Raw genomic sequence first — 288,358 nt, forward strand, 5'->3', positions numbered from 1 at the left:
CCCCAGCTCTGGCTGCCTGCTTTTTCTTCTGCAAAAAACCACATTCTTTAATCAACTAGTAGGTTGAGGAAGATCCCCTTTCCCACCACAGCTTGCCTCATTTTAAAGGCAGGTTTGGAAGTGACATTCACATTTCAGGCTTCAGATGACAATTAAAAACACACTTTTTTCATAGCCAGAAAATACAATATGTATGGGTCAACCCAGCACCTGTGCTATTAAACAAAAATCCAGTACCAGATATGAGATAGTAAGATATTAGTTTGTGGCTAGGGAGGCCCCAGAAGCACCCTCAAAGAGTATAGTTTCTTTCTGTTACTCTTGGTTTCCAATTTGAGCGGTGTGATAAGACCCTCAATAGGTTTTCTCCACTGAAGAAATGAGGCAATTCAAGTCAGATTAAAGCGTAAAGGCAGGACTATTAGATGCAGCTGTTGGACAGGTTCACCGGTCCCAAGGAACAAGGACAGAGAAGTCAACATCGGGAGGGAGACAGTGAAGAAGAAGAAAAGGAGAGAAAATGCAGAGAGAGAGGGGACCAAAATGTCTGGATTATGTAGAAAAGCTCTGCCCCTGGGCTGGAAAGTTCAGGGTAGGGGGCAGGGTATGCCAACCATTCCTGGTAACAGATAGGGACTAAGGGATGGTGGGAGAACCTGGAGGCCAGATCTACTTTGGTATGTTAGCTATGCACCTCAGTTGCTTGCCCTGGGTCTGAAACCCAACAGAAGACACCACAGGAGCTAGAGAGAAATAAGCTGGGTCTGAGCTGGCAGCTTCAGTGTCTAGCTGGCTTTCCTGGTGCTTTCCTGAAGGTGCTATTCAGGGTCCTAGAGGGGGAAAAAAAGCATCAATGATGTTATCCAGAGGTGAATTGTATGAACTTAGAGCAACCTACTAGTGGAGACAGTTTGCCTGTGCAATAGTGGCAAGACTTTTTTGAGAGTAACAAAGCTCTCTCTTATTGGATTTGAGGCCCGTTCTGCAGGAGAGAATCCGTGCCTGGTATCGTAAATCTGCTCCTTATAATATGGCCACAACAGTCATGGGCTGTGGGGCATACTTAGTACTGTTTAGTCAGACCCATATTGCATCCAATTGCCTTCTAAATCTCTGTGTTCACACACACAGACAAAGGGTTTCTCTCAGTCTTAATCAGAGGAGCTTCGTTTTGTAGGGAATGGCAGGAAGAACGAGATTCATCATGGTGATGAGAATGAGTAATGGCTGAGGGCTCACCCCTAAGAAAGACCTTCTTGCTGCTCCAGCTAAAGGAATATTCCGAGAAAGGGGACAGAAGCAATGTAAGAACCAGAATATGCGCAGAGGGATGTCACCTCCAGGGATGACACAGTCATTGTAATCATGAAGTCACAGCAGCTGCAGTTGCATGCAGTAGGCTTGCATAAGAACGGACGTGCCAACAGTCAGGCATCGATGTGGGAGGGCCTCTTAAGGGGGACATGCCCCTCCCTGCTGACCTATTGGAAACAGATAGATGTGGTGGAAGGTTTTATTGATTTATTTATTTTTAACGTGTCTATTGTTTCGGTCCCAAATGTGGGCGAGGTTTTAAACAGCCTGTGTTGACTCTGAGAAGGGATAGATAGAGGCCTACAGACAGGGTGATATTGCTTCACTACTCTTCATTTTTCTACAACTCACTTCTTGGCCCTCCGGTTGAGTCTTGCAGCTTTCCTTGACTCTTTTCAGTTCGGTGGAGTCTTTCTGTTTCTGCTGAACCATGCTGCTGCTGCTGATTGTGTTGATTACTGTTTGGTGTTGGCTATTTGGCTGGTGTGCTAATATCCGGACAACAGAGAGTAGACTCGCCCCAAGGAACTACATCTAAAAATGTCCACAACCCCTTTTTCCTAATAACCTTTTTTCTTCCCTACCTCTGGTCAGTGGGTTGGAAGAAAGGTGGAAGTTTAAGAACCCTAAATAAAGTGGGTTTTTGAAAAATCTCAGCCTACAGACAGATGCCAGGGAAGGGGAAGTCATTAGCTTCAATTGTGGACTTTCTGGCTTACCAGAGGGATGGAAGGAGGAAAGAAGAGAGGCCTGGTGTTACTTGAGGGAACATGCTTATCCACAGCAAGGGGGTATAGCAGGAAACTATCATTCTAAACCCTGAAGGAATACAGAAACACAGGGCAGGGAAGGGACAGTTGCTGTTTGCTAAGTAGGGTCTTTGTTGGAGCCGGCAGATATGGGTTCATTGAAGAGGGAGTCCTCTGGTCATGTAGAGAGTCTTAATCCGCTGGAAGTTGTATATGGATCTTGTGACTGCAGTCCTGCATTCCTGAAGAGGTCTGTAAGCAGGTGATTTGGTTACAGAATAAAACCGAGAGATTTTCCTGGAAGTTTGAGGGATAAGGAGGAACAAGGGTGGGAGAAATGGAATGGGTGGGTGAGAGGAAGTGGGTGTAGAGTTAATTCCTGGTGACAGTGACTAGTCCCGTTGTTATGACTGCTGCATCAAAACGAGCTAGCAGACAGAGCAGGGAGCTACACAGCTTCAGAGGAAGGAGACAGGAAAAATTAGAGGACTGACGTTAAGAACTCTATCTGACCTGGGGAGAAAGGGATGAACTAATGTTTTAACTAGAGTTTCTTCACAGAGTCTAAAAGGACTTTTTGCAGAGTAAACAGGAGCAAAGGGAGATGTGGTGGGGTGTCAGCTACTGGGAGAGTGTATGTGCAACAATTTGTTTGGGTTTAGGGTAAAATCTCTTAAGTAAAGCATTTAAAAGACAGGGGTAAAGCATGGGTAAGAGGATAATAGGGAGGAAAGAACTGACCCAGGAGAGGAGCTAAAGCGGGGGGGAATCAGATGCCCATACATAGGAGACATATGGTTGGACTCTTTCTGGTCCTGAGTTTAGGGACTGGGGGATTGCTTTTGTGGGCTTGGGGGTCGATCTCTTGTTAACTGCTTCAAGGCTGTTACAGGGTGAGGAGAGGGGCAGCATTTACAGTTCCTCAGAGGAGGACTCATCCAAGCGGTCACAATAAAACTTAGCAGTCGTCAAAGATCCAGAACACAAGTCAGGAGGTGATAACAGTGCAGCTTTGTGGGGGAACTTTAAGAGACAAGGCGACATGTGGAAAACTTTTACATCAAGATTACCATGAATCAATCTAAGGTTAAGTGTAAAGTTAACATAAGGTTACATATTTATACACTTGTACAACTGGCTGAACCATGTGCCAGAGTTCTGTGCAATGAGCTGTTCGTTTACATCAGACTCCAAGATTACACAGTAAGCAGAATTTATATTGTCAGGCTATGTAAAGAGTCAATTAAATTCTAAGTTGTATTCCCCAAAAAGAAATGATTTCCAATTTTCAGTTAAAAAAAGTATATTCCCAGAGATGGTGGCTGCCTTGTCAAGAATAAATGATTCATTTTACAAAGTTTTTCCCCCCAAAGTAACCCTATTAACAGAACGTTTAAAAAACTTTACATTTTCATTCTATATATTGAACCAACAGATGAAAGATGAAAACCACCAGTCATGTCAAATCTGTAACAAATAATTTACAGGTAACAAAGGTGGAATTAACAAAGGCTAAAACCAACTGTTTAGTCCATTTGTCAATGGACAAATCTCCAGGTCACCACATGCTGACAGCTGTAAGTAAGCATGTTTCATCTATTTAAAAATAAATTAAAAAAAATTAATTGGTTGTTTAGAGGCATAATTTGTAAAGCAAGATAAAGAAAATTCAATGAGCTTTAGCACATACTGGCTTTTGGAATTTCTCAGGAAACCTTCACAAGGGTGGCTCAGCCCTTGAAGGACGGTGGCGCCTCTTTTTCACTTGGGCACGTCTCTGCAGAAGCGCTTACACCTCTTGTGTGCTTCAGTGCTGCAGGCCCTGGCCCTGGGTAGAGCCTGGACTGTGCTCTCAAAGCACCACCGGCGATCCCAGGCTGGAGAGAGAATCTCCTTCATCTAAGTCATATCCTGAGGACTTGAGATATTACTTAATAGAATCATCTGCTGACTCTACAGATACAAAACAAACTCTCACAAATACTGCTCGGATATTCTGAATAGCGTTCCAAATGCATGAGTTAGATGACAGAAATCTGACGTCCTCCTTTAACAAGGGAATATGCGTGGCTAGGGTTTGGGCCCTGGAATTAGCTTTGGCTAAGAAGAGAATTGAAAGTCTAGCTTTAGTAGTGCAGGAAAGAGCAAATGCAGATAATTCCATCAAAAGAAAAGACAAACTCAGGACTGGCCATATTTCCCTAGTATCAGTCATCACTTTTTCCACCAGCTCATTTTAGGGCACAATGTCCTGCCTTTTATTTTAGGGAAGAAGGGGTCAGAATATTTGCAATAGGCTTTGGTAAAGTCTACCTTACTTGTTGAACTCTGTCCAGTGTAATTTTTACTTTGAGGTCAATTTGATGTGAAGTGGCTGGCCTCCTCAACCACAACAGCAGGCCAACTCTTAGCAGGTCTGCAGTGGAAGTAACTACAGTATGAGTGACAGGTAGTCCATGCAATTGAACCCATCCCCGTGTCAATGCACAAATGCAGCCATCTAATTTTTATCTTTGTAATTTAAAAATAAGTTCTTTGAGTCTCAGCAGCTTCAACACCCTGCTGGGTAGAGTCTTTCAGAGGCTGTCTGTGGTAGGCTCCTGTCCTGTTTCCTGTTTTCCCCTTCTTCCGATGTCTATCCCGTTTGCTGTTCTGAATGAGGACTGAGCATCTTACCCAGGGTTCTCCTAAGTAGGCTTCTGTAGTTGTACAGATTTTAGTAGGTTTATCCTACCTATATTATATGTCTATATAAGTGAGTATATACTGCGTGTGTCTTTTTGCTCCTGGGATACCTCACTCAGGATGATCTTTTCCAGTTCCCACCATTTGCCTGAAAATTTCATGATTTCCTTGTTTTTAATTGCTGAGTAGTATTCCATTGTGTAAGTGTACCACAATTTCTGTATCCATTCCTCCATTGAGGGACATCCGGCTTATTTCCAGGTTGTGGCTATTATGAATAAAGCTGCTACAAACACGGTTGAGCAAATGTCCTTGTGTTCTTGAGTATATTTTGGGTATATGCCTAGGAGTGGTACAGCTGTATCTTGAGTAAGTGCGATTCCTAATTGTCTAAGAAAAGTGCCAGATTGATTTCCAAAGTGGTTGTACAAGTTTGCACTCCCACCAGCAATGGAGGAGGGTCCCCCTTTCTCCACAACCTCTCCAGTATGTGTTGTCACTTGAGTTTTTTATCTTAGCCATTCTGATGGTTGTAAGGTAAAATCTCAGGGTCATTTTAATTTGCATTTCCCTGATACTAAGGATGTTGAACATTCCCTTAACTGTTTTTCTGCCATTTGGTATTCCTCAATTGAGAATTCTGTTTAGCTCTGTACCCCATTTTGAAATTGGATTACTTGGTTTGTTGCTTTTTAACTTCTTTAGTTCTTTATATATTCTTTATATATTGGATATTAGCCCTCTGTCAGACATAGGGTTGGTGAAGATCCTTTCCCAATCTGTAGGCTGTTGTTTTGTTTTGATGACAATGTCCTTTTCTTTACAGAAACTTTTCAGTTTCATGAGGTCCCATTTATTGACGGTTGCTCTTAGAGCCTGTGCTGTTGGTGTTCTGTACAGGAAGTTGTCTTTTGTGCCAATGAGTTCAAGGCTCTTCCCCACTTTTTCTACTAACACATTCAGTGTGTCTGATTTTATGTTAAGGTCTTTGATACACTTGGACTTTAGTTTTCGGCAAGGTGATAAGTATGGATCTATTTGCATTTTTCTCTATGTTTACATCCAGTTAGACCAGCACCATTTGTTGAAGATGTTATCTTTTTACCATTGTATGGTTCTGACATCTTTGTGAAAAATCAGGTGTCCATAGATGTGTGGGTTTATTTCTGGGTCTTCTATTTGTATTCCATTGATCCACCATTCTGTTTCTATGCCAGTACCATGCAGTTATTATTACTGTTGCTCTATAGTACAGCTTGAGATCAGGGATGGAGATACTTCCAGAAGATCTTGGGCAGATTTCAGGGAATCTTATGAAAGAAGGGAGAGATAGAAAGGCCTGGAGGGGACAGGAACTCCTTAAGGAGACCAACAGAACCAAAGAATCTGGGCACAGGGGTCTTTTCTGAGAATAATACTTCAACCAATGACCATGCATGGAGATAACCTAGAACCCCTGCTCAGATGTAGCTCATGGCAGTTCAGTATCCAAGTGGGTTCCCTAGTAAGGGGAACAGGCACTGTCTTTGACATGAACTCTGTGGCTGGCTCTTTGATCACCTCCCCTTGAGGGGGCGGGGAAGCCTTACCAGGCCACAGAGGAAGACGATGCAGCCAGTTTGGATGAGACCTGATAGGCTAGGGCTTGATGAAAAGGGAGGAGAACCTCTCCTATCAGTGGACTGGAGGAGGGGCATAGGAGGATAAAAAGGAGGCCAGGCAGGATTGGGAGTGTATGAGAGAGGGAGATACAGCTGGGATACAAAGTGAATAAATTGTAATAAATAATAATAATAAAAACAAATTCTAGAATATTCTGCCCCTTTCTGCAGAATATTTAAGTTTCACTCCTTGAGAACAATATTCTCTTCCATAACCAAATTGTAGCACTCATCTTAAATGAATTTAACAATGGTAATTTTTTGCTAATTCACTGAAATATTCTAGTTTCATTGACTGACCCATCGCTTCCATCTGTGCACCTTTACTCTCAAAGCTTAGACACATCAGGTGTTAAGTCAGTTGTCATGGCTGTTTGATTTTTTTTTAAAGGAATATTTCTCAGGTTTGATTGTTCAAAAACATAAGATTCTTGCAGAATGTGATTTTTCTCCACCACCTCTCACATTTTAAAATTGAACCTTTCCCAATTTGGGTTTCATGAATGCTCCCTGATAAACAGAGCCAGGTGATGTGCTCCCGGTAAAGAAGTCACAAGGCTGTGTTTGTGTCAATCTGGGGCAGGTGCATCCTGAGGCACACTGGCTTGTGTGTTCCTGACTTCCGATGCTCACTCTGCTCGCACGGGCCCGCACTTCTCAACTGTGCATTTTTTTTCTTTTGTAGTAATAAATAACCTGTGGGAAAATGGTACCAAACCTACCCACTCTCTTCCCTGCCCTCCCCAGAAAACTTCCTGTTCTCTGTTGTGGTGCTTGAGTCCATTTTCTCTGTGGTTATTCTACTCATTAGAAATACACTAGTATTTATTTGCTTATTTTAGTTTTACATTCTTTGTTTTTTGTTGTAGTTCCCTCCCCATTTCTTATCCTTGATATTTTTCATCCTTATTAATTTTAATTTACTTAATATGTAGAGGATTGGCATTTTTCTAAAAGTAACAATTGTATTCAACAGTATTTATAAAGATTGTCACTTCAGTCATACCTGCTACATAACCTTTTCCCATCCACCATTTGCAGGTAATAATGTAGTTTTTTTTTTTTTTTCTACAATGAAGGCACATGTTCATGTATTTTTATTTCTTTTTTAAAAATAATTTATTTATTTTTATCTTATGTACATTGGAGTTTTGCCTGTATGCATGTCTGTATGAGTGTGTCAGATCCCTGGAAATGGAGTTACAGACACTTGTGTGCTACCATGTGGCTGCTGGGAATTGAACCAGGTCCTCTGGAAGAGCAGCCAGTGGTCTTACTCGCTGAGCCATCTCTCCAGCCCCCTTCTCTTCTCTATTCTTAAGCAAAAGTAAAGATAAGCTGTGTTGTGCCTGGTTTGGTTGACTCAATTGCTTTGGAACACATTCCACATAATGTGATATTTTATATTAGTGTGTTCAGTGGAATTAAATTGACAAACAATTAAAAATAACCCGATTGTTAAACAAAAGGGGCTATCTGAATTCCAGTTAGTAAAGAGCCTTTTCTAATCCACATGTTGAATTAAGAATATTTTGAGAGGCCTGTGAGCTGGCATGAACTCCATGCTCTGGTCATGCTTTTCCTTTGGCCCCTCTCTATCAGAAGTTTAAGACACTAGAAAAAATGAGGATGCAGTCAGTCCAGGTGCTTATCAAAATAAGCTGTCAATTACATAAGTTAACTCTAAAATTTTATCACCTCAGCATAAAAATATTTAAAAATTCTCATGAAAATTATAGAATGTATGGTTTCCAGGTTCATCTTTATTTTTCACTTAAACACATTGAATTTCTTTCTATTTTGGTATTTCAAATAATTTGAGTGTAGGTCTGCGGGTCGTTGCAGAGTCATTTTGCCTGTGAAAGCTAAGTATAATGTTTTGTTCCCATAAAAGATAGAGATCACAGTTTTCAAGCTTCTTTTAATTAGAGACGGGTGAAAAACACATCCTTATGAACAACACATCTCACTTATTTTATCCGGATTCAGTGCAGTTGAATTTACTAGGACATAATCCCTAAGGTATTGAAACAAGGTGTATACCCACCCAAGTTGTTCTATTTCTTTAGGTCAGAGGATATGGGGCTGCTGTGGGTTAGTAGGAATACCATGAGTAAAAAATCAGTGAGAATTAATATAAAACAAAGATGGGTCCAAAATTATCTCTCTCACTGTGAGTACTGGCATTGCTTGTTTTCCTAATATTTCCTAGTTATAGGCAATGAACTTCAGCTTCCTTGGTTTCTTCTAGCATGTAGAGAATGCCAGAAAGATAAGAGATCAAAAGTCAATATCAGAGCTCCGAAGGAACTGACCAAATGACCTCCTTGGAAAACGTTCTTGTCACGGAGGACAGTGAGGCTCTCGGGGTAGCATGTGAAACAAATGAGTTGGCAGAGAGGAAGGCCAGAAACCTTCCCGACGAAGGCCAACAAGTAACAGAACAACTGCGGAGCAATCACTGCTTGTAAATGTGTGAGAAAGTGGGTGCGTGCTAAGGACCAGTAAGGGACGAGGACCTCAGTGGCAGCATAGGACTGTTGGGCTTTTCCATCTCTGGCCTTATATGCTTTGGAAATGCATGCTATTTGTATGGAGTGTTTGTCTCTGTCCGTGTGTTTTGTTCTAGGACACGAGAAACTGGAAATGCTAGTGGTTACCTCCAGACTCTAGTGCCCAAAGGATAACTCCATGAACATCTTGTCCAGTTCTCTGATTTATGGACTTCCCTGAAAAAAATAGTATAAAAAGTGAATAATGAGGTGAGATAAGAAATTATTAATTGACCAAGAAAGATATTAAAATCTTATTAGTGACTATCGCCAATGTTCCATAAAAGAAAGAACACTTTAATACAAACAATTATGGGTTCTCAATAAATATATAGAAAAAAATGAATAAATGCACTTTAGGTTGAACAAATAAAAACAGAAGCCTCTAGTGAATACATTGGGAGAAATGTCTTTCTGCTTTATTTCTGCTTTCTTTACCCTCCATTTCATACTGACAGAATTTTTAAAAAGACAGGTAATTCAAAGTAATATGTTGAATCACTGTGTGATGCAATCAATATTGGCAAGAGGAAGATTTATTTTGTCATGTGGATTTCTCAACCTGAAGACCTTGACACGGCTTAATTATTTTAAACATTTTCTTCCTAGTTAAAAGTTCACTAGCCTTTGCAATCCGGCATTACAGAAGTATTTTTAGTTCGCTGACAAGTTAGGTTTACATCCTTCCATATGCATTTTCTCCTCTGCTTCAGTTGCTTTTTCTGTTTTTCCCATTCAGACCAATGAGAATATTTTACTTTTAATTACCTTCTGATGTGTCTGTGGGTGGGCTTGTGCATTTGCTCCCAGGTGCCCGTGGGGCCCAGGAGAGGGAGTTGGAGTCCTACAGGGTTGTGTTCCTGATGTGGGTTCTGAGAACTGAACAAGAACACTCCACAAGAACACCTGGGGCATTATCGTCTCTCCAAACTCATGATGTTCATTAATTTTTTAAAGATTCATCCCAATTCTAACTCCTCCAAACAGTCTTAATTTTCTTATAAAATTTCATGCCATTCCTCTGTGCTGTCATGATATTCTTGTTATTTACCTTATAATCCTGAATCACACTTACTTTGTTTCGATTATTTGTCTTCAACCCACGTTACTGACATCTTAGCTGTGTCTGAGCTCCCCTCCTTCTGACTTTCTTATTGTTGAACAATGAAATGCTACTTCTCATTCATGAGCTTTCATGCCTGCAGTTCCATCTCATTCTAATTGTTTTCTTCTCATCATCTCATTATTATTTTCATTATTATTCTTTGTATTAGTAGCTGCACAAAGTCTTTCTTGACCTCTTCTCCCACTGCAGCAAATGAAATAATTTAGTCAACCAATTTAATTTTTTACCTGGAGCTAATAGATAGTTTTTGAAAGAATAAAATTAGGTTTTTCATACAAATATTAAAAATACACATGAAATATTTTATTTTTATCCTTCAATTAACAAGCAAACTAGGAACATTCTGCAACTACTCCAGATGAGAATTCGACTTACAGATCTGCAAATTTATTGGCATTAACATAATAGGAATCACTGTGGCAGGAGTATTTCTGCACTGCTGTTCTGTAGACTAACTCCTTTCTCTACTGAACTTGAATATTTTAGTAAAGATAATAATGCATAGTTGCTGCAGTTATTTCCTTACTTAAAAAGGCAACTTAACGAAGAAAGCACTCATTTTGGCTCACAGTTGAAGTTACAGCCCACCAGGGCAGAGAAGATATGGTTACAGGAGGGAGAGGCAGCTGGTCACATCTGGTCTGCAGCGAGGAAGCAGAAAATGATGAAAGCTTGCGCTCAGCTGGCTTTGTCTTCTTCACTCAGTCTCGTGCACAGCTCTCCCACTCAGTAACAAGTAACAATATACCTAATCTAGATAATCCCTCACAGACACACCTACAGATTCCCTTTCATGACAGTTAGGATGGTTGGCGTTAATTATCAACTCCACGGATCCAGGGTCAGGGGGAAGAGCTTTTAGGCGTGTCTGTATGGGATTGTCTTGATTACATTGACTGAGGTGGGAAATACCCACCCTCTGTTGTTGGCAACGTTCCCAGGACTGGTGCTCTGAATTGCAGGAAATGGGGAAATTAGACTGCTACATTAGCACCCAGGCCTTTGCTTGCTGTCTTTTCCAACTGTAAACTTAATGTGAGCTCCTCTTGCTGTGCCTTCCCCACTATGACAGACTCTGTTGAACTGTGAGCTGAAGTAGACTCATGCTTTTGTCTAGATGTTTCCTCACAGCAATAGAAAGAGAAAAGAAGACAGACATTATCCTACTAAGTTGACAGTCAAGATTATCATCACAATAACCATCCTCACTCTACTAGGGAGATGCCTGCGATCTTCTTGGCCATGTGAAAGCTACTGACATTTTCCCCACCTTTAATGTGATCATTATTGAATTTACCCTTTAATAATTATTTTCAGGTCTTTTGGCTTGGGGGAGACTAATGGGCAGCTTTGGTCATCCAAAATCCAGGTTTATCTGATACCATTCACCTCCACCATACCACCCATGCTTGGCCTCATGAGGTCAGAGCCATGTACTTGAGGTACAGTGGAGGTGATATTGGGGCCAAATCTACCTCTGTCACCAAGATTCATCTCCTGGACCTTTCTCTAAAAGGTGACGGTTATGACATTACAAAGGCAACACATGACGGGAGGTTCTGAGGATGACAGTGAGACTGACTTTCAGAACAGACAGATTCAGGCTGAGTTTGCAATTTCTGCCTCTGTCATGATCACGTAAACCCTGAAGGAGCCAGCAAGAGTCAGGGAGCAGCAGAAGAACAGTAAACTCAGAGGGCATACCACTTGGATGAGATTGTAAACACTGCTTGGCAGGTGTGGCACTGGTCTTTAGCCAGAGACCACTCGGGAACCATTAAGGAGATTCTGGGTACTACATAGCTGGCAGGCTGCAGTGTGTATGGCTCTGTATGACATGTATTTATTAGAATGAAAGGGTCTTCAAGGAAATTTGACCATGAAAGAATTGAAGTGTAGTTAGCTGGTAATTTTGAGCACAATAATTTTTTTTTTTTGTGTGTGTGTGTGTTGCAAAATACTTTAGTGATTTTTTTTTTCAATGCAGCTTATTCAGGAACCTTGAACAATCATCTGACCCTGGGGAAAGCCAGCCCACAGCTTAAATAGCCTCTGGGTAGCCAACCCCTTGCCATCCTCATGACATCCTAGGTGACACCAACAGCAGCGCAGTGGAACGCTCAGCCAGTTAGAAAAGAACAAGGAAGAATACTTCAAGAAATGTTCATCTGACAAAAAAAATTATTTTCATATTCCTCCCCTCCTTATCACACCCTTTAACTTCAGAGTGAACGAACTTCACTCTAACCTCCTTTCTATTTTAGTAGAGAATTTCTTATTTTCACCTTTAGTTTGAAGCTGGCCCCAACAAGGAAAAGTAGTAAGTATGCTTTCAAACAGTGAGTGAGTGCAGTTTACAAAAACTACTATGCATTTTATGAATCTGGAATACAGGTACATAGGGCTCCAAACAAGAATGTAAGGACTGGATTTGATTACTGAACACTGCATGCATATGTTGAGACAGCACGTTACATCCTAATTAATGTGTTATAATAAAAACTGTGAGCAACTTTTAGGCTCAAGTATAAGAAAGCCTTGGAAAAATGTGTTAGACAGATTATTTGGTAATTATTTCACTTTGTTTTTCTAGTGGTCCTGTTTAACTCCCAAGTATAGATAGCTTAAACATGTATTTATTAGAATGAAAGGGTCTTCAAGGAAATTTGACCATGAAAGAATTGAAGTGTAGTTAGCTGGTAATTTTGAGCACAATAATTTTTTTTTTGTGTGTGTTGCAAAATACTTTAGTGATTTTTTTTTTTCAATGCAGTTTATTCAGGAACCTTGAACAATCATCTGACCCTGGGGAAAGCCAGCCCACAGCTTAAATAGCCTCTGGGTAGCCAACCCCAGCGTGCCACGTGGGCAATGCAGATAGGTCCACATACATGGAAGCAAGCCAGATCCTCAGCCTTAGCCAAATGTGGAGTTGTTTGTGACAGAGAGCACTCACCATCGAGAAGGTGGAAGGTGGAAACCAGCTCCATCTTTCAGGCGCGGCATTCCGCAGCTCTCTACAGTTCCCCCTTTTTGTTTTAGATGCATCAGGCAAGAGTAGAGGTCTGATCTCTGATATTAGAAATAAATTGGGACTTTGTACTGATGTTCATTTAGGTGTCATCCACCCAAAGAGCATCAGACCCGTCCGATACCTTTTTCTCAGAGGCGGGACCTGGGGCATCAACCCGCATGCAATCAGACTTGCTCTTCTCTGGGTCGAAAGCGGCTGACCCTGAGGAGCACAATAATTTTTAGAGACCAGACTACAAGCTAAGATCTTCTCAATGGAGTTTTGCTTTACTCAAGTTTGAGAATGAGTCGTTATCATCAGTATCCTACAAAAGCAAGGATGAATACCATAAAAGATTATAAAGCCTTAAGTTATACACTATGGTGTAAGTCCAGTACAATTGGATTCTGAGGTAGGTTGCTTATGCATTACCTACCATCTATCTATCTATCTATCTATCTATCTATCTATCTATCTATCTATCTATCTATCTTCTATCTATCATCTACCTATTGATCTATCTATATTTTTATCTCTTGAAGCTCAGGCTAGCCTCAGATTAGCTAGAGAGGTGAGGCTGGTCTTGAACTCCTCACCCACATACCCCCACTTTTCAGTTATGAATATAAACATAAACTAAACCATACCGGGCTCTTGATATTTGAACAAGTTTTCACTCTGTTTGAGAGTGGCCTGAGCACAGGAAGATTGCCGGGAGGAAAGATTGTCAGATTTTGTCTGTTGGGCAGTCGTTACTGGGAACTTGTAGTCTACACATAATGGTGCAATATTATGTGTAGACATGTGTAGACAGATAAGGAAAGGTATGCAAGCCACCCCTCAGACACATCGGAGAGCTGTTGAGTTGTTACTGTTTGTACCAATAACTGAGAGTTAGATAATGTAAACAACTTGTTTGTTTTTAAATATACTGTCAAAGTTAGTACATTACAAACTACAGTCTTACCATGTTAGGTTACTGTTTTGTTTTAATGGTAGAAAGGACAGTTGATTAAGAAAGAGAATATGTTTTCAAAGAAGGACATGAGTTAGATTTATGACAAATGCATAGACATGACAGAAACTCAGTGGCAACAGAAGAATAAAGGATTGAGACCTCTGGGTCACTCACAAAGCATAGATTTTCCGTGCTTATGCTTTGTTTGTGCTACCCTGGGTAGAGATCAGTTTCCAGTCTTTCTCACTTTTCAGTGATGGTTTATAATATTTACATGGTTCTAGATGCTTGTCTCTTATTATCTCACCTAAACCTCCAAACAATATCAAAAGAACAATGCAGTGTAATGTGTGTGTTTTGGTGAATTGAGTATCGAAACTGGGATTTGAACACATGGAGTCCGGGATTTGAGCACATGCTTGTCTTTGCATAACTGCCTTGTAGCCAGACCGTGCTGAGTCCTGCACTGGATGAGAATATCCTCTTTTGTTTCCACAATGAAATTATACTTGCATTTTACAAGTTACACTTTGCTCTTTTTTGCTCCTTCTTTGGACAGGCAGAGGGTTCTTTCACAAAGTGAGTTAGTGTTGAGTTATCAAGAAAATGGGAGAGAAAAGGAGCTGTTAACAGTAAGACCAAAATAGCCCCTTTAACAAGCGCCAATGGGATGGAGTGGAAGCAAGTCTAAAGGAAAGCATAGCTAATAAGATAGTTTAACTGTTGGATGTGGTTAATCTCAAAAACCAGCTATGAACCACAAATAATAAACAAATAATAAAGGGCAACATTTAGGATCTTTATAAAGTTCAGTGCAAAATCATCATATCTGAGCTCTTACTCCTTAAAAGTAGGTATTGACATTTTTATTTATTCTCTCTCTCTCTGTCTCTCTCTCTGTCTCTGTCTCTGTCTCTCTCTCTCTCTCTGTGTGTGTGTGTGTGTGTGTGTAGGCTGGAAAGCAGCATTGAATCACCTGGAACCAGAGCTATAGGCAGCTGTGAGCCATCTGACATCTGACATGGGTGTTAGGAACTATACACGAGTCCCCTAGGAGAGCAGCGAGAGCTCTTGACTGTTGCAGCATCTCTCCAGTAGGATCCATTGCTCTTGTTAGCAGGGTGAGCTTCATCAGTTTCCTCACCTGTATGACAGAGATACCAAGTTCCTACCCTGTAGGGAAAAGAAAAGCACGGGGGTGTTTACGTGTTTAGTATAGGTCTGACATGTAACTGCTTCCTAGCTATTAGCTATTCCATCCTAGCTATTAGCCTGTCTGAAGTGTTCTTCTTCAGGCTCTTAGTTCCTTTTCCTGCTGCTGTCACAAAAGCAAGTTAAGGGAGAAAGGTTCCACGGTAATGAAAAAAGACTTGGCAGTGGGAGCTTAAGTCTTTTGGTGATGTTACATTTGCTGACAAGAAGCAGAGTGATGTGCTCAGCAAGATTTCTTGTTCTTATGCAGTTCAAGATCCCAACTTGGGATGGTGTCACCCACTCTGGGGTCTTCCCACTTCAATTAACTTCAGATAATGCATCATGGGTTTATGTAGAAGCCTATTTCGCTGGTGATTGTAGAATTTCTTTCTTTCTTTCTTTCTTTCTTTCTTTCTTTCCTTCTTTTTTTTTTTGATGATGATTTTGCAGTGAGAGTTTTTATCTCATGGTCATGTTGGAACCCAAGTTAAAACAATTATGGAAATAACATCAAATGTAACTGCAGGATAAAAACAAAACAATTCAAAAGCACCAGAATGGGCTGAGATCCAGGTAAGTATAGGATGGAGAAGTCTGCTGTTAGTCACATGACAGGACATTACAGGTCACATGACAGAGTAGCATGGGTCCTTGTACAGATTACATGACAGGATAACATAACACCTGGGATGAGCCATGATTTATTCTTAGAATTTCCCTCCCATCTCAACAACTTCCCCTCAATAAGTGAAATGGGAATTAATAAATAAAATCAAGTCAGTACTTCCCTTTAAAGGGAACTCAACTTATATCAAATGATCCAAGAAGGCACCCATAATGATCTTACAATCGTATTATATTGGCCATTAAAACACTGAAGTGAGTTATCTAACTGTGATGAGAGCTTTGGTCAGTTTTCAGCTCTATAGCAATTCACTAGTTTGGGTTAAAGAATCCACTATGTATCCTGTTTGATCCAAAACCTGAATTTTAGCCATTCAGCTGAATGGCTAACATGGAAAATAATTGTAAGTACAGAATAAATGAGCTAATTTATTTAGTAATTTAGAGATTTGTCTGAATCAAATACAGATTTTCAGGGTCCAGTTTCAAGATTCTCTACTATTTGCTGTTTGTAGAGTAAGCTCCATCTTATTATTTATTTATTTATTTGTTCATTTGTTATTATTTATTTGTGTGCACATGTGTAAGCTCTGGCACACATGGGGTTATTGGTTGGAGGACAGCTTTAGTGGGTTAGTTCTATTTTCCCACTGGGTAGGCACCGGTGAGCAAATTCAGCCTGGCCCACCAGCCCTGGGTTTAGTTTTTTCCAGTGACATAATTATGTTTTCATTTCAGTTCATTTGTGGAATTGTAAAAAGGCAAGCAATTGTATCCAGAAAGGACCGTCTTAAATTAAAATAACTTATTCCTCACTTAATTGCTCTTTGGATATTAGAGGATCCTGGGAAATTGCAGGTTCAGTTTTGGGGCCCTCACTAGTTTTTCATTTCATGTTAAAATGAACAAGCAAAAAAAAAAAAAAAAAAGCTTCAGAAAAAGTGTTGTCCTGCAGCTTTATCCTGCTGTAGGTTTACACTGTATTTACACTATTTCAAATCAAAAAATTAAAATTTCTTTTATGAAATGATCTTAAAAGAAAAACATGATTCAAGGAAGAAAAGTTTTATAACTGTAGAACAATAACCAAAATTTCAAAAATATAGCCCCTATTAAAGAAAGAACATTCTGTCATGTTGAGTGAAAAGTGATTACAGCCACTTGGAGAAAAGTAAATTCAAAGTTTTTAGCTTCCTAGGAGTAAATGAGAAAAATTCGGCTCATTGATAGTAAATAGCTATGAAAAACTGATGCAGCCAGTTAAGGAACAAGATGTAATGAGATGAGGAATTAAAGAGACTAAATATAATGTTATATAAAATTAATTACTTAAGAAATTGTTTTATTAAAATGTCAGTAAAAAAGCCCAGTGACTCTGCTATGAAAACAAATGGTTCTTAGAAGGAAGAGAGTTACTATAGCATGTACTGCAAATTATCTGTGGCCTTAGACACCTTCCTTGTTTCTCAATTAATTTTACTGCTCATGAATTGAGTGTTGGTGCAGTCGTGTCTTACTCCTCCAGTCAAACCACATGTCCTTTAAATAAGTTACCGCACACACTAAATACTGTTTCTTAGCTGATATTGAATTGGTGGACTAATAAAAGAGTTCACACACAAACATCCTCCCACACACCCCACCCCCACACAAATATATAAATGTGCTTTGAGACAGTGCTATTTATCACGTAGTCTCCATTGACCTGGAGCTCACTGTATAGATCAAGGTGGCTCTCTGCTCACAGAGATCTACCTGCCTCTGCCTCCCAGGTGCCAAGATCAAAGGCATGTAACACCATGCGTGGCTTGATATGTTCTACAATAGAAGACCATGAAATATGTAGCTTATTTACAGCAAAATACATACTGGATTTATAAGACTTTATATTGGCAAGTATTCTTGAAGTTTGTCAAAACAGTTGTATGTGACGACAGAAAGAATACGTGAAATAGGATTTGATAAATAAAACCAAGTAAGTGCTGTCCTCTAAAGATGATTTAACTTATATCAAATTATCCAAGAAAACACCCATGTTCACTTCCATCAGCAGCGAATGGACATTCACCTTTTACTTCAGCCTCAACCACATTTGTTGTTTTCTCTTTTCTTGATGATGGCGTCCTGGCTGGGATGAAATAGAACCTCAGAGCAGTTTTAATTTGCATTTTCTTGATAATTGAGGGTGTTAAACACTCTTATAAAGACTATTGACAATTTGTATTCCTTCTTTTGAGAACTGTTTAATTAGCTCATTTGTCGAGAGGTAGTTTCGTTTGTTTGTTATGCATTTTTAAAAAAATTCTTTTTCTGTTGTTGTTTGAGCCTCGCTGTTAATGGCTGAGCTCTCTCTCCAGGTCTGCAATTCTTTATGCATTCTAGATGCTAAACTTCTGATTAAAGTATAGCTTACAAAGCTCTTCTTCCACTCTGCATTCTTTCAGTTTGTTCTGCTGATAGCTAGTCTTGCTTTGCAGAAACATTTTCATTCCCCATAGTCCCATTTGTTAATTCCTGGGGCTTTTTTTGAGTATTATTAAAGTCCCATTCAGAAAGTTCTTGCCTATATTTATATCTTGAAGTGTATTTCCTTTAGCAGTTTCAGTGTTTTAAAGTCAGGTCTTTTAATTCATTCTGAATTGATTTTTTTTTTTTTTTGGTGCAGGCTGAGTGATACAGATCTAATTTTATTCTTCTATAGGTATGTATTCAATTTTGTCATCACCATTTATTGAACAGACTGACTTCCCCAAAATAAACTCTGCTCCAGTTTATTTTTTGACACCTTCGTAGAAAATTAGTGTGGCATAATATCATAAAGAAAAAAAAATCTGTCTAAAAACACTATGAAAAAAAAGTCAGTGTTCAAATACAGCCTTGGCCACATAAGCATTTGGTCAGGCTAGCCTAGGATACATGGGATTCTGTTTCAACAAAACACGTCCAAACAACCACAAAATATGGACAATGGAAATTTCCTTTTCTCTATCAATTCAGCATGTCAGAACACGTAAACCAAAAGGGAAAGGAACACCAATTAAATGGTAGGCAACACAATCCCAGTCAAATGAATGATATGAGTGACACAGGATGTATTTTTCATTATCCAGTGTAACGTTTCAGCCTTCTACAAATGCAGCAATTTCTGATGTGGCTTGGAGAGGCGGATAATTTGGCATACCACTGTTAATCTGCAAAGGGAATACAAATAGCAGCCACTATTATTTTCACTGCAGCTCCTCCTACCCTCCCCCTCTGTGAACCTATTTCCCGTGATCAAGCAAGAACACTGTGCTCCCATACCCATTTACACTCCGGTTGAATATCTCTTCTTGCTTCTCCTCTTTTAGCAGCAGTGATACAATGGCTTTGTGTAGCCCTTGGCTGCTGTGTATCCCTAGTTCTTGGTGGATGTAGCATCTGCTTGAGATACAACTACAGTGAGAACTTCACAACCAAAGCCTCTGAGTCTTTGGAACTCACACAACAGCTGAGGCTCAGATTGTTACCTATCATGGAAAGAACAATTCATTTGACTGGGACTACGTTGCCTACCATTTAATTGGTATTCTTTTCCCTGTTGGCTTACATATTCTGACATGGCTGAATTGATAGAGAAAAGGACATTTTCATTGTCTTTATTTTGTGATCGTTTTGACCTGTTTTGTTGAGAGAGAATCTCATGGATCCCACACTGTCCTCCTCAAACTCTTCTGTTGACAATATTTATCAGGGCAAGTAGGTGAGGCAGCAGAAATGAGTTTGGGGGTTCAGCAGTTTTTTATGTCACTGGAGAGAAATACTTTTTGAAACAGCATGAGTAGGATATGAACATTGGTTCCAGAGTTTTCTAACTTAAGCGAACCTTTAGAGAAGGTGTTCAGCAGTTACACTCAGGATGTGCTGAAAGCTCCCAAACTGATGGGTCCCTCTAAGGAGCTGACCTTTGTGCTCACTAAAAACTCATGCCATGCTGCTACCAAAATTTTCTTTTGTTCATAAATGTGCACACATGGGTGTTCTTCATATGTTTATGCTATGCAGTATAAATGCGGTAGCAATTTTGTCTATGTTTCCCCCTCTGGAAATGAATGGTACTTTATATTATATTAGTGCTGCATTAATGGATTTTATAGGAATTTATTTGAGTAAACTATTTGCATTTCCCCAAAGAGATCAGAAACATTACAGTTTTATTGTTACTTTGGGGAAGTATAAATAATAAGTTCGGTCATAAAATTTTAGCTGTTTGAAGTGTTTGATTTTAATTTTTGCTGCCTTGAGCATCTGTTTCTTGTAATGAATTAAATTATATTGCCTGTGTTTAACCAGACTATCACTTGCTTATGAATGAGAAGTTAAGTCCTTACAGGAATGTTTGAGAAACACCTAACTAGGTTAGATCCAGGTAGCCTCCTTGTGGAATATTTTAGAACATTAGGAACAGTACTCAGGGTTTTATGATTTAATCTAGAAAACTGGCTTTTCATTTCACTAACTGCATTCTGATTCAAATATGTATGTTTAGCTGAGTGTAGCTTTAAGATATTAAGACATCCAATTGACGACTAGAAGATGATTTTTTTAATTAAATTTATTTATTTATTCACGTTACATCCTGAACACAGCCTCCTCCCTCCTCTCCACCCAGTTCCACCCCGCGTCCCTCTTCCCCCTCTCCACCCTTTCCTACTCCTCAAAAAAGGGGATCCATCCCCAACCCATCTTAGGACATCAAATCATATCAGGACTGAGCATGTCCTCTTCCATGGTGGCCTGCAAAGGCAGCTCTGCCAGGGGGAAGTGATCAAACGGAGGCAACTGAGTTCATATCAAAGTCAGCCCCGGCTCCCCTTACGAGGAAAACCACGTGAAGACCAAGTTGCCCATCTGGTACATATGTATAAGGAGCCTAGAACCAGTCCATGCATGGTCCTTGGTTGGTACAGTCTCCCCAAGCTCCCCTGGGCCCTTGTTAGTTGGTTCTGTTGGTATTTCTGTGGAGCTACTGTCCCCTCCAGGAACTTCTATCCTTATCCCTACTCTTCCATAAGGCTCCCTATGCTCCTCTCAATGTTTGGCTGTGAGTCTCAGTCATCCAGTTGGACCTGCGGCATTTGGTGATGACATTAATTATCTGTTTCCCAGTATGTATTTATGGCTTTTTTAAAGTCAAAATTCAGCTTCCATAGGTGTGTAGATACATTCTTTGTTTGAATCAAATATTCATTGTTTGATTCTATTAATCAATTTGTTTTTGTGATAATCCATACTGTTTTTATTACTACAGTTATGTAGTACAATTTGAGGGCAGGGATAGTGATTCTTCTAGCAGTTCTTTTATTACTTAGGAATCTTTGGTTATCCTGGTTTTTATGTGTTTGCATTTGAAGCAGAAGAATTTGTTGGGATTTTGATGGGTATCACATTGAATCTATAGATTGCTTTTGGCAGGATGCCTCTTCATTACATTAATTCCACTAATTCATCAGCATGGGCAATCTTCCCATCTTCTGGTATCTTCTTTTCCAATGTCTTAAATGTTTTTAAAATTAATTAATTACTTATTATTTATTACAGTTTATTCATTTTGTATCCAAGCTGTCTCCTCCCAATCCCACCCATTGTCCTTCTCCCCCTATGCCCTTTCTGTAGTCATTCTGATAGCAGAGGACCTCTTCATCTTTTATCTGACCCTAGCCTATCAGGTCTCATCAAGACTGGCTGCATCATCTTCCTCTGTGGCTTGGCAAGACTGCACTCCTCTAGGGAGAGGTGCTCAAAGAGCCGGACACTGAGTTCATGTAGGAGACAGCCCCTGTTTCCCTTACTAGGGAACCCACTTGGAGACTGAGGAGCCTATGGACTTCATCTTAGCAGGGGGTCTAGGTCTTCTCCATGCATGGTCCGTAGTTGGAGTATCAGTTTCTGCAGGTCCCCCTGGGACCAGTTTTATTTTTTCTCCCCTCTTCCCCCCCCCCCCTTTGGCTCTGTTGGTCTCTTTGTGGAGCTCCTGTCCCCTCCAGGTCTTTCTAATGAGATGACCATGTGGTTCATGTCTTTCATTTTGTTTATATGGTTGATCACATTTATTGATTTATTTATGTTGATCCATCCCTGGATCTTTGGCATGAAGCCTACTTGATCATCATGGGCAATCTTTTTGATGTTATTGGATTTGTTTTGCATGCATTTTATTGAGAACTTTTGCACTGTTCATAAAGAAAATTAGTCTGTAATTCTCTTTCTTTGGGTTTTTGTGTGGTTTAGGTGTCAGGTTAACTGTAGCCTTATAAAACGAATTATACAATGTTCCTTCTGGTTTCTATTTTATGGAATAATTTGGTAAGTGTTGGCATTAACTTTTCTTTGAAAGACTGGGAGAATTCTGTCTGGCCCTGGGGGTTTTTTGGGTGGTAGACTTTTAAGTACTGCTTCTATTTAACTAGGGGTTATAGGTCTGTTTAAATAGTTTATTTAGCTAGTTAAATTTAAAGTTAATTTAATTTTGGTAAGTGATGTCTATTGAGAACACCAGCCATTTCTGTTAAAATTTTCTAGTTTGGTGTACTATAGGTTTTTAAAGTATGTCCTTATGACCTCTGGTCTTGGTCTTTGTTGTTATGTCTCCCCTTTCGTCTCTAATTTTGTTAATGTGGATCATCTTTCTCTGAATGTGAGTACAATTGTTTTTTAAAGTGTATTCGTATAATTCTGAAATTCCTTTGTCTTTGTTGTTAAGACCCCCTCCTTTCATTATTTTCATCTCTGAATTCGTTTATTTGGATCTCCTGTCTGCATTTTAGTATATTCGGCTAAGGATTTGCATATTTGTTAGTAGTGATTTTTCTCAAAGAACCAACTCTTTGTTTCACTGATTATTTTTCTAGTTATGTTTGTTTGTTTATCTGTTTCAATTTTATTGATTTCAGATCTGAGTTTGATTATTTCTTCAAGTGTTATTTCTTCTTTTGTTCTAGAGCTTTCAGGCATGCTATTAAGTCACTATATGTGATTCATTGTTTCATATAGGCATTTGGTGCTATGGACTTGCCTCTTAAAAGCATCTTCATTGTGCAACTTGGTTTGTGTATGTTGTTTTCTGTATGTTGTTTTCATTGTTATTCAATTCTAGAAAGGTTTTACTTTCTTTCCTAATTTCTGCCTTGACTCATTTTTTTTTCATTCAGTAGTGTTTTCATGAGTTTTAAAGTTTTGTGTTATTTCTGTTGCTGATATTCAACTTTAACCCGTAATGGTCAGATAGGATGTATGGAATTATTTTAATTTTCTTTGATTTGTTGAGTCTTTATAGGTATCAGAGTATGTGATCAGATTTGAAAGGAGTTCCATGAAGCTCTGAGAAGGCGTATTCTTTTGTGATTTGGTGAACTTTCCTACAAGGATTTGTTAGTTCCTTTTGGTTTATAATGCGAGGTCGTGTAAATGCTGTTTTTTTATTTCCTCAGATCAGATCTGAGATGAGAGTCCTAGCCAAGCTTTACAGATACATGGCTTGGGCTGAGCCCAGAGATTTTCTGTTTAACCATCCCCAGGCCTGGATGCTTCTAGCTCCCATGCTATCTAGTATTCTGCAAACCCGGACCTTGAAGGCTTTGGCTTCTGGCCTCTGTCTGCTAACCTAGAATATTTTCAGCCTCTAACACTTACTGCTGAATTCTGGCTGGCTGGTTCAACTCAGCTCTTCTGGCTCAAAAGGACTCTCCAAGCTGACTGATTGAAACTGGCTTCTGTAGGCTTAGAGTTTTTTCACCAAAACTATTTTATTTAGGGTTTTTAAACATTTTTGCCTCTCTTCCAATCTCCTGATTATGAGCAGTGCCTGGAGTGTCCTGTTACATGCTGATTGGGCAGGACTATCTGGGTGGGGGACTGCTGGCTCTCTGGTCTGGTTGCTAAGCAATAGTATCTCTCAAGTGCAAGCCTGGTTACTTTTCTACAGCAGGGTTGGTCTGTCTCAGCTTGCCCACTTCTTTTTCTAAACTTGTACCCAGGACCACAGTCATGTTGCACCAAGAATTACATTTCAAATTTTGGACCTCTCATTCCCCCCTTTTTAAGAGGATAATGGCTCAAGTCTTCCAGTCATGTTCAAATTATTTAACCTTACATTGAGGGGCACTATTTTTTTTCAATGCAGTTTATTCAGGAACCTTAAACAATCATCTGACCCTGGGTAAAGCCAGCCCACTTTAAAAGCCTCTGGGTAGCCAACCTCAGCATGCCACGTGGGCAATGCAGATAGGTCCACATACATGGAAGCAAGCCAGATCCTCAGCCTTAGCCAAATGTGGAGTTGTTTGTGACAGAGAGCACTCACCATCGAGAAGGTGGAAGGTGGAAACCAGCTCCATCTTTCAGGCGTGGCATTCCGCAGCTCTCTACAGTTCCCCCTTTTTGTTTTAGACGCATCAGGCAAGAGTAGAGGTCTGATCTCTGATATTAGAAATAAATTGGGACTTTGTACTGATGTTCATTTAGGTGTCATCCACCCAAAGAGCATCAGACCCGTCTGATACCTTTTTCTCAGAGGCGGGACCTGGGGCATCAACCCGCATGCAATCAGACATGCTCTTCTCTGAGTCCAAAGTGGCTGACCCTGAGTGCAGTGCTTAGCCTCGCATCCTGAGCATAACATTTTGGCTTTTTATGGTAGCCAACCATGCTTGGGTAGACTGTCCTGCTTCAATGGCTGAAAAGGCCTGAATGGTCATGGCTGCATTGCGCTGTTGTGAGAAGAGGGGCACTATTAATATATCATTTTAGCTTATTAAGTGTTATTAAGGGCTGAAGGCCTCTTTTTCTGAAATTACTTCAGTGCTACAACAGGACTCGGCATCAGGGACTAGGAAGGCTGAAATGCCAGCCAAAGGCTGGGTAATGGCTCAGTCCTCAGAAGTGTTTGGTTTGTTTATCCATCTGAAGAGGCAGGGAGCAATCATGTCAGCTTCCAGCAAGACCAGATTTCAGCTTGCAGTCCATAGCTGATCCCCAAATAATCTGTCAGCCAGATGAAAATCTGCTGAGAAAAATTCAGACTAGAGACAGAAGTTAAAATTTGTCTAGTAATTAGGGAAAGTGAGAAACCCCAAGACCAAGGGAAAACCTCATCTGGGGTCCATTTGAGCTATGGCAGATCCAGGTCTACTGACTTTTTGATTTCCTGAAACTCATATGAATTTTAGTTTACAAAAGGAAGTATATTAATATCACCATCATATTGAGATCCATACTTTAGAAAAAGCAGTTAATAGGTGTCTACAATACAGCAGAAGTAGACTTATGCCTACCTAAGACCTAGTAAAAGAGCTAGGTCTTTTTGGGTCAGATATACACATGAGACAAATGTTTTTAGCATGATGGGAAGCACCTTTAAGTCTGTCTCCAGAAGACAACCAAAAGGAAATTAAAACCTCAAGCTTGTGACTAATTAATAAGCAGTTGGTGCTCCATCAGCTTATCAGAACTCTATTGATCAGTGTCATAATTCTGAACTTCGAAATCTTATAACAAAATAAACACAACAATAGCAGGGGGAGAAATCTGAAATATCTCCCATTTTTAACATGCCTTAAATTATTTTCTTATATTATTACAATTTATATTCATATAACTTAAAACATCTATCTAGACCCTCCAATCTTTTACCAACTTTGAAACATTTTCCTAGACTTATAAACAATACTTTTTAGATTCTTATAATTTAAACTTTCATATCCTCAGACCTTACATTTTTCAGTTATTGAACATAAGACACAGGAAATTAACATGAAGCCTGTGAGCAAGGCAAACCTCTTTGCCTTTCTAAATAAGAGATCTAGTCCCTAGTAGTTCTGAATAGCTAATGAATTGAGCAATGGGCTGACAGTGGATCTAACTGTCTGCTCTTTAGCTGCAAAGCTACCCTTAGATTAGCTTAGCCGTCAATGTGATCAGAGACCTGAGAAGGATAAATATAAGCCAAATAAATGTACCAATCAAAATGACTAGTGACGACTACTCAGTCTACTACCTGGCAGTTGTCCCTGGTTCCTGTGGTCTCATGGCATCATGAGCAGAGGCAGCCTGGCTATCAGGCTCAGAAGATGAGAGACTATTTTTGTGGAAAAAAGAATATGAGAGATTGACCCCACCTTGTCTTCAGCAATGTGAAACAATGACTCTTCAGGTGTCCATAGCTTTGTCCACAGTTTAGGCTGGGCCTATCAGTGGGCCAGTTGGGGCAGTCTTGCCCACTGTTTTGCATACCACAATCCAGAGTCACGTTGTGCCCAAATCTCGGAGACTTTGGGGAGCTACTGCCAGGATTTTGGGACTCTCTGTCATAATAAACTTACACATGTTAAAATGCCTTATTCCACAGATCTCTGATAAGCTTGAGGGTCAGCATCTGAGTTACTCTTTGCCTATCCTTTGTTATTGGCCCTAAACTGCAGCCTGTAAAACAGAATGCTACAATCTCTAATTCTGATGTATTGCCAAGAATAGTGTTTTAGAACCATATCTATTTCAAGTAGATCTTACATAGGCAAACTTTGTAGTTACCCATCCTAGACTTAACCTTGAAAACATAAACAAGAGACTAAGTAAAGCTCAATCTTGTAACCAACTGCAGTCTTCAGTGTTGTGGGTTATTAATATTTACTTAAGGGACAAAAGTTTTACTTAGCACTAAACAGATGCCTAAACACAGCTGGCAGCCCTCAGCAAAGATGGACTATTCTGGCCAAATCTACAGGCAAGAAAGAAATAGCATTAAATCACTTATTAAGGGACTGGCGGCCAAGCATATATTTCATATAATGGTGAACAATGACTTGAAAACAACCCTGTATAACCCTCTGCTAACATGGAGCTGCAGTCCTCATTAAAGAGCATAAACAAACATTTTGCATTGAAGAATCACCAGCCTTTTAAATGAAGAACAGCGTATTTTACAGTTCTTTCTCAAATCATATTTGCAGGTATGAGAAACCAAAGCAAATACAGTTCATAAACCCTCTGGCTTTCCATACACACTCTGACCTTCCATAGCATTCTATATACTTTCAGGTAAGGCTTTTCCTAGCTCTGTTCTTCTGGTTTAGCCAAACATTTTTTCCCTTGGTTTTCAGACAACATAAAAACTTCCATCAAAATCCTTCTCATTATTTCTTTACTGAGTCATTCCGTGGGTTTTTACTATCCTGACATGCTACATTGCCAAAAACTGCAGTTTTCTTAACTGGCTCAAACATTATGCCTTAGTTTCATTTGGTAAAATTAATAAAACAAATACCAAGGTGTTTTGTCCTCTCCCTGAAGGGTTGAGACACTGTTCCAAGTTCTTTGTTAGACTGCCCAAGGTCATTATTTAAAATACCTGATAAACTTTAAAATGTTTCATAGCCTTAAACATTTGAACATTTTCCAAAACCTGTTTTTGCAATATCAAAATAAAGTACCCTTTTTAGGAGTGAAGTCACAAAGCATAACCATAATTTTAAAAGTCAAAACCAAATTTTATCAGTTCAAAGAATTCAGTGCCTCTAAAATCAATACCAAGTGTATTATTTTGATGTTATAAATGTTGGCTGCCAGCAAGAAAAACTCTTGCATGCCAACACATGGAGGTGCCGCTTTAATATCTAATATAAACAGAGTTTCAAACCTTATTTTTTATAAGCCTGGTTTTTGAGATAGGACAAAAATTATGTAAACTCTTAACATACCTAGTAACCAACAATCAGTAACCAAGATATACGAAACATAGTAAACTTATATATTCAAAACAGACAGACAAAATTACAAAACTTATTTTTACTTCTTTTAGCTGTAATTTAAAAGGAGAAACATCTTGCTGCCTGTTGAATCCAATTCTTATGACCATAGAGGCTTGCAGCTTTCTTACCTGAGAAGCTGCTGTTGCCCCCTTAAGAGCTGCCTGCTTGAACAGAAGCATCTCCGTGGGTGGGCTGCATTCCAAGCAACCTGACTCCCTTCACCACAGAGACTGGAGCTGTGGCAGAGACCAAAGCATTGGCAGACCAGGGCTCTCCAGAAATGGGCAAGAGTTAAGTCTAGGGAGTTAGAAGCAGTCTGTCCCATAGTGTCCATCACAGTCCCACAGTCACAAACAAAGACACACAAACGCAAGGAACAAAATAGAAAGGCAGACTCGAACAAAGTAGCTGCTCCGTGTCTGTAAACAGAAATAAATTCAAAAGCTTGGACTCTCAGATACCTGCCACTGAAAGCAACCCAGAGAGGAGAGTAACGGTGAGATTCCTCTTCCACCAAAAATCTCTCCAACTGACAGGGATTCCACATCCACCAAAACTGAGGTGTGTGATTCGTCATCCACTCCAGGGCCAGCGAAATCTCCCTTGACCCCCACGGCTGTGACTCTGAAGTGTGTCCGCTCCTAGCTATGTCTTGCTGCTTGTACAGACACCTCGAGGCTTTTCAGAACTGAGAGTAAACACAAACATAGACACTGCACAGAGACACAAGGGACAAGGCACAAGGGACCTGGAGGGCTGGGGAAATCCCAGACGAGCCCCCAAATGTTATGCCTAGGTCACGAGACCCCCAAGAGACCAGGAACACGAGTCCAATGGAAAACACACAAGGGTCTTTATTCAAGCTTGAGCTTGGGTTGTAATTCCACCTGACATAGCAGGTTGGGAGAGCAACAGCCAGCTCCAGGGGAACAGGGTTTTTAAAGGGATAAACCTCAAGCAGGGACCTCCAAGCCTTAGCATTACATGATTAGACAAAAGGTAGATGAATGAAGTGAACTTTGGCCTAGTTGGTTAACAGCACCTGGCTAAATCACAGAGAGGAACAGCTTGCCAAGAACCCTGTGACCCTGGGAACAACTTATGTTTTTTTAACCGATCCCATCTTTATTGTCTTCTGCCCAGTTCACGAACCCCAAAAGAACAGGAATAAACAGACTCCACTGTAAATACATGAGGTTCTTTTTATTATAAATTACAAGCTGCAGCTTGGGCCCACACCCCCTACCGCCAAAGCGATGGGAGCAGAGCACCCTGTGCCCAGGTTAGTTGGGTGATTTAACGATTCTGGTCCATCCCAGCATGCCCAAGGCAGGGGTGATTCCTGGCAAGCATCTATTGGTCAAAATGCTACATTTTGAATTGATTGGCTATAAGAAAGTCCCCTGACCATAATTACCTGGTGTCCTTCCTTAGGGGGATGGGCCAGTTTCCTAGCAACTGTTATCTCTAGTGGGTGGGAAAGAATGCAGTAAGGCGGTCCTTCCCCTCAGGGCATTACTAGACTTCTCCACCCATCTAGTTCAGGCCTTAATTAATAATAGCTGCTAATTTTTAATCTTTTGGTCTCTCAATTGGTCTGCCTCAGTTGCTGTGTCTAGTTGCAAGTGCTGAGAACATTCTGTGATTTTTTTCCTCAGAACTTTAAGGGTGGAAACCAAGGTACTCCAGGAACAAGCTGACCTTAGATGGAGTCTAAGAAACAACATAGAATTAGTTCTGCTAATTTAATCCTTTCACACTGAACTGTACTGTGTTCCTGAACTCTATTGTACTGTCTCCAGGAACTCCCTTGCTCTCTCTGTCTCTGTCTCTTTCTCTCTCTGAACTGCTCTTAAGTAGCTTTTCTTTCCTCTCTGTTCTCATGAGAGTTGGGGACATCCTATTTCTGACTCATTCTGTCAAATATTTCCCTGATTTGTCATTTTTTTCCCCTTAACTAGACATCATTGTTTGCAATTAAAGGTGCCTCTGTGTTTGGTGCATAAATATTAAGAATTATAGTGTCCTCTTAGTGGATTTCTTTTTTCTCTGATAAGTATGTAGCACTTGTTCCTCTCTCTTCTGATTAGGATTGGTTCCAAGTCTATTTTGTTCAATGTTAAAATGGCCATACCATCTTGTTTCTTAGGTCAATTTACTTGAAATATCTTTTTCCATTCTTTTAACTTGAGGTGATGTCTATTCTTGATGTTGAGATATGAGTTTCAGATGCAGCAGAAGGATAAATCTTGTTTTTTGCACCCATTCTGTTAGTCTGTGTCTTGTTAGAGAATTGAGACCACTGAACAGTGTTTGCTGATTTCTGTTACTTTGTTGTTGTAGGTGAGCCTCTGGGTGCCTCTCTTTCTATGCTTTGTACAGTTAGTGTTTTTATTATTATGTGTCAGTGGGATTTTTTTTTTCGCCCAGTCTATTTGGTGTTCTGTATGCTTCTTGTATGTTTATAGGCATATCCTTCCTTAGGTTAGAAAAATTTTCTTCTATGATTTTTGTTGCTATTTTGTGCCTGGATTTTTATAGATTTAACATTTTCTTTGATTGAGGTATCCATTTCTTCTATTGTGTTTTCAATGGTGAAGAGTCTCTCTTCCATATATCTATTCTGTTTATGAGGCTTCCCCTGAGGTTCCTGTTCAAGTTCCTAAGTTTTTGGTTTCCAGATTTTGCTCACATTGGATTTTCTTTATTGATTAGATCTTACTTTCAGGTCTTGGACTATTTTATTTATTTCCTTTCAGCCTTTGTTCGTATTTTCACATTTTATTTATTCATTTCCTAATTAAAGATATCTATCATATTCCAAGATGTGTTAATGTCCTGGTCACATGCTTCAACTATGTGGCCTTCCTCAGTGTGACTGTATTAGGGTTGCTGGGCTGTGGTGGAGACATACTGGCCTGCCTGTTACTGATTGCATTTTTATGCTGATGTCAAGGCATCCCGGTTTGGGATGACTGTAATTCTAGGTGCTGATATCTAGTCTTGTCTTTGCTGGCTAGAGTTTTTTCCTTGGTTTCTGTGGCCCTTTCAGGTTCTTTTTTTAATTTTTTTTTAATTTTTTGATTCTTTATTAACTATACATTATTCACTTTGTATCCCCCTGTGGTTCCCTCCCTCCTCCTGTCCCAATCCTTTCCTTCCTCCCCCCCCCTGCATGCATGCCCCACCCTAAGTCCACTGATAGTCTTATTTTAATCATATTCTTTCCCTCCCCCAAGTCCTTTCAGATCCTGAGAATAAAGCATGTTTTGAAGTAGTGGAGGCAGCTCAGGCATAATTGCGAGTATTTCCTTCAGAGAGCAGTGTAGAGGAGAACAGAGAAATCAAACCTATTGGCTCAGAAGGGAGTAGTGAGTACACAGTGGGAAGTTCTTCTGCTTGTTTATAGTTTGAGATATAATGAAGCTGAGAATGGGTAGATGAAGTTTTTGTTACCTATAGAGAGGGAAAAGGGTAGAAATGTGATGAGCAAAAAGCTTCTTCCTTAGTTCTTGCCTGTTTTTTTTTAAATCAATGACTCTAATTGTAAACCAAGGATGTTTGCATATTCAAATTGTAAGTTAATTATCCATAGCCATCCAACCATCCATGTAGTTCATTGTCGAGTGTAATTTAACACTAGTCATTTACTTTTATTATCCCACCGATTCCACATGCCAAAGCTGAATCAAAACCAGGTAAATCAATTAAATAGTCTTATATCCCCTAAGGAAATAGAAGCTGTCATCAAAAGTCTACCTTACAAAAAAAGCCCAGGGCCAGATGGTTTCAGCACAGAATTCTACCAGACCTTCAAAGAAGAGCCAACACCAATACTCTTCAAACTCTTCCACAAAATAGAAACAGAAGGAACACTACCAAACTCATTCTATGAAGCCACAGTCACCTTGGTACCTAAACCTCAGAAAGACTCAACAAAGAAAGAGAATTTCAAGCCAATCTCTGTTTCAGGTTCTTAGGAGAGTGTGGTGACTGTGTGTGGCCTGGTAGGGAATTTTTCTGTGACCCTCTTAGGAGTGACCACTAAGGAGTTCCAGGTAAAATGTGTTTCTTGGTATTGAGAGCTGACACTTTAGAAATGGAGATAGGCTAAGAGGGAGACCACAATAGTCAGAAACGTAGAGCGTTTCACTAGGATCTGTTTTTGAGTGAGGAGAGGCCACAGCAGGATTTCTGATACAGAGCTGGGAATGAGACTGGAAGACTAGATTTGGAGGAGACAAGAGAGGAGAAGATCTGCAGCTAGCCCACCTGCTTCTCTGACTGGAGTGTTCGTGTGTTTCTGTGAAGTAGGTGAAAGACATGCTTAGCTATTAAAAAAACAGAATGCAACAGCCTTCTATCTCCTGGAAGTGTTTTATTTTTCTATCCTTCATTAAAACTTTAAATATTTCTACTGTTCTTCCAAATGCTTTTGTAAATCTATGACACTCAAAGGTTAGCATTATATAAGGCAGCCATTTTTTTTTAACAGATGGTGGGCAATCTGAGAAGGATCCCCACACATATTTGTTCCAAACAGGTGTCAAGTGGATTTTGAGTTCAACACTAAATGGACTACTTGAAAAAGTGTTTTTTTTTTTTTTTTGTTTTGTTTTGTCGTTGTTTTTTTGTTTGTTCGTTTTTTTTTTTTTTTTTTTTTTTGGTTTTTTTTTTTTTTTTGAGACATAATTTTTCTGTGTAGTCCTGGAACTTGTAGACCAGACCTGGAACTCTGAGATTTACATGCCTCTGCCTTCTGGGTGCTGGGATTAAAGGCAAGCACCATCACACCCGATCTTAAAATTTGTGATGCAAACTGTAAGGATACCATTCCTTCTATCTGTCAAAAGACAAACGGGCATTGACAGAAAAGGTACTACCTGTTCTAGTTGTCTATAATCCTCATTCTCCACAAACCATCTGACCTTATATACTAGGGTGCCTTTGTGGGGTCAGTACGCATCTCCCTTCCTCTTTGGGACTTAGGCTGTTTTTGCCATTCTGCCTGCCCGCCCTCAGAGCAATATGAAGGCTATACTCTCACCAGCAGCACTACTGCTCGAGCTAATACTTCCTGTGTCTACTAGGCTTCTGGACTGGTGCCACAACTGCTGTTTCCACATTGATCACACCTGGCTGCTGGAAAGGCATCGGGTTGATCAGATATTCTGTAGCTGTTCAATATACTTTCCCAAGAGGGTGAAATGTATGCAGTGTAGCCTGAGGGCCCTTGGGAAACTGCCACTATGACAACCTTCTGCTCTATCACTCACTGATTATTTCATTCCTCTGGTACACTGTGGCTCAGGCTTTGATGCTTCCAGAGACTCACAAGCAAAGACAACATTTGTCTTTACCATAAGAACTCTAGCTTGACATGTCTTGCCGCGTTTGCTTTCAGAAGGCATCGATGGGTCCCACCATTTGCTTCCTCTGACTTTCATCCACTCTTATGTACCTTATGGACTCAACTGCACATCAGTGAAGCTCATTGAGATCCAGCAGAGCCTTTCCTACCTTGTAAAGTTCATGACAGTACTGAGGATTCTGATGAGTCAACTTATTCATTGGCTCTTCTGTGAACACAGTCAAAGCTGGTCTGATAAACTGGGCACCAAACACCATCTCTCTTATGATAAATTCTTCAATTCTTCAATTTCTTTTTTCTACTCTTCTTTTGTTGTCTTCCAGGGCTTGATATTCATGGGACCTCAGTCATCTATAGCCAAGTGTCTGTAAGGGACCACTGAGGTACTCCATTAGAAACTGATTTCCTTTGTGTCATCTCAGATAACACAGCTTGGTCTCAAGGTGAATGTGTAATTAGATCACTCAGTTCTTCCAGAGCATGAATTGATTTTATCTACTTGGTTATCACACAGCCTCATAGGAAAGTCTGTGAGAGGCTTTTCAGTTTTCATTTAAGTTTCTTCTAATTCAAGGTATTCTAATGCAGAATATTCCATGATATTATAGTTTCTTCTCCAGATCATTACAGGGCCCTCAAATTCATGGATTTACCTGCCTCTTTAGTAAAGATTATACTTGAGGCTATCTTCTGTCACATCTCCCTTCTTCTTTCTCTTCTTATTGTCTGTTGCTTCTAATCTGTTCTACGTTTGAGTCCTAAAAAGGATACTTAGATTTTACTTTTTTTTTCTCATTTGTCCTGTTACTTGTGAGAAATGACAAGCTGTTTTTGAATCTTTTCCTGAAAAATCAGAGAACAGAATCTATAAGTCTCTTTCCTTTTGTAATTCCTCCCTTAAATGACAGAGTTATTTGGAGGGTGGGGTGGGAGTTCAGTCTTAGTTGTGGTCTTCTTGTTCACACTAGAAGCCCTATACCTGTAACAGCCTGCTTACAGCCATGTCCCACTGTGCTATGTCCAGAGGCTGCATTCTACCATAGATACCAGTATATGCTGTAGTCTAGTGACCATATTAAGGATTATCTATGTATGTATGGGGGTGCACTCATCAAGAGGGTAAATAATTCATACCACATAGGAGAAGAGAGGCACCCTGAAAATTGCCCCAAAGATGTTTCACTGTCTTATCTCCCCAAGTAGGGGAAACACACCTGCCATCACAAAGAGGCATACCATCCCATAGAGCATGAGTGGTATAGCCAAACTGGTATTGCTCCTGCCAATGTTTTACCCTCAAACAGGTCATTCTCAGTTTCACATGTTATCAGCCACAGAAGGGGCTTGGCAACCAGTCCTTCAGATCTCATTTTAGGTTCTGTAGAGTTCTTCTCTGATTGCCAATTGGTTTCAAATAGAAAAATGTCTATTTGCCCCAGATATGACACTGACAACAGAGTAAAGAGATGATTCTACCAACGTCCAGCCTGGAGAGCTAATGAGTTTATTGAGCTTACTTACAGAAGCATTGTTAACTCCCAAACAAATGTATCACTGAGAAGTCCCACGCGACCTTGAGTGATGACTCATAAAAGCCATGGAACTAAAATTCTCTGCACACTTTCAGGGAGCTCCAGTAAGGAGCCTGCCTCCCCTTAGGAATTGTTTAGTGCTTATATAACCACAGGGATGGAGTTCTGATTCTTATCACTTTCTTGTGAGTTTCCCGAGGGAATGTTTAATCCTCAGAAAATAGCCCCACAAATTCTAGTGTGTCCTGTAGCTGCTAGGACATAGACAAACTTCTTGAAAACTATAATAACGCTCTTTATACCATATAAGAATTTTGAAGATATTGATCATTTTCTCTAAGTTATCTAAGCGGTCAAAGCCTTTTCCTTGAATTGACTTCAGATTCCGGTAAGTGATTGCTGGGCTATGTAAGCAGCTGTTTGGGAATGTTTCTGTAATTTAATAAACGGCGGTTACAGAAAGAATAAGAATATCGCCTCTGCCGAGAACGCCATATACAAATGAGTTTTCCTCTGCTTCCTACCATGTCTTATTTGCATATCTGTTAGTTTCTAAAATAAAATTTGACTTTCATCTTTAAAGAAGTAATACTTCTTTAACAAATATATTTTAATCATTAGTTTAATATCTTCCAAGTGTTCACGGCTCAAGATGCCTTGTGGGTAAGAAACGATGGGAATCTCAGTCAAGGCGAAGCTCACTATTCTCTAGGGAGCTGCAGAGGTTTCTTGTCTTTGACACCAGATGTCTCTTTTTCCTTAAGATGCATTTGATGTGGGGCATCAATAAGGCTCAAGGGCTTTACAGCAGAGCACTTGATCCCTTCAGCTCAGCAACACTTACTAACAGTTCTTAACCCAAAGGCAATTGTTGCTCACTTTTCCTTTCTTTTTTTTTCTCCTTATGCATAATTCATGCAGAAATATTTGTCTGTTTTATTATACCATTCTATGATGCACTAAACATTACAAGCAACGACTTAACAGCCACAGATCCAGGGGGTATTTTTGCTTTAAATACAATCTCATTTGTTTCCTTTAGAAAGTCTCAAAATTTTGAGGGGCTACAATAGCCTCGTTAAGAAACATGGCACAGTCATAGCATGAGAATGGAATATAAATGTGTAGCCTCTAAAGTAAAGGACAACTGATAGAGGTTTTTGTTTGTTTTTTTGTTTCCTATACCAGTTAGACATTCAGAATAATGAAAACGAACAGCTCCTGAGACAGTACAGGTGACTTGCAGCAAATGGTGATGACAAAGGCTCTTTAAGTTAGTTACGCAGAGAAACGCTGATGGGTTGGTTTCAAGATTTGAAGTCAGGTCATTGGCTGACAGGATTCCTCTTCTGTTCCCAAAATGCAGGTCTCACCATCATCACTGGTGTTTCTGTAGAGCGAAGGAAAGGAAAGAAGGAGAAGAAAAATGCCATTTTCTTACAGGTGAATGCCGGTGGAATTGCTCGCTCCCTTTCCTTTCACAGGTCATTGATAGGAACTTGGACACATAGGTGGCCATGACACAAGTGGTCACGAAGGCTGCAACGGTAGCTTATTCTGAGTGACTATGTTTCTAAATGAAATGTTACAGTGAAAGAAGGAACAGAACAATTTTTTAAAGGCAACATGTTTTCATATGATCCTTAAATAATTTACAACTTCAAAATTTAGTTGACTAGCGCAGGCAAATTCTAGACAGATCAAAGCAATCATGAATAACTAAAATAGCTACAACACAAGTTAACATACATTTTAGCTGTGAGCATTTATACATAGTGAGACTTGAGTGTTCAGTATTTGAAACGTAAATGTCAGTAGTCAGTAGTTAATCAACGTTACTTACAGAAGTATAAGATGAGCCACATTACTTCTCAAAACAAGATTTTCACAGGGGCAATCATCGTCTGTTTTTATACTAGGAAGTTATTGGTGCCTTCTGAGTGAATTTTTGTGCTGTCATCTGAGAATCTCAGGATAAATGTTATCATTTCATGGATAACACTGTTTACATTCTTGGACTGAGATCTATTACAGACTTCCGAAGCTTTCATACAAACATATCAGCTGTTTTTCACATGAACAGTGTCGGGAAGTATGGCGGTTCGGTAACTACCATCTTCCTGTCTCTGCCTGCAGCTTCAGAAGAGACAGGTGGTGCTGAGCCATTGACGAGCGAGGTAGGGTGTGTCCATCCCAGAGCTGGGCAGCACCTTCCCATAGTGCAGACTTAGTCTTTTCTTCCAACGGGATCTGTCATTCACTGTGTTAAATCAGAGGGTTTGGATAATGGTTGGAACCCTATTTCCAAGGACAGATACGGACCAAGTAGCCAGACTTACCAATTTGCATAGCCTCTATAATTTAGAAAGTTCGGTATCATTAAGAGTGTTTAATTAAGCTGTTAGTTTCTTTTAAATTTATGTGGGGAAATGGGTTATTTTTCAGTCTTTGTGGTAGATTCTATATCTATTTGTTTTATAATTCTATGATTTTAAGAAAAGAATAGAATTGTAAATATCTCATAAACTTGTTTTTAGACAAATATATTTAATGAGGTTATGTCTGCCATTACTGCTAAGAACATAAGTACATTTAGAAAAAAACTTATTTGACTTATGTTGCAAAATACTTTTGATTAAAATTCTTTTGATGTTTTTTGCATTCTATTGCCATCTATATGCTAATATTTCCAACAAATTATCAAATGCTATTTCTACATAACCTTTTTCTCAACAAATGACCTGTCATGTTCATAATGGCCTCAATTTTCACTGGCAGTTTTAATTTTATCTAGCAAAAAATTGAAGACTCATAAAGAAACTAATTACATAGTTTCACAGTTAATAATATGGTTTCTAGTTTTAAGTCTTGTAATGTGCAAATTTATCTGGTTAAATTATCTAAGATCCAAGACTTCTGCTTTTTCATAAAAAATGTGTCTCAACACAGTATAGAAGCACTATGGGCATTTTCATGCTATAGACTTAGAAATAATGGATATTAATTTTGTATTAATTCTTTTTGGCCTAAAATTCACCTGGATTATATTTCTGTTACATAACCTTTGTTCTACTAAGGTTCCTTGTGAGAATAAAGAACTCAGCTCTTGAGAATAAAATCATAGATAGCAGAAAATTCATTTGGACATTTATTAATCATGCCAATGGTACCAACCTGGCATTTAAAGCAATATGATTCCTAACATATATTGTTTTTAGGTCACTCTACATTCTCAGGAAGGAGTGAAAAGAAAGCCATGATGTTGAGAATGGTTTCATCTGTGTCTGTGTTAAGTTGGCAATAACCTAATTAAAACAAATTTATTGACTAGTGTTACAAAGTCAGCATCACTTGAATTAATTCTCCCCACCCCCCAAATAGGTCTAGCACTAAAACGTAGAAAGACTTTTACACGTCTTGATACAATTGGAAAAGGATTGAACATAGATAACCGAAGAAGGGAGTTATTTGAGAGCCAGATGCTCAGAGACTAAAAAGTGTTGCTCCACGAGGAAGCTGAAGACACACTCTTTTAGGGGTAAACGTACCGAGGAAAAAGCAGAAGACCAAGGTGAGGTGTGGGTTGCCAACCTCATTAGATTTCTCCTGCTCCTAAGCTCCGAGCATGCAGGCCATCAGGTCTGCGGCTTCTCTCTGCTCCGCCATCAAGACCACTGAGATATAGAAGGAGCTCCGCACTGTACCAGGGAGGCTTCGAGCACAGCTTGTCAGCTCTCTGGGCTGCATTTTCAAACCTATCCCGAGAAGTCCTCTCCTCCATTCCATCTCCTTAGTCACTTTCTTTCTTAATTGATTTGGCGTGCGAGTGACTTGGGTTTATTCATTGTGTAATGACATTTACACTCTTTTACACAATGTATATGATTATCCACTACATTATTAAATTATTTTTCTCTTTTTATTTTATAAGGTTTTGGGGCCACATCTTATGAAATACACATTCAACAAAGCTCATGTGTATTGTTCTTTAATGGCAAAGTCGTGTGTCTATTATGCTTAATGATTCTTCAGGGAAATTGACTTTTGAATATACGAGACTATCTCATTGTATTGATTAAAATAGTTTTAATTTGCACACATTGTCTCTGCTGTGCACCAAGTGCTTGCATGACTGGGTTTAGCTACCACACACTCTCAGTTGGACTGTCACTGAGCAAATTATGTGCTTTCTCATCCGCTCTCACTGCTGCTAGTTGACTTTCAAATTTCAGACTTCAACAAGGACAGCATTCCTTAATGACTTGTATATTGACTTAGAAATCAACTTTTCAGGCTTTGGATATTTCAGAAGTATGCTGCAGTCATTTTAGTAAAGGGAGTTTAAAATGCATATGGATGACTCATGTGGCTAGAACTGTCATGGTATTGTAAACGTACACAACCAGTCACTTGATGCTACTAAATTAAACATTCACAGCCACCATGAAAGCAATCAAAATAAGTAGTGGATTGTGCTCCAAATATAGAAGATACTTTCTTTCATGTATATAGGGTTGACATTTTAGGAGAAGGAACAGAATGAAGAGGAGGAGGAGGAAGAGGAACAGCTGAAGGAACAACAGAGGAAAAGTAGCTTGTAAACCCAGCTCAGAAGAGAAGTTTTTACAAGAATATTTCTTTCCTTCATAAAAACCTATATTGTCATATAAATGACTCTCTCATGCCCAGCTCAGAGTTGGTCCAAGTGTTCATTTCTGTTCCTTTTTAAGACTTCTTGAAGATGGTCATGAAATAATAGACAACAGAAAAATCAACATTTTAAATTATTGTTGCAACTTCAAAGGATTTTTGCTGAATCCCAAATCATTGCTTACAGGAAAAATCATTGCTTGTGTTCTACCAGAGCAGAGATGAACTGAAAGACTTAATAGATTAAGCAGTGGGGCAGAAGATGTACATGCCATGAGAAGCTAGAGTGGGTAAAGGAGGAGGGACCAGGAGTTAATGCCCATCGCTATGCTGATAGATGAGAGACACTGAAGGCCAGACAGGGAGTGCTGGCATCAGAAAGAGGACAGTGCTGGGCAAGGGGTCTTCCAATGACAAGGTCCTGAGGCAGAAAGATGTGTGTGTGCAAGGTACATGTCGGTGTAGCTTGAGGGACAGAGGAGGAGGTTAGGGTGGTAACAGAGACTTTGAATTTTTGTCTCTGGAGGAGTGTGACTCTTATTTGTAAGAAATCACCACGGGTGCCAACTTGACAACAGAGTGAAATAGAAGTGTAGAGAAAGAAAAAAAGAAGGAAGGAAGGAAGGAAGGAAGGAAGGAAGAAAAAGATTACACTGTGAGAGCTATCGTAATAATCCAGGTGAGAAGTGGATGGAGTCGGGATGAATTTTGAAGGAGTTAGAAATCTGAATACTTTGAAACTACAGCCATTTCATCCTGATAGATGAAATGAGTCACGTGACAAGGAGCCAGCCAGATTGGTTCCATAGTTATTGGGAGGGGTGGCCTGCAGAACAATGGTGCCTTCACTGAGATGGGGAGACTGGGCAAGACTCAGAAATATGGAAAAGATGAAAAGCTCAGTTTTGAATCCATTATTATTAAAGACTTTGCTACCAATCAAGCTAATTTGAGACGTTGAGGAGGAAACTGAATGAGGCTGAGGACCAGAGGAAAAGTTTATTCTTTGGACGTAAGTAGGAGGTCATATTTGTTTGAGTTAATAAATGAGAGTTCTAAGAGAGCGAGTGTAAACAGAGGAAACTGGGTCAAAGGGTTAAGCTCTTGGACACAACAGTCCTTAAACTATGGGACTCCAAGGAAAAGTGGCGATGGATGAGCAGAGTCTAGGAGGCTAAAGTTCATAAAGAGAGGGCTTGAGAAGGGGCTGCCACTGGACTTAGTAAGGCTCCGGATTCACACACCAAATGATCAAATCAGCAGGTGAGGGGAGCCCAGCTCTGCTTTTTGATACTGAGGGTTAGATGTTTGAGCCTCTGGTTCCAATGAGTTAATGCTGGTAAGGTGTTCAAAAGCAGGGCCTGGAACGTCATGCTTACACCTGTGTGAAATAGACATGTGTATTGTGTCTTTCAGTTTCTTCCTAATACTAAAATCGGCCTAGTGTCATTGCTTTACTTTCAAGTTAAAGTGTCAAAGAATTCATATATACACAAAAATGTTTGAAGTTTTTCCAGCGTATATAGGCATATATACTGAAGTAGGTGTTATTATGTATGCTTGATAATACATACTTATTTGCTAAATAAGTATATGTGGTGTGTAATGTACAGTATATGTTGTGGTAAATTTAAAAGGTATGGCCCAGTAAATGTTTATTATTAGGCTATAATTATTACGGTGGTGTTATGTAACCCACTGTCAATCAAGTAGAGACACATACACCTGTTGTATTTTATAAAATAGCTTTTACCCAGGACATTGCAGAGACTAACCTTGCAAACTTACTTTACCTTCCAGACCCAATCTCGAGCTACCTCCCATCCATAGTCCCAAAATATTTATTAATGTTCTCCACCTCCTCCATCCATGCTGATCCAGCCATGTGCTCCTTTCCCATGCCAACCCATGATGCCATTCTGTTTCCTTCTCCTCCTCTTTCTCCCTTCTTCCTCATGCTTCACCTTCAGGGGGAGGTAATTAAAGAGCAGGCCAATCAGTTCATGTCAGAGACAGTCCCTGTTTCTATTACAATGGAACCCACTTGGATACTGAACTGCCATGAGCTACATCTGTGCAGGGGTCTTAAGTTATCTCCATGAATAGTCCTTGATTGGAGTGTCAGTCTCAGGAAAGACCCCTGTGCTCAGATTTTTTGGTTCTGTTGCTCTCCTTATGGAGTTCTTGTCCTCTCCAGATCTTACCGTTTCCCACTTCTTTCCCAAGATTACCTGCACTCTGCCCAAAGGTTGCCCATAAGTCTCAGCATCTGCATTGATAGTCTGCAGGGCAGAGCCTTTCAGAGGCCCTCTGTGTCAGGCTCCTGACTTGTTCCCTCTTTTCTCCTTTTTCTGATGTCCATCCTCTTTGCCTTTCTGGATAGGAATTGAGCATTTTATCAAGAGTCTTCCCTCTTGATTAGTTTCTCTAGGTGTACAGATTTTAGTAGGTTCATCCTATATTATATGTCTATATGAGTGAGTATATACCGTGTGCATCTTTCTGCTTCTGCTTTTTTTTTTTTTAAATTAACCAATCAACTTTCAATTAGGTAGAACAAGGTTTACACAGCAAGGACAGGTGAATGAGAGAATGTGCCCATCTGAGCAGGGACAAGATCTTGGGAGCCTTTAGTTAACATTAAAATACATAGCACCAGGCCAAACCTAACAAATATATTAATAAATACTTATTAATAAATACTTATTAATAAATATATTAATATATGGCAGCAAATGAATGGAATGCATGTTACACATCAGCATTTTTCCTTTGTTACAGATTTTGTAGCTGTGAGAGTTTTAAAGCAAATACTCTGGTAAACACCTTTTTGAAGGGAACAAAGCATGACAAGGCCTGGATGAAGAACAGATGACCTCCTTGCTGTTCAAGGCCCTAAGAACAGATGAACCTCCTTGCTATTTAAAGGCCCTAATAACTCTTTGTGGACTGGGGTAAGCAAGTTAAAGAAGCACTGAAACTTCAACACAAAGCAGGCATTTCTTGGAAGAAAAAAAGAAGAAATTAAATAGCAAGGCTGGAAGAAGAATTTTAAATGGGAAGACTGAAAAGTAGAAAAAGGTTAATGAATTTTTTTTCTGTCTTGTGTAAATATGCGACAAGAACAGTTTCTCCTAACCCTCTTATCGCAAAGTCAATAAACTACTATTTTCAAACGTCTTCCTGATCAAATATTTCAGTGAACGTGGCCTCTCTTTCAACAGACTCAGGGAAATGTTGGAGCTACAGGATGTGGGGCTTGCTACTCTGTTAGGCCTTAGGTGGCTCCCTGTCTCTAAATCCTCGTATCTTTTGATAATTTTATTAGCGCTGGAAAATGTTAATTGTTGTGATTTAAAAAGATCTGACTTTTCTCTAAGAATTCTCAAGGTTTTCTACTACATCATTTCTGAATGTCAGTCTTGAAGCGAGGGAATCCAGAGTCCCCCAAGAACTATCTCAGCTTCATTTTGTGGCACACTTTGGAAGAAGCCTTTCTTGTGTTGGCTTTCAAAACATAAAATACATGAAACATCTTATGTCAAGAATTTACTTGTGTCCCTGAGTGTTGTTATACTCAACAGTCAGGAAGCATATTGCAAAGATTGATGCGATGAACCCATTTGATAACCTAGAGTCTATAAAATAAACCTTGAGTTCTGAGTTGAGCGTGCTCCCGTGGCAGAGAGGAGTTGTATTTGGCGCCATCTGGTGGCAGTTATCTTAAAAGATTTTTTTTTAGGTTTCTTTTTTTAATTTTATTATTATCATTTTTTTTATCAGTTACATTTTATTAACTCTGTATCCCAGCCGTGTCCCGATCCCTCATTCCCTCCCAGTCCCTCCCTCCCTCCCTCATCTCCACCGTGCCCCTTTCCAAGTCCACTGATAGGGGGGACCTCCTCCCCATTCATCTGATCCTGTTTTATCAGGTATCTTCAGGACTGGCTGCAAAGCCCTCCTCTGTGGCCTAACAGGACTGCTCCTCCCTTCGGGGGTGGGGAGACCAAAGAGCCAGTCATTGAGTTCCTGTTAGAAATAGTCCTTGTTCCCCTCACTTTGGGAAACCAATTGGTTACTGAGCTACCACAGGCTACATCTGAGTGGAGGTTCTAGGTTATATCCATACATGGTCCTTGGTTGAATGTCAGTCTCAGAAAAGACCCTGTGCCCAGATATATTTGGTCCTTGTGGAGCTCCTATCCTTTCCCCATCAGACTAACTCCCCTTCTTTCTTATGATTCCCTGTACTCTGCCAAAGGTTTGGTCATGAGTCTTTGCTTTGAAAACACTGCTAGTTAGTAAAATAAGATAATAAAACTGTCACATTGAAGTTGTACAAGACAAACCAACGGACAGAAGAGCCCCAGAGAAGGCACAAAAAAAAAAAATCATAGACCTACTTGTTCACACATTCAGGAATTCCATAAGAATACTAAACCAAAAGCTATGACATCTACACAGAGACCCATGCTTGCTGCTTCAGCCTCTGTGAGTTTATTTGAGCATTGCTTAGTTGATTAAAAGGGCCTTGCTCTCCTGGTGCTCAACCTTCTCCACATTCTTTCTGCCTCCTCTTCTGTGGGGTTCCCTCAGCTCGGGGTGGAAGGATTGGATGGCAACATCTCACTTAGAGCTGTGTTCCATGATCTACCTTACCATATCTCTCTCTCTTACTCTCTCTTTCTGTCTCTCTCTCTCTTTCTGTAATGCCTGGCTGTGGGACTCTTTATTTGTTTCTATCTACTTCAGAAGGAAGCCTCTCTGATTAAAGCTGAATAAGGCACCAATCCATGAGTCAAACAGAATATTATTAGGAGTCATTTTATTGTTACATTTTTTAGACCAGTAGTATTTGGATTTGCCCTAGGTCTCTGGTTCCGCATCACCTGAGCAGTGTTGGTATTAATTCCATTTTGTGGAGTGAGCCTTAAGTTAAATCTACTACACAAGCTTTGTGTCACCATTGCTGTAGCATATTTTACAGGCAGGACAGACTGTAGATCAAAGATTTTGTGGCTGAGTTTTGATTTTCATAGCAAGGAGAGTACCTTCCTGTACCAAAGATACTGGAACATGGAGGTGGAGGTTTTCTGTGGGTGCCAGCTTGACTTCTCTGTATTCAATGAGTTGTGTGTTCTCTCCATCAATGGGGTCCTGCTGTCACTTTGTGAAGGGCAACCTATGGTCTTGGCAATGCTTGGGTGGTTTGGGGATTTCAATGTGACCCCTTTGGCTAATATAAACCAGTCCCGGTAATAGAAGCTTTGTTTGGTGACAAGAAATGGCCAGTTGGGAACCTGTCCTCCCTCATACTTCAGAGACTTTATTAGGGTTGACTTCATACATTTTAGGAAGTTTCCACTGCACTTCCACGTCACTGATAGCATACCAAACCACCTCTCTAAAGCCTCTAATTTTAGTTATCTTTGCTTGCATTCCTTCCCTCCACTAAATCTCCCATCTCCAGCAGGCTCCTCCCCCAGTCCACATATGTAATTTACTGTACTTCCCCCTCCAAGGGAATTCCACATGTCCCCCATGGTCCCTTCCTCTATACCTAACCTCTCTGGGTCTGTGGATTTGGTCTCGGTTATTGTTTATTTAAGGCTAATATCTACATATAAGTGAAGACATACCATATTTATATTTCTGTATCTGACTTATCCATGATGTCATTGTTATAAAGCTGAATAGCATTCCGTTGTGTAAATGTACAACATTTTCTTTATCCATTCTTTTGTTGAAGGACATCTATGTGGTTTCCAATTTTTCCTTTGGCTATTATCAATAAGGCAGCAATGAACTTGGTTGAGTAAGTGTCTTTGTGGTAAGATAAAATGTCCTTTGTGTATATACTCAAGGATGGTATAGCTGGATCCTGAGGTAGATCAATTTCCAACTTTCTGAGGAACTGTCATATATTGATTTTCATAATGGCTGTACAAGTTTGCACTCCCACCAGCAATGAAAGAGTGTTCCCTTTGCTCAACATCATTGGTCAGCATGAGCTTTCCTTTTGCTATTGAGCTTAGCCATTCTGACAGGTATAAGATTGAATTTCATAGTAGTTTTGATTTGCATTTCCCTGATGGCTAAGGATGTTGAACATTTCCTTAAGTCATTTGAGTTTTCTCTTTTGAGAATTCTCTGTTTATATCTGTTCACCATTTTAAAATTGGGTTATTTGGTTCTTTGATATCAAGTTTGAGCTCTGTATATATTTTGGATATTAGTCCTCTATAAGATATAGAGTTGGTAAAAATCTTTTCACATTCTGTAGGCTGCCACCTTGTCTGAAGGATGGTATCCTTTGCCATACAGAAGCTTTTCAGCTTCATGAGGTCCCATTTTATTAATTATTAATCTTAGAGCCTGAGCTGTTGGCATTCTGTTCAGGAAGCTCTCTCCTGTGTCAATGCTCTAGCTTATTACCACTTTCTCTTTTGTCAGGTCTACTATTATCTGGTCTTTTGTTGAGATCTTTGATCCATTTGGAATTGATCTTTGTGCAGGTTAAGAAGTACGAATCTATTTACATTTATCTACACGCAAGCATTCAAGTTGACCGGCACCATTTGTTGAAGATGCTGGTGTTTTTGTTTGTTTGTTTTTTGTTTTTTCCCCCAGTGTGTGTTTCTGGCTTCTTCATCAAAAATCCGTAGATGTGCAAATTTATGTCTGGGTCTTCAGTTCTATTTCACTGATAAACATGTCTATTTCTATGTCAATACCATGTTATTTTATTACTATAGCTTTGTAGTATAGCTTGAAATTAGGAACCGTGAGACTTTCAGCAGCTTTTATTGCTCAGGACTGTTTTAGCTAACCTGTGTTGTTGTTGTGTTGTGTGTGTTTCCATATGAAGCAGAGGACTGTCGTTTCAAGAACTTTGCAGAATTGTGTTATAATTTTGATGGGGATTGCATTAAATCTGTAGGTTGCTTTTGGCAGGATGGCCATTTTTACTGTGTTAATCCTACTGATCCATGAGCATGGATGATCTTTCCATCTTCTGACATCTTCAGTTTCTTTCTTCAACGACTGAAGTTCTTAATCATACAATCTTGGTTAGAGTTACCTCAAAATATTTTACATTTTTTGAGGCTTTTGTGAAAGGTTACTTCTCCTGATTTATTTCTTAATCCATTTTGTATCTAGGAAGGCTACTGATATTTGTGAGTTAGTTTTGTATCTAAGTACTCTGCTGATAGTGTTTATTGGCTGTAGTTCCCAGGTCGAATTTTTAGTGTCACTTTGTGTTTACTATCGTATCGTTCGTGACAGGTATCTTATTCACATATGTATCAGTGGGAATGATTCTAGTTGATTTACTGTCTGGATCTGAAGACCCAGGTCTACATGCCCAGCTCTTATGCTGAGCTATGTCACATCTCTAGCCTTTCGTGTTTCCCACATGCCAGAGTCTGCCCTCATATGAGAATGATTTTTAAGGAAGAATAGGGGGCCTGCCACAGTTAAAATTTCTTTGTGTGTAATCATGGTGCTTTGCTATATTTACCCTTCGATTGTCTTATAATTCAGAAAATTCACTATATTTTATTTACTCATCAAAAAGTGATTATTTAGGTAGTGAAGTAGAATAAATATAACTTGGTTTCTATCTCCAAGGGTAGAGGACGGTAAATGCCTAATTTTAATACAGCTGGAAAAAAAGATACATTATTTTTGTGAATACTCAGGTCTGACTGCAGAATATATGGGACACAATAAAAAATGAAAATGCACAATTGTTTGTAAGAATAAAAAATGAATGGCAAGAATCACCAAATCAAGAGCAGGATTTGCCTAGCACATTGGTCTGCATGACATGAGTAATAACTTGGGCATTCTTCTCTTCGTTTTCCTCCTCCTTCTCTTCCTCCTCCTTTGTGTTTTGAGGCAGAGTTTCTGTACATAGTTATGGCTTTGGAACTTTCTATGTAGACCAAACTGGCCTTGAACCTGTTTTTGTCTCCTAAGTGCTGGAATTAAAGGCATAGTATGTGTCTTTATTTTTTTTTTCCACTGAGTTATTTCTCCAGCTTCATGAAGTGATGTTAATTATAAAATTTTGGAGTGATCAATAACACTTTACCCTAGGGAAGATGCTTAATTCTCATTCAGAAGGGCAAACAGGATAGACACTGGAAGTGGTAAAAGAGAGGGAACAGGATGAGAGCTTACAACAGATGACCTCTGAAAGGCTCCAACCAGCAGAGGCAGAGACTCACAGCCAAACTTTGGGCAGAGTAAAGGGGAGTTTTACGGAAGAAGAGGGATATAGAAAGACCCAGAGGAGAAAGGAGCTCCACAAGGAGACCAACAAAGCCTAAAAATCTGGATCCTAGTAACAGGAGAAGGAGCAGTCTCTGACAGGAACTGGGTTGCCTGGTCTTTGGTCACTTCCCTCTCACGGAGGAATCTAGTCAGCCTTCAGAGGAAGAGGATCTAGGCAGTTATGATGAGAACTGATAGGCTAGGATCAGATAGTAGGGGAGAAGGACCTCCCTTATCAGTGGACTATGGGGGACAGATGTGGGGGAGAGAGGCAGGGATGATGGGATTGGGAGGAGTTGAGAGAAGGGGTTATAACTGTGATACAAAATTGAATAAATCGTAAATAATTATAATCATGATAATAATAATAATATTAATAATAATAAATGAGACAAAACAGCAACAAGAGACTCTTCACAACAATAGAAACCCTGAGTCAGAGGCTAACCAGGAAAACAACAGTGAGACTATTTTTTTAAGGTATATATAGTTTAAAGTCTGTTTTTCTTTGAGACGGCATATTTACCACACATTCAATTAAATTTGTCTCATCAGACTTTCAGTTATTGATTTTATGAGGCTGTTTCATTCAGATAGAAAAACAAAATGGAAATGGAAATTTGAATTTGAAACTTGAAACATGTTTTATTTTTAAAATGTTATGTAAATACTAAAAAATGTCAGCATTTCTCAGAGGTTTCAATTTTTCCTTAATATCTTATAGAAAAGGCTTGTATGAGTACAATTTTGATGATAAAGCAAATGAGTAAAAGTCTTTGAAAATTTGTGCCTGCTCTTAAGTAGTCTCTGAAGAAGTGTTTATATTTATTATGGTATTGAAAACTGAAAAAAAAAATCCACATGTGCTAAGGTAATTGAGTTCTTAAAATATTTGTCAAAATACGAGATTTAGTTGGATAAAGTACAATGTTTGCCGCTATAGAGAATTAATATGGTGGTGATCTGTAAAAATATAAAAGCAAAAAAAATCACTCTTATAGTACATAGAAAGTGTTTTTTTCAGATAGATAACAATTTTTCTTTTCTTTTTTTTTTGAAAAATACAATTCTATTAAAAAAAAGAAAAAGAAGCATTGTCTTTCTTTCCCCTTCCCTTTCTTCTTCCCTCCCTCCCTTCCTTCCTCCCTCTCTCTTTTTCTGGTGTACGTGTGTGGTTTGGCGTGTGTACGTGTGTGTGGTGTGTGCTTGCGGGTGTGTCAGAGTAGAGCTTCCAGTGACTTCTGCATCACTCCTTTCTCCCATGAAGCTTGATAGTTTGTCCTGGCTGGCGACTGAATTTTGGCATGTCTGTCTCTGCTCCTGCGCTTTCTATAAACTATCCAACAGTAACTGGAGGCCTCTTCAGTGTTAGCATCTCTGCAGCGAACTTGCAGGGCTGAAGTGAAAGTTCCATGTGATATTTGGTTGAAGCCCATGGTCTATGCATGGGACTGGAGGTGGTTAGCACGTAAGGAATTCCCTTGGTGAGTTTTTGGCGTAACGAAAACTTCCTTTCTAACAAATGACAAAATGCTATGGCCAAAATGCTAAACCAGACATGCAATTAAAATGCAGCAAACATAATTAAGTCTAAATTATTAGCCCCATAGTAACTACTTAAGAAAGTAAATTATAGTTTATTTTAAACTCATAGACGTTAATTTCACATAACTTGGGAAACTGTCCTTTGTAGAAACTTAACTATTCATGAATATTTTATGTTCTTAAGCAAAACACCTTAATGTGGTATTACAGTTCTCTGAGCAAAATAATAAGAAATGGCATTGATTTAGGCAGATGCTGTACTTTGTATTTCAGTGTCTCCCAAAGGCTCATGGGTAAAGGCTTAGCTTCCCTCCTTGGTAGTGTGATAGGGAGGTGAGGGGGCCTTGCAATAGACCCCAGTGCAAGGGACTTAGGGCATAGGCACTGTGCCCTAAAGAAAGTATGGAGAAGTGGCCTTTGCTTCCTTTTTCCTTTCCGTTCATCCATCGTGAATAGGCCTCATCTGTGACAGGTTTCTGCTATGATGCACTGGGCTACCGCAGACTTAGAGCAACAGGGACAAGCAACTCTGACTGGAAACTGTGGAATCACTAGTTAGGATGAACCCTTTCTCTTTCAAGTTGATTCAGCTTGTGTGTTTATTACAGCACTAGAAATTTGACTAACACAGAATTTCTTTTCAATTGGAAGTTCATTCCATTTAAGACTTTGGATAGAATTGGGAAATGTTTATTTTGGTATGTGTAGCTTATATTATTCAGGGTTGTCTAGGGGAACAGAAATAATACATAAAAGGATATATATATATATATATACATACATATACTGAATTAATAAATATATGAAAGGCTGAGAACACCTGAAAGGCTGAGAACCCAGGAGTTGGTTGGTTCTTCAGGCTGGGTATCTCATCTGCTGGAATATTCCCACAGCGCCTACCTCTCACTGTAGGGACTGACAACTCAGTCATTTCTCAGTCCACAAGGCTGGGTGTCTTAGCGGTCTCCGTTTGGCACTGATAACCTGAAACGTTCTGGGGAAGCTGCTGTTCCTTAGTCCAAAATGGAAGGGAGACGTTGGTTCTAATATCAGCGAAGGAATAAGCAATAGGAACAGCAACAGGGTAAATCAAATCTAGGGAAGAGGGGAAGCCTAGCAAGGAAAAGTGAGCAATTTTCTTTCCTCTGCAAGAACCTTTTAAATGGACTACACCTTTTAAAGGTGACAGCCACATTGCTCTGAGTCTCCTCACATCAATCAAGTCAGTTCTTCAGTTGAAGCCCCCTACTCTAGTGGTAAGTTGACATTACACTCAACCATAATATAGCCAGATGTTTTTCAAACCTCCCTAAACCCTGGGAATTTAATGAAAATGATGACAATGAATGACAATATTCCACAGAATTTTTTTTTTCTTTCAGATTTTTCTGGGGGTTATCTCAGGAAGGCGAGAAAGCAGACAATGGGATTTTAAGCAACTAAATGTTAGAAAAGTCACATTTTCTCTAAAATTCATGAAACTTATTCATGAGAGCGCCAGCCAAGGCATTAAGCTTTCACCATTCTCAGCATGATTCTGATTTTATACGATGTCGTGCATCACCTTTCATAGATTTCTATTCCTTATGGTCCTTTGTTTTTAGGTACTAAAACTTAATGCATAACATCTAATTAGCTGAAAACAATGATAGGACATAGGTACCAACATCATTTAGTATGATTCTTATATTTCATGGAATCACAGTCCAAAAATAATATTTGACAATATTTCTTGGTTTTTGAAAATTTGAACTGAATTTTTTGAGAAATGGTGTTCTTCTTTCGACATCTTTAATCTGACACTAAACTTTATTAAGTGAAGATAACTATACTCACCAACTCTGTCATTTTCTTTTCTCCCTGGATTTGTGCTACTAATCATTCCTCACGTAAAATTATATTAAATGCTTATGAGGGTGGATATATGGCTCAGTGGTTTAGAGTGCTTGCTCTTCTTCCAGAAGTCACGGGTTTGACTCCCAGCACTGCTAACAAGAGAACCAGCACCTGTAACTCTAGCTCAAAGAGATATGATGACTTTTCTGTACTCCTGGGATGCTATGCTCACCTGACACACATACATGTGCACACATGCTTCACACACACACATAATTTTGTAACGAAAACTGATAATCTGGGGTGCTTGAAATTCCTATTTTTAGGTCATCTTATTGACATTTTCTTCAACAATAATGCTGAGATTATAATTTTTTCCCATACCTTTGAGCATAATCATAGCTCTAAGTATTAAATATTTTCCTTCTGATTATTTTATATTTATTAATCTAAAGTTGATCAAAAACAATCTGAAGATGTTCACAATTTGTTAAGTAAATATTTTCTCATAGCAACCTTTAGAATTTAAAGACAATTTTTTGCATAACTATTATTACTTTTTGTTACACAGTTTGCTAAGCATCACTTCTTTTCCTGTTTTTAGTCATGATAGATTAAATACCTCATGAACTTGCAGAAAAAGATGTGAATGATAGTTACCATGAATACATGCAAACTATCATATTTGTTGGAAAGATTCATTAAACATCCATTAGCAGAGAGATACTGTGCGGTCACCTCAACTTGGCTGCATGAATGAGCTGTGACCCCAAAAACAGATTTGTTATTCAGATTTGAGAGATCAATTATCCAGTGTTTAGACTCTTTCCATTTTATTCATATTGTGAAGATTTTAGCATCTCCACTCCTACCATTCAGTGTGCTCTGATCAGATGGGGTCACGGAGAACAAATGAGATAGACACTTTGTATGAGAAAGTGCAGCTATGTTGGGACTGAGCTACAACTCTGTACAACACTGAGCTACAACATTTTTCTCAGGAAGGTATCCATCTAATAGAGTACACTTGGAACTATCCCCACATATTTAGATTTCTCAAACCTTTGTGAATCCGACAAGTTGTTTTTCTCACCACTGCAAACTCATGATTCAGTTAGAGTTCTGTAAGTTTGAACAAGGTCAAAGAGCTAAAAACCTAGGACACAGCAGAATTGGTATCGGATCCATAAATGATTGAGCATAGACTGACGTATGGCCGATGTTCCCAAACTTTTTTTGTTTGTGACGATAATAATGGTGGGATAGTCACTGCTTGCCATATAGAATAAATTAGTTTGACAAGGTCATCATGCTTAATGCCACAGTGTAAGAAACGAAGCCATTCTTTTTCTTCAGTCAGTAAAGTCTATCAAGATAGACGCGGACACTTCATTTGCCTCATGTGATTCATTTTAAGTCACTCCATTGTGCTCACTTCTGCCTTTGTCTTCACTAGTCACTTTCTCTGCAGCTATTATACCTTTTGTCAAGCACAAATATACACAGATATTTTAGTTTTTACCATTTAGCCTCAGGGGAAAAGGAAGAGCTCAGTACTGACGTGATTTGATGAACTGGGGTGGGTGGGTAAGTGGGTATTCCCCTTTTCTGAGGATTAGGGCAGGAGGGGTGAGGGTCACACCTGGAGGAAAGAAGGGAGGGGGCGAAGATTTGGATGTAAAGTGAATAAATAAATAAATTAACTAAAAATTTCCTTTAGTGTTTTTATTATAGAAATTGTTTTTCTCCTTAAATTATTATAGGAAATAGTTTTTCTGGGAAAAGAGTCTGGGTTGACCATTGTTGTCTTTTTAATTTGAACTACATCTTTCCAGGTGTTTCTGGTTTTAAAAAATTCTATCAGAGAATCAATTCTTATCTTGATGGTCTTGATTATACATGTGATGTAGACCTTTTCTTTTTTAATATCCTTTTTAATATCCTTTCATTAGTCTCTGATTTCAGTGTTTCACCTATAATATGTTGGCAGTTTAGTTTTTTTTTTTCCTGGTCATTTCTATTTGATGTTCACTGGACTCTTGCATGTAGATGGGAATATTTTTCTACTTATTTGGGAAATTTTCTTGTTTGATTTTACTGAAAATATTTCTTTGTGTTTGATATAATTTTTTTTCTTTGTAAAATTATTTATTATTTTTAATACAATCAGTTCTACAATTTACATCAGATATTTCTAACTTGGGAATAAGACTTTTTGTTTCTTAGATTCAAAAGATTGTGCCTCCCCAAATTGGGGTAAGATTAAAAAAAATAAACATGATTTCTGTACATTAAAAATGGTCTCGTAACTTTTTCAACCCTTAGCTGGATTGTGTCTCTTTGAATTTAAATGATGATGTTTTATCATTTTCCAGTGTTGTTCTCTAACTGTGAAAACATCTTCAGAGATTAGTAATCACAGGAATATTTCAGAGATAGTGTATGTTGTTATAGCTTCCACATAGCCACGTAATTTTTTCTCCATTTCTCATTTTCTTAAGTAGTTTTTTTAGTTTTGGTCTAATATTGTTTGAACTGAGATTTTAATCAGAATTTCTCCAACATTTCCAAGACCTATTTCTACATTAATAATGATTTTATTATTATCTCACTTTCCAAAATATGTCTTCTATCATATCAGCTCCTATGTGTAGTTATTATTCTCTATGCTAATATAAATTAAGGGATCATACCACAGTCCTGCTGTAGTTCTTTGTCTCTGAACACAACAGATGATAAATGACTTTCCAAAAAATAGAAAAAAGTTTCTATTATATTTATTGAAGGATGTGACGTATCTCTAGAAAAATAATCTTACTGTAAGAAATTAGGTTTCTAAAATCTGTCTGCTCATGATGTAGATACTGTTAAAGATGAAAGATCGATATGAGATACAACTTGTGAAACAACCATAAATAATCTATATTATTCATTAATTTTAATTTCTTATGTAGTTTTGACTAGTTCACTTGTTTCTAAGATCATTTAAGTATTTAAATGTATACTTTTTAAAGGAATATTTATTCTTTTTTTTTTTTTTTCAATGCAGTTTATTCAGGAACCTTGAACAATCCTCGGACCCTGGGGGAAGCCAGCCCACAGCTTAAATAGCCTCTGGGTAGCCAACCCAGGCGTGCCACGTGGGCAATGCAGATAGGTCCACATACATGGAAGCAAGCCAGATCCTCAGCCTTAGCCAAATGTGGAATTGTTCGTGACAGAGAGCACTCACCATCGGGAAGGTGGAAGGCGGAAACCAGCTCCATCTTTAAGGCATAGCATTCCGCAGCTCTCTACAGTTCCCCCTTTTTGTTTTAGACGCATCAGGCAAGAGTAGAGGTCTGATCTCTGATATTAGAAATAAATTGGGACTTTGTACCGATGTTCATTTGGGTGTCATCCACCCAAAGAGCATCAGACCCGCCTGATACCCTTTTCTCAGAGGTGGGACCTGGGGCATCAACCCGCATGCAATCAGACTTGCTCTTCTCTGGGTCGAAAGTGGCTGACCCTGAGTGCAGTGCTTAGCCTCGCATCCTGAGTAATGTGAAGAGGGACTGCCTCTGACATAATCTGATTGGCCTGCTCTTTGATCACCTCCCTCTGGGGGGGAGCAGCCTTCCCAGGCCATAGTAGAGGACAATACAGCCACTTTTGATGTGAACTGACAGACTAAGATCAGAAAGGAGAGGAGAACCTCCCCTATTAGTGGACTTGGGGAGTGGCATGCAAGCAGAGGGAGGAGGGAGGAGGGAGGGTGGGATTGGGAGGGGAGGAGGGAGGGACTTATGGGGGGATGCAGAATGAATAAAGTGTAATTGATGAAAAATTTAAAAAAGAAGGGAAAAAATAATTTAAGAACCTTAAATGACTTTCAAAAGTGGAGGAAAACATGGAGTTAGTCAATTGGCATGGAGCACGTCTCGTCCCTGGGGGCAATGGTCTCCTGAACCTACTCAGACCTCGGACACCACCACTGCTAGTTCTAGAACTGATGCAGGATGTTCCAACGAGGGGTTAAGGCTTCTCATAATATTTCCTATAAGCCCACACCTGTTTGTCTATATCCCCCATTTTTATTTATTATTAGCCAGATAGAGCCAAGTAATTGTGGTAATGATACTTGCTTTTTTGCCCAATGCTGGAATGCTAGTAAATTTAGGTATGCCCTGGTTACTCGCATGCCTCACTGGGTGCCTGTGCCCATTGATGCCCCTCATGCTATGACTCTCTTCAGACAGAAAAGGAATCTTGGAACTACAGCCACCATTGTTACTACCATCTCATTGGCGGCTGTTGGAGCTACCACCAGGGCATTAGCCATGAGTCATACTGGGCAGACTGCTCAGACCCTGAATAATCATTTAGCCAATGTAGCTCATGCCTTAGTTGTACATAAAGGAATTAATGCTCAACTAAAAGGAAGCTTGATGGTGTTCAATCAGAGGATTGACCTCTTGCAGGAGCAAATTGATACTCTATGGCAAATCGCTCAACCTGGCTGTCAATGAAAGTATGCTGGACTTTGTGTCACTAGCATACAACATGAGAATTTTTCCTGTGCTGCAAATCTGTCTAAACAATTGTCGAGCTATATTTTAGGTAATTGGACTGGAGAATTCGATACTATGATGGAGCAGTTGAGAGTGGCCATTGTCACAGTAAATTCTACCAGAGTGGACGCAGGACTAGCCACAGGATTATCAACATGGATTGCTGCAGCCATGAATCATCTGAAGGAATGGGCGGGCATGGGAGCGTTAGCAGGCCTTCTGGTGTTGGTCTCCTTGGTTTGCCTGTGGTATATATGCAAGATTAGAGTCTCACAACAGTGTGATGCAGCCATGATCATTCAGGCCTTTACAGCCATTGAAGCAGGACATTCTCCCCAAGCATGGTTGGATACCATAAAAAGCTAAAATGATACGCTCAGGATGCGAGGCTAAGCACTGCACTCAGGGTCAGCCGCTTTGGACCCAGAGAAGAGCATGTCTGATTGCATGCGGGTTGATGGCCCAGGTCCTGCCCTTGATATAATTTTTATATGCCCATAAGTTATGGATTTTGTCTTTTTATGATTTACTAAGCTCTCCCATGTCCTGTTCATGTTATTTTTAATTCTTTTTCCACTGACTTTTACTGAGTGATTCAATTGTTATACCTTGTCTTCCAACCCTGATACTCTGTTTTCCACATGCTTCATTGTATGGCAGATGCTTTGCACTGAGCCTTTTATTTGGCTTGTTGAGGTGTTTTTGTTTGTTTGTTTGTTTGTTTTTGTTTTTTTTTCACAGCATTATTGTGCTTTGTCTTCTCTTTAGCAATTATATATCTTTACCGATATGTGCTTTTATATCTCAAATTAACTTTTGTATTTTATTCAATTCTTTGAGTACTCTCATATTTTCTTTGAGTTCTTTGAACACGTTTTCAATTATTCTTTTGAATTCTTTTTCTGGAAGTCCTCCTAAGTCACACTTACAGGGGCAGCCATTACTCTAGAATGGGTAATTTTCAGAGATGACATATTTTAGATAAGTATTTCACTAAGTAGCCTAAGATAGCCTCAAACTCACAATCCTAACTCCCTTCACTTATCAAGTACTTGGTATGCATCCAGATGTATGCTATTGTGCGTATCTCAAAAAGAAAAAAAATTATTATTATTATTATTATTATTATTATTATTTTTTTTTTCCTCAATGCAGTTTATTCAGGAAACTTGAACAATCTTCTGACCCTGGGGAAAGCCAGCCCACAGCTTAAATAGCCTCTGGGTAGCCAACCCCAGTGTGCCATGTGGGCAATGCAGATAGGTCCACATACATGGAAGCAAGCCAGATCCTCAGCCTTAGCCAAATATGGGGTTGTTTGTGACAGAGAGCACTCATCATCCGGAAGGTGGAAGGCAGAAACCAGCTCCATCTTTAAGGCGCGGCATTACGCAGCTCTCTACAGTTCCCCCTTTTTGTTTTAGACGCATCAGGCAAGAGTAGAGGTCTGATCTCTGATATTAGAAAGAAATTGGGACTTTGTACCGATGTTCATTTAGGTGTCATCCACCCAAAGAGCATCAGACCCGTCCGATACCTTTTTCTCAGAGGCGGGACCTGGGGCATCAACCCGCATGCAATCAGACATGCTCTTCTCAATTATTTTAAACATATTTAAACACATTTGTAATTGACAAATTCGTTTCTAACAAATATGAGGTTATTTACTATTCTGCCATTTGAAGTTTGCACAGCAGTCTCATGTGCTTTTTCTACTTAACATATGTAGGTATAGGGGTATGAGTTCTTAGTCTTAGGGAGAGCTGTGAGGATCGCAGATCTTCCCCTTCATCTCTTTCTATATTTTCTCTCACCTAGAACATGTAAGGGCTTCATTCTTCTAATGGAGAGGTAGTCACCTGCCTCAGAAACTTCACAGATGTGAGCGTTTTCATTTTCTTGGTGACCTTAATTTCCAAGACAAACTAGAGTCTGAAGCTTTATTTCATCTACTAAGAGTTGTTAAAAATATCTTAACCCAAAGACTAGAATCCTCAAGGAAAAAAAAAAAAACTTCAAAGTATTCATTGCCATCTGCTGGGTATATGATCACAGGAAGAACATTGTTTTTAGGTTTTCGGGCAACTCTTAAAAGGCATGTGTCTCCAGAGTGTAAAATTAGAATTCAACAAGTGTGAAATGCCTGAGTTCCTTTACTTCTCATCATTTTATTTAAATGGTGTTTTAGTTGTAATTTTATGTGGAGAGTTTAAAATCATTTTAGGATTTACTTAGATGAAAGAATAAGCAAGTGATTGAATTTTCACAGGTAATCTTTTAATTAAAATAAAAGAATATATGAAAAAAAAAAAAAGAAAATGAAGGCAGGTTTGCTTCAGCTTGGAAAATGAAGTCTTAATTCTCCTGCTCATGAGAAGACTGTTAAAAATGGGTCTTATTTCTCCTAACACTCTCTGTGACTTGTTTGGGTCATTTTCTTTCCATGCCTTGTATAAGGCAGCAGCCATGGCTGAGCTCTGCCCTAGGAGTTTAGGTGTCTGTGTCCTTACCACTGGTAGAATTCTCTTAGAAGTGGACCCCTATCTTACCTGGCTCTGTCTCACTGTCAGGAAATGAGAAAAAGTCTTATCATTTTCTACATTCCAAAAGCAAAACATTATATAATAAAATTGAAAGCCGGTGGCCTTGTTCCCCGACAAAAAAAAAGAATATATGAAATGGTTGAATACTAATAATTCAGTTAATCGAACAGGAGGTAGGAAAATAATCAATTAATTAAACATAAAACTACATATTTCATGTCAGGAGGTGATAGGAATCAGTGCCCGGCAGCGAAGTCATACTTGTGACAGCATGAGGCCAAATGTAACATCTTTGTCTCAGCGATAAATCAAAAAAAATTGAAGTTGATGTTTCTACTGTTGGTAGATAATGTTGATAGTTAATTTTAATGCCCAAGGGGAGGAGGACCTCCTCTATCAGTGGACTAGGGGAGGGGCATAAGATGAGAAGAGGGAAGGAAGGTGGAACTGGGGGAGATGAGGGAGAGCAACAGCCAGTAAATAAAGTGAATAAATTGTAATAAATAATAAATAAATAAAAATTAAAAAAATATTTGTGTGTGTGAGCACGTATGCATGTGTGCATTTTTACGAGGGTATATTTCAGTTAGTAGATAGGGAAGTCATTTGCTCTTCCCAGAGAGAGTAGTCCTCATCTAGTCTGCCAAAAGTCTCTGAAGACAAAGAAAGAACTTTCTCCTCAGGCATGACCATCTTTAGTCTGTGACACTGGCCTTTCTGTCATGGACTGAAATTTACAGTATGGATTTTCATATATATATATGTTATATATATTGTTTTAACTTTTAGACTCAGACTAGACTTCTTTTTATCTTCCCAGGCACTGGGCTTTTCCATGGATAAAATCCTTATAATCTATTTCTAATGTTGTTATCTATCAAACCTATATACAGCCAGTTAGTTCGATTTATCTCTGGACTCCTGAATAAAACAAACTTTGAAAGCAAGAGGTGGGGTACTTTAGTGACAAATACCTGAAAATGTGGAAGTCGTTTTGGCGAAAAGAAATTTCATGTGAATTCCAGCAAAAGCCACGATCACCACAAAGGGACCATGATGGGTCTTGCAGACTGTACAGAAAGAGGCCTTCTTCTGTTAGAGAACATAGAACTAAACATGAGTTGGTTGTTGACAGCATTATGGAAGCAGAGAACATTCTCATGATGACTCAGAGCTGAGCAGACTATTAGACAATGGAAACCAGGCAATCCTTGTTAAAGTACCATGGGTTTTTCTATCATTTTTGGGGACTGTGAGGAGCACAGATGGATTTTTAGCTGAAGGAACTTCTTTAAAATGTCCCTGAAAGAGCAGCTTGTTTTCTTCGGAATGCAAATGAGAAGAGAATAGAATCAAAGAAGGAACTGGTAAGTAAATACCAGTTTTCTGGTATTTACCAAATAAAACAAACAAAAACAAAACAATGAAACCTCAATACTTAAATCTTGGATAGGCCTTTTGTATCCCTATCACAAAATCAAATGCCTGTTCTGATGACAAGAGCCTGGGTGTTGGTAAGCAACCACTAAACCTGAGTTTAGTTGAATGGTACTTCAATGAAGCGGCCACCCTAAGCAGAAACATTGCCAGGCTGAACAGAATGGATCACACGGAATGAAAAGGAGGAAGGATACCAGGTATTTTACGCCCTATAAGACCAGATCATAGAGATATCTGGGTACAAACATGCACAATTTATCAAGACAGAGAATGTCCCTGAATGGCATTCTAAGATCCTGAGGGCTGTTCCTGGATGGTGGACCTTGCCTGGATTTTAACAGCTGGGTGGCAGCTGTTCATAGCCTGTGGTGTGTTATCCCCACCATCAGGCACAGAGGTTTGACAGAGGCTGGAGATACACCTTGAAGGTGGGCTTTCATCCTAGTAGATGGAAGAGAATCAAACTGAAAAGAATTATTCTTGAATAATTAAATATTAAATCAAATGCTATTCCGCTTGCTAGGTTTTGGACTTGCCGAGTACCTGTTTGTCCCTTTCTTCCTTGTGACCTCTTCTTTTTAGGAAGGGATTGTGCATTCTAAGCCCCGCCCATCACTGTGTTTAAGAAGTATAATTTGACCGGCTCACAGCTACAGAGCAGATTCACCTCCTGATGAATCTTACCTCAGATCTTATGCAGATTTGATTTGGATTACATTACACAAGCTCCTTGAGCTTTACTTTTTTTTTTTTTTAATCCTAGGATGTTTATTACAAAGTTAACCCTGACTCTTGAGATGGGCTTATCCGTAGGATTTCCCGTAACGAGCACGGGCACCAGGACCCCCAAACTTTTTGGACTCACAGAGACGGGGATCAGCTACAAGCAGGGTCCGATCATACTGGATGAGGATGTCTTTGATCTCCTTCTTAGAGGCTTCATCACATACTTTTGGTAATAAGCCACCAGGGCTTTGGAGATAGACTGTCGGGATAGCATAAATTCGGGCCTCATGGCCACCACCCTTCCCACCGACCCGGATGTCCACACCAGCAAATCGCTCCTTGCTCAGAAGCAGAACAGGCTCCAGACACTTGTACTGTCTCCAGCGGATGTCCGTTCGCCTTGATGAGCCCGTTTCCCCGCTTGCAGGGCGCCACGCAGTCTTCTTATGTCCGAAGACCTGCACGGACTGCAAGGGACCTTTGGACCGCATGGCTGCGAGTATGAACACCAGCTCCTCACCGCACGGCGCCGCCACCGGAAACGGGAGCTTTAATTTTGAGGTTGATGCTGGAGTTGAAATTCCAGGTTAGTTTGGGATGAAATGTAGCGTCTTGCACAGACAAAAGAATATAAATATTGAGGGCTCAGGGTAAAGCTATTGCCTCCAGGTCCTAGGTTTAGGCCCTAGCCCTTAATGTGATGCTTTCTGAAATGGGGACTGGAGGTTAGGCTGCGGTGAACCGCATCACGAGGACAGTACTCCTGGGATGGTTAGTTATGTGGTTAACCTGACAGAAGCTAGACTCCCCTGGGAGCCGGAGTCTCAGTGAGCGAAGGTCTAGACAGAGCAACCTGTGGAGATGTGTGTGTGGGATCATCTTGATTGCCCCAGGTGAGGGAGGGAAAGTGGGTGGCACCATCCCCTAGTCTGGGGCCCTATAATATGTAAGAGGAGGAGAAGCTACTCGAGCAACAGGCACACAAGCATTTATTAGTTTTCTCTGCCTTTGACTGTGGATGTGATGTAAATGGTTGCTTCAAATTCTCTCCTTGGCTTCTCCAAAATGACGGACTACGACCTGGAATTTTGAGCTAAAATAAATGCTTTTCCCGAGTTTTTTGTTTGTTTGTTTGTTTTTTTCTTTTCTTGTCAGCTATATTTCACAGCAATGAGAATAAACCCAGAGAAAGCCTACACATAGATTATTGCCTTCACAAGAAGAGGAAGAGACAACAGACTTTGCTCTTTCTTGTATTTGAGGACACAGTGCTAAGATGACTTGGTAATCTAAATAAGGCCCTAAATAGGATATGAATTGCCTACACTCTGACATTAGGGTTACTGTCCTCCCACCGGCCTGAACCAAATAATATTTGTGGGGATTTTTTTTGTGTTTTGTTTTTGTTTTTTTTTTTTTGGTAATAACAGTTCTAGTATATTGTAAGGGTCTGAGAGCCACTGAAGAAAGATCCCAGGCTCGAGGAATAGCAAAAGCTAGGATTTATTCTACAGAAATTCCAGCACGCAGGGATTGCCACCTCTTTCAAAACGGCGATGTTTGTAAAGTGAGCCTGCAGGCTCTATTTAAAGTCAAACAGGTAGACTTCTGGAGCGGGTGAGCTAACTTTTAATTTGATGGGTTGGTAGTCACTCAGGAGTTATGGTGGGGAGTAGGGTGGGGAGGACTCAGGATTGGGCAAATACTTAGGAAATTTCTAGAGTGGCTAAGTGCTTCTGCTGAATCATTGTGTGTGGTTCAAGCTCATGTGTTGATCTTTAAGCTGATTGGCTGCCTGCAAACTGCATTTTTTCCCCCCCAGGAATTGTTTTTCTATATTCTGAGAAACAGAAACTCAGGCCCCCTACGCACGCAAAGTTGAAAATGAAGCCTGTCATAGAGTCAGGTTAGCAAAAAAGATTGGGGCCATGGGCGGGGGGGGGGGGGAGCTTAGGAGCTTTTGGGATAATTAGACCTCTCAATATTAAGACAGATAATGACAAGGGAGATACAGAGATTTTCTGAAGTTTTAAAAGAACTTAGGGTAGAGATATCCCTTTTTCATCAGAGGACTTGACGCAAGATAAAGAAGAGAAGAAGAAAAGGAAAGGTGAGGTGGCAGAGCCAACACTTATCCCTCTAGCACGTGTTGCAATGGGGGTGAGTATCTTGGTGGAGATGTTTGTCACATGCTTAGCTCCATGAATTTTGACATCTCTCTGTAATAGACACGGTCATTTCAGGAGTTTAACTCACAATGAAAAAAATATCATAACTGTGTTACAGAAATAATGTGAGAGAACCAGCTTTTAAAATGGAAAAAAAACCCATAATTTTTAACATTCAATAGGTTTAAAGTATTTTTTCAGGTTTATCTTGGAAACAGGGGGGCTAAAGGAAACCATTGTAGGGTATCTAGCCCATCATCATTGTGACCCCTGGGAACAAGGCTCATTCAAGGCAGATGGAACTTCCTGGTTGCTTATGACACACTGAAGAGACACTGGGGGAACAGACAGCGAGAATGAGTTTAATGATTCCCCACACTTTCCCTCTATCCAAATATGAGCTGCTTTAGAACTCCCAGAGGGAACAATCCTTAAAATGCAATGTTTTCAGGAAGAGTATTTTCAGTATTCATCTTCTTATCTCAGTAATCAGCAAAAATTCCTATACAGGCAAAATATGCTGCCTAGAAAATTTAGATTTTTCTCATGCTTAACTTCAGCATATCATGTCATTGTGCTGTTTATAGCCCTCGAAAGAAATTCTCTTAGGTGATGTCAGTGGGAATACCGTACAGTGGGTGACAAAAATTTCCTTAAGTGTTTACTAATTAGTTATAAGTCCTATTGTTATGGTCTGTGAACAAGGAGTCATTAAATAATCTTAAAGGACGAACATAATCACTTTAACAGTCCAGTTTGGATTAGCTGAGGTTATTCTGATGGTCTCATTAGGCATTCTTTGCTTAGTAAAGAGACTGTAATTACATTTTGGTTTCAGGGATGAAGAAGTTGGTAGACTGTAGTCTCCTGTCCTTGTAGAGGAGGAACTTGGGACCAAATGTGTGGTGGAAACCTCAAAAGCTACTTGCGATATTTGCAGGCCACTACCCTGCCATCTCAACATTTTCTTTATTAAAATAGATTTCAGCTATGGAATATTGTGTTTTTGCAACAAATAACCAAACATCCTTCAGAAGTATGAACATTAAACTTATCCTTAAATCAATACAATTCTTTCAGAATCAGTCTCCCTGGGAAGCAGAAGGCCCTGGCAATACACATGTATCTGCATGCGTTTTCCTAAAAGCAAAATCTAAGACTAGGGCCTAGCTACAAGTGGATGGTAGAAGAGAACTTTAGGGAGGCAGCAGAAGAGGTTTTCGGAATTGAGATGGAAAATAGAAAAGCCAAACTTATGACTCAGTTTCAAGACTGCTGTGCTGACGGTCAATAGCTCCCATCCGATAGCTGTCTCGAGAAACACACAGGGCACTTAGCAGAATTAGCCGTTCAGGTGAGCAGGAGACATTGTTCTTTGTCACAGTGGCCGTTCTGTAAAGGTGCTACTGTGGCTGCATCCATTCAGTGTTTCTCGAGTGAACACTGGCAGATTAATGATAAAACTTAACAGATAGGACTTCAAATCCTGTCTTCTTTTCCTACTGGTTGTGTTTAATCTTTATTACATACATTTTTAGAGACACATACTTATTTTCCCTATTTCACTGTTGTCGTCTTCTTGGAGCATAATAAGAGTCCTGCTATAATGTGGTTGTTGTGTGTCTTATTTATGTATTTTTTAGTAGACTTCAGCAAAAGAGAAATTTATTTTGGACATTTTTTTTTCAAACAGTTAAAAATTCAAAGGCAAATACAACAGGTCTTGTTCCATTTAGATTGCTGTAACAAAGCGGTATAGACTTCGTGACTTACAAAGAGCAGAATTTATTTCTCACAGTCCAGAGGCTGAGAAGTCCAAGGTTATGCTACCTGCAGATTTAAGATCTCTTTCAAAAGGGCACTAATTCTAGTCATGAAAGCTCTGCCTTTATGAGTTAATCGCATTCCAAAATCACACCTTCTAAGCCAACCATGCTAGGGTTTAGACTGTCAATACAAACTTCAGGGGAGGAAACAAATATTTAATCCATTTCGGAGTGTAACCTTGTTCCTGCCATGCAGGAGCCCAAGAATATGTCCTAATGAGATTCTAAACACGTCAAGAAAAATGCCTGAGTAGCAATGACACTATTTTTCAGAATTTGGCACATGCATAAGTAGGCTAAGAAAATTGGGAAAGAACCCAGTTTTATCAGACTGACATGTGGCTTATGTTTCATGAATATTAAGATTTACAGGATAGACACGATGGGAAGTTGAGAGGCCCCACAATTACCATGAGACAAGATCGCTGCTTTTGAAATTTATCTTCATTGTGTGAGTGCTAGTATCTTGATAAAAATCACATATTTCCATTTTCTTCCTGAAGATTCCTTGCTCATGTTTGAACAAGCTGTTCATAAGGGAGTAGGCCCACGTGTGATGCCTTCAATAACTGAAAGAGTGGTGGAAGTGTGTGTTTGTTTTTATGAGGAAACTGTTGAGAAAAGGTGCCCCCTAGGTGGAGCTTTTTGTTAAACCGTTCTGAATTGCTTAATGCCGTTAATAGCAAGATTCATCTATTAAAATATATCACTGAATGTTCTGTTTTATGTGGGAATACTCTCCAAGCTGGAAGCTTAGATTTGAAATGTTGGGACTACCACGTTTTCTGGCAGAAGAGCATGCCTGCCTAAGCTTGCAGTTCTCTGTGGTTAACAGGCATGCAGTGATATTTTCTTCAAGATGGAGAACACCTGCCAGGCTCATAGCGCACACTAAGGAAGACAGCAAGTTTGTGGGGTTATGATTTTTTTTCTCTCACTCACATTCAATTGGACATCACACATGCTTTGCGGAATAAATTCAACCCTTAGTTGGGAGCGGTATGATATAGAGCACATTTTTGAACATAAGGGTGGAAAAGAAAGAGAACGCAACCGTAACTGAGATGTTTCCATCAAATCACTCCTTTCAGAGCTCAGGGAACCCTGTGGAAGAGAAAGTAGAAGGAGTGTTGGAGCCTTAGGGGATGGAGGACACCAAGAAAACAAGTTCCTTTAAATCAACACGACTCTGGTGGTTTGGATAGGAAAAGTCCCCATAGACTCTTGTGTTTGAATGCTTGGCTCACTAGTGTCAGGTGTGGCCTTGTTGGAGAAGGCATGTCACTGGGGGCAGGCTTTGAGCTCTCCAATGCTAATGTCACAACTCCCACCTGTGGATGCAGTTGTAAAATTCTCAGCTGCCTCTCCAGGACCACGTCTGTCTGCGAGCCACCATGCTTCCTGCCATGACAATAATGGACTAAACCTCTGAACTGTGGGTAAGGCAGCCCCTATGGAATGTTTTCCTTTATAAGAGTTGCTGTGGTCATGATGTCACTTCATAGCTATAAAGCTCTAAGACAATGATCAAACTTCATATGAACTCACAGAGACTGAAGCTTCATGGAAAGCCTGCCGGGGTCTCTCCCAGGTCCTTTGTGCATATACTATGGTTTAGTGTTTATGGGATTTAGTGTTTAATGTTTGTATGGGATTCCTGAGTTTGGGTATGAGTGGTTCTCTCTTTTTTTTTTTTTTCATGCATTCCTCTTTAGTTTAAGCTTTCCCTGGCCTCTCATTTCCCTCTCCCTAGAGCAATGTGTACTCCATGTTAAATACAGACAAGATTTGAAGCCAGGATTCTTTTAGAGGAAGGAACATATGATGTTTGTCTTTTCGAGCCTGGGTGATTGTACTCAGTATAATTTTTTTCCACTTCCATCCATCTACCTGCAAATTTCATGATTTCATTTCCTTTATAGCTGAATGATTTTCCATTGTGCATATTTACCTCAGTTTCACTATCCATTCATCAGATGATTCCACACATTCCACACGTGGTAGAATATTGATATAATGTCCTTGTGGAATGTATGCAATTAACGCTTGATCATTCAAATCCTGATTTCTTTACCTCGCTATCTGTTTTCAATCTGGACACTGTATTGTGATGTTTATTCTAAGCATTACTTGTGTCAAGTTTGTGTAAACATGCCATTTGTTCTCTGTATTTTCTTTTATTATTATTATTATTAATTACACTTTATTCATTTTGTATCCCCCCATAAGCCCCTCCCTTCTCCCCCTCCCGCTCCCACCCTACCTCCTCTTTCTGCATGCATGCTCCTCCCCACGTCCACTGATAGGGGAGGTCCTCCTCTCCTTCCTTCTGATCTTAGTCTATCAGATCACATCAGGAATGGCTGCATTGTCTTCTTCTGTGCAGGGGTTCTAGGTTATCTCCATGAATAGTCCTTGGTTGGAGTATGAGTCTCTGGGAAGTTCCCTGTGTTCAAATTTTCTTGTTCGGTTGCTCTCCTTGTGGAGTTCCTGTCCTCTCCAGCTCTTGCTATTTCCCACTTCTCACATAAAATTCCATTCACTCTGCCCGACAGTTGCCCATCAGGCTCAGCATCTGCTTTGATAGTCTGCAGGGCAGAGGCTTTCAGAGGCCCTCTGTGGCAGGTTCCTAGATTGTTTCCTGTTTTCTTCTTCTTCTGATGTCCATCCTCTTTGCCTTTCAGGATGGGGATTGAGTGTTTTAGTTAGGGTCCTCTCTTTTGCTTACTTTGTTTAGATGTACCGATTTTAGTGGGTTTATCCTATGTTGTATGTTTATGTGAGTGAGTATATACCGTGTGTGTCTTTTTGCTTCTGGGACAACGGTTCTCTCTTTCTTGTGCCTTCCCATGAGCTCATTTCCTTCTGTTTGTTTTGTTCAATCTTAATGTGTTAGTTTTTAATTATGTGTGTGTGTGTGTGTGTGTGTGTGTGTGTGTGTGTAATATTCCCTTAGAAACTTGTTTGATTCCTGATGAGAGACAGAGGAGAGTGAATCCAAATGGGAGGGGAGTTGAGAAAGAACTGGGAGGAATAAAGGAAGGGGAAACCATAAGCAGTATATAATATGTGAGAAAAAAACTTTTTTCAATAAAATTAAATTAAAATTAAAGATAAAAGAAAAGAAAACAAAGTCTAGAGACATGTAATTCCTGTGCTTAGGTTTTACCAGTTATTATCCACAAAACATGGTAAGACTTTCTATATTCAAATTTGGATCCCATGAATTTTTCACCTTTCTGAATACAAAAGAGACTGTAGATATTCTCTCTCTTGCTTTTATTGGCTAGTTAGCCTCACTTGCCAGAGTTATTACTGCCTTAATGCTCTTGTGGCCTCAACTGTCTGTATGTACTGTGAAGGCAGTTGACAGCTGCCCCTGCCTATACGGGACCTCAGAGTCATTGTTCTGTACACAGCGTCTGACTGCCCTCAAATTTCCAGCCTTGGAATTTCCATTTCATTCTCATTAAAGGCTTAGACAGTGCTTCCCAGCCTTTGTAAAGCTGTAATCCTTAATACAGTCCCTCATGTTGTGGTGACCCCCAAATGTAGAATAATTTTTATTGCTTCTTTGTTGTTGATAATTTAAAAATATGGTCTAATAATGTTTATTATTAGACATCTAATTATTAAAGCAGACTAGATAATAACATTATTATTATCTAACCTGCTGTCACAACCAGTAAAAGACACAGAGAGCAGATAGATTTCAGAATGGCCTTGCTTTACCTGGGGCAAGGTGGATATTATCTCCTAAGCTACCCTTACCTCCTGAGCCCCCATCCCATGCCATCTGCTCTAATAGTTTCTACCTGGGCTACTTCCCATCCATAATCTCAAAATATTTGCTAATGTTCTTCATCTGGGCTGTTTTCCTCCATCCACGCTGGCCATGTGCTCCTCTCCTTGCTAACCTATATCAGCTCCCTGCTTCCTCCCTCTCTCCTTCTTCCCAAGATCCTTCTCTCTTCCAAGTGTGGGAACGGTGGCCACGCCTCCTTAAAGTCTGCCTTGCTCAGGGGTGTAGGCATTTTTTTTTTAAATTAACCAATCTACTTTAAATTGGGTGGAGCAAGGTTTACACAACAAGGACAGGTGTATGTGAGAATATGCTCCTAAGAGACAGCAAGCAGACTTGGGGCAACAGATTAATGAACAATCAAATACAAGGCACCAGACCAAGCTGTTAGACTACTTTATAACTGTAATTTTGCTACTGTTATGAATCATAATGTAAATAATTTTTCAGATAGAGGATTGTCATGACCCATAGGTTGAGAACTGCTGGATTAGGCCAAACAGCTCTTCTCTGTATATATGCCATATTCTTTCCTTATTCTTAAAGCCTTGTCTGTGACAACAGCCTCACCAGCTGCACCTGATGGCTGACGTGTAGGCTTCCTGTTCCCTGTCATCTAACCACCTAACCACCCAACCATGCACCACAAAAGACCAGGCTCTGTAAATTCCCTTGTCTCCTTATCAATTTCTTCCACTTCAAAAACACCGTAGAGTCAAAAACATGAGGAAAGGGGTGAGGTCTATTTCTCCTAATATTTGTGCCCTATCTAAAACAGTAAAATGTGCTTTATCACCTCCCCATTCATGTGTTTTATTTTGTTGTTTTGTGGCAAAGTGTCATGCAGCCCAGACTGGTCTTGAACTCTCTAGTTTGAAGCTGTTCTTGAGTTTCTATTCTCCTGCCTCTACTTCTCAAGTGCTGGGGTTGCAGATATGTGCTACCACACTAGCCCGTTTTCAACCAGCAGAGAATAAAAGCACATATTTCATTTTGTTGCTAAGAAAGCAGCCTGTATGTATATTTTAAATTTATTTATTTATTCATGTTACATCCTGATTGCATATTCCCTTTCTCCCAATCCTCCCCTCACACTCCTCCCCCATCACTTTCTTTTTTTCTTCTCAGAAAATGGGAGGACCATGAGTACCAACCCACCTGGCATATTAGGTCACTTCAGGACCAGGGGCATCCTCTCTCATTGAGGCCAGACAAAGCAGCCCAGTTTGGGGGACAAGATCCATAGGGAGGCATCAGGGTCGGAGAGGGTACCCTTTCCAGTTGTTGGGAAATCTGCTTTAAGATCAAGCTGCACTTGAGCTACATATGTTCAGGGACTTAAGACCAGTCCATGCATGCTATTTGGTTGGTGGTTGAATTTCTGTGAGCCCCATGTGGGCTCAGGCTCTATCGGTTTTCTTATGGAAACCTTAACTCCTCTGGCTCCCTCAATCCTTCCCCCAGCTCTTCCATTGAACTCCCTGAACTCTGTTTAATGGGTCTCTATATTTGGCTATGGGTCTCTATATTTGTTTCCATCAGATGCTGGTGAAACCACTCAGAGGAGTTATGCTCAGATATGCTATGTCTACAAGCATAGCAGAGAAACATTAATATTGTCAGGGATTGGTTCTTTCCCCTGAGATGGAGCTCAAGTAGGCCAGTCTTTGGTTGGCCATTCCCTCAGTCTTGGCTCCATCTTTGTCCCTGCATATCTTACATGCAGGACAAATTTTGGTTCAAAGATTTTGTCTGTGGGTTTGTGACATTACCCCTCTACTGGAAGTCCTGCCTAGTTTTAGGAGGTGGAATAGCCTTGAAATCATTGGGAGAAGAGATAACTTCTTGAACAGAACACCAACAGCTCAGGCACTAAGATCAGCAATTCATAAATTGGACCTCATGAAAAACTTTGGTAAGGCAAAGGGCACTGTCAATGGAACAAAACGATAGCCTATAGACTGGGAAAAAGATCTTCACTAACCCTACCTCCAACAAAGTGCTAATATTCAAAATATATAGAACTCAACAAACTAGACATGTACAAACCAAATAACCCAAATTTAAAAAAATGGAGTACAGAGCTAAAAAGAGAATTCTCAACAGAGGAATCTTAAATGGCTGAGAAACACTTAAATGCTCATCATACTTAGTCACTAGGGAAATGCAAATAAAACAACTGAGATTCCCACTTAGACCTGTCAGGATGGCTAAGATCAAGAATTTAAGGGACAGCACATGCTGGCGAGGATGTGGAGAAAGGGGAACACTGCTCTATTGCTAGTGAAAATTTATACAATCACTTTGGAAATCAATCTAACTGTTTCTCAGAAAATTGGTGATAGTTCTATATCCAGCTATACCACTCCTGGACATATACCCAAAAGATGCCCCACCATACCACAAGGACACTTGGTCAACTTTGTTCATAGAAGCTTTATTCTTAATAACCAGAAACTGGACACAACTTAGATGTCCCTCAACTGAAGAATGGATAAGGAAAATATGCTGTTTTACACGATTATTAAAAAGGGCATGTTGGAATTTGCAGAAAAATGGATGGAACTAGAAAATATCATCCTGAGTATGGTAACCCAAACCGCAAAAGACATTCATGGTATGTACTCAGTTTTAAGTGGATATTTACCATAAAATAAGGGATAACCATGCTACAATCCATAGACCCAAAGAAGCTAAGTTACAAGGAAGGCCCAAGAGAGGATGCTTGAATTTCACTCAGAAGGGGACATAAAATAGGCATTGGAGGTGGATGGATGGAGGGAACTGGGAGAGAGCATTGGTAGGTGTGCAGGGGTAGAGAGGACTATGTGAGAGAATAGAAATTCGAGGTAGGGGGTGTCTCGGGACTTGCCAGAAACCTGGGATAAGGGAGGCTCCAGGAAGTCTATTGGTTTCACCTTAGCTGAAACTCCTAGCAGCGGGGGCTATTAAGTGTGAACCAGCCTATATTTTAGTACAACTGAAGTTACACAATTAAACCAGAACTAAAATCCAAGTAAGTCTGTGTGAGACCATAAGAACCACTCCAACACTCCAACATTCAGGTATATAACTGAGTCTTAACTCTGGGGTGATATGAAACTTACTACTTTTTCTTATCATTATGCCATTATGGCATGCAAATGAAAGAATAAAGGCAATAAACATAGAATTAGAAAATAAAAAGATATTTTAGAGTGACAATCTAATTCCATCAGTCATCTCTCAAAACACTGTCACACAATACTATATGCACATATATGTACATGAAAACATATATGTGTATGTATATTATCATGTCTATCTATCTATCTATCTATCTATATCATATAGGTATCTTTTTATCTCTCTCTGTTTATCTTTCTAACTACCTATACCTCTCTGTGTCTTGACAGGGACACAGAGAGGAATACATGGAGAGAGAAAGAGGAGAGAAATACAGTTATCAATGATCTGTTTTCTTGAAGATATATTTCTTTTAGTCTCTCTATATGACTATTTGTCTGAATGAATACGTGTGTGCCATCTGCATACCTGGTGGCCTCAGAGGGCAAATCAGGTTCTTGCAATTAGAATTACAGATAGCTGTATGCATCCATGTGGGTGCTGGGAACTAAATCTAGGTCCTCTGCAAAGGCAGCAATTGCACCTACTCTGAGCTGTCTCTTCAGCCCCTATTTAACTATTTGTAAGGAAAAGACTACAGTTTAGCCACAGTTGATACATATGGCTATTTTAATATATACATTTTACCTTATGTCAGCATTGGCCTTGGTTTTCAGTAATTTATATACTCCTTATTAATTCTGTTTTTCAATTGAGGACCTTTCAAGATAATGAAAATTAGGATTGAAGACTACAGAATTAATAATGAATGATAAATGTTTAATGCAGAAATCTGAAAATTGCTTTGTAAAATGATGTGACAACCATATTATGAAGCACAGTGTTGATTTAATAGAGATATTAGGCAGAACATAGACGAAGCCCTCTTTTCATTATTTTTTGTTGTTGTTGAGAATTTTGAAAGTAGATTTATCATCTAGAAGCATGAGACATAAGAACATAGCATCTTGAGTTTGTTTTGTGAACTAACTGTATTAGTTACTGTGATTGGGGGATGCTTGTTTGCAAGGCATCAGAGTTAAAAATCAATGTTTCTGTTTCTTATTTTCTGAAAGCAATGCATCCAGTTGAGACTACTGACATGTATTCAGAATTCGTGTTATGGATGAGCTCAATCCTGGCACGAGAGCTTGCAAAGGCCAGAGTTATCCATTTTGGTCATAAGTTAACAAGACTATTTTCAGAAACATTAAATTCCTTCATTAACTGGCAGGAAAAGGAAAAAAAAAAGAGATTTACTCCTTGTGGCCAAACTGGGAAGAAGGCTTCACTGTAAAAAGTATTGAGGAGAATTAATTTGATGTCCAGTGAGAAAAAAGTGAAAATAGGTAGAGATGTAGACCCCCCATGGTGCTGGATGCCTTGCAAAACATTATATGTTTTGTCTAATGGACACGTGCAAGAAAAAATTAGGTATAAAATCAGTTCTACAAACAACGTCAAAATTTTCCAGTTTGAACTGTTTCTGATGAGTTAATTTATGATATTTTTAGAAGCTGGATTTAAAGTAAAAACATAAACTCAACTATGCACTCTAAAAAAAAGAAAGCAATCCCGTCTAACTCAATGGATAAGAGTGGTGATCTTAAAAGCAGGCAGGCTTTCTCCTTCTGGGATACCTCACTCAGGATGATCTTTTCTAGATCTCACCATTTGCCTGAAAATTTCATGATTTCCTTGTTTTTAACTGCTGGGTAGTATTTCATTGTGTAAATGCACCGCAATTTCTGTATCCATTCCTCCATTGAGGGGCATCTGGGTTGTTTCCAGCTTCTGGCTATTACAAATAAAGCTAAAGCTGCTACAAACATGGTTGAGCAAATGTCCTTGTTGTGTACTTGTGCATATTTTGGATATATGTCTAGGAGTGGTATAGCTGGATCTTGGGAAAGCACTATTCCTAGTTGTCAGAGAAAGGGCCAGATTGATTTCCCAGAAGCAGAAAGACACACATGATATATACCACTTATAAGTTGGTATTAGACATATAATATAGGATAAACATACTAAAATCTGTACACCTAAAGAAGCAAAGCAAGAAGGATGACCCTGGTAAGATGATCAGTCCTCATTCAGAAAGGCAAACAGGATGGACATTGGAAGAGGGAGAAAACAAGAAACAGGACAGAAGCCTATTACAGAGGTCCTCTGAAAGACTCTACCCAGCAGTGTATCAAAGCAGATGCTGAGACTCATAGCCAAACTTTGGGCAGAGTGCAGGGAATCTTATGAAAGAAGGGAGAGAAAGACCTGGAGAGGACAGGAGCTCCACAAGGAGAGCAACAGAACCAAATTATCTGGGCACAGGGGTCTTTTCTGAGACTGATACGTCATCCAAGGACCATGCATGGAGATTAACTAGAACCCCTGCACAGATGTAGCCCATGGCAGCTCAGTCTCCAAGTGGGTTCCCTAGTAAGGGGAGCAGGGACTGTCTCTGACATGAACTCAGTGGCTGGCTCTTTGATCACCTCCCCGTGAGGGCGAAGCAGCCTTACCAGGCCACAGAGGAAGACAATGCAGTCAGTCCTTATGATACCTTATAAACTAGGGTGGAAGGGGAGGAGGACCTCCCCTATCAGTGGGCTTGGGGAGGAGCATGGAAGGAGATGAGGGAGAGAGGGTGGGATTGGGAGGGAATGAGGGACGGTGCTACAGCTGGGATGCAACGTGAATAAACTGTAATTAATCTAAAAAAATAAAAAATAAAATTAAAAAACAAAAGCAGGCAAGCTGAACTTTCTAACAGGAATGAAAATTCAGGAACAGTTCTTCCTCCAGGTGGTGAGTTCTTGGCTCCTCCCCCCCCAGTTGACTTACTTTTATTTGGTAAGATCGATGCCCACAGTGTAGAACTTCTATTATTTAGTGCAATAACTTTCCCTGAGGCATTCTTTCTTCAGAGTCACTTACTTTAAAGGAGAGTTATCAAGATAAATTTCATAATCTAAGTAACGTGCAAACAACACTTTCTTACCTCAGGTTTGACCTAAGTAATGCTAAAGAGATCTATCTCCTCAGGTTTTCTTTTCACTGAAATAGCCAGATCAATAGTGTACGAATTCTTTTCTTAAAAATCTTAATTTTGAAAAGAATTTTTTTTTAATGCCATCTCCCAGCCAGGCATGGTGCTGCACACTGGTAATTCCAGAAGGCAGAAGGCAGAGGCAGGAGGCAGAGGCAGGAGGATTGTGATTCAGAGCTAGCATGGATTACACAATGAGTTCAAGGCCAACTTGGGCCACATAGCAATATCTTGTCTCAGAAAAAAAAGAAAAAAAAACAAAAACAAAAATGGAAATAAAACCACAACATTTTAAACCTTTTTGTATTTACTATAAAGATAAATATATATTACAAAATTTCACATACATTTGGAAATTAATGGGCATAGTGTTAAAACTGTCACCCCAAAATTTAATGGGCATTTGTAGAAGGAGGCTGTAGCCTGTCATCTGTCTTCTTCTTTGTGTCTTTCTTTTTCTTCTCTCCACCTAGGAAACATCCTAACAATTCTCAAATCCTTTCACCTCTCTCAATGAAATAAATTCTGATTCATAAGAGAAAAATATGGTTTACTACTTAATCTCTTAATTATCCATTATAGGATCTGATTTTAAATTGTATATGAATCAGAATATGATCAAATGCCATTAACATCATGGTGTTACTGTAGGATTTAGTTAATGGTTTGCTCTCTGGTGGCCTTTAGGCTCAGATACCCCATTGGCTTCATGATAATGAATATCAGTTTTTTATATTTCATACTTTGGAAAAGAAATTCTTTCTGCCTGCAGTTTGCAGTGGTTTTGATTCTGGGTGTGTTTGTGAATTTAATGTGCAGAAACATCTTTCTGTGGCTTTCGAAGATTTTCTTTTAATATGCTGATGCTCCCCTCCCCCTTTATCACAGGCTTAGTCTTGGGTTGTAAAGCTGTCTTGTGTTTTATTGAGCCATAAAAATTCTTGCAAACTGATCATAGAACTACAAAACCATCAGTGGATTTATCAGATTGACTAATCTATAACCTTGTACTTTATTGGGCAATAAACCACCATCACGGCCTGTTGTAGTCGCACCTTTTTATTTTGGAGGATTCTGGGTGGGATGTGTTAAGGTACGAAGCTTTCTTGTTGAAACCTTTGCCAGTATTCATGAGGAATTTGGCAAAATATATCTAAGCGAACATTTATAGAACATTCTTATAGTTCTTTGGTCGGTAAGTATTCAAATACCACGCTCTGGGGGATGACAGTCTTCTGATTGTAATTAACTGTAACCAGGTGGCAGTTTAATTGTGTTGGTCTGCTTGAGGAAAGGGTTTCAGTTCCATGATAGATTCTTAAAACACTGTGGTGAACCAAACCAATATTCACGCTTGAGAAAGTGGACTGCTTATTGAATTATAGGTTATGTAGCAAAGCTATGTTTAGCACTGCCATGACCTACATGGTTTCAGGGACAGACCTGACTGGAGGGTTGTGAGGAAATGAAGAAAAGACAAACACACAAAAATAGGTGGGGTCAGATGGACTGGAATCCCTCATGGAGAGACCTCTGCACCATGGCAGCTTATTGCATGTATCTGAATAAGGAAGTATGGTTATTACATACACCTGAAAAAGAAGGCAGAGCTTACCATATGCCGCTGGATTAAGGAGACAGGATTACTTCATCTCGGCAGAAGCAGAAGTTTCCAGAAGGAGTGGTCTTCAGGATGCAAACATGGTCTGTGTGGGAGAAAGCTAAGATGGACATTTTCTGAACACACTATCGACAGTCACACTTTCACTCCCTAGGAAGGTCTGCCATTTCCTTTTGGTCCTCGCTGATGGGAGGATGGCTTTGCCATTTCCCTCTGGGTCTGAGCCAAATGTCCTTGACATGGCCATGGCCCTGTGACCTGCACAGCTTCCCTCACCTTCACGCACTCATGGCTTCCTCCACTGCCCTTAAAGTGTTGGCTAGAAACTTTTAATGAAGTGACTTCTAACTTAAGACACAGCATGAGCAGTGTCGAACCGTGTAACCCTGGCATGGAAGCCCAGCTGCCCGTATAATCACACTTTCCTTAACCACACATGGTGAATTTAACAGAAGGTACTTATTAGAAGAATGCTATTTTGATTAAGTTTAAGCATTTATAAAGCCTATGTGTTGTGTTGTGATTTTGTTCTTGGAAATCTTCAAGCTCTCACACTGCAGGTGCTAAAAACTCATCTGAGGTATCCACAGGATGCTTTGAAAATGCAAAATATCAAATTTTTACTCTATGGAAAGACTTTTAAAAAATCATTTATCATTTTATGTGAATGAAGGTTTGCCTGCATGGTCTGTGCACCGTGTGAATGCCTGGTGGACATGAAAGCCAGAAGGAGCATATAGATAGATCCCTAGAACTGGAGTCACAGTCATCTACATTTTCCGGAAAAGCAGCCAGTACTTTTAACTACTCAACTGTCTTTCTAGGTCGTCTACCGATGACTTTTAAAAGTTCAAAATTTGTACATAATATCTCATTTTCCTACAGGAAAATAATATGTGGAATGTTGCTGATATTTTTAATACAGATGAAATTAAGTTGTGCATGGCTCTGAGTAATTAGAAAATCTAGTTTTCCATCTTTTATGTATTGGTAAGATTCCCCAAAGCAGAACTTAGAGTTCTTAGGTTACCTCATCCACAGGGAACCCCTGGTCCTCTATCTGTCCTTTTCTGTGTATGTGGTACTTGGATTGAACCTTGAGCTTCATGCATGCTAGGCATGTGCTCTGCCGCTGAGCCAATTGCCCATCTCACTCTACCTGTTCTTTCAGGTTTCTATGCTGCAAAAGGGGAAAAAATCTTGGGCAAATGTTACAGTTATCTCTTTAACTGGATCATAAGAGAGATATTGGATTCCTTCTTTTCAAGCTGGAAATACGTTCTATATTCCAGAAATATATTTGAAAGTCCAAAATTTATTTATTTTGGTGAAAAATTTTTAAAAAATCACTAATATTTTTTGTGATAATGTCATCATTTTCTACTTCATGGATAATTCTAGTTCAAGCTCAGAGAATTCTAGTTCGATCAGATAGTAATATCCTCTCTATATCGGAGTTTGTTTAGTTCTGGCTGTTCTTTCATGTTTCTTTGCATACTTCATAGATTTTTTGAATACCAGTTTGTTCACTTTCTAGTTTTTCTTCACAGCTATATTGTATCTTCTATAAAACATTTAAAATCAACTTTACAAGTTCTATGAAGCACTTGTGGTATTTGTGTAATATGATATAATTATCATTTAGAAGGTTTGGTTATTTGATGGGTTGGCCCTTGACTGGAGTCTAAGAACTTGAGTTCATTTTCCAGAGGATAGGTGTGGCATACTATCTGAAGAACATGGCTAATTCTGAACATTTGACTCATTAGAGGTGTTTTGTGTCTTCAGTCACCAGCCTGTACTTTGAAATATTAGAGACTAGATTTCTAGTGAATTCTTGAGGGTAATGGATCGCACACATTGCAGTTGCGGAATGAATGAAGCTTATCTTTTGACTCTACTGAGAAAGGCCCTGGATGCTTGCACCTGGGTTTCTTTAAGCATCAGCTTATGTGGTTTTACCTTTTTGGGGTATCCATTTAATATAATTAATGCCTTTGCTGAATAGACTCAATACTTGGTAGTTAAGTCCTCTTAATGAAGAAAAGCTGGGCATCTTCCTGTGGACCACCTACTCAACATAGCAAATGTCCCCTATTAATCATATAAGAGTTAGTATAAGATTAGATTATTTGGCACTGAATAATAAAATTTCATATAAGATATCTCAGAACAATTTTTCAATTTTCAATAAGTATTTCCTTTGCAGATGGAGAAACTCATCTCAGAAAATTGAATAACTTCCCCAAAGTCATATAATTAGTAATAATCAGATGAAAAGATTTGAACTGTATACCATTTTATTTCCAACCTCATTATTCTCTGCAGTTCAAATACATCCAGTTTCCAATTCTAGTTTTACTCAGTTTCTATAGTCATAAACACATAATGTGAAATTTAATGTAAGTTGCTTCTCAATTGTCAGCATGAAGTAATCAAATTTTAATATGCTATAATTTTATATCCAAGAGAAAGTTAATGGTTTACATTCAGGAGAAGTCACAGCATCTTTTAGTCTTAGTCAGTGGGGACCTCTGTTTTCTAAAACAAACGTATTCAAGAAGTGAATTTTCCAATCAAAGATTTAAAACACCTGCTTTGGAATGCAATGCAATAATTCCCTCTCCATAGCTCAGGACATGAAGACAAATCAGAACATAAATTCTAAGCTGAAGGCTCTAATGAGCTATATGTAAACAGAGTGAGGCTATTCCTCAGGTAATAATTCGAATTGCCCCCATCTCCACCATCCAGTTAAACCAATATTTGTGAGGAATACACTATATAGCAACCCGTGCTTTGTACAGAGGGGAAAAAGAAGATGAATTATAGTTTATGTATTTTAATATATTATACTTTACAGGAATGTAAACATGTAAAATGAAACATGAAAAGTCTATTGATTGAAACATATGTAGCTAGATCCATACTAGAAGAAAGTAGTGACATTCAACTACTCCTTACAGACAGAACTGTGTGCCCCAAGACACCAGAGTCTTAGAGTCACTGTCTGGAGAAACCCTCACAAGGAACAAGGAACGAAGCAAAGGGGATGGACTTAGGCAACCCAGTATATCCCTGGAAAAGGTCCCACAGACTGGCCCAACCCAGGGAACTGCTGTGCCCCAGATAGCCTGCTGTTACCAGGAGAGCAGTACTCACCTGCCACAAATTACCTCTTGGGTTCTGGGGCACAGAGCCCCAACCTCAGACCTACAAAAGACCAGGAACCCTGAGATCAACCCCCAGATACTGCTCCAAGGGGCAACCAATTATCCCTAACAAAACCGACCAAACCACGGGTCACACAGGTTACAGCAGGTGATCACTAAATTTACAGCAAGAAACCCGGAAGGAGAGCAGCTGTCTCCAGGACTTCTCCCGGTGAGAGGAGAGCCCTCTTGACTAATCAGGACCACAGTTACCACCCAGGTCTCTATGCCTGAGGTGAGCTGTAGCAACTCCTGAAAAACACCGGCCATACAGTGACTATACCCAAAAAGCTGAGAAGGTTTCCTTCAGGAAAAACCATCTTCCAGCCAAAGGGATTCTCTCCACTACAAGAGTCCAGGAACAACCAGAAATTAACTTCAAACAACTAAGATAGCCCAATGGGTAGAGGACAGCGTAAAAGTTCAACCAACAAAAGCCAGAGCAATATGGCATCTCCAGAACCCAGTTATAAAGGGGCAAATAGCCCTAGACACCCCAGCATAATTGAAATTCAAGGAGATGACCTAACATCTATGCTCATGAAGAAGATAACAGAGGAAACAAATAAAATAGGAAAAGAAATAGAGGAAGCTGCAGCCAAACAGTCTGTGGCCTTTAGAGAGGAAATGCTTAAATCACTGAATGAAATAAAAGAAACAGTGGATTCAAACAAACAGCTGAAGGAATTGACAGAAAAACATGAAAATACAGTCAGACAGGTGAAGGAAACCAACAAAATAGCTCAAGACCTGAAGATAGAATTGGAAAAATTAAAAAAAAAAACACAAATGGAAGAAATTGTGGAGAGAAAGAACTTAGGGAAGAAAGCAGGAACTACAGAGGTTAGCATAACCAATAGGCTACAAGAAATGAAAGAAAAAATCTCAGGTGTGGAAGATACAATGGAAGAAATAGATGTATCTGTCAAAAAAAATGTTAAATCTAAAAAATTCCTGACACAGACCGTCCAAGAAATTCAAGACAACATAGAAAGACAAAATCTAAGAATAATAGGAATAGAGGAAAAAGAAGATTCCCTGCACCAAGGCCCAGAAAATATTTTCAACAAAATCATTGCAGAAAATTTCCCCAACTTAAAGTAGATGCCAATAAGAATACAAGAAGCCTATAGAACACCCAATAAATTAGACCGGAAAAGAAAATCCTCCTACCAAATAATAATCAAAACCATAAGTATACAGAACAAAGAAAAAAACTCTAAAAGCTGCAAGAGAAAAAGGCCAAGTAACATATAATGGCAAACCCATTAGAATCACACCTGACTTTTCAACAGAGACTATGAAAGCCAGAAGGGCCTGGACAGATATCATGCAGACCCTAAGAGAACATAGATGTCAGCCCAGGCTACTATACCCCGCAAAATTCTCAGTCCTCATAGATGGAGAAAACAAGATATTCAATGGCAAAAACAAATTTCAACAATACCTACAAACAAATCCAGCATTACAGAAGACACTAGAAGGGAAAATACAACCCAAGAAAACTAGCCACATTCAAGAAAACACAGGAAATAAATAACCCCACTACAGTAAAACAAAAAGCAACCAAGCACACAACCGTATGACCACAGCCAACATCAAATTCAAAGGATCTAACAGCCACTGGTCATTAATCTCTCTCAATATCAATGGACTTAAATCTCCAAAAAAAAAAAAAAAAAAAAAAGACACAGACTAACAGAATGGATGCGTAAACAAAACCCAGCAATCTGTTGTATACAAGAAACACACCTAAGTCACAAAGATAGACATTACCTGAGGGTAAAGGATGGAACATCTATGCTCCAAATACAAGGGCACCCACATTTGTGAAAGAAACATTGATAAAACTTAAACCACACATAGATCCCCACACACTAATAGTGGGAGACTTCAATACCCCACTCTCAACAAAGGACAGGTCAACTAAACAGAAATTAAACAAAGAAACAATATCTCTAACAGAAGTCATGAATCAAATGGACCTAACAGACATTTACAGAACCTTACACCCAAACACAAAAGAATTTACCTTCTTCTCAGCACCTCATGGAACCTTCTCCAAAACAGACCACATAGTTGGTCACAAAGCAAGCCTCAACAGATACAAGAAGATTGATATAATCCCTTGTATCCTGTCTGATCACCATGGAATAAAGCTGTACCTCAGTAACAATAGAAATAGCAAAAAGCCTACACATACATGGAAACTGAACAACTTGCTACTAAATGACAGCTGGGTCAGGGAAGAAATAAAGAAAGAAATTAAAATCTTCCTCAAACTCAATGAAAATGAAGACACAACATACCCAAAGTTGTGGGACACAATAAAGGCAGTGCTAAGAGGAAAGTTCATAGCACTAAGTGCCTTCAAGAAGAAATTTGAGACAGCACATTCAAGCAACTTAATGGCTCACTTAAAAACTCTAGAAAAAGAAGAAGCAGACACACCAAAAAGGAGTAGACGGCTGGAAATAATCAAACTCAGGGCTGAAATCAATAAATTAGAAACAAATAAAACAATTCAAAGAATCAATGAAACAAAGAACTGGTTCTTTGAGAAAATCAACAAGATAGACAAACCCTTAGCCAAGCTAACTAAAAGGCAGAGACACACCATCCAAATCAACAAAATCAGAAATGAAAAGGGGGACATAACTACAGACACTGAGGAAATCCAAACAATCATTAGGACTTACTTCAAAAGTCTATACACAACAAAATTTGAAAATTTAAATGAAATGGACAATTTTCTTGATCGATTCCACTTACCAAAGCTAAATCAGGACCAGGTAAATCAATTAAATAGTCCTATATCCCCCAAGGAAATAGAAGCAGTTATCGAAAGTCTCCCATCCAAAAAAAAGCCCAGGACATGATGGTTTCAGCACAGAATTCTACCAGACATTCAAAAAAGAGCTAACTCCAATTCTCTTCAAACTATTCCACAAAATCGAAACAGAAGCAACATTACCAAATTCATTCTATGAAGCCACAATCACCTTGGTACCTAAACCTCATAAAGACCCAACAAAAAAAGAGAACTTCAGGCCAATCTCCCTTATGAACATTGATGCAAAAATACTCAACAAAATATTCGCAAACCGAATACAAGAACACATCAAAGATATCATCCACCATGACCAAGTAGGCTTCATCCCAGGTATGCAGGGGTGGTTCAATATACGGAAATCCATCAATGTGATCCACCATATTAACAAACTGAAAGAAGAAGTCAGCATGATGATCACTCTAGATGCTGAAAAAGCATTTGACAAAATGCAACATCCATTCATGTTTAAAGTATTGGAGAGATCAGGGATACAAGGCACATATCTAAACATAGTAAAGGCGATATACAGCAAGCCTATAGCCAACATCAAACTGAAAGGATAGAAACTTAAAGCAATCCCACTAAAATCAGGGACAAAACAAGGCTGCCCACTCTCTCCATATCTCTTCAACATAGTTATGGAAGTCCTTGCTAGAGCAATAAGACAGTTGGAGGAGATCAAGGGGATACAAATTGGAAAGGAAGAAGTCAAATTACCACTATTTGCAGATGATATGATAGTAAACGTGAGTGACACCAAAAACTCTACCAGGGAACTCCTACAGCTGATAAACACCTTCAGCAAAGTGGCCGGATACAAAATTAACTCAAAAAAATCAGAAGCTCTCCTGTATACAAAAGACAAAAGGGCTGAGAAAGAAATTAGGGAAACAACACCCTTCACAATAGCCACAAATGACATAAGGTACCTCGGAGTAATCCTAACCAAGGAAGTCAAAGACTTGTATGAAAAAAATTTCAAGTCTCTGAAGAAAGAATTAGAAGAAGATATGAGAAGATGGAAAGATCTCCCATGCTCATGGCTTGGCAGGATTAACATAGTAAAAATGGCCATCTTACCAAAAGCAATCTATAGATTCAATGCAATTCTCTTCAAATTACCAACACAATTCTTTACAGACCTGGAAAGAAAAATTCTCAAGTTCATATGGAATAACAAGAAACCCAGAATTGCTAAAACAATCCTCTACAATAAAAGATCTTCTGGAGGTATCTCCATCCCTGATCTTAAGTTGTACTATAGAGCAACAGTTTTAAAAACTGTATGGTACTGGCATAGAAACAGAATGGTGGATCAATGGAACTGAATAGAGGATCCAGAAATAAACCCACACACTTTAGGACACCTGATCTTTGACAAAGATGCCAAAACCATACAATGAAAAAAAGATAGCATCTTCAACAAATGGTGCTGGTCTAACTGGATGTCTACATGTAGAAAAATGAAAATAGATCCATACTTATCACCCTGCACAAAACTGAAGTCCAAGTGGATCAAAGACCTCAACATAAAACCAGACACATTAAACCGGCGAGAAAAAAAGTGGGGAATACCCTAGAACTCATTGGTACAGGAGAAAACTTCCTGAACAGGACACCAACAGCACAGGCTCTAAGAGCAACAATCAATAAATGGGACCTCATGAAACTGAAAAGCTTCTGCAAAGCAAAGGACACCATCATCAAAACAAAGCAACTGCCTACAGATTGGGAAAGACTCTTCACCAACCCTTTATCTGACAGAGGACTCATATCCAGTATATAGAAAGAACTAAAGAAGCTGAAAAGCAGCAAACCAAGTAATCCACTTAAAAATTGGGGAACAGAGCTAAACAGAGAATTCTCTGTAGAGGAATATCGAATGTCAGAGAAGCACTTAAAGAAATGCTCAACCTCATTAGCCATTAGGGAAATGTGAATCAAAACAACCCTGAGATTTCACCTTACACCCATCAGAATGGCCAAGATCAAAAACTCAAGTGACAACACATGCTGGAGAGGTTGTGGAGAAAGGGGAACCCTCCTCCACTGCTGGTGGGAATGTAAACTTGTACAACTACTCTGGAAATCAATCTGGCGCTCTCTCAAACAACTAGGAATAGCACTTCCCCAAGATCCAGCCATACCACTCCTGGGCATATATCCAAAAGAGGCTCAAGTACACAAAAAGGACATTATCTCAACCATGTTTGTAGCAGCTTTATTTGTAATAGCCAGAAGCTGGAAACAACCCAGATGCCCCTCAACTGAAGAATGGATGCAGAAATTGTGGTACATCTACACAATGGAATATTACTCAGCAATGAAAAATAAGGAAATCATGAAATTTGCAGGTAAATTGTGGGACCTGGAAAGGATCATCCTGAGTGAGTTGTCACAGAAGCAAAAAGACACACAAGGTATATACTCACTCATATAGACATACAACATAGGACAAACCCACTAAAATCTGTGCATCTAAAGAAACTAAGCAAGAGAGAGGACCCTTACTAAAACGGTCAATCCCCATCCTGAAAGTCAAAGAGGGTAGATATCAGAAGAAGAAGAAAACAGGAAAACAACCTAGGAACCTTCTACAGAGGACTACAGAAGAAGAAAACAGGAAACAAACTAGGAACCTACCATAGAGGGCCTCTGAAAGCCTCTGCCCTACAGACTATCAATGAAGATGCTGTGCCTGATGGGCAACTTTTGGGCAGAGTGAATGGAATTTTATGTAAGAAGTGGTTAATAGTAAGAGCTGGAGAGGACAGGAACTCCACAAGGAGAGCAACAGAACAAGAAAATTTGAACACAGGGATCTTCCCAGAGACTCATACTCCAACCAAGGACTATTCATGGAGATAACCTAGAACCCCTGCACAGATGTAGCCCATGGCAGTTCAGTGTCCAAGTGGGTTACATAGTAATGGGAAGAGGGACTGCCTCTGACATAGTCTGACTGGCCTGCTCTTTGATCACCTCCCCCTGAGCGGGGAGCAGCCTTACCAGGCCACAGTAGAGGACAATGCAGCCACTTTTGATGTGCACTGATAGACTAAGATCAGAAAGGAGTGGAGAACCTCCCCTATCAGTGGACTTGGAGAGTGGCATGCATGCAGAAAGAGGAGGGAGGGTGGGACCGGGAGGGGAGGAGGGAGGGGCTTATGGGGGGGATAAAAAAATGAATAAAGTGTAATTAATAAAAAAATTAAAAAAAAGTAGATCAGCGTTGAAGCCCATGAAGTTAAATTTCTAATGATTCCCAAGTCTGCTAATATCTGATGCTTCAGTCTGCCAATTATAATTTGAAACGATAGAGTAAAAGAAAAAAAATCAGGCTTATGGAAAAAGATCATAAGGTGAGTTTTGGACAGGTAGAAACATTTGAAACATTCAACAGGACCTGTCAGAAAAACAACCAGATAAAAGAACAGAGTTGTGTAGAGAGAGCTGACATGGTGATGAACATGTGGGTATTTTCTTCACACAGGACTTGAGGTTGGAATATGAAAGGCATTATCAGAAGAGAGAAAACAGGAAACAACTGAGGGCTGATGAGATGAGTCAGTGTGTAAAGGTACTTAATTCCAAGCTTGATGACCTGAGTTCCATCCCCTGGACCCATATAGTAGAAAGAGAGAAATGAGTCCCCAAGATTGTCCTCGGATCTCCACACACATGTTACGGCATATGTGTTAGCAGTTTTCTCCAAGATTGAAACATTCCATCCTGCAGGGATGCTCCTTAAGATAAGAAATAGCCAACTCAAAATAGCTTCAGGAAGTCCCTGAAACTGACCAGATTCACCAGGCTACTTCCTTCACAAGAGTATGTAAAGGCTACCAAGAGTCACTCTCAGACAAGCCAAGCAGAAAGGAAAACTGAGACAACAGCTGCCTGCAAGAAACAAAGGCCACCTAAGATGCCTGGGAAAGGCTCAGGTGGAGTGAACCAACTGGAAAGGATACTCTCCAACCTGTTGAGCTGCCTTCAGCTGTGCAATGTGCTCCAGGTTTTCAGATTTTGTGAGGTGTCACTCATACTGGGGTAGGCTTTGGTGATGCAGGTGTCTTTGACTAATTTCTGTTCTTGTAAGTAACCCCTCACCCATACTCTTGTAAGTAACCCTAATAAAACTCATTGGTTCACAAAAAAAAGAGTTTTCTAAGAAGACGAATGTAAGCACCTATTAGTAGTAAAGAAATATGGAGAAGTGTATTCCAGGCATAACAGCAAGACTCTCGATTTTAGCATAAAAAGAAGCAAAGTCATGGCAAATGAATTTATAGCAACAGAAGAGAATGCAGAAAAGCAATGTCTATGATATCCATTATCTAGAGGTTGAAACCAGTGAAGATGTAAAGCAGGAAGATGATATGATATTGGGTAGATTATTCTAATAGAGTATGACAGAGGGATTATGAGGCTAATAGAAAGAATGAATGAGAGGGAACTGTAGTATAACACACTCATGCCTTGACTGCAATTATGCAGGCAAGGATGTCTCTATTTTCCTTCCTGACATTTCCATGTTTGTTAAGCAGAAGACAGAGGAGAATTTTAGCAAACAACTAGAAAGTAAGGTTTAGTAGTTTACTGATGATGTACAAACTTCTGCTTTGGGTAACATAAATAGACAGGAAATGTAGACAGTAAAAAAAAAAGAAGAAGAAAGAAAAACAAACCCAACTATCTACAGTAGAGAAACCCAACTTTAGATTTACCCACATGACCCTCAGATGTGTTCATTAACTGTTAAGAGAAGAAAAAAGTGTTGTTCATGACCATCACCATGAAGGTGATGCTTAAAACCATGGGAGTGGGTGAGATTTTAATGGAGGACATGGAGAATCAGGGTGGCATTGTGTCCCGGGCCAATCTTAGTGAAAAGCAGCCTGAGTCTTCAGTTTTAAATGATGCCTAACTTAAGTATTTATCACAAATTAAGCTTTTTCTTCTCCCTAATGTTGTATTTTATTTTATTTTTACTAAGATATTCTTCAAAGAAGTCTCTTGTTTTTGAGAAGTTTTGTATATCAATATTACACACACACACACACATACACACACACATATATATATATACATTAGCAAAATGTATAGTGGATTATTTGTAATTCTTTACCTTCCATGTCATGGTAACATCATTTCTGAGCATATCAACAGAAGAGGTATTACTTAGTATGACAGAACACACATGTTTTTATTATATAATGTCAAATTATTTTCCACAATTAATTTCCAATTTATGCTTCCACCAGAAATACTTGAGTATTTATTTCCCCTTTATATCTTCACCAAATCTTGATACTATAAGAATCTGAAACTTTTGATAACCCTGTAAACATAAGTTCAATGTCTGTCTTCTGTCACCTACTTACCAACTTTCCTACTTCCATACTTTCCCATCTACCTACCTATCTCTTGGAATTCTGTCTCAAGGATGGGTTTCAAATGTTATTTTCTAGTCTGTGACTTGTCCTATCAACCACTACACTGTTTTATTATGAAGAAAGCTATGGTCCCTGATGATCACTAAAACTCATTTAATTTGTGACTAAACTGATAAGTTAAGTTTTGCATCATTTGTAGTACTTTTGTGATTTTCTTGAAATCCTTAACTCGAAGCAGACATTTTTATGGTAAAGGGAGTGATTAGCTGTTTCCCCAGTAAAGAAAATGGATACATTTGAAGCTAACTTTGTTCTTTTTAATGTTTTATTATTATATCTTTCAGGCTTAATTTGTTACTGAAACTTTTCAATAAATTTTGAAATGCTGAAATATTCCAAGGTGGGACTACTGTTGTCATTTTCCATGTTGCATAAACTCAGTGACTGTTACAAAGCTGCACTTAAGTTTTCAGGATCAGGATGCTGGAGTCAGGTAGTACTTAGTGATACTTGAGCAAGGAAGAGATATGATTAAGAACATTACACCTGACAAAAGTTATTGATACTTTCTCCTAGGGCATTGGAAGCTACAGAAAGACCACTGGTCAAGTCAAATAGAAGCTAGATGATGGTTAACACAAGGATCAGGTGGTCTCCTAATCAGCATCAAACTTCATTACATGGTAGCAGAAAGAAGAACAAACAGTTATTGAGTTACAAGGTAGAGATGGGAGATGTCAAGGGCAGCTCTGCAGGTCCTTCTGTTCCTGCCAGAGCAGGTGACATCTCCTTGTGAAGAAGGACACCTATTACTTCAGAGCACAGATGATTTAATTACAGACACCTCTGTTTTATACTCTCAGGTGCCATGCCTCATAGATCAGGGTTCTATTTACTGAGATCATGCTCTGTCAAGGACACCTTGCCAAGGGCATTGCGGAGATTTTTTTTTTTTTTTTTTTTGGTACTGAATGCCATTAGTGTTTGTATCCAGAGGTTTAGTTGTTCAGGCAATTGGACAGGGACCTTGGCGTTTTATTGCTTTGGCTTTAACACATCTCCTCTCCTTTCCCCAAGGAAAAGAGAGTAAAAGGATAAGAAGCCATGCACTTTATAGCTCAGCATGTAGCTCAGTGCTGGAGTGCTTTACTAGCATGCACAAAGTCCTGGTGTTGATTCTCAGCACCACACAGAAATAAAACAAACAAACAAATAAGTGAAAATAAGTCTACAAACAGGTTGTGTGTCTCAGTTTATTTCTTTCAGAATGCAAGCATTCTTTTTTTTTTAAAGATGAAATTAGATTATTATGAATAGAGGATTTCCTTTTAGAATTGGAATAGGGCCAAGTTGGAGGGTAACAACTTCTATAGTTACCCTCTTCAGGGGAGGGCTGATTTTGGCATAGACACATGCTTGTGTGTACAGTCAGCTAAGAGGCTGGTGTACTGGAACAGCAAATATTCAGAAAACAGTGAAAAAGAAATAGCAGAGCTGGGGCCAGAGCCTGAACACTACTGAAAGCTACAAACTGAGAATTTGTTTTGCAGACATCTCTGTAAACAACATGTGATAAATTGAGCTGCTGTTCAGTTCCCTTTCTTCGTCTTATATAGAACCAGCATCTTCTGCCCAAGGAACTGTCTGCACAGTATGTGTGCATGTGTGTGTACGTGTGTGTTGCTCAGATGGTGACATCGGATGTCCTCCTCAGTAGTTTGTCAACCTGTTTTTTATTACCTTATCTCTTGCTCAGTTACCTAATCTGTCTGGCCAGTGACCCCTAGGAATTCCCCAGTCTCAGCTTTCTCTTTTCTCAGCTGTGGCTTTACAAGCACAGTGGCTTATTGCTTTTTATTTTTAATTTTTACCATTAATTACAGTTTATTTACTTTATATCCCAGCTATATCCCACTCCCTCATTCTCTCCCAATCCCACCCTCCCTCCTTTGTCTCCTCCCTGCCCCTCTCTAAGTCCACTGATAGGGGAGGTCCTCCTCCCCTTCCATCTGACCCTAGTTTATCAGGTTTCACCAGGACTGGCTGCAATATCCTCCTCTGTGGCCTAGCTAGGTTGTTCCTCCCACACGGGGTGGGAAGGTCAAAGAGCCAGCCACTGAATTCATGTCAGAGACATGTTCCTGTTCCCCTTACTAGGAAGCCCACTTGGATACTGAGCTGCCATGGGCTACGTCCGTGCAGGAGTTCTAGGTTATATCCATGCATGGTCCTAGACTTATAAGATAGGATAAACATACTAAAATCTTTACACCTAAGGAAGCTAAACAAGGAGGAGGACCCAGGATAAGATGATCAGTCCTCACTCAGAAAGACAAATGGGATGGACATTGGAAGAAGGAGAAAACAAGAAACAGGACAGGAGCCTACCATAGAGGGCCTCTGAAAGACTCTATCTAGCAGTGTACCAAAGCAGATGCTGAGACTCATAACCAAACTTTAGGCAGAGTGCAGGGGATCATATGAAAGAAGAGGGAGTTAGTTAGACCTGGAGAGGACAGGAGCTCCACAAGGGCCAAATATATCTGGGCCCAGGGGTCTTGTCTGAGACTGATTCTCCAACCAAGGACCATGCATGGATATATATATATATATATATATATATATATATATATATATATATATATGAGAATGACAAGAATCTGGGTTTGGGTCCTCATGCTTGCTTGGAAAGCACTTTATTGAATGTATTCAATATGGAGAAATGAAAACTCCATTTTTAATTTATGCTAACTTGTTTTCTAAAACCAAACAGAAGATAAAAAATCAGATTAATTAAGCATAAAAAAAACAGGAGTTAAAAACTAAATTAAAGGAGTCCAAAAGGAGAACATTCAAAGTAGAAAAATCAAATAAGCTCATTTAGAAATATTTTGTTTTAATTATAGAAAATTTTTATCTCAAGGTGTTGGAGGTTGTAGTTTGGATGGAAATGTTTGTCTTTCCACTTCAATTAACCTAGTCAAGAGCTGTGTGTAGTGGTGTGCCCCTTTAATTCCAGTTCTCTGAAGGTAGAGGTGGAGGAAGGCAGATTTCTGTAAGTTTAAGTCCATCTTGGCATACAATATAAGTTCCAGGACTGCCAGGGCTACAGAGAAAAACCTGTCTTGAAAACAGAAAACGAAACAAAACAACCTAGTTAAGAAAATCCCTTGTAGGCACATCCAAAGACTCACCTACTAGATAATCCCTCAAGGTTTTGCCCAGAAGCTTGTTTCATGGATGATTCGAGATCCTGTCAGGTCAATGGTCAATATTAGCCAGGACAATTTTATTTTAAATGTTTATTATTTTTAACTGACATAAGGCTGGACACTTTTCTAACACTCATTGTCTGAAAATAATTGTTGATATTCAAGTCTGTGGGTGACCGGTGGGCTGAATGCAGACCCTTAAAGCTAGTGTCATGTTTTAGTCCCTGGACCCTGTGAATGTTACTATATATGTGGTCATAGTCAAGAGCCTGAGTGATGTGAGTATCATTTTCTTTTTGGAAAACATTAATACGTCTTCATGAAAAAGAAAAGAAGTGCTGAACTTAAGGATGTTGAGAAAATAATTTTATTCTGAACTACCTAGGCTACTCCTAAATGTGTCTTTATTGGAGTGAGTCAGAGAGATATTGACAAGCAGAAGAGGAACAGTCAATGTGACTGTGAAGACAGAGACAGGGCTGAGGTGCCCACAGGGTAGTACCCAGGAACTAACAATCTGAAGGAAAAGCGGAGAGCAGGGTCTCTTCTGAGCCACCTCAGGAAGCACAACATGTCTGCATCTTGACATTTGACTTCAGGTTTCAGCCAGGAAACATTCTTTGAAATGGCTGTGGTAATTCATGCCTGGCACACCAGAAATGAACTATATTGCATAAATAAAAAAAGAATAAATTATCTCTTGAATGGATTGATGCTTAATGGAAAATTGAAAAAATAAATATTCTATTTTTGACTAGTCTCAGGAATTCTCTGTTGTTTTCATAGCATCAGACTGGACTTCTCAGTGCAAGAAAATCTCAAGTAAGAATGTTGGGCGAGAATTTTAGCTTTATTCTACTGAAAAGTGAATGAAGTGCTATAGGTCATAGGGCAATGATTCTCAACCTTCCTAATACTTCGGCCCTTTACTACAGTTCCTCCTGTTGTGGTCACCCCCAAAGAAAATTATTATTGTTGCTAGTTTATAACTGTAAATTTGGTACTGCTATGGATCATACATAAGTATCTGTGTTTTCTTATGGTCTTAGGTAACCCCAGTGAAAGTGGTTGTGACCCACAGGTTGAGAATCAATGAGCATGCTTTGAATTTGCATAAAGAATGAGAAAATATTTACCAATGATCAAACCAGACCAGCAAGAAAGCAGAAGATGGGTGATATCAAGGTGATTGTATAGGCAGGTGTTGTGGGCTAGGAAGATACTGAAAAATGAGGACAGACACGGTCTTTCAGCAGTCTTAGATTTTAATACATGATTCCCAAAGAAAGTTTACTTCTCTCTTGGGAAATGAAAAGGAAAGTCATCACCTTACATATTGATCTGCTTTTCAAGGCCTAACTACTTCAGGTCATATGTGATGATCATTATTGGACTGGATAGAAAATATTTTATTACTATACATTATTATCCCATTAAATGTCATGAATTTGATAGTAAAGATATCTGGAATTTTATAGGAAAAGCAGTGAACTCAATTGCTCAACTCGGTTATGTGGTAATTCTGGTAGACCTGTAACCAGCAAGAGGCAAAAGAGAACCCTTGATGGAGTTTTCATTATTAGAGGAATACAATGTACAATGTACATTCCCTTGCTAGAAGGAAGGTGTCTCACAGTCCATGTGTTAAAGTATGCATAATTATACAAGCCCAAAGTTGACCTCAGGCACATTCTGTATTTGAGGCCTCTTGCTGAACTCAGAGCTCTCTGATTCCAGCTAGTTTAACTAACACACCTGTCCAGCTTTTATGTGGTTAATAAGGATCTGAACTTGGGTCCTTGCACCTGCATGGAAAATGCTTCATTTACTGAACTCTTCCTCCAGCCCCCTCTGTCATTCTTAGTGCTTTAAAATGAATACTACTACTTTTGATTTTTCCAAGCTACACTTGTAAAATACATTTCCTGTTACTGCTCTTTCTTCCTGTTAGTGCTCTTTCTTGACAAATGTTCCTTTGGGGCTGGGGAGACCGGCCACCACGAGGGACAGAGTTTGACTCCTTAGCACCCACATAAATGCTGGGTAGATGTGGCAGCCATAGCAATTCAAGTGGTCAGAAGCAGGAGACAGGGAGGACTTCCTATCAACCCCAGATTGGTAGCTTAATTAGTGAGCTTTGCATTCATGTAGGTGCGTTCAGTGGGTGACTGAGGAAGACACCTGAGGTCAGCCTCTGGCTTCCGCATGTACACATTCACACACTGCAATCACCTACATTCTCATGCACATGTACATACTTCGCGATATAGGCATATGCAAATATGCATATGCAAATATGCATATGCAAATATGCATATGCACATACACAAGCAAAGGCAAATATTTCCTAGAAATGTCTCTGATACATAGTTGGTTTTATGCTTAAACTCATGTGAATTAAAGATAAAGATAAAGAGACTCTGGTCTCTTTAAACATGGTAAGCATGGCTCTGACAGGCCTTGTCCTTCTCCCCAATTCCCTCTGCCCTGCTAAAAAAAAAAACATGTTTAAAACATTATTAAATAGCCTATAATTATTATGGCAGTATTATCTAACCTGCTATCATCATCAATAAAAGACACAGACAACTCTTGTATTTTAGAATAAGCCTTATTTTACCTGGGGCTGTGCAGATATTTCCATCAAGGCTATCTTGTTATCTCCAAGATCCCACCCCATGCCATCTGCTTTAACCATTTCCATCTGGGCTACTTCCCACCCATAGTTCCATAAATACTTGCTTATGCTCTCCATCTGGGCCTCTTCCCTCCGTGCAGATCTTCAGAGTCAATTTTGTCCAGGCCACACAGTTCTTTACCGATCCCATCACGACTCTCTCCCTTCTGTGATCCTTAGGTCCCCAAAGCCTGAGAACCTTCCTCCTGCCCTTCCCAGATGTAGGCCTTTTATTCAGCCAATCAAGACTAATTTCTTAGGTAAAATTACAAACATCATCCTGGGGTACACGAATGTCTGCTCATAAAAGATAGCAAGCAGGCCTCAAGGAGCAAAATAATTAACATTAAAGTACCAGACCAATGCCCAACAACATTCCTAAAGCTATCCATGGAGGTCTATTTCCTTATTAGGCCACTTCCTCCTCCTGAGGCTGACTAACAAGGTCCAGCTATCCCCCTTTGGCTCATCCAATTAAAATGCCCAATCAAAATATACTACCGCCTCCTAGCCCACCCCACACACAGTTTCTTAAAAGTTGCACCTGCTCGGTCATTTGCTGCATTTTCTGCCTGAGTTGGAAATCAGCCACCTTAACTTTGGTTTCCCAATTAATAAGGGATCTCTCAGTGAAAACAGGTGTTTGGATGCTGTTTGTGCCTAAATCTGGGTCCAGAAAGGATCTTGGGCTATGTGTGGGGTGGTGTCTCCTAAAAAATGAAATGTGTTCATTTATAAGCAAATTTAAGGAAATGTATCATTTAAAGCTGGTGTATATAACCTATCTAAAGTTTTAGATACCCCCACCCCACCCCCTACTCCCACCGCCAGTACTGGGAATTGAACCTAGGGCAAATACATTACCACTGAACTATACCTACTTTTTTATTTTGGGGTTAGTGGGATGGCTCATGGGTCACTGAGACTATACACTGCTCTTTTAAAAGACAAAAGATTGGTTCCTGGTAGCTACACAGTGTGGCCCACAAACTGTAATTCCAGATCTTGGGGTATACTACAACTCCTCCTGGCCCCCAGGGGTACTTGATCTCACATGCATATATCTACACATCCACATGTACACATAACTGAAAAATTAGACAAACACTTGTTGGATTGCTCAGGCTGGTCTCGAACTCACAATGTTCTTAGATAAACCTCGAACTTGCTATCTTCATGTGTCTCAGTTTGCTGCATGTATGTGCTACTAAGCCTGGTATATTAGCTAGTTCTTTCCTTGCTATGATAAAATTTCTGACAAAAGCAACTTAGGAAAAGAAGTATGTACGGACTTCTGGTTTCAGAGATGGAGCCCATCACGGCGGGGAAGGCATGGCAGCGGGGGCAGGGAGCAGGCTGACCATATTTTCATTCATACCGAGGAAGCTGAGAGAGAACAGAAAGAAGGGGCAAGGCTGTAAAACCAGAAAACATACTTCTTCCATTCGTGTCTCACCTCCTAAAGCTTCTAAAACCTTCCCAAATGGAACCACCAGTTGACAATCAAATGTTCAAACACAGGTGCTCATGTGGAATGATTCTCATTCAGGCCCCCAGAGAAGGGAGCCCAAGGTGGCCAAGAAGGTGTGGCAGTAAAAGAGTAAAACCGGATATTATTTTTAGAAAGCTGGAATGTAATATGTGAATAATAAATAACACAAATGAAAACACATAGTGAGCCAGAGAAAAGAGTGCAATATTAGCATGATGATTATATTTTATATAAAAATTATTTACCAAATATCTCAAACATAGTAAGGATTAAGAGATAAAATGAAAATTACATTATAAAGTGCTAGGTAGAAAGTTAAATTTCAAGTAATGTGGAAGGAGAAAAGTACCATGGGGAGATGGTTTGTGTATATACATGCCTTAATCTCAGTTCTCAAAGGTAATTGAATTTGAATTAAACTTGATCATTTAAAACAGCACAGAGAAAAAGGAATTCAGGGCAAGAGAAATTCCGGTAATTAAGATGTTTAGATTCTACTTGATGAAGTTGGTTGTCCCATACAGTCTGCTGTGAACTTGAAAAATCAAGTTCATGGCGCTGTGATCACTGCTTTACCCTCTTGCTTATCCTCTCATTTCCTTGGGACACGGAAGTTGGAAACATATGGTTATCTGCTTACAGGAAGCAAAAGTTTTACTTCCTGGCTAAATGTAACCTGCTTTCTACTCAGGTGCCAGAATCACTTCTGCCCATCCCTCCTGACATGGAAACCAATAGAGAGACAAACCGTCTCCTCTTAAAATGACCAACAAGCTGAAATAACTAGCGGTAAGAGAGGCTGGGAAATGGGGAAATACTGCGATATTGCATGACCCTCAGCCACTGCATACAGTGTACCACAGTGCACGCCAAAGCAGAAGCAACATTTTTCTTTTAATACAATTTGTTTCATGAGCCTTGAGGGAAGCTGTGCCTGGTTTGGAGAATCTTTTTTCAGTCTTTGCTGATATTAAAGCACAAAGGTCACCAGTCATAAAATAGGTTATTCTCTAACAAAATGTTTAGTTCTAAAATTGTTAAAAAAAAAATCAAATAGTTGTGTATCTTACGGGAAGAAAGGAACTCAGAGGCTGCAGCCTCTTCCTTGTTTCCATGCGTTCTGACTTTGATGCAGTTGTTTTTCAGAAGGCAGGTTCATCAATTCTGGTCAAGGGACATCACCATGGGGTTCTTTTTTAATACTACTGTGAGTTATGCTTTTAAAAAATTATTATTATTTATTTTTTAATTAATTATATAGTTTATTCACTTTGTATCCCAGCTGTAGCCCCCTCTCTTGTGCCCTCCCAACCCACCTTCCTTCTCTCATCTTCTCCCATGTCCCTCCCCAAGTCCACTGAGAGGGGAGGTCCTCCTCCCCTTCCCTCTGATCCTAGCCAACCCAGAGTGCAGTTGTAGAGGACCAGTCTGGAAAATGTACACACAAGTATTATCATGTGCACTCGACAGGCTACATTTAGTAATCTATATGTATTTATATATATGCTTGTATATAATATATACATATTTGTGTATGTATACACACATATGTGTGCATGTCTAATGACAATGAGAACAGAGGCCATGAATTTAAAACAGAGTAGGGAGGAGTATATAGGAGGACTTAGAGGAAGAAAAAGATAGGGAGAAACTTTATGATTAAATTACAATTGAAAAAATTAACAACAAGAAAAACATAAAAGACAAATATATCAGGCCTATTGAGCTCATGGCAGCATAGGCCAAGAATTTAGGTGAATCTCTGTGCATGGGAGGAGGCATTTGAAATTTAACTGAAAAAGTCCTGAGTTGGTTAAAAAGAAGGCTAGACATTTATGTCATGTGCATGGCTATACAATAAAAGCAGATTAGGTTTGTCTGTTTGCAGTCTAAAGTTAGCATTTGTTATATTTACACCCTAATTCAAAGTGTAGAACCAATCATCAAATTCCACTGTGTGTTTTCATGCTGCTCCAGATCCTGTGTTAGTATTCTGGTTATTGCATATATTCTGATTATTGAAGCTGGACATACTGGTAGGAAAAATACCAAGTTGTAATCTGTTTCTTAGCTCCATACTATTTGGAAAATATAAGGGCTGTCTTTAGACAGCCATCCGTCTCAATTAATAGGCATTACATCTATTTCTGTCAGAAGGCACATGAGATCGAGTGAACAAGGTGCATTAAACAGTTGCAGCGAAGAGAGTGTTCATCTTTATCAGTGCTGCTCTGATGTCTCTGGACACAGCTATTTTCCTTTTAGTAAAGTCCTGTGATAACAATACTTACTGTTTACCGTACGAGCGGATGTCACCGGAAATGTCTTATCTCAGAAGTGATTTCCGTGGTTAACGAGGTAGGATGACTGAAGGCAAAGACTGAGCAAGACAACTTTGAGGACCTACAAGGTCCTCAGGGATGATCAGACCCACATGGAATACCCTGTCCTTAGGAGTAACCTGCTGTGTCACCTATGGATCGGGCCTTGTGTATGTCTAAGCTGACGTGCACTAGTCTGCGTGACAAGATCTTCATTCCCAATTCTGCTCAGTCCACACCATGCTGCAGCCTCTCCCTTGTTTCAGTGCATTCTGACTTTGATGCAGTTGTTTTTCAGAAGGCAGGTTCATCAATTCTGGTCAAGGTGACATCACCATGGGGTTCTTTTTTAATACTACTGTGATTTATGCTTTTAAAAAATTATTATTATTTATTTTTTAATTAATTATAGTTTATTCACTTTGTATCCCAGCTGTAGCCCCCCTCTCTTGTGCCCTCCCAACCCACCTTCTTTCTCTCATCTCCTCCCATGTCCCTCCCCAAGTCCACTGATAGGGGAGTCCTCCTTCCCTTCCCTCTGACCCTAGCCTATCAGGTCTCATCAGGACTGGCTGCAATGTCTGTGATTTTAAAGTCAAACTAGTTGCTTAAAGCCAATTATCATAAAACCATTGTGAGATATAGAACACAATTATATTCTTAACTATTGTTAATAAATAATAATACCATTTAAGATAATTAAGCTATTTAGGGCTTTAAAGAAAGTTCTTTTTTTTTTGGAATTTTTCTTTTTATTATTTTTATTCTTTTTTTTTTCCCCCTGAGACTGATACTTCATCCAAGAACTGTGCATGGAGATAACCTAAAACCCCTGAACAGCCCAGTCTTCAAGTGGATTCCCTAGTAAGGGGAACAGGGGCTGTGTCTGACATGAACTCAGTGATGGGCTTTTTGATCACCTCCCCCTGAGGGGGAAGCAGCCTTGCCAGGCCACAGAGGAAGATAATGCAACCAGTCCTGATGAGACCTGATAGGCTAGGGTCAGATGGAAGGGGAGGAGGACTGCCCCTATCAGTGGATTGGGGGAGCGGCAAGGGAGGAGAAGAGAGAGGGAGGGTGGGATTAGGAGGGGACAGGAGAGGGAGCTACAACTGAGAGATAAAGTGAATTGTAATAAATGAAGAAATAAAAAATAAAGTTCTTAATATAGACACTTGCATTAATTTTACATATCTAATCTAGAATACTGTAAAGGCTTTGTATAGATACCCATAATAGCTGCTACACACACACACACACACACACACACACACACACACACACACCAAGTGACATATAAGGAAGTGTCTAGAGTGTGGAAATATAACCTTCCTATGTAGAAAGGGAACAAATCTGTCTGTATCTCTATATGTAGACAGTAGTTTTGAAATGATACATGGTATGGTTGGTGCCTGAGGGGGTTGTGTTGATAATTTCAAATTTAGGAAACTTTAAAATCTCCAATAAGTTGTTTGCATAATGTTTGACTTATAATAGCATCTGCATACTTGTTTTCAGTTGAGATAACTGTGTGTGTATATGCGTGTGTGCACATGTCAGCATGTGTGTGAGAACATGTGTGTTTAACATAGGGATTCAGTCTAATGAATCCCGTTATTTTCAGTGAAAAGGTAACTACAGTTCAGGTAGGTCATGGCTTTTCTGTAATATATGGTAACTGACGGTGGCACGTTATCCAGATTCTTTAGTGATGACTACAAGCAGAATGGGAGTTTATAGGAAACATTTTGAGGTAAAAATGTGCAGTGTGGCATTCGTTTGATATGCACAGTGTGGACATGTTTAAAGTCTATCGTAGACATGAATATATTATCAGCAGCGTTGTCTCCCCTTCAAAGGCATAAGTTGAATTCCTAATCACCAGGACCTCAGAATATGATTATGTTTGGAAATAGCAAGTGTCTTTGCAGGGATGAAAAAAAAAATGGTGAGACAAAGGCATTAGGTGGTCTCCCAATCTTAAAGGGCCATTTTCCTTATGAAAGCAAAGACAGAAACACAAAGACAGGGAGGACACATGTGAAGATAAGAGCGAGCAGAGGGCTTCCGCTACCAGGTAGGAAAACCAAGGATCATCAGAAAACCTCTCAATTTGAGGAGAAAGGGAAAGTAAAGATTCACATCACAATCCCCAGAAAGACTTGATGCTGTTGCAGTTGGGCTCAGGAAAGAAGCCTAGGAAACTCACTCAGAGATGTAAGCTTACAAATGCATTGTTAGTGAGCTCAGGTCAGCCTGACATCTGAACTGTGTACCTGAGGAGAAGCTGTATTGCATATTTAAAAGATAGAACCATAGAGCAAGGGGGAGCAGGGTTGGCTGTAGCATTGGTCAATCATATTTTGACATAAGGGTTTGAGCAAAGGTGTTTCCATCAATCAGGATAACAGTAGGTTTCTGGGCCTGGGGACATGAACTTGCTTGACCCTGCCAGCAATATGGAAAAGTTGCCCCAAGATGTCTAGACTCAGACAACTGTTTCCTTACAACAGAAGCTGTTCAGCTGTTGGGAAGCCCCAATTCCTCTAAGACGTGGGATCTTAATCTTAGTTTTGTCCTATAGAGTCTGAAAATGAAATGATCGTACTTAGAATAAGTTTCTTCTTCTGATGTCCAGCCTCTTTGCCTTTCTGGATAGGAATTGAGCATTTTAGCAAGAGTCCTCCCTCTTGATTAGTTTCTTTAGGTGTACAGATTTTAGTAGGTTTATCTTATATTATATGTCTATATGAGTGAGTATATACCGTGTGTATCTTTCTGCTTCTGGGATAGCTCACTCAGGATGATCTTTTCCAGATCCCACCATTTACCTGCAAATTTCATGATTTCCTTGTTTTTTATTGCTGAGTAATATTCCATTGTGTAGATGTACCACAATTTGTGCATCCATTCCTCCACTGAGGGGCATCTGGGCTGTTTCCAGATTCTGGCTATTACAAATAAGGCTGCTACAAACATGGTTGAACAAATGTCCTTATTGTGTACTTGAGAATCTTTTGGATATATGCCTAGGAGTGGCATAGCTAGATCTTGAGGAAGCGCTATTTCTAGTTGTCTGAGAAAGCGCCAGATTGTTTTCCAGAGTGGTTGTACAAGTTTACATTCCCACCATCAGTGGAGGAGGTTTCCCCTTTCTCCACAACTTCTCCAGCATGTGTTGTCTCTTGAGTTTTTTATCTTAGCCATTCTGATGGGTGTAAGGTGAAATCTCAGGGTTGTTTTGATTTGCATTTCCCTGATGGCTAATGAGGTTGAACATTTCTTTAAGTGTTTCTCTACCATTCGATATTCCTCTGCAGAGAATTCTCTGTTTAGCTCTGTACCCCATTTTTTAATTTGATTACTGGGAATAAGTCAAGAGCCTGACACAGAGGACCTTTGAAAAGCTCTGCCCTGCAGACTATCAATGCAGATGCTGAGACTTATGGGCAACCTTTGGGCAGAGTGCAGGGAATCTTAGGAAAGAAGTGGGAAACAGTAACATCTGGAAAGGACAGGAGCTCCAGAAGGAGAGCAACAGAACCAAAAAATCTGATCACAGGGGTCTTTCCCGAGATTGATACTCCAACCAAGGACTATGCATGGAGATAACCTAAGACCCCTGCACAGATGTAGCCCATGGCAGTTCAGTATCCAAGTGGGTCCCATTGTAATAGGAACAGAGGCTGTCTCTGACATGAACTGATTGGCCTGCTCTTTAATTACCTCCCCCTGAGGGGGAAGCAGCATTACCAGACCACAGAAGAAGACAATGCAGGCAGCCACTCCTGATGAGACCTAATTGACTAGGATCAGAAGAAAAGAAGTCCTCCCCCATCAGTGGACTTGGGGAGGGGCATGCATGCAGAGGGTGGAAGAAGGGAGGGATTGGGACAGGAGGAGGGAGAAAACCACAGGGTGGATACAAAGTGAATAAAGTGTAATTAATAAAGAAAAAAAAAGAATAAGTTTCTTTTGCTCACTCCCAACATCACCAGCGCTGAGGTGGTACCTCTGCTACCAGAACCAAGTGGTTGTACTTTATTGTGGCTGTTTGACAAAATAATGCATCATTATTCATATATCTCAGAGAAACTAATTTTGTTTTATTTATTGCATTTTTTTATTTTTCAGTGTGGTAAGATTCCTTCGTTCCATTCCTTCATTCCTTCGTTCCTTCATTTGTTCCTTCTTTCTTTCCCTCTCTCCTTCCTTTTTTCCTACTTCCCTCCCTCCCCCTTCTTCCTTCCTTCTTTTTTTTCTTTTCTGGTAAGGGCAGTTTAAAGTCAGGATCCAATGTATATGTTGTTCCACTTCTACGTTTCCATTCTTCCACGTTTCTTGAAAAATTCTTGTTGATGAGCCAATGAGTTCCATTGTTTGTAGGAGAATGCAAAAGGGGTGTCTGGACTGTACGTACCTTACCAAAGGTAAGAACCCTGAAGAAACCGTCTCCCTTTCCTCATCAAACACTAACTGTTTATAAATCCTCAAGGAGGGGTAGAGCAAGCCTGACATTTCACAAATCTTCAGGTAAGAACAGTTACTGTGAACTTAAGGGAACACTGCCTACGGCATGCCTGGAAGTCAGCATTTCACAACACTACCCACACCTCTGGCTCCTACATGCTTTCTGCTTCTTCCATTATGTTCCCTGAGCCTCGGAGGGGCATGATATGAGCATTTTTTTTCAAGGCTGAACATTCAAAATTTGTAACTTATGATATTTAATTTTGATTATCAAACTCATTGTACCTGGACTCAATCAAAACACATACCTTTACTGGGCATTTCCAGAAAGAATATTTTATTTTATTATTTTATTTTATGTATGGGCACTTTGCCTGCCTGCATATATGACTGTGTGCTACATGCATGCCTGAAAGAGTCCGGAAAAAGATATTGGATTCCCTGGAACTGTAATTACAGATGATTGCAAGCTACGATGTGAGTGCCATGAATCAAAGCAGGTCCTCTGAAAGAGTAGCAAGTGCTCTTAACTGCTGAGCCATCTCTCTGCCAGTCAGCAAGGACCTTCACCTGGAGTGGGAACAGCTCTCAGTGGTAGCCACATATCAAGGTGTTTGAGAAAGAAGCCACATTGTATTATTGACTGCCTTCACCTCTTTCTGGCTAGTGTGGCTGTCTCTACTGCTATTGCCATTCTTACTGACATCAGATGTCAGATTCTTTGGGTTCTAAGAGCGTGGTGAACAGCAACTTTCCAAGAATATATTCCAGGCACGTAGTACCAGATTGAGACTTGTGTGTCATCCAGTTTCAAGGGCTAGGAACCAGCCGGGTTCTCAGCTCCTCCAGCATGTGGATGGATTTTGTTGTTTAAGCCATCTAGATACCCACCCTTTGTATAATATATACTCACTCTATTTGTTCTGTTTCTCTAAAGAACCCCTAATAAGGCACCGTTCACTTTAAACAAAGTCAACACATGCTCTGTAAACTTTAGTGTGCACCTCATCACTCCATGAGACACAAACACAGCCATTTAATTTGGCTAATTTCGCCAAAAGTTTAAGAATGTGAGTCAATACGATGAATTTAGTATCTTATTCAGACAGTACTTTTAAAGAAGAGTTAGTCACCCTATTTTAAAATAATTTTAGCTTTTTCCCCCCTCAAGACACACACTCTGGTTTAGAAAAATCTCTAGCTGAAATGTGTATGTATTGTGTGATTTGAGTGTAAACACTTGCACAAATGCGTTATGAAGGAACCTGAAGCAATCACGAGCACATAAGTCACTTGCCATCACCTTTTACTGCCACTTTTAATTAAACATGTAGCTGTATTTGGTGATGTTCATAGTTGTGGGAATAGGAGATAGGGTTGCTAAGATACAGGTACTTTGGAGTTGTTATTTTAAAATTTCACTGGAAAAGATATAAATGCATTATGAATGCAATCATATTGGTTTCTCCAGAAAGGTTAGACTAAGCTCATGATTCTGTTTTCCCTTCTCACTGGCTTTATTGGTTGTGAAATGGAAAAATTATAATCATTTATATTTACCTAACTGGGATGAATTTAATTTATAGTGGTACTTACTGATTATAGTGATAGTGATATAGTGATTATAGTGATAGTTACTGATTTTAGAAACATCTTTGGATTTTGGTGACATAAATAAGTTTTATGGACAAAATAGAGCAATTTGTTCCCATTGCATAATTTTATAGGAATGAAAGTAATTTCAATGTTCATTTGGTGCCCAAAAAGTTAGGCCACAGAAGAGGGCTTTGCAGTCAGTCCTGAAGATACCTGATAAAACAGGATCAGATGAATGGGGAGGAGGTCCCCCCCTATCAGTGGACTTGGAAAGGGGCACGGTGGAGATGAGGGAGGGAGGGAGGGACTGGGAGGGAATGAGGGAGCGGGGACACGGCTGGGATACAGAGTTAATAAAATGTAACTGATAATAAAAAAATAAAAAAAAAAAAACAGAAGCAAATTAAGGTAAGAACAATGCCTTTGTCAAAGTTTTTGTGGCTTTCTCATATTATTTAAATCATTTGCCCAATTTCAACTCTAACTCTTCCCCTGTCCCTGGCAGTCACAGAGCTCCCATCAAAACATGCTTTAAAATTAGGAGCCAATGGTAATGTTTCCTACTGAAGCAAAGGACTGAGCTTGAAATGGAAAACACAGAGTTCTCAGATGTTAAAATCATGTCCAGAGCCTTTCTGAGGCAACAGCACAGGGTAAAAACTCAAGGATAAGTATTAAGAAGTCTGAGACATTTCAAAAAGAATTATCGTGCTAGACATAGGTACACACAACAACACACACACACACACAAACACACACACACACACACGCTCAAACAGCTATCCTCAGTATAGCTAGTATTTTACAATCTAAGGTCTCTGGACTAAGTACCAACATATGGCAGACACTGGTGTATGTCAAAGCCCGAGCAAGAGCCCCTGGAGAGCAGTGGATCCAACGCTTTGGGAGCGAGGCACTAGAAGTTTCTAGTTGGCTAGCCAGGCATTCTGCAGAAAGGACTAGGGGCTTTCCTCCCCTTTTCCAGTAGGGCAGGATTAGTGTTATTTCCCAGTGGTGCTCTTTTCTGTGCCAGAAGTTTCCATGTGTTCATTTGTTTCCTCCTGTAGGCCTAAGGTTATTGTGTAATTCAAGCACTGATTTCTGTACCCATCCCCGTATCTGATCATAATCCTTGTTCCGAGACTCTCCTCTCTCAGGGTTCTGTAAACTCTGCTCCCCAATAAAGCAGCTCACAGCCAATTGCTGAGGGGAGAGAACAGTGATGGACTTCCTGCTAGTCAGGGTAGAAGGAGTTAGAAAAGGAAGTAGAGGATTCAGCTATAGGCAGATATCCAGGAGACACCAGGAGAGATAGCTCAGCAAGGAAGCTACAAAGTACAAGTCTCTTTGGGTTGCACACTGGGAAGAAGCCAAATTATCTTAGAAGGCTAAGAATAGAGTTATAACTGCTCAGTTATTGTGTTGTGAAACTTATTATTAAAAAAATACAAAGCAATCTCACTTATTTATGCGATATCCAGGTTAAGAGAGAAACTGAGAAACAAACATGGTTTTATAAAAATAATTTTATAAAAAATACAGTGGTTACACTGTAGATGAGGGCTGAACATGGATAACATAACTCTTTATCTATGGCTGCTAGACTAATTCAAGTTGTCTAGATGTCCTTGATTCTGAGATGGATGCTGAAAATTGAGATAGTTTTGTAGCTGGATCTGTGGGGGAAAGAGAAGAGTTTAATATTTTTAAATTATTTTTATTTCTATTAATTACAGTTTATTCACTTTGTATCCCCTATATTTCCCTCCCTCCTCCCCTCCCAATCCCACCCTCCTGCTTCCCCACCCATGTCCCTTTCCCAGTCCACTGATAGGGAAAGTCCTCCTCTCCTTCCCTCTGATCCTAGTCTATCAGGTCTCATCAGGAGTGGCTGCATTGTCTTCCTCTGTGGCCTGGTAAGGCTGCTCCCACCTCGGGGGTGGGGTGGGGGGGTGATCAAAGAGCAGGCCAATCAGATTATGTCAGAGACAATCCCTTTCCCTATTACTATGGAGGCCACTTGGATACTGAACTGCCATAGACTACATCTGTGCAGGGGTTCCAGGCCATCTCCATGAATGGTCCTTGGTTGAAGTATCAGTCTCAGAAAAGACCCCTGTGCCCAGACTTTTTGGATCTCTTGCTCTTCTTGTGGAGCTCCTGTCCTCTCCACGAGTTTAATGTTTTTTATAAGGGTGGAGGCTATTAGTGCCTGGTTTTATGAAAGGAGGACAGTAGGTGCACGCTCTGCTCTTTACTTCTACTTAATCATTAACCAACCTTGGGGATCTGCAATGTTTACAGGAAAAAAGGTGGTGAAATAAACTTAGGCATGGTTTGGAAAATTTCATCACAAAATGCCTGGAAAGTGAAAATAGTAGTTTGGACTTACCCCACTGAGTCAACATGGGCCTCTTGTGAGTAAATATAACATACTAAGCATTGAGGAACAGAAGACCCAGTCCTGAGTCCATGAAGAGTTCTACATTTCTTATTCCCAGATGTTTTCTACGAGGATAAGCTCTTAACTAGCTGAGTTACCAATAAATACACTTTTCCAACCTTTTATTTTCATGTTTTTTCCATTTATAATTTTTATTGGCTTTTGAATGTTTTGCTTGTAAGAGATAATTTTTTTTTTCTAAGTAGACTGGATTTTTTTGCATTATTTTTAATTTTTTAGCACTTCAGATAACAATAATAACCGATTTTGATGGTCAAATATATGTCTTAATATCCCCTTTAGGTTAATAATTACAGTTATTTTTATGGACAGGTTGTAAAACTATTTACCCAACTTGTTAGTCAAGAGGGAGTCAGGAAAGCTGTCCATTTCAGTGGTTCTCAAACTTTAATACAGTTCCCCATGTTGTGGTGACCCCCAACCATAAAATTATTTTTGTTGCTACTTTATAACTGTCATTTTTCTACTGTTACAAATCACAATGTAAATATTTTTGGAGATAAATGTTTGCCAAAGGCGTTGTGACTCACAGGTTGAGTACTGCTGGTCTAGATTGATGCCACAGTAATAAGCTGACCTCAGCATCTTAATAAATCAGCACGGGAAGAGTTTGTATTGCTTTCAGACAAGGTCTTCTGTGGGTCAGGCAGTTGTTCTGCTCTGGGCCCTCTGGAACAGGAGCTTTCCCAATCACTGCAAGAATGAGGGAGAAAAAGAGGAAGCCCATTAACTCTTACTAGAAAGGATACAGGCTATTTTCTGTGAGCATTGAGTTATCCTGAGAAGGTCATGTGACCCTACATGCACGGATTGGAGTTTCTGCCAAATAGTGAACCACAGATAAATTTGATATATACAAATGCAGTGTGAGGACATTTTCCCTATATCTTCAAATTCTTTAATCTAGGAATAGTGTACATGATTTACAGTGAGGGTCTGTTTTGTTTGAACAGAGGCAGTGGATAGTTGACTCAATTTAGGCACACTTTGGAGATTGTCCTTATTTCAGTGTTTGCATTAAATGAAGAAATAATTTTTCCTCAAGGACCCAAGTCTCTAGGGTTCATGATAAACATTGACAACTGCTCACTTCGTGCCATACATCATTCTCTCGGGAAGCTTCTTTCTCTGTCATTGAAATTATCACCATCATGATGATAAGGCATAATCATTCAGCTCACATGGGACATTTTTCTACAAATCAGTTTTTCTGCACCCCTTTTATCTCTTTCTGTTATTTCAGAAAGAGAATAAGTGTTAGCATGTTTACCATCACCCCCTTCCTGTGTGTGTGAGAGAGCTCACCTCTGCCGAGTTCACTAACCATCTACTTCCCGCTGGTGACACCGTCTATGATTATGTCAAGTGTAAATTTTCTGCTTTTAGACAAGTGAGCACCAGCCACAGATCCATCAGCTGTCTCTGTGAATTATAGCCTGGGCTGTATATAAAGGAAATTTGGCAGGAGGCCCTTGGTTTGCTCTGTTTACAATCGAATGCCAGAGACCTCAATAAATTTTGGTAAACCATTTAAAGCATAGCTGGGAAAATCCATGGGTACACTCATGGGAGATCCATTCCATTCACTTTTTGTGACAGAGAAGAAACATTTAGTTGACATAACTCTCTACAGTGGAATGTCAGTTCAGTGAGAATCTTCCTTCAAATGTGTGCACATCCTTGTATATAACCTCTGCATTAAAATACATTAAACTACTTACATCATTTCGCTAGACCAAGGCTTCTATTTCTGAATGCTGTTGTATTCCAATAAGACTCACTTTAAATTTTAATTATAAATTGTACAAATTAATGCTATTAAATGTGATGCATGCATGAATATAGATCTCTGCATTAAATTCTCTATCTATAGATATAGATCTATATATTATGGGATTTGCAAAGCTATAAGTGTTGATGAATATATATACATATCTGTATTTATATTATGTATAGGAGGCATTATCACCAAAGGTAGGGAAGGCACTAGGGGAAAAAATAAACATAAAAAGGAATTGCGAAGCTATAAGTATTTATATATCTTTCTCTATAAATATATATGTATTTATTTATTTATATAGTATAGACTTATATATCTATATATGTAATATATCTACACATCTCTCCCTATATGTATATTTATAATGTATAATATAATACATTGCATACAATATATATCTATATATCTATGTATTCGACCAACACTTAATAGCTTTGCAATTTCTTATCTTCCTTTTTTCCCTAGTACCTTTTCCAACTCTGCTCATGTCTCTTCTACTTATTAGTTTTTTTTCTATTCCTTCACTTCCTTCACCTCTGCCTTTCTTTTCCCGTTGTTCTTTCCCTCTCTCATCTCTTCCTTCTTCCTTCATTTCCTTTCTTCCTTTGCAAAAATCATTGGTTTCCCTCATTGATGGCTGAATAATATCTCATTAGGTATGAAGATACAGTATTTTCTTTAAACATTTATTGAGGATGGGCATCTAGCCTTATTTCATAATTTAGCTACTGTGGATAGTACCATAGTAAGTACCAATATATAGGTATCTCGTTGTATGGTGACATCATTTCCTTCAGACATATGCCCAGGAATGGAATAACTGCAACACTGGCTACTTCATTTTTACCTACTTGAGGAAACTCCATACTGCTCTTGATACTGAGTGAACTGATAGATAGTCTCAAAGTATTTAAGGGACTTTTTCTTCTTCACACCCTTGCCAACATCTGTTAACATATGTATTTGATAATACTCAGGTAGGACAAGAGAGAATTTCTTTTTTTTAATTCTTTTTTTTATTTTTTTAAAAATATTAACTTTGTATCCCAGCTGTAGCCTGCTTCCTCATTCCCTTTCAATCTCACCCTCCCTCCTTCATCTCCTATCTGCCCCTTTCCAAGTCCACTGATAGGGGAGGTCCTCCTCCCCTTCCATCTGACACTAGCTCATTCACATATTTATTTGCCTTTACCCTGGGACAAACACTATTGAGCTTTTTTAATGCTTATTGGCCATTTGTATTTAAGAAATATTTATTCAGATCATTTACTCACTGTTTACTTGGGTTTCTTATTCTTTTGCTAGGATTTTATGAATAATTTATACTTTTGGGTATTAATTTTCTGTTAGAGGAATGTCTGGCAGTTTTGTCCATTTTCTAGGATGTTTCTTCACAATGTTATTTTTTTCTCCTGTGATTTACAGGAGTTTGTATAATTTTTAATGTAATGTAATCCAATTTGTTAGTTCTTGTTTTTGTTTGCTGTACATTTTGGAGACCTATCCCTAAGAGACTTCCTGTAATAATATTTTGTCTTTCACCCTGATTTCCTGTAATAGTTTTACAGTTTCAGGTTTTACATTAATGTCATTGCTCCATTTTGATTTGATTTTTTTTTCAGATGGAGAAATGAGAATCAAGTTTTAGTGTTGTACATGTGGACATCCAGTTTCTACATTCCAGTTTGTTGAAGAGGCGGTCCTTTCTTTAGTATGTGCTTTGGATATTTATATATATATTTCTTGGCTGGATATGTGCTATTTTATTTCTGGGCTCTCTGTTAAAGTGATCTATGTGTCTGTTGCCATGCCAACACCATGCTGTATATTAATGCATGTAACTGCAGAAAAAGGCTACTGGACAGGAATTGGAGCTTTTTAATAAACCCATTGCCAAACCATGGAGTATCAGAAAGGAAGCTAAAGCTATAGTTTATTTTCTCCTTGATTTCAAATTTATTCTTTATCTTTCCCATGCCAAACTCAAACAGAGGCTAGAAGACAAGGAATCTCAGTGGTGCTGACTGGAGTTCAGCCTTTTTTGGCACACAGTAGTGTCAAAAGAGATAGTATGTCTTTTGGGGCAAATATCTAGCATATATATTAAACTCCTAATATTAGTTCTCAAAACAGTTATGACTAGAGAACGGAACAGGGAGCAATTTACTTCTTTAATATTTCTTTTTTGCTTCCATATAATTAAAGAAAGGGAACACGGGGGGGGGGAGTAGGTGGGCAGTGTAAGTTGTGGGGTACCGAACTGGTTGACCAAGAACATCATGTGATCTTTACTCCCTTGTCCCAACCCTCTTTAAACACTGTCCAGTTATTTTCTGGGGTTTTTCAGTTCATGTTCGGATGTGTAAATTTCTCTTCCTGACTCCACCCTTCTCCACCTCTCCGTGTAAGGGTAGGAATGAAGGCATATATATGGAAGCCATATTCTTTGACTCTTAGAAATTAATATCTAGAGTTCAACACTGTAGTTTCTTATTTCCTGGCACATTTAGGTCCTGATTTACCACACCAGGAGTCAGATTTAATGAGAAATATGCATTGCTACTAAGTGTGAGATTCTCTCACAGCAAAAACTCCAAGTCATATGAACATGAGCATGGAAGTTTTTCCAGTCCTATTTTCCAGTTGTTTGTTTTATATTGAGGCAGTTCTGAGCTAGAAACTTTATAGAAGATCATTGTAATCATTAAAATCCTTTATTGATTGCTTTCTGTATACTCGATAGTTTGTTAAGCTCCATCAGTATTATGTTTTAATTTCCTAAAATAATATCATGAATCATTTTATTGAGCTATAATCAATTAATTTATTCCTTTTTTATAAGATATTGAAATGACATTTGTTACTCTTAATTGATGGAAACAAGTCAATGGATTTTGTTGACAGTGTGACATTTATCTTATACTGAAGATAATATAAAATAAACATTTAGTATTTCTCATGATAAATTTTATGTCCTCTGTGATATATATATATATATATATATATATATATATATATATATATTGGCTTGGAAATCTGGGACATGGAAATGTCACTACCGAATGGAGAGAGGCTGTCAATGTTTTATCAAAAGCCATACCTCATAAGACTAAACTGGTTTTTACCTGAGGTGAGGCATTAGGTAGGGACTCTGTCTGGTTAGTAGCATCAGGACTTTACAGGCTGCAGAGCTGATTGGCTTAATCTTTCCCCATTCCCATGTTTAGCAATGTCATATTAATGCTCATAGCTAGAAGCACATAGATCACCGAAAGAGATAGTCATTATGTAGTGTTTTAAATTAAATGTAAATTTTAAATTGTGTATGTGTATACGTGCCATTTCCCAGCGCATTGATGACTAAAGGGTTCCACAGGCCAGTGAGTGAAGAAATGATAGTTACCAAAGTGACAGCAAGAGTAGGTGGAGTGAGCTTAATTTTAGAAGTGTTTATGGGATAAAAAGCAGCAGCATATGATAAAATATGTCTCCTAACTTTTGAAAGAGCTACAGCTGAGGTTTAGAAAGATTACTTACCTGAAACTATTTACCTGAATAAGCAATGTAGGACTGTAAATCTTTACTTGCCTGACTTCAGACAGGTTAAGCTGTCTTATTTATTTGTATTTATTGCTATATATCTTTGGATGACTATAAAGCTCTTGTTTTCTATTTATTTGAGCCAATTCGCTGACTCAAAGGCTTGAAGTGGATAGTTGTTAAGTCAGGAGAGGGTATCTAAGTGTTCAAGTTTATTTATTTATTTATTTTTGCTAACTGCGGAGTGAGTGTTACAAATCTAAATCTATTGATCTGTATGTTCTCAGAGTCTATATAACTTAGACATTTAATTCTTTGTCCTAGAAAAAATGAAGACTGACCAAAAAAAAAGTTTGAATTTCTTCTGAGTAATGGCCCCCACTGATAGGTAAAAATTATGCAAATAAATGTATTAATATGAAAATAAATGTACTAATAACTCTAGAGGGTTCATACATCCTACCTTATCACTGACCTCTAAAACAAGAAACAATTCTCTGAGCTCTGCCTAATATTGGATTTGGGTCTCTGCATCTGTTTCGATCAGTTGCTGGGTCACACTCCTCGGATGATAATTGGGCTAGGCAGAAGTCTATGATAGCTGCATGTCATTAAGGACCATTTCATTGACTACCTTTTTGGGGGGTCATGTTTGGTTCTATCCTAGGTCTCTAGTCTATCCGGACTCTGAGTTGTGGCCCTCCAGGCAGTGTCAGGTGTGGCCTCCCCCCTGTGGCATGGTTTTCTCCATAGAGAGATAAACTGGGATAAAATGTTGACAACAGGAAATTGACAAAAGTTGTGCCTGTGGCAGGGGCTATGTCTAAACTCTGACATATGCTTTGGGCCTAGTACGGACAGTAGCCACCCCAAACCTTTTTGGAAACTTAGCAAATGTGGCTGAGCAAAGTTTACCACAGTCCTGGAGACCACAAGAGAAAAACAGGACAGGTAAAAATCAACATGGAACACAGCCCCAACCAAAACCAAGAAGACAAAACACTCAAACGATATTGAGGTAGTGATCTTATTTTCTTGTTTCTCCACTCAGGTTTCCTTTCCTACTGTAGCTATTCGGTTCATTACCTCTTCTTTCCACTCAGCTTCTGTCTCTTCTCTGCAGATATTTCTTATCTTCAAATTACTTAGTATAGTCATTGTTACAGAGCTCCACGCTTCCCAGTTGTTTGGACCTTTTGATATTTTACAAAACAGAAAAAGAAGGAACGCTACCAACCTCATTCTAAGAGGCCACAGTCCCCTTGATACCTAAACCACACAAAGACCCAACCAAAAAGAGAATTTCAGAATAATTTCTCTTATGGACATTGATGCAAAAATGCTCAATAAAATATTGGCTTTCAGTATGTTTATCCTATCTTATAGGTCTAGTACCCACTTACAAGTGAGTATATACCATGTGTGTCTTTCTCCTTCTGGGATACCTCACTCAGGATGATCTTTTCTAGATCCCACCATTTGCCTACAAATTTCATGATTTCCTTGTTTTTAGTTGCTGAGTAGTATTCCATTGTGTAAAAGTACCACAGTTTCTGTATCCATTCCTCCGTTGATGGACATCTGTTTTTTTTTTTTTTTTTTTTCCAGGCTCTGGCCATTACGAATAAAGCTGCTACAAACATAGTTGAGCAAATGTCCTTGTTGTATGGTTGAGCATCTTTTGGATATATGCCTAGGAGTGGTCTAGCTGGATCTTGAGGAAGTGCTATTCCTAACTGTCTGAGAAGGCACCAGATTGATTTCCAAAGTGGTTGTGCAAGTTTACATTCCCACCAGCAATGGAGAAAGGTTCCCCTTTCTCCACAACCTCTTCAGTATGTGTTGTCACTTGAGGTTTTGTTCTTAGGCATTTTGATAGGTGTAAGGTGAAATCTCAGGGTCATTTTGATTTGCATCTCTCTGATGGCTAAGGATGTTGAGCATTTCTTTAAGTGTTTCTCTGCTATTCAATATTCCTCTGCAGAGAATTCTCTGTTTAGCTCCATACCCCACTTTTTAATTGGATTGCTTGTTTTATTGTTTTTTAACTTCTTTAGTTCTTTATATAGTCTGCATATCAGCTCTTTGTCAGATATAGGATGGGTGAAGATCCTTTCCCAGTCTGTAGGCTGTCGTTGTGTTCTGATGACAGTGTCTTTTGTTTTACAGAAGCTTTTCAGTTTCATAAGGTCCCATTTATTGATTGTTGACCTTAAAGCTTGTGCTGTTGGTGTTCTGTTCAGGAAGTTGTCTCCTGGGCAAATGAGTTCAACGCTTTTCCCCACTTTTTCTTCTAACCGATTTAGTTTTCTTCTAATGATTTAGTGTATCTGGTTTATGTTAAGGTCTTTGAAACACTTGCACTTTAATTTTCTGCAGGGTGATCAATATGGATCTATTTTCATTTTTCTGCATATAGGCATCCAGTTGGACCAGCACCATTTGTTGAAGATTCTTTTATCCATTGAATGGTTTTGGCTTCATTGTCAAAAATCAAATATTCATAGGTGTGTGGGTTTATTTCTGGGTCTTCTATTCAGTACAGAAATCTATACACCTAAAGATGATAAACAAGAAAGAGGACCCTGGGTAAGATGATCAGCCCTTACTTAGACAGACAAATGGAATGGATGTTGTATGTAGGAGAAAACAAGAAACAGGACAGGAGCCTATCACAGAGGGCCTCTGAAAGACTCTATCTAGCAGTGTATTTAAGCAGATACTAAGACTCATAACCAAACCTTCAGCAGAGTGCAAGGAATCATATGAAAGAAGGGAGAGTTAGTATGATCTGGAGAAAACAGGAGCTCCACAAGGACCAAATATATCTGGGCACAGGGGTCTTTTATGAGACTGTGTCTCCAACGAAGGATCATGTATAGATATATACATGTAAGAACCCCTGCTCAGATGTAGCCCATGGTAGCTCAGTATCCAAGTGGGTTACCCTAGTAAGGAGAACAGGGACTATTTCTGACAATCTGATATTTTCTCAGAAAACTTGGAATAGTGCTACCGCAAGACCCAGCTATACCACTCCTGGATATATACCCAAAAGATGCTCAACCATACAAAAAGGACATTTGCTCAATTTTGTTCATAGCAGCTTTATTTGTAATACAGAATCTGGAAATAACCTAGATGTTCTCCAACCAAAGAATATTACAGAAATCATGGTACATTTTCACGATGGAATACTACTCAACAATTAAAAACAAAGAAATCATGAAATTTGCAGGCAAATGCATGTAACTAGAAAAGCTCATCCAGAGTGAGGTAATCAGAAGCAGAATACATACATGGGATATACTCACTTACAAGTGGATATCAGCCTTAAAATATAGGATAAACATACTAAAATCTACAGGCCTAAAGTAGCTAAATGACAAGCAGGACCTTGGCCAGATGCTTCATTCTTGTTGAAAAGGGAAAACAGAATAGACACTGGAAGCTGTGGAAGAGAGGGAATAGGACTGGAGCCTACCACAGATGTTCTATAATAAACTCCACCTACAGGAGATGAAAGTAGATGCAGAAACTCACAGCCAAACTTTGGGCAGAGTTCAGGGAGTCTATGGAAGAAGGGGAAGATATAAAAACCTGGAGGGGACAGGAGCCCCACAGGGAGACCAAGAAAGCCAAAACATCTAGGCTTAGGGTACACTGATGCATCAATGAAAGATCATCCGTAGAGAGGATCTAAACTCCCTGCTCAGATGTAGCCCACAGAAGCTCAGTCTCTAAGTGGGTGGTCCTGATGGGACCCGTTAAACTAAAAGCAGACAATAGTGAGGAGGACTTCCCCTATCTGTGGACAAGGGAAGAGAGATAGGAGAGGAAGACGGAGGGAGGGTGAGACTGGGAGGCGATGAGGGAGGGGGCTATAACTGGGATACTACCCGAATACATTGAAATAATAATAACAATAATAGTAAAATGAAAAAAGAAACATACCTTATCATTGATGATAAATACTATCTTAAATGAAAAAAAGGATGAAAGAAGGGTATTTAAAAGGTATTCAAAAGAAATGGATACAAGAAACAAGTAGTTGTTGCTATTCAAACATTTGATATAATAGACTTCTAATAAGTTCTTGTCAGAAATGATAAAGAGAGTTACTTCATTCTGATTAAAGGAATAACTCATGAAGAGGACATTACTAAATATATTCCTACATATATGTATACATACACACACATGCTCATCCAATTTAATAAAGCAAATACTACTAGATTGAAAGTAACAAAGTGACCCCACACAGCAATATTGTGTGGCTTCCATACCCTATTATCACCTTTGAAAATATTAACTGCATAATAAGTAAAAACAAAGGCATGCTTGAATTAAAGATCATAACATATGTCAAATGGACCTAACCGATATCTATAGAACATTTTACCCAAACACCAAAGACTAGACATACTTCTTTGCAAACTACTGAACTTTCTATAAAGCAGATTACATCTTAGAACACTAAGTCTCAAGAAATAGACGAAAATTGAAACAGCATCCTGTATTCTATCTGAGCACAACGGGATAAAGCTAGAAATTAATAGTAGAAAGGATACAGAAAATATACAGTCTTTTTAACAACACTCTATTGAAAGACGAATAGATCATTGAATAAATCAAGAAGGAAATTTAAAATTTTCTATAATTCTATGAAATGAAAACAGCATATGCAAATCCACGAGCTATAATGAAGGCAATCCTAAGTGAGAACATTAGAATTCTAAATTAAAAAAAATTAGAGATATCTCAAATCAGTATCCTTGAGATGAACATTAAGGCATTGAAAAATAAGAACAAGCCAATTTCAGAAGTAATAGACAAAGACAAATAATGGCAATCAGAGAGTAGAAATTAATGAAATACAAATGAAAAACAAACAAACAAATACTAAAGAACCACTGAAGTAAATTAGGTGTTTTTAAAAGGTTAAGGAAATGACATATAGTCAAATTAACCAATAGAAAGTGAAAAGAACCAAGTTAGTAAAATTAGAGATGAAAATTGAAACCTTACAACAGTCCCAGGGGAAATTAGAAAATCATAGAACACACTTTACAAACTTATATTACACTGAATTGAAAAACTCTAAAAGAAATGGATGCTTTTCTAGAGGCATTTGACTTACTAAAGTTAAAAAAGTTAAAAACAGATAAAGGAAATGAGTTTAACAGATCTAAGACAGCCTGTGAAATAGAAGTGGTAATTAACTTTCCCAAGTAAAAAACAAGTCAGGTCCAGATGAATTTAACTCAGAATTCTAAAAAATCATCAAAGAAGCACTAACACCAATCCCACTCAAATTATTACATAAAATCAAAAAAGATGGCACAATTCCAAACTCTTTTTAGGAAGCCAGTATCACTTTGATATCAAAACAGCATTTAGATCTAACAAAAAAAATGATAATTATAAGTCAATCTACCTGATTGACCTATAGTTAGGTCAATAAACATAAACACAAAAATTCTCAACCATTTTGGAAATAAATCAAGCTTTTTCTCAAAAAACTAAGAATAGTGCTATCTCAATACCACTCCTAGGCATATATCCAAAATATGCTTAACTATACAACAAGGAGGACATTTGCTCAACCATGTTCATAGCAGCTCTATTCATAATAGCTAGAATCTGGAAACAACCTACATGTCCCTCAATGGAGGAACAGATACAGAAACTGTGGTACATCTATACAACGGAATACCACTCAGCAATTAAAAACAAGGAAATCAGGAAATTTGTAGGCAAATGGTGGGAACTAAAAAAGATCACCTTGAGTTAGGTATCCAGAAAGACAGACATAGTATATACTCATTTATAAATAGGTATTAGCCATGTAAAATAAGATAAACATACTAAAATCTATACTCCTAAAAAAGCTAAACTACAAGGAAGACCCTAGGGAAGATGCTTAGTACTCATTCAGTAGGGCAAATGCAGTAGCCATCAGAAGAGGGAGAAAACAGGGAAAAGGACAGGAGCCTACTGCAGAGACCTCTAAAAGACTCTTCCGATTGAGATATAGAAACAGAGGCTGAGACTCATAGACAAACTTTGGGCAGAATGCATGGAATTTTATGAAAGATGGGGGAGATAGAAAGACCTGGAGGGGATAGGAGCTCTCAAAGGAGACCAACAGAGCCAAAAAAAAAAAAAAAAAAAAAAAAAAAAAAAGAATCCCTGTGCCCCACGGTCTCTGAAGAGACTGATACCCCAACCAAGGACCATGTATGGAGAGGACCTAAACCCCCAGCTCAGATGTAGCCCATAGAATCAGTCTCCAAGTGGGTACCCTTGTAAGGAGAGCAGGGGCTGTCTCTGCCATGAACTCAGTGGCAGGATTTCTGACTGCCTCTACCTGGGGAGATGCAACCTTGCCAGACCACAGAGGAAGACAATGCAACCAGTCCTGATGAGACCTGATAGGCTAGGGTCAGAGGGAAGGGGAGGAGGACCTCCCCTAGCAGTAGACTAGGGCATAGGGGGTAAGAGGGAGGGAAGGTGAGATTAGGATGAAACATGGGAGGGGGCCACAGCTGGGATACAAATCAAATAAATTGTAATAAATAATAATAATAATAAATTAAAAACCAAATTCAAGAACACATCTAAAAGATTTTTCATCACAAACATGCTGGTTTCAGTCTACAGATGCAGGGGTATTTACTGATACTTAAATTAGTAAATGTAATTCACCAAATAAAGTGTACAAAGATAGTAATCACTTGATAATTTCACTTGATACATAAGGCTTTGAACAAAATCCAACATTCCTTAATGATAACTATGGAAAGTAGGTCATGAGGGAACATATCTCAAAAAAATAAAGGCTACGTATGATAAACTGATAACATTATGTTGGGTGGAGAAAAAGAAAAGAAGGGCGCCCACTTTCAGCATTTCTATTCAATAAAGTGCTTGAAGTCCTAGGTAAAAAAAGAAAGAGAAGAAACTAAAAAGAATAGGAAATGAAGAAGTCAAAACATCGTTGCTTGTGGATGTCATGAGAGACCACAAAGATTCCACCAGAAAACTCCTAGAGCTAACAACTTTAATTGAAGTGGTAGGTTATAAATTAACTTATCCAAATCAGTAGCCTTCTCATATTTGTATGCCAAAGACAAAGAGTTAAAACAATGAAACAACCCTTTACACAATAGTCACCACTGCCTCCTGCCCCCAGGATTAAACCTAAAGGAGGAAATTAAAGTTGTACGTTAAGAAAACTCTGAATTGTTAATAAAAAAGAAATAAAAGAAGAGGCTAAAGAAGGCACCAAAAGATAGAGATCTTCAGTGCACATGGGTTGGTAGGACTAATATTGTAAAAATGGCCGTCTACCAAAATTTACCTACAAATTCAATGTAATCCTTATCAACATTTCATGCAACCCTTCATAGAAACTGAAAAAATTCAAGCTTAAATTTCATATGGAAGCTGAAGAGATCCAGGATAGCCAAGAGGATGCTGAACAATAAAATCACTGCAGGAAATATTACCATATTTGATTTCAAATTATACTGTAGAGCCACAGTAGTAAAAACAGCATTGTACCGTCAAAAACAAAGAACACCAACCAGAAACAATGATTGATGAAAGAGAACTGAGGGCTCATGTACAAGTCCACACACTGAAAGCCAACCTAGCTTTGACAAAGAGGCCAATAGCTTACATCAGAGAAGACAGTCTAATGGGTGGTGCTAGGGAAACTGGACATCTATGTTAAGAAGAATATTACTAGATCTTTATTCCTCTTTTTGCATACAAATGGATCAAGGATTCTCAGTGTTAGACCTAAGCACTGAAACCTTTAGAAGAACGAGTAGGAAGTCTGCTTTAAGACATGTGCCCAGGTAAGAACTTTTTGAAAAAGTGTGTGATTTCTGAAACTTTACAAGTGAGAATGATCCTCCACACTGGGGAGAGGGGGAAGGAAAAATTGTTACCAGATATATTACTGGCAGGTTAGTGGCTAGAATATACAAAGAACTAAAAGAAACTAAACACCAAGAGAATAAACAGACTCATTAAAAAGTAGACTTCTGCTCACAAGAACTACAAATGGCAAAAAAAAAAAATTAAAATGTGTTTAGTATCATTAGTTATCAGAGCAATGAAAATTAAGACTTACTTGAGATTTTTATCTTACCCCGGTCAAGTTGGCAGAGGTTAAGGAGAAGATAGACAGCAAACGCTGTCAAGAATTAAGGGGACACTCATGCCCTGTTGGCAGGAGAGCAAACTGACACAGGCACTGTGGAAATCAATGTTGAGAATTCTCAGAAACATAGATGTGTGATCCAGCTGTGCAACTCCTGGACACATATTCCAAGGACTATGTTTTATTACAGAAGCACATGCTCTATTCACAATAGCCAGGCATGGAAACAACCTAGGCATCCATCAATTGCTTAATTGAAGATGTAATTAATTTTATGCAGCTCTGAGGAAAAAAGAAATTACTAAATTGTAAAGTAAATGGGTGAAATGGAAGAAAAAAATATACTGAGTGAGTTGACCCAGATGCAGAATGACAAATGTTTAATGTTCTCACTGACATGTAAATCTTAGCTTTGGATATTTAGATTTGTATTTAACTTGGAGTTTCATAGAATGAAAACAACAAGAAAATAAATAAAGAAAGTAAGAAAGAAGAAAGAAAGGAAGGAAGGAAGGAAGAAAAGCTCTATAATGTGGCTATTGTTGAAGAGTTGAAAAGATCTTCAGAGATGAGAATAAAAGAACACATGTGATATGAAAGGGTATGGGGAAAGTGAGGAGGTTTAAGCTGGAAGACTGATAGGAGGGGGTGGAGGGGGGATGGGAGAGAAATAACTAACATTTAGGATGTTTGAAATAACCAGATGGATGCCTACTATTTTTTTTTATCTTTTATTTTATTTTATTTTTTTTTTATCAGTTACATTTTATTAACTCTGTATCCCAGCCGTGTCCCGATCCCTCATTCCCTCCCAGTCCCTCCCTCCCTCCCTCCCTCATCTCCACTGTGCCCCTTTCCAAGTCCACTGATAGGGGGGACCTCCTCCCCATTCATCTGATCCTGTTTTATCAGGTATCTTCAGGACTGGCTGCAAAGCCCTCCTCTGTGGCCTAACAGGACTGCTCCTCCCTTCGGGGGTGGGGAGACCAAAGAGCCAGTCATTGAGTTTCTGTTAGAAATAGTCCCTGTTCCCCTCACTTTGGGAAACCAATTGGTTACTGAGCTACCACAGGCTACATCTGAGTGGAGGTTCTAGGTTATATCCATACATGGTCCTTGGTTGAATGTCAGTCTCAGAAAAGACCCTGTGCCCAGATATATTTGATGCCTACTATTTTTTAAGTCACACCAACTCTCTCCCCTCATCTCTTATTTTTAGGGTTTTTATATAGACTAATATTAAAATAGTAACATTTTAAATGGTTTTATTGTGTATCAAAATGCAGTTCTTAAGCATTAAACCATCTTACTGGTTAAAAACAAAAATGCCTATCACTTGATTAGTGATAAAACTTTTGTTCATATAAAGATAAATAACGTAGCAATCAGAAGCTGACCAAAGACTGAAAGCTCTTAATATGAGCTAGGAAAATCCATATCAAGAGTGGCAAATCTATCTTGATTAATGCTTGAAATGTGATCTCTTCCTCCCGCCAGCCCCCACTTCTCTGCCCTTATCTCTGGGACATGGAGACAGGGAGACAGGTGTGGCTGTAAACCAGAGGCCAATAGCTTACATCAGAGAAGACAGTCTAATGGGTGGTGCTGAACTCATTCTATCTCAGGGTCCCAAGTGCTGCCATCACAGGTGTGCCCTAGAATTATCTTAGAACAGTATGAGTAAATTTATGAGTGCACACATAGACTGAGCAAAAAGATATTCCTGGGTCAATTAGTGATGCCTACATTTGATATAAGAAAGAAGAGTATTTCCATGAATATACCATATTAAAAGTATGTGTGCTATAAATTATTTATGGAGTTTAAAGTTCTAAGTCTTTTAATATTGTTATCCTGCCTTGATAATTTCTGAGTGTGAGACTGTAATATTATAGCTCAAGTTTTTGTTACACAGCATTTTTAGTATCCATTTTCTATGAAATCAGACATAATCTACAGGAGTAAAGTAGAAATGTTCCCTCTGTCATTCATCTTAGTGAATTCTGAATCTATTTTATTAAAACATTTCTTTAAAAAGTAAACCCCTGCTCAGATGTAGCTCATGGCAGCTCAGTATCCAAGTGGGTTCCCAAGTAAGGGGAATAGGGACTGTCTCTGATGTTAACTCAGTGGCTAGCTCTTTGACTGCCTTCTCCGGATGGAGGAGCAGCCTTTCCAAGTCACAGAGGAGAACAATGCAGCCAGTTCTGATGAGACCAGATAAGCTAGGGTCAGATGGAAGGGGAGGAGGACCTCCCCTATCAGTGGACTTGGAAAGGAGCATAAGAGGAGATGAGGGAGGGAGGTTGGAATTGGAAGCGGAGGAGAAAGGGTGCTATAGCTGGGATACAAAATGAATAAACTGTAATTAATATAAAAATAAAAAATTAATTAAAAATGTAAAGTAACAATATGAAATAACTGCAATGGATGAAAATGTATAATATTTTCACAATGGAATAATATTCATCTGAAATAATATGAGTTTGTCATATTAACAAAATGTATGGCATTGGAGGAAATGATGTCGGGTGATATAGGCCACACACAGAAAGAAAAGTATCGCACGTTGTTACATCTAATGAGGGGAGAATTGATCAATTTGTGGACTGCACATATGGCTTAGTGGGAGAGCACTTGCCTAGCATACTAACCATTCTAAATCTATGCCTTGCAAAAAAGTTAACTATTCATGTACACTAATTTATACATTGTGTTTAGGATAATAAATCCATTCTCTTAAAAATTTAAACCTGGCAACTGACTTTGGAAATTATGATCTAATCCAAGAACAGCCAGAAACCTCAATGAAATGAGAGCCATTGTTGAATTTCTTGAAGCATTACCTAAGCAGTACAAATGGGGAGAGGGGTTAAGATTTCAGTAGCACAGAAGAAAAAGAAGATTGACCTTAGCAATTAGAGATATTCAAATTAATACTACTTTGAGATTTTGTTTTACCCAAGTTTGATCGAGTAAGATCAAGAAAATGATTGACAGCAAATGCTGGCAAGGGTGTAAGCAAGGGGGAACTATCATTCACTGTTGGTGGGATAGCAAACTGGTGCAGTCACTATGGAGGTCGGTGTAGAGAAGCCTCAGAAAGATAAACTATGACCTGGCTATACCTTATCTTAGCACACCAAGAGGACCTGCATTGTATTCTACAAATACGTTCCTAGTAATCTTTGTTGATGTACTATTCACAATAGTTAGAAAATGGAAACAACCCGAATATCCTTCAACCGATGACTAGATAAAGAAAATGTGGTACATACATAGAATAGAATTTTACTTAGCTGAAAAGAAAAACATAATGATGAAAATTTTAGGTAAATGGATGAAACTAGAAAATCCTAGGTTAAGTATAATCCAGACCCAGAAAGACAATAATATCATGTTCTTTATTATCTCTCTCACTACGTATTACAGGAAAGTTGTACTCATAAAACTTCAACAAATCACTGAGAGCTGAAAACACACAGACACAGACACACACACAGACACACACACAGACAAACACACACACACACACGGGTATTAACATTAACATCGTGGGTCAAGATATAAAATATCTATAATTCCTCATGTGCTGACCTTGTACCTTTCCAAAGTGAGGTCCACCTTTGGTCTCATTGGAGATGCAGTCATTTGCTTAGTTTAAGTTCTTCTACTTGAGGTTCATAAAAATGAACATACAGTGTCATATTGCATCATTCTACTTTTATTAATTGCCCTTTTGAATGTCTCCAAAATGGTAGTATTGAAATATAACAAACAACTCCCTATCATCAAGACACGTTGCTTCTGCAAAGATGAGCTTCTACTCTGACATCCCTCGAAGCTCAGTGTCACCTTGTATTTGGCTCTCCCCAGCAACAAATTGCAGTGTGGAATCATGGCACTTTTTTTTGTGTATACTTTTCAGATTATAGTCATAACAAAAATTTAACATTAAAAATTTCAACTAATCTTTAGTGGAATGTTGAAATCTAGGAGAGAGAGAGAGAGAGAGAGAGAGAGAGAGAGAGAGAGAGAGAGAGAGAGGAGAGAGACTTCCTAGTGCTTACCTGTGTCAGCAATGGCAGATATCTGAGTGAAACCTTTCCCCATGGGCCTCCACTGAGCGCTGCAGAGGAGACGCCAAACTGCAGCAGCGTGTTCCCAGACTTGTGTGAGGCTGGAGAAACCTGATGTTAGATTTGAGTGTATCCAATTTATGCTGCCGATACTTCTTTGTTCTTTGTTTCAAAGGAAGTCACAGTGGAGACACGGTGGGGACACTGCAAGGAGGTAGAACAAGTTTACAATGTCAGGCAATGCTCTTCTTCTCTAACAGAGTGAAATGGTCAGAAGGATGACGTCAGCCTAGCTCTGCTCTCAGGTGGACTGTTAAGAAGGCCATGTAATGAAATGCAGGATAATAAAGGGACCTTGTCATGCCATTTGCAACAGTCTTTATAGTAGCACTTGAAATTAAATATATTCTTTATTGCTATGCTTATACTATAGTTTTTTTATTCAGGCACTTATTTTGAGATCTTATGGGAACAGCTCTTGCAGTCACTGAGAAAGCTCTACAAGGAGGCAAAACATAAATAAGTGGTAGTCTTGAAATGTATTTTTAGCTAACAATGCTCCCACAAGACAATCCTCAAAAATAATTAATAATTAGTCAGTTAGAAAATAACTACTTCCTTTATTCGTATGTAGAGTCAAACGCTCTTTTCATCTCAAGAGAGGAAAAAAAAGTGTGAGCCAGCCCAAATTCAGCCCAAATTCAGGAGTTACCTGAGTACAGCGTACATTTTAGTGACAATTTTATCCCTGACTGGAAACTTGGAATATGAATAATAGCAAATAGAATGGGTGGTTTATCACTTTAATCCCAAAACGGCCATTAAGAAAATAACAGTTCTAATTCCCCTTTTCAACTTGACATAGCTTGCCTTTTAGTGCGACTCATGGCTTCTTTTTTTTGTTTTGTTTTAATTTTTTTCTTCACAATTTATTCATTATATATCCCAATTGAAGAACCCTCCCCCAACTCCCTCTACTGCCATTCTCCCTCCATTTTCCCCACATCCCTTTCTCCTAGTCCACTGAAAGGGGGAGTTCTCCTCTATTGCTTCTACCCATAGTTTTTTTTTTTTTCAATACAGTTTATTCAGGAACCTTGAACAATCCTCGGACCCTGGGGAAAGCCAGCCCACAGCTTAAATAGCCTCTGGGTAGCCAACCCCAGCGTGCCTCGTGGGCAATGCAGATAGGTCCACATACATGGAAGCAAGCCAGATCCTCAGCCTTATCCAAATGTAGAATTGTTCGTGACGGAGAGCACTCACCATCGGGAAGGTGGAAGGCGGAAACCAGCTCCATCTTTAAGGCATAGCATTCCCCCTTTTTGTTTTGGACGCATCAGGCAAGAGTAGAGGTCTGATCTCTGATATTAGAAATAAATTGGGACTTTGTACCGATGTTCATTTAGGTGTCATCTACCCAAAGAGCATCAGACCCGCCTGATACCTTTTTCTCAGAGGCGGGACCTGGGGCATCAACCCGCATGCAATCAGACTTGCTCTTCTCTGGGTCGAAAGTGGCTGACCCTGAGTGCAGTGCTTAGCCTCGCATCCTGAGTAATGTGAAGAGGGACTGCCTCTGACATAATCTGATTGGCCTGCTCTTTGATCACCTCCCTCTGGGGGGGAGCAGCCTTACCAGGCCATAGTAGAGGACAATACAGCCACTTTTGATGTGAACTGACAGACTAAGATCAGAAAGGAGAGGAGAACCTCCCCTATTAGTGGACTTGGGGAGTGGCATGCAAGCAGAGGGAGGAGGGAGGGTGGGATTGGGAGGGGAGGAAGGAGGGGCTTATGGGGGGATGCAGAATGAATAAAGTGTAATTGATGAAAAATTTAAAAAAAAAGGGAAAAATAATTTAAGAACCTTAAATGACTTTCAAAAGTGGAGGAAAACATGGAGTTAGTCAATTGGCATGGAGCATGTCTCACCCCTGGGGGCAATGGTCTCCTGAACCTACTCAGACCTCGGACACCACCACTGCTAGTTCTAGAACTGACGCAGGATGTTCCAACGAGGGGTTAAGGCTTCTCATAATATTTCCTATAAGCCCACACCTGTTTGTCTATATCCCCCATTTTTATTCATTATTAGCCAGATAGAGCCAAGTAATTGTGGTAATGATACTTGCTTTTTTGCCCAATGCTGGAATGCTAGTAAATTTAGGTATGCCCTGGTTACTCGCATGCCTCACTGGGTGCCTGTGCCCATTGATGCCCCTCATGCTATGACTCTCTTCAGACAGAAAAGGGATCTTGGAACTACAGCCACCATTGTTACTACCATCTCATTGGCGGCTGTTGGAGCTACCACCAGGGCATTAGCCATGAGTCATACTGGGCAGACTGCTCAGACCCTGAACAGTCATTTAGCCAATGTAGCTCATGCCTTAGTTGTACATAAAGGAATTAATGCTCTACTAAAAGGAAGCTTGATGGTGTTCAATCAGAGGATTGACCTCGTGCAGGAGCAAATTGATACCCTATGGCAAATCGCTCAACTTGGCTGTCAATGAAAATATGCTGGACTTTGAGTCACTAGCATATAACATGAGAATTTTTCCTGTGCTGCAAATCTGTCTAAACAATTGTCGAGCTATATTTTAGGTAATTTGACTGGAGAATTCGATACTACGATGGAGCAGCTGAGAGTGGCCATTGTCACAGTAAATTTTAAAATTTATTTATTTTTTTCCCTTTTTTTTAAATTTTTCATCAATTACACTTTATTCATTCTGCATCCCCCCCTAAGCCCCTCCCTCCTCCCCTCCCAATCCCACCCTCCCTCCTCCCTCTGCTTGCATGCCACTCCCCAAGTCCACTAATAGGGGAGGTTCTCCTCTCTTTTCTGATCTTAGTCTGTCAGTTCACATCAAAAGTGGCTGCATTGTCCTCTACTATGGCTTGGTAAGGCTGCTCCCCCCCAGAGGGAGGTGATCAAAGAGAGACTCATGGCTTCTTGAAAAGTCCTCTTACCCTATCCTCTTTCTAGTGCTAGAGCTTCCTAAATCTTGGGTTATATTTGAATTGCATGGAGTTAGTTTATCACCCAATCCACAATATAGCATACCAAAAGTGTCAATATATATATATATATATATATATATATATATATACACAACTCAATACTAATCTCTTTTTTTTTTTTCAATGCAGTTTATTCAGGAACATTGAACAATCCTCGGACCCCGGGGAAAGCCAGCCCACAGCTTAAATAGCCTCTGGGTAGCCAACCCAGGCGTGCCACGGGGGCAATGCAGATAGGTCCACATACATGGAAGCAAGCCAGATCCTCGGCCTTAGCCAAATGTGGAGTTGTTCGTGACAGAGAGCACTCACCATCGGGAAGGTGGAAGGCGGAAACCAGCTCCATCTTTAAGGCATAGCATTCCGCAGCTCTCTACAGTTCCCCCTTTTTGTTTTAGATGCATCAGGCAAGAGTAAAGGTCTGATCTCTGATATTAGAAATAAATTGGGACTTTGTACAGATGTTCATTTAGGTGTCATCCACCCAAAGAGCATCAGACCCGTCTGATACCTTTTTCTCAGAGGCGGGACCTGGGGCATCAACCCGCATGCAATCAGACATGCTCTTCTCTGGGTCGAAAGTGGCTGACCCTGAGTGCAGTGCTTAGCCTCGCATCCTGAGCATAACATTTTGGCTTTTTATGGTATCCAACCATGCTTGGGGAGAATGTCCTGCTTCAATGGCTGTAAGGCCTGAATGATCATGGCTGCATCACACTGTTGTGAGACTCTAATCTTGCATATATACCACAGGCAAACCAAGGAGACCAACACCAGAAGGCCTGCTAACACTCCCATGCCCGCCCATTCCTTCAGATGATTCATGGCTGCAGCAATCCATGTTGATAATCCTGTGGCTAGTCCTGCGTCCACTCCGGTAGAATTTACTGTGACAATGGCCACTCTCAGCTGCTCCATCGTAGTATCGAATTCTCCAGTCCAATTACCTAAAATATAGCTCGACAATTGTTTAGACAGATTTGCAGCACAGGAAAAATTCTCATGTTGTATGCTAGTGACACAAAGTCCAGCATACTTTCATTGACAGCCAGGTTGAGTGATTTGCCATAGGGTATCAATTTGCTCCTGCAAGAGGTCAATCCTCTGATTGAACACCATCAAGCTTCCTTTTAGTTGAGCATTAATTCCTTTATGTACAACTAAGGCATGAGCTACATTGGCTAAATGACTGTTCAGGGTCTGAGCAGTCTGCCCAGTATGACTCATGGCTAATGCCCTGGTGGTAGCTCCAACAGCCGTCAATGAGATGGTAGTAACAATGGTGGCTGTAGTTCCAAGATCCCTTTTCTGTCTGAAGAGAGTCATAGCGTGAGGGGCATCAATGGGCACAGGCACCCAGTGAGGCATGTGAGTAACCAGGGCATACCTAACTTTACTAGCATTCCAGCATTGGGCAAAAAAGCAAGTATCATTACCACAATTACTTGGCTCTATCTGGCTAATAATGAATAAAAATGGGGGATATAGACAAACAGGTGTGGGCTTATAGGAAATATTATGAGAAGCCTTAACCCCTCGTTGGAACATCCTGCGTCAGTTCTAGAACTAGCAGTGGTGGTGTCCGAGGTCTGAGTAGGAATACTAATCTCTTTTGAAGCCACTAAAATATCTTATTTTAGATGTTTAACTTCATAAAATTATATACTTAATTGTGAAAGCATAATGAGAGGAGAAGTGTTGTGAGTCTGATGTCATTGAGAGCTTTACCAGTCTGACTCAACTTTTGTTTTTAGTAAATTAAAGGCTTTTTATTAAAAAGAGACTGGCCAAGACCAAACCAGAGGGAGTTCTCCAGATAAGACCCCAGATATTGTTAGCCAAAGGATTATAAAGACAAACCCCACCAAGTTATAATTTTGGGGAGCCAAATTAAGTCATTACCTGCTTGGTTTTGTAACCGGTGTCCAGCAGGTGCCTGAGCCATCCAAGCATGGAAGCATTTCATACAAAAGCAGAACTTAGCAATTAGCCCATTTAACCTTGTGAACCCATTACCTTGTAAGAATAGCCGAGGCAGTGAAATAGTTTGTAAGAATCACATTTTTTTTTTTTCTTTAAGATTATGGCAACTGCACCAGGAAGTGGTCCATCTCAGGCACATTGAATGTAGGAGCAACATTGTCATGGATGATACAGTTTTAAAAAAGTTTTTATTTTTATTTTTTTTTATTTTTTTTAGAAGCCTAGAACAGTAAATTTGTCCTCTAAACGTAAACGTAATGTCCTCTATCACAGAAGATGGCAGATGGCACCCAGGCAGGAATGGATACACTCTGCAGTGAGTGAGCTGGGGAGAGCTGGAGAGCAGCAGCAACACAGAGAGCGTGATGGGATTTCACAATAGTCCCAGTAGCAAAAAAAGGAAACTTTCAGAAATATAACAAGAGGGAGGGATGTGGAGAGAAAGAGAGGAGAGAGACAGAGACAGAGACAGGAGAGAAAGAAACAGAGACGACAGAAACAGACATAGAGAAAGAGACAAACAGACAGAGAGAAAGAGATAGACAGAGAGATAGAGAGAAGGAGAGAGAAAGAAGGAGAAAGAGAGAGAGAGAATGATAGAATGATTTTCTTCTGGAAGGCTTAACCCAAATTCGTAGATGCATTCCTCCCAGTTTCCATGAGTGTAACTGCAGGAGGTTGGGGCCACTGCCTAAGATGCCTCAGCAAATTCACACTGTACTTTTAGTAACAGATAGTTTTAAGAGCTGCACAAACAATGGAGGTTGGTAATGATTGGAAAAGGAAGCTGCATACAGCAACCGGAAGCAGCAGAGGGAGGGATATGGGGCAGCACGAAGACAAGCTGCCCTTGATGATCACCGGAAACTGTTTTTAGAAGCCTCCTGCTAGGAGTGCTAGAGAGTTCAAGATCATAACCAGGGGTGGGAGAGAGGAGAGGGGATGAGGAGTAGGAGAGTGGGGAGAGGAAGGAGGAGTGGAGATGGAGGCCAAAGGAGCTTCACTCAGAGACCTGGTACACAGGAAGAACACTGAATTAAACTATACAGTTCCATGAGGTAGAAACTTGGTGTAAGCTATGGGCCCAAGTAGAGAACATCCCTGACTTCCCACTCCTGCGTGAGGCAGGCCTGGCATGGGCATTCAGGGGAAGATCACATAGAAATGGTTTCAGCATGGTTACACACATGAAGGGCTACACGGAAGCTGGCCTGGCACCTGTGCTTACATGAAGTAGCCCAACAGCTGTGCACTTGTACACTTTTACTTATGAAAGAGTTTTGAGAATTTCATATGTGAGTACTGCATTTATACCATCTTCATCCTTCCTTTCTTTCCCTTCAACCCCTCCCACACCAAACTGGAAGCCATAACATATATTCAAAGGACCTGGTGCAGATTCCTGCAAGCCCCATGCATGCTGGCCCACTCTCTGTAAGTGTATATGACTGTCAATCCTGTTGATTTAGAAAGCCTTCCTAACTTGGTGTCCTCTATCCTCTCTGGTTCTTTTCTGCTTCCTCTTCTGCAAAGAGCCCAGAGGAAAGCATTTGATGGTGGCATCCCACTAAGGGCTGAGTGTTCCAAGACCTCTCACTCTCTGAATCTTGTCTGGATGTTGGTCTATGTATTTGTACCCAGTTATTGCAGAAAGAGGCTTCTCTGATGATGGCCGAGCAAGGCATTGGTGCATGAGTTTAGCAGAATATTATGAGGAGTCATTTTATTCTTGCATTCTATTAGTAGAACAGTATCTAGTTTTGTACTAGATTTCTGGGCTATTCAGGCTTAGGTCCTTGGATACCCAAGCAGCTTTGGGTATGGCTTCCATTTCTTGGCATGGGCATTGGATCAAATCAGATATTGGTTAGTTACTCCCGTAAGCCTTGTGTCATTGTCCTAGCATATTCGCAGGCAGGACAGCACTGTAGATCAAAGGTTTTGGAGCTAAGTTGGTATTTATGCTTTTCCTTTGACAGAATGAAGAGTGCCTTCCTGTACCAAAGACACCAGGCCAGAGGCGTGAAGAAGCTATACAAGAACCAGCTCGATGTCTCCAAGTTCAATAAATCATGTAGGTGTTGTCTTCAGTGATAGGCCTGTGCCATCATTTTTTTTTTTTCAGAGAGGGAGAAACCTGCAGTCTTAAAAACAGCCTGGATTGCTTGGGGATTCTCATAGGACCCTTTAAGCCAACAACTCAGTTAGGTGTAACACAATACTGATATTGGAAGCTCATTTGGTGACAAGAAATGGCCACTTTGGGGACTTTCCCTTCCCCACTGTTTGGTGATTTTAGTTAGATAAGCTTCATGTATGTATGTATGTACGTTTGTATGTATGTCTCTATATAGATGTATATGTGTTTGTGTATTCTAGTCCCCATGTTCCCTGCCATCTACCTATAACTATCTATTCCATCTCCCCTTTTCAGGAAATACGACTCCTTTAATCCCTGTGGATCTATGAATTGTAGCTTGTTATCATTGACTTAACAGCTAATATCCACATGTAAATGAATACTTACCTATCTGTCTTTCTGGTGGGCCTGAATTACGTCACTTAGGATAATTTTTTTTCTAGTTTTATCTATTAACCTGCAAATTTCATGATTTCATTTTTTTTAAGAACAACTGAGTTTTCTCCATTGCATTTTCCCATTGTACCTCATTTTCCTTATTCATTTGTTGAGAGACATCTAGATTGTTTCTAATTTCTATTATGAACAGAGAAGCAATGAAAAAGGTTGAGCAAGTATATTAGTGATATGATGAAGCATTTTTTGGGTATATGCCCAAGAGTAGTATAGCTGAATCAATTTCCATCTTTCTAATGAACTGATTTCCATAGTGGCTATACAAGTTTTCACTCCCACCAGCAATGGATGTGTTTTCTTTCTGTCTCCTTGCTCTGTAGTACAACTTGAGATCAGGAATAGAGATACCTCCAGCAGTTCTTTTACATTTCAGGATTAACTACCCTGGGTTTTTTTGTTTCCATAGGAAGCTGAAAATTATCCTTTAAGGATCTTTGAATAATTTTGTTAGAATTTGGATGAGGAGCACACTGAATTTGTAGATTGCTTTTGATAGGATGGCCATTTTTACCATGTTAATCCTATAGATCCATGAGCTATCTTTCTGTCCTCTGATATCTTCTTCAATTACTTTCTTGAATGGCTTGATGTGTTAATCATACTTGGTTTGAAATACTCCAAGATATTTTATATTATTTAAGGCAATTGTGAAATGTTTTCATGATTCCTTTCTCAGTCCTCAGGCCATTTGTATAAAGGAGGGCTATTGATTTTTGTAAGTCAATTTTGCATCCAGCCACTTTGCTGAAAGTGTTTATCAGCTGTAGGAATTTCCTTATGAAATTTTTAGGGTCACTATGTATATGATCATATGATCTGTCAATAAAGATATTTTGTCTTCCTCTTTTTAAATTTGTATCTTATTCTATCCTTCAGTTGTCTTATTGACCTAGCTAAGATTTCAAGTACTATATTGAATAGGTATGGAGAGATGGGACAATTTTGTCTTATTCCTGATTTTAGTAGAATGGTTTTGAGTTTCTCTTCATTTAATTTTATGTTTGATATGGGATTGCTGTAAACTGCCTTTATTTTGTTAAAATATGTCCCTCGTATTCCTAATCTTGCCATGACTTTTATAGTGAAAGAACATTGGATTTTGTCAAAGGCCTTTTCTGCATCTTATGAGATGATCATATGGTGTTTTTTCTTTCTTTTATTTGGCATAGTGGATTAAATTTATTCATTTTCAGGTACTGGGCCATACCTGAATCTCTAAGATGAAGCGTACTTGATCCAAGTGGATGATGTATTCTTGGATTTGATTCACAAATAGATTGTAGAGAATTTTTGCATCTGTGTTTATAAGAAAAATTTGTCTTTAATTCTCTTTCATTTTCAGTCCTTTGGGTACTTTGTGTATCAGGCTAATTGTGAACTTATAAAACAAATTGAAGACATCTGAAAGACTCTACTAAGCAATGTTTCAAAAAGAGATACTAAGACTCATAACCAAACCTTCGGCAGAAGGGGAGCTAGTATGACATGGAAAGGATAGGAGCCCCACAAGGACCAAATATATCTGGGCACAGGGTTTTTTTCTGAAACTGTTTCTCCAACCAAGGACCATGTACGGATATAACCTAGATCCTTCGCTCAGACGAAGCTCATGGTAGCTCAATAACCAATTGGTTTCCCATAGTAAAGGGAACAGGAACTATCTCTGACAGGAACTCAATGGCAGGCTCTTTGACCTCCCCACCCCCCAAGGGAGGAGCAGTCTTGCTAGGCCACAGAGGAGGACTTTGCAGCCAGTCCTGAAGATACCTGATAAAACAGGGCCAGACAAAAGGGGAGGAGGTCCTCCCCTATCAGTGGACTTGGAAAGGGGCAGGGAGGAGAAGAGGGAGGGAGGGCGGGGTTGGGAAGGAATAAGAGAGCAGGATACAGCTGGGATACAGAGTTAATAAAATGTAACTAATAATAATAAACAATAAAAAAAAACAAATTGAGCAATGTTTCTTCTCTTTCTATTTTATGGAATGATTTGAGGAATATTGACACTAACTTTTCTTTGAAAGCCTGGTAGAATTCTTTGCATCTATGTTGTCCTTGGCATTCTTTTTGTTGGTAGAATTTTAACTACCAACCTAAATGCTTAGGTACAGTATTTCTTTTCAGGTTTCTTCTAGACGACCCAGAAAGACACACATGGCATGTATTCACTTATAAGCGGATATTAGACCTATAGTATAGGATAACCATGCTACAAGCCACGGATCAAAAGAAGCTTAATAACAAGGAGGGCCCAAGGTAGCGTGCTGGAATATCACTCAGAAGAGGAGATAGAATAGACAGCAGAAGTGGATGATGACAGGGAGCTGGGAGGGAGAAAGAATGGGGAAGGATACAAGGGTATGGATTGGATGTGGGAGGAACAACTGCAGGGGTTGCTGAGAGGGTTGGGAGAGAGGAGGGAAACTTGGGGAGTCACCTCTTTGACAAGTTGGAGGTCTGCAGCAGGGTAAATGCCTGGGAGGATATGAGTGTTACTGTAGCTGAGACTCCTAGCAGTGGGAGACATGGAGACTGGAGTAGTCACCTTCTAGATGAGCAGGAGTCAGTGGAGGGAGGAGAACAACAACCCAACCCCCAAACCCTAGATCCAAAAATTACCCTGCCTACAGGAAGTGCAGGAATAAAGAGGGAACAGAAATTGAGGGAATGTCCAACCAATGATTTGCCGCACCCGAGACCCTCCCCACGGTGGAGAGCCAGCCCCTGACACTATTCACGATGCCTGCCCATAGGAACCCAACATTACTGTGGTCTGGGAGGTCCCACCCAGCAGCAGATTGAGACAGATGCTGGGACTTTAGGCTAAGCATGGGAGGAGCTCTGGGGGTCTTGTGGAAGTGTGTGTGGGAAAATGGAAGGACCTTGAGGGGACAGTAACCCACAAGAAGACCAACAGAGACTACTAACACAGACCCAATGAGGCTTAAAGAGACTGAGACATCAACTAAGGAGCATGCATGCTCTGGACCCAGGCCCCCTGCACATATGTGGCCAATGGGTGGCTTGGTCTTCATGTGGGTCTTCTGGTGAGTTTGTCTTGGGGGTGCTGTTTCTAACATGGACTCTATTACTTGTATTTGGATTACTCTTACTTTACCCTGCAAGGCCTCAGTGGATGAGGATATGCTCAGTCTTGATGTGACTTAATGTGCTGGGAAGGGTTGATTTGGAGAGAAGGAGAAACCCTTTTTCTGGGGACAAAGGGATAGGGAAAGGGGGAGGGAGAATTGGAGACGAGGAAGGGGCACCCTTGGGATGTAAAATAAATAAATAAAATAAAAATGAAAATGGAAGATCTGTATTATCTACTGGAGATCAGGACAGGAGGGAGAGAGAGGAGGCTGCAGCCTGTGGTCTGCCACTAAGAGGAAGAAAAATCAAAATCTGGAGATAGCCCACTGCTTCCCTGTCTAGCTTGGCTGGAAGGTCTCTAGGGAATGCTTGTGGGAGTTGGAGGTGGAGAAAATGGGATGAGGTGGTCAGGAAGGCTATAGGAAAAGATCTGTTTGCTCCGCTGGAGACTGGGGACAGACAGTGAGGACAGGCTGCATCAAGAACAATTTGAATTATAATAAAAGCAAGAATCTTAAAAAAAAAAGATATCTGTTATAAAGTTGGGGATGAGAGTAGGGAATTGGATTTTCATGAAAGAAGGAAGACACAAAAATCTTCAGTTAGCTTACATGATTCTCTGGCTGGTGTTGCCTGCAGGCTCCCAGGACTGCTTGGTGGAGTTGGGGGCTGAGAAAGTGGAATGAGTAGTGGGAAGGAAGCTTGGAGGAAAAGGTCTACTTGATGAGTTGAGATGGTGACAGAGAGGAAGGGGAGGCCACAAAAGATGTGCTACTACAGAACTACGGATCAGTTAGGGACAATCAACTGCTTTGAATTGGCTGTGGTGGAGTAGCCATCAGTGGTTACTCTGCTGCTAATATTCTACTCTCTGAGTGGTTCAAAGAAACTGATCCTGGAGTCATGATCACATGGGCTATTATTTAGCTACTGAGATAGTTTACATTCCCAGCACAATGTAAAGAAACAACACCTTAACCCTATTACAATCCAAACCCACTTGAAGCTTTAAATTTTGTGAGATAATGTGTCAATTTTAATCACTATCTTCTGAAGGATTAGAGTCCTCTTCAAAAGGCTTTTGAGTACATTTATATTTTATAATGTTTTCCTTACATTTCTTTCCTATAACATTTTCAGATTTTCAGGTCATTCATTCATCAAGATATCTGACCCAGTTTGATTTGATTTTTGTTCAGGATGAGAGAGAGAAATGTAGTTTCATTAGTTTGCAAATCAATATATAGTTTTCTCAGTGCCATTGCCGAAGAGGCTCTCTTTTCTTTAATGGCTATTTGTGGTTCTTTTCATTTTCTGGCTACTTGAGTATGTGTCTTTTGATGACAATAGACCTTTCATGGTGTTATGCTTTTTGTGTTGATTTTTGTCTTGTTTGTCCTACAACCAGAGTGTGTCCTGCATGAGCTTGGCAGTGAGTACTGTATCTAGAGTTGTCTGTCAGCCACTAGGTATCTGCAGGCAGCCTCTTCCCTGGTGTTCCTTAAACACTAGCACCTTAGAGCCCTGCCTCTGCTCATCCCTCCTTTGATGTAGTATTGCACCTCACTGAAGTCTATACCTCAGATGAGATTAAACATTGTCACACATTGCACAGTTGACTCAAACATTTCCCCTGTATCTTATAGCATTCTGTAGGACATGGTTTACAGAATTGTTTTCTGTCCTTGGCTTTGGGTTTCCAGAGTTTTCAGTGTAGGGAAGGACTTTCGTCTGTGTAGTTGCCCAGCTACAGATTCAGCAGGAGTCTACCCTTTCTTCTGCTTTAGGAGACTATTTAAAATGGCTTCTTGACATCTGAAAAGACAAGATTTGGGGAGCACCCATGTGGTCAACAGACCCCAAGACTGTAATCAGTGGGTAAGAAATCAGTTTAGTGGTTTGGAGTTTGAAGTTGGTAGTTGGGGGGGAGCTGCATGTGTGTACATGTAGAGTGCAGAGGACAACTTTGGTGTTACTTCTCAGGTGTCATCCACTCTTTTTGTGTGTATTTTGGCATCTCTCATTGTCTCTATCTCATTAATTGAGTAGCCTGCCTGGCCAATTATTAGTTTAGTTTAGTATTAATTTAGTATTAATTTCCTCCAAGACATACACACTCCATCTGACAGGAAAGCTCCTTAAAATAGGAAATACACTGCTAGGTAGAGTCTTTCAGGGGCCCTCTGCGGTAGGTTCCTGTCCTGTTACTTGTTTTCACCTACGTCCAATGCCCATCCCATTTGTCTTTCTAAGTGAGGATTGATCATCTTACCCCAGGTCTCCTTTCTTGTTTATCTTCTTTAGGTGTATAGATTTCATTATGTTTATCATATCTTATAGGTCTATATAAGTGAATATATACCATGTGTGTCTTTCTCCTTCTGGGATATCTCACTCAGAATGATCTTTTCTAGATCCCACCATTTGCCTGCAAATTTCATGATTTCCTCATTTTTGATTGCTGAGTACTATTCCATTGTGTAAAAATACCACATGAAATTTGTAGGCAAATGGCAGATACTAAGACTCATAACCAAACCTTCAGCAGAGTGCAAGGAATCATATGAAAGAAGGGGGAGTTAGTATGATGTGGAGAGGATAGGAGCTAAACAAGGACCAAATATATCTGGGCACAGGGGTCTTTTATGAGACTGATACTCCACCAAGACCATGTATGGATATAACCTAGAACCTCTGCTCGGATGAAGCCCGTGGTAGCTCAGTAACCAAATGGGTTTCCCTAGTAAGGGGAACAGGGACTATTACTGACATGAACCCAATGGCAGGCTCTTTGACCTCCCCACCCCCCCAAAGGAGGAGCAGTCCTGCTAGGCCACAGAGGAGGACTTTGCAGCCAGTCCTGAAGATACCTGATAAAACAGGGTTAGATGAAAGGGGCGGAGGTCTTCCCCAATAAGTGAACTTGGAAAGGGGCAGGGAGCAGATAAGGGAGGGAGAGTGGGATTGGGAGAGAATGAGGGAGCAGGATACAGCTGGGATACAGAGTTAATAAAATGTAACTGATAATAAAAATAAAAATAAAGAAAAGAAAAAAATAGGAAATACACAACTCAGTATAACTTTGGAAAATCCCTGAAACTAATCAGGTTTAATAGGCCTCATCTTATCCAAGAGTAAACAGTAAAGACTGCTGAGACTCACTCTTGAACGAACAAGCTAACTTGCAAAGAAGATTCTCAAATAAGCCTTTCCTAGCAGCCTGAAAGAAGCAGAGAGCAACCTAAAAATGACACATTTCAACCTAGCTGCCTGCAGGCTAGGCAATGTGCCCCAGGTTTCCCAGGTTGGTAGCTGTTTCTCATGCTGAGGACACTTTGATGATGCAGCCACTTTTGGGTAATTTCTGCTCCTGTTAGTAACCCCTCATTCATACCCCTTTAAGTAACCCCAATAAAATTCCAAGTCAGACTTCTGGGCTCCTTGTCTAGGGCATATGAACATGTGTGTGTTTATGTGTGGTTTCTTCCCGGGAAACTCTCTCACACAGCACCAGCGAACTCCAAGGATCTGCTTGTGTGCTCCTTTGCATTAGGGTTACAGATGTATGCAACAATGGCTGACTGTTTCACATAATTTACACAAATCCTGGAGAGCAGACCTTACGTCTCCATGCTGGCATGGCCCACATTTTATGGACTTAGCCATTTTCAGGCATGATTGTAATTGTCTGTTGTTTGTTGTTGTTGTTTTTCCAAACTCTGTCTTTTCATTTGTCTTCATTCTTCCATAGTCTTCCATGTAGTTTTGACCCTCTGGAAGTTATGTGGTAATAGAATACAGATTTTCTGAGGCTATCTCTGCTTTTGAAACTACAGTTATAACCAGTTGCAATTGGACGAGTGCTTCCTCATTGGAACTAATCTCTCTAGAACATACTCTGGACTCACTCCGTTTTGTTTTTCTTTCTGAAGTTTTCTTTCTTTTTTGGCAATAAAACTGGTGGTTTTTTTTTTTTTTCTTCTGTTCTCTACATCTTGGAATAGATGCTCATTAACCGAGTTTGTTAAAAGACCAGAGATTCCACCAATCATTGCACAGGCATGTTTTGCATCTTTTGTCTTCTCAAGTCTCAGATTTATGATGGCAGAGAAAGATGAAAAATTTAGGGGAAGGGAGAAAAAGATTAGAATCTGTTTTGATCATTTTAAATTAGAGTAATTGTTCTCTGGGTATATTAATTTTTCTTGCATAAAAATATAATTGAACTAACAAAAAATGCTGGGATGAAAACACAAAATCTTACACTTTAATTCCTATATTAAAAATTTTAGTTTTGAGATTATAATGTAGTTACATTTCTCTCTTCCCTTTTATCCCCCCAAACTCCTATATAACCCCTCTTTGCTCTCTTTCATCTTTATGACATTTTTCATCAATTATTATTACATGCATATATGTATATATTTATACTATGTAAATGTGTATACATAAAAATCCCCAACTATAAGCAGCTCAGTCTATGAATTGCTACCCATATGTATGTTTTCAGGGCTGACTATTTGGCACTAGATAACCAATCAGTTTGCTTTTCCCTGGAAAAGGTATTTCTTCTACTTTCAGCACTTCTTAGTTACCTGTAGATCTTTGTGGCGTATGGAAGCCTCATGGGCTAACGCTTCTCACTTTAGCATGTGTATCGGTACATGTACTGGATTACTGAAGAGTAAAAGAGTGTATAAAATGTTATATTCTCATATGCAATGACTGACTGTGATTCTAAATGCTTACACATAGAATGTATAGTAGAACTCCAGAGTCTACTGATGGAGACAGTTTGGCAATTCTAGCCAATGAAAACTTGGATAAGGGATACTAAGTCTGTTAAAATGACAACAAAATACAGGAACATATGTCAAAAAAAATGGGGCCTTCAGATACTTCAGCATCTTGTCTGAACATCATCAGTCAGCTTCATGGGCTCAGTATTTATCTTGCCCTTAAGACATTTCTAAGAAGAAAACAAAAACATTCTAATTCTAAATAACTCAATTTGCCTGCTCCTAAAATTACCCATTCAATACTCACAGAAAAGATTGTATGCATTAACTGCTGCAAATATTCAATTCAAAAGGAATCCAAAAGACAGATGCAGTCTGGTCCTCTCATTAGGTTGCAAGCTGATTTAGTTCAAGGATGATTCCACATTTGCCATGTTTTGCTCTGTATGGGTGATGTATCATTCACAAAGCCCAACAGCAAAAGCAACAGTTCACTCTCTCAGGATGTCTAACTTGAAGTTTGTGCTACATGCTTTTGTAGAAGAAGTTACTGCACTTTCTCTGCATCAATAGTCGTTTTTGATACCACAACTATCCCATTTTGTAGTAGAGGCAATAGGGGCAGAGAGAGCTTAAACAAGTTGCTTAATGTACCATGGCTAGCGAATAGAGAGTCTGTGGTCAAGGCTCAGGGCTGGTGACTGTTCTGCTCTGCTGTCCTGGGAACAAGGAAATCAAATGAGACATGAAGTCAGAGTCTCACATTCAGTATAGGTGCCTGGCTCCTATTTTGTGTTTAAAATTGCAGAAAATTGCAACAACAACAAAAGTAACATTTATTGTTTTGCTTACTTATTTAAATGTTGTAATTATTTTAGATTTAAATTACACACTGAGAATTATGACAGTATATAATTTTATATTTTATTCATCCTCTTAGTTCAGCAGCAATTTCCATATACCAGGAAAGTGTTTTTTTCTTAATAATAATGCATTTGTATCTGTATTATCTTCCATAGCCCACCTATAACAATTTTGGCATGCTGCTTGGGTCCTGGAACCCTGAGGAGGACCAGTGAGGAAATGAAGAAAGGATAGGCACACAGATCCATGCACAGGAAAGCTGGGGTCTGTTGGGGATGTGTTCACTCTGATGGCATAACACCTACTACTGCAGGCAACCCGAGCCCCAGTGTTGTTATTAGCTGAGCAGCGGGAAAGAATTGGCCATTCTCAGTTGGTCTCTTTAGGCAAGCAGTCTCTAGCTGTAGACACTGGAAAGTGGAAGGAAGCCACAGTTGCTAGCTTTTGCACACATCGATCAATCATGTTGTTATGACTGTGCCCATATCAACAATTCATATCTGTTCAGGCCTTTGCTCAGAGACTCCTCAGCCCCCTACATAATTTAATTGTTTACTGTCAGACACTTAAGTTGACCTGCATAGTTTCCAATGACGCTCTAATGGACTTTCATAAAGAGTCTCCTTCAGGTATACTACATGTTTCTTTGTAATTCATGATTATATTTTCTTATTTCTTTGTAAAACTGTGCCATAATTTTCTCTGTCACTGTACAAGTACCTCAATGCTACTCTCTATTCTCAGGAGCATTCATAATTATTCTGAAATTTAGATTACTGTTGGTTTAGAAGGTGACATTCTACCATGGTGACATTAATCATGTGAAGAATTGGTAGCAGAGGATCTAAGTTGTTTAAAAAAGCCTGAACTCAATAGGAGACGAATCCAGCAGCTCCCCAACTCTCTCAGTTTTGCTGTATTTTAGCAGATGTTTCTCTTTGAGATCCACTAGCTAAGGATGATGAAAAGGCGGTACCCATGCTCAAGCCTTCTTCCCATGTTTCTTTTTTTGCTCTGCTAATATTCTGTAGATGAGAGCTGATAGGATTTTGCTGTTCTGTTTTTTTTCCCCCCTGGGCTTGCATTTTGTTGTTCCTAAGATGTTATTTATTTTGTCTCCTCTAAGAGTTACTCTGGTGACCACAACCCAGTGAGGTGGGAAGAAGTAGATTAAAATCAGGAAACAAAAGCTGAAAACACTTGTTAAGCTTTAAAAATATAATACTCATATAGAGGTATGATATGCATCAGCCTTAGTCACCATGAATTTTTAGAGTGAAAACTGGATATGTATTGATGGTCTTTTTTATTCCCCGCTTTGACATCTTTTGTTGTTACTTGTTTTCTTTGTTTGAAGGATGGACACACACACTAACACACGCATACACAAACAAACACACACACAGAGGGAGGAAGGAAGCTTTGAAACTTTGGAGTCTTTAATTGGCTTTAAGAAATTACTTGCAGTATTCTTGATTTCTCTTGTTGGGTAGTCTTTGTTCTGTTTTCAAGATGCCTGAATTTTATTATGTATCTTTTATACATTTTCAATTATATGTTATGCTAACAGTTTCTTCTGTATTTATCTGGCTTTAAATTCCCCTATTAAAATTTTTAGTCCAGGACTAGCCACAGGATTATCAACATGGATTGCTGCAGCCATGAATCATCTGAAGGAATGGGCGGGCATGGGAGTGTTAGCAGGCCTTCTGGTGTTGGTCTCCTTGGTTTGCCTGTGGTATATATGCAAGATTAGAGTCTCACAACAGTGTGATGCAGCCATGATCATTCAGGCCTTTACAGCCATTGAAGCAGGACAGTCTCCCCAAGCATGGTTGGATACCATAAAAAGCTAAAATGATACGCTCAGGATGCGAGGCTAAGCACTGCACTCAGGGTCAGCCGCTTTGGACCCAGAGAAGAGCATGTCTGATTTCATGCGGGTTGATGCCCCAGGTCCCGCCTCTGAGAAAAAGGTATCAGACGGGTCTGATGCTCTTTGGGTGGATGACACCTAAATGAACATCTGTACAAAGTCCCAATTTATTTCTAATATCAGAGATCAGACCTCTACTCTTGCCTGATGCGTCTAAAACAAAAAGGGGGAACTGTAGAGAGCTGCGGAATGCTATGCCTTAAAGATGGAGCTGGTTTCCGCCTTCCACCTTCCCGATGGTGAGTGCTCTCTGTCAGGAACAACTCCACATTTGGCTAAGGCTGAGGATCTGGCTTGCTTCCATGTATGTGGACCTATCTGCATTGCCCCCGTGGCACGCCTGGGTTGGCTACCCAGAGGCTATTTAAGCTGTGGGCTGGCTTTCCCCGGGGTCCGAGGATTGTTCAATGTTCCTGAATAAACTGCATTGAAAAAAAAAATTTTAGTCCAAATGATAGAAGAAATAAAGTAGTAGTAGATTTTTTTTTTCAGGAGTGTCATTCTACCATGTAACAAATTAAAGCAAAACCAGTACCTAAGAATTCTAAAGAGCACATGGATTCTGAAATCTGATGGATAAATTCAAGGTCTGCTAACTAAACATTTGTTTTATCTACTATCAATCTTTCGCTCTGGCTTGATAGCTATATTTTTATAAATGTAATAACTTTATCTAAGTTGTAACTCACTGTTTGGAAATTACAGTTTGATCTTCAATACTTTTAAGTTGAAATCTGTTCAGTTTTACATCAACATTGTTATAATTTGATTCATGGCCAAACTTTGGACAGAGAGCAGGGAATCTTATGAAAGAAGGAGGAGATTGAAAGACCTGGAGGGGACAGCTGCTCCACAAGGAGAACAACAGAACCAAGAAATCTGGGCCCAGCTGTCTTTTCTGAGACTGATACTCCAAACAAGGACCTTTCATGGAGATAACCTAGAACCCCTGCACAGATGTAGCCCATGGCAGTTCAGTGTCCAAGTGGGTGTCCTAGTAAGGGGAACAGGGACTGTCTCTGACATGAACTCAATGGCTGGCTCTTTGATAACTTTCCCCTAATGGGGGAGCAGCCTTAACAGGTCACAGAGGAAGACAATGTAGCCAGTCCTGATGAAACCTGATAGGTTAGGATCAGATGGAGGGGGAGGAGGACCTCCCCTATCAGTGGACTTGGAGAGGGGCATGGGAGGAGAAGGAGGGAGGGGGGATTGGGAGGGAATGAAGGAGGGGCTTTACCTGGGATACAAAGTGAATAAACTATAATTAATATAAAAAATAAAGATTGAAATAAAAAGATTGTTAAAATTTGACTTTTAAATTTTCAAATGGCTATCCTTTTATTTTCAAATCCAGAAGATGACAATGCAGCCACTCCTGATGAGATCTGATAGACTAGGATCAGAAGGAAGGAGAGGAGGACCTCCCCTATCAGTGGACTTAGGGAGGGGCATGCCTGAAGAAGTGGGAGGGAAGGTGGGATTAGGAGAGGAGGACACTTGAGGACAAGCCTTCTAAGTAGAGAAGATTAAAAAATCCCTTTCTTCTTCGACTGCTATGAAAATTACTAAAATTTAATATATCTGAGAACTCTGTCTGTGTTACATATTTTAGAGAAAATCATTTGCCAGTTATTAAACTAGAGAAGACAATTATTCCACATGCTAAAATGACTTCTTACGTCTTACTCACGGGGTAAACGTGCACTTCTAGGACTTTTCAGAACTATACTCTGTATTAAAAAATATCCCTAAAGTCAAAGAAAAAAATGCCTTTTATGTGCTTTTCTTGCAAAAGACTTCAACACTGTGGTTATGATATAATATAAATACTCTTTATTTTCAAGAGGTAAATTATACTCATTTATGTTTATCATATTGACAGAGATATGGATGTCTCTGTCACTGGCTTTTCATTTTGTTGTAGCTAATATTCAGTTTAGTCAAAAGTATGTTTTTAAGTTTACCATTTTATGAACCATATCCTAATATCTTTAGTACCTGACTTACTGATTCCAAATGGCATTTTTCTTGCCTTTTTTCTTAACATATATTAAACAGCAATGTTTTTTTTGTTGTTGTTGTTTGTCTGTTTCTTTGTGTTTTTTTGGTACCAGCCTTTTTTTTTTTCTAATTTAAAAGTTTTTAAGAATAGTCATTTCTCCACAAAGGAGCTAATTAGATTCTGTCACTACTTTTTTATTCTGTCTGTGACATCTCATTTGTGTGCTTCAGGATATTTCATACTTTATTTCTTTTTGCTTTTGTGATTGTCTTTAGTCACATTTAATTGCCTAATGCTAGCTATTCACTAGTTTCTTTTCAAGAGACGAGTATGAGAGAAACATCACCAGAGCTGTTGTGTACAGAGATTGTGAACGTTTCCTTTAGAGTCTCAGAATGTTGACAACCTCTTCAGTGTGTATGTATTTCAATAAGTTTACCTTTGGTACTTTAAACATTTAAAAAGTCTCCATTTTCTTTTCATGTCTTGTTGTAATCTTCACTAGTCTGCTCTTGGTGGTTCTTTGTTTTGTTCTGAGACAGAGCCGCACTCTGAAGCTGGGTTGACCTTGAACTTGTGCTTCGCTAGCCTCACCCTCACAAGTGCTGAAATAGGTGTAAGTCATCACTGTAGAGCTGGTGGTTTTTTGCTGTTGTTTAATAAAACTTTCGTTCTGTTTATTTTGCGGGAAGAGTGGGAACGTATGTGTGAAATCCATTAACAATTGTGTGTATGTATGAAATCACTCACAATGGTGTGTGTTTATGTAGAATCCATTCATAAGTGTGTGTATATGTGAAATAACTCGTAAGTGTGTATGATGTGTGAAATCCATTCATGTGTGTATGTATATGTGAAATCCATTCATAAATGTGTGCATATGCATGTGTGAAATAACTCATAAATGTGTGTAAAATTCACTCATAAATGTGTGTGAAATCACCCATAAGAGTGTGTATGTTTGTATGTATGAAATCTAAACATACGTGTATGTATGTATGTGTGAAATCTGTGTGTATGTGTGAAATTCACTAATAAGTCTAAGAGTGAAATCACTCCTAAGTGTGTGTATTTGTCCGAATTCACTCATAAGTGTGTTCCTGTTTCACCAACTCATGTTTTATGCATGCCTGCTGTCTTTATATTTCTTTGCTATTTTTTCAGTAATCAGGTCAGAGTTGCTGAAAAATAGAATTTGTGCTTAGACACCAATCTGTTTAAATATAACTTCAATTACTGGAGATATTCACCAAATTCACAAATGATAGTCCATCAGCAGCCAGAAAGCCACAGAGGCATCTATTTTGCACTATCAGAGACAGAATTCATACTCAAGTTTTTACTTATTAAAATTTGCTATAGAGTAGAGAATGCGGAAAGCTCAGCTAGAAGAAACACAGAATGATCCAGATATATTTTCTGGCCATAATATAATAAACCAGAAAATAATAACCAAAGTAAGTACAATATCTTGGAAACAAAAAGCAAAAACAAACAAAAAAATCATTTTCTAAATAAATCCTGGGTATAACAAACATTTAAATTGTTATTGAAGAGCAACAATAATTAGCACATGTTTTACCAAAAGTCATGCGATAGGAACCAGACTACTGAGAAAGTAATTGTAGGAAAATAATCATTTAACAAGGAAGCAATAGAAATTTTAACATAAGACTTTAGGAAAAGAACTTCAAAGCTTGTCTGAGGAGGGTCTGTCTTGGAGGCATCCTCATACATAAGAGTATAATCATATATTAGACTAGTAAGCCAAGACACTTGGTCAACAGTGTGGATCAATTCCCAGGAAAGCTAAATAAGTTGACAAGCCAATTGTTTGATTATTTTTATCAAACTAGTAATTTAATTTTTTATAATTAAATTTAAATGATTTTTCATGCAAAATATTCCAGGCTTTGTAGAATGTTACAGAGCATCTAAAAATTGTAAGTGTTTTGCTTTGAAGATGCAATTTGTTTCTATGCAGAATGATACCTATGTGAATTTCTTTTAAAAAGAGAAATGCTTTTTAATGAATTTCCTTTTAAATTGATGACAGCATTTAATGTTTTAAAAAGCAATTTAATCTTTTTTTTTTAATGACATGCTGACTGGGTCAGGAGAGTTGGGTTTTCTTTTATCATATCTTTCTTCTTCTTCTTCTCCTCCTCCTCCTCCTTCTCCTTCTTTTTCTTCTTCTTCTTTACAATTTATTCACTTTGTATAGCAAGTGGAGCTCACTCCCTCATCTCCTCCCAGTCCCACAGTCGGTCCCTTCTTCATTCTTCCCTTATCTCTCTTCCCTAGTCCACCTAGGAGAACTCATCCTCTCCTATTGTCAGATCCTAGCTTATCAGGTCTCATCAGGACTTCCTGGATCCTCTTCCTTTGTGAGCTGGCTAGGTCATCCCATCAGGGAGAAGTGATCAAGGAGTAGGCAATCAAGTTCATGTCAGAGGCTCTCTCTTTGCTTACTAGAGAACCTACCTACATGGAGACTGAGCTGTCTATGGGCTGCATCTGAGCAAGGGGTGTAGGTCCTTTATATGTGTGGTCTTTGGTCAATCTATCAGTTTCTGCAGTCCTCTCTGTGCCCCCCTACTTTTTGGATTTGTTGGTCTCCTTGTGTGGCTACTGTCCCTTCCAGGTCTTTTTATATCCCCCTTCTTCCATAAGACTCCCTGTGCTCTGTCCAAAGTTTGGTTATAAGTCTCTGCATCTGCTTTGATCCCCTACTGTTTGGATCATTTAGAGGACATCTGTGGTAGGCTCCAGTCTTGTTCCCTCTCTTCTACCACTTTTGGTGTCTATCCTGTTTTTCCTTCTGAATGAGACTTAGGCATCTTCCCTAGGGTCCTCCTTGTCATTTAGCTTCTTTAGGTCTATAGATTTTACTGCAAAAATTATAACTCCTAGAGCTGATAAATAACTTCAGCAAAGTGGCTGGATACAAAACTAAGTAAAACAAAAATCATCTAGACAGAAACTAACTAGGGAGGTTCTAAATCAAATTGAACCAATAGATATCTACAGAACTTTTCATCCAAAGTCAAAAGAGTTTACCTTCTTTTAAGCACCTCATGGAACCTTCTCAAAAATTGATCATATAGTTGGGCACAAAGCAAGCCTCAACAGATAGAAAAAGATTGAAACAATCCCTTGTATCCTATCATACCACTATGGCCTAAAACTAGACCTCAACAAAAACAGAAATAACAAAACACCTACATACACATGGAAACTAAACAACTCTGTACTCAACGACAGCTGGGTCAGGGAAGAAATGATAAAGAAATCAGAGCCTTCCTAAAAGTAAATGAAAATGAAGGCACCACCCAAATTTATGGGACACAATGAAAACAGTGTTAAAAGGAAAGTTCATAGCACTAAGAGCCTTCAGAAAGAAGTTGGAGATATCTCATAAAAGCCATTTTATGGCACACCTAAAAGCTCTAGGGGGGAAAAAAGAAGCAGATACACCCAAGAGTGGTAGACAATTAGAAATAATCAAACTCAGAGCTAAAATCAATGAATTTTAAACAAAGAAAACAATTTAAAGAATCAATGAGACCAAGAGCTGGTTCATTGAGAACATCAACAAAATAGACAAACCCTTAGCCAAGCTAACTAAAAGGCAGAGAGAAACTATCCAAATCAGCATAATGAGAAATGAAAAGTGGGATATAATGACAGACACTGAGGAAATCCAAGGAATCATTAGGTCTTACTACAAAAGCAGATATCCCACAAAATTTGTAAATCTAAATGAAATGGACAATTTTCTTGATAGATTCCATTTACCAAAATTAAATCAAGATCAGATAAATAGATTGAATAGTTCTGTATCCCCCAAGGACATTGAAGCAGTTATCAACAGTTTCCCTTCCAAAAAAAGCCCTGGGCCAGATGGTTTCAGTGCAGAATTTTACCAGACCTTCAGAGAAGAGCTAACTCTAAATCTCTTCAAACTATTCCACAAAATAGAAACAGAAGGAACATTACCAAACCCATTCTATGAGGTGACAGTCACCTTGATACCCAAACCACACAAAGACCCAGCAACAAAAGAAAACTTCAGACCTATCTCTCTTATGAACATTGATGCAAAAATACTCAATAGAATATTCACAAACTGAATACAAGAACACGTCAAAGATATCATCCGCAATGACCAAGTAGGTTTCATCCCAGGCATGCAAGGGTGGGTCAATATACAGAAATCCATCAATGTAACCCACCATATAAACAAACTGAAGGAGAAAAACCACATGATCATCTCCTTAGATGATGGAAAAACATTTGACAAAATCCAACACCCATTCATGTTAAAGTCTCAGAGAGATCAGGGATTCAAGGCACATACCTAAACATAGTAAAGGCGATATACAGCAAGCGTATAGTCAACATCAAACTAAATGGAGAGAAACTTAAATCAATCCCACTGAAATCGGAGATAAGGCAAGGCTGCCCACTCTCTCTGTATCTCTTCAACATAGTTCTTGAAGTCCTAGCTAGAGCAATAAGACAACTAAAGGGGATCTAGGGGATACAAATCAGAAAGGAAGAAGTCAAAGTATCACTATCTGCAGATGATATGACAGTATAGATGAGTGATCCAAAAAATTCAACCAGAGAACTCCTTCAGCTGATAAACAATCTAGAAACATTTTTTTTCTGAGAAGTTTTGTTATCTATGTTCACATGTAACTTTTTGTGTGTTGTCTCTATTTTTTTTTATCTTGTCTGATTTTAGTATTAGCATCATATTGGCCACTCAGAATGAGTTTGAGAGGGCTCTTTCCCTTCCAATTCTTTGGACTAGTTTGAAAAATAGTGACATCAGCTAATCTTTAAAATCTTGTTGAATTTTAGCAGTGAAGCCATCTGGTCCAGGTTGTTTCTTTGTTAGGTAATTTTTTAAAAATTAATGTTTCAGTCTCATTTTGTGTCATTACTCTGCCCAGATTTTTAATATATTTATGGCTCAACCTTGGTAGTTTGTCTCTATCCACATAGAGACAAATCTGTTCATTTCTTCTAGGATTTTCAATTCTTTTTGTGTGTACTAATTCATATAAGACTCCATTTCTCTCCACCCCTTATTCTGCTCTTTATTTCAGTAATAAATATCATCCTGTAATGCACTTTGTGATTTATTCTTTTATCATGCTTAGTGTATATTTTATCTTCCTTAATCCTAACTAAAATATAAGGTCCAGGACACTAGAGAATTTATTTGGTTTTTCATTAGAGCTGTTCATGCCATATACTGATGATGAATGTTGTTTGAATAAACAAATAAAAGTATTTCAGCCTTTGTAAGAATAATAATGGAAAAAATACACAGAAGCACATAAAATTAAATCACGCTATTGTTTCTTCCCTTATAATTTATAACAAGAACACACAGATAGGAATTAAAGTGGGATCTGTAATCTTCCAGTCTTAGAGATGGGAAAAAAATTATGGGTTGTAAATTCTTAAGCTATTTTGTTTTGCTTTCCTCCAAGTATATAGCATTTGGCAACTAACCTTTAATTCCCAGATTCCTGACACAGATTCTGAGTTTTTCTATAGAATAAGATGAAAATTCCAAAGCCAGAGAAGCCAGTCTGTTGGCACGGTTATGGGTTATGTTGCTGGGGAAACATTTGCCTTCATTACCTCCCTGCCCCTCTTCTTATCTCAGAGGCATGAGGAGGGAGTGTAATGGGCTGATCATTATTCATCCAATTCTGGTTGATTCCTCCTTTTTCTTTTTTTTAAATTCTTTATTAATTACACTTTATTCACTTTGTATCGCCCTGTGGTTCCCTCCCTCCTCCAGTCCCAACCCCTCCCTTACTCCATCCTCTGCATGCATGCCCCTCCCCAAGTCCACTGATAGGGGAGGACTTCTTTTCCTTCCTTCTGATCCTAGTCAATTAGGTCTCATCAGGAATAGCTGCATTGTCTTTTTCTATGGCCTGATAATGCTGCTTCCCCCTCAGGGGGAGGTAAATAAAGAGCAGGCCAATCATTTCATGTCAGAGGCAGTCCCTGTTCCTATTATAATGGAACCCACTTGGATACTGAACTGCCATGGGCTACATCTGTGCAGGGGTCTTAGGTTATCTCCATGCATAGTCCTTGGTTGGAGTATCAGTTTTAGGAAAGACCCCTGTGCTCAGAATTTTTGGTTCTGTTGCTCTCCTTGTGGAGTTCCTGTCCTCTCCAGATCTTACTGTTTCCCACTTTCCTAAGATTCCCTGCACTCTGCCCAAAGGTTGCCCATAAGTCTCAGCATCTGCATTGATAGTCTGCAGGGCAGAGCCTTTCAGAGGTCCTCTGTGTCAGACTCCTGACTTGTTCCCTCTTTTCTCCTTCTGATGTCCATTCTCTTTGCCTTTCAGGATAGGAATTGAGCATTTTAGCAAGAGTCTTTGCTCTTGATTAGTTTCTTTAGGTGTACAGATTTTAGTAGGTTTATCCTATATTATATGTCTATATGAGTGAGTATATACCGTGTGCATCTTTATGCTTTTGGGATAGCTCACTCAGGATGATCTTTTTGAGATCCCACCATTTATCTGCAAATTTCATAATTTCCTTGTTTTTTTATGGCTGAGTAATATTCCATTGTGTAGATATACCATGATATCTGTATCCATTCTTCCACTGAGGGGCATCTGGGCTATTTCCAGCTTCTGGCTATTACAAATAAGGCTGCTATAAACATGGTTGAACAAATGTCCTTATTGTGTACTTCAGCCTCTTTTGGGTATATGCCTAGGAGTGGTATAGCTGAATCTTGAGGAAGCACTATTCTTAGTTGTCTGAGAAAGTGCCAGATTGATTTCCAGAGTGGTTGTACAAGTTGACATTCCCACCAGCAGTGGAGGAGGGTTCCCCTTTCTCCACAACTTCTCCAGCATGTGTTGTCACTTGAGTTTTTGATCTTAGCCATTTTGATGGGTGTAAGGTGAAATCTTAGGGTCGTTTTGATTTGCATTTCCCTTATGACTAAGGACGTTGAACATTTCTTTAAGTGTTTCTTTGCCATTCGATATTCCTCTATTGAGAATTCTCTGTTTAGCTCTGTATTCCATTTTTTATTTTATTTTATTTTTTTATTTTTTTTATCAGTTACATTTTATTAACTCTGTATCCCAGCTGTGTCCTGATCACTCATTCCCTCCCAGTCCCTCCCTCCCTCCCTCCCTCATCTCCACCGTGCCCCTTTCCAAGTCCACTGATAGGGGGACCTCCTCCCCATTCATCTGATCCTGTTTTATCAGGTATCTTCAGGACTGGCTGCAAAGCCCTCCTCTGTGGCCTAACAGGCCTGCTCCTCCCTTCAGGGGTGGGGAGACCAAAGAGCCAGTCATTGAGTTCCTGTTAGAAATAGTCCCTGTTCCCCTCACTTTGGGAAACCAATTGGTTACTGAGCTACCACAGGCTACATCTGAGTGGAGGTTCTAGGTTATATCCATACATGGTCCTTGGTTGAATGTCAGTCTCAGAAAAGACCCTGTGCCCAGATATATTTGGTCCTTGTGGAGCTCCTATCCTTTCCCCATCAGACTAACTCCCCTTCTTTCTTATGATTCCCTGTACTCTGCCAAAGGTTTTTTAATTGGATTACTTTATTTGTTGCCGTTTAACTTCTTCAGTTCTTTATATATACTGGATATTAGTCCTTTGTCAGATACAGGGTTGGTGAAGATCCTTTCCCAATCTGTAGGCAGTCATTTTGTTCTGACGACAGTGTCCTTTGCTTTACAGAAACTTTTCAGTTTCATGAGGTCCCATTCATTGATTGTTGCTCTTAGAACCTGTGCTGTTGGTGTTCTGTTCAGGAAGGATACGATTGGGACCGACCTTAGGTCACCCAGACATTCCCTGGAAAAGACCCCGGGTTCCGCAGGCACCCAGGAGCCAGCCCAGGGCCAGAGCTGGGGACCCAGGCGTCGGCACAGAGTCCTGCCTGCACACCTGACTCGCTGCCCCAGATAGAACTGTGGGCCCCAGGGCACCAGAGATTGAGTTTCTCTGTCGGGTGCAAACCCACAGGGAGGGAAATGGCTGGTCTGCTCTCAGAGCACTCAGCGGATTCCACCACCCCGAAAAGGTCTCGGGAAAAAATTACCCACTTTCGGCAGATGCCCAGGCACCCAATAGCCAGATAAGCAGATAGGCAGAGGCACACAAGTCTGTGCCTGTGGGTTCTACTAGTCATCACAGACAGAATGGCTGTCCCCAAAGCAAAGACTGGGTGTCCCTGTCAGGAGGAAGCCCCACAGTGGGGGGATCATCAGGTCCAATGCTCAGGACACCCAGCTCCAGAAGACTTTCTGGATTCACCGTAGGCTCTAGCCTTCTACTTCAGCCATGAGCTCTGTGCTTACCCATCATTATTGATTACCGCTAGAGTACCGAGGCACACAGCTGCGTCCTCAGACCTACAAAAGCCAGAGCGCCATTACAGCAGCCCTCAGATACTGCTCCAAGGTTCAACCAGTTATCCCTAGCTAGACTGGCAAAACTGTGGGAATCCCTGGTTCTTCAAGAGGGCTGCACCCAACGATTACACCTTAAGAACAACAGCTGCTGCTCACTAAATTCAGAGCAAGAAACCCAGCATCAGGGCAGCCATCACCAGGACCTCTCCTGATGAGAGGAGAGCCTTTCTGAACACGACAGTTACCACACAGGTCCATACACCTGAAGTGAACTGTGACAATTCCTGAGAAGCACCACCATTCAGTTGACCATACCCAAAAAGCAGAGGAGAACTTCAAAACCCCGCCAATTGGATTCTCCTTTTTCTTTTTTTTAACATTTTAAATCACAAAAAGTTCTTGAGATTTCTCCAGGTTTCTCATAATAAAATGATAAATCTCTTTGCTAATTTTCCAGCGTCAGTTTTGCTCACGTAGAGTTTATTTTCCAGTGGCTCTTGAAACAAGTCCCATGAAGAGTGTGGCTAAGCTACACACTCAACACTGGTTGATATTTATGAAATATAGGTTGGGCTAGCCTCTTTTTCCCTGAATATCCTTTGTGCTATTTCTCTGACTCCTGGAACTGACTTTCAGAAGAGAAGTCAATGCCATACCAATCATCTTCTCAGACTTAATGCCTTTGTGTCACTGGCCTGCACGTAGCGCTTGTATTAGCATAAACTTTTGGATTAAATTTTCTGTACAAATGATGTGCAATTGTAGTATGCAAAATCAAGCTTCTTTTCTTTTGGAATCTTTTGAGTTTTATGCCTGACTTGTGTGTGTGTGTGTGTGTGTGTGTGTGTTAATCTTTGTTTTTAGGAGATTCTGTTTGTGCTATGTCGCCTATACCTGCCACGTATATTTTTATTACTAAACAGCTCTCTGTGTGTTTTCTGCTTCTATTTGAGTTGGATGTTATTTCTGGGCTCTCTGTAGTTCTGATGCCTATCCAGTTCCTTCTAATCTTTGCCTTTAGTTTTAAAATGAAATTATCTGCCTTTATTTTTTCTTCATATTCTGTCCAATTTTTGTCTGTTAGACTCTGGGAGGGATTATCCCTTGAAATTTGGTTATTATTTTTCAATTTTTTGCTTTGCTGTATAAATTTCTTTCATTAACATGAGGCTTCATTGAGAATAATTTTCACATCCATTACTTATCTATCCAGTTTTCATCATATGAAAATTTTTGTTTTTATTTTTTGTATGGTTTTGTTTTCATAACTTGGTATAGTTTTGTGTTTATTTTGTCCTTCAATTTCTCTTTTTCATATTAGAAGTTTACTAGTTTACAAAGTTGATTTTTTTTTTTTTTTTTTTATAATTCTCACTTGTGTGTCCACTCTCATGAGACTTTTCTAAGGTCTTCTGATTGAAATCTTTTTTCTGTGTTTGGAATTCTTTGTCTGATTTATATTTTTTAATTTATTTTGTGTATTTTGGGTGTGTGCGTGCCATGAAACACATGTGGGAGTCTGAGGACCACTTGAGGGAGCCACTTCTCCGCTTCTACCATGTGGATCTCTGGGACTATACTCAGGTTTTCATGTTTCGTGACAAGTCATTTACTGGCTGAACTTTCTCGCCAGCCCTGGGCTCTGTCAAAGTGCAATGCAAGCTTAGTGCAAACGAATTGCTTTAGTGTATGGTTATATGGAAGCATTTACTTTATTGATTTTAAAGGATAATTTTTTTCTGGGTATGACAATCTTAGCAATGTTTATTTTTAGTGCTCAAAAGATATAATTTCGTGCTCCTCTGGATTTAAAGGGTTTTGGTAGATGTCTGCTTCTGTTGTGTTGGCTTTTTTTCCCCCTAGAAACGTGCTTTCTCTGGCTGCTTTGAACACTTTTTCTGTGTTCTCTGCTCGTGAACATGTGAAGGGAGTGGACAGTGTCTGTCCTTTTCACAAGCGCTGCAGCTCTAGTCCATAGATGTTCAGATCTTTCCTATCTATATTGGGGAGAATTTGAATAGTTATAATGTCATTGAGTAGATTTTCTCTGGCTTTAGTGTGTGTCTCCAATTCCTTTTCTTTAGCTAAGATTCATTTGTGTGGTCTTTGGTTGTGAATTTTCTTTCTTTCTTTTTTACTGTTTTACTGTATAGGGTATAGAATTCCGTGACAACTTCTTGTATTTATATAAGGTATATCAGTCAGATTCACACACCTGGTATTCACTTGTCTTTTCCATTCTCCTGCTGAAATACTTCTTACCAACTCGTCCCCTATTATTTTCATGGGTTTTTATTGTGACTCATTGGGTAGAATTAGGAGTGCTTGCGTGGATGTGGATGGTGTCTATTTACTAGGATTTGGACAACTACCAGTGGCTACATACCACTTAGGAAAATGACCCCTCCTGCTTTAGCAATTTGTTAACTCCTGGGTGTGGGAGAACATTTTTGCTTTTGTTATTTTAATGAAACAATTCTTAGACCTTATCTTCAGTCACTTATATCCTTTTGTTCTCCTCGGTTGCTTATGTTTTAAATATACCTTTTTACTTACTGGCATTTTCATTTCCTAGTTTATGTTTATATTTTTCAGAATCTTTGTTTGCTCAAGTTTTCATCCATGTCTTGGATTATGTTCTTTATTTGATCAGTATGTTCATTTGTATCCTCTTTGAAGTTGTTAATATTTTAAAGATAGATTTGTGAATTATTTTCCTGGCATTTCAGCCAGCTTTTCCTCATTTCCTTGTATATGGATATTTGGAGGAGTCATGTTAGCTTTTCCCTTCAGATTCCCTGTGTTACTGTGTTGAGCTTTTGTCATACATTGGATGTCTTTTTCTCATGTAGGGTTTCATATGTTTAGTTCCTTCTAAACAGCTTTCTATGAAGTCTCAGTTTTTACTTATCACCAAGGTGAGAGAAAACAGCTTGCAGTAAATGTCACAGAAAATAAACCAGCTATCCAACGTTAGTTTAAAAAAGGAGACAAAAGCTGTTCTGAGGATGAAGGTAGAAAAGAAAGGATTTGAAAGTTCTATGAAAAGTAGAAAGTTAATGATTTTAACTTTAACATAGTTAGATTTAACAAAGATAAAAGTAGCAATACTAAAGTAAAAAGAGAAAGTGGACAATAGGTGAAAGAGAAAAAAGTAAGATGGAAAAGGAAGGAAGAATACAGGGATAGAGATACTAACAATTTAGGGAAAGCAGAAGAAATTCAAAACAAGGTGACCACACAGAACCAAATAAGCTAACAAAACAAATGTTCAGATACTCAGTAGTTCTTCCTTGCCCAGGAGGTGGAATATGGAGACGCTTCACTCTACCTCCAAGTTTTTCTGTTTAAAATTCACTAGGTGTGTGTTCTGGAGTTTCTCCAGCTCAAGCAGAATGGAGCCCCACTCTACCATATGCACTAAAATGGGTGGAGCTAAGACAATGAAGGTATGAGACTGTGCTGAACAATGAGAAGGGAGGCTCGGGTTCTTCGTGATCTTGCCTGTCCTGGCCATGCTGGCTTCTGACTCAGACTGTTTGCATCTACAAGTAGCAGGTTTTATTCTTCTTCCCAGAGGTTGGGCTAAGCTTTCCACAGGAGTGTGTCCACCTCTTCCTTGGGTAGTGCAGCCACATTTTCTACCACACAGAGCCGTGGCTGTTTAAGCCCATATAATCTCCTAGGCCAACAGTGACTCTTTCAGTGGGGTCTTTTAAAGAAAGGCCATTGGAATTGGAGATATTAAAATGCAGGTGCCTCTGGCCCAACTTTTTTTTTTTTTTGTAATATCTTCTTATGATGGCTTCTATCCATGCTATCAATGATTAAAGAAGGCTTGGGCTTCTTCTCCAGTGTTGGATTGTTTGGGGTAAAACAGAAAACAGTGACGTGCATGGAAACATGAAATGATGGGTCTACCGTATATGACTCAACAAGGTTTCTTTTTACCATCCTTGACATTATACAAAATCTGCCTGTCAAATATTCTCTTGTCTAATCCCAGATACAGGCTACCGGCAGAAGCTCTCCAAGGACTAACTGGTAACTGATCTGGGAATTTCCATTGGGAAATTACCTTAAATAGAACAGCAATCCCCACAAACTGTCAACAAATCTACTCACGTCTGCTGAGCCCAGAGAATCCCAACGACCTGATTAGGTGCTGCTCCTTCTTCTGCTGGTGAGCATCCTGAGTCCTTTATTCAGGGCTGTCTCACTCTCCTTCCAGATACACCCAGGAATTCCTGCTCTTCTCAGGCTTTATTTCTATCATCAACAAAGTAGAACACATTCAGATTTCTGGGGGCTGATGATCTCTTTCTGCTGTACTTTTACAGACTTCCAGATTCTGTCCTGGCAGAGCCCTGGGGATTTTCCCTCTGTCCATTTTTGAAATCTTTGAGTATACATTTCTAGCCCCTCCTCAGCCTACTGCATGCCGAGCACCTGATGTTGGAACATTTTGTCTCACACTTTTCTTTTTTCCAACTTAATATTTTTATTCATTATTTGGGAATTTCCTACAATGTGCCTCAATCATATTTGCTTCTCATTTCTTCCACGTCCATCCTCTGACCCTGTGACCACCCCCCACCCCCCCAAGCCACCCCTCACAAAACCCCACCAAGTCCCCACTTAAGTCAAGAAGTTCAGGACTGTACATGCCTTTCCACCTCATGCCACTTTCCAGGCTGCCACATGCTCTGTAGAGAGGGTGATGAGCTCACTTTTGTACTTCAGTTTTTCATACTTTTTTCTTTTTCTTTTCTTTTTTTTTTTTGCATATTTGCTTCATTTTACAATAGGACAATTCGAAGTTAACCTCCCACCATTTTTTTTCAGCAGATAAAAGTATACGTTCTCTACTTTTTATGTTCATGCTTCATGATATTTCTTTTTATTGGCTACACCTTAAAAGTATTATGTTTTCTTTTCCTTTCTTCTGATCCTAGTCAATTAGGTCTCATCAGGAGTGGCTGCTTTGTCTTCTTCTAGGCCTGGTAAGGCTGCTTCCCCCTCAGGGGGAGGTAATTAAAGAGCAGGCCAATCAGTTCATGTCAGAGGCAGTCCCTATTCCTATTACAATGAAACCCACTTGGATACTGAACCTGAACCGCCACGGGCTACATCTGTGCAGGGGTCTTAGGTTATCTCCATGCATAGTCCTTGGTTGGAGTATCAGTCTCAGGAAAGACCCTTGTGCTCAGATTTTTTGGTTCTGTTGCTCTCTTTGTGGAGTTCCTGTCCTCTCCAGATCTTACTGTTTCCCACTTCTTTCCTAATATCCCCTCCCCTACCAGTGGACTTGGGGAGGGGCATGCATGCAGAGGGTGGAGGAAGGGAGGGATTGGGAGGGGAGGTGGAGGGAACCACAGGGGAGATACAAAGTGAATAAAGTATAATTATAAAGAATTAAAAATAAAATAAAATAAAATTTTTAGATTAAAAAAGTATTATGTTAACCTTATATATTTCATGATTACACATTCATAATAGTTCTTATTTACTTGCATTTATGTAACCCTTTCCCACTGAGATTTTTTGATTTTTTTTTTTTTACCTGTGATTTGCTGTGTTCTTTTTATTTCTCACAAGATAATTTGGGTCTTCTTGGAAGATTCATTTTCAAGGCATTCTTTCAACTGGGGTGAAAAGTATTTTTCAGACCTCAGAACTGCTAAAGTTCCTTGCTTTTCCACTGCAGAGAAAATGCTCTTCTTAGATATGCTGCCTGATAGAAATCCTCTGGGACCCTCAGCCTCCTGTATCTCTCTACGGCAAACAACATTCAAAAGGATCCCTGGCTGCCGGACTCGCTTGCCCGCCCTACTCCCTCACCTGCTATCAAGGAATGTGGGCTCGGTTCCAGGAAGTGTGCGCCCTGCAGTTTCAACAAAGGCATGGCTTCCGGTGAATTCTCAGATGAGCTTTTGCCATCTTTGCCATCTAATGCTGGTCTCTGCCTGCTCACTCTCAGCAATGTGCGCTCATACCTGTTCCTACTCCAACTGTCACGAAAAAGGGTATAAAACGGTGCCTCTGGTGCAATCTGCCACTATTTCGATCCCCTGACATATCTGACGCAATGTTATGCATGACTTTGCTCAGGGTTCTGCTCTTCCTGGGCCAGCTGTTTTTAATAAAATATCAAATCAGTAAAATACTGCATTTCCAAAATTAATTGAGTCAAAGGTATTTCAGAAACCAGGAATTGATGTGTTTTTCCTTAAAAGTTCGTGTTGTGAAAGAAAACTCTGGAAAGACATTCTCTCTCTCTCTCTCTCTCTCTCTCTCTCTCTCTCTCTCTCTCTTGTTCTTTACTAGAAAAGCACTAAGAAGTTAATGGGAATCATGTGTCTTCCATGATTACCAGCCTCTACCTCAGGGACAGGAATTACAGCCCCAAACAGGGTGTTAAAAGGAGATTTCCTTTTGTTTTTCAGCCATCATACTACCATCAGAAAAAAAAGAACAGACTTTTTCATGGCAATTCTCACTTGGTAAAACTAGAAGCTTGGCTGAGTATTATGTAGGGAAAAAGTGCCAGTTTTCTGATTGAGCAGAAGTTATTTAACATCTCTGATTCCTATTGTCTTTAAAAGAAATTAATTATTCTGTATATATTAATTAAATGCAGGAAATTATTATAGTGGCAGTAATTCCTTACCTAGTTATTTTCCAAATAAAAGACACAGAGACCTGTTAGTCTTAAAGCACTATAGCTGGTCAGATATTAACCCTCTAAACTATCTTGTCTGCTTCCCAGCCAAAATCCCTGTAAATACTTGAACATGTTCCATTTTGGCGGCTTCTGCTTCATCAGGCCAGTTCTCAGAGCAGGCTACTCTTGGATACCTGCTCCTGGTCCGTGTCACCACATGGCGACATCCTGTTCTCCATGTGCAGTGTAGAGGACATGGAGATGCTCCTCCTTCTCTTCTCATGGTCCTTCTGAGACCCCAAGCCCAGGAGTCTTACCTTTTACTGCCTACCTTTCTTCTGCCCAGCCCACACTGTCAGCAACTTTATTAACTAACCAGAGATAACTGGGGATCATTCCTTACATCACCTGGATACAGGAGATGGTTCCACATTCATAATGATGCCCACGACAGGGCAGTAGCCAGATCTCAGGGCACTGAAATCAGCATCTGAAAACGCAGTGCACAAGACTCTTCTCAAATGTCTCTTTTTTTAGTCCAATCAAAGCCTCTTTTTCTTTTCTTATAATAATAATCTACATACAGTAAGAACAATTATGAAAAAAATCAGGGAAACCATATATCAGAATTACATTCACAATGTCTAGTCTATTTAAATTTGGTAATTTTTGGAGAAAGAACTCTACTATCTATCCTATCTTGCTTGGTGAGTTCAGAATTTTGCATCTGACTCAATTTCTATCCTAACTTGGATTACCAACTCAAAACATTTTTTTGAGCTAAAAACATATCTCTAAATCCTAAATAACCTAAGCCTGATTGCAAGAATGTAACTGTCTAATCCTCAGCCCCCATCAGAGACCTGAGAAGGTATTATATTATCAGATACACAAGAAGTGCAGAAAAGTTGCTTCCAAAGAAGTAGAAAAGATAAGTTAGCTGTCTGTACAGTCACCAGTATAGCTCTATAACCTTGGAGCATCTTCTACAGCCTTCTGGCCCAGAATACTTGACAGACATATTTGTGACACAGGAAATATGAAGGACATGTTTACCCTGTCTTGGCAGAGTTTGGCAGTTGATTTGCTTGCATCCAAGTTTGTCCATTTAGGACAGCATTCTGTTTGCAGAGGGATTAAGGCATTTTCTCTGCCCAGTGGCAGATTGCTACATTAGAAGCCACATCTTAATGGAAATTCTTTGATGCTCATCCTTCTTCCAAGTCAAATGGGGTGCTGCCAGGAGCTGACATTTCTCAAGTTAAAAAAAGCCTTAAATTAATAAAACATCCTTACATACCATATTCTGTGCTTCTCTGAGGATATGAAGACTATCTATCTATCTATCTATCTATCTATCTATCTATCTATCTATCATCATCATCATCATCATCTATCTATTTACCATATCTGAATAAATATTATTTGTTTTTAGCCATTTACTGTCTGTTTAACCTAAGATGTATATTTTCGTGATAACCTAGACTAGTATGTGACACGACCATGAGTCTAATTGACTATTAACTTGCATTACTTAATTATTCTAAACAGTTTGTAATACCAGCTTTAAAAGACTATAAGTAAATACTGCATTTTTAAATGAGTTGCAAAGTTCCAATATCTTATACAATAATTGAATCATACATTATATTGTAATAAAATAACCTTAATTTTTGTATCAATATACAGAAATTTATACCAATGAAAACCTTAAGCCTACATCAATATACAATAATCCATATCAATTGTCCTCATCTATAAAGCAAGATTAGAAAATATATTCTCCTCAAGGTATTTTGAAAAGTAAAAAAAAAAAACAATTGAAGCTTATTGCAAAATATATAATTGTTTTTAAAGATGGCACACATTATTTTGTAGAAAGCAGTGGAGGAAATACTTCTTATCTACTGATAAGAGGAATGACCACATGCATTGTATAGTCTCTGTATTTGTTGCACTGGATTTGCCACCTTGTCACTAAGGTGTCTATCTATCTATCTATCTGTCTGTCTGTCTGTCTTTCTATCTATCTATTTATGTATTCCCTTGATAAGTCATTAGTTGTGACAGATCACAGCTAACCAGAATAGTAGACTGATGAAAATTCATAGCTTTGGTCCTCAAGCCTCAATGTAGCTTTTCTGAAAGGCTGTCTGGGCTCCATGGCTTGCTTTGCAGTTGGCCACCTGCTTGCAACCTTGCTGCTGTTCAGCTTCTGCTTCTGTCCAGTTTTGCTGTCTTTCCTCCCCCCATGACCTGTGCATAAGTAAGCCTGTTTTCAAGCCTGTATCCAGGGTTCCCAAGCCAAAAGTGTGTGTCAAAAGGAGTGTTCTGTGCTCTGCCCACCACACTCAAAGTGATGAATATTGTTGTTAACTACTCAGTCTCTCAACATTGCTTTGGTTTAAATGCCTCTCATAATTTATTTGTTGGAAACTCAATCTTGGGGTAGAATATTTTAGAGAAGTTTGAACCATGAAGGATTAGGTCCTGGGGCCTTGGTCTTCGTGGGTAGATTAATTTATGATGGGCTTGATGGGTTAATGTATCATTAATAAAGATTTGGATACATATCCAATCCTGTCCCTTGCCATGACACGATGCAACGTGTGTCCACTAGATGATAGCTGCATGCCAGCACCATGCATTTGAATTTTCCAGGCTTCAGAACAACAATAAATAAGTTCTAGGTAACTATTAGGTATTGCATTATAAAAATAAGGAGTAAATCAGACTGTGCTTTTAACTGAGGTGCTGCTGTTTCTCAGACATAGAATACTGCCCTCTAAGTGTTGCCTTATTTTAAAAATATTTTAATGTATTTATTTTATGTGCATGAATATTTTGCCTGCATGTTTATGTGTGTACCATGTGCAGGCCTGGTACCCAAAGAGTTCAGAAGAAGGGATCAGATTCCCTTGGAATTGGAGTTATGGATATTTGTGAGCCACCATGTTGGTGCTGTGGATAAAAATCCAGGTCCTATTGAAGAGCAACAGTTGCCTTTAACCACTGGGCCAACAGTCCTGCCCTGGCTGTTGCCTTCTTGAAATCAGAACAGCTGTGACTTTCAATAGAAGACCCTCTGAACACTGGCCAATTAACATCTCGTCTACACTAGAGAACTCATGAGCTCTTCTCCTCTGTGGGCAGATAACAAAACAAAACAAAACCCTATAATAATCAGAGGAAGGAAAGGGCAGACTATTCTGCTGTGAAGTTTCCTGTCACTTACCCAAGCTTCCAGAAGTGTCTCTTGGAAGTAACTCTCTGGTTCCCTGAACTACACTTAGGTAGAATCATTTCTTCAATATGTCATTCTTACCACACTTGTGGTAAATAAACCTTTGTCCATCTTTTCCCAGGAAAGGTCACACAATATTTTTTTTTTTCATTTCGGTTCATAAGGTGTATCACCATGGATCCATTATACCACGAATAAACAGATGCGTTTTTCTTTCCACAATGTCAGAATGTATTTTAAAAAAATTTATAAGGTGAAACAATCTCAGTGGCAGAAACTTACCAGATAATCCTGATTATGTAGGTTCTTTTACTAACTCCCATGTCACAGAATACATAGTAAATACCTCTCTCTATATGTGTGTATATGTAATTTACAAAGTGAATACAAATTAAAGAGGCTACAGCAGAGTTGTTCAGAAGGGGGTGAAAAGAAATGCAAATAGATATAGAGTCTGTATTGATAAGATAACAAACCCAAATCAGTTCTATGCAAGAGGTTGCTGCCATGGAGTTCAGGCCTCAAAAGAATGGGAAAGTCTGAAGATCAAGGACCCGTGTTTAGAAAGTTGGGAAAGCATGTTGCCTACACTGTAACGGGTCTCAACTCATGAGAAATTGATTACCAAAAATAAACAAATTTTAAAGAGGAAAGAGAGAAAATAAACCTTAGATCACACCTCCAAGATTAAGTATATACCTGATAGACTATAAGACTGAACTATATTGAAAAATAATTGAGTTAACTAAGGAGAAAAAAGTAAACCTTAGTTCTGGGAAGCAAGATAAGGGACAGACAGGTAGAGATAAAAGGTTGATTCTGTATTGGCTTGCCTCTGGGTGCTCCCACAGACTGTGTTAAAGAAAAACAAAAAGATTCCTAACAGTTCCACAGAATACGGAGTTAAAATTAGAGTATCCTAACTATGTAGACACATTAATAAATGGAACAAAGGGCGTCTACAATGATATTTAAATGCCTGACACAACTGATTGGGCAGACAGGAGTACAGGCAGCCAACATGTCAAGTACTTATTCTACATCTACAGACAATATTATAACAGATAGTGTGAAAAAATCCAAGAATAATTTTCTAGGACCACAACACTACCATTCTAATGACCCAGAAAAAAATGTAATGATCCTTGGGGGAGTGTTTATACGACAGGACAAAGCCTCAAAAACACTATTTTACATATTGTGGAGCAACTTCAAGTAAGAAGCATCCTGATTTCCACAGAGTGTCTTTCTGAAGAGAAAGAGGCAAATCTCTAGGCAAGGTGTGGAAGTCTAGCAAGTTGGCAATAGTAAGATTTTTCTTCCTGTCTCTCACCAGTCAGCGTAAGCGCCAAAGGAACTTTCTGTGGGTTTACTAAAAAACCCACAAGCAAAAGAAATATCCGTTTGATTTATGTTGAGGAGGGTAATGTAACAGCATGAATAAATTATGAAAATGCTCTGTATAATACAGGCTGTGTGGTAGCATAACAGATGCAAACTTGTTTTGTGAATGATGAGGTTATTCTCAAGTTTATGTGTGATTTTATTCTCAAGCTGTTCATCGCATCTTTCCTCCTATTTTATTTGATTTGAAAGCATGTTATTCTAAATGGAGACTGGTTTATGCTTTAGAATTAGAGGCAACAGGATGGAATGAGAAAGAACATGGGATTTAGCATAAAAAAGTGATTGGAGTTGACTTCCTTTGCTACTTTGTAACTATGACCTTGAGAAAAATCAACATGTTCTTGGCAACTTGGTTGTCTTATACACTTAATGAGGACTCTAATATCAATCCTATAAAAATTTTAAGTATGCTTAGATAATGCATGCAAAGGACACAATGTTACTTTAAAAACTTAATGATAGCAATTATTAAATATGTTCATATATGACATATATATATTCATATATAACCTATATAAACCTCATCAGAAATACATTACTAACACATGGGAATTCAGGATTTCCCTTAGTAGAAATGTAATTTAAGTCTTTTTATTTTTTTTTTAAGACAGGGTATTCTGTATTTCAAGCTATCCCAAGATCAGTATGCACACAAGCATATAACCAAGGAGGACCTTAAATGTCTGCTTCTCCTCCCCCTACCTTCTAAGTGCTGGTATTGTAGGGATATGTCACCACACTTGTTGTTGTCCTGAGATTTTAACATTGTGTTTTAACTTCAGTTGTGGGACATAATTCACATCTATAATATCTAATTCAGAACTGTGAAGAGTTCTAAATGAACAGATATCAGTAAGAGCATATGAAAAATAAATTTTCATCGTAGGTTGAGGACACATCTTTAAATAATTCTTTTTTTTAAAAAAACATGTATGCAAAACATTTATAACAATTCTATTAACATTACAAAAATTAAGAGCAGCTGAAATGTCCTTTAAATAATAAATGGTAGTATACAAGAGAATATAACTCAGCAGTCAAAAGGCAGAGAGGACATAAAACTAAACAATGCATGACTGAGGTTCTTTTTCTAGTTACAATTTCATTATGGTTGGTATTTTCTTAGGGTGAGGGTGAATAAGTCAGTAAAAATAATTGGTGAGAGTGTAAACCCCTAAACGAAGCTTCATTGTTTCAGAACCTCCATTCTAATCATGCAGAAGCTGACTGCAATGCATTGAGATTGAAAATGGGCAAGTTTTTGAACGGCTTCTTAAACTAGCTGTGTGATGATTTTATTTGAGTTAATTAGAATAAGTGATTTCGTTAAAGAAAAACAAGCAAGCAAAAACAGAACAGTATTGAGCTACTAAGACACTCAACAAAAAGCATTTGTCTCAAAAGCATTACACGAAGTGAAAAAGCCAGACACAAAAGACAACTTCTTATATGGTTCCACTTATATGAAACTCTAGAAAAGAAAAACCTATAGTGATAAATAATTCTTAATTCTTTATTTGACATGAAGATAGTGGAATTTTTGTTGAAATAAATAAACTTTCTGCTTTATTGCTAAAATTCCCTTTTTGGTTGAATGTAGTGGTACGTGCCTTTAAGCCCAGCACTTGGGAAGCTAAGGCAGACTGCTCTCTGGGCTGGGCTACAAACTGAGACATTGCTTCAAAGAATGAAAGCATTCATAATTTGTGTCTGGGGTGGTGGTTCTGTGGTTCAGAGCACCTCTTGTAGAGAAGCTGAGTTCAGTTCTTAGCACCCATGTCAGGGTACTCAAACCACCAGCACCTAGGGATCCAGTGTTATCTTTAGGACTCCATGCATGCAGCATTAATACATGCACACACACACATGCATAATTAAAAAAGAAAATAAATCTTTTCAAATAACTAGTTACATTCGAAGTACAGTAGAAGGGCTTGACAGTTTTTATCCATTTGAAACGAAAGGAAGCTCTTCTGAAAACACGCTCAAGCCCGGTCACAGATAAGTGAAGTTATGGCCATGTCTGTATATTGAGAAGTTGAACTTAATAAAATCAAAATAGAAAAATTATTGAGCATAGCTTCTAGCGAAGTAAAAATTTCAGGGAAAAGTGGTTCCTATGTTTCCTCCTGACCTCCAAGGCAAGCAAAGCTTCTGCCAAGGTTTTAGTAATGCAGAAAAGCTATCTAGATGATGTATTACTTCTGTTTAAACCAAGAGCTTAGCATAAACCTAGAGCACAGTCCAGTTCATTTCTAAAGTGCCAAATGGAAACATAAGTCTTTCCCAGTGGTCAGACTACTGGTGAGTCTTAACGCCGTTTTTTTAGATAACTGACTGAAGTAAAGAAAACAAGGCCAGATCCTGGCTCATTGTGATGTCATGATGAATCTTCAGGTTTTATTGATGAGATAAACACCACGAAAAGTAAGCTGATTAGGAAAGTTTGTTTTGTTTTGGCTTACATTTTCCAAGTAATAGTCCATCAAGGGAAGCAGAGACAGAAACTCAAACAGGGTGGGGATCTAGAGACAGGAACTAAAGCAGTAGCCATAGCAGGATGCTGCTTACCGGCTTGTTCCTCATGGCTTGCTCATCCTGCTTTCTTATACCACCCAGGTCTGCATGCTGAGGGCTGCCACCACACAGTGGGCGGGGCCTTCCCTCACCAATCCTTAATCAAGGAAACACTCCTCAGTCATGCCTGCAGGCCAGGATGGTGGAGGCGGTTCTCCAATTAAGGCTTCTCTTCCTCTGATGATGCTGGTGTCAAGTTGACAAAACTCCAGCCAGCACACCAAGTAACTAATCTAGACACAGTCCTGAGTGACAGATTCTAGACATGGTTTCACGCCAAGAGGGCTGTCTTGAAATATCTTGAAAAGGTAAGAGAATTATCTTGAAACAACCGTTATATTAGTTTCTTAGCATTCTGTGTTGCTGAGTGACATGAAAAGGAAAGAATTTGGCAGTCATTGTATATAAGATTTTTTTTTGTACGTGTAACACATTTGTTATGGCTCAAATCCAGGTAATTTTTTTTCCAATTTATTTGCATGTGGTGATCACTTTATTTCCAACTTTCACATGCTCCCAAATGCAGGTAAAGCTTAGCAGAGTAGTTAATAGGCAGTGGAGAGGGTGCTGGTCTGCAACTTGGGCCCAAGGAATGAGGATGTGCAAAATCTGGATTCTGCTCATCACGGATCCTGGATGCAAAATGACAGTGAAACTCCAAACAAAAGCATCACACAGTCACAGCTTGGCCTAGAAATGCACATCTGGGCTAAATTTTACCTCTGATAAGGCCACTTCACAGAGGATGAAGGTCAGTGCAAATCCTGTCGACTGGTGTGTAAGAGTCATGCTGATGAGGTATGCCCCTGTAGGTAGGACCTTCAAGTACTGGTGCTTGCACTGCCTCGTAGGACAGAATGTGTTCAGAAGGATGCTGAAGATCTTGAGGTGCTGCATGCAAGACAGAACGGTTACAACTTCACTCCATGGCCACATCCACACTCACGTAGCATTGAAAATTTCCTTCCTTCTCTGGCTTAATCCTTTTCCGTGAACAGCTTAGGGAAAGCCCTGGTGTGGTCATGGGACCCTTCAAAGCGATTCAGCAGAACTTTCCGGGGAGATGGTGTGAGCACCAGCTTTCTATTTCAGTGGTCTCCATGTCCACTTTTGAGCCAGGACCATGCTGTCTTTGTCACTATGATTCTGAAGTACAATATGAGACCAGCTACTATGAGGTCTCCAAATTTATTTTTTAAACTTTAGGTTTTCTTTTTTTTTTTTGTTTGTTTGTTTGTTTTTGTTTTTTTTTTCTTTTTTTTTTTACCTATTCACAGTATTTTGTGTTTTAATGTGAACTTAAGATTATCTGATTTCTTCCAAGTGTGTCACTGTGCTTTGGATGGGCATTCTGTTAAACCTGTAAGCTTCCAGATATAGTAAGGTTATTTGAAAGTTATTTTTTTTTTTTACAGGACATGAAGTACATTATTTCATCTTTTATTGGCTTTTAGTGTTGTTGATGACAGATCTGATAGTACTTTGCCTTTCTTTGTGAGTTGGCATTTTCTCTTTACAGCTTTTAATATTGTTTCTTTACTTTGTGTTTTTGACAGCTTGGCTATGATATGTGGTAGAGAGGTTCTTCTGATCTTCTCCATTTGAAGTTTTAAGTGCTTCTGTTTGGGCATTTTCTTTCTCTGGATTTGGGTTTTTGGCTCTAATTACATTGAATATGTTGTCTATGCCTTTATATTTTGTCACAGTTTCTTCTACTCTATGGTTTTATAGCTTTATTCTTTGTAATATAGCCCAGAGCTCTTAGAAGTTTTGATTTGCTTGCTAGCTTTTTTCTTCTTTATATCCAAGAACACTACTGTGATCCTGATCTTACCTTCTACCCCTGAAATTCATTCTTCCTCTTTGGTGTTGTCTGTTGCTGCTGCTTTCTGCAGTCTTTAAAATTATTACCTTATCTTATATATCTGAGTGTTTTGCACATGTTTATATCTGTGCACAAATCACACACATGCCTAGTGCCTCATGGGTATCAGAAGAGGGTGTGGGATTTTGGAACCGAGTTACAGAGAAAATTGTGAGCTGTCCTGGCTGGGAATCAATGTCTGGTCATTTCTGGGGACATCAAGTGCTCTTTACTGCTGAGTTGTCTCACCAGATAGCTGCAGTTATTTTATTTGATTGAATTGTTTACTTCCAGAATTTCTGTTTGGTTCATTTTTAAAGTCTCACTTTCCTTGCTGATTTTTATCTCTCTGTTTTTAAGTTTCTCCTCCAAACTGCTGACCATTTTGTTCACTTGAGTAACTTATCTGCCTCCTGAATTGATTTTCTTACTTCTATTACCTGATTATTTGAGTCCTCCTTGTAGTCTCAGACTACCTTTAAAGCAGTATTCTGAAGCCTCTTTCTAGAATTTATCTTTGGCTTCCAATATTAAAGAATTGGGAGTTTGTAGAACTTTCATGTGAATGGCTGCCTTTTTTTTTTTTTTCGTTTTTGTTGTGTTTTATTTTTTATTTTTTTGTATCTGTTTGGATAAATGTGTTAGCTTATTTTATTTCATTTTTATTTGTGTTTGTTTTATATTATATTTTATTTTGTTCTCTTGTTAAATTGTCTTTGATTGTAACTATTCTTTCTACTGATCCCTAGGGTAAACCAAATCCATTAGCAGATATAACAATTTGAAAGCAGTTCTGATATTGACTTGTATGAGAAGACATTGTATACTTCATTTGTGTTTTAATAGTGTTCAGAGACAGGAGCCTCAGGGTACAGATTGGGAAATGTAGTTTGCAGTTTCACAAAGTTAATAAGATCAATATTTAAGTAGAGAGGTATATACTCACTTTTAAGTGGGTATTAGTCATATAATATAGGATAAACATACTAAAATCTATACTCCTAAAGAAGCTAAACAACAAGGAGGACCCTAGGGAAGAGGCTTATCCTTATTCAGAAGGGCAAACAGGATAGATATCAAAAGTAGAAAACAAGGAACAGTACAGCAGCCTTCCACAGGGACCTCTGAAAGGCTCTACCCAGCAGGGTATCGAAGCAGATACTGAGACTCACAGCCAAACTTTGGGCAGAGTGCAGGGAATCTTATGGAAGAAGAGGGAGATAGAAAGACCTGGAGGGGACAGGAATTCCACAGGAGACCAGCAGAGCCAACAAACAACAACAACAACAAGGGGTCCCAGGGGGTCCTGCAGATATCAATACTCCAACCAAGGACAGTGCATAGAGAGGACCCAGACCCTCTGTTCAGACGAAGCCCAAAGGCTGCTCAGTTTCCAAGTGGGTTTCCTAGTAAGGGAAACAGGTGCTGTCCACGACATGAACTCAGTGGCAGGCTCTTTGATCACTTGCCCTTGGGTGTAGCTTTACCAGGCCACAGAGGAAGACGATGCAGCCAGCCTTGATGAGACCTGATAGGCTAGGGTCAGATAGAAGAGGAGGACCTCCACTATCAGTGGACTAGGGAAAGGGCATAGGGGAAGAAGAGGAAGGGTGGGTAGGATTGGGAGGAGATGAGGGACGGGCCTGCAGAAGGGATACAAAAAGAATAAATGATAACAAACAAACAAATAAATAAATGAATAAAACCCTGCCTCCAGCATTCACACTAGTTTATTTATATGTTGCCATCACAAATTCATTAAATACATATGATTTTCATTATAACTTGAGTTTGCTGATGTAATTACTTTAAATTTTTTATTAGTTATTTATTTGTTATCTATCATCTCTATCATCTACCTATGTATCTATTATATTTCTATGTATCTAGCATTTGTCTATCATCTATCTATCTATCTATCTATCTATCTATCTATCTATCCATCTATCTATCTATCTATCCATCTATCTAGCATCTACCTATCTCTATAGATCTATCCCTTTGTGTACTTTCTTCTTCCCACCATGTAGGTCCTGGAATAGTACTCAAGTTGGTAGCTTGGCAGAAAGTGCCTTTTCCCACTGAGGCATCTCACTAGCCCTGGTGTAATTTATTATACTTCACATAATAGTCATATAATGCACACATATTTCAAATATACATGACCACCCCTCTTCTGTCAGTTCTTAGCTGGGTATCCCTGGGTAATCTGTCACGAGTACTACATTGCTTAAGTGTATATAATATCTTACCAAGCTTTTTAGATTCTGTGGTGAGTTAGATAAACCCACACTAGTAAAGGCCATTAGAAAATGGCTTCTAATACTCAATAACTTTTTGTCTCTATGTTAATTATTATGGTGTAACTACTAACCTGCTTAACAACTCCTGACATTATGCCAGACTGCTACTTTGGAATTAGGTCTGTTTTTTTTTTTTTCCCTGACTAAGAAACCATCAGAAAGACACTTAATTTTCTGTGTTTTGCTTTGTCATCTCTGTAGTGGGACTGGATTGTGGTAGGAGGGTTTGTGAGGTCCAAACTCAGAAGCCAGGAAAAGAGGGGATCATGGAAGCTGGGAACTTGAAGAAAATAGGAAGCTTTAGACAGATAAAATATACGTTATCACTGGCACACAGGTCACCAGGCAGGCTCATGCCAGCAGCTACCTACACAGTAGGTGGGTACCAAAAGGTCGCACACCATCATGGAGGGAAGACACAGCAGGAACCCGGGGGCAGGACCTGAAGTAGAAGGCGTGGAGGAATGTTGCTTCCTGGCTCAATTTCTTGGTTTGTTCAGTTCACATTCTTCTACCATCCAGGATCACCTGCTCAGGGGTGGTATCACCCACAGTGGGCTGGCCCCTTCCACACCAAGAAAATGCTGTACTGGCTTGCCTTAAGGGCCAATCTGATAGAAGCATTTTTTTTCCAGTTGATGTTCCCTTTGCTCAGATGGTTATACATTGTGTAAAGTTGATAAACAAACAAACAAACAAACAAAAAACCGCTAAGCAACACAAATTAAAATGTAACAGATTACATCATTGTTTGGTTTGGTGCTACCCAAACATCATGTGCTAACCATTTTATACAGACTCAGTGACCTCTCCCAGATGTCAGGTGTCACCCAGGTTCTGTCTGGTTCGTACTGGATATCCATACTAGCATCATGTTGCCTAAACATCACATGGCCCTTACAACCTTCTGTTTTCTACAGGATGTTAGTGCAATGATGGATACATCCAATAATTGCATGTTTCCTGAACATCCACTACACTTATGAGGAACTGGATTTTAAATCTCTGTTGGCTCATATGATTGATTACCCTGCCAGACATGGAAGATATATAAATTTTCACCGCTCTAAATTTACTGCTATTTCATTGACAAAACAATACTATAATGAGAAATACAGCACCTAGGATACTCATTCCTTTATAAAAACAACCTGCTTTTAGAAACTATCTAAGTTACCAAGATAGCCTTGCTTCTTTGATATTATATCAAGTTGTTTCTTGCTAATATTGCCATACTTTGATGATGTTAAAGACCATGTTTGTGGTTTTCACTTGGATGCTTAAAATAGAATCGTAACAGCAAAACTGACTCCAATATCTCCCCACCTGCAAAGTAAATGTTAATATTAAAAACGAAAAACAGCGCACGGTGGCTTTTCTATACTTGCATGCATTTCAGAATTTAGAATTCCCCAGGAAGCCTTTAAAAATCTTTGTGCTTAAAAAAAAAAAATCTTTGTGCTTGGCTCTTGTTTGCACAGATGCTGATTTTTTTGGTTTAAGGTGGTGATTCTGTAACTGCCAGGTTGGAGCCACTCACTAATATCTCAGGCGAAGAACGACATGACACCGATTCTTGCAGTACTGAAGGAATTAGGGCCATGCATTGCTATTCACATTTCAGAGTCACGTTTGTCAAACCTCTGTATGCAGTGAAGCCCCTGAGGGGGTTAGAGGAATCCTTCTTTTGACAGGCATGCCAGAAATCGTGCTGCAAAAGGAGCCTGGATTACATGGTGGGAGTCACTGCTTTCAAGAGTTGTGAGTTTTCTGCCTGCTTGTTAAGCTTGGGCTATGGCATGATAGAAGTACATGAAAAGATTGCTTTATTACAAGGTACAACGTCAATGCGAAGAGCGTGGTGTTTGTTAGAACGGAAAGTCCTGAGTAAGTGGGTTTGAACTGACTCGATTGTCAGACTGGCTAGCTGCAATAGACATGATGTACTTAAATGTGACTGGAGGGAAATGGGGGGGTCTCACTATTTGCCCTTTTCTAAGTGATTACAGTGACCTCATCTCCTTTCCAGCTGTGGCTTTAAAAGTATAGACAAAAATGGCCAGGCTTCAGTGTATAGGACCTGGCAATGAAGGCTTTAGCTGCTGATGGCCCTTTAAATAATCTTGGGTATCCTTTGTGACCTAAATTTAAAATGGCCCCCTTCTGTGGGGCTAGAAAGCCTTGCAACCAGGGGAACCAGACTAGGGCAATAGTGAGGTCAAGATTGTGTCCAAACCCTGAAAATCTTGTTCTGAAAGTGGCAGGAGTATGGCTGCTTCTTCTGTGTTCTAGGCCTGCATGTCCAGACTTATGTAGCCTTTATGATGTCCATCTCTGCCACCCTTTAGGTAGTGATGTAGCAAGATGGCCAGGTTTTAGGTTAAACTTCCTCTCTCCTTAGAAGGACATGTCCAGATAGCACCAGACATTCTTCTTTATGCAAATGAATCACTTCCAGAACCTCAGCCCCAGGCTATGGTGTGCAATCACTCCAAAAACTCCTATCCCCCCCCCCCCAGGGTTATATAGCCCTTATTCATGCCCAGTGAAGAGAGCTATTTAACTGACAACCATCTCCAGAGAAGGCTGTTTGTCACGCATACACACTGACCAAGATCTTGCCTAGCTCATCTGCCCTGGTTAAGCAACATTCCTTCCAGTCTAGCCTGGTGTGCAATGGTGCCTAAACACCACAAGGGGAAAAGCAGACCCATAGCAGCACAATTCTAATACCCGACCTTTGCCTCTTTTTCATGTTTAAAGATACGTGAAGTAATACAGTATCATATTTTTATTAAACAAATTAACTGATTTAGACAAAGCCTGTGAGTTTATCAACTCAATAAATTCTTGCTCTATGAAATATAGTACACATATTCTGCTGATTAATATATCTTATTTGCAGTAATTCAGGTACAGGAGAAACACACACACACAGTTAAGTGTTGCTTGCTGGAATGACATGAGAATAGGGAATTTATGTTAATTGAACTGTCATGGCATCAGAGTGAAAACAGGATTCATTTCCTTAAGTAGTTTCACTGTCTCCGGAGCCATCTGTGTAAGATGGGTAGTGCTAGTCTTTCCTTTTGTTTCCCTCTCAACACTTCCCATACCCCCATGGCAAATACAGGCACACAACTTTCTACATTTTTATTTTATATAGATAGGTACATCTTGTTCCTGGGAGTAATAATGCATTTGATCGCCTTTAGTCTTCTATCAGCACTGACTCAGAGGAGATGCAAAAAGCAATTCGGATTTCCATTGCTGACGCGAATGTAGCTTTAGTACACAGTTCATGAAGGAAGAGTTTTGTTGCTGATATTTCAAAAGTGTGAACTTGAATATATTTTAGAAAACAGAAACAGTTCTTGGGGTCCAGCCATTTTTCTGTTGACTAGTTATCAATGTACCCTTATAGGAGTCTGATGAAGCACTTCCAAACACCCTACCACTGACCATGTTTTTCTTTAGATTTCTTTTTTACTTCTTTCACCTCTCCTCGAGAGCCTTACAATCAACACACTCTAGCATGATTATTTCACTATTTTGTGAATAGCAAACATCACTATTAGGTAGAATTCTCAGGCATCTCTCTGTATGAGTCACTTGCCTCCTCTGATTTTTGATGGCTACCTTTGTTAGAATTCAATTCAAAAGGCATGGATAATTACACACGAACTTCATCGGGCGGCTTCTGTGCTAAGACTCTGTAAACCCACAAGATCTTTGTGCCTTTGCAAACATTTTAGGACATGCTGAGTCTTGAAGGCCTAAACATAGATGTGTGTTTCTCTCTTAGGTGCTTCAGAATGCCTTCCTCTGATCAATTATGTATTGATTTTAAAGTTTAAATCTTACAGAGCAATCATTTCTTTTATTTATAAGTTCTTGGGGGAAATGTCCCCTTAATACTGAAATATGGTTTAAATTAGAACTTGTGAGCAGATTGATAGTTCTAGCAAGAAGCAGTAGATATAAAATCTACTCACAGTAATTAGGGAGCCAAGTTACATAAGCAGTGTTTTCAGTTACTACAAACCTTACAGTAACTAGTTCAGTTGGTTTCTGGTGAAGATAACACTAAGTAAAGACTAGTTTGTATGGCAGAGAAAAATAAAAATTATTATATGCCAAATTGGAAAGTATGCTGTTTTATTCAGTAATTAGTCATTGTCTATCAGGACAGTCTTCCTATCTTATTAAACATATGAATTTTAAATAAACCAGGACTACATGAACGTAAAATTGGTATATGTTCTATATTTTATAAATACTGAATTTTGAATCTAAAGTCAAGTGCTACATATAATAATATTCAATAAATTCTTTATAAACCTGTCAATTAAAGTTTTAAAAGAGATGAATATTCATATGCATTCATTGCCATATGATTTTTTTCAAATAACTTATTAATTACCTTTCCTATGAATTTACTTTTCAACCTAGTCTATCTTAGAAAATATGTCATATTGAACAAAAAAAAAACCTATGTATGTTTAAAGGTGGTTGGTCTCAGATATTTGCAACTTTGACATTTATCATATTTTACAGTTTCTGCAGCCGATTTTTTTTTATTAGGCTTTGAAAGAATTAAGTGAAAATGAGGAATTAATCCTATGCTAACCTTTTCTTCCCAATCATCTCTGGTGTACTCTATGCACCGTCTAGTGTTCCCAGCTAAACAAAGTGTAGATGTAAATTTGGCCTCTTATCATTCTCATTAACGAGAACCTGGAAACACTGAAATAAATGGAATTTAAATGGAAAAGATGTTTTCAGTGGAAAGAAACAACTAAATAGTTAAATGATAAACGTGTAATGGCTCTTTATTAAGAAAAGTAAAACTGAGTAGATGCTTACTTGTTAGAGTAACTTATTGTAGTATTTTATAAAATAGTGCACTGCATGTGATTTTTTGATAATACTTTATTTCTCTCCACTGTAAGGAAAATGCTGTTAAGTTTGGGGTGGCAGAAGTCCTGAGCCACATGCATTCTAATTTGTATTTTGTATATGAAGAGAATGAAACCCAGGAAAGACCCTCGACCACTCACACATTTGAGATGTAGATAAACCAGGCAAACCTAAGGAGCTGCTTACTTTTGAGCATATACCAAAGGATGCTTCATCCTACCACAGAGATAATTGCTCAATAGTGTTCATTGCTGCTTTCTTCATAATAGCCAGGGATTAGAAACAGCCTCGATGTCTATCAACAGAAGAATGGGTAAAACATATGGTTCATTTACACTATGGAATATTACTCATCTGATAAAAAATGAAATTATTAAATTCACTGGTAAATGGATGGAGTTAGTGAGTGAATGTTAGTATCCTGAGTGAAGTAACCTAGACCCAAAAGGACAAATGTGGTATGTATTCACTTATGTATGGATGGCAACCGTTGCAATTGGTGAGCAAGCTACAATCCATATAACCATAGAGTTTAGGTATAGAGCAAGGACTGAGGTAGTGGTGCACGGATATACCTAAGAAGGGAAATAGAATAGATAATAGCTAGATGGGAGGCTATAGAATGGGAAGATCAAATGGGAAGAGAAGAGGAAGAGGAAGTGAAAGAGGGACGATGGGATGGGCCAGCTAAAACTAAGAGTTACTTGAGCTATTATATGGAAACTTAATACAGTAGAAGTTTCCTAAAACATATCAATTTATAAATGTGATCTAAAGGAAATTACCAAGTGATGAGGAAGACATAAGCTCACTGGACATCTCTTACCAGCAATGAAGTTAATTGACTTGTTGGCCAAAGAAGTCCCATGAACATGTCCGAACGACCCAGGCTATTGCAAAGGCTATTTGATATCCTCTCCACAAATGGATGACAAGGCCTTATTGCTGAGGACAACACCTCCGTAACTCACTGATCATGGAGAAGTCAAGCTGGTGCCTATTTAGAGCTTTCACCCCTAATGTTCATGGTGCTGGAAGGTAGCTATCAGCCTCGCTAAAACAAACAAACAAACAAACAACCCTTTAATCAATACGTCAATAGGTTCTACCCTGAAGAAAAATTGCACTACTTACATTCAGTACTAAGCAAAAAAATAAAATAAAATAAAAGATAAGACCATAAGTGTAAGATGGTATCTGTCATTACTTTAGAGACTTTAGCTATCACTTACTAGAATTAATTTTTCTGACCCTAACTTGCATTAGTTATGTTTTGTTTTTGAGTTTCTGAAATATGAATTCAAGACTGTATGTATAGCTATTATACAATTTATATGATGATCTTTTATTGGATATTTGTGTACTTTCTCACTTCTTTTACTATAATGAGTATTTTTTTAAATTTAATTTAATTTTTTATTATTAGTTACATTTTATTAACTCTGTATCCCAGCTGTATCCTGCTCCCTTATTCCCTCTCAATCCCACCCTTCCTCCCTCATCTTCTCCCTGCCCCTTTCCAAGTCCACTGATAGGGGGAACCTCCTCCCCTTTCATCTGGCCCTGTTTTATCAGGTATCTTCAGGACTGGCTGCAAAGCCCTCCTCTGTGGCCTAACATGACTGCTCCTCCCTTGGGGGTGGGGAGGCCAAAGAGTCAGTCATTGAGTTCCTGTCAGAGATAGTCCCTGTTCTCCTTACTATAGGAAACCAATTGGTTACTGAGCTACCACAGACTACATCTGAGCAGAGGTTCTAGGTTATATCCATACATGGTCCTTGGTGGAATGTCAGTCTCAGAAAAGACCCTGTGCCCAGATATATTTGGTCCTTGTGGAGCTCCTATCCTTTCCATGTTATACTAACTCCCCTTCTTTTGTATGATTCCCTGCACTCTGCCAAAGGTTTGGTTATGAGTCTTAGTATCTGCTTTGAAACACTGCTAGGTAGAGACTTTCAGATGTCTTCTGCGGTAGACTCCTGTCATACGTTCAATGCACACCCCATTTGTCTTTCTAAGTGAGGATTGATCATCTTACCCCGTGTATGCTTTCTTGTTTATCTTCTTTAGGTGTATAGATTTCATTATGTTTATCATAACTTGTAGGTCTACATAAGTGAGTATAAACCATGTGTGTCTTTCTCCTTCTGGGATACTTCACTCAGAATGATCTTTTCTAGATTCCATCATTTGCCTGCAAATTTCATGATTTCCTTGTTTTTGATTGCTGAGTAGCATTCCATTGTGTAAAAATACCACAATTTCTGTATCCATTCCTCTGTTGAGGGACATCTGGGTTGTTTCCAGGTTCTGGCTATTATAAATAAAGCTGCTACAAACATGGTTGAGCAAATGTCCTTGTTGTGTACTTGAGCAAATTTTGGGTATATACCTAGCAGTGGTATAGCTGGGTCTTGAGGAAGCACTATTCCTAATTGTCTGAGAAAGCGCCAGACTGATTTCCAAAGTGGTTGTACCAGTTTACATTCCCACCAGCAGTGGAGGAGGGTTCCCCTTTCTCCACAATCTCTCCAGCATGTGTTGTCACTTGAGTTTTTCATCTTGGCCATTCTGATGGGTGTAAGGTGAAATCTTAGGGTAGTGTTGATTTACATTTCCCTAATTGCTAATGAGGTTGAGCATTTCTTTAAGTGTTTCTCTGCCATTTGATATTCCTCTATCAAGAATTCTCTGTTTAGCTCTATTCCCCATTTTTTTATTTGGATTACTTGGTTTGCTGCTTTTCAGCTTCTTTAGTTCTTTGTATATACTGGATATTAGCCCTCTGTCAGATAAAGGGTTGGTGAAGATTCTTTCTGTAGGCAGTCGCTTTGTTTTGATGACTGTGTCCTTTGCTTTGCAGAAGCTTTTCAGTTTCATGAGGTCCCATTTATTGATTGTTGCTCTTAGAGCCTGTGCTGTTGGTGTTCTGTTCAGGAAGTTGTCTCCTGTCCCAATGAGTTCTAGGCTGTTCCCCACTTTTTCTTCTAACCGATTTAGAGTATTTGGTTTTATGTTGAGGTCTTTGATCCACTTGGACTTTAGTTTTGTGCAGGGTGATAAATATTGATCTATTTTCATCTTTCTGCATGTAGCCATCCAGTTGGTCCAGCACCATTTGTTGAAGATGCTGTCTTTTTTCCACTGAATGGTTTTGGCTTCTTTGTCAAAAATCAAGTATTCATAGGTGTGTGGGTTTATTTCTGGGTCTTCTATTCAGTTCCATTGATCCTCCTTTCTGTTTCTATGCCAATACCATGCAGTTTTTCTTACTATTGCTCTGTAGTACAGCTTGAGATCAGGGATGGAGATGCCTCCAGATGATTCGTTATTTTTTTTATAAAGATATATTTTATATCATTTCGTATCTCTTTTAAAGTGTCTTAAACTTTATGGGTAATTACAAATAAAACTCTTTTGAATCAGTAAAACAACAACAACAACAGCAAACCTTTGTTCTCCAGTGGTGACCTGCCTGTAAGATACTCTGATGCCATAATGGCACAAAGCTTATGGGAATTACCAATGAATATCTGATTTGACTTAAGACCTACATACCTGAACCTACTTGGGTCGCTCAGAACATGAGACTAGAGAGAACAGGGTCTAATGGGAAAACAAAATGTGAAGTGAATATGGTAATAAAATAATTTTTAACACTATTCTGCTACACTTGTAGATCAGTGCCCTGCTCAGCCTTCGTTAGAGCTTTTCTCCTACAGCACATGGGAACAAGAACAGAGACTCACGACTGAACAATGTAAGAAAGTGAGAAACCTTAGAAGACCCAGCCCTAATGGGGATATCTCTATCAAATCCCCCCACTTAAGTCACAGAGAATTCTGAGGAAAAAGAGGCAGAAAGAATAGAAGAGCTAGAGGGGACAGAGGACATGAAGGAAGCCAGGCATGTAAACGAAGCATAACCTAGCATGTGAACTCACAGAGACTGCAATAGCATGTGCGGGGCCTGAATGCATCTGCAGCAGATGAAGTCTTGGAAGTGAGACAAAAAGCGGACACATACCCCATCCCTAATCCCCAAACTATCTCCAATTGCTAACCACTGCAAACGAGAAATTACTTGTTTTCTCTACAAGAATATTAGCAGGTGTTTGGGGAAGCACTCTTAAGGGTAGTCCCATGACCGGCAGTAAATAGCCAAAACAAAATGAAATAAATGGCATTTTTTTTTTGTTCTTGTTATTTGTTTTCCTTTTCCTTTTTTTTTTTTTTCCTAGACAGGGTAGACAGGGTTTCTTCATGTAGCCATGGCTGTTCTGGACTCACTCTGTAGACCAGGGTGGCCTCGAACTCACAGAGATCCATTTGCCTCTGCAAGCACTGGGATTAAAGGCGTGTACCACCATGCTTGGCTCTCAATGGCATCTTTAGAGGTTCTGCATTTCATAAGATTGTGTTGGGTCAATTATTTTTTTAACCTTATATGTCCTTTCTATGTATATTGTGGATTCTGCTTTTTTCTTTTTATGCAATTTCTATTTGTGTGTTTCTACGTCCATGTGTTTCTTATGCTTTTTCTTGGGCTCTTTTTCTTCTGTTATTTTTGTCCTTTTCCAATTTGTTTGTTTTTGTTTTATCGTATTGTATTGTATGGTATGGTATTCCTTAGATTCCTGTTTGTACTCTATGGAGAGACAGAAAGAGTTTGTATCCTGATGGGAGAGGATGTGGGAAGGAACTGGAAGTTGGGGTCAAAAAATCTATAATAAGAATATATTGTATGAAAAATTTATTTTCTATAAAAGAAAAAAGTGTCTAGCTTCTAGCGTAAATGGCAGAATATCTAAAAATCTAAAAAAAAAAAAAAAGCATTCAGAAATCCTCTTCAAGCTTCAAAAAGATTTAGGAGTTAGGTAATCTGTCCTGTATAATGTCCTGTGGTACTGGGGTTCATTCTTAGCATAACTACGGAATTTACCTGGCTGATCTTTAGTGTAAAGGAATCCTAACATTTACCCATATGATCGTAACATGCTTACATTAATATGTCAAAGCTTTACTACAATAAAAGTGAAATTTGCAAAGAAAACTTGAGGTTTTAATCCCCTAAATATCACCATACTTGACGTCTCACCTCATTGTTTGAAGCTCTATAAATGGACTCGCTGATACTTATAATTCTGTGGATTTCTTAGTTTTATGACTCTTCATCATTATGAAATATCATTTTTTGCTCTTCAGATTGTACAGTGTACCTTGAACTTTATGTTAACTTCTATATAAGTGCTTCTATATAGTGAAAAAATCATCTCCTTATATATATGATTTACATGAAATATCTTATCTCATTGATTTATTTTTTTTATTCCATTTCCATTTCTTTCTCCTCCTCTCTGCCTCCTCTGCACCTGCTTCTAATCTCCCCCTCTTCCTTATTCTGTGTGTGGCATGTGTACAATAACCATGTGTAGGCAAATGACAAAAACAGAGGTTAACATTGGGTGTCTTCCTTAATGATCTATCCATCTTTGTTTTTTGAGAAACAATCTCACATTGAGCCCATTTATTGGCTATCACTTACTAGCCAGGAAACCTTCAGGATCCAGCATCCCAGTCTCTTCTGGAGTTACACCTAAGCTTCTCCATTCTTAGCTATTATTTTCACTTTGCTTTTTTAATATAAGGGTAGTTATAGGAATTATTTGTCTGTTAAACACTCCCATAGTATATGCAAAGCTACTATTTTATCAATTCAAATGACACATGGAAATCTTACTGGGTAGGTTCTTTTACTCCATGTCTCATTCTGATTGAAATAGTTTTACAAGTAGTAACCTTCATAATGCAACACTGTATCTTTTCTTAGTATTTATGCCAGTATTATTTTTGAGAGTTTCAAAAATGAATATTGTAATACACCACACAGTTTCCCCAGCCAACACTTTGTGTCTTATTACTTATTGATGTTATTTATATATTTCAATACACACACACACACACACACACACATGCACACGCACCCACCCAACACCCCCACATATATATGTATATATATTATGTATGTATGTATATATTATGTATGTCATATATATATATATATATGTGACCTGATGAGTTAATTTACTGTCTCCCATATGTATATGTTCTTTAGGAATGACCATTTTGGATTAGATAACCTATTTAAAAAGCTTTCTCATATACTTTAGGCAAATTGGGAGAAAAATAAATTTACCCATATATATGGCATTTTCATAATAAATCTTTTTAAGGGCCTAGATATCTACCTGGAATTGTATCTTTTAGTCTGTGGACTAATTTTTAGTTTTCTTTTTATTGAAAATCTACTTTAAATATCTTAAAGACTTTTTTTAAAACCAGAAAAATGCTCATTTTCATAATTTTTAAAAGATAATTTATTTTTTAAGATAATTTTCTTGGGCCGTAGAAACTTGAATTAACGTTTCTTTTTCTTTTGCCTGCAGTTTAAAGATGTTTTCTGCCTTCCCTTTTAAAAATCAAAGTAGAAACTATTTAACACATAGTGTAAAAAATTGCCTAGTAGTGTAGCAACTAAAATTCAACCAGAGGAGATTTAAATTATATTGTCGTATTTTAAATGTGATTTTGGAAGTAAAAAGTCAGTGTTAAGACAGTGATGAGAGCAGCATTTGGATACACTGGTAAGTAAAAATGTCAGTTTTATGATGTATTTATTAGCAATTTGTAATCACCCATCTTTAAAAATAAACACTTGTCATCTTCTTGGTCTTAACTTACACATGCAGAGTAACTTCACCTTTTGTAAATGGTAAAATAAATTTAGACAAAATATCACCTAATAAGTTCCATGCATTTCCAAAGTGTAAATGCTTTCTCTCCTTGCATCTTGTCTCATACTTTTGGCTCTAGCTTTTCATATTGCTAAATTCACTTACATTATTTCTTCCCCTTTCATCTTAACTTTCCGTTTCATTGTTTTGATTGAATCCATCCTCTCAAAGTGGAACTCATGTTGGATATTTTTATGTGTATTCTCTGCCCCGTAAGCATTTAGAAAGTACTCAGAATTTTCAATGTGCAAGGGGTTGCTTTTTTTTGAAAAAAAAAAAAAAAATGTCTTTTTGTGTTTTCCTTTTTATTATGAGAGACATGAACGACTGCCTACACGAGGAGCTATAGACAAGTCTGTTGGGTAAGGAGGAAGGGAGAATCAGTTGTTCTTTCTTTTTAAATTCTTTTCTTTTTCTTCTCCTACTTCTTCATGTTTTCTTTCAAGGGTGAGGCAACTATACCAAGAGGCCATGCATTAAACACAGGCAAATAGAGGTAAGACTAACTTTTGGATTCAGGATGTATGTATTATATATATACATGATGTGTATACACACACACACACACACACACACACACACACATATATATATATACACACATATGTGTGTGTGTGTGTGTGTGTGTGTGTGTGTGTGTACAGGTATGTATGTATTTATGTAATAAAACTAAAAATAAATAAAGAAGAGGTCATGAAGTTCAGAAGACATAGTTGAGGGAGAGAGCACAGAAAGAGATGGAAAAGATGCAGATACAATATACTTACACAGGAAATCCTCAAACAAAAAATTTTAAATATCATGGAAATTAATTATTGTGTGTAATAGTTCAAAGTCTAACTTAGTTAAGAAGGTTGAGATATTTTAAATTATCCCTTATTAAAAATGCAGCTATTTTATACGGCTTCCTTTGTGTGTGGACTCTTTAATCATCAGCACTTCTTCTGGAGTAGAAAACTCCTTAGCAGAAGGCTCAGAACTAGAAAACCCTTCTATGAATTAATGGCCTTAAAATACTTAATACAAGTTGGCTCTTCTATCCCCATTTTGGGGGGGGCACTATAGGTCAAGGTTTTCACTTCTCACATTTTCAGGTGTAAATCTGGTGTATTGTGTTTTACTCAGCTCAGCTCACTCTTAGAAGCTGTTAGAGATTCCTGTAAATCATCCAGCAATCTAGGCAATTGCCCATGACCTGTGGCTTACTGTCTGTCTCCTGCTTCCTAGAAATCAGTGTGGCAGCCATCAGGAAACAAGGCTAAGGCTTGAGTAGGAAAAAGTGGAGATAATTTACCTTTAAAAATTAGGGAAATTTTTCTTAAATGACCTGATTTCATATAATTTCCCAAATTACAAAGCATTGTCTGCGGTAATGGCCTGCAGTTCTTTGGAAACTGGAGGAAGGAACTCACCAGAAGAAGAAACTGTGTCCTTCATTTCAGCACCTACCAAACACTGATCTGGATTAGGCCTAGAAATTTAAAGTACTTTAAGAAAGTAGAAAAGGTACAACAATGCCACTTTCTTCATTTCCCTTTGAAATCTTAGCAATTCCTACTTGTCATTGGAAAAAGAATTAAATAGTAATATATGTCAACATAAGATGTCTCTTTTTAAGATTGCATTAGTCTTTGGGAAACTATGCTGACAACATTTATCCATAAATATGTCAGAGCTAATTTTTAACCTGAATGACAAGACGCTTGACATTGAGCTCAAGTAGGTAAGCTTAAATTAATGCTTACTGTTTCTCATGTAGAGACTTAAGTCATTAAGGTATTAAATTGACACTTTTTTTTTTGGTGTGGAAACCTCTTACAGAATAAAGAAGAAAGATGAAGACACTTCCATGAGGTTAGTTGAAAGTCCAGGGCTTTGAGTCACGTGAACCACGTTGTCCTCAGTGTCACCTCCCAGATATTTTACTCTAGTGAGAACAGGCATCTTCCTTCTCTACAGATAGAGCAGAATTCAATCCACTGGCGTCAGGTTTTCACCCAGAGCCTCACACTTTCACTTAATAAAACACAGCTTTCGTTAATTCTGCCTCGGACACACCACAGTTTAATTGTTTAAACTCAGTGATTATTATGAAAATGTAGTTATTATTTTTCCTACAAAGTTTTACCTGCTTGGCTATCGTTTCCTGTTTTTATTCTTTGAAATTAAAATTGCACCATCCCCACTTCCCTTTCCTTTCTCCAACCCCTCCCAAGTTCCTTTTTTCAGCTTGTTCCCTCTCAAGTTCATGGCCTCTCTATTTAGACAGGATATATTACTTTAAAATTAACTTGGTTTATGATGCATGTTACAGACTAGATAGTCAAATCCAAGATCATGTCCAACCTCTTTCTGAGGAAACACTTTTCACAACCATAGTTTTGGCAGGACGTCTTTCTATTAGGGGGATCAGGAGTAAAACAGATGTTTATTTTTAGCTCTGTCTGGTCAGGTAAATTATCGCAGAGAGAAATATTCACTTTCCATAAACATTTTACCCATTAAAAAATTTTAAAAATGAACTATTTTACACTCTTTCTAGAAATGATGCTGTGAACAACTGGAGCATTGACTGGAGACAACAGTTTGGTCACAGATGGAAAACCATAAAGAAAACTCAAAAACTAGACCCATCATAAAGCATTCCACCCAGTAGTATCTGAGATTCCCCATCACCAGAATCATAGACGGTATGCAAAGTGTTACTTTGTCTTGCTTTCTTTGGCCTATGTAGTAAAAACACAAACTTCCAAGCAATGTAAACGAAAGCTTTTATAACACACACAAAAAATTATCTTGGGAAGCTAAAGAAATATAAGCAACAAAAAACCCAAACCCTTCTCCTTCCTTCTAATCTTAGTCTATCAGATCTCATCAGGAGTGGTTGCATTGTCATCTTCTGTGGCCTCAGAAGGAAGGAGAAGAGGACCTCCCATATCAGTGGACTTGGGGAGGGGCATGCGTGAAGAAGGGGGAGGGAAAGTGAGATTAGGAGGGGAGAAGGGACGGGCTTATGGAGGGATACAAAGTGAATAAAGTGTAATTAATAAAAGTTGAAAGAAAACCCAAACCCTTTAATAATCATTTGAATCTAGGATAACTTGAGAGAATACACTAAACTGAATTGAATGATTCCTGAAGTTTCCAAAGTGGACATTCTTCCAGGCCCTTCAAACTTAATGAAAAAGTGGGTTAGAGTGTCCAATATGGTTTAAAAATTGTTTTGTTGTTTTTGACTGGTATATTATGCAAGTTCATAATTCTTAAGTTAATATGAGAATGATGTGTTATTTATCATGAAATACTGTTTATTATTAAATATGAATAAATATTTTATAGAAAATATTATTTTAAATTACTTTTTACAGATTATATAAAGTAAAATTGAACATTATTGAAAAATTTCTGACCTAAAGAAAAAAAACTGAAAATCTTTCTGTTCTATGTCCACCAATTTTATCACTGCAGAAGTGAAGAAAATCTGCTTACCAAAGTCTTATTCCTTCAATAAATATTTATAGAACAGATATAATGGTAATCAAATGTAAACACTCAGTGTAAAATTGTGGTTTCCAAGTGATAATATCTGAAATGCTAACAGACTTCGCTTTCATAAAAAACTTTCTATGACTACAAAAGAGTAATTACTAGTGGAATCATTGGCTTTAATTTTTTTAAAAAATTATTTGTTTGTTTATTTTATGTATGTGAGTGCTTTCTCTACCTGTGTACCTGCATTCCAGAAGAGGGCAGGCAGTAGAGGCTATAGATAGATGTGTTTGCTGGGAACTGAACTCAAGACCTCTGGAAGGGCAGACAGTGCTCTTAACTGCTGAACCATCTCTCCAGCCTCTATTTGCCTTGATTTTTTTAAAAATTTACTTATTTTTTATTCACTTTACATCCTGTTTGTAGCCCTATCCCTCTCCCTTTCCCTTCCCATCCCTATTCCTCAGAAAAGGGAGCTCCCTTTCCCAATCACTCCAGCTCATCAAGTTGCATCAGGATTGAGCATGTCTTCTTCCTCCATGCCTGGTAAGGCAGTCTCACCAGGAGGGAGAGATCAAAAAGCTGACAAGTGAGTCCTTTTCCAATGCAGTCCCTACTTCTCTTACTCTTTTCTCTACAGACCTTCTGCCCTCTCACCCTTTCTCTCCTCAGGTCTGATCTACACTCTCTTAATTCTCTGCACCCACTCTCCTACCTTGTTCACTCTCTTCAGTCACTACCTATATCTGTTCTATTTCCCTTTCCAAGTGAAATTTACACATCCTCCCTTGGATCCTCCTTCTTATTTATCTTCTTTGGATCTGTGCCTTGTTCCCTGTATGCTTATCCTGTATTATATGGCTAAAATCCACTTTTAAGTAAGTACATACTATGTCTGTCTTTCTGAGTCTAAGTTATCTTACTCAGGATGTCCTTTTCTAGTTCCTTCCATTTGCCTGCAAATTTCATGATTTCTTTGTTTTTTTATAGCTGAGTAGTATTCCATTTTTGTAAAATTGACACAGTTTCTGTATCCATTCTTCTGTTGAGGGACATCTGGGTTGTTTACAGGTTCTGGATATTACAAATAAATCTGCTATGAGTATAGCTGAGCAAGTGTCCTTGTTGTATAGTGGAGTGTCTTTTGGGTATATACCCAGGAGTGGTAGACAATGCATTCTTACAAATTAAATTATGTGATCTTGTTTCAGCTCCAAATTCACAAGAGAAAGAGGTGAAAAAAATAACAAAGCCTAAGAGTTTGAGGCTAGTGTAGGCATGTAGTGAGACCTTATCTCTAAAACCAACCAACCAACCAACCAACCAACCAACCAACCAACCAACCAAATAAACCAACTAAGCAACAAAATTAACCAACTAACCAATGAAATCAACCAACTAGCCAACTAACCAAACTAAGCTCTGATGACATTTACCAGCTCTTAACATGTAGAGGCAATAAGGCTTTCCAAAGCATCTAGTCAACACATATACTACTTTCTCTTTGAATTTCCCATGTTTGTTTCTCGTTTCCTAAGGGATGTTATTTCCATCTTTGATATACATATAAGTTGAGTGTATGCCATATTTTACACTGCCACAGCCCTCTGACTAGGTTTTGCTGAATTATTTTTTTCTATTTTTCTCTTCCAGAATACATCCTGAACATAGCCTTCCCTCCATTCAGTCCTTCCAGCCCCCAACCCCCAAATACACATCCTCTCTTCTGTAAATTGACTCCTCCTCCATTCTCCTTCAGAAAAGAGTAGGCTTCCCACAGATATTACCTGAACACAGCATAACAAGATGCAATAGGACAGGACACAAACCATTATATCTGGGCTAGGCAAGGCAACCCAGTAGGAGGAAAAGGATCCTGAGACCAGGCAAAGGATCAGAAACACCCTCACTCCCACTGTCAGCTTTCTCATAGAAAACCCAAGCTAAACAATCATAACATAAATGCAGAGGACTAGAGAAGGTCCATGCAGGTTCCCTGACTGCTGCTTCAGTCTCTGTGGACTCTGTTAGTTGATTCTGTGGGTTGTGTCTTCCTAGTGTCCTTGACTTCTCTGACTCTCCTTTAACAGGGTTCCCTAAGCTTTTCCTAATGGTTGGCTGTAGCTCCTATCACTTGCTGGGAGAAAGCCATTCTGATGACAATTGGGCTAGGCACTGATCTCTGAGTATAGCAGAATATCATTAGAAATTATTTCATTGACTTTTTTTTTCTCCTTCCAGTCATGTTTGATCCCTAGGCCATAACAAATTTCACAGGAGACAACTTCCTAAACAGAACACCAATAGTACAAGCACTAATACTGACAATAAGTGGGACTCATGAAACTGAAAATTTTCTGTAAGGCAAAGGACACTGTCAATAAGACAAAATGGCAGCCTACAGAAAGGGAAAGTATGTTCACGAATTCCACATTCAATATATGTCTAAAATATATAAAAAAATTCAAGAAGCTAGACATCAATAAACCAAATAAGCCAATTTAAAATGGATACAGATATAGAGAATTCTCAATAGAGAAATCTCAAACGGCTGTTTAATTTCAAACACTTAAAGACAATGCACCCACTCCTGATGAGACCTGATAGACTAGGATCAGAGAGAAGGGGAGGAGGCCCTCCCTTATCAGTGGACTGGGAGAGGGACACAGGTTGGGTAGAGGGAGGGTGGGATTGGAAGGGGAGGAGGGAGGAAGGGAGGGACAGGGGGGATACAAAGTGAACAAACTGTGATTAATAAAAATAAAAATAATTTAAAAAGAAATGTTCAACTTCCCTAACCATCGGGGAAACACAAATCAAAACTACATTGAGATTCCTTCTTGCACCTGTCAGAATGGCTAAGCTCAATAGCACAAGTGACAGGATGTGCTGAGTAGGATGTGGAGCAAGGGGAACACTCCTTCACCGGGAGTGCAAAGTTGTAGAGCCTCTGTGGAAATCAGTATGGTAGTTCCTCAAGATCCAGCTATCCCATTCTTGGACATGCACGAAAAGGACATTTTATCCTGCCACATGGGCACTTGCTCAACCATGTTCATTGCTGCTTTATTCATATTAGGCAGAAACTGGATGTCTCTCAACCAAAGAAAGGATAAAGAAAAATGTGGTACATTTACACAGTGGGGTATTACTCAGCTGTTTAAAAAAACAAACAAACAAAAAAAACCCACAAAGCAATGACATTATGAATCTTGCAGGCAAATGGATAGAACTAGAAAAAAAAATCTTCATAAGCAATAGAAATACAAACACTCATCAGTGAATATTATAGGTTAAGTAAAGGAAAATCACTACAATACACAGATCCCGAGATTAAGTTACAAGGAGGGCTCTAGGGGAGGAAACACGGATCTCCCTGGGAAGTGGAAATAGAATTGGTTTTGCTGGTGGACTGGGAGTGGGTGGGTATGGGAACAAGAAGGATCAGGTGGGGGGGAGGGGCAGATGGAGAGAGTATGGGGAGAAGTGACTGGAACTGGGGAACACCTAGGGGGCAATGTGGAAACCTAGTACAGCGGAAACGTCCTGGAATCTATGAGTGTGACTGTAGCGAGGGTTCCTAGGAATGGAGGGTACGGAGCCTGGACCAGTCTTCTCCTCTAACCAGGCATGGCTCCTGGTGCTGGGACCCAGCCTCAAAACATTTGACCCACAAGCTGTCCTGCTTGTGAGATGTACTGGGGTAATGGCGGCTCAGAGCTTGTGGAGCTCTGACACACCCCACAGGACCCAGGGGACCATGCCCGACACTGCCTGGATGGCCACGAAGCAGAAATTACTGTTGTTGTTGTTATCTCTGTCTGTTTGGCCTCACGTTTTAAACCTGTTTTCTTTTAAACTCAACAATTGTAGCAGAGGCACTTTTTGCTCACTCAATTTTGGATGATTGGAAACAAAAAATGGGCTGGTTCAGCATCTTGGATGCAAGTTGAATAAAGAAACTCAGTCTTTCAGTGTCAAAGGCTTCACAGCAGCTCCTAGGGACAAAGGCATAACCTTTGGTTGCAGAAGGCAAAACTTCAGACAGCAAATGAGTACTTCTGAGCTGAAAATCTTCATATACACGTTTCCTGCTCTTAATTTCTTCTACACCAGGACCGGCCATGGAGCTTAAAGAAGGATTTAGAAGAATAATCAGGTATGACTGATCCAAAGAAAACGCAGTAGGCCCATTAAGGTGTGGTATTCGGCTTAGAAACATTTCACAGCACTTGGTTCTGGATGATGATGCAGAGTTCCTTCATTTAGACATTTCATCCATCACCTGAAGAGCAGGATGCTCTCACTGTTTGTGGAAGTATGAATAGTGAGTGTCTGCACTGAGTATGGTCAGAATTCCTGACTGTCCCTCTTTTGATAGATCATTATCTTGTCTCAAATGAAGAAGCCAGTACTAAGAAATTATGGGCATACTTTCTTCCATTCCTCTAATCTACCCTGAGCTCTCTGTTGACCACATGCATCTGGAAGCTGAAGACCAACAAGGCCTCATGATGCCAATCATGGAGGTTAGAACCTGGGACCTGGAAGGGAACAGAGGCCCATTCTTTCATGAAAACTCAGGAGTTTTTCTCTTTTTTTCTTCTAAGGTTTCCCTGGGGATTCAGCCTCATTAAAAATACTGTTTAATATCAAATTCTGGTCATTATTCTGCTTTGTGTTCATATCACCTTTTCATGGGAACAAAGAACAAAAAAAATATTTCCTTCAGAGAACTCTTAGGATTTTACTTTCACCCTTTCACTCTTAGTTGGTTTAAAATAGTGTAAGGCAAGACAGAGTCTTACAAATAACACAGGACAGAGGGGCTGTGAAGGTCTGCAGTGGACTTTAACTTACCGTGATACGAGGGACTTTACAACTGATTTATATCATTCATGTGCATTTAAAAACGAGCCTATCAGTTTTGATGCAAGTCGTGACACCCTCAAAATAATTTTAAATGTTTGTAATTTCTCCTTATATTTTATATTCACCTGTGATAGCTGTTTTTGTTCTTGAGAACATCCTCATGTCACACACATAATAACCAAATGCAAATCACAGGTGAAAGGAGATCTAGCTCTTTCCCATGTAGGTGAACAGTTTGCATCCCAGTCATAATGCTTCATCACCCATTTCATTGTCTTAGGCCGACAATATTTATAGGTGATGATAGAATTAGCTCTTCCTCTTCAGACATTCCACGCACAGCATTCATGCTGCCCAGTCCCAGAACTATTGTGTTTTATTTGTTCAATTTTTTTTTCACTTTAACATTCTCAAGGTTTTCATAGCCCTCCTCCCCTCCCAGTCCTACTCTACCTCCCTTTCTCCTCCCCTTTCCTCAGAAAAGGGGAACTCCCTTTCTTTCTTTTTTTTTTTTTTTCTCAATGCAGTTTATTCAGGAACCTTGAACACTCATCTGACCCTGGGGAAAGCCAGCCCACAGCTTAAATAGCCTCTGGGTAGCCAACCCCAGCGTGCCACGTGGGCAATGCAGATAGGTCCACATACATGGAAGCAAGCCAGATCCTCAGCCTTAGCCAAATGTGGAGTTGTTTGTGACAGAGAGCACTCACCATTGGGAAGGTGGAAGGCGAAAACCAGCTCCATCTTTAAGGCACAGCATTAAGCAGCTCTCTACAGTTCCCCCTTTTTGTTTTAGACGCATCAGGCAAGAGTAGAGGTCTGATCTCTGATGTTAGAAATAAATTGGGACTTTGTACTGATGTTCATTTAGGTGTCATCCACCCAAAGAGCATCAGACCCGTTCGATACCTTTTTCTCAGAGGCAGGAACTCCCTTTCTTGTCCACTCCAGCTCATCAAGTTACATCAGGACTGAAAGTGTCCTCTTCCCTCATGGACAACTCAGGCCCTAAGATCAACAATTAATAAATAGAGCCTCTTGAAGCTGAAAAGCCTCATTCTCTCCAATGAGGGAGGGGGCTAAAGCTGGGATACAAAGTGAATAAACTGTAATTAATAAAAAAATAAAATTTAAATAAAAAGAAAAATAACTCTAAAATACCTTTAAAAAAAAAAAGAAAAGAAAGAAACCGAAAAGCTTCTCTAAGGCAAAGAACACTGCCAATAAAATTTAAAGACAATCTATAGATTGGGAAAAGATCTTCACCAGTCCCACATCTGACAAAGAGCTCATATCCAAAGTATATAATAAACACAAGAAATCAAACACTAAAGAACCAGCCACTGAGTTCATGTCAGAGACAGCCCCTGTTCCCCTTACTAGAGCATGCACTTGGAGACTGAGCTGCCATGGGCTACATCTGTGCAGGGGTTCTAGGTTATCTCCATGCATTGTCCTTGCCTGGAGTATCAGTCTCACAAATGACTCCTGGCCCCATATTTCTTGGTTCTGTTACTTTCCTTGTGGAGCTCCTGTCCCCTTCAGGTCTTTCTATCTCCCCCTTCTTTCATAAGATTCCCTGCACTCTGCCCAAAATTTGGCTATGATTTTCAGCATCTGCTTCAATACTCTGCTGGGCAGAGTCTTTCAGAGGCCCTCTGTGGTAGGCTCCTGTCCTGTTCCCTGCTTTGTCCCTCTTCTGATGTCTGCCTTTCTGAATGAGGATTGAGCATCTTACTCAGGGTCCTCCTTATTGCTTATCTTCCTTAGGTGTACAGATTTTAATATAATTATCCTATATTATATGTCTAATATCCACTTATAAGTGAGTATATACCATATGTGTCTTCTGGGATACCTCACTCAGGATGATCTTTTCTAGTTTCCACCATTTGCCTGCAAATTTCATGATTTCCTTGTTTTTAATTGCTGAGTAGTATTCCATTATATAAAAGTACCACAATTTCTGTATCTGTTCCTCCATTGGGGGACTTCTGGGTTGTGTTCAGATTCTGGCTTTTATGAATAAAGCTGTTATGAACATGGCTGAGCAAATGTCCTTGTTGTATATGTGAGTGGTATACCTGGATCTTGAGGAAGCACTATTCCTAATTGTCTGAGAAAGCGCCAGACTGATTTCCAAAGTGGTTGTACAAGTTTACATCCCCACCAGCAGTGGAGGAGGGTTTCCCTTTCTCCACATCCTCTCCAGCATGTGTTGTCACTTGAGTTTTTGATCTTAGCCATTCTGATGGGTGTAAGGTGAAATCTCAGAGTCATTTTTATTTGCATTTCCATGATGACTAAGGACATTGAGCATTTCTCCCTGTGATGGGGGAGCAGCCTTACCTGGCCATAGAGGAAGACAAATGCAGCTAGTCCTAATAAGACCTGATAGGCTAGGGTCAGATGGAAGAGGAGGAGGACCTCTCCTGTCAGTGGACTGGGGGAGGAGCATGGGAGGAGAAGAGTGAGGGAGGGTGGGTTTGGGAGGGAATGAGGGAGAGGGCTACAGCTGGGATACAACATGAATAAATTGTAATAAATGATAATAATAAAAAAGGAAAAATTCAAACAAATATAAATATAGATCTCTATCTATCTATCTATCTATCTATCTATCTATCTATCTATCTATCTATCTGTCTGTCTACCTACCTATCCATGATCTCTATTGCACACACATACACAGAGGGTCATAAGTCTTAAATTTTAGATTTTATAATACAGAAACAAGCTTGTCTAGACATTCTTGACTCTGAGCTTCATATAAGCAGCTGGTGACATGTTTGATAGCGCTGAGTTTTAGTATGGCTTACTAGCATAGCATTAAAGCACAAAACCCACATCTAACAGGAAAGAAGAACAAAGGTGATAGGACTCAAGTGTGAGATTTTTGATGATATATCTTATTTCAGGGAGAGATTTTAAATTACCCAAAGAGTGAATAAATTCCACATCCTTTCTGGTATATTGCTAGTGAACTGAATATCCATTAACTCTGTCTCTCTCTGCTGAGCTTTTGAAAGCTTTCTAGTTAGTGATAGAGCTTTTGACGTTACATCCTAGACAGGTAGAGAGAGTACTTACATTCTCTATAAAATAAGTGCACAGATGTGTGTTTTCGATAGTTAGCAGACTGGCAAGTAGGATAAGAAGTGAAGAACCCAATAGAGAAAGGGGGAGATGATCACCATTGCCATGACTCCTTGGACCCCCTAGAAGTGAACAGAAAGATATTTAGAGATTTTTATGTTTTGGATAAAGTTTTTCGTTAGTGGACTTTCAAAGCAGATTATGACAAAATCATGATAAAAGCCAAGAGTGATATATGCATATAGATGTACACAAAAATATATAAACAGTAAAGAACACAGGAAATGTTGAGTTTAGAGAGATGGTGAAATTATCACAAATTAAAGCAGTTTTATCTGATAGTGGTGTACTTCTCTCGTTTTAAACTAAACTTAAAATTTTAAACAAAAAAAAGTATTTAAACCAGGCATGGTAGTGCTCACCTACAATCCCTGTGGATCTCTGTAAGTTTCAGGCCAGCTTGGTCTACAAAGTGAGTAGTCTAGGCCAGCCAAGGCTACACAGAGAAACCCTGTCTCAGAAAAACAAAACAAAACAAAATAAATAAATATGCTTACTATTTTACTAAATTACCATTGGCCTAAGTAAACAAGAATTTTGTCAGTTATACATTTGTAGCATTAGTGTTTAATAATAACTAGAAGTAACTTTTATATATTAAAATGCTCTAAATTCTGATAATAATATTCTATGTACATAAAACACCCCAAATATAATACATGCAAAGAACTTAATTATACTGTTAGATAATAAAAAACATCAAGCTAACTAATCTAACTATAAGAAGTAAGGCTTAGTTAGTTTCCAATATATAATAATAATAATATAGTTGTATATTACATATAAATAATGTGTAGTATAATATAATACTATTCTCACTAGTATAATAGTAGAATCACATAAAATCCTTTTAATTCCTGCTGCTCTCCAGCACTCTCCTTGTGGATTTTGAGACTGTCTTCCTACTAATAAAGAAACAGAGTGAAGGAAAAAAGAAGTTATGGGCATCTTTCTTTAGTTTTAAACGTAAATTTTAGTGCACAGAGCAGAAAATAGTTCTGGAAGTGTAAATTTCATCAGCACAAGCTATAGTTTTGAGAAGACACAGTTTTAAAAAGATGTATTTTTGTCTGAAGAGAGTCATAGCGTGAGGGTCATCAATGGGCACAGGCACCCAGCGAGGCATACCTAAGTAACCAGGGCATACCTAAATTCACTAGCATTCCAGCATTGGGCAAAAAAGCAAGTATCATCACCACAATTACTTGGCTCTATCTGGCTAATAATGAATAAAAATGGGGGATATAGACAAACAGGTCTGGGCTTATAGGAAATATTATGAGAAGCCTTAACCCCCTCGTTGGAACATCTTGCATCAGTTCTAGAACTAGCAGTGGTGGTGTCCGAGGTCTGAGTAGGTTCAGGAGACCATTGCCCCCAGGGGCAAGACATGCTCCATGTAAATTGACTAACTCCATGTTTTGCTCCACTTTTGAAAGTCATTTAAGGTTCTTAAATTATTCCCCCCCCTTTTTTTTAAATTTTTCCTCAATTACACTTTATTCATTCTGCATCCCCCTATAAGCCCCTCCCTCCTCCCCTCCCAATCTCACCCTCCCTCCTCCCTCTGCATGCATGCCACTCCCCAAGTCCACTGATAGGGGAGGTTCTCCTCTCCTTTCTGATCTTGGAACTACAGCCGCCACTGTTACTGCCATCTCATTGGCGGCTGTTGGAGTTACCACCGTGGCATTAGCCATGAGTCATACTGGGCAGACTGCTCAGACCCTGAATAATCTTTTAGCCAATGTAGCTCATGCCTTAGATGTACAAAAAGGAATTAATGCTCAACTAAAAGGAGGCTTGATGGTGTTCAATCAGAGGATTGACCTCGTGCAGGAGCAAATTGATACCCTATGGCAAATGGCTCAACCAGGCTGTCAATGAAAGTATGCTGGACTTTGTGTCACTAGCATACAACATGAGAATTTTCCCTGTGCTGCAAATCTGTCTAAACAATTGTCTAGCTATATTTTAGGTAATTGGACTAGAGAATTCGATACTACGATGGAGCAGCTGAGAGTGGCCATTATCACAGTAAATTCTACCAAAGTGGACGCAGGACTAGCCACAGGATTATCACCATGGATTGCTGCAGCCATGAATCATCTGAAGGAATGGGCAGGCATGGGAGCGTTAGCAGGCCTTCTGGTGTTGGTCTCCTTGGTTTGCCTGTGGTGTATATGCAAGATTAGAGTCTCACAACAGCGTAATGCAGCCATGATCATTCAGGCCTTTACAGCCATTGAAGCAGGACAGTCTCCCCAAGCATGGTTGGCTACCATAAAAAGCTAAAATGTTATGCTCAGGATGCGAGGCTAAGCACTGCACTCAGGGTCAGCCGCTTTGGACCCAGAGAAGAGTAAGTCTGATTGCATGTGGGTTGATGCCCCAGGTCCCGCCTGAGAAAAAGGTATCAGAAGGGTCTGATGCTCTTTGGGTGGATGACACCTAAATGAACATCAGTACAAAGTCCCAATTTATTTCTAATATCAGAGATCAGACCTCTACTCTTGCCTGATGCGTCTAAAACAAAAAGGGGGAACTGTAGAGAGCTGCGTAATGCCACGCCTTAAAGATGGAGCTGGTTTCCACCTTCCACCTTCCGGATGGTGAGTGCTCTCTGTCAGGAACAACTGCACATTTGGCTAAGGCTGAGGATCTGGCTTGCTTCCATGTATGTGGACCTATCTGCATTGCCCACGTGGCACGCTGGGGTTGGCTACCCAGAGGCTATTTAAGCTGTGGGCTGGCTTTCCCCAGGGTCCGATGATTGTTCAAGGTTCCTGAATAAACTGCATTGAAAAAAAAAAGATGTATTTTTATTTCCTGGTATGTCTCTATCAGTGTGCAGGTAATAGACTTAGTTGAAAATCACATTGCACTTAAGTAAATATTCTCCTCTTGGGGCCAGTCATTAGCAATTGGTTGCCATTTCTTGGGCTGCCTGGATGTTTCCTGTGTCTAGAAATCTGACATTCTAAAGGTTTGGTTTTATTCCTTGTTTTAAGTAAAGTCATTCTTGCCTGAAGATTTGATCACTATCCGATACAGATGATACATAGGTCAACTCAAAATAAGGTTCATATAAAAGTCTCCACTGGATACAGCATTTGATTAGTCTAAAGCTATCTAAAAATCATCATGTAGAAAACTAACCTTGCTTCTCCCCAAACTTGATCTATCTTAACAAACACTTTCATATTCTACAATCCTAAAATTATTGATTGAATCATTGATCCTCATTTCTTGTCCTCATTGTTTCATTGTCTGAAGTGAATTCATTCCTTTTTTCACTTTCAAATGACAGGTATATTTACTTTTCCCCACTCAGTTGTGATCATACTATTTGTTTCCCTCTCACCCTGCATTTAATTTACATATACTGTGAACTTTGCGTGTCTATATTCAATATATTTGTTTCAAGGTGTTATTTTTTTAAACATTCTTTACAAAAAACTGGTCTCTCATGTTGTCATTAAGATGAAATCAACACCACCTAGAATGGTTCTTGAAACTCTTGATGATCTAGGCCTTACTTGTTAAAAGATTTCCAAGTGTGGTTAACTTATCATCTCATTTGCATTTTCTTTCCATCATGGAATAAAAATTATATCTTTACGGAATTGACCGTATGGTTTCCTTTTCAAATTTGTGTTCTAGCAAAGTTTCTATCAACCATAACACCCATTTCTTGAGTAGAATGATTTATAAAATATATAGCCCTTTAACTTTTAGTAAAATAGCCTAGACTCTCATGCTCTGTTTGTAACAGTTTTGGACTCCTGCTTCAATTTGTATTGAGGTCATACTTCACTGATATTACTTCTGTATTCAGCGAAGGTGGAGGGAAGAGATGGATTTAGTTCCCAGTTTGAAAGCATTACAAAATGGAACAAAGCATATGAATTCATGGGAATGAAGAAAAATGATCTTGCAAGGTAAGAAGACATTTATAATTGTAAACCCATCTAAGAAAGACATCCTGAGCCTAGAACAAAGAGGAGGAGCCAAGGAAAAAGAAGCGGTCAGTTTGAGGCAGGGAGAGAAAGTCAAGGACATACAATGGAGACAAAAGCAATCCCTGAAGTAATCTCTGTATAGACAGATAGATATAGTTATAGGTGAATGAATATGTTGGGTATATATTGGCATGGCATCATAATTCTCATGCTGTCCTTGCAGCTATGAAACTTACGGTGATGACATATTTGTGTAGCTGCATCCTTTTCAGTACTCTGTGTATTCTAGCCACTGTTGTCTCTCTGACTCTCAGACTCTTTCTCAAAACTCAGGCTAACCATTCCTTTTTGCTTGGCTCCTCCTTGTTCTAGGCTCAGGATGCCTTCCTTAGGGGGATTTACAATTCTTTCATAGATGTCTTCTTAACTCACAATATCTTTTTTCTTTATTCCCTTGTATTCATACTCTGTGTCCCATTTTGAAGTTCCATATATATTTGTGTGTGTGTATGAAATTTTACAAAAGCTAGTCCTCAGGGAGGGGACTTGAGGGTCAGATGCAGCTACAGTACTCCAAGCATTGCTTCCAAATTATGTCATATCTTATGTAATAGAGACTTACTCTCATCTTTTGGGAGGTAACCAAGGACAACAATCACAGCCTATATTGTTCTGGTAGTTTCCTAGGCTACCCTGGACAGCAACTCTAAAGGTAGTTTCTCATATAATCAAAGTATCATAACTTCATACACACACACACACACACACACACACACTTTCAGGAGTGTGTGTTTGAATTTACATACAGTTATATGTTTTGTATACAGTTTTAGGTAGGTATGAAACAATAGATTACTTTCAGCTATTTAAAACATCTTTCATGTTGTTCATCCCTTCTTTGTTTCTCTCAATATTGTTCTCCCTTCCCCTCCAACACTAAACTCTCACCCCTCCCCACTTCTTCTCATTATTCCATTATATTGCCTGTATCCCACTCTCCAACCTTCATTCTCTACCTTCAAGGTCCCTTTTTACTATCTTGGCTTCTGAAAGTATTCCAGATTACAAATTCACGTGTAAAAATTTGGAGCTGGAAAGTACACATGAGAGAGATCATACAATGCTTTTTCTCCGGGTCTGGGTTATGTTACTCAATCTAATCTTTTCTAGTTCTCTTCATTTTCTCTGAAAATTTCTCTGAAATTTTCTTGTGAGATGAATAGTATTCAATTGAGGAAAATGAACCACATTTTCATTATCTGTTCACCTTTTGAAGGGCATTTGGATTGTGTCCATTCCCTGGTTGTTGTGAAGAGCATGTCAGTGAACTCTAGTGAAAAAGCAATTATCTGTGGAGTAGTAACTTATCATCTTTGTGCACATGTGCCAGAGTGTTGTGTCTTAGGGCAGATTTAGCATTCCCCTTTTAAGGATCATTTACACTGACTTCCAGAGTGGCTACACCAATTTGCAATTCCACCAACAGAGAATGAGGGTTCCCCTTTCCTTACAACCTGGTCAGCATTTGCTCTCGGTGTTTTCTTAATTTTTGTCATTATGACTGGAGATGAAATCTCAAAGTGATTTGAACTTGAATTGTGTGAGGAAATCTGGCATCACACTTGCTGGGTGCATGTTCTGTTCTTCGCTATTTGCTACTCTGGGTCTTAGCTAAGTGTGGCAGCTGTGAGGACCCCGAGTCCCAGGCAAGGGTGGTGGATGTGGGATCGCTGACAGAGAGGGGTTCTGCAGATTGGTAAGGAGTCACAGTTGAATGAATATGAGGTAGAGGAAAAGGCTGAAAGCATTAGCAGGAAAGAACTATGGAGACTTTGGGCCCTGTTAGTACTAACAGACCAAATCCTAAAGGTATTTGGTATTCTTAAAAAAAAAATGCAAGTAGTCTATGCGTTCTGTTTTCACACACAAAGAGAGATAACCATGTGAAGTACGGACAGCAAGAACATATAATCTTATCTATCAATTGCATAAAGCAAGAGGTGCGCCTATGGGAAACTGAAATCCTCAGATCCTAATAGTTCCAAGAAAACCACGACCATTTGTATGTCAAGCAGATCAATGCAGACTAATTATACCTTGGAGACTAAAATAAATAAAGCAACAGATTAACAAGTGTTGAGCGTAACATTTGAAAATGAAAACTTTGCCTTAATGACTGAGTCAGACAATTTCATTAACAAAATGCACACTCGATGATGTATTTTAAACAGCATTGTCACAAAATGAGAAAGGAGTCAGACTCATTACTATCTACAGATGTTTTGTGTAAAATTTAAAGTGTACCAAGAAATTGATGTTTCCACGTCTATAAGCCATCTGTCATATTTTATTAATCTGTTAGTTCTTTGTGTAAGCCATCTGTCAATTTTTTTTTGTCGGAAAACATAGCTAAATAAGATGATTTAACCTAAATCACATTAATTGAGTTTACAATTAAGTTAAAATATTCTACTTCATTAGAAGAATAGCACAAGGAAATGTAGTGGGAATACTGAGTGTATATTGAGAATACCTTTCTCCTTTCTACATTTCTTTGCTTTGATTGTAGTTTTAGTTGCTGTTTGAGGTTGGCTCCTGGATTCCCAAACCCCCACTCATAAATTTTAATACGGCGAACCCCCCTCTCAATCGCCCAGCTCTGTCTTCTGCTGCTTCAAGTCCCCTCCCCTTCAGCTGCTGACTCTTTTCCTCTTCGGGTCAGGATCTCTAAGGGCTCCTTTCCACTGTCTGAGGGTAGGAGTGTCCTTCAGAACCCAAGCCACTACTCACTCTTCTTTCCCAGTGGGTTGCCAAATCTAGCTTTCTGAGTGACACCCCATCACCGCTCACCCTGAGCAGAATCCCTTGTTGAATATGGAAGTTTTCCAGCCTCCATTTTTCTTCCAAGACCTCTCCAATGGCATCATTTGTGTTTCCAGCTCCCTCCCCCCCAACTTTTTGAGCACCATTCCACCAAGTTATATGGAAATCTAAAGCTGATTTACAGCCTCTCTTATTTCACTGCAGTTTCTGTCCGTTCCTAACCACTGTCTTCTTGGCACGATGTTGGATGCCATGCTGAGGAATCATTGAAATGTCCTTTTGTTTTGTTTCACTATTTATTTATTACAATTTATTCAGTTTATTCACTTTGTATCCCGGCTGTAGCCTCCTGCATCTCCTTTCAGTCCCACCTACCCTCCCTCTTCTCTCCCTATGCCCATTCCCTAGTCCACTGATAGGGGAGGTCCTCCTCCTCTTCTATCTGACCCTAGCATATCAGGTCTCATCAGGGCTGGATGCATCATCTTCCTCTGTGGCCTGGCAAGGCTGTACCCCCCTTGGGGAAGCTGATTAAAGAGCAAGACACTGAGTTCAATTCAGAGACAGCCCCTGTCCCCTTTATTAGGGAACCCACTTGGAGACTGAGCAGGTGCTTTAAGGACCTCACCGTGCACAGTCCTTGGTTGGCGTGTCGGTCTGTGTAGGCCCACTGGGCACAGGTTTTTGGCTCTGTTGGTCTCCTTGTGCAGTTCCTGTGCCCTCCAGATCTTTCTATCTCCATCTTTTCCATAACGTTTCCTGTACTTTGCCCAAAGTCCGGCTATGAGTCTCAGTATCTCCTTCCATACCCTGATGGAAAGGGGAACCCTTCTCCATTTCTGGTGGGAATGTAACTTTGTACAACCAATTTGGAAATCAGTTTGGCACTTTCTCAGAAAATTAGGAATAGTGTTACCTCAAGATCCAGCTGTACCATTCCTGGCCCTATATCTGAAATATGCTAAACCATACAACAAGGACATTTGCTCAACCACGTTCATAGCAGCATTATTCACAATAGCCAGAATATGGAAACAACCTAGATGTTCCTCAACTGAAAAAAGGATGCAGAAATTGTAAAACATTTACACAATGGAATACTACTCAGCAATTAAAAACAAGGAAATCATGAAATTTGCAAGCAAACTTTGAGAACTAGAAAAGATCATCCTGAGTGAGGTAACCCAGAAACAGAAAGACACCTATAGTATATACTCACTTATAAGTGGATATTTGCCATATAATATATGATAAACATAGTAAAATTTATAGTCCTAAAGAAGCTAAACAACAAGGAGGACCCTAGGGAAGAGGCTGAAACCTCATTCAGGAGGGCAAACAGGATAGACATTGGAATTAGGAGAATACAAGAAACAGGACAGGAACCTTCTACAGGGGGCCTCTGAAAGATTCTACCCATTGAAATGTTCTCAGTGTGTAGTACCAGAACAGAAATGATGCCCTCCAGTCCATACCTATCCTAAACATATGTTTTGCTTTTTGTAGTCCCCCTACCACAGTCAAGTTCTGGCTTCTGATAGAAATAAATAAACTTCATCTATGTCATCTTTTGTATTCTTTGATGTCCCTGGGGGGGGGGGGGAAGGATATTTGATGATATCCTCTTCCCCAAACCATGCCCTTTAAAACTGAAAGAAAACTAGTTTATCATGGAGAACTACAAACCAGGACATATTTAAACTGTGCCCACGTTTAAAGAACAATGATTTTATCATTATATTTGTACTTTTTTGTTCCTCTTATTCTTTACTGGAGATTCCTTTTGAAGTCTGTATCTAACACATCAGCAATTTTCTTCTTTTTCTCTTTCTGTGTTTGTGCATGTGTGTGTGGTATGCTTTGCTCTCTTCTCCCTCATTACATTCTAAGAGAAAGAATTAACCATGTTTTGAGCAGCCTTACATAGACATCCACTTGCAAGGATGGAGTATTTATGACCAGTCTCTGGTGAGGAACTTATGCTTGAGTGACTTATGCTTGAGAACCTCCTGACTCTCCAACACTTTGATATCACTCAAGTTATTCAAGGAACTCAGCTAATCTGCCATGATTCTGACCCAGAGACACCTATATAATAAACATATTTGAAGTCAGTAAAAATTTTAGCAGTTTTTATAGTAAAACATAAGTAATAGCGATCTATAAAGTTAATATTTTAGTGCTGATTTGGGTCATAAGGATTATAAATCTAACTGTACAATAAATACTATATTATATAGCAATTTAAGCCAGACAGTACAACTGTCTAATTGTCTACATATTCTTACAGACATGATATATGAAATGTGTATCTTCTGTGTTACATGTGATAAGTAACCTGTGGCAAACGTATCTCTGAAAAGTAATGAAAAAGGACTTGTTCAAGAAAGGACCAAAATAAAATTTAAACATATATAGGAAAAGAGAAATCTATTGAAAAATCTGAATGCAAAATGCCTGTGCTACAAAAGGCAGGTCATTATCTATGTTGCAGACGTTGAAACAACTTGCAGGACAAACTGTGACTTATTGGTGCATCTGTCCTCTGGAAAGAGGCCAGGCTATTGCTGGGTTGGCCTGAGAATAGTTCATGATACAATATCTCAAGAGTTCATGCTGTCCTGCTAGGACAAACGTTTCTGTATTTGGGACTAAAGAAGCTGGGAGTGAAACAGGAAGCATGAATTCTCCCCTTGTATACTCACAGACCTTCTGTTTTGTGTTTTTTTATTATTTATTTTTATATTAATTACAGTTTATTCACTTTATACCCCAGCTGTAGCCCCCTCCTTCATTTCCTCCCAATCCCATCCTCCTTCCCTTTTCTCCCCCTATGCCCCTCACTTAGTCCACTGATAGGGGAGGCCCTCCTCCCCTTCTATCTGACCCTAGTTTGTGTTTAATACTAGTAGATGTAGGAAAATACAGGTGGTCGTAGGTGCAAAGAAAAGTGACGTAGCTGAGACTTCCGTCACATGGAAAACAACAATTCCATCTTTAGCTGTATTGTTCCAACACTGAGAGCCATGGCCTCTCAGCTGAGAGCCAGCCTGAGGACATATCCATGGTTCTGACTCTCGTATATCAAGCCTTTCAATAAAATCTGTTTTTTTAAAAAAGAAATATTATCATTAACTAATCTATGAATAAATAAGTGCCAACTTTCAAAACTAGAAAACTTATGGAAGAACAAATATTTAATCTTTTGCTACTAGGTTTATATTGTATATTCATGTGAAGAATAAAAATAGAAAATAGGTTGTACTCTCTTAGGTGATAGGCCCTAATACATGAGGCATACTGGTGCACACCGAAATTTACTCGCAGACCAAATTTGTGAGGACTCTGGCAAAAAACATGTTCATATATGGACTTCAGCCAACATCAAGCTATGCATGCAAGAATGGCTTATAATAAAAGCTAAAACCATGGATTTTAATTAGTTACTAAATGTTTAATTATTTAATCAGTGCTTCATGATTAAGCTAATATTTAATGCTGAAAGCCCCAGGCTTTGAGAATGGATATTATCACCATCTATATCCATATACACATGAGACCATTTAAATAACTAAATTCTTAATAGCTATTAAAATTTGATATTTGAAGTTTGTATTTAGTGATTCATAAATGTTTGTTAAAATAATGGATGGTTTTAGTATTGGCAGCCAATTGTGGTTGATAGTTTAGAGTAGATTTAAACAATTTTAAGATTTTGGCTTATTGGAAGGCTATTGGAGGTAGATCACAATTTCAAAGCCTGCCTGGGATACATATTTCAAGCACAGATTGGGCAACTTAGACTATCTCAAAATGTAAACAAGTAAGAGAGGATAGGGAATGTAGCTCAGCATCCTTGGCTAGCATCCATGAGACCTACATAGGTTCAGTCTCCAGTATTCAAAAAATACATTTTTGTATATGGATAATAATTCATAATAGCCATATTTTCAATTACATTGAGTGATTTATTAGGTATAAATCAAGTAAGAGTAAAGAAACAAGATGGCAAGGAGTAGATAGATGAGCAGAACAAAGGATTAGGCACTTACACCATCCAACAAGAGCACCCAGATCACTAAAGACATTTCTAGCTATAACCTCACAGCCTTAGTGAGCTGTCCAATCTGCTTTTCCCACCAAGGACATGTCTTATATTATGGAATACATACTATGCGAGCAGTAAGCTTTAGGAAGGCGACACATAGTGCTGGGTTTTATTTGCCTTGCAAGCTGTTCTCCAGGGCACAGACTTTTTATTAGAAGAATTTATTCTTTTGTTCTTAAGAGCGAGGTAATTTTGTTGTTCTCCTTTTTCCTTGTGACAAGGACAGGGGGCCAGCTCACTCCAGACCAGAGTTTTGAAGGAAGCTAGGAGAACACGTTTGGGTCTGAAATGGGGAAGGCTTACCTTGATTCCACAACCAGTTCTCAGTAAGCTTAAACAGCACATGGCAATTTATTAATATATATACTAATATATTAAATAAATAGACATATACCTAATTAAAGTAAAGATTTGAAGATAATCAATAATGATATATTTAAAAACATCCAGCAAAGTAAATAGGTCTCTTCTAAACAATAGCGTATTTTCAGACACAAATATGTAAACCCTTACACCTAAACAAATGCAGACACTATAGTGAGACATTATCTCCTTAATTTACTCCACTGCTAGAAAGGATGCAGCTGCTGATGGGTGAGCTTCCATTACATCTTCAGGGCAAGATAAACATGAAAATGATGCAGTGGGAGCTTTGCAAGGAGAACATCTTCAAATATAGGGAAACAAATTTAATTAATTTTATGTGAGTAAAAAAACAAAAAATAAAACAAACAAACACAAAAAAAAACCCCTTATGTTGAACCATGAAAAAGTTGGTGAAATAAGGCTGACTCTCAAGAAGAAAATGTTAGCATTTCCCAGGTCTTTTTTGTTGTTGTTGTTGCTGCAAAAGAAGAAAATATTCCAGAGGCAAGGGGCAATGTGTGTAAAGTCACTTGAAATAGGAGCTGGGATATTGAGTTGTGAGTTTCTCACAGGTAAATGTTCCTGACTGAGGCTGGAGGGAGACAATCAGCTGTTAACTCAAAGGACCACTGTTGAGTGATGGATCCAGGGGCAGTGCTGCTTCTGTTTACATTTGTTGTCCATAACACAGAACCGTGTAACCTCAGTTACCTTCTCCACTAGCCGTGAGTGAATGTAAGTTTACAGATCATGACTGGAGCTATGCTGACAAGTAATACCTGTGATGTTTATGCATTTACAAAAAACATGGACAATAACGACAGTGGAAAATTAAAAGTGATTAAGAAAAACTGAAAATATTCTTGTCAAAAAATAACCGGGGGATATTATCCTCTGCAGTTTCATTAAATGCTAAGACTGGAGCTTGAGTTATCCAAAGAAACTGGTTGTGCTTGATACCTAGATTGATATATCTGTTCCTAATGTGTCTTCTGAAAGATGCCATGAAGAAAATATTTGTACCACTGCCTTAAACATATGCTTGTGATATGTACAGAATTATACAGATATGGATATATATATAGAAGCAATGTCATTATGTAACTAATTCTATGCTTAGTTGGGTAAGTTCATAGATGTAAGACCGAAGAAATTTCTTAGTCCATGTATATCTTTTCCCTCTAATAAAATAAGCTGTAAACATAAGTAATAAGGGCAGTTTCCATTTTTTAAAATAAAATATTTAATTATTTTTATTTTATCTGTATATGTGAGTGCTTGCATTAATATATGGGCACCATGTGTGTGCCTAGTGCCTGAAGAAGCCTAAAGAGGGCATCAGGTACACTGGAACTGGAGTTGTACATGGTGGAGAACCACCACGTGGGTGCTGGAAACGGATCTCAGGACCTCCAGAGGAGGAGCAAGGGCTCCATGCAGCCCCACAGTTTCCATCTGAAAGAAGCAGCGTAGTGCATCTCTACTGCAATGCTGCCATTCAGTCACAGCTTTTTCTGAGCTTAGGTGGAATCCTCCTGGAGGAAAATAGCTAATACATTGCTGTTCATGAAAGTTGTCTATTATTACCTTCATCTATCTATCTGTCATCTATCTATTGATTTATCCTCTACCTATTTATGACAGCAATTGAGATTCTTGAAGATGTTGTTTTTCATTATTGCAGTCGTTAAGAAAATACCCCATAGGCTAGCCTGGAAACCACAAATAGTGGGCAACTCTTATTTCACCAATAATTGGGTCAAATTTTCCATGTATTTGAGCCTTTTGTGTTCTTCCTTCCTTTTATTTTAAAACGAATGAAGTATAGTATCAGCACATTGTTTATAGTAAGCCACGCATCCATAACCCTGAGATGCTGTAATAGCACTACAGACTGGGAAACAATGGAAGTTCTCGTTGTATTCTGACATGGTCGTCCTCTGTGTAAGCATGAGTGTGAGTGTGTGTGTGTGTGTGTGTGTATCTGTGTGAGAGATAGAGAAAGAGATAAAGACAGAGAGACAAAGATAAAGAGACACAGAGAGAAAGAGACAGCGACACAGTAACAAACAGAGACAGATGGAGAGACAGAGAGACATGTATATAAGAAAGATAGAGACATAGAGATATGACATTTTTTCCTTTTCAATAAATGACTTAAGTATTATTCTTTATAATCTTACTTACCTCATTAAAGAAACTATAGATATATAGTATATAGATGTTAAAGGTACAATTTCCAATATGTGAATTTGGGTGAAACATACTCATGAACTCAGTAGCTGGTTCTTTGATCACCTACCCCTGAACAGGAAGCAGCCTTATCAGTCCACAGAGGAGGACAAAGTAGCCAATCTTGATGAGATCTGATAAACTAGGATCAGATGGAAGGGGGGGAAGACCTCCCCTATCAGCGGACTTAGAGAGGGGCATGGGAGGAGATTTGGGAAGGAGGGTGGGATTGGTAGGGATTGAGGGAGGAGCTACAGCTGGGATACAAAGTAAATAAAATGTAATTAATATAAAAATAAAAATTAAAATAAAAAAGAAGTCTGATATTAGGGACTGCATCAAAGCATCCTAATCAGAAAGTTGGACTGCATTCCAAGAGTGGTTGTCAATTATTTCACCTTAATAAACACCTTAATTGTTTGTTGCTACAAGTGCTAAATATACTTAATCGGTGAAGTGTAGGTAAAAGTAGTGCCAAATAATGAGAGAAATAATCTCTACCCTCAAAGTAATAAAAATACTTATTTGTACATAATTATGTTCCTCTAGTCAATAAGAAACTTTAGCAATGGTTTGAACAGTAATAAAGAATAGTATCAAATAATAAGAAGAAATTAATGCAAAGGAAACTCCATAGGATGAAACATCAGAACATACTATGCATTTTTACATTAAAATATTTGATTAATACAAAAGTAAATATGTTAGGTTTTATTTTAATCTGACTTTTAAAAACAATTACATTGTTTTTTGACACAGGGCCTCTTTACCTTTCATTCAGATCATAAAGTGTATATGCTGCATGCACTGTACTTATCTATGGGCAAAGCCCCTCACCTTTTAGTAAAATGAACACAAAGCATGATGTATGTTATTATATGATGATTTTTAAATATAGATTATTATTTTAAAAGAATTATAATTTATTATAATTTTGATACATTAGGTAACTTTCAGGATTTCTTTTAAGTAATAGCCCACATCCTTTGAGAACTACTTCACAGGCACATTTACTATACTGACGCTTTTCTCTCAAAGTGTATGTTTCTAAGAGTGTAGTTGTTATGTCATGGCAATTAATATTTTAAACTTCAATAGAAACTGCCTAATAATTGTCTGAAATTTTGATTGTAAATAACTTTACACCCATGTAACAATAAATATTAATTATAAGAGAAATAATAAATTAACAAAATTAATAATATAGAAATACATTAGGATTATGGAACAACATTTTTCATGCTTATATCAAACTATGAGTACACTACATTCATAGTAAGATGACAGTACATGTCAGTCAAGCTACGACATTTTAAAAGTAATCTCAAATATTAGAAAAAATGTTCTGACTAAGGAAAAGAAGATGAGGATATTTCCATATAAAAACTAATTTTTGCAGGTAGCAAAACTAGTGTATTATTTACCAAGATTGACAAAGATTTATGGATGCAGGTAAGTAAAATTTTAACGTCAGAATAAATATACTTTTCTAATATTTTCCCCTAAATATGCTGTATTTGCATGTTATCATACTATTTGATTAAAGTATTTAAAACTATGATATTTAAAATATATGTCTCATTTTAAACAAATCTGACAAGTGTATATCAATCAGTCATTCTAGGCTTATTGTTAAGGTAAATGTTTGAAGAATTATACTCAGCTTTTCTGTTTGTATTTATGTATATTTAAAATATTTTCCAAAAAAATAAATAAAAATATTTTTTCTTTTCAAAACAGGTACTATACACATGAATGAAGAAAAACTCCCATATCAGAATTTTATGATAACTAAAAATATTTGACACATAAAATCAGCTCTCTGCATAAACAATAACCAGCATGTCAATCTAAGACACAGGTCTATTTCCTGGATGGGATCAGAATGAAAAAGGCATTGCTAAAATTTAAGGAACAAATTTATAGTGTCACATTCTGAGGGCATTATGAAATACAACGGATGTACCAAAAGATATAATCCATGTGGTTTCAGCATTTTAAAAGAGAAATAAGAATAGGTTAAATGAAGGTAGAAGTTGAGTGTGGAGTCCATTAAAGAGGTCATAAAAGAACAGAAATACATCAGAGTAATTTCAGAATTGTCCAAGGAGAAGGACACAGGGCTTTGCTGGCTGCCTCAGACCATCATAACCATTATGATAATCTTCCTAATTGCCCTTGCTCACCAAGCAATATTCTGTCGACACCTGCTTCCCATAAAGACTTTATTACCGCAGTGAGGGTATACTGACCAGCTGACACCAGACTCCTGACCTTTGGAAGTCCTGTCTCATTTGAATTAATATATTAGCAATCTGTTTTGTAGGTTAGTTTTTCTTGGGCTTGATTAATGTGAGGTTCACACTGAGCCAGGCACATTCTGGATTACTTGAAAACTGCAATTTCTTTAGCTTTTGATCATGTAAACCTAGAACATAGAACTTTATCCACAGTTCTGACTTTAGCTATTTCCGAGGGCAGACAAAAATCCATTCAGACTTCTCTCTCTCTCCTGAATTGCAATAGACAAAGTTCACCTGTCCCGTGCTCTTGATGAGACGATTGAAAAATTCTCCTGAGAAGATGTTGAACACAACTGTAAAACTACCACGTCATCAGTCAATGTACAGCTATTCTCACGAGGCCCAACCTGACACCAACACTGAGCAAATGGAGGTAATCGACCATGGACTCTCAGTCTTTAAACCTGTATGCAAAATCAATCTCTTTAATAAATTAGCCAGCCTTGGGTATATTGTTGCTTTATAGAGATGAAAACAACATAATCCACCAGTTGGATTTTCAAAGTTTCTCTGGAATTTGTTTACGTGGACTCTGTGTTGGAAACTGTGGCTATCTGAGTCTTTCTATACTTTTGATCTTCCTGCACTGTGGAGTTGCACGAGCTCCATTTGAATTTCATCACTTGCACTGTAGCTGGAAAGTCTCCCAGCATTAAGCTGATGTTAAAAGAATTGAGACTGAAGCAATGAATCAGTGGTTAAGGGCACTTGCTTCTCCTGCAGAGGAGGACCTGGGTTTGGTGGCTCAAGACCATTTGCAACTTCAGGTCAAGTGGTCAGTGCCCCCTTCTGGCCTTCGCTGGCAGAGTGCACAAGAGGTGCACAGATATAAATGTAGGCAAAATTGCCTATGCATGTGAGTTTTGTTGTTATTATTATTTTTAATTAAATTGGTAAGGCATACTTTTTCTGGGCAACTATTATGCTCCACTGGGGCTTTACTCCAGGGAACAAAGATTGTCAGTAACTCTGAATGTAACAAGAAAATGTAGGAATTTATAGTTAAGGAACAGAGTTGGGGGATCAGTGGACGAAAATTTACTGATGACTCTTAATCCTGACTCAGGATTAAGTTAAACCTAAAAGCAGGTTGAAGTTAGTTGATAATCCCTGGGTTGTGGAAGACAATGAAAAACACAGTCAGTTACTGAGGATGGAGGATTTGGCACATGTGACTTATTAAAATTCACAATAAAACTAAACAATGCAGATACATACACGAAGCCAAGAATCAGGACCAGGGTGAGGGTTCAGAGATGATGACTAGAACCTTGTGAAGAATTAAAAAAATCTTTATCATTCACTGGAAATAAACTCTTTATGTCCCTTACAAGGCATTGCTCTGCATTACTTCATTTATTAATTTCTAAGTTGTTTTAGGCAAAAATTAAAGTTTTGTTCTAACATTGCCTTATTTTTCATATACCCATACTGAATAGAAAGACCATGCATTATCAATTAACATTGGACAAATTATTGAGAGTATATGACAGTCTTAATAATCACTAAAATGTTCAGTGTCCTATCTGAATTATCTAAGGAAAGTTTCTATGCTCATCATTGCCATGAGGAAGTAAGATAAATCTCAATGAAACTTATTTCAAAGCAAAAACCATTCCTCATTGGCTATGACTTTATGGTATCATGATAAAATCCAGAGTAGATTAAGAGTAACTTTAACAAGTTTCCTAATAAAAAGGCACTTTTTAAACTTTTCAATTATTCATGATTTGTTTCTCTTTGTTCTTGACATGTGTCACGCATCTCAGGAGCCCGGAAGATGCTCCACAAGCTTCCTTGCCACTGGTAAGTATGTGGGAAATGTGATTGTACAAGCCGAAGCGTCAAGGCTCATGATGAAAACCCCATTCTGCATAAGCAATTGTCTACTTGGATATTCAAATCCAGTCTGGTGGCTCATGCAAGATTTATGATTGTGGCTGAAAATAACCTTGAAATTCTTGGTATGATGTTCGCAAAATCAACTCTATTAATGCTGCAAATACTTCTCTTGGTGGCTATATTTTATGGCTCTTTTACAGAATCTATTGAAATCTTTCATTTTCTATCTTTGTATCATGTCTTCTTTTTTTTTTTAAGTTCAACATTTCATTTGTTTGTAACAAACATTTGTATATATCAAGTATTTCTGTTCAAGTGACTTAACAGACCTTTTAATGTTACCTAACTTGAAAAACTTTCATTACAATCTAAAAGACAAGGTTTTCTTAGATCTTTCTTTTCTTCTTTTATCAGTCAGGGTTAAGACAACTCCTGATGACATCATGAGTATCTTCAACTATTGCCTTTTTGCTCAGCTGAAGTATTAGGAAGAAAAGCTCTCCATTTTCCATCATTGCTTCTCCATCTACAGTATGCAATAGATAGGCAGTTACTATGAGAATCTTACAAAAAAACACACTTACTAGGCATAATTCCAACTTGGGCAGACCACAAGGTAGGACATTTCCAATAAATTACTTTGTTTCTGTTGATGCTAATGGTTCATGGACCATATTGTTATAATCTCTGCTCTGACTAGTGGGTCTCAGCAATGCCAGCACCTTTGAGAGCCTCATAAATACCATTGCCCCTCAGTATCATGGGATATTAGTTCCAGCATCCTTGTGGATGGTAAAACCTGATGATGTCAGGTTCCTTATAGTAATAGTATATGTATTTTATTCTAAGCACAACTTCCCATATGTTTTAAATAATCTCTAAATTATTTATAATATTTACTCTAATCCAAAGGCTTGTAAGTATTTGTTAGGGAATGATTATAAGAAAAAAGTCTAAACACACTTCGTATGAATTCAATGTTTTAATAGTGCATTCTTTATCTGTTGAATTCATGGCTACAACCCAAAGGATATGGAGGTCATACCATGCAAGCTCTTTGGGCTCTTCATGATGGTAGATAGCTACAGGAATGGCCATATAACCCGGAGCCAGGCAAGAGCAATCCTAATTATGGAAATCAAGAAAATTACAGTTGCTCCCTGAACTTTATATATTTTCTTCAAAGTCTTAAACACTTTTATTGCCTCATTTATACTATAGACTTCTGGAATTAAACTGAGCTATTATTAGACTGTAACTGAAAACATAAAGAGTAAGAAAAATGTGCATTTCTACCCAAAGAGCTACAGGCAACTAAGAAATGCTGACATTCTTAGAAGCAGAGTTCCCCAGACAATAGCACAGCAATCGGTTATCCAATACCAAACGATCAGTTCTGAAAACATGCATACGCATACCGTTATATAGGCTGTGTAGGTTATAGTTAGGAATATATGTAAATATAGCATGAAATAACAGTTAATACAAAAAGAGGCTGTTTTCTGAAAGACGGGGTTTGCACGGAGGAAAAGTGGATGGGAAATGACGTAATTATATTGCAGTCTCAAAAATAAAAGAAAATTTACCTTGCAGAAAATTAGTAAATATAATTTGAACAGTGCTTATGTTCTGTATAACTTATGATACTGACAGGTAGTATTTTATTTTCTTTTGATATGTTGGCTTTCAACATTTTATCCTACGCAATTTAATATCTTAAGAGTTCATGTGTGTATGTGTGTGTGTGTGTGTGTGTGTGTGTGTGTGTGTGTGTGTATACGCAGTTACATTCTTACCAGTGTGTAGAGGTTAGAAATTGACTCAATCACTGCCCATCTCATTTCTTTTGAGCCAGGGTCTCCCACTGAACAGGAGCTCATTTAAGCTAGGCTGACAGTAAGCTGCCAGGTACGTTCCTCACAGCACTGGTGATGGAGGCATGTGCTACCACACAGGGGAATGGGATGTGAGCTCAGATTCTCATGTTTTCACAGCATGTACTTTAAGCCCTGAGGCACCTCTTGGGCCTTAGATTTCTTCTAATGCAAAATTTTTGTTGAAGTCACTCCCTCTTAGTTTCTTTCCTACACAACTTTTTCCCACATTCTTTTTTATTAAATGTTCTTTTTTATTTAAAAAGAACATTCTTTTTTATTTTTCTTTCTCTTTTTCCGTTTTAATTTTTTTCATTTTTATGAATTACATTTTATTCACTTTGCATCTCACCTGTAGCTTCCTTCCTCTTCCCCTCCCAATACCACCTTCCCTCCCTCTTCTCCACTCATGCCCCTCTCCCAGTCCACTGATAGGGGAGGTCCTCCTCCCCTTCCATCTGACCCTAGCCTATCAGGTCTCATCAGGAGTCGCTGCATTGTCTTCTTCTGTGGCCTGGTAAGGCTGCACCTCCCTCAGGGGGACGTGATCAAAGAGCAAGCCAATCAGTTCATGTTAGAGACAGTCCCTGTTCCCATTACTAGGGAACCCACTTGGACACTGAACTGCCATGGGCTACATCTGTGCAGGGGTTCTAGGTTATCTCCATGCATGGTACTTGGTTGAAGTCTCAGTTTCAGAAAAGACCCCTCTGCCCAGTATCAGTTTCAGAAAACACCCCTGTGTTCAGATTAGACATATAATATAGGATAAACATACTAAAATCTGTACACCTAAAGAAGCTAATCAAGGAGGATTGTATGTGAGACGCTCAATCCTCATTCAGAAAGGCAATGAGGATGGACATCAGAAGAGGGAGAAGAAAGGGAACAGGAAAGGAACCTACCACAAAGGGCCTCTGAAAGACTCTACCCAGCAGAGTATCAAAGCAGATGCTGAGACTCATAGCCCAACTTTGGGCAGAGTGCAGGGAATCTTATGAAAGAAGGGGGGGGGTGTAGAAATACCTGGAGAGAACAGAGCTCCACAAGGAGAGCAACAGAACCAAGCACATTCTTCTTAACTAAAATTTTCTGATTGAGAGTTGATGAGGCCAAGAACAGCACAACTACATTCCCATGGTCAACTTTTCCTTTTACAATTTTCTTTACGTTTGTTTTAACTTCCAGTGTTATCTTGCCTTCCCAAGCTCCTCTTTTCATCTTTGTTGGCCAACTTTCTTTTCTGATTATCCACATTTGTCATGTCATTATGACCTTCTCACAGAAAGATATATTCGCCAACTGAATGCAGATATTCTGTGAGCAGTGGTGGAGGTGCTTTAGAAATGCGATGTGACCACTCACTAATCTCAAAATGCACTTGTTTGTTTTTTTTTTTTTGTGAAATGTTTGTGTACTGAAGCACTAATAGTGAAGTTTTTTTCCCTGTGTTTTTGTTCATAGTTAATATACCATTGTCACTGAAATTTAAGCAGTGTTTGTGGAAGGTGTAACTTAAGCTAATCATGATAACTGAACCAAGCGTGTGGGAGCTGTGACACACAGTACTGATGAATCCTCACTTCATGCTGAAATGATGGAGCCTTTGAGATGGGCTCATGCTATGGCCTTATTGTAGGTTCACCTTCATGTGATACTAATATGAATCCAAGGTTCTTGTATACAGACACACACACACACACACACACACAGAGGTACATATATATTTGCTTATTTCTTTCTTTCATATGTCATATATGCATATAAATGTGTTGTGCATTTGTGTGTGTGTTTGTGTGTGTATGATTGTCACTATGAATTTGTGGAGGTCTGAGGACAACTTGATGGAGTTGGTTCTCTCTTTTTACAAGGTAGGGAGGACTGAACTTAGACTTGATGCCAAGTCCCTTTACCTACTGATCATATCACTGACCTGCAGCCAAGTTTTCAGCCACTGTTCTACATTTGAACTTGTCTAAGTTCAGCACTCAGAAAGGTCAGCTGTAGCTATGATAACACGGATTCTTTGCTCCACCCCAGAAACTGTAACTCAAATGCCAGAAATATGAATGAATTCCCTGTCCTAATGTCTGACGTATTATCCAGAATTAGTCTCTCGTGAACTTTCAGGTCATGCATTTGCTGTTGTTCTGTGGGCCTCACTTGGTGTGGCTGTTTGAACATAAGGGCAGCATTGTTTTTATGAAAGTGGAGTCTATAACTATGACAAACATTTTGTTTCCAGGTACAGGGGCATCAGAGTATTTTTGTCACTTGAGGAAGAGGTTTGAGAGACTCATGCCGAACTAAGGATGGGAAGTTGGTGCTGTAGTGACCATCAGGGTTGAATTTTACCAGTAATCCTCCTTTCTTAGACATTTCAGTCTCTTAAGCCAATGCATCCTTTGAAATTTAAGTAATGTTTGGGTAGATCTTAAAAGTGATAACATTAAAAATTCAACAGCCTGAAAGATTTGATGCTTGGTCACTGGGGAGATAAGGGCCTGAGCTTGGAATCACAGTGCTTGTGTAAAAAGCCACATGTGATGGAATGCCTATACTACCAATGCTGTCGAGAGAGAAACAAGAGGATCACTGGAGTCTTAGTTGCTAGAAAAATATAGCTGAATCACTGTGACTCAAGTTCAGTGAAAGGCCTTGTTATAAAAATAAGATGAATTGCCATCTTGAACTTAACAAAGCTATGGTTACCTGCACTAGCCTCAGTAATGCTGGAACTATATGATCAATCAGTTATGGAAGGAGAAGTTCAAGTCTTCTCCATTTCTGCTTAACCTTACCTTCTAGAAGACTATGGAAGAGTGATCATCATCGAGCATATGGTGTTGACTCTAGCTGAGACTCCAAGTTGCAGGGGTCATGGAGACTGAAGAGGAGACTTCCTCTAACTAGATAGGGCTCCTAGTGGAGAGAGGGGAACACCAACCCACCTGCAAAACTTCAACCCAAAATTTACCCTGCCTACAAGATGTGTAGGGATAAAGATACAGCAGAGATTGAAGGAATGTCCAACCAATGACTGCCCCAACCTGAGACCCACACCATGGGAGAGAGCCAACCATGACACTATCATAATACTCTGTTATGCTCAAAGACAGGAACCTCGTATGGCTGTTCTCTAAGATGCTCTTCCCAGCAGTAGATCGAAATATGCTGGGACTTAACAGCCAAACAATGGGCAGAATACAGAGAGTCTTGTGAAAGAGTTGGAGGGAAGAATAGAAGGACCCATAAGGTTCAGGAGCTCCACAAGACCAACAGAGCCAACTAACCTGGGCCCAGTAGAGCTCATGGATACACCATGATGCACCAACCAAGGACCATGTGTGGACTTGACACAGGCCCCATATATACACATGGCCAATGGGCAGCTCCGTCTTCCTGTGGGTCATCTAGAAAAGGGAGAGGAGCCATCTCTCACAAGGACTCTGTTGCCTGCTGTTTGATTACCTACCCCTGGCATTGCTGCCTTGCCAGACCACAGAGGAAGAAGATGAACTCAGTCCTGATGTAAATTGATGTGCTGGTGTGGGTTGGTTGTGGGGAGGCTCCTATTATCTGAGGCATAGGGGAGAGGAGAGGGGGAAGAGGGAAAAAGGGTGGGATTGGGAGGAGAAGAGGGAGGAGGCTATGATCAGGATACAAGGTGAATAATAAGCAAGCAAACAAACAAATAAATAAGTAAGAAAAATAGAGGAGGCATCATTATTTTCAACTGTGCAGCCACAAATGAGCCCTTAAGTTTTCAGTGGGCCCATTCAAATCTACAATCACACAGATGATCCTAGTTACACTCAGTGCATCATAAAACAAAACAAAACAAAACAAAAGCTCTGAATGTGGGATTTTCAGGAGGATGTGCAGTTGAAAGGAATGTGAAGTAAGATCTGGTAGATCTTATGTGTGAAATGCATGTATGAAATGCCCAAGAAAAACATGTGGGAGTGATTGAAAATTACACTCACATGGACTCTGGCCTGAACACATGTGCACAGTTCTCTCTCTCTCTCTCTCTCTCTCTCTCTCTCTCTCTCTCACACACACACACACAATTTTCTTCTGTGGGAATGATCCTTCATTTGATCAGTCTTGTAAAATTTTTGATTATGTGTTTTAAAAGTGGTTAAAGAGCTTAAGAGCTTCTTTTTAATTTTTAAATTTTAATTTATGTTAATTAGTGTAAAGGTGCCAGGTCCCTTGGAAGCATGGAGATAACCTAGAACCCCTGCACAGATGCAGCCCATGGCAGTTCAGTATCCAAGAGGGTACCCTAGTAATGGGAACAGGGACTGTCTCTGACAGAACTGATTGGCCTGCTCTTTGATCACCTCCACCTGAGGGGGGAGCAGCCTTACCAGGCCACAGAGGAAGACAATGCAGACAGTCCTGATGAGACTTGATAAGCTAAGGTCAGGGAGAAGGGGAGGAGGACCTCCCCTATCAGTGGACTGGGGGAGGGGCATAGGAGAAGAAGAGGGAGGGAAGGTGGTATTTAGAGGAGATGGGGGAGGAGGCTACAGCTAGGATACAAAGTGAATAAACTGTAATTAATAGAAAAATAAAATAAAATAAAGTGGTTAAAGAGAGCTAGATTCTGTGTATTTTCCCATGACAGTGATAGAGCAGAGAAGACATTATGCAGTCTTTAAGCATAGGACATTCTTTTTTAAAATTTTTATTTTTTATGTTAATTATAGTTTATTTACTTTGTATTCCAGCTGTAGCCCCTACCCTCATTCCCTCCCATTTCCACCCTCCCTCCCTCATCTACTCCCATGCCCCTCTCCAAGTCCACTGATAGGGGAAGTCCTTCTCCCCTTCCATCTGATCCTAGCTTATCAGGTCTCATCAGGATTGGTTGCATTGTCTTCCCTGGCATATGGCACTCTGAGGTTAGGGTTTCTCACAGGGCTTCTTGTACAATGCCAAGTATGTATAGTTGTCCCAAAAATGGTTATTTAATTGATTTTGAATAATAAAACTTCATTTTTTTAAAAGTTTGACATCATTACTTCTCTAATGCAAGACACAATGAGTGAGCCCATAGCCACTTGATAAAGTAACTTTAAACCCCATTATTTTGCCTTTTAAATTCCATCACTTTATTTAGCCCAATAAATCTAATAAAATCTTTAGTAATGTCTTCTCATTATTAAACACGTGTTAAATCAATAGTGTGTGTTCTGACTATTGTTCAGTTGTTAGTTTTGTTGGGATGACATAACAAAATAGACCAGGCACAGTTTAAACAAAAGAAATACATTGCCTCATAGCTCTCAGCTCAGCAAGTCTGAGGTCAGGGTGTTTGCAACTTTGTTTTCTCTTTAGGTCTTCTTCTCTTCCAGATGGCCATGATGCCTCGTGGTTCCATGTGTACTATGGGCAGGGTACTAACCTCTGTCTAATAGACCCAGTCAGACTTAATCTTAATGGAATCTTTAATTTTAAAAGCCTTCTTACACATGCTCATATTCTTAGTTACTGTTACATATTAATCGTGAGTTATAGTTTAGAACATTTTGGGTCATTTTTGTATCCTAATCTATTTCATAGGTTCTATAATTCAAATCTTGCTCTCCTGTCTTCCCCAGCTCCCATCATCTCTCTTTTCTTCTTTTATCTAAAAATTTCAGACACTATGTTTATTTCCTACTAAATGGCACAGATATTAGGCATGATCGTTTGATATCCAGTGATGGGTAATTTGCACAGCAAATTACAAGATATTTACTTTTTCAAAAGTGGCACTGTTGTTGGCAAAGTCCTGGTGTTTCACAGGATATAATTAAATCTTAGAAAACATTTTCTTTTTCCTTGGAGAGGTGACAAATTCCCTGTTCACAAAATAATGGTAAATTTATAACATGTTTTCCCAAAAATTTAGAAAGAGGCTGTAGGAATAGCCAGTTTGGCATTGGTCAGATCTGAAATTTTCACATAATATAAGGCATCCTCTGTGGGCAGAGGATGACTTCTCTTCTTGTTAAATAAAAGAAGTATTATTCACAGTGGGTGCTTTCTTCCTCCTCTAGATGTTTTTAAAAAATACCTCTGAGTGACTGATTTTATCCAATTACACTATTAAAAGTTTAAATTCAGTTAAGTCTCTATGAATGATCTTCAAGGCAATGCACATTAAATTAACTCATTTATATATACACTAAAATCCATCATAAGAACACCCCTGGTAATTTCTCTCTAACAATAAAAAATTACAATTAATGCAGTAACAGGAGTTTGTAATTTCCCATTAATATTGAAAGCAGCCTTTGATGTGCATATTTTGCATTTTGAGCAGATATTTATCTTTAATGAATTTCCAATCTCTATCCATATATTACAAGCTATTTTATTTCTGTGACAAAATTATATTTTGTTTCTCTAAGTGAGTGATTCTTGTCATTTCAATAATAAAATAGGTTTTGATACTAAATTCTCTGATATTAAAACTCAATTAATGACTGAAAATTAAGTATTAACCAATGAATACATTTGAAGGACAATATTTCAATTTTCTTGTAGCTGTTGTTGAAGAGGTACAGCTTATCTGTGCATAAGAAACCCAGTGTCTATAGGCTCCAAATATTTTAAGTGACAGAACTTTGAATGTAACTCCAAAATACAAGCTTAGAAAAGATGTTTGCTGTTGATGAACTTTGTTTCAATATCAAAAAGTCTAAGAAATTCTGAAGGATTCTCATTCCTGGTGATGTGAGTGTTACCACACTAATTTATGACTATCACGTGACCGAGGGTATTGTCTTTCCCTAGCACTCCTTTCAATATTTGACTTATTACAGACTTACTGGTGTCTTGCTCTAATTTTAAATAAAATTATGAACAATATCCGATTCATATCAAATACAAATAATTCATGCAACAAATACAATTTATGCACTACACCTAGAATTCTTACAAGATACTGGCGTTACTGAAAGAAGATTCACAGGTGCACTGTAAAACCAACCTGGAAGTAGAATCTAATAAATCCTCCTGACAACAGGTCCTAGATCCTCAGCTGTGTTTTCTCTACCTGGAGGAAAAGTTAAACTCCAGTGATATCATTGTTGGAAGTTTTTCAACTCCTACACTTTCATATTTAAAAGCAGTTTTTCTCATAGGAGGAATGGTGCACATTTTCTTTTTTTTTCTTTTTAATTATACTTTATTTACTTTGTATCCTCCCTCTAGTTCCCTCCCTCCTCCCTTCCCAATCCTTTCCTTTCTCCTCCTGCTCCACACACTTCCCTCACCAAGTCCACTGCTAGGGGAGGGTTTCTTTTTCTTCCTTCTGATCCTAGTCTATTAGGTCTCATCAGGAGTGGCTGCATTGTCTTCCTCTGTGGCCTGGTAAGGCTGCTCCCCCCTCATGGGGAGGTGATCAAAGAGCAGGCCAGTCAGTTCATGTCAGAAGCAGTCCCTGTTCCCATTACTATGGAACCCACTTGGATACTGAACTGCCATGGGCTACATCTGTGCAGGAGTTCTAGGTTATCTCCATGCATGGTACTTGGTTGGAGTATGAGTCTCAGGAAAGACCCCTGTGCTCAAATTTTTTGGTTCTGTTGCTCTCCTTGTGGAGCTCCTGTCCTCTCCAGCTTTTACTATTATTTCCCACTTCTTTCATAAGATTCTCTGCATTCTGCCCAAAGTTTGGCCATAAATCTCAACATCTGCTTTGATAGTCTGCAGGGCAGAGCCTTTCAGAGACCCTTTGTGGGAGGCTCCTAACTTGTTTCCTGTTTCTTCTTCTTCTGGTGTTCATCCTCTTTGCTTTTCGGAGTGGGGATTGAGCATTTTACCCAGAGTCCTCCCTCTTGATTAGTTTCTTTAGGTGTACAGATTTTAGTAGGTTTATCCTATATTATATGTCTATATGAGTGAGTATATACCCTGTGTGTCTTTCTGCTTCTGAGATAGCTCACTCAGGATGATCCTTTCCAGATCCCACCATTTACCTGCAAATTTCATGATTTCCTTGTTTTTAATTGCTGAGTAGTATTCCATTGTTTAGATGTACCACAATTTCTGTATCCATTCTTCAGTTGAGGGGCATCTGGGTTGTTTCCAGTTTCTGGCTATTACAAATAAAGCTGCTACAAACATGGTTGAGCAAATGTCCTTGTTGTGTACTTGAGCATATTTTGGTTATATGCCTAGGAATGGTATAGCTGGATCTTGAGGAAGCAATATTCCTTGTTGTCTGAGAAAGCGCCAGATTGATTTCCAGAGTGGTTGTACCAGTTTACATTCCCACCAGCAGTGGAGGAGGGTTCCCCAAGCCTACAGTGTGGATACACATTTTCTTTCTGAATGTCTTATTTATGTTTCTATCTCTGGGCAGAGCTTGTTTTCCTCACTTGCTCACATTAACAGTCTCTTCCATCCTCTTATCAAGAAGCTAGTGCTAATACTGTCTACTTGTTATTATGTGGTCCTTAACACAGATGTGTTACCTGTCGCAAGTGAAGATGAATGGTAAGTCAAGGTATATTTTGTTCTGACAAGTACATACAGCTTTAAAAAAAATTACCAACATTAAATTTACCAGACTCTACAGTTTAAGCATTAGCTTATCTCTTCCCCATTGGGTGGGTACTTGAGTAATATTCAACTAAATTATGATTTATATCTAGAAACCTTGTTTATAATAAAAGTTACAGCAGTTTTTTTAAGACAGTACTAACACCATCTACCTCGTTGAACATCAAGACTTTCTTACTACTCCAGTGATTCTCAAATTATGCTATCTTTACATAGTTTTTGCTGTAAATAGTTTAGTCAATTGGGATCTTAGCTGTATGCCAGTATTAGAGATTACATTATTAAAATGAAGACATCCATATAGAGCTTAATCTAGGAATACAGTCTTATAACGCATCTATCTGTCAATATGCTGAGAAGCAGAAGTTGAAAAATCTTTGTGTGAGGAGAAAAAGACTGTGGAATTAAATTCTAGAAGCTTAGAAGTAAATCATTATCTGTCAGTATACAGATATAGTCATACAAGCAGAAAAAGAAATTATTTTATTTTTCCTGTTTTTTGATGTTAAAATTAAGTCATCAAACTTTCCCCAAATATTTACATAATGAGACCTAATGAGAGAATAAGTGATGGATTTAAGACTGTAGCCCAGTCACTAGAAATTAAGGGTGGAAATTCTATCTTCATTGACTAGAGCTGTACACTTTCCTATAATATGAACTGAAGATTTAAATAATGTAATAAAATTTCCCAGAGGTGATTAACCATGATAAACCATATGTGTGCTTGGAGGTGAGTTTTCCTGCAAAACACCTGTGGTCAATCATAGTCAAGTGATGCTAAGGGGCAAACCATGTAAATAAAAATTTGCATGTTTAAAGTTTTCTTCAAGCCATGGTTTTGGAAAGTTTTCTGGCTGTACGTCCCTCAAAGTTTTGTCCTTGAAGTTTCTTACCGCGGTTGCAAAGGAACTGTAATCTCTGAGGTGTGCTACAACATTTAGGGACTAGGACTAAGCGGGAGATAATAAAATCCTTAGTTATTTCTTCCCGATTAAATCCATTTTCCTGGAATGAGGTACTTTTGATGAAATTAGCTCTGATAAAGAAAGCAAGCCTGGTCCCTAACTCACTCTTGCTCACCGTATCCATGTGAATCTCTTCTGCTCGCATGGTTGTCATGATGCCTCATCTCACGGGGCCCTACTAGAAGTGACCATATGTTGATTCCATGTTATACAAAACCAGCCTCAAGCCCTTTGTTAAAATGGCAGAAAGTGTTGGCTGCAAGTGCTCTTACCTGCTGAGCCATCTTATCTTGTTGGGCCTAATTAAAAAAAGAAAAAGAAAAAATACTGCACATATATATATATATATGTATATATATATGTGTGTGTGTGTCCATATATATATATATATATATATATATACATATACATATACATATGAGTACAGCCTGCTCAGTCTGTATAATGTTGCTTGTATGTATGTTTTCAGGGCTGGCAAGCTGGGATTAAATAACTAATCAGTGTACTCTTCTCTGGGAAAGACTATTTCTCCAGCTCTCAATATTCCTTGGTTGCCTGCAGATCTTTGTTAGGAGTTGAGGGCTCCTGGGCTTTCCCTGTCTGCATTAGTTTGTCTGCCTTTTCTGTCTTTGACTAGCTTGTATTTAGGCAGGCAGTCCTATTGATGAAACTTTATGGGTGAAACAGTCTCACAGCAAATTCCCTGTTCATTGCTGTTCTCCTCTGCCCTTACATTCTTTCTGCCCCCTTTTCCCTGAGCCTTAGGTGCAGCAGGTATAATGGAGAAGTTTTGGTTGGGATGTTTTGGTTATGGCTCCATAACTCTGCGTTTTGTCAGTTGAGGTTTTCTGCAATTAGCTCAATCTGTTGTAAAGATAGTTAACCTTCACAAAGAAACAAAAAAGCCTCTTGAGTTTTTATTTTATTATTATTTCATTTTGCAGATGCAGGAACTCAAATTTAGGGAACTAAATATCGATACAACAAATGAAAGTATTTTTAAAGTAAATTTGTCACCAAATTAATGCTCTTGAATATTAAATTGTAGTGCGTACTAGATTTCTATATGGGAAGGCTCAAAAACAAAATAACAAGGTATACAAAGGACTGATTCCAATGCAAGCATTTAGAAAACTGTGATTAAAAAATGGGTAAAGATTTCATTACTATTCTGCTGCACTGCTGATCCCTTTTTCTTCCAAAATAGCTTACCCTCTACTTTTATATGTTATCTGTGTTCAAAAATCTTGCTTTAGAATTACAAAGAAAGTAGGTAACATTTGGCTGTTGGAGACATCCTGGTCCAGGTTCCATCCATATTTGAAAATCAAATTATTTCAGTAATCCTAATGAGTAAAATTCTATGTCCTTATCCACTTATCTGTTAATGGACAAACAAACAACAAAAACAAAAACAAAAAAATACACAGCAAATGACAATAGCAGGAGCTTATGGAATTCTTGACTTTATATATGCTTACACAGAATAAAAGCCAAAATCAGAGTTTAGAAGATCTTTAAATATATCAAATAGAAATTCTAGAATTGAAAAAGTACAGTATTTAAAATTGAGAAGTCAGTTACTGGATTTAACAGTAAATTGGCTGAAGTTGAAGAGAATTAATTAACTGAGATATGATTCTGCAAAATAATCAATGGGAACTAAAAGGCAAAAGCAAAATATCTCTAAGGAGCCAGAGGGAGTGCTAAACCCAAGATGGTATCCATTAAGATTGAAGATGAAGACACTTTTGGTGCAACAACAAAAGTTTTTATCACTTTAGATAAGTAGTAAAATAAAGAATTGCTTTGATGAGAAATTCTGCGTGAAAGACGACCGATACAAAAGGGAACTGAAAAGTAGCCAATAAAATTAGTTATCTGACAATCATAAGCACATATTTATGTAATAAAACACTCATATTTGGAATATGCACAATGAAGATATGACAGTGACCTAAAATAGGAAGTGGGGGAGGGGAGGTAAATTTTTTCCAGCATTATCTGACAACAGGAGGGTTTAAATGCCAAGACTCGCTTTCCCACCACAGAACATCTTTTCCTGTTTCCCTTCTTTGCAAGGCACTATCAGTAGCTGGCTATTTATGTGCATAAGTTAATCTTAATGAATCTACTTTATTTATTGTGTTAGTGGCACCATCATTAATAAGTAGAATCACATGTGCCTCACAGAAACTAATTGAATAGTTAAAATAATAAATATAAAGCAAATACTTATAAATTTCTTTCTTTCTATAATAGAGTAATATACAAATAATTGCTTCTAAGTAAGTGCTACTGTTAACACAATAACTTGTAAAGGAATGGCGTGGAAAACAATGTCTTCTTTTCTTTATCTCTTAGCTCAGGTAGTAATGTGATAGATATGCTGGCATCATCTAAGACAATATAGCATTTTAATTAGAAAACAGGGAAAGTGAAGGCAACCACATGATGGAAAAGGAGCTTAATAAATACTGCATTTAATCCTATAGAATTTCAAAACTATCAATGTCTATTTATGTATTTGTCATATATCTATATACAATTATATACATATATTGCTCATATATGTATATAAAATTACCCTAACTATAGGAAAATGGTTTAGTTTGTCATATTTATGTGTAAAAGTACTGCACTGAAAGAGTAACATAATGATATATAATTTCCCCAGGTTCTTTTTTTTTCTTCACAATTTATTCATTATATGTTCTGATTGAAGTCCCTTCCCTCAACTCCCCCAGTGCCACCCTCCCTCCCTCTACCCCATCCTCTCCCCTAGTGTACTGAAATGGGGAGTTCCCCACTATTGCCATCTGCCCATAACTTGTTAAGTCTCATCAGGACTGCCTGGATCCTCTTCTTCTGCGTCCTGGCAATGCTTCATCATCAGGGGCGAGTGATCAGAGAGCATTCAACTGAGTTCATGATAGAGGCACTCAGAGATCCACACGGAGACTGAGCTGCCGATCAACCACATCTGAGTTCTTTAAGTATAATGTTTTTAATTCCTTGATAATTTAATATATGTATACGTTTACATATAATACATATAATATGCTTAGGTGTCAAATTGACAATGGATGAAATAATGGTGTTTAATTTCCATTACTGGGTTGAGAGAATTAATAAATGCCTAGTATATTGATGAGCCACACAGGTTTTTTTGCATCTGTGAAGGTGTTTCCATAGAGATGTAAGTGAAGACTAACACTGAATGTGTAAAGCCTCATCCCATAGGTGTCTGCATCCCCGATACAAGACTGAACAAAAAGAAAAACCCTGTATGACAACTGCGATTGTCGCTCTCTGCTTCCTGGTTGGCACACTGGACCAACCTGTTCTTTCCCCCATGCCTGCTTCACGATGCTGAACTTCAAAACTCTAAATTCTGAGACAAAATAAGACCTCCTCCAGGGAGCTGTTTATTATTACTATTATTGGTTCGGTATTGGATCATGGTGGTGAGAAAAGACGCTTGCATAAATGTCATATAGCTTAAGTGAGATAATTAAAATAGATGAAATAAAAGTATTACCTACGGTGCAGTAGACTGGATATGTGATATTAATAATAGATAGGATTGTAATCTGGTGAGTTACCAAGGGACTGTTTCAGTTCTTAAGCCTGAATACAAAGAATAAAGCTGTTATAAGGGAGAGAGTGTGAGAGTTGAGGCTCTGACTCATGAAGAGAGATGCCTAATAGAAAATGAGACCACATTGTCATTCTTGAGACCAGTTCATAAATATTATCTATCTATCTATCTATCTATCTATCATCTATCTATATTATACATATACATATAGACATATATATATATATATATATACATGTGTATGTGCACATGTAAACATGTTATGATTATAATGTTCAGTAAATTTTTTTCTGTTCCCTACCACCTTACTTAATGAGACAGGGTCATTCACGGAACCTAGAATTCATAGGTTCTGCTTGCTTCCTGGCGATGAGCTTCTAGCATCATCTATTTCCATACCACCCCCTCCCATGTAGTAGTGTTACTGATGTGTGCCACTGCACCCAGCTTTTATGTGGTTGCAGAAGATCCTAATATAGTTCCTCGTGTTTGTATGGCAGTCACTGAGCCATTCCCTAGCTCTGAGTTTAGTGTATTGGAAATATCACCCATTTCTAGTTTCCTAGTTAGGTTTTGGGTGCTGGGATAAGCCCTGGCCAAAACCAACTTAGTAAGGAAAAGCTTTATTTGACTTCCAATCTCTGACCATCTCTGAGGACTTAAAGACAGGGGCAAAAGCAAGAAACAGAAAGGAAAGTTGCTTGCTGTTTGCCCTCCATGGTTTTAACCAGATTCCTTTGTTATATAACCCAGAACCAGCTGCCCGTCAATGGCATCACTCATAGTGGACTGCAAACTTCCACCTCAATCATTAGTTAATATTATGCCTCACGTGTGTTCCCATAGGCCAATAATATGGAGGCAATTCAATTGAGGTGAACTGAATTGAATCCTTCTTCCCATGTGACCCTAGTTTTTGTTAAGTTGATGAAAGTTAACAAATACAGTATACCACCTTTGTCAACTTGTCAAACACACCACTATTTTTACTTTCTTGTTTATTTCCAGGATCTAATGCTAATATCACAATATAAATTATAGAATAACATCAAGAATTCCAGTCTTGGGAATCATATAAAAGAAGAGGTAGTTAGTAAGACCTGGAGAGGACAGGGGCTCCTCAAGAAGAGCAACAGAACCAAAATATCTGGGCTCAGGGGTCTTTTTTGAGACTGATACTCCAACCAAGGACCATTCATGGATATAACTTAGAACCCCTTCTCAGATGTAGCCCATAGCAGCTCAGTTTCCAAGTGGGTGTCCTAGTAAGGGGAACAGGGACTGTCTCTGACATGAACTCAATGGCTGGCTCTTTGACACACCCCCCCACCACCGAGGGAGGAGCAGCCTTGCCAGACTACAGAGGAGGACACTGCATCCAGTCCTAAAGAGACCTGATAAGCTAGGATCAGATGTACGGGGAGGTGGACTTCCCCTATCAGTGGACTTGGAGAGAGGCATATGAGGAGATGAGGGAGGGAAGGAAGGATTGGGAAGGAATGAGAGAGGGGGCTACAGCTGGGATACAAAGAGAATAAAATGCAAAAAAATTAAAAAAAAGAATTCCAGTCTTTAAAGAATTTCAAACAATTTAAAAGTCGAATTTTTCTTTGAAAATATAGTGTCCATAACCATTGGTTCCTTTAAAATCATAAAACAAATTAAATACTGGCTTACTCCAAGATCAAAGAATCAGAGCACAGTTTCAACCAAATCAAAGCAAAGTCAGCATCAAATACTATGAATCAATTTCTATAGCTCAATGCTCAATGTCTGCCATATGATACTCATGCTCTTTTAAGATTCGTAGGGAGATTTTCTGCAATGGATTTGCCATTACAACACAGGTGTGAAAACCACAGCAAATTCAAAGCCAAAATGGTAGGAGGAAATCGTTAAGGAAGTCAACACCCACGTCAAGGAAATTGGCTATAACCCTGGCATGGTAGCATTCATGTCGATTTCTCGGTGGAATGATGGCAACGTGCAGGAGGCAAATGGTCCATGGGATGGAAAGCCCCCTGCAAGGATGGCAATTGTCAATGGGACCACACTGCTGCACGTTTTGGATTGTTTCCTGCCACCAGCTCATTCAACCGACAAGCTTCTGTGGCTGCCCTTCCAGGATGTCTATAAAATTGGTGGGTTTAGTGCTGTCCCCGTGGGTAGAGTGGAGACTCTTGTTCTCATCTCACACCTGGCGTGGTGGTGACCTTTGGTTCAGTCCGAGTCATAGCAGAAGTAACGTCTGCTGAAATTGGCTGGCGACAGCACAAATGAAGGACCACCAGTGGAAGCAGCTGGTTTCACTGCTCAGGTGATGATGCTGAAGCCTCCGGGCTAGATGAATGCTGGCTGTGTTCCTGTTCTGGCTTGTCAAACAACTCACATGGCATGCAAGTTTGCTGAAGTTAAAGAAAAGATTGATGCTATTCTGGTAAGAAGCTGGAAAGACAGCCCTAAATTCTTTAAGTCTGGTGATGCAGCCATTGTTGATATGGTCCCTGGCAAGCCCATGTGTGTGGAGAGCTTCTCTGCCTATCCTCCCCTGGGTCCTTTTGCTGTTAAGACATGAGGCAGAGAGTTGTGGGTGTCATCAAAGCTGTGGACAAGAAGGCTGCTGGAGCTGCCAAAGTCACCAAGTTTGCCCAGAGAGCTCAGAAGGCTAATCAATATTATCCCTAACACCAGATTGTTTTTCTTCACTTTCTGTTTAGGTAAAGAGAACCATGCTTGAGGTTCCATCCTTTTCATTATGTGCTACTAAATCCATGAAATTTCATTGGTGTGAAAGTAAAGGATTTATTAATGACCTAACTTGCAAAGGTCTCTTGGTTCACTAGTCAAAAGAACACTGAGACACAAACTATTTTTCATTGATGATTTTCTTTATTGTATTTAATAGAAAATATCTCTAATTTGAAGTGCTGATTTTTAAAACAGTCTATTTTGTTAGATTAGAAACTGAACACTGTTCATATCTAGGAACATGAGAAAAAATAATTAAATTTAGTAATAATGAAATAAACCAATAACAATCCATCATGCCACTATTGTAGCTACACAGTGAAGTGAGGGTCGGTGCCAAATTAGAAAGTGAATCCATAAAAATATGCCAATTATGGGAACCTTAATAAAGTCTCTGTCCAAATTCAAGTGAACATGAGCTGTGACTATGGGTCCCTTAGGACTCTACTGTGTCTAAATTTTGGATATTTTTCTAATGAACTTAAATGTTTTATGAAATGCTAAGAAAAATCCCCATACATTTTAACCTTTTTGGATAATGGAAATCAACTACTGAAATGTACAGTGGTATTTCATTATCCATGTCTAATACATGTGTGACATATGTATATGAGCCTGTGAAATCACTGTGAGTCTCATAGAGGAACGACTAACACAGAATATTGTGGGTTGTATACAAGTCACTGCATTTTTCTCAGCACCTAGATATGTGATTTTTGTCATTTAACTAAAACGAAATGTTGCAAATAACATTTACATTTAAAAACTACCCCTGGGCAAAGCACTTGCTACTCAAGTGTGGCAGCCTTAAGTCTAATCCACAGAGCCCATGTAAAGAGGGATATGGCACTGAGATGTCTCTAATCTCAGCATTCCTACAGGGAGAGGGCAGGCAGAGACAGGAGGATCATGGGAAGTTTCCAGTCCGCTATCCTAGGATGCGTAGCGGAAAAATAGGGATTCTAGGTAAAAGGTAGAAGGTGAGGTTCTGCTTCTGAAGGCATCCCCTGATCTCCACACATGTGCTATGTCATACATATGCACACACACACACACACACACACACACACACACACACACACAGAGACAGAGAGTCAGAGAGACAGAGACAGTCATTAGAGACACAGAAATAATTCTGTATTTTAAGATTCTTACAATTCCTACATTACATGGATTTGTTATATTAGTTTAAATGTAGTGATGACCTTGATGTATTTTCCTATTTCTTTGTAAGCCTAAAATCAAATTAATTACAGTCAAGTTCTATTTATAGTCAGAACTGTGAGCAGAAGGAGAGAGAAAGGAGCCAAGTGTGAATGGCTTCCTAGGCCCCATATCTGTGGCATACACTGCTGGCCCTCTAAGTGATTTTGCCATCTATTCTCTTGAAATTTTTCTCAAAGCAAAACACTAAATTAATATTGAAACTTTCTTCACTTAATGCCAAATAAAATATGTAGGTCAGAGACTGAATTGGGCCTCATACATTTAAGTAGCAGAGAAAAAAAAAAAAAAACAACTCTACTTGAGAACTTATTACAAGAAAAATTGCAGGTCAAGTTGGAAATGCACTTGTATTCCTGAGAAGGATGTCGTCGCGGGTGCAAGTTGATTCAAAGGACATGGAATTCCAGAAATAATTGCTCACCTCCAAATATAACTTTCTTACTCACCGAGTTGAGTTCTGGGCACGCTATGACTGCCTTGTGAGCAGAGCTGGTTTGGGGAAGAAAATACAAAGGGGTAAGGCCTGGTATTCTTAGCATAAGAAGATGGCCACATGCTTATAAAATGGTCATCATTTTACAATGCTTTCTAAGACGGTCCAAGAGATGCCCAAATCTCTAAAAGCAGTCTAATCAACAGTTATTCACTAGTAAGGCAAGAATACTTCAGAATTTGAGGTTAAAACTAAATTACTGTTTTTTTTCTTACTAAGTGCAGCTAACAGATAATTCCACATATGACTTTTTTTTTTTTTCAATGCAGTTTATTCAGGAACCTTGAACAATCATCGGACCCTGGGGAAAGCCAGCCCACAGCTTAAATAGCCTCTGGGTAGCCAACCCCAGCGTGCCTCGTGGGCAATGCAGATAGGTCCACATACATGGAAGCAAGCCAGATCCTCAGCCTTAGCCAAATGTGGAGTTGTTTATGACAGAGAGCACTCACCATCGGGAAGGTGGAAGGCAGAAACCAGCTCCATCTTTAAGGCGCGGCATTACACAGCTCTCTACAGTTCCCCCTTTTTGTTTTAGACGCATCAGACAAGAGTAGAGGTCTGATCTCTGATATTAGAAATAAATTGGGACTTTGTACCGATGTTCATTTAGGTGTCATCCACCCAAAGAGCATCAGACCCATCTGATACCTTTTTCTCAGAGGCGGGACCTGGGGCATCAACCCGCATGCAATCAGACTTGCTCTTCTCTGGGTCGAAAGTGGCTGACCCTGAGTGCAGTGCTTAGCCTCGAATCCTGAGCATAACATTTTAGCTTTTGATGGTAGCCAGCCATGCTTGGGGAGACTGTCCTGCTTTAATGGCTGTAAAGGCCTGAATGATCATGGCTGCATCACGCTGTTGTGAGACTCTAATCTTGCATATACACCACAGGCAAACCAAGGAGACCAACACCAGAAGGCCTGCTAATGCTCCCATGCCCGCTTTAGGTATGCCCTGGTTACTCGCATGCCTCGCTGGGTGCCTGTGCCCGTTGATGCCCCTCACGCTATGAGTCTCTTCAGACAGAAAAGGGATCTTGGAACTACAGCCGCCACTGTTACTGCCATCTCATTGGCGGCTATTGGAGCTACCACCTTGGCATTAGCCATGAGTCATACTGTGCAGACTGCTCAGACCCTGAATAATCTTCTAGCCAATGTAGTTCATGCCTTAGATGTACAAAAAGGAATTAATGCTCAACTAAAAGGAGGCTTGATGGTGTTCAATCAGAGGATTGACCTCGTGCAGGAGCAAATTGATACCCTATGGCAAATGGCTCAACCAGGCTGTCAATGAAAGTATGCTGGACTTTGTGTCACTAGCATGCAACATGAGAATTTTTCCTGTGCTGCAAATCTGTCTAAACAATTGTTGAGCTATATTTTAGGTAATTGGACTAGAGAATTCGATACTACGATGGAGCAGCTGAGAGTGGCCATTGTCACAGTAAATTCTACCAGAGTGGACGTAGGACTAGCCACATATGACTTTTTAAAAACATTACTTACTTACTCATTGAATGTGTATGAGTGTTTTGTCCATGTGTGAGTTTGTGCACTGTTTAAGTGACTAGAGCTCACAGAGGCCAGAAGGGGACACGGTATCTCTGGGGCTGGAGTCACAGAGTATTGTTAGCCGACGTGTGGGTGCTGGCAATAGCATTAGGGTCATTTGGAGGAGCAGGCAGTGCGCTTAACCTCTGAGCCATAATATGCAGCCTCTTACATTTCTTGAACATGTCAGATCATTAGTTATAGTCTTGTGCTGTTTATTATTATTATTACTATTACTACCACCACTATTATGCTGTGACATACAGCTGTTTTTCTCTTAATTTTTATATTCTCTCACACAGTACATCCCAACTGCAGTTTCCCCTCTGCTTACTCCCCTCAGTATCCCATCCATCACGTCTCCGCTCCCCCAGACCCACTCCACTTCTGTTTTCCTTCAAGTAAGGGCAGGCCTTCCAGGGATATCATCGGAACACAGCATAACAAGTTACAAGAAGACTAGGCACAAACCCTCATGTCATGGGTGGTTGAGGTAACCTGGTAGGAGGAAAAGATGCCCAAGAGCAGGCAAAAGGATCAGACATGCCTGTCCCCACTTTTAAGAGTCCCACAAAAACACAATGCTAACAACCATACTATATTTGCAGAGGACATAGTTCAGACCCATGCAGGTTTTGTGATTGCTTCTTCAGGCTCTGTGAGCCTCTATGAGCCCTGCTAAGTTGATTCTGTTTTCTCTTGGTGTGCTTGACCCCTCTGGTCTCTACAATTCTTCCTGCCTCTTTTCTACCGTCCTCCCTAAAGTCTGATGGAAGGGACCAGGTGGAGATCTTCAATTCAGCCTCTCTAGCCATCTATCGTTTGGCTGTGGGTCTTTGTATCTGTTCCCATCATCTGCTTGAGGGGGCCTCTCTGATGACAATTAGGCTAAGCAGCAACCGATAAGTATAGCAGAATATCACTAGTAATCATTTTATTGATTATTTTTCTAACCTAGATCTGTGAGCTATCCAGCCTTCAGTTCCTCATCGTCTAGGCAGTGTTGGGCGTGAGTTCCCTTTATGGCATGGGCCTCAGTATAGACCAGGCGTTGGTTAGCTGTACCCCTGACTTCTGTACCTCCACTTCCCTTGCACATCTTGCAGGTAGGACAGACTGTAGGTCAAAGGTTTGGTGGCTAGGTTGTTATTATACAACACCTCCAATGAAAGTGAAATTTTCAGGAAAATGAAAAAAAATCCTGAGTGAGGTAACCCAGACCCAGAAAGATAAACATAGTGAAAAAACTTATAAGCAGATATTAGCTAGTAAGTAAATGATAATCATGTCGCAACACACAGACCCAGAAAGGCTAAGTAATGAGGAAGACTCTAAGGTATAAGGAAGACTCCCTGGGAAAAGGAACTATAATAGATTTTGTAGGTGGACTAGGGGTGAATAGGAATTTTCTTCTAATTTTTGGAATGGTTTAGTAACAGCTTATGAAATCATCTTTTAAAAACTCTCTTCTCATTTTCTTCCATCTAATAAGATATAATTTCTATTTATTTTCTCTCTTATGTCTTCACTCTGGAAGTTAATTGAAGCTACTACCAGATGTTGCTGGAAATTTTGATTCTATATCTGGGGAGAGTAAAGACTAAATCATATCAAAGTCTAATTTCCGTTGGATTTCAGTGTCTCTCTCCCTCATCTCCTCCCAGTTCTTCCCTCCCTCCCTCCCTCTTCTCCCCCTATGCCCCTCCCCTAGTCCACTGATAGATGAGGTCTTCCTCCCCTTCTATCTGACCCCAGCCTATTAGTTCTCATCAGGAGTGGTTGCATGTCTTCCTCTGTGGCCTGGCAAGGCTGCACCCACCAAGAGTAGGTGATCAGAAAGCCTGTCCCTGAGTTCATGCCAAATGGAGCACTCTCAGCAACAGACTTCAAAGGAGTACAATGGCAGTACTGTTTTTGTCACTTCGAAAAATAGTCTCATTTAATAATGAACACAGTTTTCAGTTAAACACAGCCCACTTGAGTTAAAGCTAATGAGGCTTTTAGTGCAGAGGAGAATATGTGAAAATGATAAAGAGCTAGAAAGAAAGGAACTTTTATCCCCATGGCGAGGGCTACCAATAATAATATGCAGTGTTGTGAGGATTACTGTCCTAAGTGCCTCCATTATCATCACCTGCCATTGTGTGTGTCCTCAGACAGTGCAGGCATCGCAGAGAATATTAGCAGAGGGAGAGTAGAAACAAACAAATGGACTATAACACTCCACTTTGGGAAGTAATATCCAGAATCTAAATGCAGATTCCAAACGTACATCCTATTCAAACATAAAAGGTATTCTGAAACACTGAAAAGAAATACTTGCAGTTGTTAAGTAAGTTACAACTTCTGCAAAGCATTATAGCACATATATAGAAGGTCGGGAGTGCTGTGAGCATCTTGTCTTTAATAATTACACAACTTGACTTTGCAAAGAAACTCTGGAGAACCGTGAGAATGGAGAACCGTGGTATCTGGAAAGAAGTGAGGGAGAGAGAAGAAGGGAGGGAGGGAGAGAGAGAGGTGCGAGGAGAGAGAGGTGGGGAAGTCTTTAGTATTGCATTTGAGGGGGAAGCTCTGCTTAGTTACCATGTGAAACTGCAGCACACAAAGATGTCCTGAAAACGGAAGGTGGTGAAAATAAATTCCTAAACAAATGCACAGGACTTTTGCGATGCAGCCATGTTCAAGCTGTTGAGGTGGTTGACTATACCCTGCAAAATAATCCAACTTTCAAAGAAAATTTACACGATTTCCAGAGATTAAAAAAAATAAAGCTTTAAATTTAAATATCAGAAGAACTAAATAGTGTCTTTCAATTGTAAAACAATGGCATGTTCATCTAAAATAGAGATTAATTAGAATTAAAGTTCCTGACAACTAGAATGAAGAGAAGGTGATTGCTGTCGCCTTTGGTTTTTATTACTATTATTTATATTTTTTATAAAACCAATTGATTGTTTTTCTATTTTTTACAAATTCTTTGATGAGCGGTCCGATAATGTAAGCACATAAGGACATCAAATTCTCAATGTGTTTGATGAACAGTCTATATCTAGTACAGTTATAAGCTTTAATGCTGAGACATAGAACTGATGAGAAATCGATTGCTCATTATTACAGTAATTCACTTAAATGATACACAAATCAACCAATTTAAAAATAAATTTCATTTTATAAAGAGAATTCCTAGGGGAACTATTATGGGTATGAATCAAATGTACTTAATTTAAATGTCAATATAATTTCTCATCCTGTTAAGTAGTAGATTGATGTGAGCAGAATCTATACATGTGTTAATAACAAACAAATGTTAGGCAATAACATTTGTATTGATTCAACCTTCAGAGGTAGAAGAGAATTTCCTATTGCTGAAGACCCCGTGCACCTTAGACACTGGGCCTAGAGGCCCCTGGGCCAAAACTGACCTGGGTATCGCCTCCTTGAGGACTAATTTTCATAGTGTCAGAAGGGATCACCCAAGCTTCCACAGGAGGTAAACAACCAATTGTCCTACCAAGCTTTGACACCTATGAAGCACAACACTCACTATCATGGCATAGTAACCTCAGGGTGAAATAGTGGAATGCATACCTTGGTGGTAATCAGCATCTCTCTGGTTGAACTTAAGATCTGTCTACAACAGCTTTATTTGTAATAGCCAGAAACTGGAAACAACCCAGATGCCCCTCAACTGAAGAATGGATGCAGAAATTGTGGTACATCTACACAATGGAATATTACTCAGCAATGAAAAATAAGGAAATCATGAAATTTGCAGGTAAATGGTGGGATCTGGAAAGGATCATCCTGAGTGAGTTGTCCCAGAAGCAAAAAGACACACATGGTATATACTCACTCATATAGACATACAACATAGGACAAACCCACTAAAACCTGTGCATCTAAAGAAACTAAGCAAGAGAGAGGACCCTAACTAAAACGTCCAATCCCCATCCAGAAAGGCAAAGAGGATGGACATCAGAAGAAGAAGAAAACAGGAAACAACCTAGGAACCTACCACAGAGGGCCTCTGAAAGCCTCTGCCCTTCAGACTATCAAAGCAGATGCTGAGCCGGATGGGCAACTGTTGGGCAGGAGAACGGAATTTTAGGTAAGAACTGGGAAATAGTAAGAGCTGGAGAGGACAGGGTCTCCACAAGGAGAGCAACAGAACAAGAAAATTTGAACATAGGGAACTTCCCAGAGTCTCATACTCCAACCAAGGACTATTCATGGAGATAACCTAGAACCCCTGCACAGATGTAGCCCAGGGCAGTTCAGAGTACAATTGGGTTACATAGTAATGTGAAGAGGGACTGCCTCTGACATAATCTGATTGGCCTGCTCTTTGATCACCTCCCTCTGGGGGGGGGGGGAGCAGCCTTACCAGGCCACAGTAGAGGACAATACAGCCACTTTTGATGTGAACTGACAGACTAAGATCAGAAAGGAGAGGAGAACCTCCCCTATTAGTGGACTTGGGGAGTGGCATGCAAGCAGAGGGAGGAGGGAGGGTGGGATTGGGAGGAGAGGAGGGAGGGGCTTATGGGGGGATGCAGAATGAATAAAGTGTAATTGATGAAAAATTTAAGAAAAAAGGGAAAAAATAATTTAAGAACCTTAAATGACTTTCAAAATTGGAGGAAAACATGGAGTTAGTCAATTGGCATGGAGCACGTCTCACCCCTGGGGGCAATGGTCTCCTGAACCTACTCAGACCTCAGACACCACCACTGCTAGTTCTAGAACTGACGCAGGATGTTCCAACGAGGGGTTAAGGCTTCTCATAATATTTCCTATAAGCCCACACCTGTTTGTCTATATCCCCCATTTTTATTCATTATTAGCCAGATAGAGCCAAGTAATTGTGGTAATGATACTTGCTTTTTTGCCCAACGCTGGAATGCTAGTAAATTTAGGTATGCCCTGGTTACTCGCATGCCTCACTGGGTGCCTGTGCCCATTGATGCCCCTCACGCTATGACTCTCTTCAGACAGAAAAGGGATCTTGGAACTACAGCCACCATTGTTACTACCATCTCATTGACGGCTGTTGGAGCTACCACCAGGGCATTAGCCATGAGTCATACTGGGCAGACTGCTCAGACCCTGAATAATCATTTAGCCAATGTAGCTCATGCCTTAGTTGTACATAAAGGAATTAATGCTCAACTAAAAGGAAGCTTGATGGTGTTCAATCAGAGGATTGACCTCTTGCAGGAGCAAATTGATACCCTATGGCAAATCGCTCAACCTGGCTGTCAATGAAAGTATGCTGGACTTTGTGTCACTAGCATACAACATGAGAATTTTTCCTGTGCTGCAAATCTGTCTAAACAATTGTCGAGCTATATTTTAGGTAATTGGACTGGAGAATTCGATACTACGATGGAGCAGCTGAGAGTGGCCATTGTCACAGTAAATTCTACCAGAGTGGACGCAGGACTAGCCACAGGATTATCAACATGGATTGCTGCAGCCATGAATCATCTGAAGGAATGGGTGGGCATGGGAGCGTTAGCAGGCCTTCTGGTGTTGGTCTCCTTGGTTTGCCTGTGGTGTATATGCAAGATTAGAGTCTCACAACAGCGTGATGCAGCCATGATCATTCAGGCCTTTACAGCCATTGAAGCAGGACATTCGCCCCAAGCATGGTTGGATACCATAAAAAGCTAAAATGATACGCTCAGGATGCGAGGCTAAGCACTGCACTCAGGGTCAGCCGCTTTGGACCCAGAGAAGAGCATGTCTGATTGCATGCGGGTTGATGCCCCAGGTCTCGCCTCTGAGAAAAAGGTATCAGAAGGGTCTGATGCTCTTTGGGTGGATGACACCTAAATGAACATCTGTACAAAGTCCCAATTTATTTCTAATATCAGAGATCAGACCTCTACTCTTGCCTGATGCGTCTAAAACAAAAAGGGGGAACTGTAGAGAGCTGCGGAATGCTATGCCTTAAAGATGGAGCTGGTTTCCGCCTTCCACCTTCCCGATGGTGAGTGCTCTCTGTCACGAACAACTCCACATTTGGCTAAGGCCGAGGATCTGGCTTGCTTCCATGTATGTGGACCTATCTGCATTGCCCCCGTGCCACGCCTGGGTTGGCTACCCAGAGGCTATTTAAGCTGTGGGCTGGCTTTCCCCGGGGTCCGAGGATTGTTCAATGTTCCTGAATAAACTGCATTGAAAAAAAATATTCATAAAATTTTCATTGACAACAATATATATTAAAATGTGTTTTACATTGAAAAAAAAAAAGATCTGTCTACAAGATGGAAATCATGTCCATTACTTGAAACCTCCTAAACTACCCAGGGCTAGTGAAGTCATTGATCTTGGAGAAGAACCTACAACCACAGCTCTACAAACCCAGACAGACCCTGACTATATTCTAACTATTTGTCCTTATACTCACAGATAAATGTAGTCCTCATCCCTCATCAAGAAAACTCTTTTCAATAAATGGAGACCCTAACAGAAGGCAATCAACAAAGCCTAATCCAAAGAATACATTAAATTTTTTTTTTCTGAAGCTAAGGTGCAGAAAACATTGTGTAAAATGGCAGAAAGATTTTAAGATTTAGAGAATAAAAGAGTATTCTGTGAGATTGCATTTTTTTAATAATGTTAGAAACCTTACTCATAAAGTCTCACCAACAAGACCACCTAAACATGGACTGAAGAGCAACAAGTATAGACATGCCGAAATAAACAGTGGAAAGACTATGAAGCCTCAACACCAAACAAAGAACCACAAGCAAATAAGCCATGAAGAGGTCAGGATAGATGGTCTTCTCCAGAGAAGAACACTGCCTGTAACAATAATACATGAAAAAAAAGAGAAGCCATAGTTACGGAAGAGAACAACAGGAAGTATATGGAGGTTTTGGAGCATGATTAGGGAAGGGTAAAATGATGTAATCGTAATTTCAAAAATAAAAAAAATTTCTAGAATGAATTGTATATCAAAAGATTGATTCACGATAGTCTGAATTTAACATTATTTGATAGGAGCAAAGTACAATGTGTGAAATTCCTTTTTCCTTGAAAATAGTTCATCTTTTTTAACTATATATTTTCATAGTGGTTTCTCTTCTTCACCCCCAGATCCTTCCCACTTCCCTTACTATCCAAATCCATACACTTTGTCTCTCATTAGTAAACAAGCAGGCATTTAAAATGATAATTAATAAAAATAGAATAGAATAGGACAAAACAAAAAAAGAAAAAGCAGAAGAAAAACATATAAACATAGAGACATTCATGTTTGCACACACAGAAATCCCACAAAAACACAAAAGTAGAAACCATAATATATATGCAAAAGACCTGTAAGGTTAAAAAGAAAAAGAAAAAAGAAAGAAAGAAAAAGAAATGCCCCCTACTCCCCCGATAAAATATTAATGGACAAAGAACCTCCGAAGATAGCATTAAGTTTATTCTGTGTTTAGCCATCTTCTTCAGGGTTTAGGGCCTGGCTGAAAGAGTGGTTTGTATACCCAGTAAAACTCCAGTAGAGAAAACAAATTTTTCCTTTGTGAGCAGCTATCAATGTAGATAGCTTCGTGGTTAGGGCTGCGGGCTACTGTCCACTTGCCCTCTTAGGACTGAGATCCATCCGGCTTAGACTTGTGCAGGCCCCTTGAATGCTGCCACAGCCTCTGTGACTTCATGTGTGTATTGGTGCTGTTGTGGGTCGGAAGGAGGGAGCTTCCCTGATGATGGGTAGTGAGAAACTGATATATGAGTATATCAGATTGTCCTTAAGAATTGTTTTATTGCTACATTCCTTTGAACAGCAGTATTTTCCCCTAGGTATGTGCCTTTCTCATGTCAGGTTCTTGGCCACTGAAGCAGTGTCAGGCATGGGTTCAATCTCGCAAAAGCATGCTTTCAATCCAACTAGAGAGTGATTGGTTAGTCCTACAAGCTCTGTGCAAAGTATTGTACCAGTGTATCTGGTAGGCAGGCAGGTCATCACTGTAGACTGAAGGTTTTGTAAAGAGGTTGGTGTTTACCTGATTTCTTTGGTTGTATTCAAAGTACCTTCCAGTGACACAAACATGAGTTAGGAGGGATGAAAGCTCTAGGTAGGCACTGGCTTGTCTTCTCATGTTCAATGATTGTTGTCTTCAACAATAGCATCAGGTTTTGGAGAACAACCAATAGCTTTGACAATAGCCTGAGTTTTTTGGGGTTTCCATGGGACCCCTTTGGACAACAACTATATTATATTTAACACATTCCCAGAACTGGAGGTTCATTTAATAATGAGAGATGTCTAGTCAAGGTTTTCTCTTTACATTATTTGGTGATTCCATTTAAATTTCTTTCATTTATGTGTACATATGAAGAAGCTTCTGCCGGAGTAGATTTCCATATGGCTCATCAAATGACCCTTAGGTTTAACTATCCCTCCCAGTAGTCCCTCCCTTAATTCCTATTCTATCCTTCCTTGTTTGACCTCCTGTTCCAGTTCCTCTTCCTCGTGCATCTGTAACTGTCCATTTTACTTCCACATCACAGGGAGATCCATCCCTTTTCTCTACTTTATACCTTCACCTCTATAGTTCTTTACTCTATACCTAACCTCTGTGGTTATATGGATTGTTATGGTCTGAAGCTTGCTTATCAATTACTTAACAGCTACCATCCACGTATAAGCAAATACATACCATAGTTGGCTTTTTTTTTTTTTTTTTTTGAGGCTGGGTTATCTCACTTAAGGTGATTTTTTTTAGTACTATACATTTACCTACAAATGTCACTATTTTAACATTTTAAATAGCCAAGTAATATTTCATTATGTAAACATGCCACATTTTCTTTATCTAACCATCTATTGATGAAATAAAGGCCGTTTACAATTTCTGGCTATTACAAATAGAGGAGCAATGATAATAACAGAGCAAATATCTTTATAGTAAAATGTAGAGTTCCTTGCTATATTCCTAAGAGTGGCATATCCAGGTCTTGAGGTAGGTCTATTTCCAGATTCTGGAGGAAATGCAACACTGATTTCTATGATGGCCGTAAAAGTTAGCACATCCCACTAGCAACAGATGAGTGTTTCCTCTACTCCACATCCTCACGAGCATGACTTGTCATCTGTTTTATTGATCTTCTATAAGATGAAATCTCAAAGTAGTTTTGATTTGCATTTCCCTGATGATTAACGGAATTGAACATCTTTTTCTTTCTTGACCATTTGTTTTTCATCTGTTGAAAAGTTTGTGTCAAATTATTAAAAAGTTCATTCGATATTATTTAAAAAATTGCTATATCCTTACGTTTTTTTTTTACCAAAGTCCTTAGTATTCTAGACTATAATTTATGTTTTGTAGGTTTGGGCTCTGTAAAACCTGCATGATCTCTGCAGAATTATCAAAAGGAAACACAGTTAACTGAATGGTTGTAAAGGCCTCAGGTTTTATGACAGTAGCATAGGATGAAGGAGGAAAATGGCTTTTTACAGGTGCTTCACTTAACAACACAGAACAAATTTTCTTCACATGCAGCTCAAGTCCCTTTAGAACATTTTAAGGCAAAAACAAGACTGCCTTTTATTAATAAGCTTTGGTCTATTCCAGGGTACTAATTTTGTTCTTCAGTGTCTTGAGCTTTTCAGACCTCAATGCTTTGGTCCATGTAGCTACTTTCTTGAGCCTGTTCCCAGGGTTATGATGCTCTCTACATGGGCACTTCAAGTCAACAAATATTACAGAAGCCTGCTCATCTCCTCCCTACCTGTATGCTCCTTCACATTACATGAATTTACACAAAACTTCTGAAAATACTTACATATTTGTTTCAGTCAAGAAAATGTTTCTTTTCACAATTAAAAAAAAAGTTGCATTACTGCTGTATTCTCATTGCCCAAGGTGTCTGTTCAGAGTGGAATTTAATATATACATATATGTATATTTATTACATATTAAATATTATATATATTAAATGTATATTAAATATATATATTTTTCTGATTGGATATACCACAATAATTATTTTCTAATGCTCATACTAACATAGCATGATATAGCTGAGTAGATTTAAATTTTCTACAATGTGGTAAAGCTATGTTTTCCCTCAAATGGATAAACTACATAATGATAGGGGTATAGCTGAAGCTTGTACATAAGTCTTCCATAATCAGAAATCACCCTACCTAACAGATTTATGTAAAGTGTGAATGTGCCAATCTGACATTGCACAAAAGAATGACAGTATATTATTTTTCTTCAGTAAGAAAAAAATATTCTTTCTTGAAACAAGAACAAGATTAAGTTGATCAAAGAGGTTAAATAACTCTTGGATGTTGTGTTATATTTTTCAAAAAAATATTAAAATTAATATTCTCTGTCTATGAAATTAGCAAAATATCAGCAAATCTTGCCATTATGAGTTGCAAATAGTTCATTTTAATGCAGTCATTTTGACAGACTTGTCAAAATACTAGTGGTAGTTAAGTCAATTTACCTTATTTTGGGAGTGAAAAATATTATATGAAAAGAGCATCTCTGTTTTATTTTTTAAATTTTTAGTGTTTGTTTTTATAATAAGTATTATATACATTAATACTTTCTAACTTAATAACTGAGTGAGGACTATTATCCATTAAAGAAAAAAAGAAACATGAAAACTGCATGCAAAATTGATAATGTCCTTAACAAACTCCAGCTTTGGGAGATTTTTTTTTTCACCCCATCTTTGTTTACTACTTGATAATGAGCCTCTGTGCATGCTGAGTATTTTAGCCACTGATCTATTGCTGTGAAGATACGTCATAACCAAGGTAACTCTTTTTTATTTTTTATTATTATCATTTATTACAATTTATTCAATTTGTATCCTGGCTATGGCCTCCTCCCTTGTCTCCTCCTAATCCCATCCTCCCTCCCTCTTCTTCCCCTCTGTCCCTCCCCTAGTCCACTGACAGAGAAGGTCTTCCTCCCCTTCTATCTAAAAGAAAGCATTTAATTGAGGACTTGCTCATTGTTTCAGAGGTTCAGTCAATTATCATCATGGTGGGGAGCATGGTTGCATGCATGGCACTGGAACACTAGCTGAGATCTGCAGATGGAGAGAGATACTGGGCCTGACATGGGCCTTTGAAACCTCAAAACCCCTTTCTCTGCTTCTGACACACTTTCTCCAACAAGGCCACACGTAGTCTGACAAGACCACATTTACTCCAACAAAGCCACACTTCTTAGTAATTAAACAATTCCACTACCTGGTGACCACCCATCCAGATATATAAACCCTATGGGCCCATTTTTATTCAAAATCACCACAGTGCATGTCCAACATGAAACTTATAGCCTCTGATACATACATATACACATACATGTATACATATGTGTCTGTGTGTGAAAGAGAGAGAGAAAGAAATCGAAGGAAGGAAGGAAGGAAGGAAGGAAGGAAGGAAGGAAAGAAGGAAGAAAGGAAGAAAATGGAGATCAGAATGTCTTTGCCTTCTGGTCTATGTATGCCTCTTCTAATTACATGCTCTGTCTTCTAATTTCTAGTGTCTTTTCTCAGAAAAGCAAAAAAAATCACTTCTTCACTTCTGCATTGTCAGTATCTATTCAGTCTAGCACCCAGTGTATCTGTTTTGAAGGAACAAAAAAAATCAAGAGTGAATAAATGAAAGTAATCCACTTTGTAGATAATACGGCTGCCTATTTATTTACTGGATGATAGAATTTGGGTTAATGATATAAATCTTTGTGTGTAGAGGAATCCACACTCTACATTGAAAATGAAGCTTTGACATTGTTTCCAAAATGATGAAAATGCTTATTGAATGTGAGATTTAGTTACTTTAAATTATATTGTGGTGAATATTAAATTGATTAGCCAGTATTTTATTCTTCTCCACAACTATAATATATAAAACTGCATTATTATTCTATATAAACCTTAACACAGAGATACATATTTTTGTTAGTTCTGTGAGGTATTTTTGTGATGTGTTATTCATATTTACTCCTATTCACCAACTCTTCCCAGATCTATCCTTTTCCTTTCCCACCCAACTTTGTACTCCCTTTTCTTCATTCAAGGTCATCTGTGTTGCTAAAATATTCTTGGCTATGTGGGTTTCCACTGGAGTGTGTTTGACTTATGTAGGGCTAAGCCCTTAGAGGAAACTAACCTTTCCACTGACAACAGATAATAATTCTCAGCAGATCCTTAGCTAAGGATGCAATCTACTCCCCAACTCCCCTCTCTATGGTGGGACTTGGTCTGGCTTTGAATTGTTCAGGTTTTATGCATGGTTTCCACACTGCTGTGGTTTAATATACATGGCTAACCTGCGATGCCCAGAAGACTGTTTCTTTATGGTCACCTACTACTTCTGGCTTAGACTTTCTACACACTCTTCCTCAATGAGCTCTCAGCTTTTGGAGAAGGAGGTGTGTTATATTTTTCCGTTTAGGGCTGTACATTTTTCAGAATACTATTGTCTTTTTTAGGTTGTAGCTGTTCATGTTAATCATTGTCTACAGTAAACAAATACTTCTCTTAGGAGGGTTGAGAGACTCATTAATCTAAGAGTATAATGGTGAGTCATTTAGAGTTGGTTTAACCCAATGTCCATTTAGTATAACAGTAGCAGTAGGCTCTCTCCTAAAATCAATGGAATGAGAAATATGTGTTTTCATAATTTTATAATGTATATGCCTTTCTCTTGTTTTTTTTTTTTTTTTTTTTTTTTTTTTTTTTTTTTTACAAAAGTTAAACTTTATCCATTAGCATTTTATTTAAATCACTTTGGGGAAAATAACATTAAGCAAAAGCCCATACTCGTCATCTCTAGAAATAAATTAATTGAGGAAGCAGAAAAGAAAAGAAAAAATGCCAATAGTGAAACAATTAAAAATCTTACAAGTTTTTAATTTTTAGTTTACTTTGTATGCTCATCAAAAAAGTAAGTTCTTTCATGTACTCTGTGATCCGGGCAGAACCATGATATTTCTACCTCTAGAGGTGTGAATCAATAGTAATTTTATTCCTGTTATTAATAAGGGAGTTATTAGTTGAGGAGGAATCTTTAGTCTTCAGAAAGAAGGGATGCATGGCTTCCTAACTAAAGAATGACTATTTTCAGTTTTATACATTAATTACACAAAAGGCTTTATTTTTATTTCTCTATATTTTCTAGTGTATTTTGACATAATACTCCTTCTATCAGTCTTTCTTGTTATCTAGTCATGCTCTCCTCTCCTATTCATTGTGCATTTTCCTTTTGTGCCTGAAACACCCCTTCTACTTGCATTTCCACCTACTATATATTCCATGAATAAGAGAATAGATCAAGGCATTTCTTTCTTGCACTTACTTCTCATAATGTGATGATATCTAGTTCTATTCTTCCCTGAAAGCTTTATATTTTCTAACTGCTTTATGGCTGAGTAAAACTCTGTTTTATATGTAATACTTCATGCCCCATTCAACAGGTTGATTTTTGAACACACAACTAAGAGTCATAACAGACCACGTGAAAAGTAGGAAGCACAATAATAATGGATCCCGTATTCAGCTCCGAAAGCAGAGAACACAACCCACTTACAGAAATAATCTATGTTGCCTTCCTTCTTTTTAGTAATCCAGATAAAATATATTTTCATACTTAGTTCTAAATTGCTATTCCTTTCTTCTTGAATAACTCACTCTTCTTGTCTGAGCTACGCCTTGCTAACATTTTTCCTACCTCTGAACTCAGTCTTCTCTGTTACCCATTTTATTGATGCTTCTAGGACAAAAGCCCCAGCTGTATTCTGACAGTGTTCCATAGAATCATCTTATCGCATGCAGTAGGGTGACCATTTAAACCCTTAAATCAATATTTTGTGTTCAATTTTCTACTCAATGGAATATAATCTTTGCAGTTTTGTGACATTTTCAGATCGTTACAGATATGCTGTGGAAAGTCAGCGCATGACTGCTATAACTCTCAGCATCAAGCAGTCATGCCTGTTTGTGTACGTGTGTGTGTCCCAAAGTATAGACAGAACCCGAGGCTCATATATACCTAAACAATGTGTGGAAGGTAATAAAAGGAAACTCTTAGGATAAGATTATATTATATGGCAAAGACAAAGAGCGTTTCCTCTATTGATCTTACTTGAACAGGAATGAGGATGAGTCAAGGCAGACATAACCCAAATACCTGACACCACTTAGACAACTCTCTGGTTGACCTGTAGAGGGAAGCAGTCATGTTGGCAATTCCCGTGTACAGAGCCCAATGAAAGGAACTTACAGTTGCTTTAAGAACTTCATGCTTCCATGTATGTGGACCTATCTGCATTGCCCACGTGGCATGCTGGGGTTGGCTACCCAGAGGATATTTAACCTGTGGGCTGGCTTTCCCCAGGGTCAGATGATTGTTCAAGGTTCCTGAATAAACTGCATTGAAAAAAAATATAGACAACACTGGGGAAAAAAAAAGAACTTCATGATAGATCTTGAGGAATCACTATTCCTAATTGTCTGAGAAAGCACCAGATTGACTTCGAAAGTGGTTGTACAATTTTACATTCCCACCAGCAATGGAGGAGGGTTCCCCTTTCTCCACATCCTCTCCAACATGTGTTGTCACTTGAGTTTTTGATCTTAGCCATTCTGATGGTTGTAAGGTGAAATCTCAGGGTCCTTCTGATTTGCATTTCTCTGATAGCTAAGGATATTGAGCATTTCTTTCTCTGCCCTTCAATATTCCTCTATTGAGAATTCTCTGTTTAGCTCTGTACCCCATTTTTTAGTTGAATTACTTGATTTGTTGCTGTTTAACTTCTTCAGTTCTTTATGTATTTTGGATATTAGCCCTCGGTCAGATATAGGATTGGTGAAGATTCTTTCCCAATCTGTAGGCAGTCGTTTTGTTTTGATGATGGTGTCCTTTGCTTTACAGAAGCTTTTCAATTTCATGAGGTCCCATTTATTGATTGTTGATCTTAGAGCCTGAGCTGTTGGTATTCTGTCCAGAAAGTTGTCTCCTGTGCCAATGAGTTCAGGGCTCTTCCCCACTTTTTCTTTTAACAGGTTTAGTGTGTCTGGATTTCTGATGAGGTATTTCATCCACGTGGACTTTAGTTTTGTGCATGGTGATAAGTATGGATTTATTTGCATTTTTCTACATGTAGACATCCAGTTGGACCAGCACCATTTGTTGAAGATGCTACCTTTCTTCCATTGTATGGTTTTGGCATCTTTGTCAAAGATCAGGTGTCCATAAGTGTGTGGGTTTATTTCAGGGTCTTCTATTTGATGCCATTGATCCACCAGTGGGTTTCTATGCCAGTACCATGCAGTTTTTAGTATTGTTGCTCTATAGTACAGCTTGAGATCAGGATGGAGATACCTCTAGAAGATCTTTTATTGTAGAGGATTGTTTTAGTGATTTTGGGTGTCTTATTATTCCATCAAGACCTAGCTATACCACTCCTGCGCATATATCTAAAAGGTGCTCAAGTATACAAGGACATTTGCTCAGCCATCTTTGTAGCAGCTTTATTTGTAGTAGCCAGAAGTTGGAAACAACCCAGATGCCCCTCAACTGGGGAATGGATACAGAAATTGTGGTACATTTACACAATGAAACACCACTCAGTAAATAAAGACAAGGAAATCATGAAATTTGCAGACAAGTGGTGGCAACTAGAGAAGATCATCCTGAGAGGTATAGCAGAAGCAGAAAGACACACATGATATATATATATATATATATATATATATATATATATATATATATATATTCACTTATAGGTGGATATTAGACATATAATATAGGGTAATCATACTAAAATCTGTACACTTAAAGCAGCTAATCAAGAAGGAGGACACTGGATAAGATGCTCAATCTTCATTCAGAAAGGCAAATGGGGTAGACATCTGAAGTGGGACAAAACAAGGAACAGGACAGGAGCTTACCACAGAGGGCCTCTGAAAGATTCTACCCAGCAGGGTATCAAAGCAGATGCTGAGACTCATAGCCAAGCTTTGGGCAGAGTGCAGGGAATCTTATGAAAGAAGGGGGAGATAGAAAGACCTGGAGGGGATAGGAGCTCCACAAGGAGAGCAACAGATTCAAAAAATCAGGGCAAAGGGGTCTTTTCTGAGACTGATACTCCAACAAAGGACTATGCATGGAGATAACCTAGAACCCCTGCACAGATGTAGCCCGTGGCAGTTCAGTGTCCAAGAGGGTTCCATAGTAGTGGGAATAGGGACTGTCTCTGACATGAACTGATTGACCTGTTTTTTGATCACCTCCTCCTGAGGGGGGTTCAGCCTTACCAGGCCACAGAGGAAGACAATGCTTCCAGTCCTGATAAGACTTGATCAGCTAAGGTCAGATGGCAGGAGCGGAGGACCTCCCTTATTACTGGACTTGGAGAAGGACATAGGATAAGAAGAGGGAAGGAAGGTGGGATTGGGAGGGAAAGAGGGAGGGGACTACAACTGATATAAAGAGTGAATAAACTGTAATATATATATTACAGTATATATATATAAAGAAAGAAAGAAGGAAAGAAAGAAAGAAAGAAAAGAAAGAAAGAAAGAAAGAAAGAAAGAAAGAAAGAAAGAAAGAAAGAAAGAAAGAGAAAGACAGAAAGAAAACTTCATGATGTCCTTTAGGAACTACTAAATCAGGACACATCATACAATTAGGACAAAACCAGTCTTGACAAAATCTGAGTAAGTTTTCAAGTGAATTCTTCCATAGTTGAACCACCACATAAAAATACAGACCAGCAGTATATTAACTATGTGAGACTCATAGAAGGCTCAGCTAGGCGTACCCAGGATTTTGACACATGGAAACTCTAAAACAGCAAATGCTGGTGCATTTAGACCACCCAGTTAGCAACACTATCCTTTATTATGTAGTGACTAATGACTCTTAGTCTTTGCCTGCAATGTTATAATACTGTTGTCTTAGAGAATTTTTATGAGTCCTTTTTTTCACTAACTATATCATGCTAAAATTTTAATTTACACATCCATTTCTGCAGAGTAGTAGTGGTCTTTTGAAGGAATGTTAAGCAAGTACTTAGTTTAACCATTTTAATGAATAAATATTAAATTGTATCATCTGCTATCCTTTGGTGTCTTTTAAACAACAATTTATGGGTTCTTCTATACTTTAAGCTATGTGTTGAATTTTAGAATTCTGTGTTTAATAAAAAGAATATAAAATTATTACCAAAGATAAGACCACAGAAGTTGAAAAAATTTGTAAAATTCAGGGCAAAGAGACAAAGATTCATCTTAAAGGTTGTTGTTGTTTTTTTTTTTTTTTTTCAATGCAGTTTATTCAGGAACCTTGAACAATCATCTGACCCTGGGGAAAGCCAGCCCACAGCTTAAATAGCCTCTGGGTAGCCAGCCCCAGCATGCCACGTGGGCAATGCAGATAGGTCCACATACATGGAAGCAAGCCAGATCCTCAGCCTTAGTCAAATGTGGAATTGTTCCTGACAGAGAGCACTCACCATTGGGAAGGTAGAAGGCTGAAACCAGCTCCATTTTTAAGGCATAGCATTCCGCAACTCTCTACAGTTCCCCCTTTTTGTTTTAGACGCATCAGGCAAGAGTAGAGGTCTGATCTCTGATATTAGAAATGAATTGGAACTTTGTACCGATGTTCATTTAGGTGTCATCCACCCAAAGAGCATCAGACCCGTCTGATACCTTTTTCTCAGAGGCGGGACCTGGGGCATCAACCCGCATGCAATCAGACTTACTCTTCTCTGGGTCGAAAATGGCTGACCTTGAGTGCAGTGCTTAGCCTCGCATCCTGAGCATAACATTTTAGCTTTTTATGGTATCCAACCATGCTTGGGGAGACTGTCCTGCTTCAATGGCTGTAAAGGCCTGAATGATCATGGCTGCATTACGCTGTTGTGAGACTCTAATCTTGCATATACACCACAGGCAAACCAAGGAGACCAACACCAGAAGGCCTGCTAACGCTCCCATGCCCGCCCATTCCTTCAGATGATTCATGGCTGCAGCAATCCATGATGATAATCCTGTGGCTAGTCCTGCATCCACTCTGGTAGAATTTACTGTGACAATGGCCACTCTCAGCTGCTCCATCGTAGTATCGAATTCTCCAGTCCAATTACCTAAAATATAGCTCGACAATTGTTTAGACAGATTTGCAGCACAGGAAAAATTCTCATGTTATATGCTAGTGACTCATGGGGAATGGCATGCAAGCAGAGGGAGGAGGGAGGGTGAGATTGGGAGGGGAGGAGGGAGGGGCTTATGGGGAGATGCAGAATGAATAAAGTGTAATTGATGAAAATTTAAAAAAAAGGGAAAAAATAATTTAAGAACCTTAAATGACTTTCAAAAGTGGAGGAAAACATGGAGTTAGTCAATTGGCATGGAGCACGTCTTGCCCCTGGGGGCAATGGTCTCCTGAACCTACTCAGACCTTGGACACCACCACTGCTAGTTCTAGAACTGATGCAGGATATTCCAACGAGGGGGTTAAGGCTTCTCATAATATTTCCTATAAGCCCACACCTGTTTGTTTATATCCCCCATTTTTATTCATTATTAGCCAGATAGAGCCAAGTAATTGTGGTAATGATACTTGCTTTTTGGCCAATGCTGGAATGCTAGTAAATTTAGGTATGCCCTGGTTACTCGCATGCCTCGCTGGGTGCCTGTGCCCGTTGATGCCCCTCACGCTATGACTCTCTTCAAACAGAAAAGGAATCTTGGAACTACAGCCACCATTGTTACTGCCATCTCATTGGCGGCTGTTGGAGCTACCCCCAGGGCATTAGCCATGAGTCATACTGGGCAGACTGCTCAGACCCTGAATAATCATTTAGCCAATGTAGCTCATGCCTTAGTTGTACAAAAAGGAATTAATGCTCAATTAAAGGAAGCTTGATGGTGTTCAATCAGAGGATTGACCTCGTGCAGGAGCAAATTGATACCCTATGGCAAATCGCTCAACTTGGCTGACAATGAAAATATGTTTTTTTTTAAAGGTCATTGATGTGAATACATCAGCTTAAAGAAGTGATACGAATCTAATAAAAATAACTTCAAAATTATAGTTTATCTGAGCAAAGAATATCTGAAGATTTTTAAATTATTTAATTTTAATAATATTGCTTATTACAATTTATTCAGAAGATTTTTTTTTCCTTAGGAAACTGAGTTTAATTTTTTTTTTTTTATTTTTCAATGCAGTTTATTCAGGAACCTTGAACAATCCTCGGACCCTGGGGAAAGCCAGCCCACAGCTTAAATAGCCTCTGGGCAGCCAACCCCAGCGTGCCACGTGGGCAATGCAGATAGGTCCACATACATGGAAGCAAGCCAGATCCTCAGACTTAGCCAAATGTTGAATTGTTCCTGACAGAGAGCACTCACCATCGGGAAGGTGGAAGGCGGAAACCAGCTCCATCTTTAAGGCATAGCATTCTGCAGCTCTCTACAGTTCCCCCTTTTTGTTTTAGATGCACCAGACAAGAGTAGAGGTCTGATCTCTGATATTAGAAATAAATTGGGACTTAGTACCAATGTTCATTTAGGTGTCATCCACCCAAAGAGCATCAGACCCGTCTGATACCTTTTTCTCAGAGGCGGGACCTGGGGCATCAACCCGCATGCAATCAGACTTGCTCTTCTCTGGGTCGAAAATGGCTGACCCTGAGTGCAGTGCTTAGCCTCGCATCCTGAGCGTATCATTTTAGCTTTTTATGCTATCCAACAATGCTTGGGGAGAATGTCCTGCTTTAATGGCTGTAAAGGCCTGAATAATCATGGCTGCATCACGCTGTTGTGAGACTCTAATCTTGCATGTACACCACAGGCAAACCAAGGAGACCAAAACCAGAAGGCCTGCTAACGCTCCCATGCCCACCCATTCCTTCAGATGATTCATGGCTGCAGCAATCCATGTTGATAATCCTGTAGCTAGTCCTGCGTCCACTCTGGTAGAATTTACTGTGACAATGGCCACTCTCAGCTGCTCCATCGTAGTATCGAATTCTCCAGTCCAATTACCTAAAATATAGCTCGACAATTGTTTAGACAGATTTGCAGCACAGGAAAAATTCTCATGCTGTATGCTAGTGACACAAAGTCCAGCATACTTTCATTGACAGCCAGGTTGAGCGATTTGCCATAGCGTATCAATTTGCTCCTGCAAGAGGTCAATCCTCTGATTGAACACCATCAAGCTTCCTTTTAGTTGAGCATTAATTCCTTTATGTACAACTAAGGCATGAGCTACATTGGCTAAATGATTATTCAGGGTCTGAGCAGTCTGCCCAGTATGACTCATGGCTAATGCCCTGGTGGTAGCTCCAACAGCCGCCAATGAGATGGTAGTAACAATGGTGGCTGTAGTTCCAAGATTCCTTTTCTGTCTGAAGAGAGTCATAGCGTGAGGGGCATCAATGGGCACAGGCACCCAGTGAGGCATGTGAGTAACCAGGGCATACCTAAATTTACTAGCATTCCAGCGTTGGGCAAAAAAGCAAGTATCATTACCACAATTACTTGGCTCTATCTGGCTAATAATGAATAAAAATGGGGGATATAGACAAACAGGTGTGGGCTTATTTTGTACCTTTTGTTCTGATATGGTATTAATGGAAAAAACTTCATGGATCCTGGCTTATGACATAAAAAATAAAGTTTCAAAATTCATATAAGAGATGGTTTATTAAAATGGAGATGATAAATATAGGAAGTCATAAAAAACCTGATATGCAAATGCTGAGAAGGGTGTGATTAGATTTATGAATATCTACTGTGCCATAGACAGAAGGCAAATATTTGATCTCATTTGCAAGATTTCTAGAGATGACAATTTGTTTGGTTAAGCCCTTAGGATAATAGGTCATACCACTGAGTTCTTTTTTCTTTTTCTTTTTCTTTTTTTTTTTATTGTTCATTATTATTAGTTACATTTTATTAACTCTGTATCCCAGCCGTGTCCTGCTCCCTCATTCCCTCCCAATCCCACCCTCCCTCCCTCAGCTTCTCCCTGCCCCTTTCCAAGTCCACGTATTGGGGAGGACCTCCTCCCCTTTCATCTGATCCTGTTTTATCAGGTATCATCTGGACTGGCTGCAAAGTCCTCCTCTGTGACCTAGCAGGACTGTTCCTCCCTTGGGGGTGGGGAGGTCATAGAGCCTGCCATTGAGTTCCTGTCAGAGATAGTCCCTGTTCCCCTTAGTATGGGAAACCAATTAGTTATTGAGCTACCACGAGCTTTGTCCGAGTAAAGGTTCTAGGTTATATCCATACATGGTCCTCGGTTGGAGAAACAGTTTCCGAAAAAAAACCCTGTGCCCAGATATATTTGGTCCTTGTGGGGCTCCTATCCTTTCTCCTTCATACTAACTCCCCTTCTGCCGAAGGTTTGGTTATGAGTCTTAGTATCTGTTTTGAAACATTGTGCTTTGGACGTATGACAGGAGTCTACGGCAGAAGGCATCTGAAAGGCCCCACCGAGTCTTTTTAATCAAAGGAAGATTTTTTTTTCTGTCTCAATACAGTCATGTAGTCTTCATAAAATACCTATAACTAATTGGAATAGTGCTTGACTCTTCAATCATGATGCTATTATGTATCATATTAAGTGATTTTAACTCAACTGTTATGTTTTATTAATAGAAGAACAACAAAAACCACTTTAACAATACCATGTTCAAGTGTCTCTCACTGCTTCCTATTTCTGCTTACAGAAACTCACTTCCAAATAGACTATTTCGACACTTACAAAACTTTAATTCTCATGAGCCAAGGCTAGGCAGAGAAAGTGTCTCAAAACAATAAGATGACAACAACCAAAAGCAAATTAAAAAACAACAACACAAGGAGTGTTTATCATTCATCATTTTTGCACCCCTTTAAATCAGAGAAAAAAATGAAATCTAATGAAATAAAAGTGGTTCTTACTGAGTTGAAAGAAATGGTCCATCTTTAAAATGTATGCTGCCATTTCCTATCAAGTATAGGCGTCATCTCTAAATAGTTGATTATTCAGTGAATTTCTTTAGATCATTACAAAAGAAAGCAATTTTTTGAAATGCATTCATTAACATATAGCAATCTATTTTATCCTCCATAAAGCTGAAATTCAGGAAAAGAAAAGATCAGGATTAATAAAAAAAAACAAAACCTGAATTGCCCACCTGTGCTTATATTCTTCATATGTGAGCCCAGATGTCAATCAATCTTCCACCAATATTCTGATTTTAGACTTTCAGCACTCAGAACTATGAGATCTTCAATTTAAACTTCCCAGTTAACTGTGGTACTTAATAGACCTTTCTCAGGATGTTAGTATAATTTGTGTGCAGAAATTAGTTCACATTAGTTACTCCTTGTCAAATCTTTTACATTTACCCTGTTGCTGACATCTCTCTTTCTCAGTATAATTTTGAATTTTCCTTCTTTCAGTGATACCACTATTTTTTTTTTCTTTATATGTTTTGAAGCACATGGATTTGGATGCATACAGTTGTGAAAATATCATGTGAAGTGGAAGTTCCTTGTATCTTTGGAAACTGACTTGTTTCGTGTTTATATATATTTTTTTGTTTTAGTCCCAAGTGTGGGATATAAGAGAATGCTTTTTCCCTACTGGGGAATCCCTGGCCTGTGAGAGAGCTTGCGATGTTGGTCAGCTGAAAACTTCCTCTTTTGAGGGGCATGGCTTTTGTGAGCTGCAAAACATCCTCCTGTGGACTTTGAGAAGGGTTAAATAGAAGCTCACAGACAGATAACCACTTTGTGATTCTTTGTTATGTTATTTGGACTGTAAATAGTGAAATTAATTATTTAGGTGTGTGATCTAAAATGTGTCAGTAGAAAAGTTGTGACAATGTTTAACCTATAATCCTGGTTTTAATTTTATAATTAAAATTCTTAAGTATAATGTAGAAGGAGGCCCCAATGGAGAAGTGGGAGTGGGAGAAGGACTCAAGGAGCTGAGGGAATATGATCTCCACTAGAAGACCAACAGAGCCAGGTACACTGGGTCTAGCACGGGGTCAGGGGGCTGGGCTTGTGGAAACTAAAACACCAACCAAGGACCACGTATGGACTGGACCTAAGCTCTCTACACATATGTATACAATGGGCAGCTTGGTCTTCATATGGGAATCCTAGTAAGGGGAATGGGGCTGTCTTTGACAAAGATTCTCCTGCGTGCTTTTCATCACTGGTCCCTGATGGGGCTGCCTTACCAGGCTACTGTGATAGAGGATGTTCTCAGTCCTGATACCACTGGATGTGCTGGGATGGGTGGGATTGGGGTGGGGGGCGTCTCCTTTTTTGAGGGGGGGAGTGAGTATGTGAGGAGGAGGGAAGGAGGGTGGGGCCAATAGGAGGAAAGAAGGGAAGGGGCTACATTTGGAATGTAAAATGAATATAATAGTTGAGAAAATCAACAAATATCTTTCTGTTTATTGCCTACTGAGGAATTAATGCATACAATTTCAAAAATCAGATAGGTAGCAAGTCATTACTTTCATGAAAAGTATTATTTGTTTAAAACTTTATTGTCTTGGTTTCTTCTGTAGTTATTGTAAAATACTGTGACAAAAATAAGTTGGAGGATTTATTTAGCTCATAGTCATAGGTTGCAGTGCATTATGGGGTAGAAGCTATCGTAGCAGCAGCTTGAAGCAAATGGTCATGTTAAGTGCACAATCATGAATGTATCATACCACCACTCAGATCCCTTTGTCAATTCTTATATTATCCAAGATCCCCTCCCTATGGAATGGTACCTCTCATAGTGGGTAGGTCTTTCCATCTCCAGTGAATATTATCAAGGTCATCCCTCCCAGATATGGCCAAAGGCAGTCTCTCTAGAGATTCTTAATCCTGTCAAGTTGACAATTAACAGTAACAATCACATATATGTATACAGAGATTCAGACAATGTCAAGTATTTTAAGAATAAAAAGTGATTACACATACAATTTTTTTTATAACTTGCTATTTCATAGAGTATCTCTTTGTAAAAGCCGCAGAAAAAACATTGTATTTTTAGCTTTTCAGATGTGATAATGGCTCTCTCCAAAGTCAAATAAAGAGTTTAATCCAGACCTAGGTCTAGAGCTAAGCTACAGTCCTTCCTGGTTAAAGATTCTTCCCAAAACACATTGTTTCAAGAAAGATTATTAGATCTTACATTATAGTTCAGTCTGGAGGGAGGGGGCAGACAGATAGATCTGTAGAATAATGCTAAACTTGATTTTCAAAAAATTAGTGATGCCACTGTGGACAAGTTTCTAAAACTCTCAAGTCTCAATTTCCAATTTTAAATGGAATTATGCCTATCTAAAAAGGATTTGGGGGGGGGGAAGGAAAACTTCCTCACACCAATTTCTCATTTATAACATAGAAAAATTTCAGTTTGTGGTATCTATTATTAGTATCATCATAATAACAATAATAATAATTATTATTATTATTTGATCATCATTAACATTCCAGAGTATAAATTGTAGAAACAATTTTATATCACTTAGAATCACACTGGTATACCTTTGGTTTTCTGATATATTCGGTACCTTTGGAAATTTTACTGGTATATCTACCTTTTTTTATATTTCTAACGACTGAGAATGGAGAAATAGACTTCATATATAGAAGCTCAAGTGTCTGAATCGTAATTTCATTACCATATTTTACATTCTGGAAAAGAATAAGGTTACCCTTGTTCAAGATATTATTTGGTGGTGGAGGTCATGAGAAATAAAAATTATAATTAGGGTAAATCATATTTTAGAGAATGTTTATTTCAGATATAGAAATTTTTAAATAAATGACAGAAAATTTAATCTTTCTGGTGTACTCTGTTGGATTACAAGAAACTTTAAATTTTTTTTGAGTTAAAGATGAATATAAGCCTAAATCATTCATCTTCAGAAAAATTAAAAATTTCAGTGATGCTTTCCAGCCTTACAATATGGAAAAGCATGTCAGTATACAATACTGGGATGAGAAGAGTTTTGTGTTGTAGGAATCAGAGATTACAGGAAGCTCAAGTTGTAGGCCCACAGGGAAGATGTGTGTGTGTGTGTGCGTGTGTATGTTAGACTGTGTAGAGAAGATGAAAAGGGCCAGGCTGAGTCAGAAAGTGTTTTAATCTGTGAGTGTTTAGTTAGATTACTTCTACTTTTATTTGAGTGTGTAAGTCAACACTAGTCTTAAAAGGTGGTATTGGGAGGGGAAGAGTAAAGGGGTTATAGCTGGGATCCAAAGTGAATAAACTGTAATTAATAAAAAAGTAAATTAATTTAAAAAAAGAAAAGAAGTTGGAATTGCAAAGTAGTTGTATAGTTGTAGACTTGTTACAGTAACATCTCTCCAAAATACAATGTTCCATAGAGAGCGGTTTTTATGTCTTTTGCATGATATGTATTTGCCCTTTGCCAATAGAGTATATGTTAATCTTTCATATTTAAGGCCACAGACTGAGGAGACCTCTATGATCTGTGTGGGCAGCAGAAGAAAGCAGAAACTTCCAACAGACCCTGTTCATCCTGTAAGTGACTCTCCCAGAATACTAGTTAGACTCTTTTGCGGCCTTGTCCATGACAAAAATTTGGAGTGGTGTGAAAAAATACTTCCATGTGTCAGAAACAAAGATGCAACAGGTACATGGGAGCATCAGAGAAATCCTTTAATATCACAGAAACATACTTCAACACAAATTAAGGAAAAATGACAATACTCTCTCGCTCCATTGGAAAATTAATAGTGGCGATAGTAATTAATAACCGCCTTGCTGTTGTCATTATCTGATTGTTGTAATGATTTTGTTTGGTGTCAGAACAGGTGATATGTAAATTAGTGAACTGACATGGAGCCAGAGGTTCTGAGACATTCGGAAACTTACTTTAACTGTGGCCAGAGCAAGCAGCTAATGATACCCTCTCTTCAAATCAAGCTAAGTACTCCTGTTAGATTGATGCTTCTCCTCAAGCTTTAATGCTTAAAAAATTAAATTGAGAGTCTTAATAAAAGTAATATTCCAAATCAACACTTAGGATTGATAGATAATACCGAAACTGCAGCAAGTTCCCTGGAAATGCTAGTGCTCTAACTTGGTAGGTCATACTGGAGCAAGACTGATATGGTTCACACATGATTTCTTGTACTTTCTCAGATGTTGCACACTGACATAATTTGGGGGGGTCTTGAAGGCCAAATAAGGAGCATATGTCACATTATACAAATGTTCATAATTTTTTTTTTACTTTCCAAGTGTATGAATGATTAGAAGACAAAACCACTGTTGTTTGAGACTATTATTCTATTTGCCCTTGAGTTCCAGTAACAGACAGCTGCTATATACACAGGTGAGGTGAATTGTCCTTTTTCAACTCTGAGTTTGTGAAGATAGTGGCTGAGGACAGAAGGTGACAGAGTGCTGACTCAGAGCCAGCTGTAAATTTCACTGTGTTTATAACACACTGATAGCTATTAAAACTGGTGTTTTGTGAAAATTACATTTATTACTTTCTAACTTAAGTCTCCGCAGAGAAATCACTTTTTGCCACTTGACTACACATTTGACATTTTGAAAAGTAAGTGAGCTCTCTATCATAAATAGTATCTTGAGGTCACTGTGTACTATTCAATTCAAAGCAGGGTACTGAACAAAAAAAAGAGTCATTTTGTTTCAAGGACAAAATGAAAGACAGTGACTATCAGAATACCTCATGGTATGGTTACCCATAGGACTTGGGGGGAAATTTCTTCTGGGAATTTGGTGATCAAGTCATCTGCCATACTCTGAGGGACTCATCAGCCTGATCTGACACCCTGCTGATTGCCCATTTAAATCACCATCGTGAGCTTGCTTTCTCTTATCGGTCAAGTGAAAAAAAAAATTGATGGTAAGCTCTTTTTCAAATTTTCTTATTGAAGCTACTCCAAATAAATCTATATTTTGCATTGAGTTGAGCTAATCGACCATGAAGCTCAATCCTTAATAGAAAGATATTTACAGTAGGGGCCATGCTTCCTCAAGCAGGGTCAAGTAACTATTTTTGGCAAGCTTAGGTAACATCCGTGATCCTGACTTTCCAGAGAGGACTGCAGGACAATTTAACCAACTGCGCATCAAAAGAGAAAAGCTGAAGTTACTGTAACCTATCAGATAAATGAATAGCTGTCCATAACGTGCATGCTGGGGTTGATATGATAACCCACTCATGAAGGGGTTGTAAATTAGTTTGGACTTTATAATCCAAATGAAAATATGGAAGACACCAAAACAGGATTATATAAACAGGTTTATGGATACAATTTTTAATATTGCCAGATTCTAGAATATTTTAATTAAAACTATGTATTGGTGAGTACTAGACCTAATATTGAAACCAAATGTGTGGAGATATTGTACAAACACGTTGGTGACGCTTTACCCTCTTTACGGTAAGAGTGACCAACATTCCTCTAAAATGTTAGCTGTATTAAAAATTGTCAGTAATTACAATGTATTGAATGAAATTAGTTTACATAAGGAGCAGTGGCAGCATATGAAAGTGTCATCCAGCCAAAAATAGTCACCTCAAATAGTCAGCATGAATATTATTAACCATTCTGGGTTGTCGTTGGGTGGGAAGAATCCCATTTTGAGAAGACTGTCTTCTGGTCAGTGAGCCCCAGGGATCTGGCAGCCTCTGTCTCCCAAGCGCTTGGACCACATGTTTGTAAGAACACATTCGGTACTTCATACGTGGGCTCCGGGGCTCGGACTCAGGTCATCACGTTCATCAAGCAAGTACTCCAGTAAGTGAACTCTTGCCCCAGCTCGTTATCTCTTGTTAAGTTTCTATTTCTTTTCCAAGTTTCTTGTTCAACAGCAGTTTTTACTTTCGTCGTTTACAATAGGGAAACCTTGATATGTATCCATACATGAAAACTACATTTTAATAATATCACCTCTTATCATTTAAATTTTAATATTCAGGACCTGACAGTTTACTTTATTTGTTATTTTATGTAGTTATTTTGAAAGGCAGATTTCCTTAAAATTCGTAAGTCTAGGTTTAGGGCTGGGCTACAACCATTGATCATGGTCGTATAGGTATAATTGCTAAGAACAATAGTTACTTTTATAGTCAAAATAATACAGGTTGAATAAATTACTAGATGCCATGAAACGACTAGCTTTTTTAAATTAAATTTTTATTTATTTTTTGTTTTTATTTTTTAATTTTTTATTAATTACACTTTATTCACTTTGTATCCCCCTTGTAGCTCCCTCCCTTCTCCCCTCTCAATCCTTCCCATCCTTCCCCTTCTCCACACATGCCCCTCCCCCAGTCCACTGATGGGGGAGGTCTTCTTTTCCTTCCTTCTGATCCTAGTCTCTCAGGTCTCATCAGGAGTGGCTGCATTATCTTCCTCTGTGGCCTGGTAGAGAGGCCTGGCTCTCCCCTCAGAGGGAGGTGATCAAAGAGCAGGCCAGGCCAGTCAGTTCCTGTTAGAGCAGTCCCTGTTCCCATTACTATGGATCCCACTTGGACACTGAACTGCCATGGTCTACATCTGTGCAGGGATTCTAGGTTATCTCCATGCATGGTCCTTGATTGAAGTATCAGTCTCAGAAAAGACCCCTGGGCCCAGATATTTTGGTTCTGTTGCTCTCCTTGTGGAGCTCCTGTCCTCTCCAGATCTTGCTATTTCCCACTTCTTTCATAAGATTCTCTGCACTCTGCCCAAAGGTTGGCTATACCTCTCAGTATCTGCTTTGATAGTCTGCAGGGAAGAGCCTTTCAGAGGCCCTCTGTGGCAGGCTCCTGACTTGTTCCTTGTTTTCTCCTTCTTCTGATGTCCATCCTCTTTGCCTTTCTGAATGGGGATTGAGCATTTTAGCCAGAGTCCTCCCTCTTGATTAGTTTCTTTAGGTGTACAGATTTTAGTAGGTTTATCCTATATTATGTCTATATGACTGAGTATATACCCTTTGTGTCTTTCTGCTTCTGGGATAGCTCACTCAGGATGAACTTTTCCAGTCTCCACCAGTCCTAGTTGTCTGAGAAAGCACCAGATTGATTTCCAAAGTGGTTGTACAAGTTTACATTCCCACCAGCAGGGGAGGAGGGTTCCCCTTTCTCTCCAGCATGTGTTGTCACTTGAGCTTTTGATCTTAGCCATTCTGATGGATGTAAGGTGAAACCTTAGGGTCGTTTTGATTTGCATTTCCGCTGCCATTTGATATTCCTCTATTGAGAATTCTATGTTTAGCTCTGAACTCCATTTTTTAATTGTATTACTTGATGTGTTGCTTTTTAACTTCTTTAGTTCTTTATATATACTGGATATTAGCCCTCTGTCAGATATAGGGTTAGTGAAGATCCTTTCCCAACCTGTAGGTAGTTATTTTGTTCTGATGACAGTGTCCTTTGCTTTACAGAAGCTTTTCAGTTTTATGAGGTCCCATTTATTGATTGTTGGTCTTAGAGCCTGTGCTGTTTGTGTTCTGTTCAGGAAGTTGTCTCCTATGCCAATGAGTTCAAGGCTCTTCCCCACTTTTTCTTCTAACAGGTTTAGTGTGTCTAGATTTCTGTTGAGGTCTTTGATCTACCTGGACTTTAGTTTTGTGCATGGTAATAAATATGGATCTATTTGCATTTTTCTACATGTAGACATCCAGTCAGACCAGTACCATTTTGTTGAAGATGCTATCTTTTTTCCATTGTATGGTTTTGGCATCTTTGTCAAAGATCAGGTGTCCACAAGTGTGTGGATTTATGTCAGGGTCTTCTGTTCGGTTCCATTGATCCACCGGTGGGTTTCTATGCCAGTACCATGCAGTTTTTAGTATTGTTGCTCTATAGTACAGCTTGAGATCAAGGTTGGAGATACCTCTAGAAGATCTTTTATTGTAGAGGATTGTTTTAGCAATTCTGGGTTTCTTGTTATTCCATATGAAGTTGAGAATTTTTCTTTCAAGATCTGTAAAGAATTGTGTTGGTAATTTGATGGGAATTACATTGAATCTGTAGATTGTTTTTGGTAAGATGTCCATTTTTACTGTTAATCCTGCCAAGCCATGAGCATGGGAGATCTTTCCATCTTCTGATATCTTCTTCTAATTCTTTCTTCAGAGACTGGAATTTTTTTCATACAAGTCTTTGACTTGCTTGGTTAGGGTTACTCCAAGGTACTTTATGTCCTTTGTGGCTATTGTGAAGGGTGTTGTTCCCCTAATTTCTTTCTCAGCCTTTTTGTCTTTTGTATACAGGAGGTCTACTGATTTTTTTGAGTAAACTTTGTATCCAGCCACATTGCTGAAGGAGTTTATCAGCTGTAGGAGTTCTCTGCTAGATTTTTTGGGGTCACTCAGCTATACTATCATATCATCTGCAAATAGTGATACTTTGATTTCTTTCTTTCTGATTTGTATCCCCTTGATCTCCTTTAATTGTCTTATTGCCCTACTAGGATTTCAAGAACTATGTTGAAGAGGTATGTAGAGAATGGGCAGCCTTGCCTTGTCCCTGCTTTCAGTGGGATTGATTTAAGTTTCTCTCCATTTTGTTTGATGTTGGATATAAGCTTGCTGTATATTGTCTTTACTATGTTCAGGTTATTTTTTATATTAATTACATTTTATTCACTTTGTATTCCAGCTGTTGCCCCCTTCCTCATTCTCTCTCATTCCCACCCTCCTTCCCTCATCTCCTCCCATTCCCCTCTTCAAGACCAGCTTTTAAATGTAGGTCTTCTGTATATATAGAACATATGTTTCCAATCTAGAATTTTTGTTTCATCTTATTTTACTTATTTTTTAAAAGGTAAATCACATCTTTATTTTGTTACTTAATATTTTCCCACTATTTGAAATATATATGGTAATGAATCCTCATTTCAGAGGAACTACTTGTCAAGTCCAGATTCTTTGCAAGAGCAGGAAGTGCTCTTAAACAGGAGCCTTCTCCCTAAATCCCCAGTTATGTATTCTGTTTATAATTTTTCTTTATTATTATTATTTATTATAATTTATTTACTTTGTATCCTGGCTGTAGCCTCCTCCCTCATCTCCTCCCAATCCCACCCTCCCTCTCTCTTTCCCACCTATGTCCCTTCCCTAGTCCACTGATAGGGGAGGACTTCCTCGCCTACTATCTGACCCTAGCCTATAGGAAAAAAAATTCCTTCATTATTTCAGACTAGTCTAGCCACTGAATGTAAATTCAAGTAGGGTAGGCTAACAACCACAACAAAATAACTAGCCCACCAAATTACTTATAAGTGAATATAAATTCAAAAGTGTGAATAGGTAAGAAATACCAGACTAAAAATTCAAAATTAAAAGCCTTTTCACATATAATTACTAAGTGTCCAAAATGGCACTTGATAAAATCAATACATATTCATCAGTTAATACTTCGCAAATGAAGAAAGACTTTAAGATGTGGGCACACACAAGGGTTTTCAGAAAAGAGCTCTAGCAGCTGAGAAAATAATACCAAAAACTGACAAATGGCATTGCACTGAATTAAGAGGCAAAATCAACAATTGCTGGAGTGAAGAAGCATGGTGTAGGATGGAAACTATCATTTCTAGCTGACAGGATTTGTATCTAAACTACATAAAGGATTTTAAAAATGGCAGAAAATTAAATAACTCAGTACATAATAGGCTAATGAAATAACATACTCCAAAAAACGAGGTGCAAATGTCCAGTAAACATATGAAGAACTTGTCCAACACCCTTAGCAATCAGGAAAATGCAAATTTAAATTGGAGCTCCCATATCACTGAATCAAAGTGTTTATTGTTATGGAAAGGAGAGTCAAACACTAGTGAGGATGTCAGGCTATATGATGAAAGATAATATTTTTATTAACCCAAATGCTGAATAAAAATGTACTCACCACATGTTAACCTGATTCGAAGCATGAAAAAATATTACCCAGTGGTTCTGAGTAGAGGATAATAACAGAAAATCCGACCGCTTTGCTTTCTTTGAGCTAGAAGTAACAAGAACACCTCATGGACTAGCTATTTTTACTAAAGACTTTTCTTTTTCAGGGTCCCAAGGCTTAGGTAGCTTGTGAAAATAAGTGTTTAGTTCTCAGGCTGGGATTTCTTACAGTGCAAAACTGAGTTTTGCTAAGGTCTTATCCCTTTCAACAGGGTTTTTCTCATTAATAAAAACCTCTTTTTTTTTTTAGATTATTTGAAAAAAATAGGTCTTTCTCTATATAAATTTGATGAGCCTGGAAACTGCAGAAATTTTTCTGAATCAGCCTATCAAGTTCTGTGAATGCAGATGTTCATTTTCTGTAATAATATTTCATATGGACCTTTTCTTTCTGAGCTCAGCTGAGCAGCACTGTTGAGTCTGTTTGCTTTCTGGAGTATTAGCTCAGGAAAGCACTTTTTTTGTTTTGTTTTGTGTTTGTTTTATCGTCTATCTTTTTCTTTAGAACCTGGACAAAGCCTAAGCATGTTTTCTCTGGCACTTAAGGCTTTCTCACTCCTTTGATGCTATATCTCTTTTGCAAAGTAGCTTCTTGGTGCCCTACAACTGCTTGCGGACTTCCATTGCTGAGCAAACCAGCCTAAGGCAAAAGTTGTGGCTTTCTCTCTTCCTTGCCTCCACAAACCTTCCTTTGGTCACTGAAATTTTCAGCCTATTGGTCCCTTCAGACACTGATGAAATTGTTGTTAAGCTTCCTACTGAGTGTGCTTTTAAAGTTTTTATTAGTGAGGCTAGGAAACCAAAGGGGTATTCCAGTTTTTTTTTGGTAACACATGGCACACAGCATCAGGCTTCCTAATTGTTAATTAAGCAGACTCTACCTGAGCAGGGCAGAATTGTGTAGGCAAGGCTAAAGTTCCCCAAGGTTTTAGGGGTTCAAGAAAGAATCCCCGGAAACAGATAGATGGGAAGAAAGGAGGAAGAAGAATGCCACGATGAAGAAGAAATCATGTGGGCAAAAAGAAATAATGGAGTGGAAAGATCCAGATAAAAAATACAAGCAAGTATCATGGGATTATGTATGGAAGGTAGACCGGATGCGGAGGATTAAAGAGGATGGCATTGAATGGGGGCTGGGATATGGTTGGATGGTGAAGATATTGAGACAGTGGTAGATAAGGCAATTATCAAATCTAACTGGTGTCTGTCTTATTTGTGACAGCAGGTTAAATAATACCCCTGCAATAATCTTAGGGCTAATCATGAACTTTTTATAGCCCAACACTCATTTTTTTTTTTAATTTATTACAAGAGTAGGATGTAAAATTTGTCCCTCAACAGGCTTTGACAGGAGAAAAAAAATGGATCATTATACCACCTATGTGTCTTAAACACCCAGGAAACAATAAACAAGATTTAAATAATTGGTACTTAATTTTTAATGGGCCAGGGAATCATACTTGCCAGACAGTATGCTTAGTTCCATATGAGATGTTATTGAGACAATCACTTCTCATGAATGACATATCTTCCCCTTTTCCTTTGTACACCAAGCATAGAGAAAATGCTCCCCAAATGCAGAACATCAATAGCTCGTCCAGTTTCAGTACTGCAGCGCCTACATGGGACCCGCAGCCTACAAAGGCAGGCTCACTTCTGTTCTAATGTAAAAACGCATACAGTGTTGAAATCTTTCTTTCTTTCTTTCTTCCTGGTACACCTGCCTAGGAAGGACCTCACGCTATGATTCCAGCCCTTCAGTAGTCACCAAAGTACCTAAGAGCAGAGCTGGTTCCATCGTTCTTGACTCAATCCTTGACTGCCAAAGGGTCTGGGGGAGGGCAATGTGGAGTCCAATAAGGCAGACACAGAGAGATAGATGCCCTTGCGTGCTTGTTGAGGGACTCTCCCGGGCTTTGATTTGGACATCTTCAATCATCCTCCATTCTGCTTTCCCTGGCCTCTGCCTAGGGCTTTTAATGTGAAGCATGCCTGCATCCAGTGAAGTAAAATCACTTTCTCTGCTCAAAGGGCTTCAATTATACTCTCCTCTGACTCCTTTCTTGCCTTACTCCTCGCTCACATTTTTGCTTAGGCCCTAGCCCCTATACATTTTCACTACACCTTTCTGTTATACAATAGCACCATTGATACATTTTGCAGGTTCCTTTAGGTAGGCTCACAGACTAGCCTACATACAAAAATAGTGACCCTATACAGGAGGAAGAAACCAGCTTCAGTCACCACCCAAATTTTCTAACGGGAGTTAGGATTGCATTTTCAGAGGAAAGACATGAGGAGGGTGAGAAATAGAAATGGGCTGTTCAGTGAGTTTAGGAGCAGGGACCCAGACTTCTAATTGTCCATGTTTATCCTTGGCCAGAAGCAGGAAATGATCTTTGATATCTAGCCAGGCACAACAGAAAGAAACTCAGGTATCTAGATCCTAATAAATGTGTGCTCTTACTGGAGGCAATATAGAAGCCAGGACATTTTCCTGAATCCTAGCTCAGAAAGTGCAGGCTTTTATCTTTTATTTTTCTTCTTCTTCTTCTTCTTCTTCTTCTTCTTCTTCTTCTTCTTCTTCTTCTTCTTCTTCTTCTTCTTCTTCTTCTTCTTCTTCTTCTTCTTCTTCTTCTTCTCCTTCTCCTTCTCCTCCTCCTCCTCCTCCTCCTCCTCCTCCTCCTCCTCCTCCTCCTCCTCCTCCTCCTCCTCCTCCTTCTTCATGAACTCTTTCTTTCATACTGGCCAAACCAGTATCATCTTGCTTATTTTGTGAACACAGTATTTTTCCCACTAATGTTTGGCTTCGGTTTGCTCTTCACTAGTTTAAATTTCTGTTTTTTATACATTCTACCTCCTTAGTCAAACCTATGCTTGAATGTTTAATAGCTATTAGAAATAAGATAATTCTATTAATTTCCTTTTTGGGTCATCTACTATGTAAGAGTGCTACTTATTTACTACACAAGTATACTACTTAATATATAAAATGCTAAGGATTTTGTTTACTTTTATCTTACCTCTTTTCTGAAATTATTGGTGTTAATGTTTTGTTATGGGTTTGGGGTTTTCTGTAGCATCTGTAAACAGATACAATTTATGGTTTTCAACTTCTGATTTAGATTCCTACCATTACTTTTGCCTCTCTACTCTGCCATAAGCAGATAAAAGTCACAAGGGGATGCAAGATTCCTTTTGTCCCACAGGTCTTAGAGCAGAACTTTTCATATCTTACTTCATACATAGGTTATTTATGGATTTGTTATAGATGATCTTTGTTGTATATATATGTATATATATATGTGTATATATTTCTTTCAAAATTGTTTGGTTGTGTTTTATCATAGAGAAGTAATGCATTTTATCAAATAACATTTCTGCATTTTTTGTTGAGTGTATGGTTCTTGGCATCAGTTACTTTAATGTGGCTTATCCCTTGACTGATTTGTACATATTAGCTGTTCTTGCCCCTGAGGCTCAATCTCACTTGATTGTGATGTAGACGACAGCATCTCACTGCTCTTCTCTTCTCTTTTGGGGATTTATATTCTTTCTGCCCCATTTTCCACAATGTTCCCTAAATCTTCAGGGGTAAACAAAGTATAATTCTTCTTAGCAGTTTGGCCAGTTATGAGGGTTTTTATTTGTTCATTTGGGTTTGTACTGACCAGTGCTGATCGGGAAAAAAAATGTTCTCATTGAGGTTGAGAGTAGTACATATCTATGGTTATAAATATAAATATAAATATTTAGAAGGAACTTTGAGAATATGAACATTTAGAAAAACAATAGCAGAGACTCCTCCTAAACCCAGGGGTTTTGACCATATACCAGCATAAATGCCTTCCTGTGGAAGAGGCCTCAAATATAATTTGAGTCATTGTGCTATGGCCACAGTTTGAACAACCTTGCCTGGCAAGCTGCTATTGTAACATGCAGGATCTGTTGCTGGCTAAGACTATCGATGATTTTCTTCAAAGAAACCCATATTGGATCATTTGGTCATATGGAATATAACAACCAGGAGAGAAGTTTCCAAGTCAACAACCAACGTATATGGTGTATTCAGCAATATGGTCATGCCGTCTAATTCTGGTGGCCCACTGACAGTAATGGCGGTAGCCTACACTGGTTTAGGTAACAAGCACTCTTTGACTAATAACTCACAGAGAGGTTTCCTACACTTGACCCTGGGATTTTTACTTAATAAACAATGGCTTTTGGAAATAGTAAATAATATTACATAGTGACACAGATTACTCCTGTTATTTTGAAGAACAGTTTATTTTTTTTCAGTTTTCAATAGTCTCTTTCTTAGTGAATGTATATGTGTGTGTGTACATGTTCATATGTATGTGTTTATGTATGTATGTATGTGTGTATGTGTGTGTGTGTGTGTGTGTGTGTGACTGTGTGTGCGTGTGTGCGTGTGTGTGTGTGTGAGCTTTACTAAGAGGTCAGATCAAGGATATTAGAGCTAGAGTTACAGACACCTAATGTTGGTTCTAGAACCAACCTTCAGTTCTCTGCAAGAATAAAAAGTATTCTTGACCCCCTCCAAAGTCCTTACTTTAAAATAAAATTTAAAGTAGCGTCAAAGTAGTCATCTTCCATGTGGCTTTTCATAATTTTTCACTTTTGACTTTTTGACTCCTAAAAAACTTTCCAATTCCATTCATTTTCCTGTGAATTTCATTTCATCTTTCCTTACAGTTTAGTAAAATTTTTTTCTGTCTATGTATCACGTTTTCATTCTCCATTCAGCAATTGACAGACATCTAGACTGATTTCTTTTCCAGCAATTGTGAATAGAGCAGCCATAAACATGGGTGTAAAGGTATCTCTGTAGTAACATATAAATTCCATTAGATGTATGCCCGGGAATGGTATGACCAGGCCATATGATAGACTACATTTAGCTATTTTAAAAACCTCCATAGTAGTTTCCAAAATGAAAGTACCACTTACACATTCACCAACCCTAGATAAAGGTTCTCCCTTCCGAATATCCTTACCAGCATTTGCTTTCATTTGTTTTCTTGATAATAGACATTTTAACAGGGGTGAGACAGACTCCCAAAGTAAATTTAATTTGCATTTCACTGATGGTTAATGATGGTGAACACTTTTGAAAATGTTAATTTAGCCATTTGTATATCTTCTCTTGAGAACTCTGATCAGTTTAGTGGCGCATTTTTATTGGGTTGTTTGTTTTCTTGATGCTGATTTTAATGAGTTCTAGTCTATTTCTTCTAGATACTAATACTGTCAGATATACAGCTGGCAAAGATTATCTTCCATTCTTTGGCTGTCTCCTCCCTCAAAGCAGTTTCTTTTGTTATACAGAACTTTCAAACTTCATAAGGTCCTATTTATCCATTATTGTCTTTATTATGTAAGCAAACAGAGACAGTTTTATTGAGAAAGCCTTTGAGTTGCTGTTTTGCGATTTATTGTCCAGTGTTGTTTCAGTACCTTAGGATTGTTTATATATATGTATAAACAATATACATATATATTAATATATAAATAATATAAATAATATATATTAATATATTATAATATAAACTGAAACATATATATGTTTTATAAATATATATGTATAAAATTTTATTTCTCACAGTTTTTTACTTTTATATCCTAATTGTAGCCCCCTCCCTCATTTCCACCCCACCCTATCCTCTCTCCCTCTTTCTCCACTATCCACCACCCATAGTCCACTGAAAGAGGGAGTCCTTTTCCCCTACTATCTGACCCCCTGGTCTATCAACTCTTATAAGGGCTGCCTGGATCCTCTTCCTCTGTGGGCTGGCAAGGTTGCTTTGCCAGGGGCAAATGATCAAAGAGCAGGCAATGGAGTTCATGACAGAGACAACCCCTGCTCCCCTTAATCAAATTTATCACTCTGCACAAAAAGAAAGTCCAACTGGATCAAAGACCTCAACATAAAACCAGACACATTAAATCTATTAGAAGAAAAATTGAGAAAGAGCTTTGATCTCATTGGCGCAGTGAGTACAAAACACCAACAGATCAGGCTCTAAAATTAACAATTAATAAATGGGACCTCATGAAACTGTAAAGCAAAAGACATGGGCAACAGAAAAAAAAAGACAGTCTACAGATTGGGAAATAAAAATCTTCACCAACACTACATCTGACAGAGGGCTAATATCCAGAATATATAATATCGCAAGAAATTAAATACCAACAAACCAAATAATTAAATTAAAAATGGAGTACAGAGCTAAACAGAGAATTCTCAACAGAGGAATATCAAACTACAGAGAAACACTTAAATGCCATCTGAGAAGTGTAAATCAAAACTCTGAGATTCCATCTTATACCCATCAGAATGGCTATGATAAAAAAAAAAAAAACTCAAGTGACAGCACATGGTGGTGAGAATGTGGAGAAAGGAGAACCCTCCTCCATTGCTGATGGGAGTGCAAACTTGTATAACCCCTTTTGGAAATCAGTCTGAAAAAGTGGGAATAGTGCTACCACTCCTGGGCATATCTCTGAAAGATGCTCAACCACACAACAAGGACATGTGCTCAACTATGTTCATAGCAGCTTTATTCATAATAACCAGAATCTGGAAACAACCTAGATGTCCCTCAACTGAAGAATGGATACAGAAATTGTGATACATTTACACAATGGAACACTATTCAGCAATTAAAAGCATAGAAATTATGAAATTTGCAGGCAAATGGGTTTGTTCTTTTTATCAGCTGTGTAAATTCAGTTGAAGGATTTGCCATGTTCAAATGAGATGTAGATATGATAGCATTGAGCTGAGTAATTCAGAAATAGGTTTCTTAATCTGGGAGTTCAGGTTGCCTGATGACTATTATTTTCTGAGTAGAATATTAACTTCAAGAGTAATCTCAGCTGCTTGGATGTCCCATGCAAATGTGGCATTAGCCAATTGCCAGCAGATGCGCTTTTGACTTAAATATCTCTTAGGGAATTAAACAACCAAGATAGTGTGGAGTATGTTTAGTAACTAAGTTTAGGAAAGGATGAGGATTAGTGTGCAAGAAGATCTGGTCTGTGTGTGTGAAGGCCAACAGTTTCCTGAAGTTCCTACTGTTCCTCCATAGACAGCATGACCTGGCTGGCTGGTATGGAACTTGTACAAGAGGATGAGCTAATTCTCAGCCATCCTGCTCTATTTCCTCAGAGAGTTCGCCTGGCTTACTAGATTCGTTATTTTCTTTTAAAATTGCTGTCTTGGATTTTTTGATGGGAATTATTACCAACTTAATATAATCAAATTGATCTATGCTCTGTGCATCTTGAAATTTGTTTCTCTGGGTTACCCAATTCTTATCACCAAGATTTCCTAATACTTTCCTAATCCTTTGTATTCCTTTTTGTATTAGTGCTAGTGTTCCCTCCTTCATTTCAGACTTTGTCTAATTCATTTTCTTTTTTTAAGCTAAATTTTTTGTTGCTTCTTTTAATTATTTTATCAAAAACAATTCTTAGTTTTTGTGATACAGTCTATTGCTCATCCAGTTTTTACCTAATTACCTTTAGCTCCTGTTATTCTGAGCCTTGTGGCTTACATTTTGTTTCGAGTTAATTGAAATATGATGTAAGTTGTTTATTGAGGATTTTTCTTCCTCTTCAATATAGATATGTGTTATGACAACCCCTCCTCCAATGAAATTGCCTCTGTTGCATCTTTCTTGTTTTGGTATTTATTTGGATCATTTTTTATTTTTAAATTCAGGAGGAAACTGTATAATTGTCACATATAGGTAGATTTTCTGACATTCCTATTACTGATTTCTATTTTCATTTTATGTGTTAGAAATATTTCTAATATGACCTCAACCTTCTTTAACTTATTATGGCTTGTTTTGTAGCTGAATGTGTGATCTATCTTACAGAAAGTTCTAGGTGTATTTGTGGGAAAATTATGAACTGTCTCTCATGTATAAGTTACTGTACATGACTGTCAAACCAACTACAAGTTTGCTTCCTTATTGATCAAAAGTACAGAGGTAAAGTTCCTCATTGTTGTTATTTCATTATTTATATGCTTATACACGTAGATATTTCGTTGTTGAGTGTGGAGAATTATTGCGCCTTAGTAGCTTCAGCATTTAGTTTATCTTAAGTTGTTTAACGCATGACCTCTCTGCATCTCAGCTTTTCCAGGGACTTACTATGTAGCCAAGGCTGGCTTTCAGCTTGTGATTCTCTTCCTACCTCAGCTTCCCAGGTGTCCTGATCCATCACATCTGGTTAGCTTTTACGGTATAATTTCAAGCATTTATAATTATACAATAGCATTTATCTAATCATACTGTACTTTAAGTATGTCTTTTTGCAGTGTAAGAAAAACAATACTCTCCTCTATTGTCAGGTTCATGGACTGTATTTGTATCATTTTACCTTCAATGTATGTGTATCTTAAAGAAAGAAAAGTCTCTTGTTAACAGCAAAACGTTTACTTGATTTTTTTTTTATCTATTCAGTCTATTTTCTGTCTCTTGAAGCTGGAATACATTCAGTTTAATATCAAGGTGATTATTGACCAGGAAGGACTACTACTAATAGTTTGTTGTTCTTCTGATTGGTTCATAGACTATCCCTTCCTGTCTATTATTTCCCTTAGTGAAATGGCCTGACTTACTTCTGGTATCTTTTGTGTCCCTATCCCGGTTTCTGCTTTGTGATTACCATGAGGTTGAACATCTTACAATTATTCGTGTTAGACTAAAAAATTAAGAGGCTTTTAAAAATTATGTATGTACAGTGTGGTACGTGCTTGCATGTTTGTGTGTGTGAGGGTAGGCATATGTGTGTGACGGTGTACGTGTGGAAGCTAGGGACAACCTGGGGTGTCACTTTATGTGGGGCGGGCTCTCTTCCGATGTTCAGCAGTGCCTACACCTGGCTCTCAGAGCCTTGGGCTTCCAGAGATTCACTTGTAGGAGTGATGGATTACAGACGACTGTGCAAGTGTGTCCAGTTTACGTCGCTTCCGGGGCTCCTAACCCACGTCGTTAGGCTTTCACAACATGGGCCTTTGCCCATGGAGTCATCTCTGTAGCCCAATTTTGTTTGACAGCATAACATCACCTCACCATGTGTTGTCCTTCTCCCCTGTTTTGATGGCACTGTCTGTGTCCTTTTACACCACAAATCGCTTTAACAAGTTGTTGTTTGTAATGGTTGAGTCTTAAATATTGGTAAAAGACTCCACAGTCACAGTATTTTAATTTTCTGAGTTTGACTGTGTGATCTCTTTTTACCAATGAGTGTTTTAACGTTCATATACTTTCTCTTTGGTGCAGTCCATTCTCTTCATCTTTGACAGCTCCTTTTAGCATCTCTTACAAAAACAAGCCAGATATTGATAGGCAATTTCAGCTTTCACTGCTCTAAAACAAAGTCTCTACATCCTTTTCTTCAGAAAGACAGTTTTGCTGGTTGAAAATTTTCTTCCAGTAGTTGGCATAACCACCCGTGTTTTGGTCTTTATGTTTCTGCTCAGCAATCCATTGTTAGTCCAGGGAATTGTCCTGTGTAGGTAGTTTGCGTCTTCACACTGGCATTTTTAGGATTCTCTTTTGGTCTTTAACTTAGGTAAGATTTCTTTTTATTTTATTTATGTGTATGTGTGTATGTCTATGTAAGTGAGAGTTACATGTATGTGAATGTCCACAGAGGTCAGAGGAGAGTGTTGGATGCCACGGAGATAAATTACAGAGGTTGTGTGCTACCTCATGTGGGGTCTGATACTGAAATTTGGTTGTTCTGTTCAGGGCTAGAACTGCTCACAGCGAACATTGTTGTCCCATATCAACTGTCAGTCAAGAAGATATGCCCCCAGGCTTGCCCAAAGAACAATATGGTGGGACATTTTCTCAATTAAGGTTCCTCTTTCAAAATGACTCTATCAAATATTAAGTGGGCAAAAAAATTAGCATCCATCACATCAGTGAAAATGCATCTAGTGTTCGTTGGAGAGCATGTCACAGGGCTACAGTGGTCTCTGTGAAATGGCTGATAGGAGTAGTTTTTGCTTGTCTTATTTTCTTCATTGCACTTCAAGTCCAACAATCTTACTACTGGTTGTCTGTTGTGTTTCAAGAATTTTTTTTCTAGAAAAAATTACATTTAATTTGTGTGTGTGTGTGTGTGTGTGTGTGTGTGTGTTTAAAATTCATGAATTCTGTGAACTTATGTAGAAGGTCAGAAGACCACTGGAAGGAGTTTGTCTTTTTTCTCACCTTGTAGCTTGCAGAAATCCAACTTAGGTGCTCAGGCTAGAGGCAAATACCCTTACTTGCTGAGTCATTTCAATAACCCCCAGTTCCTACAGACTCTTATGAGACATTGAGCCTTTGGGAATTTTGGCTCAAGAATAACTATATGTGATATATGTAATGTATATCATATATATAATATACAATATATGCAAGGGTATAGCATGTGCAAGTGTAGTAAATCCTGTGCCACTTCTGGAGATGTCCCAAGTACAGGTTATGAAGAAAGTATTCCTAGATTGGGTAACTTACACACTCTCAAGTTTATGTAAGGACTTGCGAGTAGCTGAAGATGTCTAGTTTTCACTTTGATATTTATTTTTTTATGCCTCTTGAATTATCTCAGGGAATTTATCCTGTATATTAGTATGTTATTTTTAAGCTGTTTAAGCAGAATATGAAACAAACTTGGAAGCTGATGTTATCACTGCCTTTCAAACGGATATAAGCACAATCAGAAGACTAGAATAAAGGTGCTAATTCACGCTGTATAAACATATTCTGATCCATGCATATTCAAACATTTGCTCATGAAGAAGTGAAAAAATGAACTTGTTAAAAGCTTCCTTCCTGAGTGAGTGAGATCTGTGACGGCGCCATGACTCCTCAAGCCAGAGACGTCCCAGATGGAGACATGCTCCTGTATGCTTTAAAGCACAAAGTGTAGGCGAATTCAACACGCGTGTGAAAATTTTTATGACAAATAATCCTGAAAAAAATAAACTTTTGATGTGCACACGTTGTAGTGGGCAGGGAGCAATGTAATATGAAATAAGGAATAATTTGAATATTCTACAGCAGTAATTTTTCACATTTTTTTTCCTGCAAGTGTAAAGGCAAATAAGCAAAATTACTAATTCTGGAAGATATTCCATCATTTGAAATTTAAAAACAAAAATTTTTATAATTTATGAATTTCTATGCTTTTGTTCATTGTGGTAACATTCCAAATTTCAGTAAATTATTTGATTTATAGTGTATAGTCATGCATGTCTCCTACAGCCACTGAGAACAATAATAAATCTTTGTAATGGAAAACTTTTGCAGCGTTTTCTTAGTGATAGAGCTTCAGGGTAAGTCAATTCCTTTGAGCCAGATGTTCAAATATTTTACTTGCAATCCCTTTAATTGTGTTTCATTTCCTTACGACAAGGACCTTAAAGTAAAAGCTTCCATATACTTTATGTGGATTTTGAATATTGGTTCTGATTACAGAATTTTTGTGTTCAATAGGACATAATAAAAATCTTGATATCTGTGGAAATAAATCTCCAGAAAATTTTATGTAATAGCTAATATAAGGATGCCATTTTGAAGCAGAATATATGTATGGGAAATTTTAATGTCCTCATCCTTAAGGTTTTTACTGAACCCAATGGAATGGACAAATATATCCAATCAACTATTTTCCTGAACGTTGAATAGAACATTCACAATGTATAGAGAAATAGAGAAAGTATAGCAAATAAATTCAAATAATTGAAATATAATCAAGTGATAGTTAAAAATACTGAATGAATCCCTTAAATATTTCATATTAAAGTGTAAAAAAATGTAAATGAATTCAAACTAGTGTGTGACAGAGAATGGTTGTATAGCTCAAACACTTGATATTTTTCATAACCCTACATAAAATGCTAATTAAATTTACACAGAGAAAAACATTGTTAGCTTCACAATGATAGCTTAAACCTTTGATTCTGTGATGGATTTTCTTTTATGCTGGAGATGGAGAGTGCAATTATTTGATGGATGTCATAGGTTCTTCAGCAAAGCTTTTATTCTGACATATTTCTACCTGGGGTCACTTTTCTTATTTAGCGTAAAAATTAATACCTTTTCTGAGTTATGTGTGTTTATGATAGAATTTGTCTGCAAATAATCCACTTTCAAGTTACATTCCTAGCATATTTACTGTAATGCCTAGTATCAAACTTGGAACACCCATTTTATTCAAACCATCAATAAAATCCACCCAGTCTCAGTAACAATTCATTGTATTCTGAATATTAAAATTGCAATTCTTAAACTGGGATTTGTGGTGCATGCCTGTAATCTCAGCACTCTGGGAGGTTAAGGGAGGAAGATCTCTGTGAGTTTGAGACCAGCCTGGTCTACAAAGTGAGTACAGGACAACCAAGGCTACACAGAGAAACCCTGTCTCAAAAAAAAAAATCCAATTCTTTGAATCATACTTTGTGAGTTAAGCTTAAATGCTTGTTCCAGAAAAATCATGAATGCTGGTTAAACTGATAATGCTTTAGGAATTTTTGTGATAAACAACATGCAAATAAATTATATTCTTTCTGTAGTTTATGTTTCAGGATCTTCCTTTTCAGGTGTTATTAACACTACCAAAAAGCTGATTTTATATCATGGCTTATTTTACAGTTATAAGAATTAACTACTTACTTACTATATAGAAATATGTAAATGTTAGTATATGTAACTTAAATTTAAAATTACTAGTTGTGTTTTCTAACTTTTTAAATTTGTATTTGGTTTTATATTTTATTTCTACAAGAAAAATACTTGTTTTAAGCAAAATATTTTATTTAATATATTTAACTCTATACCTCTGCCTGTATTTTTAAAAATGATGATCATGTTACAGTATAAAACTAACATAAACACAAAGAGGTATTCACAGTCCAAAGCTTGAGTAATTGCTCTCCAAGAAAGTATTTTCCAAGATAAATAGAAATACAAGGATCTATGGTTTAAGTCAAGAGAAGTATCACAATGTGTGAATTTCTTAGATAACCCAAAGTCTCTGTCTCTTACACAGTACGTTTGTAATAGGTTCCTCTTTATATCAACAGTGGTGGCCATTTTATTTCCCTTTTAATATTTATTTCTTTTGAGAAGAATACATGAATACTATGAATACACGAATACTATGTCTGCATGACTTTCACATCCCTGTGCCCCTCCCTTCCAAATTTGTGGCTTTTTCTTCAATTATTATTATTACAGATGTGTACATAAACTGTGCTGCCCATACATTTGCAAACACACACACACACACACACACACACACACACACACACAGATTCATTGAAGACTGAAAATAGGGTTAGACAGCCTATATGGGAATTCTTCCATGAAGAAAACTGATCCTCCCTTTCTCAACGATCACTGACTATTTATTAATTCTTCATCTAAACTTAGTACTTTGTAGAATTTTCCCTCTCATTATTTGCATGTCAACTCATGCTGTCATTATGCCCATATTTCTGGGTGTATTTTTACTGTTATGTCTAAGGGACTCTATCTTGCATCAGGTCTCCTGGTCTCTTCCTCTTACAATCTTTATTTTATTTTAATCTTATTTATTTATTTTTGGTTTGCAAAACAGGGTTTTTCCAAGTAGTCTTGACTGTTCATTATTCACTTTGTAGACCAAGCTGGCCTCTAACTCACAGAGATCCACCTGCTTTTGCCTCCTTGAGTGCTGGGATTACAGGCGTGTGCCAGGCTACCCTTACAATCTTTACTCCCACTTTTCTTTGTTGCTCCTGGGGCCTTGATATGGAGGTTGCATTGTAGATATATCAGTTGGAATTGACTATCCCCCACACATTTATTCTCTGCATTTTGTACAGTTGTAGATTTCAACAGCATTTTCTATGTTTTGTAAAATATGCCTTCTTTTATGAGGATCAAGACCTACATTTAACTGAGCATTAGGATTAGTATTTATATAGTAGTTATAAATTACATCGGTTAGGGAAAATGGCAATTGAAGGTTCTTCTCAAGAACTGTGCTTTTCAGCCATAGGTAGTTGATTAGGTTTACAGGAATGGACATGGATTTCCTCCCATTAGCAAGACTTAAGTACAATTAGACAGCTGTTGGTTATCCCTAGGATAGAAGTGCCTCCATGGCCTCACTTTGGATAACTTTCTCTACCAGCAATCGTTGTTCATAGGCTATGCAGCTGGGTACAGCTACTGATTACTTCTTTACCATTACAGCTTTTACAACTCTTTCAGATGTTGTCAGAGCCAGTCCTCAGGGAGGAGTCTTATAGGTCAGATCTAGTTTGATAGAGGCTTCCAAGTCCTAAATCTAAATCACATGGTGTTTTCAGCAATGACATCTTTCTTTCAAGTTCTAGAATGCAACCAAGGTTTTTCAAACATCGTGATTTTGTTATAAGCATAGCTTTCTGATCAACAAGGCTTTGTATGTTTCAAAATTTAATGAGTTAAAAAAAAGTGAGAAAAGAAACCACAGAATACAGTGTATATGATGACCAGTTATCTTACTACAATATAATTTGAACTTTAACCTCTTTCTTGTCAAGCTTTAATACATACCAAATATTAATACAGTACTTATTTCAATGCAGTTTTAGAAAAATCACTTATTTATTTGATTATTAACATCTATAAAGACGTCTTCATTAAATTAATTTTATTTGTCATGAACAGTCCTACATAGAGAAAGAAGGCAGAATGGTAATATATGTTCAGTTTAACAGTGATATCAAAATTCATTTTCTGTTACCATAATAATCTGTATTTTGAAATTGTACTGTGTAACAAGTATTCATAATGGAAAACCAAGTCTCTAGTACTTTCTCCTGCCTTGAAGGGAAATATTAGCGGACAATCTAAGGGTGGGACTACATGACTACAGACCACCGCCTTTAGGCTATAATTCTCATCTTACTATTTTGCAACTCTGTAAATTTTAAACATGTGATTAATAGCCAAATTTTATATGGTAAAAGCTTCAATGCTTTCTAAGTAACTTCCTTACTATGGGAAAACAGCTTTGCCTCTGTTCTACATATGTTCATATGTTCATTTCACCTTCAGAGAAACTGAAGATATTATGTGGACACAATTTGGGCTTACACTAAGGCTTCAAAGGAACTGAAGTATGTTAAAGTAGCTCAGCTTGTTTCACAAAGTAGCTAACACCCCATTAAGCAGGCAAAGATATCAGAGTTGTCATTGAAACAGGGGTAGGGGGCAGCCTTGCCAGGACAAGAGGAAGATAATGCAGCCAGTCTTGATGAGACCTGATAGGCTAGAGTCAGCTAGTAGGGGAAGCGGGCCTCCCCTATCAGTGTACTAGGAAAGGGGCATGGGAGGAGATGAGGCAGTGCTAAGAGGAAAGTTCATAGCACTAAGAGCCTTCAAGAAGAAATTCAAGACAGCACATTCAAAGCAACTTAATGGCCCACTTAAAAACCGTAATAAAAGAAGAAGCAGACACACCAAGAAGGAGTAGACGGCTGAAAATAATCAAACTCAGGGCTGAAATCAATAAATTAGAAACAAATAAAACAATTCAAAGAATCAATGAAACCAAGAGCTGGTTCTTTGAGAAAATCAACAAGATAGACAAACCTTTAGCCAAGCTAACTAAAAGGCAGAGAGACACCATCCAAATCAACAAAATCAGAAATGAAAAGGGGGATATAACTACAGACACTGAGGAAATCCAAACAATCATTAGGACTTACTTCAAAAGTCTATATGCCACAAAATTTGAAAATCTAAATGAAATGGACAATTTTCTTGATCGATTCAACTTACCAAACCTGAATCAGGACCGGGTAAATCAATTAAATAGTCCTATATTCCCCAAGGAAATAGAAGCAAGCAGTCGTTGAAAGTCTCCCATCCAAAAAAAAGCCCAGGACCAGACTGTTTCAGCACAGAATTCTACCAGACATTCAAAAAAGAGCTAACTCCAGTTCTCTTCAAACTATTGCACAAAATAGAAACAGAAGGAACATTACCAAACTCATTCTATGAAGCCACAGTCACCTTGGTACCTAAACCTCATATGGTATTGGTATAGAAACAGAATGGTGGATCAGTGGAACCGAACAGAGGACCCAGAAATAAACCCACACACTTATGGACACCTGATCTTTGACAAAGATGCCAAAACCATACAATGGAGAAAAGATAGCATCTTCAACAAATGGTGCTGGTCTAACTGGATGTCTACATGTAGAAAAATGAAAATAGATCCATACTTGTCACCCTGCACAAAACTGAAGTCCAAGTGGATCAAAGACCTCAACATAAAACCAGACACATTAAATCAGTTAGAAAAAAAAAGTGGGGAATACCCTTGAACTCATTGGCCCAAGAGACAACTTCCTGAACAGAACGCCAAAAGCACAGGCTCTAAGAGCAACAATCAATAAATGGGACCTCATGAAACTAAAAAGCTTCTGTAAAGAAAAGGACACCATCATCAAAACAAAACGACTGCCTACAGATTGGGAAAGAATCTTCACCAGCCCTTTATCTGACAGAGGGCTCATATCCAGTGTATATAAAGAACTAAAGAAGCTGAAAAGCAGCAAACCAAGTTATCCAATTAAAAAACGGGGAACAGAGCTAAACAGAGAACTCTCTGTAGAGGAATATCTAATTGCAGAGAAACACTTAAAGAAATGCTCAACCTCATTAGCCATCAGGGAAATGCAAATCAAATGACCCTGAGATTTCACCTCACACCCATCAGAATGGCAAAGATGAAAAACTCAAGTGACAACACATGCTGGAGAGGTTGTGGAGAAAGGGGAACCCTCCTCCACTGCTGGTGGGAATGCAAACTCATACAACCACTCTGGAAATCAATCTGGAGCTTTCTCAGACAACTAGAAATGGCACTTCCTCAAGATCCATCCATACCACTCCTAGTCATATATCCAAAAGAGGCTCAAATACACAATATAGACATTTGCTCAACCATGTTTGTAGCAGCTTTATTTGTTATAGCCAGAAGCTGGAAATAGCCCAGATGCCCCTCAACTGAAGAATGGATGCAGAAAATGTGGTACATATACACAATGGAGTATTACTCTGCAATGAAAAATAAGGAAATAATGAAATTTGCAGGTAAATGGTGGGACCTGAAAAGGATCGTCCTGAGTGAGCTGTCCCAGAAGCGGAAAGATACACACGGTATATACTCACTCATATAGACATATAACATAGGATAAACTTACTAAAACCTGTACATCTAAAGAAACTAATCAAGAGAGGACCCTGACTAAAATGCTCAATATCCATCCCGAAAGGCAAAGAAAGGCAAAGAGGATGGACATCAGAAGAAGAAGAAAACAGGAAACAACCTAGGAACCTGCCACAGAGGGCCTCTGAAATGCTCTACCCTGTAGACCATCAAAGCAGACGCTGAGATTTATGGCCAACTATTGGGCAAAGTGCGGGGAATCTTATGTAAGAAGTGGGAAATAGTAAGATCTAGAGAGGACAGGAACCCCACAAGGAGAGAAACAGAACCAGAAAATTTGAACACAGGGGTCTTCCCTGAGACTCATACTCCAACCAAGTACCAGGCATGGAGATAACCTAGAACCCCTGCACAGATGTAGCCCATGGAAGTTTAGTGTCCAAGTGGATTACGTAGTAATGGGAAGAGGGACTGCCTCTGACATAATCTGATTGGCCTGCTCTTCGGTCACCTCCCCCTGAGGGAGGGAGCAGCCTTGCCAGGCCACAGAAGATGACAATGCAGCCACTCCTGATGAGATCTGATAGACTAAGATCAGAAGGAAGGAGAGGAGGACCTCCCCTAGCAGTGGACTTGGAGAGGGGCACGCGTGAAGAAGGGGGAGGAAAGGTGGGACCAGAAGGGGAGGACGGAGGACCTTATGGGGGGATACAAAGAGAATAAACCGTAATTAATAAAAATAAATAAATTTAAAAAGAAACAAAATGAACTAGTCATAGAATTTTTCTCATTAATGTATATCTCAAGATTTGAAAAAAAAAGAATTATTTTAAGCTTGTATCTGATTATTTAAACTATTTTTATGCTGAATTGATACATTCATTAATTACTAGACATAAAATATATAGTAAAAATATAATCAACATAAATTCTTATAAAATAGAGGATAAATAATCCTTCTGTCTTTCTCCTCTCCTTTCTCTTCCCTTTCTCCACTCATCAGCTTTTCCCTTCTTCCTTTCTTCCCTCCCTCCATGTCTGTGCTGTTACTACTTTATTGTAGCTTTGATTTGATTTAGACTATCTTTGCAAAAGAATGTGGCTAAATTGAGAGCAAATTTTCTCTGAAGGAAACATACTCATCAATAAAAAAGAAGAAAGCTATATGCATATTACATGTAACTTTGTTCTGAACTATTACATTCTTTGTCTTGATTTTACTTGACATTTTAATAATATGGATATAATAAAACTTAGTTTACTTTTAAATTTCCCAAATGCTTCTTTATAGAAATCCAATTTGATTTCCATTTATCTTGTGTTTTCATGCCCTCTGTATTCCCAGCTCTCTCTTTTTCCATTTTCATTATCTTAAATGCACTCCAAAATTCAGCTTTTCTTTTGTGTCCTCATAGTGCAGAATGCCGCACCTCCTGATACTCTTGTCTGTCAATCACAGTTTCAGTTACTCATAGATTGTGTCACCTCATGAGACCTCCTTTCCTTCCTTTCTCATGAAGGAATGTTGGATATCTTAGACTATTGCCTTACTTATGAATTAGAAGGAATGCTTTCATCAGCATCATAAAATTGTTGCCTATAGAATCATCTCCTTCACTGACAACATAGTGAGTGCCTGGCACTCTGAGAGCCTCATCAGCTGCGAATGATACTGCAGAGTGTTGCTGCTGACTCCCTTAGAATGAAGTCTCATCACCCTGACATTAAGTAAATGTTTTTAAACTAGATTTTTTATTTAAAGTTTTCCATACAATTTTCAAAAATATTGAATTAAAAAAATTAGAACACCCCTGTTAGGTGGAATAATTCAGACACAGAAAGGCAAATATATGTTCTCTTTCAATATGGGAAGTTTAAAAAAATTAAAAAAAAAAAGAAACTCCTGAAAGTAGAATAGAAATTAGGACAGGGTGCTGTTGGAAAAAAAATAGAAGTTGAAATTTTAACGAAATTTATGTTTGTTCCATGTTGTATGCATTTATGGAAGTAGCACATTGAACCTCACTAACATATATAGTTAATATAAGCTAATAAAAATAATTTAATATATATACATACTCACTCATATAGACACATAATATAAACCTACTAAAATCTGCACACCTAAAACAACTAATAAAGAGGGAGGACTCTGGCTAAAATGCTCAGTCCTCATCCCAAAGGCAAAGAAGATGGACATCAGAAGAAGGAGAAAACGGAAAAAGTCAGGAGCCTGCCACAGAGGACCTCTGAAAGGCTCTTCCCTACAGACTATCAAAGCAGATACTGAAACTTATGGCCAACTGTTGGGCAGAGTGCAGGGAATCTTATGAAAGAAGTGGGAAATAGTAAGATTTGGAGAGGCAGGAACTCCACAAGGAGAGCAACAGAACCAAAAAAGTCTGAGCACAAGGGTCTTTCTTGAGACTGATATTCCAACCAAGTACCATGCATGGAGATAACCTAGAACCCCTGCACAGATGTAGCCCATGGCAATTCAGTGTCCAAGTGGGTTCCATAGTAATGGGGACAAGGACTGTCTCTGACATGAACTGATTGGCCTGTTTTTTGATCACCTCCTCCTGAGGGGGGAGCAGCCTTACCAGGCCACAGAGGAAGACAATGCAACCACTCCTGATAAGACCTGATAGGCTAGGGTCAGAGGAAGGAAAAGAAGACCTCCCCTATCAGTGGATTTGGCGGGGGCGGGGGCCATGTGTGGAGAAGGGAGAGAAAAGGAGGTATTGGGAGGGGGAGAGGGAGGGATCTACAGGGGTGCTACAATGTGGATAAAGTATAATTAACAAAAAATTAAAAAACAGAAACAAAAACTAAATCTTCCACAAATTTTAGTATTTTATTTTAGTCTCCCAAAATCTTCAATTGGGACTCAGAGCAACTGTAGATCCGATACCACGGCTTAGTGAGTGGGTGACTCTATGCAGGTGAGCAGAGGGACCAGTGCTGCTCTGTTACATAATGCTCCTGCTTCCATCACCACTCAGTCAGGGACAGTATTTGTTCTACACACTAGCAAACTTCCTCCGCAACTCAACCTGACACCCTGCCCTGCAGCTACCCTGGCTGCCAGTGAGACTAGATAAGAACTTCATGAGACAGAATCAAGTTGTAAAAGTACAGATATAAAGGTGCAGCAGAAACTTGTCAGTTAACAGACAAAAGCGGGAACACGACAAAGACAAGCGAATTGTTGCATTTCCAGTTCTGGGAAGTAAATAGCCATCAACCAAGATTTTCATATCAGCAATAAAAAAAAAAAAAAAAAAACAAGAAAAATGCAAGTTAGGTAATACATAACCAGGAAGTCAGAGGGCAACAAGAGGGAGTTAATTGTCTTTAATGCTGTCCGTGCTAAAGTCACACTGGGGTCATTATGATTGGTTATGTGCTTTTAAGCGTGAAATCATCTTTTCTGCCCCCTCCCAATAATGTTTTAAAATTTTAATTGTTCTCTCTCTCTCTCATACACACACACACACACACACACACACACACACACACATATTCATGGTCCCTTTCTCATTAATTTGTGTGTGTATGTGTGTGCATGTGTCACGCAATCTGCTGGGGTTGGGTACATGGTAAGTGTTGGAAAGGAACAGAGAAAATAGTATAATTATATTCTAATTTCAAAAAATAAAATAAAATATTTAGCCTCACAAGCATCTCAGAAGTCTATAGCATTGGCATCATGTAATTAAAAATATAAAATTCTTAAAGGTAAATGAGAAAAGAGAAAATACCCGAAAGAAATCATGAGTACCATCGTGTAGGTAATTTCAGTATACATGGGCAGCTGACTTGTCTTTCCTTGACGTGGCTGCGAACAGAGAGAAGTGGGAAACACAACCAGAAAACGATCTTTAGTGCAACTCTCTTACAGAAGTCTGGATTCCCGCTGTGTTTCAGACACTGTTATTTACCATGTGTACTTTTGCCTGTTGACTCCTCACAGCAAACTTGTACCTGGGTGATTAACACAATATTTAATCCATTGGAATAAATCTTGTTATGAGACAAGTTTTCCAGATTTTAGAGAAAGTAAATTCAGTTTATGGTTTTCAAAATGCAATGATACTCACCATAAAATTGTAAAAAACTTAATATCTGGTTCTGTGATTTAAAGTAGTTTCTGACAATGGTTTTATTAACAGAAACATTTGATGTTCAGGAGCAATGTCTGTGAGGAAACAAACCACATAAACTTTATCACATATCACTGAAAATGCATGTTTTGTTTTCTGTTTGCTTAGAAAATGGAGTGCTGGAGCAAAATAATTATTTGCCTTCTATTAGGGGAGAGAACTCCATTATCACAATAGAATTTTTTGTAACCATAGAATTTTTGTTTTGCAGATTTGTTCACTAATGTGAGATACCTTCTTTGTTCCTCTCTGCTTCTTGAATTTATGTACTTTCATATGGTGTCAGAACATGGGTTGGGCTGTCCTTGAGACTATACCTTAATAAAAGCCAGGTATGGTGATGCAGATCTTTAATCCCAGCACCTTGGAGACAAAGGCAGGCAGACTTTTTTGAGTTCAAGACCAGCCTGTTCTACCCAGTAAGTTCCAGGACAGCCACAGGTATCTAGTGAAACCCTCTTTCAAGCCCTCCCCCGATTTATAACCATATATATTATGTTTCAATATATATATTTATAATATATATTTATAATCTTAAAATTAGAAAAAAAATCATCAAATGAACACTCCATCCTAACTGTATCATGGTGGTATCAAGTAAAATTTAAAGTACAAATCTATTCATGTTGTCCTCATACAACTTGCGATCGATCGCCCAGCACTCTCTGAAGCAGCTGTAGTCTAGGAAAGGCCGAAATAATTGCTATCCATTCACATTTTTAAAACCTTACCTCTTGTTCCACCGATTGCACTTTATTTAAGCAAAATAACAAGACAATTCTGCTCAATTCTGATTTTAATGGTGTGTGTCTAACACCAGCCATCAATTGTCCTTGTTAATCTACAGTTCAGTAGTGGACAGTGACATATGTGTTGGCAAAAATAAACATGACTTACTAAATGCAGAAATTGAACCATGACCTTGAAGGGCTTGAACTACATTGTTAATTTGTCATTTCTAAAGTTGAGCAGCTTCTAAATATAAGCAAGAGGATCTGTAAGTGGAAGGCAACCTGCCGTTCTTAAAATGCATTATTTGATATTAACACTATGTAATGGACAGCCACACCAACTTAATGAAACCATTTATTTCTTTTCATTTGAGAATGCCCCTAGGCAAGATTAATTGTTACTGTGAAATTAGTTTTCCTGAGTCATTGTTATTCACTTTTTAATTGGTAGTCGGCTTATTTGTTTCAATGTAATCTGACATTTCAGAGATGGCAGGATGCATCTGACCCCTTAGGCTGCTGTATTACATTCCTGGGTCCAGTCTTATTCCTTAAGATCCCAGATCCCCGTCTTACTGTGACCATAGGCATTTAGGATCACACATGACTATTATTCTTCATAGAATCATTCTCCAAATAGAACTCGATTTACTTCAAGTAGCTATTATTTAAGACTGACTTTGCACTCAAAATGATCTTCTCAGTTGGAATTAAAAAATTGTTAAAGGAAAGAAGTATGCATATCGTGTGCATGTGCTAATACACAGACTTTATATCTGACGATGAATATTCATGCCTTTTACATATAGGTAATGGCATGCAATGGTAAATGTACATGTATGTTGGACCGTTAAAAATACTAAAATACTAACCTTATTCCAAGGTTAGTGGGACAGGTGTTTTGTTCCCGTTTCCCTTTTTTTACTTAGCTCTAAGAGGTATGCCAACGAAAGGACATAACAATGTTCAGTGCTAATAACCTTCAAATTTATCTTTGAACTGTCATCACAAAAACCGTAACTGAAATATTAATTAGATGAGATCCTGTATGGGGTTGAGAGGGAAATAAATCCAACACCTACCTGAAGAGCTATTGGCAGTTACTGGCTACTAGGAGAATGAGTATCAGCTTTCTCAAGGGCGTGAACACACCTGAGAATATATGAGTAACACAAATTAACCTGGCTGCAATTTGTAAGAAGGAGAAGAAGAAGTTAGGTTGGTAAGCAGGGGAAATGAACTTAATCAAAGCACATTATAGGAAATTCTCAATAGCTACCATAAAATGTAACGTACATTTTCAATAACAAAAATGAAGCATGTATTTCCTACTTTGATGCCGGTGTTTCATATTCAAACTGTCATGATTTAAAACTCATTTATCATTTATAGCATAACTAGTTCTCATCACCTCCTACCTAAGTTCAAGATACTTACATAAAAACACAAGTCAAAAGCTGTCTAAATTTGAAAGCTTAAACTGAGATATGTGTAGTGATTTAGTTAATCACAGTATTTCTACATTGAAAGAGGTTTTGCTGTAACCTACACCCTAACAAAAGTAAGAATCTATTTCCCAGTTCTTACCTAAAATTCCGTTCACCTGCCCAACAGTTGCCCATTCGGCTCAGCATCTGCTTTGATAGTCTGAAGGGCAGAGGCTTTCAGAGGCCCTCTGTGGTAGGTTCCTAGGTTGTTTCCTGTTTTCTTCTTCTGATGTCCATCCTCTTTGCCTTTCCAGATGGGTAAGAACTGGGAAATAGTAAGAGCTGGAGAGGACAGGGTCTCCACAAGGAGAGCAACAGAACAAGAAAATTTGAACACAGGGAACTTCCCAGAGACTCATACTCCAACCAAGGACTATTCATGGAGATAACCCAGAACCCCTGCACAGATGTAGCCCAGGGCAGTTCAGAGTCCAATTGGGTTACATAGTAATGTGAAGAGGGACTGCCTCTGACATAATCTGATTGGCCTGCTCTTTGATCACCTCCCTCTGGGGGGGAGCAGCCTTACCAGGCCATAGTAGAGGACAATACAGCCACTTTTGATGTGAACTGACAGACTAAGATCAGAAAGGAGAGGAGAACCTCCCCTATTAGTGGACTTGGGGAGTGGCATGCAAGCAGAGGGAGGAGGGAGGGTGGAATTGGGAGGGGAGGAGGGAGGGGCTTATGGGGGGATGCAGAATGAATAAAGTGTAATTGATGAAAAATTTAAAAAAAAAGGGGAAAAAAGTAAGAATCTTTTTCATAGAATTTGAGAAATATTGCCTTCTTGTTTCAGTTTGAGCTTATGCTTATTTAATGACACAGTCCTGCACAATGAATAGCTCAGATTTTGAAATGTCCCTGTTGAAATTTCTATTGGTGTGCTATCATCTTCCACTCTACACAATAGTCCATGAAATTCTTAAAATCAATAATTCTGTTTCAGCTACAGTTCTTTCTCAGGCTCAATGTATTAATATATCATCAATGATTCATTGTTTGAATTGAAATATAGAATCCTTCAACATCTCAGATATCTCCTAGGGTCAAAGTTCACTTGTCAAGTCTGTCAGTAACCTGAATTTTATAACTTAATTGAATGTATTAGTTTTCGTAGCAATGTATGTAGATTACAAATAATCTGTAGGTGTTAATTTTGGGCACTTGGTTTTGTCAATACA

The 288,358-nt window shown here is 38.8% G+C and overlaps 2 pseudogenes; one reads left to right on the top strand and one right to left on the bottom strand.

The window, feature by feature from the left end:
- Positions 1–60,212: 60,212 nt before the first annotated feature.
- LOC110556198 (small ribosomal subunit protein uS9-like) lies at positions 60,213–60,683 on the bottom strand (annotated as a pseudogene).
- LOC110542491 (elongation factor 1-alpha 1-like) lies at positions 60,637–228,247 on the top strand (annotated as a pseudogene).
- The last annotated feature ends 60,111 nt before the right edge of the window (positions 228,248–288,358 follow it).

This window comes from Meriones unguiculatus, chromosome 16 (assembly GCF_030254825.1).
Source record: "Meriones unguiculatus strain TT.TT164.6M chromosome 16, Bangor_MerUng_6.1, whole genome shotgun sequence".
Taxonomy (NCBI): Eukaryota; Metazoa; Chordata; class Mammalia; order Rodentia; family Muridae; genus Meriones; species Meriones unguiculatus.